Source organism: Salmo salar, chromosome ssa16 (assembly GCF_905237065.1).
Source record: "Salmo salar chromosome ssa16, Ssal_v3.1, whole genome shotgun sequence".
NCBI classification, from domain to species: Eukaryota; Metazoa; Chordata; class Actinopteri; order Salmoniformes; family Salmonidae; genus Salmo; species Salmo salar.
Genome location: NC_059457.1, coordinates 744129 through 987921, shown reverse-complemented (window position 1 = coordinate 987921; position 243793 = coordinate 744129). Strand labels below are relative to the sequence as shown.

At 40.9% G+C, this 243793-nt stretch overlaps 2 protein-coding genes across 6 annotated transcripts; both read left to right on the top strand.

Annotated features, from left to right (window-relative positions):
* Positions 1–4759: 4759 nt before the first annotated feature.
* On the top strand, positions 4760–94226 carry LOC106573013 (pleckstrin homology domain-containing family A member 5). The gene is made up of 17 exons (XM_014147609.2): positions 4760–4854; positions 17368–17488; positions 23118–23190; positions 29209–29309; positions 30749–30864; positions 42693–43065; positions 48066–48286; positions 54492–54764; positions 54971–55235; positions 55472–55555; positions 79088–79150; positions 90009–90299; positions 91179–91337; positions 91622–91755; positions 92349–92485; positions 92797–92948; positions 93148–94226. Exons 1-16 carry the CDS (start codon positions 4760–4762, stop codon positions 92910–92912), a joined length of 2622 nt encoding a protein of 873 aa, XP_014003084.2. The 3' UTR covers positions 92913–92948; positions 93148–94226.
* Positions 94227–97512: 3286 nt separating this feature from the next.
* On the top strand, positions 97513–147836 carry LOC106573015 (zinc finger protein aebp2). Of its 5 annotated transcripts, XR_006759651.1 has the most exons (10): positions 97541–98289; positions 99839–100076; positions 100355–100462; positions 100655–100847; positions 106086–106228; positions 124859–124926; positions 141771–141884; positions 144276–144305; positions 144407–144563; positions 145738–147836. XR_006759651.1 is itself a non-coding variant. In XM_045696829.1 (9 exons), the coding sequence occupies exons 1-9, from the start codon at positions 97670–97672 to the stop codon at positions 144411–144413; spliced, it is 1503 nt and encodes a 500-aa protein (XP_045552785.1). In that variant the 5' UTR covers positions 97513–97669; the 3' UTR covers positions 144414–145616. The 5 variants fall into 5 exon arrangements, 4 of the variants coding, with proteins under 4 accessions (XP_045552785.1, XP_045552783.1, XP_045552786.1 ...); XM_045696829.1 differs by lacking the exon at positions 145738–147836 and having other exon boundaries at positions 97513–98289; positions 106104–106228; positions 144407–145616; XM_045696827.1 differs by lacking the exon at positions 145738–147836 and having other exon boundaries at positions 97542–98289; positions 144407–145616.
* The last annotated feature ends 95957 nt before the right edge of the window (positions 147837–243793 follow it).

Genomic DNA, 243793 nt, shown 5'->3' with positions numbered 1-243793 from the left:
CAGCCGTGCAAATACTGCCCCCTAGCCCTAACAGGTTAGTAGGTGGGAAGAATTTTGAGAGAGTCAGGGAGTTTTAGATGAACAGCAGTGGGGTTGATGACATGATCAATTTCAAAGGGGCCAATGAATCTGGGAACTAGTTTTTTTTAAACCACAGGTCCTTCGAAGAAAGCCATACCCTTTGGCCTGGGGTGTAGACTGGAGCTGCAGCACGACGACGGTTAGCCTTGGATTGGGTCCTGGCGGAGGCACGAAGAAGGGCAGCCCGGGCCCTCCTCCAGGTGTGACGACAATGGTGCATGTGGTCCTGGACTGAGGGCACCGCTACTTCAACCTCTTGGGAAGGGAACAAGGGAGGTTGGTAACCCAGAGCACACTCAAAAGGGAGACATACCTGATGAGGCGTTGATGAGGGTGTTGTGGGCATACTCCACCCAGGGTAGCTGGGCACTCCAGGAGGAAGGGTTAGCTGAAGTAACACAGCGTATAGCAGTTTACAACTCCTGGTTAGCCCGCTCGGTCTGACCATTGGTCTGGGGGTGATATCCAGATGAAAGGCTGACCTTAATACACAGAGCTGTGCAGAAGGCTCTCCATACCTGGGATGTAAACTGGGGTCCTCTGTCAGAAACAATGTCACTGGGGATTCCATGCAGCCGCAAAACATAGGATTCCAGCAGGTCCGCAGTCTCCCTGGAGGACGGAAGCTTGGAAAGGGGAATGAAGTGGGCCGCTTTAGAAAATCGGTCAGTAATAGTGAGGATGACTGTGTTACCATTTGATGGGGGAAGCCCAGTGACGAAGTCCAAAGCTATGTGTGACCAGGGACGACTAGGTATGGGAAGAGGACGAAGCAGACCAGATGGAGGTTTGGTGGAGGTTTTATTCCGGGCACAGACTGAGCAGGCTGATATGAATTCCCGAGTGTCTCTCTCCATGGTGGGCCACCAAAATCGCTGACGCAGGAAGGCGACTGTCCGATTCATGCCAGGGTGACAGGTGAGGTGAGTAGAATGGGCCCATTGAAGAACATCAGAACGAACTGAATCTGGCACAAACAGAGCCTTACACGGGCCGTTTCTAGGATCAGGCTGGGACAGCTGAGCCCGACGAACACGAGACTCAATCTCCCAGGAGACAGCAGCAACGATGCAGGAGGATGGCATAATGGTCTCCGGCTCGGAACCTTTGTTGTCTGCGGTGAACTGACGAGAGAGGACATCAGGCTTGGTATTCTTAGATCCAGGGCGATAAGTGAGTGTGAAGTTGAATCTTCCAAAAAACAATGCCCACCTGGCCTGCCGAGTGTTGAGACGCTTGGCAGTCTGGATGTAGGCTAGATTTTTATGATCCGTCCACACAATGAAGGGAAGTACTGAACACTCTAACCAGTGACGCCGCTCCTCAAGAGCCAGCTTAACAGCCAAGAGTTCCCGGTTGCCAACGTCAAAATTTCTCTCTGGAGGTGAGAGCTTGCGGGACAAGAAGGCACGAGGATGGAGCTTCTGATCCGCGGGAGAACATTGAGACAGAACTGCACCTACCCCGGTGTCGGAAGCGTCCACCTTGAGGACAAACTGGAGTTCTGGGTCTGGCTGGGTAGGGATTGGAGCAGAAGTGAAGCTGTGCTTGAGTTCCCAGAATTCTGCCTCGGAGGTGGCAGGAAAGAGTATATGTAGAGGTCTTGATTTATGGGACGATTTGCAGCTGGTAGGGATCTGCTCTGAGTCCAGCACACCTGTCTCCAACCACACACACACACACAGAGAGAGAGAGAGAGAGAGAGAGAGAGAGAGAGAGAGAGAGAGAGAGAGAGAGAGAGAGAGAGAGAGAGAGAGAGAGAGAGAGAGAGAGAGAGAGAGAGAGAGAGAGAGAGAGAGAGAGAGAGAGAGAGAGAGAGAGAGAGAGAGAGAGAGAGAGAGAGAGAGAGAGAGAGAGAGAGAGAGAACTGGACGACACCAGAGGGCGTAGTGGGAGCAGATGTGACACCATTATGTGGTCTCCTTGTGGTTTCTACGCATATTAAGTTATGAAATTGTAAGTCCAACTGTCGCTTCAGTTTTTCCCTCTCTATGGCCTTATTTGAGTTCATCCAGTTTAGCTCCCAGCAAAGAGCTGGAATAAGTTAACATTTTCAAGTTTGTTTGTGTAATGGACACTATACATTGCAAAGTCTTAACCTCTATGGGACCGGCGGGACGAATTCGTCCCACCTACGTAACAGCCACTGCCAGCCTGTGGCGCGATTTTCAAAATCTTCAAAATCCTATTACTTCAATTTCTCAAACATATGACTATTTTACAGCCATTTAAAGATAAGACTCTCGTTAATCTAACCACACTGTCCGATTTCAAAAAGGCTTTACAACGAAAGCAAAACATTAGATTATGTCAGCAGAGTACCAAGCCAGAAATAATCAGACACCCATTTTTCAAGCCAGCATATAATGTCACCAAAACCCAGAAGACAGCTAAATGCAGCACTCACCTTTGATGATCTTCATCAGATGACAACCCTAGGACATTATGTTATACAATACATGCATGTTTTGTTCAATCAAGTTCATATTTATATCAAAAACCAGCTTTTTACATTAGCATGTGACGTTCAGAACTAGCATACCCCCGCAAACTTACGGGGAATTCGCTAACATTTTACTAAATTACTCACGATAAACGTTCACAAAAAGCATAACAATTATTTTAAGAATTATAGATACAGACCTCCTCTATGCACTCGATATGTCCGATTTTAAAATAGCTTTTTGGTGAAAGCACATTTTGCAATATTCTAAGTACATAGCCCAGGCATCACGGGCTCGCTATTTAGACACCCGGCAAGTTTAGCACTCACCATAATCATATTTACTATTATAAAAATGTCATTACCTTTTGTTGTCTTCGTCAGAATGCACACCCAGGACGTCTACTTCAATAACAAATGTTGGTTTGGTCCAAAATAATCCATCGTTATATCCGAATAGCGGCGTTTTGTTCGATGCGTTCCAGACACTATCCGAAATAGTAAAGAAGTGTCGCGCGCTTGGCGCAATTCCCGACAATAAAATTCAAAGTATTCCATTGCCGTACGTCGAAGCATGTCAACCGCTGTTTAAAATCAATTTTTACGTCATTTTTCTCGTAGAAAAGCGATAATATTCCGACAGGGAATCTCCTTTTCGGCAAACAGAGGAAAAAAATCCCAAAGGCGGGGGCGGTCGGGGTCACGCGCATAAGCTAGTGTCTCTTGATGGGCCACTTGAGAAAGGCGATAATGTGTTTCAGCCTGGGGCTGGAATGACGACATTCTCTTTTTCCCGGGCTATGAGAGCCTATGGACGACGTGGGAAGTGTCACGTTAGAGCAGAGATCCTTAGTAAATGATAGAGATGGCAAAGAAGTTCCAGAAATGGTCAGACAGGCCACTTCCTGTAAAGGAATCTCTCAGGTTTTGACCTGCCATTTGAGTTCTGTTATACTCACAGACACCATTCAAACAGTTTTAGAAAATGTAGGGTGTTTTCTATCCATATGTAATAAGTATATGCATATTCTAGTTACTGAGTAGGAGTGGTAACCAGATTAAATCGGGTATGTTTTTTATCCAGCCGTGTCAATGCTGCCCCCTAGCCCTAACAGGTTATTAATCACCTGAGCTCTCATAATAAAAACGCCAAAATATACAAAAAAGCAACAATGAAGTGGTAAAATCTGATAATACATAAAGTAGTCCAGTAAAAGAAAAACCGCCTAGTGTGACAACTTGTCTGTTCTGCCAGGATTATCCCACTGTACTCTACACCCACATTCTACTCCTCACAGAGTGAAAGATGCAACCAAACTTTATGAGATGGTTTCTTTGACACAGTCTAGTCATGGACTAAAAAATATTAAACAACGGAGATGTGTTGCATAAGGCTGGTTTATGCATAATCAAGCCAAAATCTCATCGGCTGGCTATTATTGGAGAAAAAATAATAATAGGAGTAAATCTTTCACTCGGGACCAGTAGAGAAAAGGCCGAGGAAGATTATTTCCGCTCTCCTCCAACCCCCTGGATAACGACCTTTCTGAATATCACTGTTTAATCCGGCGCTCAGGAGGAAAATGGGCAGAAAAAAGATTACCTTATCTTAGTTTGGATCTTGGAAATGTCACATTGTAAGATGGAGGCTTGGGAAACCCAGGCAATGAAGTTGGGATTACACCCTGATTCTATTTTTATAAGAATAATTATAATAATTATAAGATTTTATAAGATATGTAGGATCTCCTCACACTTCATTTTAAATTAAACTCACTTAAAGTATTGCTTTTGGAAAAACTTTCTTTAGACGAGACATAAATGCACAAATATATTAGAGTAAATCATTACATACAGTAATATTTGTATTGTATTATACATTGGTTTACAGTACAATAATTTAAATACATGCTCCGGAACATTGGCGACTACTAAATATTTTATAAACCTCCCGCTTTGGGCTGGATATGTCATTGTGTACATGCATAATCTATGAGCATAATTACTTTCTTACCTCAGTTAACCACAACATCCCTAGTTTTAAAGTCTGTTCCCACCATGTTTCCACCCATCCAGGACATCTATACCGAACAAAAATATACAGGCAATGATTTCAACAATTTTACTGAGTTACAGTTCATATAAGGAAATCAGTCAATTTAAATAAATTCGTTAGGCCCTAATCTACGAATTTCACAAGACTGGGCAGGGGCGCAGTCCGAACTGGGTGGGCCTATGCCCCTCCCAGGCCCACCCAGTTTGGACCTAGGCCCACCCACTGGGGAGCCAGGCCTAACCAATCATAATGAGTTTTCCCCACGATCCCGCAGGTAAAGAAGCTGGATGTGGAGGTCCTGGGATGGCGTGGTTAAACGTGGTCTCCGGTTGTGAAGCCAGTTGGACGTACTGCCTAATACTATTACAATTCCAAGGCTCTGTATGGGCTTTGTTTATTCAAATTGATGTGGCTGTTTCATCAGACTTATACAATGCATTTGGAAAGTGTTCAGACCCATTAACTTAAAAAACCATTGTTATTTTACAACCTTTTTTCTAAAATTGATTAAATACATATTTTTTCCTCATCAATCTACACACAATACCCCATAATGACAAAGCGAAAACAGTTATTCAATATTTTTTTTGCAAATGTATTAATTTAAAAAAACATACCTCATTTACTTTCGTTTTCAGACCCTTTGATATGAGACTCGGAATTGAGCTCAGGTGCATCCTGTATGTATTGATCATCCTTGAGATGTTTCTACAACTTCATTGGAGTCCACCTGTGGTAAATTCAATTGATTGGACATGATTTGGAAAGGCACACACCTGTCTATATAAGGTTCCACAGTTGACAGTGAATGTCAGAGCAAAAAGAAAGCCATGAGGTCGAAGGAATTGTTGGTTGAGCTCCGAGACAGGATTGTGTCAAGGCACAGATCTGGGGAAGGGTACCAAGACATTTCTGCAGCATTGAAAGTCCCCAAGAACACAGTGGCCTCCATCATTCTTAAATGGAATAAGTGTGGAACCACCAAGACTCTTCCTAGAGTTGGTCGCCCGGCCAAACTGAACAATCGGGGGAGAAGGGTCTTGGTAAGGGAGGTGACCAAGAACTCGATGGCCACTCTGACAGCGCTCCAGAGTTCCTCTGTGGAGATGGGAGAACCTTCAAGACAGCCAACCATCTCTGCAGCACTCCACCAATCAGGCCTTTATGGTAGTGTGGCCAGACAGAAGCCACTCCTCACTTCAAGGCACATGAAAAAGGCACCCAAAGGACTCTCAGACCATGATTTAACAAGGTTATCTGGTCTGATGAAGCCAAGATTGAACTCTTTAGCGTCTGGAGGAAACCTGGCACCATCCCTACGATGAAGCATGGGGTTGGCAGCATCATGCAGTGGGGATGTTTTTCAACAGCAGGGACTGGGAGACTGGTCCGGATCGAGGGAAAGATGAACGGACCAAAGTACAGAGTGATTCTTGATGAAAACCAGCATCTGAGTGCTCTGGACCTCAGACTGGGGCTATGGATCACCTTCCAACAAGATTACAACCCTAAGCATACAGCCAAGACAATGGAGGAGTGGCTTTGGGACAAGTCTCTGAATGTCCTTGACTGGCCCCGCCAGAGCCCCGACTTGAATCCGATCTAACATATCTGGAGAGACTTGAAAATAGCTGTGCAGCGATGTGCCCCTTCCAATCTGACAGATGTTTAGAGAATAATGGGAGAAACACCCAAAATACAGGGGTGCCAAGCTTGTAGCTTCATACCCAAAAAGACTTGAGGCTCCAACAAAGTACTGAGTAAAGGGTCTGACTACTTATTTGATTTTTTACCTGTTTTTGCTTCATCATTATGGGGTGTTGTGTGTAGATTGATGAGGGAAAAAATTTATAATTCCATTTTAGAATAAGGCTGTAACATAACATAATGTGGAAAAAGTCAGGCGGTCTGAATACTCCCGAATGCGCTGTTTGTAAACTATGTAAAACATCCTCTTATACAGCTCTAGTCTGAGTGAGTCACTTGTCAAACTAACCTTTGTTGACACCAAGTTCCCCCCACTCCTGGAAGTGTCAATCTCAGCATTCCTCTGTCACTCAGTGACAACATGCATAACAGAGCCTGCTTTGAAAGGCCTGTCATCCGTCAAAGTCACATACACGTGCTGTTGACAGGAGCTGCGCACATGAGTCATGCATCAAACAATAGGAGTAGGGCCTAACTAAGCATACAGCATCGATTTAAAGACATGTTTGGGAGCTGTTGATTTCCCTACTGACATGCAGTCTCTATGCTAGGCAATCTCTTATCGGTCTAATGGTAACACCATTACATGTTAGTTGAGAGTAACATGCTGGAAAGATGCAGTTCAGATGCTGTTCAACACAATGTGGACATGACTTGTTTATTTTCTCAGTCTTTTGCAATATGAAATAAAATGTGTCCCCTTCTCTTTTGTAGCTTTAATTATGGAAAAGTGATTTTCCCAACATCTTACAGGCCTGGGAAATTCCAGTCCTCGGTGGCCTGATTGGTGTCACACTTTTCCCCCATCACAGCTGATTTAAACTAATTGCTTTCCAAACTGAAAGTCATGATTAGTTGATTATTGGAGTCAGGTGTGTTAGCTGGGGCTGGGGCAAAAGTGTGACACCAATCATGCCCCTGAGGACTGGAGTTGCCCAGGCCTGCAGGTACAGTAATATACTGCTAGGTTCGAATGGATGCCTTTGTGTTACTGTGTCTATTCTGTGTAAAGCATTTGCACCTACATCCATCTGTTTATTTTGTTCTGTGATGTTGTTCTACACTAAAAGCAAACCCTTGGTGTTTTGCCTGATGTCGTGTTCTGTATTTACATTGCAAAGTCCTGCTAGTTCTGTATGGTGTTTGTTCTTGTCTGAACCATGTTCAACCAAATCATCAAACTAAACAACTAACTGAAAGAACATCTGCATGATAATGACTTAGTCCTGGTTCTGTTATCTGCCTTGTGAGCAAGTGGACAACAAGTACACTCTTTTATTAGATAAAAAAAATTCTCCCCTTTTTCTCCCCAATTTCGTGGTGTCCACTTGGTAGTTACAGTCTTGTCCCACCGGTGCAAGCCGCACTGCTTCTTGACACAATGTCCGCTTAACCCGGAAGCCAGCCTCACCAATGTGTTGGAGCAAACTCCGTACACCTGGTGACCATGTCAGCGTGCATTGTGCCCAGCCCGCCACAGGAGTCGCCAAATGTGCGCTGCCCCATGGGTCTCCCAGTCGTCAGCAGGCTGTGAGAGAGCCTGGACTTGAACCAAGATCGCTAGTGGCACAGCTAGCGATGCGCCACTCGGGATGCCCCCAACAAGTACACTCTTGCACCCAACAAGTACACTCTTGCACTTTCTGTTGAAAGTACTGTGTGTATGCACGCAGATGTGTCTTACTAACCTGTCATGGGCCTGTATGTAGGATCAGGTCCCCTGTGTCCAAATAATCCTATTCATTGTGATCTAACTTTATGAATACGGGCCCTTGTCTAGTTGCCATTTTGTCATGAAATGATGAGCATGAAGAAGGGTCAGGTTCACCACAAGGCATGTCTCCTAAACGAAAGCAGCCCTCGGTCTCCCCCTTTTCATTAGAAATGCTGTCATGGTCATTTTAAACTGCATTCTCAGACAGCCAGTTCAGTGTCTCCCCAATGTGCTTTTCTGGCGGGGTAATCCCTCAATACCCACAAGAGCACGCACACGACACCAAGGGGCCAAGCATGGGGGGAGGGGGGGCTATCTGCACATCTGAGATTGTCTTTTTGTGCACAAATTATTACAGGGGCTTTGTTGGCGCTGCCTAGAGTATTTTGTGTGAGCATACACATAATCCTCCCTCTACATGAGGGCAGCGCAGGGTAACACTTGGTCCAGTGTAACTGAGTACAGCCTTGACATTGAAACTAGTACACCAACTGGCTGTAGCATGGCTCTTAAACTACTGGAGTGACAGCGTTTGTGATTAAAAGTGAAAATGTCAGGTGTCCTGCTGCTATTCCCCTCTATGCTCCTCTGTCTATTTGAGTCTCTGAGACACAGTCACTGTGACAAAGTAAATCATTGTGACTTACAGTACAGCAGGGAATTACGCTAATTTCTTGTGTAGCAGACTGCCACAACTAGAAGAGTGTGGGTTGTCGTCTTATTTTCTACCAAATGTATTTTAAGACTAATGCTGTGATGAGTTGTGCCAACTCACAAAATAAAGAATTATTGGAAAAGACTCAACGAGACCGGAAACAAGAAGTGGAAGAATGGAAGAATTGGGAAGTTAACCATGTGGGGTGTACTTGTTGACATTCTGAGTCAGGAAGAATGTTGTGACAGGGGAGCTATGCACCAAGCCACACAAGAAAGCAATATTGGAGAAGACAGAAATACTAAACCAGAACAAGGGAAGAATAGTAAAGTTAGCTATGTGGGGTGTACTTGTTGACATCCTGAATAATAACCTAACTATGACAGACAGAGTAGAACAGTGTTGTGACAGAGGAGTGATACACCAACCCACACAGTGAAGTGTTGACGGAAAGAGGCCACAAACAGAGCTAGGGAAACCATGTGAAGCCATGTGCCGTGTACTTGCTGACCACCACAGCAGAGCAGTGGAGAAAGCAATATTGGAGAAGACCAAAATAAGACTTGGAAGAATTGTGAAGTTAGCCATGTGGGGTTCCTTGTTGACAACCACAGCAGAACTTCATGATGGAAGAGAGATGGAAGGAATTGGTGGTCTCCCCTGTGTGTGGGCATTGTAGCACTGGGGCATAAAGCGCCACTCAAATTTACCCAGAAGCCGTATGAAGGCAAGTGCCGAAAGTCCAAAACGTGTTGATTTCAACAATAAATAGTCATTTTTTAAGACAATTCCCCATGTCCAACCAAGAGTTGCTGTATTTTTCATCATCATGATAATGAAAAATCATTCACCATGAAGAACCTCTGTCCTGTCCTCAAAAAGCTCAGTCAGCCTCAGCTAGGCTAATCCTCTTTACCCATGCTTAATCATTAACACAACCCAAGCACTGCTTACCCCCTGCCTAACATGGTCCCACCACATTATCAACTACCCAGCTCTGCCCCACCAGCCTGACAAACAGCCATCTCTATAGAAATCATAATGGTCCCCCTTTGTGAGCACAAATTAATTTTTTAAAGATTGAAGCTGTAATAGTTTCTCAATTTCCTTAAGAGTATTTTAACTGAAGCGAACTGTTTTCCACTCTGCAATGTGACTTGAAATTATGTCATCACCACATACACTGAGTGTACAAAACATTAGGAACACCTTCCTAATATTGAGTTGCACCCCCTTTTGCACTCAGAACAGCCTCAATGTGTCGGTATATGGACTCTGCAAGGTGTTGAAAGCGTTCCAAAGGGATACTGACCCATGTTGACACCAATGGCTGGATGTCTTTTGGGTGGTGGACCATTCATGATTACACACGGGAAACTGTTGAGCGTGAAAAACCCAATGGATTTCACAAGTGACATCAATAAGTGATCATAGATTTCACCTGGATTGACCTGGTCAGTCTATGTCATGGAAAAATCAGGTGCTCATAATGTTTTGTATACTCAAATCAAATCAAATCAAATTTATTTTTATATAGCCCTTCGTACATCAGCTGATATTCTCAAAGTGCTGTACAGAAACCCAGCCTAAAACCCCAAACAGCAAGCAAAGCATGTGAAAGAAGCACGGTGGCTAGGAAAAACTCCCTAGGAAAAACTCCCTAGAAAGGCCAAAAACCTAGGAAGAAACCTAGAGAGGAACCAGGCTATGAGGGGTGGCCAGTCCTCTTCTGGCTGTGCAGGGTGGATATTATAACAGAACATGGTCAAAATGTTAAAATGTTAAAATGTTCATAAATGACCAGCATGGTCAAATAATAATAATCATAGTAGTTGTCGAGGGTGCAACAAGCACGTCCGGTGAACAGGTCAGGGTTCCATAGCCGCAGGCAGAACAGTTGAAACTGGAGCAGCAGCACGGCCAGGTGGACTGGGGACAGCAAGGAGTCATCATACCAGGTAGTCCTGAGGCATGGTCCTAGGGCTCAGGTCCTCCGAGAGAAAGACAGAAAGAGAGAAAGAGAGAATTAGAGAGAGCATATTTAAATACACACAGGACACCGGATAAGACAAGAGAAATACTCCAGATGTAACAGACTGACCCTAGCCCCCCGACACATAAACTACTGCAGCATAAATACTGGAGGCTGAGACAGGAGGGATCAGAAGACACTGTGGCCCCATCCGATGATACCCCGGACAGGGCCAAACAGGCAGGATATAACCCCACCCACTTTGCCAAAGCACAGCCCCCACACCACTAGAGGGATGTCTCCAACCACCAACTTACCGTCCTAAGACAAGGCCGAGTATAGCCCACAACGATCTCCGCCATGGCACAACCCAAGGGGGGGCGCCAACCCAGACAGGAAGACCACGTCAGTGACTCAACCCACTCAAGTGACGCACCCCTCCCATGGACGGCATGGAAGAACACCAGTAGGCCAGTGACTCAGCCTCTGTAAAAGGGTTAGAGGCAGAGAATCCCAGTGGAAAGAGGGGAACCGGCAAGGCAGAGACAGCAAGGGCGGTTCGTTGCTCCAGCCTTTCCGTTCACCTTCACACTCCTGGGCCAGACTATACTTAATCATAGGACCCACTGAAGAGATAAGTCTTCAGTAAAGACTTAAAGGTTGAGACTGAGTCTGCGTCTCTCACATTGGTAGGCAGACCATTCCATAAAAATGGAGCTCTATAGGAGAAAGCCCTACCTCCAGCCGTTTGCTTAGAAATTCTAGGGACAATTAGGAGGCCTGCGTCTTGTGACCGTAGCGTACGTGTAGGTATGTACGGCAGGACCAAATCGGAAAGATAGGTAGGAGCAAGCCCATGTAATGCTTTGTAGGTTAGCAGTAAAACCTTGAAATCAGCCCTTGCCTTAACAGGAAGCCAGTGTATGGAGGCTAACACTGGAGTAATATGATCAAATTTTTTGGTTCTAGTCAGGATTCTAGCAGCCGTATTTAGCACTAACTGAAGTTTATTTAGTGCTTTATCCGGGTAGCCGGAAAGTAGAGCATTGCAGTAGTCCAGCCTAGAAGTAACAAAAGCATGGATTAATTTTTCTGCGTCATTTTTGGACAGAAAATTTCTGATTTTTGCAATGTTACGTAGATGGAAAAAAGCTGTCCTTGAAACAGTCTTGATATGTTCTTCAAAAGAGAGATCAGGGTCCAGAGTAACGCCGAGGTCCTTCACAGTTTTATTTGAGACGACTGTACAACCATCCAGATTAATTGTCAGATTCAACAGAAGATCTCTTTGTTTCTTGGGACCTAGAACAAGCATCTCTGTTTTGTCCGAGTTTAAAAGTAGAAAGTTTGCAGCCATCCACTTCTTTATGTCTGAAACACAGGCTTCTAGCGAGGGCAATTTTGGGGCTTCACCATGTTTCATTGAAATGTACAGCTGTGTGTCGTCTGCATAGCAGTGAAATTTAACATTATGTTTTCGAATGACATCCCCAAGAGGTAAAATATATAGTGAAAACAATAGTGGTCCTAAAACGGAACCTTGAGGAACACCGAAATTTACAATTGATTTGTCAGAGGACAAACCATTCACAGAGACAAACTGATATCTTTCCGACAGATAAGATCTAAACCAGGCCAGAACTTGTCCATGTAGACCAATTTGGGTTTCCAATCTCTCCAAAAGAATGTGGTGATCGATGGTATCAAAAGCGGCACTAAGATCTAGGAGCACGAGGACAGATGCAGAGCCTCGGTCTGACGTCATTAAAAGGTCATTTACCACCTTCACAAGTGCAGTCTCAGTGCTATGATGGGGTCTAAAACCAGACTGAAGCGTTTCGTATACATTGTTTGTCTTCAGGAAGGCAGTCAGTTGCTGTGCAACAGCTTTTTCTAAAATTTTTGAGAGGAATGGAAGATTCGATATAGGCCGATAGTTTTTTATAATTTCTGGATCAAGATTCGGCTTTTTCAAGAGAGGCTTTATTACTGCCACTTTTAGTGAGCTTGGTACACATCCGGTGGATAGAGAGCCGTTTATTATGTTCAACATAGGAGGGCCAAGCACAGGAAGCAGCTCTTTCAGTAGTTTAGTTGGAATAGGGTCCAGTATGCAGCTTGAGGGTTTGGAGGCCATGATTATTTTCATCATTGCGTCAAGAGATATAGTACTAAAACACTTAAGTATCTCCCTTGATCCTAGGTCCTGGCAGAGTTGTGCAGACTCAGGACAATGGAGCTTTGGAGGAATACCCAGATTTAAAGAGGAGTCTGTAATTTGCTTTCTAATGATCATGATCTTTTCCTCAAAGAAGTTCATAAATGTATTACTGCTGAAGTGAAAGCCATCCTCCATTTGCGAAGGCTGCTTTTTAGTTAGCTTTGCGACAGTATCAAAAAGAAATTTCGGATTGTTCTTATTTTCCTCAATTAAGTTGGAAAAATAGGATGATCGAGCAGCAGTAAGGGCTCTTCGATACTGCACGGTACTGTCTTTCCAAGCTAGTCGGAAGACTTCCAGTTTGGTGTGGCGCCATTTCCGTTCCAATTTTCTGGAAGCTTGCTTCAGAGCTCGTGTATTTTCTGTATACCAGGGAGCTAGTTTCTTATGACAGATGTTTTTAGTTTTTAGGGGTGCAACTGCATCTAGGGTATTGCGCAAGGTTAAATTGAGTTCCTCGGTTAGGTGGTTAACTGATTTTTGTCCTCTGACGTCCTTGGGTAGGCAGAGGCAGTCTGGAAGGGCATCAAGGAATCTTTGGGTTGTCTGAGAATTTATAGCACGACTTTTAATGCTCCTTGGTTGGGGTCTGAGCAGATTATTTGTTGCAATTGCAAACGTAATAAAATGGTGGTCCGATAGTCCAGGATTATGAGGAAAAACATTTAGATCCACAACATTTATTCCATGGGACAAAACTAGGTCCAGAGTATGACTGTGGCAGTGAGTAGGTCCAGAGACATGTTGGACAAAACCCACTGAGTCGATGATGGCTCCGAAAGCCTTTTGGAGTGGGTCTGTGGACTTTTCCATGTGAATGTTAAAGTCACCAAAAATTAGAATATTATCTGCTATGACTACAAGATCCGATAGGAATTCAGGGAACTCAGTGAGGAACACTGCATATGGCCCAGGAGGCCTATAAACAGTAGCTATAAAAAGTGAGTGAGTAGGCTGCATAGATTTCATGACTAGAAGCTCAAAAGACGAAAACGTCATTGTTGTTTTTTTTTTGTAAATTGAAATTTGCTATCGTAAATGTTAGCAACACCTCCGCCTTTGCCGGATGCACGGGGGTATGGTCACTAATGTAACCTGGGGTGAGGCCTCATTTAACACAGTAAATTCATCAGGCTTAAGCCATGTTTCAGTCAGGCCAATCACATCAAGATTATTATCAGTGATTAGTTCATTGACTATAACTGCCTTGGAAGTGAGGGATCTAACATTAAGTAACCCAATTTTGAGATGTGAGGTATCACAATCTCTTTCAATAATGGCAGGAATGGAGGAGGTCTTTATACTAGTGAGATTGCTAAAGCGAACACCGCCATTTTTAATTTTGCCCAACCTAGATCGAGGCACAGACACGGTCTCAATGGGGAAAGCTGAGCTGACTACACTGACTGTGCTAGTGGCAGACTCCACTAAGCTGGCAGGCTGGCTAACAGCCTGCTGCCTGGCCTGCACCCTACTCAGTGTATACCTGGCTATTAAATAGCTTGGAAAATTCCAGAAAATTATGTCATGGCTTTAGAAGCTTCTGATAGGCTAATTGAGATAATTTGAGTCATTTCAAGCCTTACCTTCAAACTCAGTCCCTCTTTGCTTGACATCATGGGAAAATCACAATAAATCAGCCAAGACCTCAGAAAACAAATTGTAGACCTCCACAAGTCTGGTTCGTCCGTGGGAGCAATTTTCAAACGCCTGAAGGTACCATGTTCATCTGTACAAACAATAGTACGCAAGTATAAACACCATGGGACCACGCAGCTGCTCAGGAAGGAGACGCGTTCTGTCTGCTAGAGATGAATGTACTTTGGTGTGAAAAGCGCAAATCAATCCCAGAACAACAGCAAAGGACCTTGTGAAGATGCTGGAGGAAACAGGTACAAAAGTATCTATATCCACAGTAAAATGAGTCGTATATCGACATAACCTAAAAGGCCACTCAGCAAGGAAGAAGCCACTGCTCCAAAACCACCATAAAAAAGCCAGACTACTGTTTGCAACTGCACATGGGGACAAAGATCGTACTTTTTGGAGAAATGTCCTCTGGTCTGATGAAACAAATATAGAACTGTTTGGCCATAATAACCAACTTTATGTTTGGAGGAAAAAGGGGGAGGCTTGCAAGCCGAAGAACACCATCCCAACCGGGAAGCACGGGGGTGGCAGCATCATGTTGTGGCGGTGCTTTGATGCAGGAGGGACTAGTGCACTTCACAAAATAGATGGCATCATGAGGCAGGAAAATTATGTGGATATATTGAAGCAACATCTCAAGACATCAGTCAGGAAGTTAAAGATTGGTCGCAAATGTGTCTTCCAAATGGACAATGACACCAAGCATACTTCCAAAGTTGTGGCAAAATGGCTTAAGGACAACAAAGTCAAGGTATTGGAGTGGCCATCACAAAGCCCTGACCTTAATACTATATCAAATTTGTGGGCAGAACTGAAAAAGCATGTGCGAACTTCTGACCCACGGGGTATGTGATGAAAGAAGTAAAAACTGAAATATATCATTCTCTCTACTATTATTCTGACATTTCACATTCATAAAATAAAGTGGTAAACTTTTTATTTTATGAATGTGAAATGTCAGAATAATAGTAGAGAGAATTATATATTTCAGCTTTTATTTCTTTCATCACATACCTCGTGGGTCAGAAGTTTACATATACTCAATTAGTATTTGGTAGCACTGCCTAACTGACCTAAGACAGGGAATTTTTACTAGGATTAAACGTCAGGAATTGTGAAAAACTGAGTTTTAAATGTATTTCGCTAAGGTGTACGTAAACTTCTGAGTTCAACTGTTAATGCAACTGGTACCTTAGTGGAAGACACACAAATGATGCAGTTTCAACTTTGTTACACTGTCAGCAATTACACTGCTATTTTATTAATAGTATACATGAGAAGTATAATAAACTAACAAATTAAAATGGCAGATACTGCTCTTTGCTTTGGTATTGCCCTGCAATGTATAACATGTCATGGCAAGGAAGAAGGCAGTAACTGCCGTTTTAAGGGTCAAGGGTCATGTCAGATGTCAGGGTCAACATGAATAAAACATTTACTCATAGTAAAGCAACAGAACACTACATCTCCAATGATCTCCCTTGAATTAATTTGGCTGGACAATTAAAAAACTTTGAAGCCATTTTTCTCAGTTCCATGCTATGAGCAGTTACTGCCTTTTTTCTTGGGAGGGCAATATTCAGCACAAGTAGATCTGGGGCTAGGCTACTGCAGTATGACCCTCCCAGTATTGTATGTTGGTGTAAACCTCCTGTTGCTCACTCTCCTCTGTGTTTACCTACCTACCTGTTGTCCTATCTACCCCTGTTCTGTTGAGCAAAAGCATGCAGACTTACTACTCAAATCTGAGTTTGATATTAAAGGGTCACTGAAGGGTCATTTGTGGATAAACGGAGAGATGTATTGGTGGATTGAGGGTGGAACAAAGGATGGATGAGTTGAGGGAGGGAGGAGTGGATCTATTGGGTGGTAGTATATGTGCGGGTATGGATTGGGCTACTGTATGGCTGAATTGAGTTAGAATGAGGAGGTGTTGTAGACTGTCCCACAGTGCCAGAGGTGCCAGAGGTGTTGTAGACTGTCCCACAGGTGCCAGAGCAGCGAACAGTTTTGACTGGGCTGAGCGGGAACTGTGCTTCCTCAGAGGTAGGGAGGCGAGCAGGCCAGAGGTGGATGAACGCAGTGCCCTTGTTTGGGTGTAGGGCCTGATCAGAGCCTGAAGGTATGGAGGTGCCGTTCCCTTCACAGCTCTGTAGGCAATCACCATGGTCTTGTAGCGGATGCGAGCTTCAACTGGAAGCCAGTGGAGAGAGCGGTGGAGCGGGGTGACGTGAGAGAACTTGGGAAGGTTGAACACCAGACGGGCTGCGGCGTTCATTCCTTGTAGACCACAACATTGTACCATAGCTACAGATTGTAGGCTAAGACAGAACATCTCTATGGGACAAAACACTTTCTGTTATTTCACTGCAAGGAGTCCCATCAAGGGTATATATTAAAATGGACGTTTAACCTTTTTTTTTTTAATTTAAACTTGACTTTTAAAACTTTCCAGCCTTTCAGCAAGACCCACTTTTTTATCAGTCAAATTGACCTCACTTAACACATCTACACTGTGCTCAGGGAGTCAGTCTACAGCAGTTGAAAGCCTCAGCCCTCAGCTATAATAAGCTTAAGATGGCCCCTCTGAATCAAGCCAATTACTCTGTCCATGTCACTGCACATACATTTCCCTGCCTTGTCTCTCTAACAACTTTAAATGGGCTGTAGACGTCTGGCTGACAAATTGAGCTCCAGCAGTTTATGCAGCAGTGATGTAGGCCAAGAATGAGTGACTCTGAGAGGCTTCGAGAAAGTTTTGCTTAGAAGTACCTTATGTAGATCAAACATTCCTCTAATATGTAGAATACGGAATTATGTGAGCTCGTCTGTGATAATTTCCTACCACTTTTATTTCCTGTTGTGTAGGTCCAGCCCCAAAGCGCCAGCGAATGAGAAGGAGTGCCCAATGAGCACCATGAGTAGTGAGACCTCCAACTACACAGGCGGCTCAGACTACGCTACTCACCCCAGTAGCCCCGCAGCAAGAGTGAGTTATAGTGATTACTCACACACACGCACGCTCATGCACACTTAAGGGAATTTTCAATTCCAATCATGCATTTAATCTTTAACCAATTCCCATAGGTTTGTAAGACTCTGGGATCACTAATAATTGGGCAGAGTCTCAGATTTTATAAAAAAGGTTCAAAGATCTTTATTCATGAGGGCTCTAAAGTCAAAAATGAGGACTCAGTCCTTTTATAATACACAGATACATTCCTATCTTTAGACCACTCCCTTCTCAAACAACCAGTACTTTTCCACTAACCACAAAGAACGATAAAAGTTGTCACATTCTTCAAGGCTTTCACCTCCCCTCCCCCGTTGGGACCCTCTTGGTTTGAAACCCTCTAATGATTTTCTATTATCTACTCTACAACTTCACTGTTTACATCCCTACTAAAGAATATAACATCATAGTATTACAATACTAACAGATCTACCCACATCCTGGTTTTATCTTCTCCTAATTATCCAACATTTCACCCTATCCTACAATTTCAGAGTGGAACACATACAAATTATTCTAACACACACTCACACAAACACACACATGAAGGGACAAACTATAATTATCTAGATTCTAGAGTAACTTAATATAAATGTGAGTGTATAATTTACTCTTTTCAGCCCTCAAGATCCTCTAAGAAAATTCACAACTTTGGTAAGAGATCTAACTCGATAAGAAAGGAACCCCAATGCAGCGGAAATTAAGAGTAACTGGCTTTACAAACAGGTGAGTGTGTGTGTTGATGGCTTTATATAGCAGTATACAGTAGTCACTACAGTGAATCAATCTATGAGTCAGGGAGACAAAGGGTGTTTCTCAAAATGCATACTACCATGCTCCGATCACGCAAATTGGAAAACGAGAGGGTCTGAGTATGAGTCCAAATCAAAGTATGCGAAACAGAGCATGCAAGGCATAATTTTTTTTTTTAATTGAAATCAATGGTGGCCATTATTTGAGCTGAAGCGAGAGAAAATACATTCCGACTTTGGAATGAAATCTTGCCTATTCACATCTCATATGTTGCCTGACTATAATATTTTATCTTGATACGTTAATAAATACATGCTGTGCTAATTTTTGTGTCGGCTGGAGTGGTGTAAAGCTCGCTGCCATAGGACTCTGGAGCAGTGGAAACGCGTTTTCTGGAGTGATCGTCCGCAGTCCAACGGACGAATCTGGGTTTAGCGGATTCCAGGTGACCGCTACCTGCCCTAAAGCATAGTGCCAACTGTAAAGTTTGGTGGAGGAGGAATAACGGTCTGTGGACGGTTTTCATGTTTTTTTTTTACCCCATTTTCTCCCTAGTTTCGTGATATCCAATTGGTAGTTAGTCTTGTCCCATCGCTGAAACTCCCGTACGGACTCGTGAGAGGCGAAGGTCGAGATCCATGAGTCCTCCAAAACACAACCCTGCCAAGCCGCACTGCTTCTTTACACATACTCGCTTAACCCGGAAGCCAGCCACACCAACGTGTTGGAGAAAACACTGTACATCTGGTGTCAGAGTGCATGCTCCCGGCCCGCCACAGGAGTCGCTAGAGCGCGATGGGACAAGAACATCCCGGCCGGCCAATACCTCCTCTAACCGCTGGGCCAATTGTGTGTCTCCTCATGTGTCTCCCGGTCGCGGCCGGCTGCAACACAGCCCAGCATCGAACCCGGATCTGTAGTGACACCTCAAGCAGTGCAGTGCCTTAGACCGCTGCTCCACTCGGGAGGACCTATGAAGGGAAATCTTAATGCTACAGCATACAATGACATTCTAGACGATTCTGTACTTCCAACTTTGTGGCAACAGTTTGGGGAAGGCCCTTTACGGTTTCAGCATGACAATGCCCCCATGCACAAAGCGAGGTCCATACAGAAATGTTTTGTCGAGATCGGTATGGAAGAACTTGACTGGCCTGCACAGAACCCTGACCTCCACCCCATCGAACATCTTTGGTATGAATTGGAACGCTGACTGCGAGCCAGGCCTAATCGCACATCAGTGGCCGATCTCACTAATGCTCTTGTGGTTGAATGGAAACAAGTCCTCGCAGCAATGTTCCAACATCTAGTGGAAAGCCTTCCCAGAAGGGTGGAGGCTGTTATAGCAGCAAAGGGGAGACCAACTCCATATTAATTCCCATGATTTTGGAATGAGATGTTCGTCGAGCAGGTGTCCACATGCTTTTGGTCATGTAGTGTACCTCAAATCTTCACTCTACAGCACAACAGATACACATTTCAAGTTCTCTCCTATTGTGCCATTCCCTTCTCTTCTATGAATAATGTAGAGGGGCTTACGTTCCCTCCCTGTGCTGTCAGAGTTTGATCAACAGTCTTAAGACAGGCAGCACAATGGAATCTTTCCATTGTCTTACAGGATCTTGTACAGCCTCTTGCCTTTCTGCTCTTCCAGTCAAACTGTGTGTGTGTGTGTGTGTGTGTGTGTGTGTGTGTGTGTGTGTGTGTGTGTGCGCCAGTCAAACAAGCAATGCAAAGCAGTATTTAAATAGCAGTTTCCTTAATCACAGTTCCATGGTCACATACATCAAGGCCTGTACTCATAAAGCATCTCAGAGTAGGAGTGCTGATCTAGAATGAGGTTCACCCTGCCCATTTCATCGTATTCATTATTATTCAAAAAGCATAACTGATCCTAGATCAGCACTCCTCTGAGATGAGACTATTTGTGAATAGCGGCCCCAGGTTGAAGAGTGGTGAGCCTAAGGGAGACGGGTAGCCAGAGGGGTCCTTCTTATTCTTTTACACTCGTGCACAAAGTAGGGCCTCCTCATTTAGTTGTGATTACGACGGTGCACAGTTGACCCAAGACCCAGGGCTTTCACTCCATACAGCTGGCAGCTGATGTTTGGAAGGCGACCCCATTTGAGCTGATGGTGTGTGGGCATGCACATGCAAGTGTGTGTGTGCAAGTTTGTTAATGTTTTTTCTTCGAGGGGACTTCATTCGTAGTAGTTCAAGTTCAGAGGAAGAGAGGTGGATTTGCACTTCTCTTCTGGTTCCATTCATTCAAACGTGCAATCTATTGAAGTTCTGTTCTCTGCTGAAAAGGGCTGCAGCACTACTTCAATTGATTCAGGCTGAGCACCACAATGTCACACTGATTCATGAAGGCCAAAATGTGTCCCAAATGGTACCCTATTCCCTACATAGTGTAATACTTTTGACCAGAGCCCGGGCCTATAGGGCTCTGGTCTAAAGTAGTGCACTATGTAGAGAATAGGGAGCCATTTGAGACGCATCCCTCATTTTTTTGTTCCCGCCCAGCCCACGCTCTATTACTAGCCGTGTGTGTGTGTGATCTATCTGACAAACATGACGGTTTGAGAATGGAATGGTACCTCATTCATGAACGCAAAGCACAGGCATGACATTCAGGAATAGAATCATAAGGGAGGTGGTGGATTCTGTTATTGGAACAAAGACATTTCAATACATCTCAATACTGCCATAGAAAAAAATGCCACATGTTCAAATGCATATACCACCCGGGAATGTTTGTATATGTCTGATCTGCAAATGCACTGGGAGCATATGTCTATGTATTGTAGTGTAATGCCACCAGAATCAGCCAACCACACGCCAGGCAAGTTTACAGATGGATAAACATTGGTGGCCTGAGGATTTTCCACTAAATGGTAATGAGAGTGAGTTAAAATCACTCTGGGTCCGTGCTGGTTACAGAATCGAGTCCTAGATTGTAGTTCTGGAATCCTAGATTAATTTAAGGAGTTTAGTGTCACTTAGTTTTCCAATAAAGAGAACCGAACAGAGGCAGTTGTTGCCCTCTCTTTCAACCCCTTACCTCACCCCCTCCTGTTACAAACAGTAGCCTGAAAAGCTCTTTGAACACAGCATCCAGTGATACCAGAGAAGGACTGCAGTGGAGAGGCTTTATTATTCAAATGTATTTTTTATTTTATTTCACCTTTTTTTTACCAGGTAAGCTAGTTGAGAACAAGTTCTCTTTTACAACTGCGACCTGGCCAAGATAAAGCAAAGCAGTGCGACAGAAACAACAACACAGAGTTACATGGAATAAACAAGGATAGTCAATAACACAATAGAAAAAAAGAAAGTCTATATACAGTGTGTGCAAATGGCATGAGGAGGTAAGGCAATAAATAGGCCATTGTAGCAAAGTAATTACAATTTAGCAGATTAACACTGGAGTGATAGATGAGCAGATGATGGTGTGTAAGTAGTGATACTGGTGTGCAAAAGAGCAGCAAAGTAAATAAAAACAATATGAGGACGAGGTAGGTAGATTGGGTAAGCTATTTACAGATGGACTATGTACAGCTGCAGCGATCCGTTAGCTGCTCAGATAGCTGATGTTAAAAGTTAGTTAGGGAAATGTAAGTCTCCAGCTTCAGCGATTTTTGCAATTCGTTCCAGTTACTGGCAGCAGAGAACTGGAAGGAAAGGCGGCCAAAGGAAGTGTTGGCTTTGGGGATGACCAGTGAGATATACCTGCTGGAGCGCATGCTACGGGTGGGTGTTGTTATCGTGACCAGTGAGCTGAGATAAGGCGGAGCTTTACCTAGTATAGACTTGTAGATGACCTGGAGCTAGGGGGTCTGGCGACGAATATGTAGCGAGGGCCAGCCGACTAGAGCATACAGGTCGCAGTGGTGGGTGGTATAAGGCACTTTGGTAACAAAACGGATGGCACTGTGATAGACTGCATCCAATTTGCTGAGTAGAGTATTGGAAGCTATTTTGTAGATGACATTGCTGAAGTCGAGGATCGGTAGGATAGTCAGTTTTACTAGGGTAAGTTTGGCGGCGTGAGTGGAGGCTTTGTTGCGAAATAGAAAGCCGATTCTAGATTTGATTTTGGATTGGAGATGTTTGATATGAGTCTGGAAGGAGAGTTTACAGTCTAGCCAGACACCTAGGTATTTGTAGTTGTCCACGTATTCTAGGTCAGAACCGTCCAGAGTAGTGATGCTAGTCGGGCGGGCGGGTGCGGGCAGCGAACGGTTGAAAAGCATGTTTTTGCTAGCGGTTAAGAGCAGTTGGAGGCCACGGAAGGAGTGTTGTATGGCATTGAAGCTCGTTTGGAGGTTAGTTAACACAGTGTCCAAAGAAAGGCCAGATGTATACAGAATGGTGTCGTCTGCGTAGAGGTGGACCTAAATCCAACGAAGAACTCAGAACTATGTGTGTGTGTGTACCTTTATTTTAATACAGGACAATGACCCTGTCTTAGGGGATGGTTGTTACTTTTTTATCACATCTGGAGTATACAACTAACTTTTTTTAATCTTCTTTATTTAGTACCATTAACCACATTCTACGTCTGAACAGAACACCAGAAGACTGTCTGATCCTTGTTTCTAGCTCTTAGAACGAGTGACTCAGCAGAAATACATCGTAACAATTACGTTATTTTCTTTTTGTAGAAGTTGGGTTAAATAACCAGAATCAATACATTTATTGTCTACAGAAGGTGGGATAGTTTCCCAAACCTCTCCTTGAGGTTCCAAATGTATTCAACTGCTACATTATCAAGTCTTTGACTAGTTGTAAGGTGAGCTGAGGAGACATAATTTGGTCTGACTGTTTCTGTGTTCCTGTTATGTTTCAGGACAGCATGGGGATGAAGCTATGGAAGAAGAGGTGGTTTGTGCTGTCAGATATGTGCCTGTACTACTACAGAGGTGAGTCCACTATGAAGAACACCTATATTTTTTCTAAACAGTAAGCATAAATATATCACAACAGATACTAGCCTCATCCTGGATTCTATTGCCTATATCTGCAAATGTGTGGTACAGAAATGCCATTTTGATGTTCATGGTATCTTGAATCTCTTACTGTAACTGGTCAGAAGTAAACATTTATTGATTTTATATAACCTTTATCTAACCTGGAAGGACTCATTTGAGATTTGAAATCTATTTTTCAAGAGTGTCCTGGCCAAGATAGGCAGCACCAAGTCATTGCACAATTACAGACAGACAACACGAAAAACTACAGGTAATCTAGTAAAAAACCATAGAATTCACAAGAGTAAAACAAAATCATAAAACAGCTAATTAAAACATTGACAAGTCAGGGAGTCAGCCTCAAAATCCTTCATCAATGATTTAAAAACACCAATCGGAACAAGTTCTTACAGTTTAAAAGTATTTTATAAGGCGCTCCAAGCCGATGGCGCAGAGTACATAAAAGCACTTTTACCAAATTCAGTTCGGACATTTGTAGCAGTTAGCAGGATAAAGTCCTAGGAACGAAGAGGGTACCCACCACATTTCTGAAATCAAATCAAATCAAATGTATTTATATAGCCCTTCTTACATCAGCTGATATCTCAAAGTGCTGTACAGAAACCCAGCCTAAAACCCCAAACAGCAAGCAATGCAGGTGTAGAAGCACGGTGGCTAGGAAAAACTCCCTAGAAAGGCCAAAACCTAGGAAGAAACCTAGAGAGGAACCAGGCTATGAGGGGTGGCCAGTCCTCTTCTGGCTGTGCCGGGTGGAGATTATAACAGCACATGGCCAAGATGTTCAAATGTTCATAAATGACCAGCATGGTCAAATAATAATAATCATAGTAGTTGTCGAGGGTGCAACAAGTCAGTAACACAAGAGTAAGTGTCAGTTGGCTTTTTCATAGCCGATCTTTGAGAGTATCTCTACCGCTCCTGCTGTCTCTAGAGAGTTGAAAACAGCAGATCTGGGACAGGTAGCACGTCCGGTGAACAGGTCAGGATTCCAGCAGGTCTGGGACAGCAGGTCTGGGACAGGTTGCACGTCCGGTGAACAGGTCAGGGTTCCATAGCCGCAGGCAGAACAGTTGGAACTGGAGCAGCAGCACGACCAGGTGAACTGGGGACAGCAAGGAGTCATCAAGCCAGGTAGTCCTGAGGCATGGTCCTAGGGCTCAGGTCCTCCGAGAGAGAGAAAGAAAGAAAGAAAGAGAGAAAGAAAGAAAGAGAATTAGAGAGAGCATATTTAAATTCACACAGGACACCGGAAAAGAGAAGAGAAATACTACAGATGTGACAGACTGACCCAACCCCCCGACACATAAACTACTGCAGCATAAATACTGGAGGCTGAGACAGGAGGGGTCAGGAGACACTGTGGCCCCATCCGATGAAACCCCCGGACAGGGCCAAACAGGTAGGATATAACCCCACCCACTTTGCCAAAGCACAGCCCCCACACCACTGGAGGGATATCTCCAACCACCAACATACCATCCCGAGACAAGGCCGAGTATAGCCCACAAAGATCTCCGCCACGGCACAACCCAAGGGGGGGCGCCAACCCAGACAGGAAGACCACGTCAGTGACTCAATCCACTCAAGTGATGCACCCCTCCCAGGGACGGCATGGAAGAACACCAGTAAGCCAGTGACTCAGCCCCTGTAATAGGGGTAGAGGCAGAGAATCCCAGTGGAAAGAGGGGAAACCGGCCAGGCAGAGACAGCAAGGGCAGTTCGTTGCTCCAGCCTTTCCGTTCACCTTCACACCCCTGGGCCAGACTACACTTAATCATAGGACCTACTGAAGAGAGATGTCTTCAGTAAAGACTTAAAGGTTGAGACTGAGTCTGCGTCTCTCACATGGGTAGGCAGACTATAGAAATGTCCAAATAAAATGGTAGTAAACCCAAAATGGCTTTGTAAATAAAAGTATACCAGTGACTGAGCCTACGATTGACTAGAGAAGGCCAGCCAACCCTTGTATATAAAGTGCAGTGGTGCGTAAGGGTTTTGCAGTTTAAAATAAATCTCAATGCTCCATGGTAAAGGGTGTCAATTGATCTCAAACACTTAACGAAGCATTCATATATAAAATATCCCCATAGTCTAGTACAGGCATAAATGTAGCTGATACTAGCGTCCTTCTGGCTTCAAAAGAAAAACAGGCCTTATTCCTAAAATAATAATTCACATTTTTTGTAAGTTGTTGAATATGCAATTTAAAAGAAAGGCCGTCATCAATTAAAATTCCAAGATATTTATATGAGGTTACTGTCTAAATCTCATTGCCCTGACAGGTAGTAATAGGTTCAGAGGTCTATTTCTTGCTTTAGAAAACACCATTATTTTAATGTTGTCAGATTGAGGATAAGCTTCAATTGACACAAGGTATGTTGAACAGTATAAAAAGCAGTTTGCAAGTTCTGGAAAGCTTTTGTGAGAGCCACAACAATACATAACAGTATCATCAGCATAGAAGTGAAGTTGCACATTTTGCACATTTTTGTCTAACTTATTAATAAAATAGTGAATAAGAGGGGACCAAGTACAGAGCCCTAGGGCACAACATTACAGACAGACAATTTAACAGCAATGAGCCCATCAAATTGACTGCACTGAGTTCTATCGGACAGATTGTTAGCAAACCATGCAGCTGCATGCTCCGAAAGACCTACAGTTCACTCGACAATCTCTTCCTCGGTATTGCATGATAAACTGCATCAAAAGCCGTAGAGAGGTAAATAAAAAGTGAGACACAGTGCTGATTTTTGTCAAGGGCTTCAGTGATATTATTTAAAATATTCATGGCTGCTGTAATTGTGCTATGCTTCTTCTTGAAGCCCGATTGGCACATTGATAAAATCGAGTTAGTATATAAAACTATTTTAGCTGTTCACAACAAGCCCCCACACCACTAGAGGGATATCTTCAACCAACAACTTACCATCCTGAGACAAGGCCGAGTATAGCCCACAAAGATCTCCGCCACGGCACAACCAAAGGGGGGGCGCCAACCCAGACAGGAAGACCACGTCAGTGATTCAACCCACTCAAGTGACGCACCCCTCCTAGGGACGGCATGGAAGAGCACCAGTAAGCCAGTGACTCAGCCCCTGTAATAGGGTTAGAGGCAGAGAATCCAAGTGGAGAGAGGGAAACCGCCCAGGCAGAGACAGCAAGGGCAGTTCGTTGCTCCAGTGCCTTTCCGTTCACCTTCACACTCCTGGGCCAGACTACACTCAATCATAGGACCTACTGAAGAGATGAGTCTTCAATAAAGACTTAAAGGTTGACACCAAGTCTACGTCTCTCACATGGGTAGGTAGACCATTCCATAAAAATTGAGCTCTATAGGAGAAAGCCCTGCCTCCAGCTGTTTGCTTAAAAAATCTAGGGACCGTAGCGTACGTGTAGGTATGTACGGCAAGACCAAATCGAAAAGATAGGTCTGAGCAAGCCCTTGTAATGCTTTGTAGGTTAGCAGTAAAACCTTGAAATCAGCCCTTGCCTTACATCTAGACGTTCCGCTAGCGGAACACCTGCTCCAATATCCAATGATAGGCGTGGCGCGAATTACAAATTCCTCAAAAATACAAAAACTTCAATTTTTCAAACATATGACTATTTCACAGCATTTTAAAGACAAGACTCTCCTTTATCTAACCACACTGTCCGATTTCAAAAAGGCTTTACAACGAAAGCAAAACATTAGATTATGTCAGCAGAGTACCAAGCCAGAAATAATCAGACACCCATTTTTCAAGCTAGCATATAATGTCACAAAAACCCAGAAGACAGCTAAATGCAGCACTAACCTTTGATGATCTTCATCAGATGACACACCTAGGACATTATGTTATACAATACATGCATGTTTTGTTCAATCAAGTTCATATTTATATCAAAAACCAGCTTTTTACATTAGCATGTGACGTTCAGAACTAGCATACCCCCGCAAACTTCCGGGGAATTTGCTAACAATTTACTAAATTACTCACGATAAACGTTCACAAAAAGCATAACAATTATTTTAAGAATTATAGATACAGAACTCCTCTATGCACTCGATATGTCCGATTTTAAAATAGCTTTTGGTGAAAGCACATTTTGCAATATTCTAAGTACATAGCCCAGCCATCACGGGCTAGCTATTTAGACACCCGGCAAGTTTAGCCTTCACCAAAATCAGATTTACTATTATAAAAGTTTGATTACCTTTTGTTGTCTTCGTCAGAATGCACTCCCAGGACTGCTACTTCAATAACAAATGTTGGTTTGGTCCAAAATAATCCATCGTTATATCCGAATAGCGGCGTTTTGTTCGTGCGTCCCAGACACTATCCGAAATGGTAAATCAGGGTCGTGCGCATGGCGCAATTCGTGACAAAAAAATTCTAAATATTCCATTACCGTACTTCGAAGCATGTCAACCGCTGTTTAAAATCAGTTTTTATGCAATTTATCTCGGAAAAAAGCGATAATATTCCGACCGGGAATCTCCTTTTCGGCAAACAGAGGAAAAATCACAAAGACGGGGGCGGCCAGGGCACGCGCCTAAGCCCACAGTCCCTTGATCGGCCACTTGACAAAGGCGATAATGTGTTTCAGCCTGGGGCTGGGATGACGACATTCAGGTTTTTCCCGGGCTCTGAGCGCCCATGGAAGACGTAGGAAGTGTCACGTTAGAGCAGAGATCCTTTGTAAAAGATAGAGATGGCAAAGAAGTTCAAGAAATGGTCAGACAGGCCACTTCCTGTAAAGGAATCTCTCAGGTTTTGACCTGCCATTTGAGTTCTGTTATACTCACAGACACCATTCAAACAGTTTTAGAAACTTTGGAGTGTTTTCTATCCAAAGCCAATAATTATATGCATATTCTAGTTACTGGGCAGGAGTAGTAACCAGATTAAATCGGGTACGTTTTTTATCCAGCCGTGAAAATACTGCCCCCTAGCCATAACAGGTTAACAGGAAGCCAGTGTAGAGAGGCTAGCACTGGAGTAATGTGATCAAATCTTTTGTTAAGTAGTACTTTTAAGTATTTTAACTTAAGTACTTTAAGTGGCCAATGTCATACAACAAATGTCAACTCCTGGACCTTGCTAAACGGCATTGGCACTTGGATTGAAATTGGTGCTTTGGTCAGACGACCAAATAGAGCGGTTTCATTGCTAGCTTGGGGTCAGCGGTGAGTGGTAGAGTAAAAGAGAAACAGAAACAGTTTTAAAACAAACCAGTGATTCCACAGGAAAATGGTAAGTAATACATCAAACACACAGAGCCCTTTGAACAGCAGGTATAGCTTACATATAGTTTGGCTGCATCTGAAATGGCACCCTATATGGTGAAATTTGGGACGTATCCATAGTCTAGGTCAGGGATGTGCATCTCCAGTCCTCCGGGGCCGGATTGGTGTCACACTTTTCCCCCAGTTAGTGTGAAATCTCATTTACTGCACTTTACTGCCTTATGGAGATGGGGAGGGAGGGAGAGAGGGAGAGGGAGAGAGAGGCTGGGAGGGAGAGAAGGATGGAGAACAAAACAGGCTGGAGGACACCGATCGATCCTGGAGCCAGGCCTCCCAGTCAGAGCCCCAGGACAAATGGTTTCCATCCACTTCCTACCACAGAGAAAACACGCTTCACAGTACACACGCACACATGCACGCAAGCACACACACACACACTTCCACCCAGTATGGTCTCTCAGCTGGATGTAATACGGTTATCGCTCTGCTGGAGTTTAATCAATGGATATATGCTAATCTCTTTCCCTGCCTGTCATTTAAATCACTGGGTAATCTCCTTAATATGATTTTATATAATTATCCTGGTGAGGAAGAGGGATTTCTTTCACAGCAGCAATAACTGCATAGACAAACTTCTGAAAATGATAAAATAAGGATTTACTCTACAGATGAAATACAACTAATCTTTGTTTCCTGTTTGTTTTTGTTTCCTTCAGATGAGAAAGAGGAGGGTATCCTCGGCAGCATCCTCCTGCCTAGCTTTCATATATCTATTCTGTCTGTCGACGACCACATCAACAGGAAATATGCCTTCAAGGTCAGTACTTGTTTTCATTCTTTTGTCAAATTGTCGTTTGGCTACAGTGGTTGATTATTTTTATTTGCTGTCTGAGATTCCAGAGCTAAGGGGAAACGAGTGAGAGATTCATTAGGAGGTGAAAAATTCAAGTTTGTTTGATATATAAAAAAAGAAATGTGAGAACAAGAAGAAAAGAGTGAGTTTAGTCAAGGATTAAGAGGGAAGAGAAAATGTAGTTTTTTTCTGGCGTGTGCTGCCACTACTTTAAGCATTGTTAGTAAGCTAAGAGTTTAGTCTTGATCAAAGAGAGGAAAAATAAGGCTGTTTTATCTGTCATCTGCTGCTACTGCTATAGAGTATTGTTAGTAAGCCGCAGGAGCCACCTTCAGCTCTAGAGCCTCAGAGTCCAGTGGCAGCCAGTCCATAATTTTATGGCATCTCTCTTGGTGCTGTGGCTTTCTCTCTGGTCGGGTTCCTTTCCAAAGCCACAGAGAGAGACGAGGGTTCGGCTCAGCCCTGCCAAACAGCACAGCCACACAGACTCCCAGCAGTCTTCCCAAGGTCTCTCTAACCAACCACACATACTCAGTTTCCATCTCCTCAGAAAGAGGAGGAGGGAGGGAGACAGATCATGGAGGAAGGGAAATGAAGGGGGAGGAGGAAGAAAACAGAGCTGTGCATGACCCCTGTAGTTCTTAGGAACAATAATAGCAATATTTTACATAACTCAAAGGAAATGGAATGACGCTAACTCAACATTATGCCAATCATTTTAAACTCTCCATATTCCTGTCTCTTTGTGGCAAACATGGCAGTTTCTTAAGCCTCTTATTCCTCACTGACTGTTGTTACAAATACATTTTTGGACGACACAGGAATGGCTGCCTTTAGTCTTCAGTCCCTGGTAAACAGAATATTGCTGTCTCCTTCTTCCATGCACACACTAACAATGCCTTTGTTTGTCTACTGCGAGCGGATCTTGAGTGAGGAGAATCAGCAGCCTGTTTACCAGTCCAAGTGTTGCATGGTAAGTCCTGAGTCCTGATTCTGTAATGTAGTGGTATACAAATCTGATGAGTCATGGGTTTAGATGTGTTTGGCCTACATGGTGGTGTGGATTTTATTATGTCAGGATCTAATTATGTCAGGATGATATTATGTCCTAAAATATGCTTTCTATGTGTCCTAAAAAAAAACATTCACACCAGCAGGAAGAATTGAACTAGTCAATGATGCTGTCAGAACAAATTTACTGAGATTGGTTTGTCCATCATTGATAAGAGAAGATGTTGCTGTAGCAAACTATTCTGACTGACTGTTCACATATACAGTGTTGGCTTTAGAACTCAAATAAAGCCAGAGTAAAAGAGACCACATCCCAGTTGACTCAACTAACCCGCTTCTTGCCCTTTCTCTCTTCTCTTCCAGGTCTCTTCTCTTCGACTCTGTTCCGGCAGGCGACACATCCCAACATGCGAACGTACTACTTTTGCACAGACGCAGCCAAAGACATGGAGTCATGGATGAAGGTGATGACAGACGCTGCCCTGGTGCACTCAGAGCCTATCAAGAGGTTTGTACTCAATCAATCAATAAGTGACACTTCGTTTCCTATTCAGTTGAGATGTCAGTACTGAGTAGTAACAAAACAGAGACCCTATTTCCCATTCAGTCGAGCTGTGAGGCTCCGTCTATACTGGACAATTGTCTTAGTCAATTTAGCTACTGAACTTGGAGGAATAGTTTAATTGGATCTCAAACAGTGTTTGAACGGTGGTAACCTCCTAAATAGAAATATTAAGGAGCTGTTCTGTTTTACTGTTATTTGAACTCTCTGAATTGCTTTCCTCAGCATGTAGTTGATTAGGGAAGGGTCTCATCCACCTCAGCATATTCCAGTCCTCTAGAGTGAGACGGAGTGATACAGAAAACGCTGGCTCTTCCCTGTTGCATAACCTGGCTATTGTCAGAGGATAGGGGTGTGTGTGTGTGTCCTGGATGTACGATGCCGGTGTAGCGTGAAGGATGCATTAGCTACAGTACTGACTGACTGACTGACTGACTGAGTGTGTGTGTGTGTGTGTGTGTGTGTGTGTGTGTGTGTGTGTGTGTGTGTGTGATGTGAAGGGATTATGGGGATTTAGAGTGAAATAACAGTAACCTGGCAACCTTCCTCAACAACGCTTCCTCCTCTCTACACGGCAGAACAGCGTGCGTGTGTATCATCTACCTGGCAGAGTGAAGTGGAGGCCTAAATGGTGAAGTGATTTTTAATTAAATTAAGTTATGTGATGGTGTCTCTGGCTGCAGTCCTCATGGAGATACGATAGCTAATTGAGCAGGTGACACAGGAACAACTCTGCTGCTAAATCAAAATAAAACGAAATAAAATAGTTTTGGTTGCATACACATATTTTGCAGATGTTATCGCGGGTGTAGCGAAATGCTTATGTTCCTACCTCCAACAGTGCAGCAATTCTTAACAATACAAAACAATACACTCAAATCCCCAAAATAAAAAGGAATTAAAGAATATAGAAATATTAGTACGATCAATGTCAGAGTCCGAAATATACACGGCATTCAGAAAGTATTCAGACCTCATGACTTTTTCAACGTTTTGTTAAATTACAGCCTTATTCTAAAATGTATTAAATTGTTTTTTTCCCCTCATTAATCTACACACAAACCCCATCGTGACATAGCGAAAACAGGTTTTTATACATTTTAGCAAATGTATTACTAATAAAAAACAGACATACGTTATTTACATAAGTATTCAGAACTTTTGCTTTGAGACTCGAAATTGAGCTCAGGTGCGTCATGTTTCCATTGGTCATCCTTTAGATGTTTCTATAAGTCCAGCTGTGGTAAATTCAATTGATTGGACATGATTTGGAAATGTGCAAACCTGTCTATATAAGGTCATACAGCTGACAGTGCAGAGCAAAAACCAAGCCATCAGGTTCTACAGCTGCACATCGAGAGCATCCTGACTGGTTGTATCACTGCCTAGTATGGCAACTGCTCGGCCTTCGACCGCAAGGCGCTACAGAGGGTAGTGCGTACGGCCCAGTACATCACTGGGGCCAAGCTTCCTGCTATCCAGGACCTCTGTACCAGGAGGTGTCAGAGGAAGGCCCTAAAAATTGCCAAAGACTCCAGCCACCCTAGTCATAGACTGTTCTCTCTGCTACCACATGGAAAGCGGTACTGGAGCACCAAGTCTAGGTCCAAGAGGCTTCTTAACAGCTTCTACCCCCTAGATATAAGACTCCCGAACAGCTAATCAAAGGGCTACCCAGACCCCTTTTTTACGCTGATGCTACTCTGTTAATTATCTATGCATAGTCACTTTATTAACTCTACCTACATGTATATATTACCTCAACTAACCGGTGCCCCCGCACATTGACTCTGTACCGGTTCCCCCTGTATATAGCCTCGCTATTGTTATTTTACTACTGCTGTTTAATTATTTGTTACATTTATTTAAAATTTGTACTTACTGTTTTTTACAAAATACTTATTTTTCTTAACTTGGTTGTTGGTTAACGGCTTGTAAGTAAGCATTTCACTCTAAGGTGAAACCTGTTGTATTTGGCGCATGTGACAAATAACATTTGATTTGATTTGAAGGAATTGTCCGTAGAGCTCCAAGGATAGATCTGGGGAAGGGTACCCAAAAATGTCTACAGCGTTGAAGGTCCCCAAGAACACAGTGGCCTCCATCATTCTTAAATGGAAGAAGTTTGGAAACACCAAGACTCTTCCTTGAGCTGGCCTTCCGGCCAAACTGAGAAATAGGGGGAGAAGGGCCTTGGTCAAGGAGGTGACCAAGAGCCACTTTGACAGAGCTCCAAAGTTATTCTGTGGAGATGGGAGAACCTTCCAAGGGACAACCATCTCTGCAGCACTCCACCAATCAGACCTTTTATGGTAGAGTTGCCAGACGGATGCCACTTCTCACTAAAAGGCACATGACAGCCCGCTTGGAGTTTTCCAAAAGGCACCTAAAGACTCTCAGATCATGAGAAACAAGATTCTGTGGCCTGATGAAACCAAACTATTTGGCCTATTTGACAAGGGTCATGTCTGGAGGAAACCTGGAGCCATCACTACGGTGAGTCATGGCTGTGGCAGCATCATACTTAGGATATTTTTCAGCTGCAAGGACTGGGAGACTAGTCAGGATTGAGGGAAAGATGAACGGCGCAAAGTACATGAAAACCTGCTCCAGAGCGCTCAGGACCTCAGACTGGGGCGAAGGTTCACCTTCCAGCAGAACAACGACCTTAAGCACACAGCCAAGGCAATGCAGGAGTGGCATCGGGACAAGTTTCTGAATCTCCTTGAGTGGCCCAGCCAGAGCCCGGACTTGAACACGATCGAACATCTCTGGAGAGACTTGAAAATTGCTCTGCGGCGACACTTCCTATCCAACCTGACAGAGTTTGAAAGGATCTGCAGAGAAAAATGGGAGAAACTCCCCAAATACAGATGTGCCAAACTTGTAGCGTCATAACCCAGAAGACTCAAGGCTGTAATCTCTGCCAATGTTGCCTCAACAAAGTACTGAGTAAAAGGTCGGAATACTTATGTAAATGTTATATTTAACATTTTTAAACCTGATTTTTGCATTGTCATTATTGGGTATTGTGTGTAGATTGCTGATTTTGTTTTTAAATGGGTCTGAATACTTTCCAAATGCACTGTAAATATATACTGTACCAGTCAAAAGTTTGGAAACACCTAGTCTTTCAATGATTTTTCTATATTTTTACTATTTTCTACATTGTAGAATAATAGTGAAGACATCAAAACTATGAAACTGTAACGGTCGTTGTACGTAGTGGACCAAGGCACAGCGGGTTGAGTGCTCATAGTGACTTTTATTGAACACAAACAAAACAACGATCGAACGAACAGGATTGCATGCTACACACACAGCTATGCAAACAACAACTTCCCACAAAGGGACAGGTGAAAACAGGGCTACTTAAGTATGACTCTCAATCAGCAACAACGATGCACAGCTGTTCCTGATTGAGAGCCATACCAGGCCAACAAAGAAATACACAACATAGAAAAACATAGAAATACAAAACAAGAACATTACCCAAAAACCCCGGAACACATAAATCAAACACCTCTCTTACATAAATACATATCCCATAAACCCTGAACCACATAAAACAAATACCCCCTGCCACGTCCTGACCAAACTACAATAACCAATAACCCCTTATACTGGTCAGGACGTGACAGTACCCCCCCCCCAAAAGGTGCAAACCCCGGACGCACCTCACACAAAAATAAACACAAAATAAACCCCCCAAACTAAAGGGAGGGTAGCTGCCGTCACCGACGGTTCCCGTGCTACACCCCCCCTCCCCAATCCTCCTACTGTGGAGGTGGCTCAGGCTCTGGCCTTAGTCCACCACCTGACCTGTCCACCCCCGCTGAATACCTCTGGCTGAGGCACGTTGCTGAAGACCTCGGGTTGAAGCACTTCGCTGTAGACCTCAGGCAGAAGGACGATTCTGGGAGCTCCGGACTGTAGGGCGACTCTGGGAGCTCTAGACTGTAGGCCGTCTCACTCGGTTCCGGACTGTGGGCCGTCTCTAGACGGGGCACTGTCGCCGGACGCTCTGGACGGGGTACTGTCGTCGGAAGCTCTGGATGGGGTACTGTGCTACACCCCCCCTCCCCAATCCTCCTACTGTGGAGGTGGCTCAGGCTCTGGCCTTAGTCCACCACCTAACCTGTCCACCCCCGCTGAATACCTCTGGCTGAGGCACGTTGCTGAAGACCTCGGGTTGAAGCACTTCGCTGTAGACCTCAGGCAGAAGGACGATTCTGGGAGCTCCGGACTGTAGGGCGACTCTGGGAGCTCCGGACTGTAGGCCGTCTCACTCGGTTCCGGACTGTGGGCCGTCTCTAGACGGGGCACTGTCGCCGGACGCTCTGGATGGGGTACTGTCGCCGGAAGCTCTGGACGGGGTACTGTCGTCGGAAGCTCTGGATAGGGTACTGTCGTCGGAAGCTCTGGACAGGGACTGCGCACTGAAAGCCTGATGCGTGGGGCTGGTAGTGGAGGTACCAGACTGGAGACACGTACCCCAAGGCTAGTGCGAGGGGCAGGAACAGGACGAGTTGGACAGCGCTGACACACTGGAGGCCTGGTGCGTGGGGTTGGTACTGGAGATGCCAGACTGGAAACACGCACCCCAAGGCTAGTGCGGGGAGCAGGAACAGGACGAGTTGGACTGGGCTGATGCACTGGAGGCCTGGTGCGTGGTGCTGGCTTTGGATGTGCCAGACTGGAAACACGCACCTCAGGGCTAGTGCGAGGAGCAGGAACAGGACGAGTTGGACTGGGCTGACGCACTGGAGGCCTGGTGCGTGGGGCTGGTACTGGAGATGCCAGACTGGATACACGCACCCCAAGGCTAGTGCGGGGAGCAGGAACAGGACGAGTTGGACTGGGCTGACGCACTGGAGGCCTGGTGCTGGCTTTGGATGTGCCAGACTGGAAACACGCACGTCAGGGCTAGTGCGAGGAGCAGGAACAGGATGAGTTGGACTGGGCTGACGCACTGGAGGCCTGGTGCGTGGTGCTGGCTTAGGAGATGCCAGACTGGATACACCCACCCCAAGGCTAGTGCGGGGAGCAGGAACAGGATGAGTTGGACTAGGCTGACGCACTGGAAGCCTGGTGCGTGAGACTGGTACTGGAGATGCCAGACTGGATACACGCACCTCAGGGCTAGTGCGAGGAGCAGGAGTAGGACAAGCTGGACTGGGCTGACGCACTGGAGGCCTGGTGCGTGGGCCTGGTACTGTCTTCACCAGACGGCTAGCACGCACCTCAGGACAAGTATGGAGAGCTGACTCAGGTGACATTAATTTTAGGACACGCTCCGTAGGGCGAATGTCGTGCCTAAAACACCAACACAGTAGCTCTCTCATAGTTTTCTCCTCCAATTTTCCCATCAACTCCTTTACAGTCTCTGCTTCGCTCACCTCCACTTTTACCCCGACTGGCTCTGGTTCCATCCTCGGCTCCACCGATCTGTCCATGTGCCCCCCCCAAAAAAATTCCTGGGGCTGCCTCTCATGCATTCTACGTTGGTCCCGCTCTTCGCTCCACTTTCACCTTTCCTCCCTCGGTGTCTCCACCTGTTTCCATGGCAGGTCTTGTCCCCTGCCATTACCTCCTCCCATGTCCAAAATGTCCTCCACTCCCTTCTCTCCCTGGCCCAGGATCCTTCCTCTTCCTCAGCCCGCTGCTTGGTCCGTTGGTGGTGGGAAGTTCTGTAACGGTCGTCGTACGTAGTGGACCAAGGCGCAGTGGGTTGAGTGCTCATAGTGACTTTTATTGAACACAAACAAAACAACGATCGATCGAACAGGATTGCAGGCTACACACACAGCTATGCAAACAACAACATCCTACAAAGGGACAGGTGAAAACAGGGCTACTTAAGTATGACTCTCAATCAGCAACAACGATGTACAGCTGTTCCTGATTGAGAGCCATACCAGGCCAACAAAGAAATACACAACATAGAAAAACATAGAAATATAAAACAAGAACATTACCCAAAAACCCCGGAACACATAAATCAAACACCCCTCTTACATAAATACATATCCCATAAACCCTGAACCACATAAAACAAATACCCCCTGCCACGTCCTAACCAAACTACAATAACCAATAACCCCTTATACTGGTCAGGACGTGACAGAAATAACACATATGGCATCATGTAGTAACCAAAAAAGTGTTAAACAAATGAAAATATATTTTACATGTTAGATTCTTCAAAGTAGCCACCCCGATTGCCTTGATGACAGCTTTGCACACTCTTGGCATTCTCTCATCCAGTTTCATGAGGAATGCTTTTCCAAAAGTCTTGAAGGAGTTCCCACATATGCTGAGCACTTGTTGGCTGCTTTTCCTTCACTCTGCTGTAGAACTCATCCCAAACCATCTCAATTGGGTTGAGGTCAGGTGATTGTGGAGGCCAGGTCATCTGATGCAGCACTCCATCTCTCTTCGTCTTGGTCAAATAGCCCTTACACAGCCTGAAGGTGTGTTGGGTCATTCGCCTGTTGAAAAACAAATGATAGTCCCACTAAGCACAAACCAGATGGGATGGCGTATCGCTGCAGAATGCTGTGGTAGCCATGCTGGTTAAGTGTACTTTGAATTCTAAATAAATCACTGACAGTGTCACCAGCAAAGCAACCACACACCATCACACCTCCTCTTTCATGCTTCATGGTGGGAATCACACATGCAGAGATCATCCGTTCACCTACTCTGTGTCTCACAAAGACATGGCGATTGGTATCAAAAATCTCAAATTTGGACTCATCAGACCAAAGCACCGATTTCCACTGGTCTAAAGTCCATTGCTCGTGTTTCTTGGCCCAAGCAAGTCACTTTTTCTTCTTACCTTTAGACTGATACTGTATGTATACTGTATGATGGTGGGTATAGATATTAAGGACAGTATATTAATACATTTTTTTTGTGTACAGCAGTTTTGTCACAACACATTGCCACAGATGCCTTAAGTTTTGAGAAAGCGCGAAATTGGCATGCTGACTGCAGGAATGTCCATCAGAGCTGTACCAGTAAATTGAATGTTAATTTCTCTACCATAAGCTGCCTCCAATGTCGTTTTAGAGAATTTGTCAGTACGTCCAAACGGCCTCACAACTGCAGACCACGTGTAACCCTGCCAGCACAGCACCTCCACATTCGATTTCTTCACCTGCAGGATCATCTGAGACCAGCCACCCAGACAACGGATGAAACTGTGGGTTTGCACAATTGTAGAATTTCTACACAAATATTCAGAAAACGTCTCAGTAAAGAGTGCTCGTCATTCTCACCATGGTCTTGACCTGACTGCAGTTTGGCGTCGCAGCCGACTTCAGTGGGCAAATGCTCACCTTCGATGGCCACTGGTACGCTGGAGAAGTGTGCTCTTTACGGATGAATCGTCGTTTCAACTCTACCGGGCAGAGGGCAGACAGCGTGTATGGCATCGTGTGGCAAGCAGTTTGCTGATGTCAACGTTGTGAACAGATTGCCCCATGGTGGCAGTTGGGTTATGGTATGGGCAGGCATAAGCTACGGACAATGAACACAATTTGAATTTATCGATGGCAATTTGAATGAACAGATACCGTGACGATATCCTGAGAACCATTGCAGTGCCGTTCATCCGCCGCCATCACCTCATGTTTCAGCATGATAATGCACAGCCGTTGCAAGGATCTGTACACAATTCCTGAAAGCTGAAAATGTCCCTGTTCTTCCATGGCCTGAATACTCACCAGACATGTCAGCAATTGAGCATGTTTGGGATGCTCTGGATAGACGTACACGACAGCATGTTCCAATGCCTGCCAATATCCAGCAACTTTGCACAGCCATTGAAGAGGGACAATGTTCCACAGGTGACGATCAACAGCCTGAAGAAGTCTTTGCAAAGGAGATGTGTCGTGCTGCATGAGGCAAATGGTGTTTTCTGATGGTGTTTTGGTGTTTTCTCTGACCATCAGATACATATCAGTATACCCGCTCATGTGAAATCCATAGATTAGAGCCTAATGAATTTATTTAAATTGACTGATTTCCTTATATGAAATTGTATTAGTCACATGCCAAATACAACAGGTGTAGACCTTACAGTGAAATGCTTACTTATGAGCCCCTAACCAACAATGCAGTTTAAAAAAAAAATATGGATAAGAATAAAAGATAACAAGTAATTAAAGAGCAGAAGTAAAATAGCAATATTGAGGCAATATTCAGGAGGGTACCGATAGAGTCAGTGTGCGGGGGCACCGGTTAGTTGAGGTAGTATGTACATGTAGGTAGAGTTATTAAAGTGACTATGCATAGATGACAACAGAGAGTAGCAGTGGTGTAAAGGGGGGGGAGGGGCAATGCAAATAGTCTGGTTATCCATTTGACTAGATGTTCAGGAGTCTCATGGCTTGGGGATAGAAGCTGTTTAGAAGCGTCTTGGACCTAGACTTGGCGCTCCGGTACCGCTTGCCGTGCGGTAGCAGAGAGAACAGTCTATGACAAGGATGGCTGAAGTCTTTGACAATTTTTAGGCCCTTCCTCTGACACCGCCTGGTATAGAGGTCCTGGATGGCAAGAAGCTTGGCCCCAGTAATGTACTGGGCCGTTCGCACTAACCTCGGTATTGCCTTGCGGTTGGAGGCCGAGCAGTTGCCATACCAGGCAGTGATGCAACCAGTCAGGATGCTCTAGATGGTGCATCTGTAGAACCTTTTGAGGATCTGAGGACCCATGCTAAATCTTTTCAGTCTCCTGAGGGGGAATAGGTTTTGTCATGCCCTCTTCACGACTGTCTTGGTCTGCTTGGACCATGTTAGTTTGTTGGTGATGTGAATACCAAGGAACTTGAAGCTCTCAACCTCTTTTTCCTGTAGTCCACAATCATCTCCTTTATCTCCTTTATCTTGATCACGCTGAGGGAGAGGTTGTTGTCCAAGCAGCACATGGCCAGGTCTCTGACCTGCTCCCTGTAGGCTGTCTTATCGTTGTCTGTGATCAGGCCTACCACTGTTGTGTCAGGCCTACCACTGTTGTGTCATCAGCTGTATGTTGATATTGTCGTCGTTCAGCCACGACTCTGTGAAGCATAAGATTTTACAGTTTTTAATGTCCCGTTGGTAGTTTAATCTTCCGTGTAAATCGTCGATTTTATTCTCCAAGGATTGCACGTTTGCTTGCAGAATGGAGGGAAGTGGGGGTTTATTCGATCGCCTATGAATTCTTAGAAGGCAGCCCACTCTTCGGCCCCTCTTTCTCCTCCGCCTCTTCATGCAGATCACAGGGATCGGGGCCTGTTCCCGAGGAAGCTGTATAACCTTCGTGTCGGGCTCGTCAGATTCGTGTAAGGAAAAAAAGGATTCTGCTAGTCCGTGGTGAGTAATCGCAGTCCTGATGTCTATGTTCTTTTCGGTCATAAGAGACAGTAGGGGCAACATTATGTTCAAAATAAGTTAAAAAATACGTTTTTACAACGCAAATAAACAAACAAAAAAACACAAACGTCTGCCTTCCTCTCCTGCGCCAACAATACTTCAACATTGTTGCATGTTGCGTTTATATTTTTCTTCAGTTTACACAGGGCAGCAGTCTATAAAGTGCAAGGTTGAGTACCAGGTGGAAGCCGGCTAGTAACAGTGAGTAAAGTTCAGGGCAGGATACTGGGCTGGCTAGTGGTGACTATTTTACAATCTGATGGTCTGGATACAGAAGCTGTTTTTCAGTCTCTCAGCCCCAGCTTTGATGCAGCTGTACTGTCTCCACCTTCTAGGTACTGAGGTGAACAGGCCATGGCTCAGGTGGCTGAGGTCCTTCCTGTGACACCAGGTGCTGTCAATGTCCTGGAGGGCAGACAGTGTGCCCATGTTAATGCGTTGGGCTCTGGAGAGCCCTGCGATTGTGGATGGTGCAGCTGCCGTACTAAGTGGTGATACAGCTCAAAAGGATGCTCTTAATGGTTCATCTGTAGAAATTTCTGAGGGTCTTACGGGCCAAAACAAATTTCTTCAGCCTCCTGAGGTTTGAAGAGGCGCTGTTTTGCTTTGTGGATGGACTATTTTAGGTTGTCAGTGATGTGCACGCCTAGGAACTTGAATCTTTTCACCCTCTTCACTGCGGGCCTGTCGATGTGGATGGGGACGTGCTTCCTCTGCTGTTTCCTGAAGTCCACGATCAGCTCCTTCGTCTTGTTGACGTTGAGGGAGATGTTATTTTCCGGGCACCACTCTGCCAGGGCCCTAACCTTCTCCCTGTAGGCAAATGGCACTTTAGTCTATTTATTTGTCTCATCCCATCTCCTCTACTGCTTTTGCCCTTTTCCTTACCTTGTCTTACTCTTAAAACCCGGTGATACAGTCTTAAAATCTGGCTCTTGTAATTCAACCAAAACGTCCCAATATGTTGCTTTATCTTGGAATGCATAATAACCTTTACTTTAGTTGTACCCATTGTACCTCTACTCTAGTTGTTTTAGCATAAAACCTTTCATACATCCATAAAACCACCCAGAAGTAAACAACCTTAAATACAAAAATAAAACTACCTCGCAGCCTTTCTTCCAGCTAAATATACTCCTGATCAGCCAGTCAGTGGTGTGTAATGCAGCAGAAACATGCCTGATGAGGTCATGCAGACAAGGTTTTCATAGGGCCCTATGCGACTTCCATAGTCCTGAAAGCAACACAGACAGGCAGAGGGCAGGGAAACACATTATGTTGCTGGCTACTGCCATTAAACGCCAACGGCCTGAGTTTGGAAACTGGGACGGCTGTCAAACAGATTGGTCTCTCTTACTTTTTTTTCTCTCTTATCTCTTTTTCTCTGTGTCTCTATCGCACTCTCTATCTCTCTCTCTCTTAACACTGATTCCCACGCTGTGTCTTCCAGTGGATTGCCTTTGTTGATGTGACCTTCAGCTCATACAAGGCAAAGGACCAATGGTATCCATTACCTTGAGAGAGCCAAGGCACCAACCTGTTTAACAGATATGTGTGCGCACCTGCATGTGTATCTGTGGAACTCATATGGTACTGCATGAGTGTGTGACCCCAGAGAGGTCAGGGAGTGGTTGCCAGCAGGTCTGAATGAGCGGCAGCACCTTCCGGGCCTGTCAGTCTGGACTGGAGTCAGAGCCAATAGTTTATTGGTGTGTCAGAGATGGATCCCGGGTTCAAATACTATTTATTGAGTATTACTATCCTTTGAGTGTTTGCTTTAGTCTGTCTGTAATGCCAGTTGGGCGGAATTTGCACTTCTGTGACTATTCTATTGGTTCCATTGTGCCAGGCAAGCTCAATCAATTCCAGATAAAGTACCAGTATTTGAAAACATAAAAAATATTATTTGAACCCAAGTCTGTCTCAGAGCTGTTGCCCACATATTATAAAGTATGGCTGAGTGTCAGAGAGGAAGGTTCAATTATGGTATATTCTGACTGGATAAAGGACCCAATCATTGCATCTGTGGAAACGCTGACATCGGTTTCCAGAGTTTCCCCAGTGCTTTATGTAAGGCTTTGCTTGGCTGATTTAGTTATTGGTCTCTATGTGGGGTGTTGCTCCCTTCTCTCTCTCTCTCTATCCTGTTCAACGGTATCTTGATTGTATCTTGTATCTTGGATCGTTGACTTTGCTCTCCTGTTATTCTCTCTCATTCCTCCCTCTCTCCATACCCCTCTCTCCTCATCTTCCTCCTCCTCCCCTCCTCTTCCTCTTACTCCTCCCCCTTCCTCCTCCTCCCATCCTATCCCATCCTCCTCCTCCCATCCTCTCTCCCTCTTTCCATCTCTCCAGCAGGTTACTAAAAGTTGAACAGTGCCGTCCACAGGACATCAGTAACCACATTACCCAGAACCACCGACCAGTCCTAACCCGACCAGTGATCCAGAACAACGAGCGGAACCAAGCTGAGGCTGAGCGGGTACGGGTACTTTACACTGTTGCTGCCGTAACCACAGTAACCTCCACCAAGGAGAAGGGGAACAGGAAGCAGTGTGATGCGGAGCGCTACGGTTTCCAGAAAGAAGGGGCAGAGAGAGACCGTCCGCTTACTAAGATCAACAGCATCAAACTACAGTCGGACCAGGCAGCAGCTGTTGCTGCTAACATCAGAGATGGATCCCCACGACAGGCAGACACACCAGACGGGCTCTACAGATCCCCACAGGTGAACACAAGATATACAAATGGACATAAGAACCAGTGGTGGAAAAAGTACTTGAGTAAAAGTAAAGATACCTTAATAGAAAATTACTCAAGTAAAAGTGAGTCACAGTAAATTAGTACTTGAGTAAAAGTCTAAAAGTATTTGGTTTAAAATGTACTTAAGTATTAAAAGTAAAAGTATGAATAATTTAAAATTCATTATATTAAAGCAAACCAGACGGCACAATTTTCTTTTTCTTTTTTTTACGGATAGCCAGGGGCACACTCCAACAGTCAGACATAATTTAGAAATGATGCATTTGTGTTTAGTGAGTCTTTTTACTTACACCACTGATAAGAATAGAGCGCTAGCTTGAAGTCAGCCATACCTACCTAACAACACTGTTAAATGAACACTTAAGCTGTGACTGACCCTGATATTTATTCTATGATACTGATCAAGACTGTCCCTGATGATCAAGACTGTCCCTGATAGCATTTTCAACACATACACTATACAGTACCAGTCAAAAGTTTGGTCACACCTACTCATTCAAGGGTTTTTCTTTATTTTTACTATTTTCTACATTGTAGAATAACAGTGACATCAAAACTATGAATAGCACATGGAATTATGTAGTAACCAGTCAATCCGAAACATTTCAAGAACTTTGAACGTTTCTTCAAGAGCAGTCGGAAAAACCATCAAGCGCTAGGATGACTGCCACATTAACAGAAGACCAAGAGTTACATCTGCTGCAGAGGATAAGTTCATTAGAGTTACCAGCCTCAAAAATCGTCAATTAACTGCACCTCAGATTGCACTTCACAGAATTCAAGTAATAGAAACATCTCAATATCAACTGTTCAGAGGAGACTGTGGGAATCAGGCCTTCATGGTCGAATTGCTGCAAAGAAACCACTACTAAAGGACACCAAAAATAAGAAAAGACTTGCTTGGGCCAAGCAATGGATATTAGACTGGTGGAAATCTGCCCTTTGGTCTGATGAGTCCAAATTTGAGATTTTTGGTTCCAACTGCCATGTCTTTGTGAGACGCAGAGTACGTAAATGGATGATTTCTGCATGTGTGATTCCCACCATGAAGCATGGAGGAAGAGGTGTGATGGTGTGGGGATGCTTTGCTGGTGACACTGTCTGTGATTTATTTAGAATTCAAGGCACACTTAACCAGCATGGCTACCACAGCATTCTGCAGCGATACGCCATACCATCTGGTTTGCCCTTAGTGGGACTATCATTTGTTTCTACAGGAAAATTACCCAAAACACACCTCCAGGCTTTGTAAGGGTAATTTGGCCAAGAAGGAAAGTGACGGAGTGCTGCATCAGATGACCTGGCCTCCACAATCACCCGACCTCAACCCAGTTGAGATGGTTTGGGATAAGTTTGACCGCAGAGTGAAGGAAAAGCAGCCAACAAGTGCTCAGCATATGTGGGAACTCCTTCAAGACTGTTTTGGTTTCTACATGATTCCATATGTGTTATTTCATAGTTTTGATGTCTTCACTATTATTCTACAATGTAGAAAATTGTAAAAATAAAGAAAAACCCTTGAATGAGTAGGTGTGTCCAAACTTTTGACTGGTACTGTATTTACAAAAGTAAATAATACAAAGAAAAAACCAACCATAATTTTTTTTAGTTTTTTGTACCATCTTTGATATGCAAGAGAAAGGCCTACATGTATTATTCCAGCCCAGGTGCAATGTAGATTTTGGCCACTAGATGGCAGCGGTGTATGTGCAACGTTTTACACTGATGCAATGAACCATTGCATTTCTGCACAAAATGTTGTATCAAGACTGCCCAAATGTGCCTAATTTGTTTGTTAATAACTTTTCATGTTCAAAAATGTCCACTCTCCTCAAACAGTAGCATAGTGTTCTTTCACTAATAGCTACTGTAAATTGGACAGTGCAGTTAGAGTGAAAATAATTCAAGCTTTCTGCTGATATCAGATATCTCTATGTCCTGGAAAGTTTAGTTGTTACTTACAACCTCATGCTAATCGCATTAGCCTACTTTAGCTCAACTGTCCCATGGACGGGACACCGATCCCAAAGAAGTTATTAAATGGGTTTCCATGGCCGAGCAGCTGCACACAAGCCTAAGTTCACCATGCGCAATGCCATGCGTCGGCTGGAGTGGTGTAAAGCTTGACGCCATTGGACTCTGGAGCAGTGGAAACGCGTTCTCTGGAGTGATAAGTCACACTTCACCATCTGGCAGTCTGACTGCCGAATCTGGGTTTGGCGGATGCCAGGAGACGATACCTGCCCCAATGCATAGTGCCAACTGTAAAGTTTGGTGTAGGATGAATAATGGTCTGGGGCTGTTTTTAATGGCCCCTTAGTTCCAGTGACTGGAAAACTTAACGCTACAGCATATAATGACATTTGAAATGATTCTGTGGTTCCAACTTTGTGGCAACAGTTTGGGAAAGGCCCTCTCCTGTTTCAGCATGACTATGACCAGTGCACAAAGCAAGGTCCATACAGAAATGGTTTGTCAAGATCGGTGTGGAAAAACTTGACTGGCCTGCACCACGCCCTTATCTCAACCGTATCAAACACCTTTGGGATGAAATGGAACGCCGACTGCGAGCCAGGCCTAATCGTCCAACATCAGTGCCCGACCTCACTAATGCTCTTGTGGCTGAATGGAAGCAAGTCCCCACAGCAATGTTCCAACATCTAGTGGAAAGCCTTCACAGAAGAGTGGAGGGTGTTATAGCAGCAAAGGGGGAACCAACACCATATTAACTATGGGCTAGGTGGGACGCTAGCGTGCCACCCGTGGTGCACTCCATCAACAGCAGGTGCATTTCAAGAGCGGCAAATTTGAATCCAAATAAATGTCAAAATTCAAATTTTTCAAACATACAACTATTTTACACCCTTTGAAAGATAAACATCTCCTTAATCTAATCACGTTTTACGATTTCAAAAAGGTTTTACGGCGAAAGCATAAATTTAGAGTATGTTAGGACAGTACATTTACAAGAGTTGTGTGTAATGTTTTGTCAATTCGAAGACAGGGTAACCAAAACCATAAAACCAGCTAAAATGATGCACTAACCTTTTACAATCTCCATCAGATGACACTCCTAGGACATTATGTTAGACAATGCATGCATTTTTAGTTCTATCAAGTTCATATTTATATCCAAAAACAGCGTTTTACTATGGCATTGATGTTGAGGAAATCGTTTCCCTCCAATAACCGGCAGTCAAGTCAGCGTCACAAATTAAATAATTAAAATTAGAAAACATTGGTAAAATATTATATTGTCATTTAAAGAATTATAGATTTACATCTCTTGAACGCAATCAACTTGCCAGATTTAAAAATAACCTTACTGGGAAATCACACTTTGCAATAATCTGAGCACTGCGCCCAGAAAAATACGCGTTGCGATACAGACTAGACGTCATGTTGGGGAGATCTAAAATCGAAAATACTATGTAAATAATTCATTACCTTTGATTCTCTTCATCAGATGTCACTTCCAGGTATCACAGGTCCATAACGAATGTAGTTTTGTTCAAAAAAGCTCATCATTTATGTCCAAAAATCTCCGTCTTGTTAGCACATGATCTAAGCCAGCCGGACTTCTCGTCATGAATGAGGGGAAAAAATATATTTACGTTCGTTCAAACATGTCAAACGTTGTATAGCATAAATCATTAGGGCCTTTTTTAACCAGAACATGAATAATATTCAAGGTGGACGAATGCATACTCTTTTATAACGTATTGGAACGAGGGTACCCAACATGAACTCGCGCGCCAGGTGTCTAATGGGACATCATCGTTCCATGGCTCTTGTTCGGTCAGATCTCCCTCCAGAAGACTCAAAACACTTTGTAAAGGCTGGTGACATCTAGTGGAAGCAATAGGAAGTGCCAAAATATTCCTCAGCCCCTGTGTTTTTCAATGGGATAGGTTTAAAGGTAATACAACACATCAGGTATCCACTTCCTGTCAGAAAATGTCTCAGGGTTTTGCCTGCCAAATGAGTTCTGTTATACTCACAGACACCATTCAAACAGTTTTAGAAACTTTAGAGTGTTTTCTATCCATATATAATAAGTATATGCATATTCTAGTTACTGGGTAGGATTAGTAACCAGATTAAATCGGGTACATTTTTTTTATCCAGACGTGCAAATGCTGCCCCCTAGCCCTAACAGGTTTTAATGCCCATAATTTTGGAACGAGATGTTCGACGAGCAGGTGTACACATACTTTTGGTTTTTGTGGTGTAGTTCTGCGCTATAGATCAAATCAGAGTTAGATTATTTGTTACATTGTATTTTTTTCATTTGGTCCAGTTGGTTTCACATTCTCTTTGGTCTTCCAACAACATTCTGGAGGAAAACAGTGTAATAGGCGTTCTAACTGCGACGTGCAGGGCCTAGGCTATATTCAGTAGCCTATGTCCCCTGTATAGCCCCGGCCACCCCTAATTATGCACTCATAAAGGCACTGCTACTCACAAAATGTTTCAAAGATATCAAGTTGTGATAATGTGTAATCAAATGCTTACAGACAAACAATCAATATTACTGCAAGCCTCTTGTTCTTTTCCTGTGTTTGGTCCCGACTGCGTTCACACCTGCAACGAACCTTACCATGGTAGAAATGGAGAATGACGGAGACCACTAATTTTGAGTGAACCACAGTGCGACTTTTGGTGCTCTTCTGAGTGTGGATAGTGTGTTCAACCAGTCCAAACATACCGAACTAAGGGGGTAAATGCACCAGAGTTTGGTAAAACTGCTCCAAAACTATTTGGTGTGAAGGCCCCCTTAATGATATAAATTCTATTGCTGTTGTTTCCTTTATTGGTATACTCTATTTTATGTAATTTTTATTAGTTGAAGCATTGTTCATTGTAAATTGCAGCTGTAGTTATTTATTGTAAATGTCAACCATTTCAAGGAGAGCTTGTGGTATTTCTACAATGTGAGAATAATCTTTGAACTTCGAACTCTAGGTGAATGGGTCTGGGGACCAGAGCCCAGGGGAGATGATGGCCCACCCCGAGCCCCACCAGACCCCCTCCATCCTGGGTAGCATGACCCCTACCACTCCTACCCCCCAGTACCCCCAGCAAGAGCCTGAGCCCAGGGCCCTGACCAAGACCAGCTCCATGCAGCAGCTGGAACAGTGGGTCCGCACACAGAGAGTACGCAACCAGGACGACGACGCTAGAAGGTGGGTGGGTATTTTCTTGGTGTCCCACGATGTTATCTCAGAGAACTTGAAATGTGTATGTATTCCTGGACTGAACAAATAATTCCAGAATAGAAAGTCAATTCAGAAGCCTATACAGTAAAGACTGCATGAACTGCCTCAGTTCCTTCAGTTCCGGTGCATTTTTATTAATTTCTTTCAATATTTGTGATCACTACAAGTAGTGTGCATGACTTGTTTTGCTTTATTTTTTACACATTGTTCACTGACCTCTCTAATACTTTTTCAGACCCACAAAATAGTGTGACAGCGTCCTCTCTCTGATCCAAACCCTTTTAGAAATGTAAAGCCCTCTGTAGGTTCCTACTTTTTGATTCCAGTCACACTGACCAGACCAGAAGACATATGGTAGACCTACCATTGATGCCAAATGTATGAGAGTCTGCTCCTGTCTTCAGTGCAGTAGAGGTTATTGTAGGACAGTCAATTGTGTATTGTTCTTTGTGGACTGTAAGAAAAATGGATCAATACAGTATTCTTCTTATAGCCTGTATCATCTGACATTAGAGGAAAGATAGGGGTGAACTTGTCTTAGTCCTGTTAGAAATTCTGAATCATGCAGCAGCCCAGCACCAGCATCTTGTGTGTGTGTGTGTAGCCAGTCAGCAGGGATCCTGTTTCTTTCGCTCATCATTAGCTAGCAACCTTACCAGCGCCTTTAGCACAGTTCAGTCTGAATAAGCTTTTTATTTTTACAAAACACTACAGTTTAAAGCACCTAATTTTTAAAAATAAGAATGACAATTGTTATATCTACTTTCAGTAGACATCCATTATTTTAAGCCACACATATTTGGCATGAACTATGACATCTCCCCGAAACCAAGCAGGCAGCAGCATTTGCAAACTCTACAGTTTAAATTGTGTATTAAAGTGAGAATAGTCATTCTGCAATATGAGATCATTGCTGGGTGTTTGGATTTCAGTATTGTGCTAAATCTGTACCTTGAGCCAAAGAGAACAGATAGGAACTCATAAATCATTCATGGTAATGCAGTAAACCACAGAGCTGCAGAGGTAAACAATGACAGTACAGTGGGCAGAGGACGAGAGATGGACTGACTAACCGACTGCTCATCTGGGCAAGTTGGTGTTCATTAGGCACCAAACGGAATAAAATGGACTGAAACAGGGAGGAATTATCTGGACTCTGGTCTAATAAGAAAAGCATTTTTTTTTTCATTTTCAGATTCAAAATGTTTTGCTACTGTGCCTTACTGAACACAACCCAGGGCTTGCCCGCTTAATTGGGGGAAGAATGCTCAGCTGACCCATCCTGCCAGATCCTTCAGAGCATCTCCTCATCTTAATTTTGGCTATGGCCTGATTTCTCCATCCAGACAGCAGCCACTTAAATGTTTGCTCCATCTGAACTCCTACTTCTCCAGCAGTGTGTGTTTGTGTGTGTGTGCGCGTGCGTACTCTGTTTACCATTACTGGGCATAAATGGTCTCCATGCCTCACCCCACCCCGCTCCACTGCAGCAGTCACACATGATGCTTAATTTCCACTGAGTTCAGTAGCAGTCTCCAGTCTCTAGTTGCGTTATCCAGCATCTGTAAGTGAGGGTAATAGGCTGCTCTCTGGCTATCATTTTTTTCTGTCTCTGGCTATCTCTCAGTCTCTATCTGCACTGTCTCTGACCTGTGCAAATATTTTTGGTTGGTATTTGGCTAAAGGGTGTTTCTTCTCTTTCCTTTCAAGCATGCCGGTGTGTGCGCACGTATTCTCACACACTTCACACTTCTCAAACACCATGGTGTGTATATCATATCTGTTACACACACACACACATGGGTTATGGCAGCTGACAAATTATTCAAATGAACAGTGGCTAATGGTTCATAGCACAGATGAACTCACCACAAGGTTGGACAAAAAATGTCATCTGGATTTCAGCTAGGAAAATGTGTCATTAACAGTGTGTGTATGCACTCGCTCCAGGAACAGAGCATCACTGCCGTTAGATGCATCTCTGACTGTGATGTTGGCAGTCTGTTACTCTGTTAGATTCACACCCTCAGGATAGTGGTGAGAAGTTTTACAATTAAAGCTGCTTGCTGTTAGCTCGTATATAAAGTTTCATAGATACAGGGTTTGTTAAGGAGAGGAAGTCTTTAACTCTTCATTGAGTGTATTTGTCCTCCAGGGATGTGTTTTCTTCATCCTCTTTATACAGCGCATTCGGAAAGTATTCAGACACATTGACTTTTTCCACATTTTGTTAGTTTACAGCCTCCTTCTAAAATGTATAACATTGTTTTTTCCCTCATTTAATCTATGTACAATACCACATAATGACATGATTTTTAGAAATGTTTGCAAATGTATTAAAAATAAAAAACTGAAATCACATGAACATAAGTATTCAGACCCTGTACTCAGCACTTTCTTGAAGCACCTTTTGGGTATGACGCTACAAGCTTGGCACATCTGTATTTGGCGAGTTTCTCCAATTATTCTCTGCAGATCCTCTCAAGCTCTGTCAGGTTGGATGGGGAGCGTTGATGCACAGCTATTTTCAGGTCTCTCCAGAGATGTTCGATCGGGTTCAAGTCTGGGCTCTGGCTGGGCCACTCAAGGACGTTCAGAGACTAGTCCCGAAGCCACTCCTGTGTTGTCTTGGCTCAGTCCAAAGAGTTCAATCTTGGTTCATCAAACCAGAGGATCTTGTTTCTCATGGCCTGAGTTCTTTACGTGCCTTTTGCCAAAATCCAAGCGGGCTGTCATATGCCTTTTACTGATGAGTGGCTTCCGTCTGGCCACTCTACCATAAAGGCCTGATTGGTGGAGTGCTGCAGAGATGGTTGTCCTTCTGGAAGGTTCCCCACAGAGGAACTCTGGAGCTCTATCAGAGAGACCATCGGGTTCTTGGTCACCTCCCTGACCAGGGCTCTTCTACCCCGATTGATCAGTTTGGACGGGCGGGCAGCTCTACGAAGAGTCTTGTTGGTTCCAAACTTCTTCGATTTAAGAATGATGGAGGACACTGTGTTCTTGGGGACCTTCAAAGCTGCAGAAATGTTTTGGTACACTTCCCCAGGTCAGTGCTTCGGCACAATCCTCTCTCTACAGACAATTCCTTTGACCTCATGAATTGGTTTTTGCTCTGACATGTATTGTCAACTGTGGGACCTTATGTAAACAGGTGTGTGCCTTTCAAAATAATGTCCAATCAATTGAATTTACCACAGATGGACTCCAATCAAGTTGTAGAAATATCTCAAGGATGACCAGTGGAAACAGGATGCACCCAAGCTCAATTTCGGGTATCATAGCAAAGAGTGCGAATTTTAATTTTAAATGCATTTGTAAAAATATCTAAAAACCTTTTTTCTCTTTGTCATTAGAGGGTATTGTGCGTAGACTGATAAGGATATATCTTTTTTTTATCAATTTTAGAATAAGGCTGTAACATAACAAACTGTTTAAAAACTCTGAATGCACTGTATATCACTGAAATTGACTTACAGCCCAAATCAAAATTCTCTATATACTGATGTAATATGTTGTCAAATCAAATCCAATCAAATGTTATTGGTCACCTACACATAGTTAGCAGATGTTAATGTGAGTGTAGTGAAATGCTTGTGCTTCTAGTTCCGACAGATGACTTATTAGATATTACTGCACTAACAATTTCACAGCTACCTTATACACACAAGTGTGAATGGATGAATACGAATATGTACATATAAATTGTTAGGTTCTTATTTTTCAGAGTAAATAACCCATGGACGCTAGAAAAGCTTTAACCAAGTTTAATTCTTCCCAAAGTTCTGTACAGCTGTATTCTGACAACCCAACATTTGTCCCATCCAGATATTTATGTCCCATTTAAGACACTCCTCCTTCTCTCCAATCCTTACATATTACGGCTCTACAGGAAGATAATAAAGAGGGTAACAGGATACCAAACCTTTATTACACTCTTAAGAGAATCTGTCCTCACTTCCTGACCTCAACCCCTCCTTCATCTAATCCACAGATGTCCATTTGTCTCCTCTGTATCAACACATTGCTCTCCTCTTGTCACCCAACACATTCCACAGCTATCTGTCTTTCTACAGAGACCCAGTCTCTTTCACTCCTTAATATACTATGCGTCTGCTCTATCATGTCTTTAATATCTCAATGTTCAAAATGTCGAATCCAACAAAATATATGGATGAGCGATGGCCGTGCGGTATTGGCAAGATGCAGTAGATGGTATATAGTACAGTGTATACATATGAGTTGAGTAATGTAGGGTATGTAAACGTTATATAAAGTGGCATTGTTTAAAGTGACTAGTGATACATTTATTACATCCAGTTATTAATTATTAAAGTGGCAAGAGATTTGAGTCTGTGTTGGCAGCAGCCACTCAATGTTAGTGATGGCTGTTTAACAGTCTGATGGCCTTGAGATAGAAGCTGTTTTTCAGTTTCTCGGTCCCAGCTTTAATGCACCTGTACTGACCTCGCCATCTGGATGATAGTGGGGTAAACGGGCAGTGGCTCAGGTGGTTGTTGTCCCTGATTATCTTTTTGGCCTTCCTGTGACATCGGGTGATGTAGGTGTCCTGGACGGCAGGTAAGTTGCCCCCGGTGAAGCGTGGTGCAGACCGCACTACCCTCTGGAGAGCCTTGTGGTTGAGGGCGGAGCAGTTGCCATCCCAAGCGGTGACACAGCCCGACAGGATGCTCTCGATTGTGCATCTGTAAAAGTTTTTGAGTGTTTTCGGTTACAAGCCAAATTTCTTCAGCCTCTTCACCAGCTGGGGGTGGTCCGTCACAAATTCCAGGACCCAGTTGCACAGGCCGGGGTCGAGACCCAGGGTCTCGAGCTTAATGACAAGTTTGGAGGGTATTATGGTGTTAAATGCTGAGCTGTAGTCGATGAACAGCATTCTTACATAGGTAGTCCTCTTGTCCAGATGGGTTAGGGCAGTGTGCATGGTGATTGCGATTGCGTCATCTGTGGACCTATTGGGGCGGTAAGGAAATTGGAGTGGGTCTAGGGTATCAGGTAGGGTGGAGGTGATATGATCCTTGACTGGTCTCTCATAGCACTTCATGATGACAGATGTGAGTGCTATGGGGCGAGAGTCATTTAGCTCAGTTACTTTAGCTTTCTTGGGAACAGAAACAATGGTGGCCCTCTTGAAGCATTTGGGCACAGCAAACTGGGATAGGGATTGATTGAATATGTCTGTAAACACACCAGCCAGCTGGTCTGTGCATGCTCTGAGGACACGGCTAGGGATGCCGTCTGGGCCGGGAGGCTTGCGAGGTTTAACACGTTTAAATGTTTTACTCACGTTGGCCACTGTGAAGGAGAGCCCACAGGTTTTGGTGCGGGCCGTGTCAGTGGCACTGTATTGTCCTCAAAGCTAGCAAAGAAGTTGATTAATTTGTCTGGCAGCAAAACATCGGTGTCCGCGACGGGGCTGGTTTTCTTTTTGTAATCCGTGATTGACTGTAGACCCTGCCACATACGTCTCGTGTTTGAGCCGTTGAATTGCGACTCTACTTTGTCTCTATATTGACGCTTAGCTTGTTTGATTGCCTTGCAGAGGGAATAGCGACACTGTTTGTATTCGGTCATGTTTCCGGTCGCTTTGCCATGATTAAAAGTAATGGTTCGGGCTTTCAGTTTTGCGCGAATGCTGCCATCAATCCATGGTTTCTGGTTAGGGAAGGTTTTAATAGTCACTGTGGGTACAACATCACTGATGCACTTGCTAATAAACTCGCTGAACGAGTCAGCGTATACATCAATGTTGTTGTCTGAGGCTATCTGGAACATATCCCAGTCCACGTGATCGAAGCAATCTTGAAGCGTAGAATTCGATTGGTCAGACCAGCATTGGGGCGGCAGGTAGTCTAGTGGTTAGAGCATTGGACTAGTAGCCGAAAGGTTGCAAGATTGAATCCCTGAGCTGACAAGGTAAAAATCTGTCGTTCTGCCCCACTGTTCCTAGGCAGTCATTGAAAATAAGAATTTGTTCTTAACTGACTTGCCTTGTTAAATAAAGGTAAAAAAAAAAATATGAAAACAGACCTGAGCATGGGCGTTTCCTGTTTTTGTTTCTGTCTATAGGCTGGGAGCAACAAAATGGAGTTGTGGTCAGATTTGTCTTGATCACAGCTCTGATCCTCCTCTTTCTCTTCTCTCTTCTCAGTATCATGTCGTACCAGACCCTGCCTAGGAACATGCCCAGCCACCGGGCACCTCCAGTCATGCCCCACTGCGGGGACCCTGGCTACCGTACCTTACCCAGGAACAGCATGGTGCGGCCGGACAGTATCTGCAGCATGTCCCCTACCATATACGACCAGGCCCTAGGCATGGGGCTGGGCCTGGGGATCTCGCCTGCAGACAAGAGGCGCTCCATGAGGGACGACACCATGTGGCAGCTGTACGAGTGGCAGCAGAGAGTGGGCTACACTCCCAGGTGGGCATGAGACTTTAGAAATATAATTTCTAGAATTAGAATTCCCATTCAAGTTAATGTTCTGTATGCTGGACCGTCAGCCATATTGAGTGTACCCATGAGTGCACCAGTCAAATTGTAGCGGTTTGAATTGGAATTTCCATTGACTTCCTGAATTGACGGAATTGAAATGAAATGTACCCTAAGCAGTATAATGTCACACCTAGCCCCAGACCAACGTCGTCCACGCCCGGGCCATACGGGACCCTGCCCAGCCCCAAGACCATGATCAACTTGTCTGAACACCAGGGTGACAGTCACCAATCTATCCCCCCCTCGCCTTCCCACGGCTCCTTGTACATGTACGGAGGCTACTCGCCCCTCCGCTCCTCCTACAACCACAGCTCCACTAGGTCAGAAGTGGGCTTGCCTGTATACCAGGGGGATATCACTATAGACAGGAGACACAGCAGGACATCCCACCTCAATAAGGTGAGAGGACTAGTATGGACCTGGGTCTTCTAACACCTGGCTGTATTCATTATTTTTGCAACATGACATGAGTATGAACGATTCTTATTGAACAATTGCAGGAAGTTCCTCCATGGTCCAGTCTGTTTTCATCCGTTTGGTGCCTAATGAACACAACCCTGGCCCGCAATGGGGATGTATGCTTGCTGAATATTCCCCTGATTGAATACCACCATGCCTCTCTCTCTCTTCTCCAGTATGCCTACCCGCCTGACAGGAGGCCAATGCCAGCTGGGATCCCTGTCCAGACCATCACTGCCCAATCTCTGCAAGGCAAAACAGTCAGTTCACTTCCCTCTCTCTCTCCTTCTTTCCCTCCCTCTCCTCCATCTTGTCTGGTCTGGCCTACTGTACCCTGCCCTTGGCTTTGATATACAGTCAGGCTCACTTCTGTGATATATCGTCTACTTATAACACTTAGAACACATTTAAAATGGATTGGTTGATTAAAGTAAGGAAATAAAGTATGTTTTCCAAGCACTAGCTGCAGTTTTGGAATAATAGATGTCTCATCTATTTTATGCTTTTTGCGAACTGTGCAGCTACAGTGTTCCTAGGCAGGTTCCAGAATGAAATATGCAACCAAAACATTGTTTTGATGAAGGCAAATAGCGTATTCATTAGTCAAAGGGACTACTTTTTTTAATGATTAACAAAAGCCTGCCTACCAAGTTTAAGCTCATAAATCAAACACAGTGCAAAACAAAAATGCACCAAATCCATGTACAGTTGAAGTCAGATGTTTACATACACCTTATCCAAATACATTTAAACTCACATTTTCACAATTGCTGACATTTAATCCTAGTAACAATTCCCTGTCTTAGGTCAGTTAGGATTACCACTTTATTTTAAGAATTTGAAATGTCAGAATAATAGTTATTAGGAATTATTTATTTATGCTTTTATTTCTTTCATCACATTCCCAGTGGGTCAGAAGTTTATATACACTCAATTAGTATTTGGTAGCATTGCCTTTACATTGTTAAACTTGGGTAGCCTTCCACAAGCTTCCCACAATAAGTTGGGTGAATTTTGGCCCCTCCTGACAGAGCTGGTGTAACTAAGTCAGGTTTGTAGGCCTACTTGCTCGCACACGCTTTTTCAGTTCTGCCCACAAATGTTCTATAGGATTGAGGTCAGGGCTTTATGATGGCCACTCCAATACCTTGACTTTGTTGTCCTTAAGCCATTTTGCTACAACTTTGGAAGTATGCTTGGGGTCGTTGTCCATTTGGAAGACCCATTTGCCACCAAGCTTTAACTTCCTGACTGAAGAGATGTTGCTTCAATATAGCCACATAATTTTCCTGCCACATGATGACATCTATTTTGTGAAGTGCACCAATCCCTCCTGCAGCAATGCACCCCCACAACATACTACCCCCGTGCTACACGGTTGGGATGGTGTTCTTCTGTCAGGGGTGCATACTGGCGGCAGAGAAGTCAGACGCAGGAGAGCAAAAACTGTGTTTCCAATGGCTCAGTTTGATAATCAACTCCACCAGATAGAAAACAATAAAATAAATGGTTACATAACCTGACGCACACCAGAACATAACGTGCACAAGCACTGACAACAAACAATTACGGACAAGGACATGGGGGGTTAAATATACAACATGTAATTGATGGAGTTGGAACCAGGTGTGATGGAAGACAAGACAAGACCAATGGAAAATGAAAAGTGGCTTGGCGATGGCTAGAAGGTCGGTGACGTCGAACGCTGAACGCCGCCGGAACAAGGAGAGGAACCGACTTCGGCGGAAGTTGTGACATCTTCGGCTTGCAAGTCTCCCCCCTTTTTCCTCCAAACATAATGATGGTCATTATGGCCAATCAGTTCTATTTTGTTTCATCAGACCAGACGACATTTCTCCAAAAAGTATGATCTCTCGTGTCCCAATGTGCAGTTGCAAACCATAGTCTGGCTTTTTTATGGCGGTTTTGGAGCAGTAGCTTCTTCCTTGCGAGCGGCCTTTCAGGTTATGTCGATATAGGACTCGTTTTACTGTGGATATAGATACTTTTGTACCTGTTTCCTCCAGCATCTTCACAAGGTCCTTTGCTGTTGTTCTGGGATTGATTTGCACTTTTCGCACCAAAGTACGTTCATCTCTAGGAGACAGAACGCATCTCCTTCCTGAGCGGTATGTCGGCTGCTGTAACGGCGTTGGTAGTCATGATTAGGAATGAGGCGCAGGAAGCAACAAGCACAGGGAGTGTTGTTCTTTCAATAACACTTTGAGAAAGAAAATCAAAGTTCCCAAACACAGGGGAATAAGTAAAGTGTGACAATGCCAAGCCGAACATGAACAAGACAGTCGGAAACAACAATTAATCCCGCACGAAAAGGAGCGGGCCAGCTAACCTAAATAGCCCTTCTAATGGCTAATTTACAACAGGTGTGTAAAATAAAAAAAAGGGAAAGCAAAGGGAATCGGTGGCAGCTAATAGACCGGTGACGACGACCGCCGAGCGCCACCCGAGCAGGAGGGGGCGCCACCGTCGGTGGGAATCGTGACAGTACCCCCCTCCTGACGCGCGGCTCCTGCAGCGCGCCGACACCGGCCTCGAGGTCGACCCGGAGGGCGAGGGGCAGGGCGATCCGGACGGAGGTGGTGGAAATCCCTCAACATAGATGGGTCCAGGACGTCCTCCGCCGGCACCCAGCACCTCTCCTCCGGGCCGTACCCCTCCCAGTCCACGAGGTACTGCAGGCCCCTCGCCCGGCGTCTCGAGTCCAGAATGGCCCGTATGCTGTACGCCGGGGACCCCTCGATGTCCAGAGGGGGTGGAGGGACCTCCGGCACCTCATCTTCGTGAAGGGGACCAGCTACCACCGGCCTGAGGAGAGACACATGAAACGAGGGGTTAATACGGTAATAGGAAGGGAGTTGCAACCGATAACACACCTCGTTTATCCTCCTCAGGACTTTGAAGGGCCCCACACACTGCGGCCCCAGCTTCCGGCAGGGCACGCGGAGGGGCAGGTTCCGGGTCGAGAGCCAGACCCTGTCTCCCGGTGCGAACACGGGCGCCTCACTGCGGTGGCGGTCAGCACTCCTCTTCTGCCGCGCACTGGCCTCCTTTAGTGAGTTCTGGACGGATCTCCAGGTCTCCTTGGAGTGCTGGACCCAGTCCTCCACCGCAGGAGCCTCGTTCTGGCTCTGGTGCCATGGTGCCAGGACCGGCTGGTAACCTTACACACACTGAAAGGGTGATATGTTAGTTGAGGAGTGGCGAAGTGAGTTCTGGGCTAATTCAGCCCAGGGAATATACCTCGCCCACACCCCTGGCCGGTCCTGGCAATATGACCTCAGGAACCTGCCCACCTCCTGGTTCACCCTCTCCGCCTGCCCATTGCTCTCGGGGTGATAACCGGAGGTCAAACTGACCGAGACCCCCAGCCGCTCCATAAACGCTTTCCAGACCCTGGATGTGAACTGGGAACCTCGATCAGAGACAATGTCCTCCGGCACCCCGTAGTGCCGGATGACGTGGGTAAATAGGGCCTCCGCAGTCTGCAGGGCCGTAGGGAGACCGGGCAATGGGAGGAGACGGCAGGACTTAGAGAACCAATCCACAACCACCAGAATCGCCGTGTTCCCCTGAGAGGGGGGAAGATCTGTTAACCTGTTAGGGCTAGGGGGCAGTATTGACACGGCTGGATAAAAAAACATACCCGATTTAATCTGGTTACCACTCCTACCCAGTAACTAGAATATGCTTATACTTATTACATATGGATAGAAAACACTCTAAAGTTTCTAAAACTGTTTGAATGGTGTCTGTGAGTATAACAGAACTCATTTGGCAGGCAAAACCCTGAGACATTTTCTGACAGGAAGTGGATACCTGATGTGTTGTATTACCTTTAAACCTATCCCATTGAAAAACACAGGGGCTGAGGAATATTTTGGCACTTCCTATTGCTTCCACTAGATGTCACCAGCCTTTACAAAGTGTTTTGAGTCTTCTGGAGGGAGATCTGACCGAACAAGAGCCATGGAACGATGATGTCCCATTAGACACCTGGCGCGCGAGTTCATGTTGGGTACCCTCGTTCCAATACGTTATAAAAGAGTATGCATTCGTCCACCTTGAATATTATTCATGTTCTGGTTAAAAAAGGCCCTAATGATTTATGCTATACAACGTTTGACATGTTTGAACGAACGTAAATATATTTTTTCCCCTCGTTCATGACGAGAAGTCCGGCTGGCTTAGATCATGTGCTAACAAGACGGAGATTTTTGGACATAAATGATGAGCTTTTTTGAACAAAACTACATTCGTTATGGACCTGTGATACCTGGAAGTGACATCTGATGAAGAGAATCAAAGGTAATGGATTATTTACATAGTATTTTCGATTTTAGATCTCCCCAACATGACGTCTAGTCTGTATCGCAACGCGTATTTTTCTGGGCGCAGTGCTCAGATTATTGCAAAGTGTGATTTCCCAGTAAGGTTATTTTTAAATCTGGCAAGTTGATTGCGTTCAAGAGATGTAAATCTATAATTCTTTAAATGACAATATAATATTTTACCAATGTTTTCTAATTTTAATTATTTAATTTGTGACGCTGACTTGACTGCCGGTTATTGGAGGGAAACGATTTCCTCAACATCAATGCCATAGTAAAACGCTGTTTTTGGATATAAATATGAACTTGATAGAACTAAAAATGCATGCATTGTCTAACATAATGTCCTAGGAGTGTCATCTGATGGAGATTGTAAAAGGTTAGTGCATCATTTTAGCTGGTTTTATGGTTTTGGTGACCCTGTCTTTGAATTGACAAAACATTACACACAACTCTTGTAAATGTACTGTCCTAACATACTCTAAATTTATGCTTTCGCCGTAAAACCTTTTTGAAATCGTAAAACGTGGTTAGATTAAGGAGATGTTTATCTTTCAAAGGGTGTAAAATAGTTGTATGTTTGAAAAATTTGAATTTTGACATTTATTTGGATTCAAATTTGCCGCTCTTGAAATGCACCTGCTGTTGATGGAGTGCACCACGGGTGGCACGCTAGCGTCCCACCTAGCCCATAGAGGTTAAGAAGTCGATGGACAGGTGCGACCATGGTCGTTGTGGAACGGGGAGGGGCTGTAACTTCCCTCTCGGTAGATGCCTAGGAGCCTTACTCTGGGCACACACCGAACAGGAAGAGACATAGGACCTCACGTCCTTAGCCAAGGTGGGCCACCAGTACTTCCCCGTTAGACCCCGCACTGTCCTCGCCTCACCAGGATGACCCGCAGTAGGTAGCGTGTGCGCCCACCGAATCAAACGATCACGAACACCGAGCGGCACATACATGCGCCCTACGGGCACCTGCGCAGGCGCAGGTTCCAACACCAATGCCCGCTCGATGTCCGCGTCCACCTCCCATACCACTGGTGCCACCAGCCTAGATGCTGGAATGATGGGAGTTGGATCGATGGGCCGGTCCTCCGTGTCATAGAGACGGGACAGCGCGTCGGCCTTAGTATTCAGGGAACCCGGTCTATAGGAGATGGTAAACCTAAACCGGGCGAAGAACATGGCCCACCTCGCCTGACGTGGATTCAGTCTCCTCGCTGCCCGGATGTACTCCAGGTTTCGGTGGTCGGTCCAGATGAGAAAGGGGTGTTTAGCCCCCTCAAGCCAGTGCCGCCACACCCTCAGAGCTTTAACCACCGCTAGCAACTCCCTGTCCCCCACATCATAGTTACGCTCCGCCGAACTGAGCTTCTTCGAAAAGAAAGCGCAGGGGCGGAGTTTCGATGGCGTACCCGAGCGCTGTGATAGCACGGCACCCACCCCAGCCTCGGATGCGTCCACCTCCACTACGAACGCTAAAGACGGGTCCGGGTGCGCCAACACGGGTGCGTCGGTGAACAGCGCCTTCAACCTCTTGAAGGCTCCGTCCGCCTCCGTCGACCATCACAAACGCACCCCCTTCAGCAGTGAGGTAATGGGAGCCGCTACCTGGCCAAAACCCCGGATAAACCTCGGGTAGTAATTGGCAAAGCCTAAGAACCGCTGCACCTCCTTCACCGTGGTTGGAGTCGGCCAATTACGCACGGCCTTAACGCGGTCACACTCCATCACCACCCCCGTGGTGGAAATGCGATAACCCAGAAAGGAGACGGCTCGTTTGGAAAACTCACACTTCTCATCCTTAACGTACAGGTCATGCTCCAGCAGTCTACCAAGCACCTTGCGCACCAGGGACACATGCGCAGAGCGGGTGGCGGAATATATCAGAATGTCATCGATATAGACAATCACGCCCTGCCCGTGCAGGTCCCTGAGAATTTTGTCAACAAAGGATTGAAAGACGGCTGGAGCATTTTTCAACCCATACGGCATGACGAGGTACTCATAATGGCCTGATGTGGTACTAAAAGCGGTTTTCCACTCGTCTCCCTTCTTGATCAGCACCAGATTATACGCGCTCCTGAGATCCAATTTTGTGAAGAACTGTGCTCCGTGAAATGATTCCACCGCCGTAGCGATGAGAGGTAGTGGGTAACTAAATCCCACCGTGATAGCGTTTAGACCTCGGTAATCAATGCACGGACGCAGACCTCCCTCCTTTTTCTTCACAAAAAAGAAACTCGAGGAAGCGGGTGAGATGGAGGGCCGAATGTACCCCTGTCCCAGGGATTCCGTGACATATGTCTCCATAGCCGCCGTCTCCTCCTGTGACAAGGGGTACACGTGACTCCTGGGAAGCGCAGCGTTTACCTGGAGATCTATCGCACAATCCCCCTGTCGATGAGGTGGTAATTTAGTCGCCCTCTTTTTACAAAAAGCGATCGCCAAATCGGCGTATTCAGGGGGAATGCGCACGGTGGACACCTGTTCTGGACTCTCCACTGACGTGGCACCGATGGAAACTCCTAGAAACCTCCCTGAACACTCCTCTGACCACCCCTGGAGAACCCCCTGTTTCCACATAATATGGGGATTGTGACCAGCCAGCCAGGGGACCCCCAGCACCACCGGAAACGCAGGTGAATCAATAAGGAAAAAACGAATGCGTTCCATATGATTCCCCTGCGTTACCATGTCCAGTGGCACCGTAGACTCCCTGACTAGCCCTGACCCTAATGGTCGGCTATCTAGGGAGTGCACGGGGAAAGGGGAATCTATCGGCACCCGCGGAATGCCCAGCTTAATGGCAAGTCCACGGTCCATAAAATTCCCAGCTGCGCCTGAATCGACTAGCGCCCTATGCTGGGAAGAGGGGAAAAATTTAGTAAAAAAAAATTGTAAAAACACGTGACCAACAGGGGGTTCTGGTTGAATCTGGTGCTGACTCACCTGAGGTGACCGAGAAGTGTTCTGCCTGCCATCTCGACTCCCAGACTGGCTCCTCCAGCACCGGTCGGCCGTGTGTCCTCTCCGACCACAGCTGGTGCAAGAGGAGCCACCTCCTCCGGTGCCCCTTGGCACGGCCCCTCCCACCTCGATAGGGGTAGGAGCGGGGGTGCACGGGGGTGGAACGGGCAGGACCCTCTCCGAACGCCCGCGGGCAGCCAGCAAATTGTCCAGACGTATGGACATATCAATCAGCTCGTCCAGGGACAGAGCTGTGTCCCGACAGGCCAGCTCCCTGCGGACGTCCGCTCGGACACTGCAGCGGTAGTGGTCTATGAGGGCCCTGTCGTTCCACCCCGCCCCAGCAGCCAAGGTCCTGAACTCCAGCGCGAAGTCCTGCGCACTCCTCGTCTCCTGCCTGAGGTGGAACAGCCGTTCACCCGCCGCTCTTCCTTCCGGAGGGTGGTCGAACACGGCCCGAAAGCGGCCGGGTAGTGGTCCCTCGCCGAGTCTGGACTGTTCCAGACCGCATTAGCCCACTCCAGAGCTCGGCCCGTCAGGCAGGAAACGAGGGCACTCACGCTCTCCTCCCCCGTGGGAGCAGGTCTGACGGTGGCCAGGTACAGCTCAAGCTGGAGCAAAAACCCCTGGCACCCAGCCGCCGCCCCATTGTACTCCCTCGGGAGCGCCAAACGAAGCGCGCCAGAGCCAGACGTCATGGGAGGCACAGATGGCTGTATCGGGGGAGGTGGAGGTGGAGAGAGGATACCACTTCTCTCCCATCGGTCCATCCTCTCCATCATCTGGTCCATGGCCGATCCGATGCGATGTAGGACTGTCGTGTGGTGGAGCACGCGTTCCTCCATCGAGGGCAGAGGAGTGCTCGCTGCTTCCGCTGATTCCATACCTTTATGGTGGTGCGGTTTTCTGTAACGGCGTTGGTAGTCGTGATTAGGAATGAGGCGCAGGAAGCAACGAGCACAGGGAGTGTTGTTCTTTTAATAACACTTTGAGAAAGAAAATCAAAGTTCCCAAACACAGGGGAATAAATAAAGTGTGACAATGCCAAGCCGAACATGAACAAGACAGTCAGAAACAACAATTAATCCCGCACGAAAAGGAGCGGGCCAGCTAACCTAAATAGCCCTTCTAATGGCTAATTTACCACAGGTGTGTAAAATAAAAAAAAGGGAAAAGCAAAGGGAATCGGTGGCAGCTAATAGACCGGTGACGACGACCGCCGAGCGCCACCCGAGCAGGAGGGGGCGCCACCGTCGGTGGGAATCGTGACAGCTGCGTGGTCCCATGGTGTTTATACTTGCGTACTATTGTTTGGACAGATGAACGTGGTACCTTCAGGCATTTGGAAATTGCTTCCAAAAGATGAACTAGACTTGTGGAGGTCTACAATTCTTTTTCTGAGGTCTTGGCTGATGTCTTTTGATTTTCCCATGATGTCAAGCAAAGAGGCACTGAGTTTGAAGGTAGGCATTGAAATACATCCACAGGTACACCTCCAATTGACTGAAATGATGTCAATTGGCCTATCAGAAGCTTCTAAAATTCTTGCAATCAATAGAATGATAAATATATATATATATATATATATATATATATATATATAATTTTTTACTTTTTTTATATATATATATATATATATATATATATATATATATATACACTGCTCAAAAAAATAAAGGGAACACTTAAACAACACAATGTAACTCCAAGTCAATCACACTTCTGTGAAATCAAACTGTCCACTTAGGAAGCAACACTGATTGACAATCAATTTCACATGCTGTTGTGCAAATGGAATAGACAACAGGTGGAAATTATAGGCAATTAGCAAGACACCCCCAATAAAGGAGTGGTTCTGCAGGTGGGGACCACAGACCACTTCTCAGTTCCTATGCTTCCTGGCTGATGTTTTGGTCACTTTTGAATGCTGGCGGTGCTTTCACTCTAGTGGTAGCATGAGACGGAATCTACAACCCACACAAGTGGTTCAGGTAGTGCAGCTCATCCAGGATGGCACATCAATGCGATCTGTGGAAAGAAGGTTTGCTGTGTCTGTCAGCGTACTGTCCAGAGCATGGAGGCGCTACCAGGAGACAGGCCAGTACATCAGGAGACGTGGAGGAGGCCGTAGGAGGGCAACAACCCAGCAGCAGGACCGCTACCTCCGCCTTTGTGCAAGGAGGAGCAGAAGGAGCACTGCCAGAGCCCTGCAAAATGACCTCCAGCAGGCCACAAATGTGCATGTGTCTCATCAAACGGTCAGAAACAGACTCCATGAGGGTGGTATGAGGGCCCGACGTCCACAAGTGGGGGTTGTGCTTACAGCCCAACACCGTGCAGGACGTTTGGCATTTGCCAGAGAACACCAAGATTGGCAAATTCGCCACTGGTGCCCTGTGCTCTTCACAGATGAAAGCAGGTTCACACTGAGCACGTGACCGACGTGACAGAGTCTGGAGACGCCGTGGAGAACATTCTGCTGCCTGCAACATCCTCCAGCATGACCGGTTTGGCGGTGGGTCAGTCATGGTGTGGGGTGGCATTTCTTTGGTAGGCCGCACAGCCCTCCATGTGCTCGCCAGAGGTAGCCTGACTGCCATTAGGTACCGAGATGAGATCCTCAGACCTCATGTGGCTGGAGTGTGTCAGCAGTTCCTGCAAGAGGAAGGCATTGATGCTATGGACTGGCCCACCCGTTCCCCAGACCTGAATCCAATTGAGCACATCTGGGACATCATGTCTCGCTCCAGTCTGTTGCACCACAGACTGTCCAGGAGTTGGCGGATGCTTTAGTCCAGGTCTGGGAGGATATCCCTCAGGAGACCATCCGCCACCTCATCAGGAGCATGCCCAGGCCTTGTAGGGAGGTCATACAGGCACGTGGAGGCCACACACACTACTGAGCCTCATTTTCACTTGTTTTAAGGACATTACATCAAAGTTGGATCAGCCTGTAGTGTGGTTTTCCACTTTAATTTTGAGTGTGACTCCAAATCCAGACCTCCATGGGTTGATAAATTGGATTTCTATTGATTATTTTTGTGTGATTTTGTTGTCAGCACATTCAACTATGTAAAGAAAAAAGTATTTAATAAGATTATTTCTTTCATTCAGATCTAGGATGTGTTGTTGAAGTGTTCCCTTTATTTTTTTGAGCAGTATATATATATATATATATATATATATATATATATTAAAAATTAAAAATAATATATATATATATAAAAAAAGTAACAAAAAATAAATATATATATATTATTATTATATTATTATTATTTTTTATCATTCTATTGGTTTCAAGAATTTTGTATAGTTTAAATTTAAAAAATTGAAGTTTTGAATCCAGTGTCCTTTTGCGTATTTGTTCAAAAACCATGTGCCATGGAATCGGTACGTCGAAAAGCTCTTCCCAACTATTTTGCAATCTATATAGCAGCGCTGTAATTTCTTTGGTCCTTAAATTAAACTGTTGTACTTTTTTATTTATAACAATTTTCTTGAACCAATTTGTCACGTCCTGACCATAGAAAGCTGTTATTTTCTATGGTATAGTAGGTCAGGGCATGACAGGGTTTTTTTCTAGTTTAGATTTTCTATGTTGTTATGTTCTAGTTTTGTATTCGTTTTTTGGGGGGGGGATGATCTCCAATTAGAGGCAGCTGGTCATCGTTGTCTCTAATTGGAGATCATACTTAAGTAGTTGTTTTTCCCACTTGGGTTTGTGGGGGATTTTTTTTGAGTTAGTGTATGTTGCACCTCTTCGTCACGGTTTGTTGTTTTTGTTCTTTAGTTTATTTGTATATCTTGCATAGTTTCACAGTGAAAATAAAATGTGGAACGATACACACGCTGCACTTTGGTCCGCTCCTTCCTTCGACAAACGTGACAGAATCTCCCACCACCAAAGGACCAAGCAGCGTGGTCAAGACCAATGGACCTGGGAGGACATATTGAATGGCAAGGGATCCTCGACGTTGGAGGAGATCCATGCCGGATGGGATCGCCTCCCATGGGAACAGGTGGAAGCATTGAGGGAGGAACAGCAACGAGACCGGGAGTCACGGCAACGACGGAAGCCCGAGAGGCAGCCCCACCAAAAAATTGGGGGTGGGCACACGGGGAGATTGACGGAGTCAGGTTGTAGACCTGAGCCAACTCCCCGTGCTTACCGTAGGGAGCATGTGACCAGTCAGGCACCGAGTTATGCTGTGATGCGCACTATATCACCAGTGCGCATTCATAGCCCGGTGCGATCTGTGCCTGCGCCCCGCATTTGCCGTGCTAGAGTGGGCATTCAGCCAGAACGGATTGTGCTGGCTCAGCACTCCTGGTCTCCAGTATGCCTCCTCGGTCCAGGATATCCTGCGCCAGCTCTACGCACTGTGTCGCCAGTACGCCTTCACAGCCTAGTTCGTCCTGTGCCAGCGCCCCGCACTTGGCGGGCTAAACTGAGCATCCAGCCAGGACGGGTTGTGCCAGCCATACGCTCCAGACCTCCAGTGCGCCTCCACGGCCCAGGATATCCTGTCCCGGCTCCTCGCACTCGCCCTGAAGTGCGTGTCACCAGTCTGGGGCCACCTGTCCCGGTTCCACGCATCAGGCCTCCAGTGCGCATTCCCAGTCCAGAGCTTCCGGCGACAGTTCCCAGTCCGGAACCTCCTGAGACGGCCCGCAGTCCGGGGCCTCCTGAGACGGCCCGCAGTCCGGGGCCTCCTGAGACGGCCCGCATTCCGGGGCCTCCTGAGACGGCCCGCAGCCCGGGGCCTCCTGAGACGGCCCGCAGCCCGGGGCCTCCTGAGACGGCCCGCAGCCCGGGGCCTCCAGCGGCGGCCCGCAGCCCGGGGCCTCCTGAGACGGCCCGCAGCCCGGGGCCTCCTGAGACGGCCCGCAGTCCGGGGCCTCCAGCGGCGGTCTGCAGTCCGGAACCTCCGGTGATGATCCGCGGTCCGGGTCCTTTGGTGACGATCCAGGGTCCGGTGACACAAAAGCGGAGGGATCAGCGGGCGGAGCGGGGGTTACGCCCAGAACCGGAGCCGCCTCTTCTGCTGGAGGATCCGCGGGATGAGAAAGTTCTTCGTCCTGCACCAGAGCCGCCACCGACATTAGTCACCCACCCTAACCCTCGCTTTTTTTTGGTTTTTTTGTTGTTTTAGGTTGCGTTCGGAGTCCGCACCTTTGGGGGGGGGGTACTGTCACGTCCTGACCATAGAAAGCTGTTATTTTTTATGGTAGAGTATGTCAGGGCGTGACAGGGGGGTTTTCTAGTTTAGATTTTCTATGTTGTTATGTTCTAGTTTTGTATTTCTATGTTTTGGGGGGGATGATCTCCATTTAGAGGCAGCTGGTAATCGTTGTCTCGAATTGGAGATCATACTTAAGTAGTTGTTTTTCCCACCTGGGTTTGTTGGGGATTTTTTTTGAGTTAGTGTATGTTGCACCTCTTCGTCACGGTTTGTTGTTTTTGTTCTTTAGTTTATTTGTATATCTTGCATAGTTTCACAGTGAAAATAAAATGTGGAACGATACACACGCTGCACTTTGGTCCGCTCCTTCCTTCGACAAACGTGACAGAATCTCCCACCACCAAAGGACCAAGCAGCGTGGTCAAGACCAATGGACCTGGGAGGACATATTGAATGGCAAGGGATCCTCGACGTTGGAGGAGATCCATGCCGGATGGGATCGCCTCCCATGGGAACAGGTGGAAGCATTGAGGGAGGAACAGCAACGAGACCGGGAGTCACGGCAACGACGGAAGCCCGAGAGGCAGCCCCACCAAAAATTGGGGGTGGGCACACGGGGAGATTGACGGAGTCAGGTTGTAGACCTGAGCCAACTCCCGTGCTTACCGTAGGGAGCATGTGACCAGTCAGGCACCGAGTTATGCTGTGATGCGCACTATATCACCAGTGCGCATTCATAGCCCGGTGCGATCTGTGCCTGCGCCCGCATTTGCCGTGCTAGAGTGGGCATTCAGCCAGAACGGATTGTGCTGGCTCAGCACTCCTGGTCTCCAGTATGCCTCCTCGGTCCAGGATATCCTGCGCCAGCTCTACGCACTGTGTCGCCAGTACGCCTTCACAGCCTAGTTCGTCCTGTGCCAGCGCCCCGCACTTGGCGGGCTAAACTGAGCATCCAGCCAGGACGGGTTGTGCCAGCCATACGCTCCAGACCTCCAGTGCGCCTCCACGGCCCAGGATATCCTGTCCCGGCTCCTCGCACTCGCCCTGAAGTGCGTGTCACCAGTCTGGGGCCACCTGTCCCGGTTCCACGCATCAGGCCTCCAGTGCGCATTCCCAGTCCAGAGCTTCCGGCGACAGTTCCCAGTCCGGAACCTCCTGAGACGGCCCGCAGTCCGGGGCCTCCTGAGACGGCCCGCAGTCCGGGGCCTCCTGAGACGGCCCGCATTCCGGGGCCTCCTGAGACGGCCCGCAGCCCGGGGCCTCCTGAGACGGCCCGCAGCCCGGGGCCTCCTGAGACGGCCCGCAGCCCGGGGCCTCCAGCGGCGGCCCGCAGCCCGGGGCCTCCTGAGACGGCCCGCAGCCCGGGGCCTCCTGAGACGGCCCGCAGTCCGGGGCCTCCAGCGGCGGTCTGCAGTCCGGAACCTCCGGTGATGATCCGCGGTCCGGGTCCTTTGGTGACGATCCAGGGTCCGGTGACACAAAAGCGGAGGGATCAGCGGGCGGAGCGGGGGTTACGCCCAGAACCGGAGCCGCCTCTTCTGCTGGAGGATCCGCGGGATGAGAAAGTTCTTCGTCCTGCACCAGAGCCGCCACCGACATTAGTCACCCACCCTAACCCTCGCTTTTTTTTGGTTTTTTTGTTGTTTTAGGTTGCGTTCGGAGTCCGCACCTTTGGGGGGGGGGTACTGTCACGTCCTGACCATAGAAAGCTGTTATTTTTTATGGTAGAGTATGTCAGGGCGTGACAGGGGGGTTTTCTAGTTTAGATTTTCTATGTTGTTATGTTCTAGTTTTGTATTTCTATGTTTTGGGGGGGGATGATCTCCATTTAGAGGCAGCTGGTCATCGTTGTCTCGAATTGGAGATCATACTTAAGTAGTTGTTTTTCCCACCTGGGTTTGTTGGGGATTGTTTTTGAGTTAGTGTATGTTGCACCTCTTCGTCACGGTTTGTTGTTTTTGTTCTTTCGTTTATTTGTTTATCTTGCATAGTTTCACAGTGAAAATAAAATGTGGAACGATACACACGCTGCACTTTGGTCCGCTCCTTCCTACGACAAACGTGACACAATAATGGTCTTTAACCTCTATGGGACCGGCGGGACGAATTCGTCCCACCTACATAACAGCCACTGCCAGCCTGTGGCGCGATTTTCAAAATCTTAAAAATCCTATTACTTCAATTTCTCAAACATATGACTATTTTACAGCCATTTAAAGATAAGACTCTCGTTAATCTAACCACACTGTCCGATTTCAAAAAGGCTTTACAACGAAAGCAAAACATTAGATTATGTCAGCAGAGTACCAAGCCAGAAATAATCAGACACCCATTTTTCAAGCCAGCATATAATGTCACCAAAACCCAGAAGACAGCTAAATGCAGCACTCACCTTTGATGATCTTCATCAGATGACAACCCTAGGACATTATGTTATACAATACATGCATGTTTTGTTCAATCAAGTTCATATTTATATCAAAAACCAGCTTTTTACATTAGCATGTGACGTTCAGAACTAGCATACCCCCCGCAAACTTCCGGGGAATTCGCTAACATTTTACTAAATTACTCACGATAAACGTTCACAAAAAGCATAACAATTATTTTAAGAATTATAGATACAGACCTCCTCTATGCACTCGATATGTCCGATTTTAAAATAGCTTTTGGTGAAAGCACATTTTGCAATATTCTAAGTACATAGCCCAGGCATCACGGGCTCGCTATTTAGACACCCGGCAAGTTTAGCACTCACCATAATCATATTTACTATTATAAAAATGTCATTACCTTTTGTTGTCTTCGTCAGAATGCACACCCAGGACAGCTACTTCAATAACAAATGTTGGTTTGGTCCAAAATAATCCATCGTTATATCCGAATAGCGGCGTTTTGTTCGATGCGTTCCAGACACTATCCGAAATAGTAAAGAAGTGTTGCGCGCTTGGCGCAATTCCCGACAATAAAATTCAAAGTATTCCATTGCCGTACGTCGAAGCATGTCAACCGCTGTTTAAAATCAATTTTTACGTCATTTTTTCGTAGAAAGCGATAATATTCCGACAGGGAATCTCCTTTTCGGCAAACAGAGGAAAAAAATCCCAAAGGCGGGGCGGTCGGGGTCACGCGCATAAGCTAGTGTCTCTTGATGGGCCACTTGAGAAAGGCGATAATGTGTTTCAGCCTGGGGCTGGAATGACGACATTCTGTTTTTTCCCGGGCTCTGAGAGCCTATGGAAGACGTGGGAAGTGTCACGTTAGAGCAGAGATCCTTAGTAAATGATAGAGATGGCAAAGAAGTTCCAGAAATGGTCAGACAGGCCACTTCCTGTAAAGGAATCTCTCAGGTTTTGACCTGCCATTTGAGTTCTGTTATACTCACAGACACCATTCAAACAGTTTTAGAAAATTTAGGGTGTTTTCTATCCATATGTAATAAGTATATGCATATTCTAGTTACTGAGTAGGAGTGGTAACCAGATTAAATCGGGTATGTTTTTTTATCCAGCCGTGTCAATGCTGCCCCCTAGCCCTAACAGGTTAACGCAGGGCCAACAGACAAGTTCCCTACTTTTCCCCCTTTCCACTTTCCTCTTCCGTTTTTGCAGTAATGCTGCAATTAGTTGCTTGTAATTTTGGGTAGAGCAGAAATGTCCATATATTTTTGTTTGCTGCATGTGTAACATAACTCCACCAGTCCTATTATGATATAATTTAGAAAGATTATATCTTAAAAAAAAAGTTTTTATATCTATTAGTATTTGAATTTAACCATAATATTTGTTTTATTATTTGTTCTGTTTTTTTTCTCTCAGGTGGATTAAATTGGAATTGCAACCAACTTTCTATGGCTTGTTTAACCTGTTAGGGCTAGGGGGCAGTATTTACACGGCCGGATAAAAAACGTACCCGATTTAATCTGGTTATTACTACTGCCCAGAAACTAGAATATGCATATAATTATTGGCTTTGGATAGAAAACACCCTAAAGTTTCTAAAACTGTTTGAATGGTGTCTGTGAGTATAACAGAACTCATATGGCTGGCAAAAACCTGAGAAGATTCTGTACAGGAAGTGCCCTCTCTGACCATTCCTTGAGCTTCTTGGCTCTGTTTATTGAAAACTGAGGATCTTTGCTGTAACGTGACACTTCCTACGGCTCCCATAGGCTCTCAGAACCCGGGAAAAAGCTGAATCATGTAATTCCAGCCCCAGGCTGAAACACATTAGCGCCTTTGGTAAGTGCTCTATCAGAGAACCATCAGACTGAAGCTCGTGCACGAGGGGATCCCATGTTTTTATTTTCTCTCTCTTTGAACGTAAACACGCTTTCCCGGTCGGAATATTACCGCTTTTTTACGAGAAAAATGGCATAAAAATGTATTTTAAACAGCGGTTGACATGCTTCGAAGTACGGTAATGGAATATTTAGAATTTTTTTGTCACGAAACGCGTCGTGCGCGTCACCCTTCTTTACACTTCGGATAGTGTCTTGAACGCACGAACAAAACAGAGGATATTTGAACATAACTATGGATTATTTTGAACCAAACCAACATTTGTTATTGAAGTAGAAGTCCTGGGAGTGCATTCTGACGAAGAACAGCAAAGGTAATAACATTTTTCTTATAGTAAATCTGACTTTGGTGAGGGCTAAACTTGGTGGGTGTCTAAATAGCTAGCCCTGTGATGCCGGGCTATCTACTCAGAATATTGCAAAATGTGCTTTCACCGAAAAGCTATTTTAAAATCGGACATAGCGAGTGCATAGAGGAGTTCTGTATCTATAATTCTTAAAATAATTGTTATGTTTTTTGTTAACGTTTATCGTGAGTAATTTAGTAAATTCACCGGAAGTGTTCGGTGGGAATGCTAGTTCTGAACGTCACATGCTAATGTAAAAAGCTGGTTTTTGATATAAATATGAACTTGATTGAACAAAACATGCATGTATTGTATAACATAATGTCCTAAGATTGTCATCCGATGAAGATCATCAAAGGTTAGTGCTGCATTTAGCTGTGGTTTGGGTTTATGTGACATTATATGCTAGCTTGAAAAATGGGTGTCTGATTATTTCTGGCTTGGTACTCTGCTGACATAATCTAATGTTTTGCTTTCGTTGTAAAGCCTTTTTGAAATTGGACAGTGTGGTTAAATTAACGAGTGTCTTGTCTTTAACCTCTATGGGCTAGGTGGGACGCTAGCGTGCCACCCGTGGTGCACTCCATCAACAGCAGGTGCATTTCAAGAGCGGCAAATTTGAATCCAAATAAATGTCAAAATTCAAATTTTTCAAACATACAACTATTTTACACCCTTTGAAAGATAAACATCTCCTTAATCTAACCACGTTTTACGATTTCAAAAAGGTTTTACGGCGAAAGCATAAATTTAGAGTATGTTAGGACAGTACATTTACAAGAGTTGTGTGTAATGTTTTGTCAATTCAAAGACAGGGTCACCAAAACCATAAAACCAGCTAAAATGATGCACTAACCTTTTACAATCTCCATCAGATGACACTCCTAGGACATTATGTTAGACAATGCATGCATTTTTAGTTCTATCAAGTTCATATTTATATCCAAAAACAGCGTTTTACTATGGCATTGATGTTGAGGAAATCGTTTCCCTCCAATAACCGGCAGTCAAGTCAGCGTCACAAATTAAATAATTAAAATTAGAAAACATTGGTAAAATATTATATTGTCATTTAAAGAATTATAGATTTACATCTCTTGAACGCAATCAACTTGCCAGATTTAAAAATAACCTTACTGGGAAATCACACTTTGCAATAATCTGAGCACTGCGCCCAGAAAAATACGCGTTGCGATACAGACTAGACGTCATGTTGGGGAGATCTAAAATCGAAAATACTATGTAAATAATCCATTACCTTTGATTCTCTTCATCAGATGTCACTTCCAGGTATCACAGGTCCATAACGAATGTAGTTTTGTTCAAAAAAGCTCATCATTTATGTCCAAAAATCTCCGTCTTGTTAGCACATGATCTAAGCCAGCCGGACTTCTCGTCATGAACGAGGGGAAAAAATATATTTACGTTCGTTCAAACATGTCAAACGTTGTATAGCATAAATCATTAGGGCCTTTTTTAACCAGAACATGAATAATATTCAAGGTGGACGAATGCATACTCTTTTATAACGTATTGGAACGAGGGTACCCAACATGAACTCGCGCGCAAGGTGTCTAATGGGACATCATCGTTCCATGGCTCTTGTTCGGTCAGATCTCCCTCCAGAAGACTCAAAACACTTTGTAAAGGCTGGTGACATCTAGTGGAAGCAATAGGAAGTGCCAAAATATTCCTCAGCCCCTGTGTTTTTCAATGGGATAGGTTTAAAGGTAATACAACACATCAGGTATCCACTTCCTGTCAGAAAATGTCTCAGGGTTTTGCCTGCCAAATGAGTTCTGTTATACTCACAGACACCATTCAAACAGTTTTAGAAACTTTAGAGTGTTTTCTATCCATATATAATAAGTATATGCATATTCTAGTTACTGGGTATGATTAGTAACCAGATTAAATCGGGTACATTTTTTTTATCCAGACGCGCAAATGCTGCCCCCTAGCCCTAACAGGTTAAATTGGTGTAAAATAGTCATATGTTTGAGAACTTGAAGTAATAGCATTTCTAAGGTATTTGAATAACGCGCCACGGGATTCCACTGGCTGTTACGTAGGTGGGACGAAATCGTCCCACTGGCCCCGGAGAAGTTAAAATAGCGATATTTGTGAGATTATTTCCTTTTCAAATAACTGAAAGTGAGAGATTGTAATCTGAATAAAGTGAAAAGGCCATTCTTGAACATGGTGAAACATTCTTATTAGTTTGCTAGAGATCCAGTTCAGATTTAAGTATAACTTTTGTATGACTGAAGCCTTAGAGATCTAATGCTTTAATATTGAATCATTTCTGAACTCCGAATTCATATTCCTTATCCTCTCTAGGGTAAGTGGGAAATCGTCCCACCTACTCAACAGCCAGTGGAATCCCATGGCTATTTGAAGAATCTCAAACATAAAATATATTTAGTTTTTTTTAACACATTTTTTGGTTACTTCCGCTTCACGGAAGACTGGAACCATTTAAACTCTGTTTTGTTTATAGCTACATCTTGTTTGGCCAGCTTTGTGTCAAGTCACTCCGGTACATACTGACCGTGGCGTGTGCAGAAAGTAGCCCATCACTTTTTCCTACAGATCTGTCTATAGTGCCTGCTAAATACAGGTCATCAATGCTGTTGAGGAAAGTAAGAACTTTTATAGTTCGATGGCTAACGTTAAATCTTTCAAAAATGGTATGGTAGAAATGTAATGGGAGTCGGGAAGCAAGGTCAGGGTGTGAATCATTTAATCAATAAATGAAACATAATACAAAACAAGAAACACAAACAACACACAGACATGAAACTGAAACAATAACGCTTAGGGAAGGAACCAAATGGAGTGACATATATATAGGGAAGGTAATCAGGGAGGTGATGGAGTCCAGGTGAGTCTGAATATGCCCTGGTGCGCGTAATGATGGTGACAGGTATGCGCCATAACGAGCAGCCTGGTGACCTAGAGCACTGGCAGGGAGTATATGTGACAGTACCCCCTCCCCAACGTGCGGCTCCAGCCGTAGAATGCCGACCAAAGTGACGATCCCGTGGATCAGGAGTGGATTGGTCACCTCTGCTGAGGCACGTGAACCTGTTGAACTGGCTGAGGCGCGGGAGCCTGGTGACCTAGAGCGCCGGAGAGGGAGTATACGTGACAGTATCCCCTCCCTGGCGCAGGGCTCCAGCCGCAAGACGCCGAGCAAGGGGACGATCCCGAGGATCAGGAGCGGACCGGTTGCCTCTGAGGTGCAGAAACCAGACGAACCGGCTGAGGCGTGAGAGCCTGATGAGGCGGCCAAGGCGTAGGAGCCCAACGAGCCAGCTGATGTGCGAGAGTCTGACGAACCAGCTAAAGCTTGAGAGTCCGACGAGCTGGCTGAAGCGTGAGAGCCCGACGAGCTGAGGACTCCCCGGTAGCTCCGGTACTGACACCCGGACCCGACGTGCCTTCCACCACAACAAAAAAAAAACACTCCCTGATGCTTCCCTTAGGTGAGGCGTTATTCTGTAACGTGTGCGCTGGGAGTCAGGAAGCCAGTTCAGGGAGTGAATAATTTAATCAATAAACGAAATATAATACAGAACAAGAAACACAAACAACGCACTGACATGAAACAGAAACAATAACGCCTGGGGAAGGAACCTAAGAGAGTGACATATATAGGGGAGGTAATCAGGGAGGTGATGGAGTTCAGGTGAGTCTGATGCGCTCGTGCGCGTAACGATGGTGACAGGCATGTGCCATAACGAGCAGCCTGGTGACCTAGAGCGCCGGAGAGGTAGTTTACGTGACAAGAAAGGACTGTCAATACATACTGAACAGCTTACGTTATAGACAGAAGCATGCTACATGGCAGACCAATCCAAACTCCTCCCGGGATGTCCAGCCCATATATTATCTCAGCCAATCATGGCTAGTGGGAAGGTTCCTGGCTTTTTCCATGACTAAACCAACTTGGCTCGTAATTTAACAACTGTATTTCTATTTATGGATGGAATACAGGTTTGTTATTGAGGCACATGTTCCAGAAGGCATTTCTGCCCAAAAAAAGCATTTTGATAAACAAAATGTTTACGTTGCTGCTCCTGTGAAGTAGTGATGTGCGACATACACCTAGTTTCCTTAAACAAGTCACATGTCATTGTTGTTCTGTTTTGATAGCATGAACTATTAGGGCTGACATACATTTGTTATTTTAGACCTCCCTTGCTTGCTCCCTCGAGAGTGTAAAGTGGCCTATGTATTCATACTTTCTAAATTACTAAGCAGGTATGTATTTGCCTGAGAAGCAGTTTTTTTGTGACGATTGTATGACGCTACACACCACTTCTCTGCCACTTTTGTGAACACCTCGGAAAGTGTAAAACTACTGCTGTCTTCCTCTGTCCCCATATGTTGTCGGCATATCAGTAGAGCGGTTGCTGCATATCCACTATCCACACCTGACTGTCAGAGAAATGACCCCCCCCCTCCCAGGCTAAAACTCCCTGTGATTTCAGAGAGCCTGCATGCTGTGTGGAATGTCACCAACATACCACCTGGTCCAGATGCTTTCTTTGTGCTGTGGTGTGGTGCTGACAGAAATGTGTGTGTGTGTGTGTGTGTGTGTGTGTGTGTGTGTGTGTGTGTGTGTGTGTGTGTGTGTGTGTGTGTGTGTGTGTGTGTGTGTGTGTGTGTGTGTGTGTGTGTGTGTGTGTGTGTGTGTGTGTGTGTAAGAAAGAGAGAAGGAGAAAGATTGCTGTTTGTCTGGACTGACTTATGTTAATGTATTCTGTAAGGAATGCCCTAGATTGATTTTGCTCAATTTATTGTCAGTACAATAGTTTTTCTTTTAAATTATTTCGAATTTGCTCAATCTATTGGGGTAAAAGCAATTATCAGTACAATGCATTATGGGTTATGAAGTAGGTGGGGGACTAGTGACACTAATTAGCAGAGGGACAACCCTCAAACCCTTTCCTCAGACCTCTTCCCTTGTTATAAGGCCAAACTTTGGCCCAATGAGACTCTTTGCTTCACTAGGAGCTAAAAGGAAAGGAAAAAGTCAAGTCAACTATTGGCCAAATGTTCAGTCACTGTCTCAAATAAACCAATCCTGTTTGGGGCATTTTATTTTTCTTAGCATTGTTAATATTATAGCTCTGTTTGGCTCTCTGTCTGTGGTCTGTGTGTAACACTAACACTAGCCAAGACCACAGAGACTAGACAAACAGATTCCTCTGAAGACTTTATCTGTGGTAAAGGCCCAATCTGGGATATGCCTGGGAGTAGGAGTGCGAGTATGTAGATTATGAAGAGTAGGGGTCCCAGCACAGAGCCTTGGTGCACATCCTGTTATTTTGAATGAAAGATACCGTTTGTCCTATTTATTCTAGAAGAATATCATAAATGCATATCACTTATCCATTTATGATATAATATCCCCTAGAGTCTATTAACGCACCAGTGTGTCAATCTTTAAAAAAAAAAAATTATTTAACCTTTATTTAACTAGGTAAGTGAGTTAAGAACAAATTCTTATTTACAATGACGGCCTATGAACAGTGGGTTAACTGCCTTGTTCAGGGGCAGAACAACTGATTATTACCTTGTCATCTCAGGGATTCAATCTAGCAACCTTTCGGTTACTGGCCCAATGCTCTAACCACTAGGCTACATGCTGCCCCTAATCTAAGTAACATAACTTAAAAAAAACATCAAAATCAGTCAATTTAAGCTAAAGATATCAGTTTTGCATGGGCTGCGTCTCAATCCCTCGCACCCGCCTATGTTAAATACTGTGTGTTAAAAAATATATATATTTCCAGAGCTTTCTTATATGTCCTAGATATAGCACAGACACTTCCAAACCTTTTTCCTTATTATTTATTTTTTGATTGTCTTTTTTTGTCATTTAGGAATGGTTTATTCAATTCATTTTTATGGGCTTTAGTAGTAATGGCCAAATTCAGTATTTTATCAAATAATTTGCTGTATATTTTTTTATACTTTAGGAGGTGTCCTAAAATTCAAAATCAAATAGCTAAATGATCCACGGTATGACCTTCTTAAAACAATTGCATTTGTCAGCTTAGAACCCCCTTCCCTCATAACGGCTTAGACTTTAAAGAAATAAGTGGTTACACTTAGCAAACCAAGTAGCAGGGCTGCCATTGTTTTTGGAATTGCAGACTGACCTTTTAAAGTATGATGGCAGTTGGACAACAACCACCAGACATAGTTGGTGCCCTGACAGTCTGACAATGTAGTTGAGTAAGCACATAGTTGTACCTGCCTTCTCATTGCGGTTCCCTCTATAACCACTGTACTCTGCTGAGGAAGACAAATCCCTCTGGATGTTGAATGCACCAGAAGCCTCAGAATAGACAGGCTGTTTAGACTAGACTGCCTGTTGTCCTGGTAGCTATCCATCTTATGTTTGGTGGTTTTGTAGATGTATCTGGTTCAATGAGAAATGACAAACCATTAGCACAATTGAATTCAATAAACTTTACTTATACCAGAGGTGCAATTATTTCTGGCAGGTATAGGATACAGATTGAAAGACAATAACATACACTTAGTTAATACAACAGGTCATAATATGACCTTATGAAGCTGCATTAGTTCTGATTCTACTGTAACAGCATGTCCTTCTCTACAGATGAGCCCAGAGGAATACAGGGAACACTCCTGCATGTGCAGGCCGGAGGAAGTCGACATTGATGTAAGTCCAACACACTCAAGTATGGCTACAGTGACAGATTTTCCTATGGGAAATACTGTGGACTGTCTTGGGTATGATAGTCTTAGGTATGGTGTAAGCAAGAAAAACATGGATCTCCTATAGTTAACTGGACTATATAATGTACACCATGTACAGCCTGTTCTGACCTTTCCCCTGTGTTGTGTTGACTCTGGAAATATCTGCAAAGATTTACACAATATATACAAAAGTATGTGGACATCCCTTCAAATAAGTGGATTTGGCTATTTCTGCCACACCCATTGCTGACAGGTGTATAACATCAACACATGCAATCTCCATAGCCAAACATTGGCAGTAGAATGGCCTTACTGAAGTGCTCAGTTACATTCAACGTGGCACTGTCATAGAATGCCACCTTTCCAACAAGTCAGTTCGTCAAATTTCTGCCCTGCTGTTATTTGAAGTGGAATTGTCTAGGAGCAACAATGGCTCAGCCGCGAAGTGGTAGGCCACACAAGCTCACAGAAGGGGAATGCCGAGTGCTGAAGCTTATAGCGCGTAAAAATCTGTCCTTGGTTGCAACACTCACTACCGATTTCCAAACTGCCTCTGGAAGAAACTTAGGCACAAGAACTGTTTGTCGGGAGCTTCATGAAATGGGTTTCATGAAATGGGTTTCCATGGCCGAGCAGTCGCACACAAGCCTAAGATGGGGTGGCAGGTAGCCTAGTGGTTAGAGTGTTGGACTAGTAACTGAGAGGTTGCAAGATCGAATCCCAGAGCTGACTCGGTAGAAATCTGTTGTTCGGCCCCTGAATAAGACAGTTAACCCACTGTTCCTGTCATGACTTCTAATGAAGTTGATGTCCCTCCTTGTTCGGGTGGTGTTCGGCGGTCGACGTCACCGGCCTTCTAGCCACCATTGATCAGTTTTTCATTTTCCATTGGTTTTGTCTGGTCTCTTTACACACCTGTTTCATATCCCAGTAATTATATGTTGTGTATTTAACCCTCTCATTCCCCTAATTTCTCTGTCGGTGATTGTTTGTTTGTTATGTACGTGTTGTTTCTATATCGGTGTGCGACGGGTTATTGTTTTACCCGGATTCTTTTCTACGTTGGTTTTGGAAATAAATATTCCATTTTTAAACCACTCTGTTTTCTCCTGCGCCTGACTTCCCTGCCACCTACATACACGGACTATGACAGAATCACCGACCAAATTTTTGAAGTCAGCAGGAGAAGAGATCCCGGACAGGGAGGTGGAGGAGCGCATCCAGAAGAATGCAGAAAGACTATTACATCTATGCGCTGCTCTGGATCGCGCTGTTCAGCTGATGGACCGCTTAGAGAGACGGGAGATTCAGCCAGCGCCTCCACCAGCCCAACCGGGGTCGATCCAAAACACCCCTTGTCAACCTGAACCGGGTGGTATCCGTCTAGCCATGCCTCGGGGTTACGACGGAAGTACTGCCAACTGCCGGGGTTTCCTGCTCCAATTAGAACTTTCTCTGGCCACGGTCCACCCAGTCCCATCAGACCGAGAGAATATTTTCGCCCTCGTCTCGTGCCTCACCGGGAGAGCCCTGGAATGGGCCAGCGCTATGGTTGAAGGAGGAGATATGGCATTGGACCGATATGAGGAGTTCATCCGCCGTTTCCGGGCAGTCTTCGACCATCCACCTGAGGGCAGAGCGGCGGGTGAGCGCCTCTACCATCTGAGGCAGGAGACGAGGAGCGCTCAGGATTTCGCATTGGAGTTCAGGACCCTGGCAGCCGGTGCAGGATGGAATCACGGGGCCCTGATAGATCATTATCGCTGCAGTCTGCGGGAGGACGTCCGTCGGGAGCTGGCCTGTAGAGACACCACCCTAACCTTCGACCAGCTGGTGGATCTGTCCATCCAGTTGGACAACGGGCTGGCTGCTCGTGGACGTCCAGATCAGGGTCTGGTGGTTTCATCCTCCTGCACCCCCTCTCCTATAACCATGGAGCCAGGAGAGAGGGTGCACAGGGAGACCGGAGGGAGTTCCCGCTCGCGTACCGTTAGTGACCGCAGAGGACACACTGCTGGTCGGTGCCGGGCAGGTTCGTCTGGGAATCGAGGTAACAGGCAGGGCGCTCTGGCACCACCCCAGGTGAGTAGGCACCATTCTCATCCAGAGCCCTCTGTTGCTCATATATTTGTGTCTGTCACTTTTCCTGATTTTTCACCTCATTCCCAGCATAAGGCACTAGTAGATTCAGGCGCGGCTGGGAACTTTATTGATCAAACGTTGGCTCATAGTTTAGGGATCCCTATTGTACCGGTGAAAGTTCCTTTTCCCATTCACACCTTAGATAGTCGACCATTAGGGTCAGGGTTGATTAGGGAGGCCACGGCTCCATTGACTATGGTTACGCAGGGGGGTCACAAGGAGAAAATTAGTATTTTCCTTATCGACACTCCTGCGTATCCGGTGGTGCTGGGTCTTCCCTGGTTAACTAGTCATAACCCCACTTTTTCTTGGCCACAGAGGGCTCTTACGGGGTGGTTGCGAGAGTGCTCAGGTAGGTGTGTAGGGGTTTCCGTTGGTGCTACTACGGTGGAAAGTCCAGACCAGGTCTCCACCATGCACATTCCCCCTGAATATGCCGATTTGGCTCTCGCCTTCTGTAAAAAGAAGGCGACTCAATTCCCACCTCATCGACAGGGGGATTGTGCGATAAATCTCATGGCAGACGCTGCACTTCCCAAGAGTCACGTGTATCCCCTGTCGCAAGCGGAGACGGTGGCTATGGAAACATATGTTTCCGAATCCCTGCGTCAGGGATACATTAGGTCCTCCATCTCACCCGTCTCCTCGAGTTTCTTTTTTGTGAAGAAGAAGGATGGGGGTCTGCGACCGTGCATTGATTATCGAGGTCTTAATAAAATTACAGTGGGGTACAGTTACCCGCTACCTCTGATCGCCCCGGTGATTGAATTAATGCATGGCGCGCGCTTCTTCACAAAACTGGATCTCAGGAGTGCGTATAACCTGGTGCGTATCCGAGATGGAGATGAGTGGAAGACAGCATTTAGTACCACCTGGGCATTGAGTACCTTGTCATGCCGTATGGGTTAAAAAATGCTCCATCAGTCTTCCAATCTTTTGTCGATGAGATTTTCAGGGACCTGCACGGGCAAGGTGTAGTGGTGTATATCGATGACATTCTGATTTACTCCGCTACACGCGCCGAGCATGTGTCCCTGCTGCGCAAAGTGCTTGGTTGATGGAGGAGCATGACCTGTATGTCAAGGCTGAGAAATGCTTGTTCTTTAAACAGTCCGTGTCACGAGCGGAATGAACAGTTTAAGGAGTGAGTCAAACGCAGGAGACTGAGGGCCGTTGGAACAATCTTAATTTAATAAATCCACAGGTAAGTTTCACATACGGCTGGGAGCATAACAGTCAAAAAAATGGACAAAAAGAAGCTCCGTTCAAAAGGCAGACGGGGCGCAGCCCGGCAACCCTAATGCCTAGATAATAAAAGTAACACCACACGTAACAACGAACAATCCCGCACAAAATCCTAGCTAAACACAGACAGACTAAATAACCCCCCCACTAATGACAAAACACAAAACAGGTGCAAACAAAAACCAGACATAACTAATAGACACTGAAACACAGATCGGTGGCAGCTAGTAGGCCGGCGACGATGACCGTCGAGCGCCGCTCGACCGAGGAGAGGCGCCCCCTTCTGTGGATGTTGTGACAGTCCGTCTCTTTCTTAAGATATCGCCTATCTACGTCAGGAGTGGAGATGGAGAGTGACCGTATTACAGCCGTGCGTAATTGGCCGACTCCCACCACGGTAAAGGAGGTGCAGTGATTTTTAGGGTTTGCCAATTACTACCGGAGATTTATCCGAGGTTTTGGTCAGATAGCTGCTCCTATTACCTCACTGCTGAAGGGGGGTCCGGTGTGCTTGCAGTGGTCAGCTGGGGCGGATAGGGCGTTGAGGAAACTGAAGGCTCTGTTTACCTCGGCTCCTGTGTTGGCTCATCCGGATCCCTCTCTGCAATTCATAGTGGAGGTGGACGCATCTGAGGCTGGGATAGGAGCTGTGCTCTCTCAGCATTCGGGTACGCCACCTAAGCTCCGCCCCTGTGCCTTCTTCTCGAAGAGGCTCAGCCCGGCGGAGCAAAACTATGATGTGGGGGACAGAGAGCTGTTGGCTGTCGTCAGGGCTCTGACGGTGTGGAGACACTGGCTTGAGGGGGCTAAACACCCTTTTCTCATCTGGACTGACCACTGCAATCTGGAGTACATCCGGGAGGCGAGGAGACTGAATCCTCGCCAGGCAAGGTGGGCCATGTTTTTCACCCGTGTTTACCCTCTCTTATAGACCAGGTTCCCAGAACGTCAAGGCAGACACACTGTCCCGGCTGTATGACACAGAGGAGCGGTCCATGGATCCCACTCCCATCATCCCAGCCTCTTGTTTGGTGGCACCAGTGGTCTGGGAGCTGGACGCAGACATTGAGCGGGCGTCACGTGCAGAGCCCGTTCCCCCTCAGTGTCCAGCTGGGCGTCTGTACGTTCCGTCCACTGTCCGCGACCGATTGATCTACTGGGCTCACACGTCACCCTCCTCTGGTCATCCTGGGATTGGTCGGACAATGTGCTGTCTTAGTGGGAAATACTGGTGGCCCACCTTAGCTAAGGACGTGAGGGTTTATGTTTCCTCCTGCTCGGTGTGCGCCCAGTGCAAGGCTCCTAGACACCTACCCAGGGGTAAGTTACAACCCTTACCCGTTCCACAGCGGCCGTGGTCGCACTTGTCGGTGGATTTTATAACCGATCTTCCACCATCACAAGGTAACACCATGATCCTGGTCGTTGTGGATCGCTCTTCTAAGTCCTGTCGTCTCCTCCCTTTGCCCGGTCTCCCTACGGCCCTACAGACGGCGGAGGCTCTGTTTACACACGTCTTTCGGCACTACGGGGTGCCTGAGGGTATAGTGTCTGATCGAGGGCCCCAGTTCACGTCAAGGGTTTGGAAGGCGTTCATGGAACGTCTGGGGGTCTCGGTTAGCCTTACCTCGGGTTTTCACCCCGAAAGTAACGGGCAGGTGGAGAGAGTTAATCAGGATGTGGGTAGGTTTCTGAGGTCTTATTGCCAGGATTGGCCGGGGGAGTGGGCGGAGTTTGTGCCCTCGGCAGAGATGGCTCAGAACTCGCTCCGCCACTCCTCCACTAACCTCACTCCGTTTCAGTGTGTGTTAGGTTATCAGCCGGTTCTGGCCCCTTGGCATCAGAGCCAGACCGAGGCTCCTGCGGTGGACCACTGGTTCCGGCGCGCGGAGGAGACCTGGGACGCAGCTCACATCCGCCATTCAGCGCGCCGGTCGACGTCAAAAAGCTGGTGCAGACCGTCGCCGCAGTGAGGCCCCGGTGTGTGCAACGGGGGACAGGGTCTGGCTCTCGACCCGAAACCTGCCCCTCCGCCTGCCCTGCCGGAAGCTGAGTCCGCGGTTTGTGGGGCCGTTTAAAAACCTCTTACATCTAGACGTTCCGCTAGCGGAACACCTGCTCCAATATCCAATGATAGGCGTGGCGCGAATGACAAATTCCTCAAAAATACAAAAACTTCAATTTTTCAAACATATGACTATTTCACAGCATTTTAAAGACAAGACTCTCCTTTATCTAACCACACTGTCCGATTTCAAAAAGGCTTTACAGCGAAAGCAAAACATTAGATTATGTCAGCAGAGTACCAAGCCAGAAATAATCAGACACCCATTTTTCAAGCTAGCATATAATGTCACAAAAACCCAGAAGACAGCTAAATGCAGCACTAACCTTTGATGATCTTCATCAGATGACACACCTAGGACATTATGTTATACAATACATGCATGTTTTGTTCAATCAAGTTCATATTTATATCAAAAAACAGCTTTTTACATTAGCATGTGACGTTCAGAACTAGCATACCCCCCGCAAACTTCCGGGGAATTTGCTAACAATTTACTAAATTACTCACGATAAATGTTCACAAAAAGCATAACAATTATTTTAAGAATTATAGATACAGAACTCCTCTATGCACTCGATATGTCCGATTTTAAAATAGCTTTTTGGTGAAAGCACATTTTGCAATATTCTAAGTACATAGCCCAGCCATCACGGGCTAGCTATTTAGACACCCGGCAAGTTTAGCCTTCACCAAAATCAGATTTACTATTATAAAAGGTTGATTACCTTTTGTTGTCTTCGTCAGAATGCACTCCCAGGACTGCTACTTCAATAACAAATGTTGGTTTGGTCCAAAATAATCCATCGTTATATCCGAATAGCGGCGTTTTGTTCGTGCGTCCCAGACACTATCCGAAATGGTAAATCAGGGTCGCGCGCATGGCGCAATTCGTGACAAAAAAATTCTAAATATTCCATTACCGTACTTCGAAGCATGTCAACCGCTGTTTAAAATCAATTTTTATGCAATTTATCTCGTAAAAAAGCGACCGGGAATCTCCTTTTCGGCAAACAGAGGAAAAATCACAAAGACGGGGGGCGGCCAGGGCACGCGCCTAAGCCCACAGTCCCTTGATCGGCCACTTGACAAAGGCGATAATGTGTTTCAGCCTGGGGCTGGGATGACGACATTCAGGTTTTTCCCGGGCTCTGAGCGCCCATGGAAGACGTAGGAAGTGTCACGTTAGAGCAGAGATCCTTTGTAAAAGATAGAGATGGCAAAGAAGTTCAAGAAATGGTCAGACAGGCCACTTCCTGTAAAGGAATCTCTCAGGTTTTGACCTGCCAAATGAGTTCTGTTATACTCACAGACACGATTCAAAGAAACTTTGGAGTGTTTTCTATCCAAAGCCAATAATTATATGCATATTCTAGTTACTGGGCAGGAGTAGTAACCAGATTAAATCGGGTACGTTTTTTATCCAGCCGTGAAAATACTGCCCCCTAGCCATAACAGTTTAAATGTAATTTTAACTTCCAAATGAGAGATTTGGGTTTTCATAAGGAAAGTGCCCTGCTTGATCAGTGGCCCACCCCTGTGAAGAGGAGCGGTTATAAATGATGAAACACATCCTTCCCCCCTCTCCACTATATAAGCCTGTGACGAAAAGATAACCACGTTGTTCCAGTACGGGAGGTCTGCAGCCTCTACGTTAGAAGGACACACATGTCAAGTACAGAACTAAGCCAACCTCGGCGTGAGCTTTGATGGCGAATGGTATGAACTTTGAGCTTATTCACTACAGAAGTGATACTTCCTAGCCGTTGAGTTAGCAGTAGCCGCTGTAGACGGGGGCTAGGAAAGGACGGACGACGGATCCAGTCTAACAGACGGACGAAGATAACACCACGTATCCAATTTACCACCAGAGACATTCTTCTGAGTTTACAGGAAGATCTGTTGGCCAACCCAGCCAGCATCTACGACCAATCTACCGAAGCGCAGCTCAAAGTAAATATTTATTGCATTTTCCTTTTCCAAATGGGCGGTAATTTAGAATGCATAAGATAATGTATTTACGATAGCATAGCTGCTGTTTCTTTGTTCCTAAATCTTCCCGCTCTTTCATTCAAGCCCAACCCCCTTTCCTTTGTGTAACCAGCCATCATGTATGTCATCATTTGTATTCGGTGTATTTGTAATTCTGTGTGATTAGTTTAGGTATTTAGTAAATAAATAATTAAACCCAATTTTGTATTGCTGATTCAACTTGTTAGCCAGGGTTCGTGAAGATAGCCAAGAATTTACAACTTTCATTATGAGACTGAAAATAAGATAAGGGTTAATATTGACTGCTATCGATGTAAAATATTACTAAGTATTTTAAGAGTTTATTCGGAAGATAACGGCTCTATAAACGTTCTTCCGTGGTGCCCCGACTTTCTAGTTAATTACATTTACATGATTAGCTTAATCAGGTAATATTAATTACAGAGAGAATTTTATAGGTTAGCATGTCATATCACTTAATCCGGCATAGCCAAAGACACGACACCAGCCACTACCCAAACGCGCTACTTTTTTTCAACCAGAGCCAGCAAAGCCATGATTCAGCTTTTTGCCGCCTTCTGAGAGCCCATGGGAGCCGTAGGAAGCGTCACGTAACAGCAGAGATCCTCTGTAATGGATAGAGATAATCAAGAAGGGCAAGAAATTGTCAGATAGGCCACTTCCTGCATGGAATCTTCTCAGGTTTTGGCCTGCCATATGAGTTCTGTTATACTCACAGACACCATTCAAACAGTTTTAGAAACTTTAGGGTGTTTTCTATACAAAGCCAATAATTATATGCATATTCTAGTTACTGGGCAGGAGGAGTAACCAGATTAAATCGGGTACGTTTTTTATCCAGCCGTGTCAATACTGCCCCCTAGCCCTAACAGGTTAAAACGGATTTATGTTTCCCTGCATTAAAGTACCTGGCCACTAGGAGCGCCGCTTCTGGATGAGCATTTTCTTGTTTGCTTATGGCGGAATACAACTCATTGAGTGCGGTCTTAGTGCCAGCATTGGTTTGTGGTGGTAAATAGACGTCTACGAATAACGTAGATGAGAACTCTCTTGGTAGATAGTTTGGTATACAACTTATCATAAGGTACTCTCTCAGGCGAGCAATACATCAATACTTCTTTAATATTAGACATTGTGCACCAGCTGTTATTGACAAATAGACACACACCCCTCCCCTCGTCTTACCAGACGTAGCTTGTCTGTCCTGCCGATGCATGAAAAATCCCACCAACTCTATATTATTCGTGTCGTTGTTCAGCCACGACTCGTGAAACATAATATATTACATTTTTTTATGTCCCTTTGGTAGGATAGTCATATATCATTCATTTTAGTTTCCAATGATTGCACGTTGGCCAATAGAACGGATGGTAGTGGAGGTTTACTCACTTGCCTATGAATTCTTAGAAGGCAGCCCGACCTCCGGACCCTTTTTCTCTGTCTTTTCTTCACGCAAATGAAGGTGGTTCGGGCCCGTTCCCGAGAAAGAAGTATATCCTTCATGTCGGACTAGTTAAAGAACAGAATCTTCGCCCAGTAATCGCTGTTCTGATGTCCAGAAGTTATTTTCTGTCATAAGAGACGGTAGCAGCAACATTATGCACAAAATAAGTAACAAACAACACGTAAAAACTAACAAAATAGCACAGTTGGTTTTGAGCCTATAAAACAACAGCTAGCCCCTCCTGCGCCATTCACACGGAAAACTGTTGAGCGTGAAAAACTCTGCAGTGTTGCAATTCTTTACATACTCAAACCGGTGCACCTGGCACCTCTAACATACCCTATTGAAAGGCACTTAAATATTTTGTCTTGCCCATTCATCCTCTGAATGGCACACATACGCAATCCATGTCTCAATTATCTCAAAGATTAAAAATCCTTCTTTAAGGGAATGGGGGCAGCATTGGGAAGTTTGGATGAAAAGCGTGCCCAGAGTAAATTGCCTGTTACTCAGGCCCAGAAGCTAGGATATGCATAGATGGATATGTAGATTTGGATAGAAAACACTCTAAAGTTTCCAAAACTGTTAAAATAATGTCTGTGAGTATAACATAACTCATATGGCAGGCAAAAACCTGAGAAAAATCCAACCAGGAAGTGGGAATTTTGAGGTTTGTTGTTTTTTAAGTGAATGCCTATCCAGTATCCAGTGTCTGTGGGGTCAGATTGCACTTCCTAAGGCTTCCAGTAGATGTCAACAGTCTTTAGAAGTTGTTTCATGATTCTATTGTGAAAGGGGAGAGAATAAGACCACTCAGAGTAAGTGGCTCAGCTGAAAGCCATGAGTTGTTTATCGCGTGTGGCCGTGAGCGCAACGTTCTTTCCTTTCTAATGAAAACAGTATTGTCCGGTTGAAATATTATTGAATATTTATGATAAAAAGATCCTAAGGATTGATTATAAACATTGTTAGACATGTTTCTACGAACTTTGATGGAACTTTTGACTTTTCGTCTGGATGTTGTGTGCCTTTGGATTACGGAACTAAGCGCGCGAACAAAACGGAGGTATTTGGACATAAAGAGGGAATTTATTGAACAAAACGAACATTTATTGTGTAACATGATGTCCTGGGAGTGCCACCAGATGAAGATCATCAAAGGTAAGTGATTAATTTAATCGCTATTTCTGACTTTTGTGAGTCTTCTCCTTGGCTGGAAAATGTCTGTATGTTTTTTTGTGGCTAGGCGCTGTCCTAACATAATCGCATGGTGTGCTTTCGCGTAAAGCCTTTTTGTAATCGGACACTGTGGTTGGATTAACTAGAAGTTTATCTTTAAAATGGTGTATAATACTTGTATGTTTGAGGAATTTTAATTATGAGATTTCTGTTTGAATTTGGCGCCCTGCAATTTCACTGGCTGATCCCAGAGAAGTTTTAACTGGTCTCCTCCCCTTCACCTACACTGATTGAATTGTATTTAACAGGTGACATTAATAAGAGATCATAGCTTTCACCTGGATTCACCTGGTCAGTCTGTCATGGAAAGAGCCGGTGTTCCTAATGCCATTTAGCAATGTTAGTCATGCATGCATGCATACACTAAACAGTGTTGAACTTAAATCCACTGTATCCATGAAGTATTGCATCTTGTCGTGCTCTTGGGGCATCGCTCATCGGTGGCATAGGGTTGGCAGGCATTAATGTCACGTTAGTGTATGTGTGTGTGCGCTCGTGCCTATGTGTGCCATGTGCTGTGCTGTGTCCTACTGTGAGTGCCTCTTTATTCACTGCCCAAAGCAGCGACCTTACTGTGTGGTAGAGCAGCTGTGTGTCGTATAATATGCATCCATGTGAGTTTCTTACATGTATGTTGTGTCCCTCTCCAACCAATTTTCTGTTCCCCTCTAGGAGCGTCCCCGCAGTGCAGTAGACCAGCTGTGTGGTGGGCCTGTGGAGAAGGAGAGTGGCAGGCCCAGGATGAGTGTAGAGGAGCAGCTGGAGAGAATCAGGAAACACCAACAGGGGGCATTAAGAGAGAAGAAGAAGGGGCTTCACATCATGGTGATCAACAGCCCTCAGCAGGGACAGCTAGGCCTGCAGGACAACAACACACACAGCCATCCACACAGTCACAGTAACACACCAACACCCTCACGAAGCACCTCGTTCACCAAAGAGAACCCCTTCCATAGCCTGCAGGTAGGTAGACGCACAAGGATGCACACCAGAGCACAATATAAGCATACATATCTGACCTGAGCCCAAGGTTGGTTCACACAACAAGTTTACGGATGAAAACTTTCAGAAACAGAGACTTCCTGAGACAAAGATGTATCTGAAACAGAGACATATCTGAACTTATCCAATAAGACATTTTCATCTTCCGTTTTAAAACAGTTTGCTATGTGTACCTTGAGGATTGGACCCTTTTTTTCAATTTTCGCCTAAAATGACATACCCAAATCTTACTGCCTGTAGCTCAGGCCCTGAAGCAAGGATATGCATATTATTGATACCATTTGAAAGGAAACAGTTTGAAGTTTGTGCAAATGTGAAATTAATGTAGGAGAATATAACACATTAGATCTGGTAAAAGATAATACATAGAAAAAAACGTTTTGGGTTATTTGTTTTTACCATCAATTTTGAAATGCAAGAGAAAGGCCATAATGTATTTTTCCAGCCCAGGCCCAATTTAGATTTTGGCCACAGCAGTGTATATGCAAAGTTTTCGACTGAACCAATGAACCATTGCATTTCTGTTCGAAATGTTGTTTCAAGACTGCCCAAATGTGCCTAATTGGTTTATTAATAAATGTTCAAGTTTGTAACTGTGCACTCTCCTCAAACAATAGCATGGTATTATTTCACTGTCATAGCTACTGTAAATTGGACCATGCAGTTAGATTATCAAGAATTTAAGCTTTCTGCCCATATCAGATATGTCTATGTTCTGGGAAATGTTTTTGTTACAACCTCATGCTAATCCTGTAGAGGTTTAATGAAAAGAACCCAGGGCTCATTTCATTTCCTGTAATAAGTAGAATTTACAATTAAGAGTCATATGTTGTGTTCCAGAACCGTCGTCAGCGTGACGAGGTGATGAGCAGTGACATCCTGGAGCTGGAGGCGTCACTCAGAGAACAGGAAGTGTTCAGAGAGCAGGAGACACCTGCCGAGGAAATAGCACGACTCAAAGAGGCCTCGCACACTGACCACTACAACATGGACAGAGGGGTAGGAAAGGGGGGGGGGCATTAATGTCTGTCACCTGGTCCCAAATAATTCCCTTCCCAATGGCTCTAAGATCTGTAGATCTGAATGGTCTGGATTGGTATAAGCAGTGTAGTGGTGAAGCTTACACCATATCGCTTCAACCTTACAGATCTACCTCTATTGAAGGGTTACAGCCAAGGGGAAGGGGCAGAGAGGAAATTTGAACAGGGCGTAGTGTCTGTCAATATCATCTGCTGTATCAGATCTCTAACACCATCCCATTTTCTCTCTCTCCCTCTCTCTAGTTGTCAGTCCCTGAGAAGGTGTTGATTCCAGAGCATTATGTAGAGTCAGATCCAGAGGAGGCTCTCAGCCCAGAGCAGGAGGCTGACAAACAGAAGAAGGTGGACCGTATTAAAGCCCTCATCGCCAAAAACAGGTACTTTTCACTTTGTCCTTGACAGTTTGGTTGCAGGTACTATGGTGGATGTGCATTCAGACCAACACAGTACAGTTTGGCTCAGCTTGGCTCAGTAGTTTCAAAAGGGTATTACTGTGGTAAAGAAAAGTGACCTATGACTCAACCACATCTACTTATCTTTTCCAGGTATCTGAATCACCCTGTGTAAGGTCATTTATTACAGCTGGTCAGGGTTGATGTTTACCAGTGCACAGGACACAGCAAATACTATATACAGTGTAGAAAGAGAGTTCTGTGTAACGAGTGCTCTCTCCGGAATAGCTGGATATCAGGACAGGCAGGCTCAAATGAGTCCCCACCGCAGATCAGTGCATAGAAAAACCATGCTATTTCCATTAGCTACATTCTACATTCTAAATGTCAGACACAAGAAATGAACCAATTTGAAGTGTGTGTGCGTAACAAACAAGGTCCTGTTTGTCTCAGTTCTTGGTAAAATGGGGAAGGTTGTGACTGTGGGTTCAATCCCTGCCGAGATCAAACTCACATGTACTCACTATACTTTGTCGCTTTGGATAAAACAGTCTGCTAAATGCCATATGTCTGCCCAGTATGCAGAATGTGCTCTCACCTCTGAGTGGGGTGCTGAGCCCAGAGGAGGAGGCTACAGCTCAAGAGCAGGAGAAGATGATCAACATCTCCTATGAACTGGCTGCTGAGGCTTCCAAACGCAGCAAGCTGGTCGCAGGTACAGCACAGCACAGGACAGTATGGAGTATGGGAGGAGGTAGAGCAGGACCAACTAAACTAAGTGACAAAGATGGTGGAGATTAGACCTTTGAATCACAAATGATTGCAATCCTCTTTAATCTGTCCAGTTCTTTTCATAATAAGCGATCCATGATCATCCTGCTTATAACTGTATTCATTTTATTTAGATAAAATGTATTTTCTTTAGTTGTTTTGTCATTCATTAACTTCCCGCAACTTGTTTGTTTTTGCCATTGTGTGTGTGTGTGTGTGTGTGTGTGGTCCACGTGCGTCCTGTGTGGTTTGCAGTGTGCAGCTTGTCCTCCTCCTCACCTCTTCCTGAGCCCCAACCATCCTCATCTCCACCTCCTAGCACACAACCACCACCCCAGCTCACTGATGGGTCCCACTTCATGTGTGTGTAATAGGAGTAGCATCAGTAATTGTGTGTAGGATTTCCCGTAAGAGCCTCCATCTCTACACAGCCTCTCCTCTCTGTTCAGACTCTCTTTACACTTGCCGCCTCTCAGGCTTTCAATTGCTGTCAACATTTTTGACAGAAATCTTTCCAACATTCCTCTCTCTGTCTGACCTGTCTCTCTCTCCCTCTCTCACACACTTTTTATTTCGCTCTTTTTTTTTCTCTCCGTCTCGTTTTAGCCCAGGCCCTGGCTTCAGTGAAGACCTACAGGTGAGAGATGTGACACAGAGAGATGAGGAGGCTCCTGTTTTCTGTAAAGAAGACCTCTACACAAGGACATGATACACCCAGCACAAAGTTCAGACCAAGAGAACTGTACTCGACAGACAGATATTTGGACCACGCCATGCGCTGGGCCTTATTTGCTGTCTGCTCAATCTATGCCTCACTGTGACATCACATCCCTCTGTGCCATGGCGTCACTTCCTGTGATGTCATCACCCTTTGACGTCATCACCACCACATCCTCCCGTCTCCCTCCCTTCCCCCATGGGATCACAACTTTGCAACAAAAACACAATAATAAGACATCGATACTGTTGGTTGCTGTTAAGAGTAGTTAGTTTCATTGCCGTTATTTATATTGTTTGGAGTTTGTTTGAATATGGCTGATGTGTGTGTCAAGAATATATGGACTGAACCCTGCTGTGATGAGGATGGCACACCGTTATGCCATTGATTCTTTCATAGTTTAAGAGTTCCACTGTTCAGCACTGTTTTATAACTCTTATTGCATTTCAGTTCATATTTTAGTTCGTATTGAGTTTACATTTGAGTTCAATCCCAGAATACAAACCATTTGTTTTATATGTAAAAGTATAAATATATAAGAAGAAAGAAATATAGTTGATTTATTATTCAAAGAAGGTGCCACTTTATTCCTACTGCAGAATAAGGATTTTGTTTTTCTGGTTGGTTGTAATTATATTTGTCAGTTTTTCTGCCATTCCCTGGCTGTTCCAAATGGCACAATATTCCCTATGAAGTGCACTAATTTTGACCTTTGCCCTATGGGGTCTAGTCAAAAGTAATGCACTATATAGAGAATAGGGTGACATTTGGGACAAACACCCTGTCGCACAGTTGTTGCCAACTTGCATGAATGTTTTGGCTTTAAAAAGAGATGCTTTGTTTAGTTTTTCTATTTCTGAGAAGAAAAGAGAATATATATTTTGACCAGACCCATATGGGCACTGGTCAAAAGAAGTACCGTAATTTCCGGACTATTGAGCGCACCTGAATATAAGCCGCACCCACTGAATTAAAAAATATATATTTTGAACATAAATAAGCCGCAAATGTCTATAAGCCGCAGGTGCCTACCGGTACATTGAAACAAATTAACTTTACACAGGCTTTAACGAAACACGGCTTGTAACAAAAATAAATAGGCTTTAATGAAACACGGCTTGTAACAACAACAACAAAAAAATTTGCAGTAAGCTTTAGTTGTCTTTTTGCACTGAGTCAATTCCTCACGCTGCTGTTTCCAACGTCTCATCATCGACTCATTAAGACCAAGTTCCCGCGCAGCAGCTCTATTTCCTTTTCCAAAAGCCAGATCAATCGCCTTCAACTTGAAAGCTGCATCATATGCATTTCTCCGTGTCTTTGCCATGATGAGGGTGACAAAATGACCACTGTAATCAGAATGATGGGAAGTTTGAGAGTGCTCGATTTAATCTAAACAGTAAACAAAAAAGTTGTTTGACCTTAACCCGTTCGGCAATTTCATTGGTCTAATGAAAGCTTCATGCCGCCCAAAAACTGAGCACGTCACAGACTGTGTTTTTTTGGAGACAAAAAAAATGTAAAGTGGGAAAAATCCATATATTAGCCGCGTCATTGTTTAAGCCGCGAGGTTCAAAGCGTGGGAAAAAAGTTGCGGCTTATAGTCCGGAAATTACGGTACACTATAGAGGGAATAAGGTGCCATTTCAGACGCATACACTTTTTTTTTTTTTTTGGCTACAAAATGTAATTACCAACAAGTTATGTGTATATACTGTTCTATGGTACACGGTACAGAGGGATGAGATGAGAGGATGTAGGTTATGCAGTGCATTCGGAAAGTATTCAGAACCCTTGACTTTTTCTACTTTTTCCAAATTTTGTTACGTTACAGCCTTATTCTAAAATGGATTAAATAGTTTTACCCTCAATCTACACACAATACCCCATAATGACATAGCCAAAATAGGTTTTTAGAAATGTTTAGAAATGTTTTTTTTTAAAAATCGAAGGAAATTTAAATAAGTATTCAGACCCTTTACTCAGTACTTTGTTGAAGCACCTTTGGCAGCGATTACAGTCTCGAGTCTTCTTGGGTATGACGCTACAAGCTTGGCACACCTGTATTTGGGGAGTTTCTCCCATTCTTCTCTGCAGATCCTCTCAAGCTCTGTCATATTGGATGGGGAGCGTCGCTGCACAGCTATTTTCAGCTCTCTCCAGAGATGTTTGATCGGGTTCAAGTCTGACCTCTGGCTGGGCCACTCAAGGACATTCAGAGACTTGTCCCGAAGCCATTCCTGTGTTGTCTTGGCTGTGTGCTTAGGGTCGTTGTCCTGGTGGAAAGTGAACCTGGTCCTGAGTGCTCTGGAGCACGTTTTCATCAAGGATCTTGCTGTGCTTTGCTCTGTTCATCTTTCACACGAGCATGACTAGTATCCCAGTCCTTGCCGCTGAAAAACATCCCCACAGCATGATGCTGCCAACACCATGCTTCACTGTAGGGATGGTGTCAGGTTTCCTTCAGACGTGACGCTTTGCATTCAGGCCAAAGAGTTCAATCTAGGTTTCATCAGACTGGAGAATCTTATTTGTCATGTTCTGAGTCCTTTAGCTGCCTTTTGGCGAACTCCAAGCGGGCTGTCATGTGCCTTTTACTGAGGAGTGGCTTCCGTCTGGCCACTCTACCATAAAGGCTTGATTGGTGGAGCGCTGCAGAGATGGTTGTCCTTCTGGAAGGTTCTCCCATCTCCGAAGAGGAACTCTGGAGCTCTGTCAGAGTGACCATTGGTTCTTGGTCACCTCCATGACCAAGGCCCTTCTCCCCCGATTGCTCAGTTTGGCCATGCGGCCAGCTCTAGGAAGGGTCTTGGAGGTTCCAAACTTCTTCCATTTAAGAATGATGAAGGCCACTGTTCTTGGGGACCTTCAGTGCTGCAGAAATGTTTTGGTACCCTTTCCCAGATCTGTGCCTCGACACAATCCTGTCTCATAGCTCAACAGCCAAATACTTCGACCTCATGGCAAGGTTTTTGCTCTGACATGCACCTTTCCAAAGCATGCCCAATCAATTGAATTTACCACAGGTGGACTCCAATCAAGTTGTAGAAACATCTCAAGGATGATCAATGGAAACAGGATGCACCTGAACTCAATTCCGAGTCTCATATCAAAGGGTCTGAATACTTATGTAAATATGGTTTCTGTTTTTGTTTTTAATACATTTGCACAAAACAAATGGCATGGTCATTATAGGATATTGTGTGTAGATTGATTAAATTCATTTTTTCATAACACTGTGACGTAACAAAATGTGGAAAAATGGAGTCTGAATCCTTTCCGAATGCACATCCATAACAAGCTACAACGCTATTAGTAGAGTTGGGATGTGGACATTTGCATATGATCTGTTTTATATAATGTTAAATGTTTCTGTTATTACACAGTGGTCGTTTGGTGGTAGTTACTATTCTGTCATATAGAGTTGTATTGAAAATGATTAGTGTGGACACCTAACTATCCTAACTGAGGGCTGTTAGACAATACACAGTTGTAGTGAACAAAATATGCACATGGGATGTTGGAAACTTCCTTCTCAGCCTTAAGTGTCTCTTGCATGGCCTCGTTAGCTAGCTTTTGAGGTGGCGTGGCACCTAAAACGATTGTGTACAGCAGTCATGTGTTTGTGCAGAGGTCCCAAGTTCACGCCAGGTAAGGGTGAATCGGGAGGAAGTGGTCCTCGCTAAACAAGCAGTGTGATGTCCTTTACACACAGATAGTGTTTTTTTTTTTTTTACTTTCCAGTTGCTTGGAGAACAATAAGAAGCTCAGGCACAGGTGATCTTGGATGATCCATAAACAACTGAATGGATCTCAAAACCAACGCTGAAGTTGTGGCCTAAGATGTAAAACTGCTACAGGAGACATTTTTACATTTACATTTTAGTCATTTAGCAGACGCTCTTATCCAGAGCGACTTACAGTAGTGAATGCATTATGAAGGTCTTAAAAGTGATCACAATCTGCATGTGCTTCCATAAGACTTTAAATTAGATGTTGGTCGTTTCTGCACTAGGCATATAACAATGGAATGTCACTGGTATAGTAAGGTGAAATTCAAAGGAAACCCCTAGAACGGAAGGTTTAAAACTAGAGCAATGGCTCCCCCGTGTGGTCACAGATAAAAACAGCTCTCGATTGGCGGGCTGCTACACATTTTTAGATCCGTGATTATAACCATTTGCGATTGACCTATCCGTCCAATCTCAAATATCTGCAGGTCTTGCAAATCCGTTGTAATTTCTCACACACGTGATTTGTCAGGGATCGAAAATTTGACGTCACTATTTATCCCCGCCCCGCTACGCTTCTGTCCAATGTGTACACCAGGCCAGTCGTGTGACAAATGACGATGGGCAGTACAGCAGTAGCTGTGGAAATCGTGAACGTAGCCATTGGTGTTCTGCAAACATGGCTACCGATGCTTCTGAGTTGGAGACTCCCGTATTGATCGAGGAAAACAGCGAAATGCGTACAGAAAAGACCGAAAAGGAAAAGCAGCAAGATCCAGAAGCAGTGAAAGATGAGGCGGGTGATAGCTGTGCAGATGCACCGCTGAAAATTGCGGAAGCGGTTGCGGAATGCGTGCAAGACGGAGAAGTAGGGGATGGGAAACCTGCTGCAGATGAGGAGGCCGTGGCTGTCGGAGCGGTAGCTTCTGCGGAAGCGGTAGTGGTGGTGACAGTGGCAACAGTCGTAGCAGCAACAAGGGACGCGAATGATGACGTGGTGGTGGGATGCCAACTTGCCAAATCAGAGGAAGATAGCCCGGTCCCGGAGGACGATGTTGATACTAGTGATAATGTTTTTGACGATACGGTAAAGGAAATAGAAATAAAACCAGAAGAGCGCCAGTTGCCTGTTATAGTGCGTGAAAGGCATAGTTGCGTGAAAGGCAAAGACACCAGTGAGGATGCCCCGGAGTCTGCGGAAGAGAAAACAAACACAGGAGGCGGGGACAAGAGGAGAGCCAGTGTAGAAATGTCATCCTCGGACGGAGAGCCACTCAGCCGGATGGATTCAGAGGACAGGTTGGTTCATCTAAGATGTCTAGACAAACATCGGCATATGTTTTGATGTCACACTCAACTAGAGCCCTAATCATATTGAGTGAATGAGTGGCTACGAATACTATAAGAGAAATTTTACTGCGAAAACGCTGGCGCATTCATGATCCAGTACATTGCATCCAGTGCCCTCTCTCCCATGTCACATCTTGTGCTAAAGAAATTTACTTATAAATGATTTGTGAAGCAAAACAGGTCATGTAGGCTTCATTCAGGTGCAGACTTAGTGATTTTGAGGCCCAAGGCAGAGACCAGTTTTATAAGACATGTAATTTAACTATCAAAATGACCTTTTAATGTCAGTCTGAGCCCAGAGCTGTTTGGCGCTGGCTTGAAGGATATTGCAAATGCAGACTGAAAAGACTTGAAATTCCCATCACTAGTAAAGTTCTTTACATCACCACATAGAAGACAAGGAGGCAGGAAAATAGATAAGAGGAGAAAGAATATTACTCTTAAATTCATTGGATTTATTTGATATGATTAATAATATTAATACATTATATTTATTGGCTGGGCCCCTCTTAAGGGCGGGAGATTACCGTGGTTACGGGGCAGTCGTGTTTGTGTGTGTGTGTGTGTGAGTGAGATTTTGGCTCTAACGAGTAGTAGATGTAATTTGTTATCAGTTGAAGCATCAGACTCAAACTAACATTGAAAAACAACCGAGCTTGTGAACAAAACATTGTAAATAACCAAGAAACATGAGGACAAAGTCTCACTTTGAAGAATTTCAAGTAATTTAGACTAACTTTTAGGCCTGTGCATTGCACCTCTAAAAATGAATCTATCAGTATCAGCACTTTACTCAGTGCGCACTGCTCCCCAGTCAGGCATGATTCATATTTCTTTGTGTGATTAGCAGGTATGAAACAAAACAGCAGATATGCAGTACTTTTACATTTTTCTGCTATAAGTCACATATTGCACATGTGCTCATACTTGATCACAACTCATACTTTACTTTTTACTCTATTTTATTTTTATGATTGTAATGCTCGCACTGTAGAGCCCTAAAAATTGACCACCAGCCTATGTGGTTTGTGAAATGGACGTTCTTAACAGCCAATACCTAAATGTATCCGCATTTGGTGGGTGACTGGTGTTCATGTTATGCCCTGACCATAATGCATGTCTAGGACCCCCAGAAATGGCATGTGTATCAAATCAGCCGCTGCAGCAGGTGCATGTACAGCTTTGAGTACACACACACACACACACACACACACACACACACACACACACACAGGCAATCTGTTCCATTAGAAACAATGCTCCACCCTACAGTCGGAATCTTTACACACATGTTCTTTACTGTCATGTATAGAATACAGACATCTTTTGCACTCTTATTTCTTAGTAGTGGATCATAGTCTAAAGACAGAGATAATATAGAGATGGTGGCTACCGGAACTGCTGGACTAATTTGCTCTGGTCAGTTTGCTACAGTGATTAATTGTAACATCTCTTTAACCTCTCAATCACAATTTTTCTCATTCTCTTGCTCTCTCAGTATCAGCAGTACCCTAATGGACATGGAGAGCACGGTATCCAGCGGGCGTTCCACCCCAGCTATGATGAATGGACAGGGCAGTGCCGCCCAGTGCCACTCCACTACCAAGGGCCAGGCGGTTGGCTATACCTGTTGCTGGGACCAGTGTGGCCTCTGCTTCACCTGCAGCCCTGACCTGGCTGAACACATCAGGGGCGTGCATGTCGATGGACAAAGAGGAGGGGTGGGTAGAACCAGGGTAATACAGGCTGTTCTGTAGGCTACAAGTATTTAAGCTTTGTGTGTCTCTGTGGGATCACTCTCCCTCTCTCTATTCCTCTTTAGACCCACTTGTTAGCCCGCAAACGGCTGTCTGGAGAAGCGCCTTCTTCTAAAAAATGTTTTGCTTGTCTGATCTTTATCTCTCCACCATATCCAACTCTTTCTCCCTCTCTTTCTCTGTCTCTCTTCTCTCTCAACTCTCTTCCTCATGCCATCTCACTCTCTCTTTCTCACTTTCTCACACTTTTCCTCCAGGTGTTTGTGTGTCTGTGGAAGGGCTGTAAGGTGTACAACACCCCTTCCACCAGTCAGAGCTGGCTCCAGAGACACATGCTGACACACAGCGGAGACAAACCCTTCAAGGTAATGTAATAATATATTCCACTTGGCAGACACTTTTATCCAAAGTACAGTAAGTGCATATTTTTTTTTGTATATGCATGCGATCCCTACAGCAATTGTAGCATTGTTACCAGATGGTGGTCAGGTGGTTTACTGAATGGTGACCTGCTTGACCCTTGCTCTCTTTCTCTCTTCCTCTCTCTCCCACTGTAGTGTGTGGTCGGGGGCTGCAATGCCAGTTTCGCGTCCCAGGGGGGGCTTGCGCGTCATGTTCCCACCCACTTCAGCCAGCAGAGCTCCTCTAAGCTGTCCAGTCAGGGCAGACTGAAGGAGGAGTCACCCTCTAAGGCGGGGCTTAATAAGAGAAAGAAACGAATCCTGATGAACAAACGCAGGCGCTCCCTACGTATGTACCCACTACAATGTGTGTTTGTGTTCTGGAAAATGTTTTACTACAATATGCCTTCATGTACATTTTCTATAAACTAGTTATAGCCTACTTTATATTTTATCTATTTTATTGAAGTAGAATACATGGTAAACTTTATTAAGGAATAGCAGTGGACTTATTTATTTATTAGTGTGTGTGAGTAGTTGCTGTGTGTGTGTCACTCTAAAAGAGATATTTTAGTCCTCAGGGAAGAGAGGTTAGAAAACATTAGAGAGGTTAAAAAAACATAACAATTATTTTAAGAATTATAGATACAGAACTCCTCTATGCACTCGCTATGTCCGATTTTAAAATAGCTTTTCGGTGAAAGCACATTTTGCAATACTCTGAGTAGATAGCCCGGCATCACAGGGCTAGCTATTTAGACACCCACCAAGTTTAGCCCTGACCAAAGTCAGATTTACTATAAGAAAAATGTTATTACCTTTGCTGTTCTTCGTCAGAATGCACTCCCAGGACTTCTACTTCAATAACAAATGTTGGTTTGGTTCAAAATAATCCATAGTTATGTTCAAATATCCTCTGTTTTGTTCGGCGTTCAAGACACTATCCGAATGGTAAAGAAGGGTGACGCGCACGACGCATTTCGTGACAAAAAAAATCGAAATATTCCATTACCGTACTTCGAAGCATGTCAACCGCTGTTTAAAATCAATTTTTATGCCATTTTTCTCGTAAAAAAAGCGATAATATTCCGACTGGGAAAGCGTGTTTACGTTCAAAGAGAGAGAAAATAAAAACATGGGATCCCCTCGTGCACGAGCCTCAGTCTGATGGTACTCTGACCGGCCACTATCCAAACGCGCTAATGTTTTTCAGCCAGAGGCTGGAATTACATCATTCAGCTTTTTCCCCGGTTCTGATAGCCTATGGGAGCCGTAGGAAGTGTCACGTTACAGCAAAGATACTCAGTTTTCAATAAACAGAGCCAAGAAGAACAAGAACTTGTCAGACAGGCCACTTCCTGTAAGGAATCTTCTCAGGTTTTTGCCTGCCATATGAGTTCTGTTATACTCACAGACACCCTTCAAACAGTTTTAGAAATTTTAGGGCGTTTTCTATCCAAAGCCAATAATTATATGCATATTCTAGTTACTGGGCAGGAGTAGTAACCAGATTAAATCGGGTACGTTTTTTATCCGGCCGTGCAAATACTGCCCCCTATCCCCAACAGGGTAAAGGGAGTGCTCGTAATCTCAGTTTGTTACCTATATAAAAGACACCTGTCCACAGAAGCAATCAATCAATCAGATTCCAAACTCTCCACCATGGCCAAGACCAAAGAGCTCTCCAAGGATGTCAGGGACAAGATTGTAGACCTACACAAGGCTGGAATGGGCTACAAGACCATCGCCAGGCAGCTTGGTGAGAAGGTGACAACAGTTGGTGCGATTATTCGCAAATGGAAGAAACACAAAAGAACTGTCAATCTCCCTCGGCCTGCTCTCCATTCAAGATCTCACCTCGTGGAGTTGCAATGATCATGAGAATGGTGAGGAATCAGTCCAGAACTACACGGGAGGATCTTGTCAATGATCTCAAGGCAGCTGGGACCATAGTCACCAAGAAAACAATTGTTAACACACTACGCCGTGAAGGACTGAAATCCTGCAGCGCCCGCAAGGTCCCCTGCTCAAGAAAGCACATATACATGCCCGTCTGAAGTTTGCCAATGAACATCTGAATGATTCAGAGGACAACTGGTGAAAGTGTTGTGGTCAGATGAGACCAAAATGGAGCTCTTTGGCATCAACTCAACTCGCCGTGTTTGGAGGAGGAGGAATGCTGCGTATGACCCCAAGAACACCATCCCCACCGTCAAACATGGAGGTGGAAACATTATGCTTTTAGGGTGTTTTTCTGCTAAGGGGACAGGACAACTTCACCGCATCAAAGGGATGGTGGACGGGGCCATGTACTGTCAAATCTTGGGTGAGAACCTCCTTCCCTCAGCCAGGGCATTGAAAATGGGTCGTGGATGGGTATTCCAGCATGACAATGACCCAAAACACACGGCCAAGGCAACAAAGGAGTGGCTCAAGAAGAAACATTAAGGTCATGGAGTGGCCTAGCCAGTCTCCAGACCTTAATCCCATAGAAAATCTGTTGAGGGAGCTGAAGGTTCGAGTTGCCAAACGTCAGCCTCGAAACCTTAATGACTTGGAGAAGATCTGCAAAGAGGAGTGGGACAAAATCCCTCCTGAGATGTGTGCAAACCTGGTGGCCAACTACAAGAAACGTCTGACCTCTGTGATTGCCATCAAGGGTTTTGCCACCAAGTACTAAGTCATGTTTTGCAGAGGGGTCAAATACTTATTTCCCTCATTAAAATGCAAATCATTTTATAACATTTTTGACATGTGTTTTTCTGGATTTTTTTGTTGTTATTCTGTCTCTCACCGTTCAAATAAACCTACCATTAAAATTATAGACTGATCATTTCTTTGTCAGTGGGCAAACGTACAAAATCAGCAGGGGATCAAATACTTGTTTCCCTCACTGTACATGGAGTACCGGTACCGAGTCCATGTGTGGGGGTACAGGTTAGTAATGAGGCTATATACATGGAGTACAGGTACCGAGTCAATGTGTGGGTGTACAGGTTAGTAATGAGGCTAAATACATGTTGTCCCGATACAGAGTCAGTGTGTGGAGGTACAGGTTAGTAATGAGGCTATATACATGGGGTACCGGTACAGAGTCAATGTGTGGAGGTACAGGTTAGCCAAAGAAATGTATGTTTTTCTCACTCATCTACACACAATACTCCATAATGACAAAGTGAAAACATGTTTTTAGAATTTTTTGCAAAAGTATTGAAAATTAAATACAGAAATTACTATTCATACCCCTTTGCTCCGACCCTCCAAATTGAGCTCAAGTGCATCCAACTTCCTTTGATCATGCTTGAAATGTCACTACAACTTGGAGTCCACCTGTGGCCAATTCAATTGTTTAGACATGATTTAGAAAGAAACACACCTGTCTATATAAGGTCCCTATTAGGTATGAAGGTAAGACCCACATGCAGACCATGTCGAACCATGTTTCAACAGGGGCAGGCGATTGACAGATCAAGGGAGGCAGTGGTCAGTAAACCAGAGGTGGGGCAAGAGTACCAGACATCAAGCAGTGTCAGGGTTAGGCAGAGTGGTCAGGCTGGCGTGCTCAGATTCAGGACAGGCAAGGGTCAAAACCAGGAGGGTGAGAAAAGAGAGACTGGAAAGAGCAGTAGCTGAGACACAAAACGCTGGTTGACTTGAACAAACAAGATGAACTAGCAAAAGACAAACAGAGAACACAGGTATAAATACACAGGGGATAATGGGGAAGATGGGCTACACCTGGAGGGGGGTGGAGACAATCACAAAGACAGGTGAAACAGATCAGGGTGTGACAGTCCCACAGTTGACAGTGCATGTCAGCAGAAACTATACCATAAAGTCCAAGGAACTGTCCTTAGCTCTCTGAGATATAATTGTGATGAGTCATATATCTGGGGAAGGGTATAAAACAATTTCTAGAGTGTTGAAAGTTTCCACGAGCACAGTGGTCTCCATCATTGGGAAATGGAAAAAATATGGAACTACCCAGACTCTGTGTAGAGCTTGCCGTCTGACAGAACTGAGCAACCGGGCAAGAAGGACCTTGGTCAGGGAGGTGACCAAGAACCCAATGTCCCAATGACCACAGAACTACAGAGTTCCTTGACTAAGATGGGAGAACCTGCCAGAAGGAAAACAGTCTCTATAGCACTTCACCAATCTGGGCTTTATGGGAGAGTGGCCAGAGAGAAGCCACACCTAAGAAAAATGCTTGTTTGCAATAGGCACGTGAAAGACTCAGATCATATGGCAAAATATTCTGTGCTCTGATGAGACAAAAATGTAAGTCTTTGACCTGAGTGCAAAGCGCTACGTCTAGAGAACCAGGCACAGCTCATCACCCGTTTAACACCATCTCTACCGTGAAGCATGGGGGTGGCAGCATCATGCTATGGAGATGCTTTTCAGTGGCAGGGACTGGGAGATTGGTAAGGATTGAGGGAACAATGAATGTAGCCAAATACAGTTAAATCCTGGATGAGAACCTGCTTCACAGTGCAAACAACCTTAGACTGGGGTGAAGATTTACGTTCCAACAGGACAATGACCCAAAGCAACACTGGAATGGCTTCAGAAAAAGAATGTGAAAGTCCTTGAGTGGCCCAGCCAATGCTCAGACTTGAGGCCCATTGGGAATCTGTGAAAGACTTGAAGATTGCTGTTCTCCAATACTCCCCATCAAACTTATCAGTTTGAGGATATCTGCAAGGAAAAATGAAAGAAAATCCCCAAATCCAGATGTGAAAACTGATACAGACATAACAAAGATGACTCAAAGATGTAATCGCTGCCAATGGTGCTTCTACAAAAATATTGATTCAGGGGTGTGAATAATTATGTAAATTAAATATTTCTGTATAAATTAGCAAATCTTTCTAAAAACGTCATGTTGTCATTATGGGATATTGTGTGTAGATGGGTGAGAATTATTATTATTTTTAATCCTTTTTGAATTCGGGCTGAAACACAACAAAATTAAATGTGGAGTAAGTCAAGGGGTATGAATACTTTCTGAAGGCACTAGACAGACAGGCAGGCAGGCAGGCAGGTTTCCTAGGTACTGAGGGGTTGGAATGGTTTGTTACTTCAGGTACCTCCTTCAGCTTGAATGGGACATTCTCGGGCAAACAGGCTTTTTGAGCTCGACTAGACTTCTAAGAAAGATTGATAAAGGGCCATACAAAGTCAAGATGTGTCGAAATATTACTTCTCACTTGGAACAGCACTTGGGAGGAAGTTTGGATGGTGTCTGGCTCTTTGTCAGGAGAGAGCGAAATGTGAGAGAGGACAGACAACACTTTTCTAAATATCTTTTGACATGCAAATGCCCTTGATTAATTCTCAGCCAATCAACCAACACATTCTCTCTCAACTATATCCCTGCTCTCTAGAATAATATGTTCAGCTCATAGTAGTAATAAAGCAGCAAGGAACCATTCAACAAGTTGTCCTATTTCACACTGTTTCATAGTAATCATCTTCGTGAGGAGACGGTAGTGTTGGTGCTGGCCTGGTCTCACTGCTGTCTCACTTGTCTACATGGTGTCTCCTCACCTCTCATCCCAGACTCTCTCTGCTCTCATCCCAGTGTCTCCTCTCCCACCAGCGAGGCCCCATGACTTCTTCGATGCCCAGACCATGGACGCCATCAGACACCGGGCTATCTGCCTTAACCTGGCCACACACATGGAGAGCACAGGCAATGGACACAGTGTGGTGTTCCACAGCACGGTTAGTCCGAAAAGGGCATACAGACACACGCACGCACGCACACACACACACACAAACACAGAGAGCAACGGACACAGTGTGGTCTTCAACAGTACGTTTAGTCTATTAACCCTTGGGATCCTGCTACACCAGTCCTGGCCACAACGCCTGGCCACAAGGCCTAGTACATAACCCCAAATTAACCTCCTAGTCCTTACCCCCTAGGCACTGGTGTCGATCTGAGAGGATTGGATAGGAATCTGTAAAATTGCAACAATTCCACTTGGACTATCAAGGGCAAGATGGAGCTACCACCATATTACTTAGACATATCCAATCCTCGGAAATCTACACAAGTGTCTGGGCGTTAGGGTTTAATGGTTGATTTGGGATTCAGAGTTAGAGATTCTCTCATCCTGAAAGTGTTTTCACGTCCGTCTGTGCTGTTTTTGGATCAGTCTTTCTCACTTTAGCCCTAGGGGACGTCAGAGACCAACATTTTACAAAATTGTCTCTGTTCTCACTGAAGATGTTCTCAATGCACTTGCAGTGAACCTTGTGAATACCCCTAGGATTGATGCAATACTTTTTGAATTCCTAGCCGGGTACACAGGAGAGACAATTGGTCTGTTTTGTTATTTGATGCTTGTTGGTAAGTAATATATTATGAATGAGTTATAACTGCATTAGCACTTTACTGCTTCCGGGGGACAAGGGTTACATTCCAAATGGCACCCTATTCCCTACATAGTGCACTACTTTTGACCAGGGCCCATAGGGCTATGTTAAAAATAGTGTACTATATAGGGTAAAGTGTGCCATTTGGGATGCAGTTAACCTCTCTCAGTTCCCATGCTTGTCTCAGAGCAGCGTGAAACGGTGCTAAAATAGCTGTAGGCTTTTGCTTCAAATCCTATTGCTTCTATCTTCAATATGCACTTTAAATAAATGAGACCTCCACCACTTTTAACAGCACATTACTCAACACTAGTGAGACTCATGTCGGCTACTGTAGGCCTACAGTATATAGAAAAATATGACGTGAATCTCTTTCAATAATTACATATAGAGGGTTGGAGGATATTTCTGTAGTTCAGTGATATTTATTCCCATAGTAATTTGTTGTGGATCCATAACTAAATAAACATTGGCATTTTGAAAGAGTATTTTTATCATTATTTTATAAATGAAAGCATAAAGATGCCGTAGTTACATTATTTTTGTTTGAATGTGCAGACTGACACTAAGAACAGAACAACGGGAACATTTCCCTAGTCAGCGCCATTTATTAGTGCAATGCCCCTTAAAGTGTTGCCAGTGTGGCGGGGTGGGGTCCACCCCCTTCCTCCTCCTCCTCCCTTCCCCATGGACTAGGTCGGTTTTCTTTGCGCGGCTCTGCGGTCCATCCCGAGCCCCCTGCCCTCATGCCTTGAACCTTGCGCGCTTTCAGTGTATACAGCTGGAGAACTGCAAGGCAATCCCATTGTGCGCCTCTCGGGAGCCATGACCAATATATATTGTCCTCCTAATAACAGGGTTAATAATATATCTGTGAGAATATCCAACGGGATGTTATATAATTCTAAATTAATAATGATAGTAATTTGTTTAGAAATTACAATATTATGGAGATTTTGTTTTCAAATAACTTAAAAAGAGTAAGTAAAAAGCCATTCTTGAACATGGGGTGAGACATTGTTACTAATTTGTAAATAAAGCCAGTTTGTTATTTTGAATGATTTATTTCTGTTTTTAGAGGGAGAAAAACCTACAGTCATCTCATGGGTCTCCCAGTCGAGGCCGGCACTGGTATTGAACCAGCATAGACCGTTGCACCACTCAGGCACTGTACAATGTGCCCGGTCAGGAGTTGCCTACAGTACTACAGTAAAAGCAAAATAATCCTAACAAAATAAAAAAATAAAAACCTTAGTGTAACAACAGTTTTGGTAAGTAATACTGAAGTTGTGCACAATTATCAGTTTCTATTTAGGCTTATGTCGCCCATTCATTGTCATAGACACAGTAGCATCCAAAAGCACAATCAGTGCTCTAACTCACCCTTGCGCTGGTCTGGATTAATGAAGTGGTGATGCAGGGTACCGTACTAAACCACAAGTTACCTCTAAATCCCGCGGCGTAAACTCGCAACTTTTGAAGGAGGAACCACTGTATGTGTGATATTTGTGCATCTGTAACTTTCTCACTCATAATTATTCACGATTTATTCACGATTCAACGTAATCATGGTAGCATCCACATTAATGCAGAAGTGTTAAGAAACATTCTAAACAAACTGAAACAAACATTATTTACCATTCATTTCTATTGGGCACAAATTCAACTAAAACACAACCAAAATAAACAGCAAATGCAAATTTGTAGAGTCACAAGCTTGATGTACCCATTGCGTGCTATGAATGTGGGACCAAATACTTAACTTTTTACTACTTTAATACACATACAAGTGAATTTTACATAATACTTTTGGTCCCCTAAAATGGGGGGACTATGTACAAAAAGTGCTGCTATTTGTAAACGGTTTACCCGATATGGATGAAAATAACCTAAAATGAATGCTGATAGTCTGTACTTTAACTGCATAGTCATTGTTTGATTTCAAATCCAAACTTTTGGAGTATAGAACCAAAATAATAAAAATACTTCACTGTCCCAATAATTACGGCGGGCATTGTAATTCATATCATAGGCCTAATAGCACTGTAGCTTTTTTTACTTGCACACAAATAGCTGGATCGCCCCAGCCTGCCCTAGGGTCCACCGCCCTGCAGCGCCCCAACCCAACACACCCCACTCAGCTTTAGGATCTGAGTGTAACATTCATTATTGGTTTCAGGCGTGTTAGGCCAAGGCCAGAGTGACAACCACATTAGAGTGTCTAGTTTGAGAAACAGACGCCTCACAAGTCCTCAACTGGCCGCTTCATTACGTAGTACCCGCAAAACACCAGTCTCAACGTCAACAGTGAAGAGGCGACTCCGGGATGCTGGCCTTCAAGGCAGAGTTGCATAGAAAAAGCAATATTTCAGACTGGCCAATAAAAATAAATGATTAAGATGGGCAATATAACACAGACACTGGACAGAGGAACTCTGCCTAGAAAGGCAGCATCCCGGAGTCGCCTCTTCACTGTTGACGTTGAGACTGGTGTTTTGGGGGTACTATTTAATGAAGCTTCCAGTTGAGGACTTGTGAGGCGTCTGTTTCTCAAACTAGACACTCTAATGTACTTGTCCTCTTGCTCAGTTGTGCACCGGGGTCTCCCACTCCCCTTTCTTTTCTGGTTAGAAACAGTTTGTGCTGTTCTGTGAAGGGAGTAGTGCACACCGTTGTACAAGATCTTCAGTTTCTTGGCAATTTCTCGCATGGAATAGCCTTCATTTCTCAGAACAAGAATAGACTGACAAGTTTAAGAAGAAAGTACTTTGTTTCTGGCCATTTTGAGGCTGTAATCGAACCCACAAATGCTGATACTCCAGATACTCAAGTAGTCTAAAGAAAGCCAGTTATATTGCTTCTTTAATCAGAGCAACAGTTTTCAGCTGTGCTAACGTAATTGCAAAAGGGTTTTCTAATGATCAATTAGCTTTTTAAAATGATAAACAAGGATTAGCTAACACAACGTGCCATTGGAACACAGGAGTGATGGTTGCTGATCAAAATCAGCCGTTTCCAGCTACAATAGTCATTTACAACATTAACAATGTCTACACTGTATTTCTGATCATTTTGATGTTATTTTAATGGACAAACAATGTACTTTTCTTTCCAAAACAAGGACATTTCTAAGTGACCCCAAACTTTTGAACTGTGGTGTAAGTATTCAGACCCTTTACTCAGTACTTTGTTGAAGCACCTTTAGCAGCGATTACAGCATCAAGTCTTCTTGGTTATGACGCTACAAGCTTGGCACACCTGTATTTGGGGAGTTTCTCCCATTATTCTCTGCAGACCCTCTCAAACTCTGGCAGGTTGGATGGGGAGCGTCGCTGCACAGCTATTTTCAGGTCTCTCCATTGATGTTCGGTCGGGTTCATGTCCGGGTTCTGGCTGGGTCACTCAAGGACATTCAGAGACTTGTCCCGAAGCCACTCCTGCGTTGGTTTGCCTGTGTGCTTAGGGTCATTGTCCTGTTGGAAGGTGAACCTTTGCCCCATTCTGAGGTCCTGAGCTTTCTGGCATAGGTTTTCAAGAAGCTCTCTGTACTTTGCTTCATTCATCTTTCCCTTGATCCTGACTAGTACCCCAGTCCCTGCCTCTGAAAAACATGCCCACAGCATGATGCTACCACCACAATGCTTCATTGTAGGGATGGTGCTAGGTTTCTTCCAGTTGTGTCATTTGGCATTCAGTCCAAAGTGTTCAATCTTGGTTTCATCAGACCGGAGAATCTTGTTTCTCATGGTCTGAGAGTCTTTAGGTGCCTTTTGGCAAACTCAAGCGGACTGTCATGCGCCTTTTACAGAGGAGTGGCTTCCATCTGGCCACTCTACCATTTAGGTCTGATTGATAGAGTGCTGCAGAGATGGTTGTCCTTCTGGAAGGTTCCCTCATCTCCACAAAGGAACTCTAGAGCTCTGTCAGGGTGTCAGGGTGACCAAGGCCCTTCTGACCTGATTGCTCAGTTTGGCCAGGCGGCCAGCTCTAGGAAAAGTATTGGTGGTTCCAAACTTATTAAATTTAAGAATGATGGAGGCCACTGTTTTTAAGGACATTTTTCGGTACCCTTTCCCAGATCTTTGCCTTGACACCATCCTGTCTTGGAGCTCTACTGGCTTGGTTTTTACTCTGACATGCACTGTCAACTGTGGGACCTTATATAGACTGGTGTGTACCTTTCCAAATCATGTCCAATCAATTGAATTTACCACATGTGGACTCCAATCAAGTTGCAGAAACATCTCAAGGATGATCAATGGAAACAGAATACACCTGAGCTCAATTTCGAGTCTCATAGCAAAGGTTCTGAAATCTTAAATAAGGTATTTCTTAAAACCTGTTTTCACTTTGTTATTATGGGGAATTTTGTGTAGATTGCTGAGGATCTTGTTTTTATGTAATCCGTTTTAGAATGAGGCTGTAACGTAACAAAATGTTAATGCATCTGAATACTTTCCGAAGGCAAAAATGTATTTCTGAGATTATATGAACATGACTGGGCATTCAAACATTTCTATATCTATTAATCATCATTAATAGTGTCTCCCTGGTCTTCATCACATTTTTGTTTGACTTGTTTTGTGTCATCGGGAAAAGACTCCAACCCCTGATACAGTTTGGAAATCAACTTTTAGAGGTTTTTCAGACTCCCAAACAGCAAACACTGGACAGGCCAGAAGGTTCAAATATTTTACATCTTTGAAGCTTCTGGCTTGTCCAGTGTTTGCTGCACAGAGAGAATAAAGTGTTGCATCTGTAAAAGTTCACCTTAGCGCCACCACAGACTTGTCTTCCCTGGTTGCCTGACCCTGCTTAGACCCCATGCCACCATCTGATCCTGCTAAGATGAGGCATGACAAAGAATTACATTGGTTACATTTCTACATTATATTTTCCGGTAAATGGAGTCAATGGTTCATTAATTGAAATTACCATTATTCCCAGATCCCAGACTGTAGCTTTAAACTAATGTCATGTAGGCCTACCCATCAACTCAAAATTGAACTTTGTTATCATTCAGTGGTTGTTATAATATACCGCAAAATTCACCTGACTTCCGTAGACTGGTCTTCCCTGGCTGTCTGACCCTGCAGGGACACCTGTCACCATCTGATCCTACTAAGACATGATGAGCATAGTATTGTGTAGTGTGTACTGACTGTGCACCATGACAGTGAAGCTTGTAGAGCTGTTTATGCCGTGTCAGTGTGAAACGTAGGGAATTGGCTAGGGAAACTGACAGCTCAATAATGTTTACATTTACATTTAAGTCATTTAGCAGACGCTCTTATCCAGAGCGACTTACAAAATGGTGCATTCACCTTATGATATCCAGTGGAACAACCACTTTACAATAGTGCATCTAAATATTTTAAGGGGGGGGTTAGAAGGATTACTTTATCCTATCCTAGGTATTCCTTAAAGAGGTGGGGTTTCAGGTGTCTCCGGAAGGTGGTGATTGACTCCGCTGTCCTGGCGTCGTGAGGGAGCTTGTTCCACCATTGGGGTGCCAGAGCAGCGAACAGTTTTGACTGGGCTGAGCGGGAACTGTGCTTCCTCAGAGGTAGGGGGGCCAGCAGGCCAGTGGTGGATGAACGCAGTGCCCTTGTTTGGGTGTAGGGCCTGATCAGAGCCTGAAGGTATGGAGGTGCCGTTCCCTTCACAGCTCCGTAGGCAATCACCATGGTCTTGTAGCGGATGCGAGCTTCAACTGGAAGCCAGTGGAGAGAGCGGAGGAGCGGGGTGACGTGAGAGAACTTGGGAAGGTTGAACACCAGACGGGCTGCGGCGTTCTGGATGAGTTGTAGGGGTTTAATGGCACAGGCAGGGAGCCCAGCCAACAGCGAGTTGCAGTAATCCAGACGGGAGATGACAAGTGCCTGGATTAGGACCTGCGCCGCTTCCTGTGTGAGGCAGGGTCGTACTCTGCGAATGTTGTAGAGCATGAACCTACAGGATCGGGTCACCGCCTTGATGTTAGTGGAGAACGACAGGGTGTTGTCCAGGATCATGCCAAGGTTCTTAGCACTCTGGGAGGAGGACACAAGGGAGTTGTCAACCGTGATGGCGAGATCATGGAACGGGCAGTCCTTCCCCGGGAGGAAGAGCAGCTCCGTCTTGCCGAGGTTCAGCTTGAGCTGGTGATCCGTCATCCACACTGATATGTCTGACAGACATGCAGAGATGCGATTCGCCGCCTGGTTATCAGAAGGGGGAAAGGAGAAGATTAATTGTGTGTCGTCTGCATAGCAATAATAGGAGAGACCATGTGAGGATATGACAGAGCCAAGTGACTTGGTGTATAGCGAGAATAGGAGAGGCCCTAGAACAGAGCCCTGGGGGACACCAGTGGTGAGAGCGCATGGTGCGGAGACAGATTCTCGCCACGCCACCTGGTAGGAGCGACCTGTCAGGTAGGACGCAATCCAAGCGTGGGCCGCGCCGGAGATGCCCAACTCGGAGAGGGTGGAGAGGAGGATCTGATGGTTCACAGTATCAAAGGCAGCAGATAGGTCTAGAAGTATGAGAGCAGAGGAGAGAGAGTTGGCTTTAGCAGTGCGGAGAGCCTCCGTGACACAGAGAAGAGCAGTCTCAGTTGAATGCCCAGTCTTGAAACCTGACTGACTAGGATCAAGAACGTCATTCTGAGAGAGATAGCAGGAGAGCTGGCCAAGGACGGCACGTTCAAGAGTTTTAGAGAGAAAAGAAAGAAGGGATACTGGTCTGTAGTTGTTGACATCGGAGGGATCGAGTGTAGGTTTTTTCAGAAGGGGTGCAACTCTCGCTCTCTTGAAGACGGAAGGGACGTAGCCAGCGGTCAAGGATGAGTTGATGAGCGAGGTGAGGAAGGGGAGAAGGTCTCCGGAAATGGTCTGGAGAAGAGAGGAGGGGATAGGGTGAAGTGGGCAGGTTGTTGGGCGGCCGGCCGTCACAAGACGCGAGATTTCATCTGGGGAGAGAGGGGAGAAAGAGGTCAAAGCACAGGGTAGGGCAGTGTGAGCAGGACCAGCGGTGTCGTTTGACTTAGCAAACGAGGATCGGATATCGTCAACCTTCTTTTCAAAATGGTTGACGAAGTCATCCGCAGAGAGGGAGGAGGGGGGGGAGGAGGATTCAGGAGGGAGGAGAAGGTAGCAAAGAGCTTCCTAGGGTTAGAGGCAGATGCTTGGAATTTAGAGTGGTAGAAAGTGGCTTTAGCAGCAGAGACAGAAGAGGAGAATGTAGAGAGGAGTGAGTGAAAGGATGCCAGGTCCGCAGGGAGGCGAGTTTTCCTCCATTTCCGCTCGGCTGCCCGGAGCCCTGTTCTGTGAGCTCGTAGTGAGTCGTCGAGCCACGGAGCAGGAGGGGAGGACCGAGCCGGCCTGGATGATAGGGGACAGAGAAAATCAAAGGATGCAGAAAGGGAGGAGAGGAGGGTTGAGGAGGCAGAATCAGGAGATAGGTTGGAGAAGGTTTGAGCAGAGGGAAGAGATGATAGGATGGAAGAGGAGAGAGTAGCGGGAGAGAGAGAGCGAAGGTTGGGACGGCGCAATACCATCCGAGTAGGGGCAGAGTGAGAAGTGTTGGATGAGAGCAAGAGGGAAAAGGATACAAGATAGTGGTCGGAGATTTGGAGGGGAGTTGCAATGAGATTAGTGGAAGAACAGCATCTAGTAAAGATGAGGTCAAGCGTATTGCCTGCCTTGTGAGTAGGGGGGGAAGGTGAGAGGGTGAGGTCAAAAGAGGAGAGGAGTGGAAAGAAGGAGGCAGAGAGGAATGAGTCAAAGGTAGACGTGGGGAGGTTAAAGTCACCCAGAACTGTGAGAGGTTGCATTGCTGTACTGACTCTAATAAAAAAACTCGCATTGTGCTGTCAGAGAACTTCAGAATATCGGTCCTCAATTGTTTGGCTGCTAGTTTCATTGTTTGATTCAGGTCTAGTGTGATTGATGCAAAAATAATAGCTAAAGTTTGAGCTAACTAGGTAGGTACATCAACTGGCGAAAACTAGCCAAGTTAATATACTTCTTTTAAAACGGGACAAAACAAAGACTACAAGACCTTTCCATACACGCAAGAGCTATTAGATACTGCTGCCTGAGATAGCTAGAGGCTAGAGCTAAACTGGCTGTGGTAGCTACTAGCTAGCTACTTTAGCTAGTTCATTCACTTCAGACAGAACTTCAGTTGAGAGGGGATGAAACATTAGCTAACGTTAAATGTCAGTTAGCTACACTACTGTCGTGGAAATGTTCAGTCAATAATATTTCTCAAATACCGGAGCCGGTGAGTTCAAATAGACTTTATTACAAAGTAATATAAGCCGAGCTGGTTCATGAAGCAACTTACTTTCCAGCCTTGGCACACACTTTTTATACAGGTTTCATCCTTACGTCACACACATAGAAACTCCTCTTCATGTTAATGATTAATCCCCTCTGGCATTTAGCCACCATTATCTTTTTGCCTTGCACTAATTTTAGCTTGGTTTCGCATTAGGGCATAAATTATATTGGTGGTGTAACCATAGCAACAGTAAACATTAGGCCATAGCAATGGTACAAAAATAAACAGACATGCCCACTCCTAAAACAGGTGCATGTCTAATGGTGCCTAATGCCCTAGACACACATATAAAGTGCACTTATTCTGTGCATGTCTAAGATGTATAATGTGCACGCATGTACTGGAAAATTCGCAATATATTCCTCCTCTGGGGCTTACTAATTTACAAACCTTAAAGTTTGTTCCAGTACAAGTGGGAAGGAAAGCACCTTATATGTTGCTAAGGAGACAATCTGTCTCCCTTTCACCTTATCAACCTTTGCTTCACTTTCTCATTCATACTGGGGAGTCAGGACCAAACATCTCCTTTCACATATAGCTAGAAGGAAGTAAAAGATCCCTCAAGACAATTGTTCTTTAACATACAGTGTAAAAGCATGTGCATACATTTTTAAGCCTTGCCCGAGGTTCTCAGTTATGTAAAATATAAGAATAACAAAAACATAATAAAAAGGAAACTAAACCTCATAAACCCTCACAGACACCTCTCTAACAACTGTTTGGTCATAAGTGAAAAAACCTGTTAAAGAATTAATGGCATGGTCCATGGACTCTTGTAACTGGAAAACCCTATGTCACATACATGTCTAGGCAAACAGATATTCAGAAGGTCTAACATCATTTATCATTCAGCAACTGTTCCATTGAGTACATGGTTATATTCTGTTATACTTTAAACACATTCCGTATCCCAACATAAGGGGCAGTCCCCCTTTTGGCACATGACACAGAAAATTGGGTCAGCAACCAACTTTCTTGTGGTTTTGCCATTGTCTTAGTTGGTGTACTAGTGCTAGTGGGAGGTGTTTTTACCATTTCTTCCTGGTTTGCCACTGTTGCTGTCAAGGCCATTCTACCGTTCTTCATCTGTCCTGGTTTCCACTGTCTGTTAGGAGGACCATGTGAGGGCAGAGAAGTCGATGGTAGAGAAGTCTCCTTCCCATTCTCCTCTCGTTGTTTCTCCGTCACCTTGGACAGCGCCTCCGTCAGGGATATCTGCCAGAGTAGGTATGTCATCAGGAGTAACAGGCATGTCACTCCTCTTTATCCCTGGACTCTGGATATTGAGGAGAGAGTGTTTGTTGGCTATTGGGAGATGCACCTTGGTCCTCTTCTCCTTCTGTTTCCTTCAGGCTCCTGCCTGGTGTAACAGCATCCTCTTCTTCCTCATGGCTTGATGGTCGCTCGCTGATCCCCTCCGGAACTCTGGTACAGGGGTTTAAATGGTACCATGTAGTGCTTCCTGTCACCTGGACGGCTGTTGGTGTTGCTAGGACCACTTTGTAGGGACCCTCTCACCTTGGCTCGTTCCACTTCCTCCGGAACACTCTGATGTAGACCTGGTCCCCTGGGATCACCGGACGGGGAACCTCTGGTCCTGGTTCAGATTTTCACCTTTTTTTCCGTGAGGTTTTCAAACTCAGAGACTTATGGCCTCTGTTCTATGATTACACCATACATAATCTTATTTCCATCTCTCATCACACAACAAAATGACATTCCAGCTGAAGCTGGTGACTTCCTTCACTTCAGCTGAGCTGCTTTTAGTTTCTCCACTTTCTCCTTCTGGTTCCTAAGAGATTGGCATAATAAGTCTTGGAAAGCAACGAAAAACACAACAGTATTAACAATGTGGTAAGATATGCATGAAAACCAAAGTCTGAGACCATGACAATTCCCACTCTCTCTTCACCTGACTCTATGGCTCCAGGATACTTTTCTGCTGGACCCCACAAAAATGAAGGCCCTAAAAAGCATCCTCATGCTTTCGACCAGTCTTCCCCTTTCCGGCCCCAGGTTCCGAGAGGTGTTCCCAAACTATGTCATTTTCACTTTGTTCCCCATCTCCTTCATTGCCACTTGATAGGCACGTCACCTGATAGGCAAGTGCGTATCCCTAATCAACACTACATTATCTTGAGGTAACTCAGCACTGTATATGCTTTCACATAAATGCCTTGTGTGTGGACCAGACCAACGCTGTCCCAACACCCCCCGCCTGGTGTACCTTGATGTACACTCAACTTCCAGAATTCAGCCCATGCCCTTGGTTATCTCTGGCTCCTTATGTGCTGCTTTCACCTGAGGTTATACACACTGCAACACATGGGTCATTTCCTGACAACATCAACTCTCCTCCTATGGCAAGATCACTAATTTGTGATATTTAAATAACAGCACCCCCTGTACTCCCATCGGTCTCCCAGTTACCAGTTACCAATCCATGTGGCACGAGTCTTCATAAACTGATATCCCAACAATGCTACTACTAACATGGCCCATGTCTATAGTCTCCTTCAATTACGGTCCCTACAGCAACTGCCGTAAGAATAACTCCTGCATGTAATCTGTCAAGTGTTCGCCGGCTGTTAGAAATTGGGAAAGAGATTAATGAGTTGGAAGAATATCCAACTTAACAAACGTCTGAGTCACAGGTTTCTTGAAAGTTTACCATAGTGTCTGAAATGCCACCACTATCTCTTTTACTCTCACCATGCTCTGGGTATGTGCAATTTTCAATTTAACTTCATTAACTCCCTATATTGTGCACAGTTAGCTGTCCTCCCTCTCCTATGAGCTATCTCCTGTAACAATATACAGTCTCTGGGAATGACACTTCTCTATCACCACGACCTTTATGAGCCCCCACATATCTTTACTGCAGTCACGTTCCATCCCATTTAACAGCCCTATGTAAACATTCTGTCTCAAACACCTCCTCCTGCTACTGATACATTTGCACATATATCATTCCATCTAACCCATAACACACTAGTCACTACTCCTAATGCACTTCTTCAGTTCTAAACATACTACAACATTCTCAAATCAATTAGTCAATATACATCAGTCCCTCCACCAGAACAATGATCACTCAAATGTTCCACGAAACCTAAAAACATATTGACTTGAAAAGGAAAGAGAAAAAAACTAAAATAAACACGTTTAATAACTTCGCACCACTTAGTGATGCGACTAAAACTAGGGGGGAAAACGTCCATACGATACGTTCTATGCCCATGTTATTCTGGTCTCTATGCCTTCTCCCTTGTCTTCATCCTTGGGTGTTATCGCAAAACACAGACTATGAGCCTTGTATGCAATTAATTGTACTGTATCAACCAGCCATATCTATGTATCGATGCGATTTAACATTAAAATGCTGATGGCATCGTAAAACAAAAGAAACCAAAAAACTTCATGTTTGACCCAAGCTGTCATCCAGTTCTCTAACAAACAACCTCCCTGTCGGAGGGCACTTAGAGATAAGGTTTCTGGAGCCTCCCTAGGTGTCATAAATGAATTGTACAATTTGAATAGAGACTGGTGTTTCTCATTCATTTAATAATAAAATTCCACCTGTATTCGATCATTTCTAGTGAGATTGATCAGGCCTCAGAAAGTCAGGATAGAGGGCATTCGACACCTATTAAAATATTTCCTCTCCCTTTTCTTTCCCTGTCCTTCCGAAACCATTTAAATACCTTTCAAAACATTTCCATCCTTCTGCATACCAAATTTAAAACTGAATTGAAAAGACCCCATCCGAAATAAATCCCACAGTATTAACACCAGTAACGCATATTCATAACGTGTGTGTGTGTGTGTGTGTGTGTGTGTGTGTGTGTGTGTGTGTGTGTGTGTGTGTGTGTGTGTGGTAAACCATATGGCAAAAACAAACAAAAATGGCCAGGCCTTATTTAATTTGGTAACTCCTCTTTACTACTGAATCCGGATTATTTTATACCTACAATGTGTTTTACTAACCCCTCTTCCAAGACCATAGCCTCAGGAAACATTCCAAAGAGAGATAATGAAACCCCCTCCTCTTCTGGAAAAGAAAGTGTACATTTCGTTAGCATTCACTATGCTACATCTTAATCAGCAAACCCAAAGTATTATTTTCAAACCAAACATGATAATGGTAAATCCACTGTCCTTACTGCTGTGGCGGAAGAATCAGAATTAGTTATGTTACATAAATAATTAAGATGTCTTATCTGCATAATATGCTTATGTGATATACTTGTTATTAGAATGTATCCCTTCAGACTCTGGTGTTGGCAGTTGCACTTCTTCCCTGAGCTGAGCTGTGGCTCAGTCACCTTGGGTCCAGAGAGGGGAGAGGTCAGGCTTGTCTTTCACATGTCCATGGTGCTATGCAGAATATCAGAAAGGGAAGAGGACAGGAGGGAACATTGTCTTCATATGTGAATGTGTCTTTACCTATTCTTAAACCATGTGAAGGGATGGCGTGGTTAATGGGGAACCAATTACTTGTCTCCACAATGTGGATAACTTGTGTATAAGGTAGTTGTTGTGAAATTGTTAGATTACTTGTTAGAGATTACTTCATGGTCGGAACTAGAAGCACAAGCATTTCGTACACTCACATTAAATCAAATAAAAATTGATTTGTCACATACACATGGTTAGCAGATGTTAATGCGAGCTTAATGACGAGTTTGGAGGGTACTATGGTGTTAAATGCTGAGCTGTAGTCGATGAACAGCATTCTTACATAGGTATTCCTCTTGTCCAGATGGGTTAGGGCAGTGTGATTGCATTGTCTGTGGACCTATTGGGGCGGTAAGCAAATTGGAGTGGGTCTAGGGTGTCAGGTAGGGTGGCGGTGATATGATCCTTGACTAGTCTCTCAAAGCACTTCATGATGATGGAGGTGAGTGCTACGGGGCGATAGTCATTTAGCTCAGTTACCTTAGCTTTCTTGGGAACTGGAACAATGGTGGCCCTCTTGAAGCATGTGGGAACAGCAGACTGGGATAAGGATTGATTGAATATGTCCGTAAACACACCATCCAGCTGGTCTGCGCATGCTCTGAGGACGCGGCTAAGGATGCCATCTGGGCCGGCAGCCTTCCGAGGGTTAACACGTTTAAATGCTTTACTCACGTTGGCTGCGGTGAAGGAGAGCCCTCAGGTTTTGGTAGCGGACCGTGTCGTTGGCACTGTATTGTCCTCAAAGCAAGCAAAGAAGTTGTTTAGATTGTCTGGGAGCAGGACATCGTGGTCCGCGACGGGGCTGGTTTTCTTTTTGTAGTCCATGATTGACTGTAGACCCTGCCACATACCTCTCGTGTCTGAGCCGTTGAATTGCGACTCAACTTTGTCTCTATACTGACGCTTAGCTTGTTTGATTGCCTTTCGGAGGGAATAGCTATACTGTTTGTATTCGGTCATGTTTCCAGTCACCTTGCCCTGATTAAAAGCAATGGTTCGCGCTTTCAGCTTTGCACGAATACTGCCATCAATCCACGGTTTCTGGTTGGGGAAGGTTTTAAAAGTTGCTGTGGGTACAACATCACCGATGCACTTGCGAATAAACTCGCTCACCGAATCAGCTTATGAGGAACATATCCCAGTCCACGTGATCGCAGCAATCTTGAAGCGTGGAATCAGATTGGTCGGACCAGCATTGAACAGACCTGTGCACGGGCGTTTCCTGTTTTAGTTTCTGTCTATAGGCTGGGAGCATACTTTCCGAAAGGAGGGCGGGGCAGAACTTTGTATGTGTCGTGGAAGTTAGAGTAAGTAACAATGGTCCAGGATTTCTTCCGCCCGGGTAGCACATTCGATATGCTGATAGAATTTAGAGAGTCTTGTTTTCAGATTAGCCTTATTAACCTAGCATGTGACATTCAGAACTAGCAAACATACCGAAAACTTCCAGTGAATTTACTAAATTACTCACGATAAACGTTCACAAAAAAACACAACAATTATTTTAAGAATTATAGATACAGAACTCCTTTATGCAATCGCGGTGTCAGATTTTAAAATAGCTTTTCGGCAAAAGCACATTTTGCAATATTCTGAGTAGATAGCTCGCCATCACGGGCTAGCTAATTTGACACCCACCAAGTTTGGCGTTCAATAAACTCAGAATTACTATAAGAAAAATCGGATTACCTTTGCTGTTCTTCGTCAGAATGCACTCCCAGGACTTCTACTTCATCCACAAATGTTGTTTTGGTTCAAAATAATCCATAGTTATGTTCAAATATCCTCTGTTTTGTTCTTGCGTTCAAGACACTATCTGAACTGTGACACGCGGACGCGTATCGTGACAAAAAAATTCAAAATATTCCATTACCGTACTTCGAAGCATGTCAAATGCTGTTTATCCTCTTACATCTAGACGTTCCGCTAGCGGAACACCTGCTCCAATATCCAATGATAGGCGTGGCGCGAATTACAAATTCCTCAAAAATACAAAAACTTCCATTTTTCAAACATATTGACTATTTCACAGCATTTTAAAGACAATACTCTCCTTTATCTAACCACACTGTCCGATTTCAAAAAAGCTTTACAGCGAAAGCAAAACATTAGATTATGTCAGCAGAGTACCCAGCCAGAAATAATCAGACACCCATTTTTCAAGCTAGCATAAAATGTCACAAAAAACAAAACCACAGCTAAATGCAGCACTAACCTTTGATGATCTTCATCAGATGACAATCCTAGGACATTATGTTATACAATACATGCATGTTTTGTTCAATCAAGTTCATATTTATATCAAAAAACAGCTTTTTACATTAGCATGTGACGTTCAGAACTAGCATACCCGCCGCAAACTTCCGGTGAATTTACTAAATTACTCACGATAAGCGTTCACAAAAAACACAACAATTATTTTAAGAATTATAGATACAGAACTCCTTTGTGCAATCGAGGTGTCTGATTTTAAAATAGCTTTTCGGTGAAAGCACATTTTGCAATATTCTGAGTAGATAGCCCAGCCATCACGGCTAGCTATTTAGACACCCACCAAGTTTAGCCCTGACCAAACTCCGATTTACTATTACAAAAGTTTGATTACCTTTGGTGTTCTTCGTCAGAATACACTCCCAGAACTGCTACTTCAATAACAAATGTTGGTTTGGTCCAAAATAATCCATCATTATATCCAAATAGCGGTGTTTTGTTTGTGCGTTCAAGACACTATCCGAAGTGTAAATAAGGGTCACGAGCATGGCGCATTTTGTGACAAAAGATTTCTAAATATTCCATTACCGTACTTCGAAGCATGTCAACCGCTGTTTAAAATCAATTTTTATGCCATTTTTCTCGTAAAAAAGCGATAATATTCCGACCGGGAATCTGCGTTTAGGTAAACAGACGAAAGAAAACAAAGCATGGGCACGTGCCTGAGTCTCACAGTACTGTGACCAGCCACTACCCAAACGCGCTACTTTTTTTCAGCCAGAGCCTGCAAAGCCACGATTCAGCTTTTTGCCGCCTTCTGAGAGCCCATGGGAGCCGTAGGAAGTGTCACGTAACAGCAGAGATCCTCTGTAATGGATAGAGATAATCAAGAAGGGCAAGAAATTGTCAGACAGGGCACTTCCTGCATGGAATCTTCTCAGGTTTTGGCCTGCCAAATGAGTTCTGTTATACTCACAGACACCATTCAAACAGTTTTAGAAACTTTGGAGTGTTTTCTATCCAAAGCTAATAATTATATGCATATTCTAGTTTCTGGGCAGGAGTAATAATCAGATTAAATCGGGTACGTTTTTTATCCGGCCGTGAAAATACTGCCCCCTAGCCATAACAGGTTAAAATCAATTTTTATGCGGTTTTTCTCGTGAAATAGCGATAATATTCCGACCGGGAGACGTCTTTTTCGTTCAAAGACTCAAAATGTAAAATGGCCTCTTCACGTGCACGCGCACACCCGTCTCATTGTTCTCAGATCGACCACTATCCAAATGCGCTACTGTTTTTCAGCCATGGACTGCAAAGTCATCATTCAACGTTCTGGCTCCTTCTGAGAGCCTATGGGAGCCTTAGAAAGTGTCACGTTACAGCAGAGATCCTCTGTTTTCGATAAAGAGAGTGTAGAAGGCCAAGAAATGGTCAGGGAGGGCACTTCCTGTACAGAATCTTCTCAGGTTTTGGCCTGTCATGAGTTCTGTTATACTCACAGACACCATTCAAACCGTTTTAGAAACTTTAGGGTGTTTTCTATCCAAATCAAACAATTATATGCATATTCTAGTTTCTGGGCAGTAGTAATAACCAGATTAAATCTACGGAGCCTGACCAGAAGACCGCTTCTTCTGCCCCTCCTGCGGCGCCGTTGTTTTGGGTCGCGGCTGGGATCCGATCCATTGTCCTAGGTGGTGGACCAGAGGATCCTCTTTGGGAAAGTCGTATTCCTGGTCATAATGTTGGTAAGTTGACGTTGCTCATATATCCAATAGTTCCTCCCGGCTGTATGTAATAAAACTTAAGATTTCCTGGGGTAACAATGTAAGAAATAATACATAGAAAAACAAAATACTGCATAATTTCCTGAGAACGCGAAGCGAGGCGGCCATCTCTGTCAGCACCGGACAACAACATCTGCTAACCATGTGTATGTGACAAATACATTTGATTTGATTTTGAATATGGCTGAAAAAAACTTGATAAATAGATGTTTTCGTAAATTAACTTCATGACAAAAAATATGCACTATCGTTTGTTTCTACATTAGCTAACATATTCCTCTCAATTGTACATTTTTGCTTGACTCGTTATGACATTATAACTACATTCACCAGGGACGGGTGGCCCGTGTCAAATTCGTCATTGGTCATATAAAAACCTTGGGACCCAATTGCATAATGAGTGCTATAACTCCCCCTTGTGGTGGTCTGGAGCAATGAAGCCGTGACGCTGGGTACCTCTAAGTCCGCAGTGTAAGCTCGCAACTTTTAAAGGAGGAACTACTGTATATTCACATCACCAAATAATTGATTATAACACACTGTTTTGCAATGAAGGTCTACAGTAGCTTCAGCAGCACTCTGTAGGGTAGCATCATGGTGTAGGCGGAGGACAGCTAGCTTCTGTCCGCCTCTGGGTACATTGACTTCATACAAGAACTAGGAGGCTCAAGGTTCTCACCCCCTTCCATAGACTTACACAGTAATAATGACAACTTCCAGAGGACGTCCTCAAGTTTTTTTATGAGGCTAACTGCTCACTGTCTCTGTAGATTCCTGCGTCTGTTTCTAGCACCGTGGAATGGAAGCTATGTGATAAGAATTCCTTTAGCATCAGCCCTGGAATGGATACCTGAGATATTCCAAGATCTCTGGCTTCTGTCTGTCTGGATTGTGGAATGCCATGTGCTTCTTAATGTACTGTACATCACAGAAAGGGGAATGTAGAAGAGATTCCATTCCAAAATAGAACCGTTATGTCTTCACTTCACTCATTCATCCCTTTCAAACTATTAAAGACTTTCAACTTCCGTCTGTCTTTGCTCATCTTCTCCACTATGCCCCAGCTCTGCTGAATGTTATTTATCTCAGTCAACATTCTGCTCCGCCAGTGTTGTGTTTTGGTATTACTTTAATCATCTAATGACTATTACAGCATTCCTGACTCATCTTCTCCATTCACCAGGTGATAGCCAGGAGGAAAGAGGGCTCTGGGAAGGTAAAGGTGCTGCTCCACTGGACTCCAGAGGACATGTAAGTAGTATGGACTATCTTGGACACCATAATTGGCTCTGAAGGGAGTATTATGGTCTATTCAATTTGTCGTTGTGTAACCAGGATAGTTCACTTAGCAACAGCCCTGGCCTTTTTCGAGGCATCCATAAAAACATCCCATTGAATAAAGCAGAAAAATTCAAAATAAAGCAACATAAGAAATTGGTTGATGGGCAGGTGATGGTGTTTGTGTGTGTTGCTGATGCTTTTATGCATGTCTTTTCCATCCTCCTCCATACTACAACAAGTTGGCCCCTCCTCACTGGGGCTTGCTCTAAATCTGTTACACTCTTGGCTGTGCTAATATATGTCGTGGATAACGGGCCCAGACCGAGTCCTGTGTGTTTAAGTAGACCCTGCAGAACCATACGCTGCTGCCCAGTTTCTCTTCGCCTTGCAGGGCTCTAGACTAACTTTTTCCACTGGTCAACCTTATCAGTTTATGGCACAAGCAAATATTTTGGTCGCGCCAATTTTTTAGCCACTGCGCGGTGATAATGACCTGACCTGTGCCCTGTAATGTACCTGCATTCCATACAGAACCAGACTTATAATGACTAGCCGTCTTTGAAATTAGCATGCCCTTGCGGGGCTTGACATTCAGGTAAGTAAAAGTGTACATTTTTGGAGGGTGTAGTTGCCCTTTAATTCAAATTAGTGCCTAGCAAGCGACCATGTGATGACAGAGTTTGCTAAACAAATACCCCGATATTTGATACAAATATCATGATATCATTCTGCCAGGTAGGCCTACTTTTTAGTCAACATTTAATTGGGAAGGTTTTTTGGGAAAGACTTTAGAAATGTTCATTCAGGCCTCCCGGGTGGCGCAGTGGTCTAAGGCAGTGCTAGCTGTGCCACCAGAGATTCTGGGTTCATGCCCAGGCTCTGTCGCAGCCGGCCACGACCGGGAGGCCCATGGGGCGGCGCACAATTGGCCCAGCGTCGTCCGGGTTAGGGAGGGTTTGGTCGACAGGGATATCCTTGTCTCATCGCGCACTAGCGACTCCTGTGTCGGGCCGGGCGCAGTGCACGCTGACCAGGTCGCCAGGTGTACGGTGTTTTCTCCGACACATTGATGTGGCTGGCTTCCATGGGCATTGTGTCAAGAAGCAGTGCGGCTAGGTTGGGTGGTGTTTCGGAGGACGCATGGCTCTCGACCTTTGCCTCTCCCGAGTCCGTGCGGGAGTTGCAGCGATGAGACAAGACTGTAACTATTACCAATTGGATACCATGAAATTGGGGATAAAAAAATGTATTCATAAATAAAAGAAATAAAAAAGAAATGTTCATTCAAACAGTGCATGATTACTGAATTGCACATCACAAAGATTCAACCAAACTTTTTGAATGTGCTACCTGGTCTGCATACCCATTGTTGCAGACTGGTTGCTGTTTGAATAGATCTTGATAATAATACTTTTAAAAAGCTAATTGTGAACCAAAAAACTAAATGTGACCAGCTACATTTTTTTTCACTGGCACTCTAGCGACCAATAAAAAAATTTGGTGTTGCACTGCCAAGTCAAAAGGTCTCAAATGCGAGTGTTTTGGTCACAGTTTTGGTCTCTCCACTGAAAGAGAAATGGAGTCCACAATCAGTCAATGCCATCACTCAGTGGTCTGCTTGAAAATCCAGCTAGTCCCAGAACCCCAGCCGGACACCTTTTAGAGGCAAAGTTGGAATAGTCCTAAACCTCGCTCTGTAAGTCTGCCTCCTTTCCCCATGCATCCGGTTGGCTCTTGTCAGTCCAGTACAACCAAAACAAATTTAGGTTTCTGTCTTTCTCACAATCTTTCTAATAGTGACTTGTAAGTGTGGCAACCCATCCCAGCCCTGGCCAACCAATTCTAGGCCAGTACTGCTAAACTAGATTGGTGGTGCTCTGTATTGGACTGTGCTGTATTGTTAATGAGATATGTCTACTTGAACAGTGACATGGTGAACCACAGCAGGACAGGCCTGTAGCCTTGGGGAGGTGAGCTCTGTCCTCTGACTCCATCTGTGCCTCTGAGTGACTGAACCTCCATTGAAGGGACTGCTCTGCCTTCACCTTGCCTCTCTGTGTAAGGGAGCGACGCAGGAGATGAGAAGCAGGTACAGGGAGTGAAGGTTTACTAGCTGACGGACATGAAACGGAACAGTGTCTAGACAGGAACACATAACAAACACAATATGGAATAATGCAGACACAGGGAACATAACCACAGAACAGACAGATATACAGGGGGTAATCAACAAAGTGAAGAAGTCCAGGTGAGTCCAATGAGCGCAGCTGCGCGTAATGTTGGTAACAGGCGTGTATGATGACGGGTAGCCTGGTGCCCTCGAGCGCCAGGGAGGGGGAGCGGGAGCAGGTGTGACACTGAAGATTTTCACAGAGAGAGAGATGGAGAGACAGAGGCAGGGAAGAAAGTGAGAGAGATGTAGTGAGGGAACAAGAGAGCCAGATGGAGCAAGACACATGAGAGGGGGAGCTAGCAAGTGAAGGACCAGATAGATTGAGGGGGAGAGGACTAAAGGAGAAAGAGAGATGGAGAGGAGACGGAGTGGGAGGCAGCCAGAGGAGGGATGATTTAATATGAACTATTGTAACTGACAGCTTCCAATACAGTATCTACCCTTCTCCCTCCGACTCTTTCGTCTGATTCATCTGGAAATAGATGGAGAGAGATCAAGAGAGAGAGATGGAATAGAGGGTGAGAGAGATGGAGAGAGAAATTACAGATGGATAGAGGTCAGGGACCTAGGAAAGGGACCTAGGTCCCAATTCACTCTGACTGTGCAGGAGAGTCAGTGACACTACATTGAGTCATACATTCTCTGAGCAGCAGAGCAGTACTGTAATAGTGCTGTGGCATTTGGCATTATTAATTATCACTGTCTATCAGTCTATCTGTAGAGGAGAGTTGAGGGGGAGGAGATATCACTTACTGAGACTTTTACTGATGGGGTAGAAGTGAGAGAGGGTGGCCATATTTATATCGGCATAATCTTCAGTCCATTCTGGGAGTGTGAGTGGATCTATTACTGAACTGTAGTAATGTACCCTCACTGGATCTGTAGGGGACGGTGTTAATGTGTTTGTGTTTGTGTCACTTTCAGGGAAAAGTTTGACTTCATGTTTGTTTCAAATCAAATTTTATTTTATTAGTCACTTGCGTCGAATTCACCTTACAGTGAAATGCTTACTTACGAGCCCCTAACCAACAATGCAGGAAAAAAAACAGATATGAATAAGAAATAAAAGTAACAAGTAATTAAAGAGGAGCTGTAAAATAACAATAGTGAGACTATATACAGGGGGGTACCGGTACAGAGTCAATGTGCGGGGGCACCGGTTAGTTGAGGTAATATGTACACGAAGGTAGAGTTATTAGTGACTATGCATAGATGATAACAGAGAGTAACAGCGGTGTAAAAGAGGGTGTGGGGGGGGGGGGGGGCAAATAGTCTGGGTAGCCATTTGATCAGGAGTCTTATGGCTTGGGGTTAGAAGCTATTTAGAAGCCTCTTGGACCTAGACTTGGTGCTCCGGTACTGCATGCCGTGCGGCAGCAGAGAGAACAGTGACTAGGGTGGCTTGAGTCTTTGACAATTTTTAGGGCCTTCCTCTGACACCGCATGGTATAGAGGTCCTGGATGGCAGGAAGCTTGGCCCCAGTGATGTACTGGGTCGTTCGCACTGCGGTCGAAGGCCAAGAAGTTGCCATACAAGGAAGTGATGCAACCAGTCAGGATGCTCTTGATGGTGCAGCTGTAGAAGCTTTTGAGGATCTGAGGACCCATGACAAATCTTTTCAGTCTCCTGAGAATAGGTTTTGTAGTGCCCTCTTCACGACTGTCTTGGTGTGTTTGGACCATTCTTTGTTGGTGATGTGGACACAAAGGAACTTGAAGCTCTCAACCTGCTCCACTACAGCCCCGTCGATGAGAACGGGGGCGTGCTCGGTCCTCCTTTTCCTGTAGTCCACAATCATCTCCTTAGTCTTGGTTACGTTGAGGGATAGGTTGTTATTCTGGCACCACCCGGCCAGGTCTCTGACCTCCACCCTGAAGACTGTCTCGTCGTTGTCGGTGATCAGGCCTACCACTGTTGTGTCATCTGCAAACTTAATGATGGTGTTGGAGTCGTCCCTGGCCATGCAGTCATGGGTGAACAGGGACTACCCCTGGGGGGCTCCAGTGTTGAGGATCAGCGTGGAAGATGTGTTGCTACCTACCCTCACCACCTGGGGGCGGTCCGTCAGGAAGTCCAGGATCCAGTTGCAGATGGAGGTGTTTAGTCCCAGGATTCTTAGCTTAGTGATGAGCTTTGAGGGTACTATGGTGTTGAACGCTGAGCTGTAGTCAATGAATAGTATTCTCACATAGGTGTTCCTTTTGTCCAGGTGGGAAAGGGCAGTGTGGAGTGCAATAGAGATTGCATCATCTGTGGACCTGTTTGGACGGTATGCAAATTGGAGTGGGTCTAAGGTTTCTGGGATAATGGTGTTGATGTGAGCCATTACCAGCCTTTCAAAGCACTTCATGGCTACGGACGACTGTAGTCATTTAGGCAGGTTGCCTTCGTGTTCATGGGCACAGGGACTATGGTGGTCTGCTTGAAACATGTTGGTATTACAGACTCAATCAGGGACATGTTGAAAATGTCAGTGAAGACACTTGCCAGTTGGTCAACACATGCCCGGAGCACACGTCCTGGTAATCCGTCTGGCCCCGCAGCCTTGTGAATGTTGACCTGTTTAAAGGTCTTACTCACGTCGGCTTTGGAGAGCGTGATCACACAGTCGTCCGGAACAGCTGATGCTCTCATGCATGCCTCAGTGTTGCTTGCCTCGAAGCGAGCATAAAAGTGATTTAGCTTGTCTTGTAGGCTCGTGTCACTGGGCAGCTCGCGGCTGTGCTTTCCTTTTGTAGTCTGTAATAGTTTGCAAGCCCTGCCACACAAGACGAGCGTCGGAGCCGGTGTAGTACGATTCTATCTTAGCCCTGTATTGACGCTTTGCCTGTTTGATAGTTCGTCCGAGGACATAGCAGGATTTTTTTAAGCTTCCGGGTTAGAGTCCCGCACCTTGAAAGCGGTAGCTCTACTCTTTAGCTCAGTGCGAATATTGCCTGTAATCCATGGCTTCTGGTTGGGGTATGTACATACAGTCACTGTGGGGACGACGTCCTCGATACACTTATTGATAAAGCCAGTGACTGGTGTGTTGCCATCGGAAAAATCCCGGAACATGTTCCAGTCTTTATCCTCTATGGCCTACTCAACAGCCAGTGTAATCCCGTGGCGCGATATTCAAATACCTTAGAAATGCTATTACTTCAATTTCTCAAACATATGACTATTTTACACCATTTTAAAGACAAGACTCTCGTTAATCTAACCACATTGTCCGATTTCAAAAAGGCTTTACAACGAAAGCAAAACATTAGATTATGTCAGCAGAGTACCCAGCCAGAAGTAATCAGACACCCATTTTTCAAGCTAGCATATAATGTCACATAAACCCAAACCACAGCTAAATGCAGCACTAATTACAAATATGCACAAACCGCCCCCCCTCGTTTTACCGGAGTGTGCTGTTCTATCTTGCCGGTGCAGCGTATATCCCGCTAGCTGAATATCCATGTCATCATTCAGCCACGATTCCGTGAAACATAAGATATAACAGTTTTTTATGTCCCGTTGGCAGGATATTCGTGATCATACCTTGTCATTTATTGTCCAATGATTGCACTTTGGCGAGTAATATTGACTTTAACGGCAGCTTTCCCACTCGCCTTCTGCGGATCCTTACGAGGCATCCCACTCTGTGTCCTCTGTACCTGCGTCTCTTCCTCTTGCAAATAACTGGGATGTTGGCCTTGTCGGGTGTTCGGAGAATGTCCTGTGCGTCCTGCTTGTTGAAGAAAAAATCTTTGTCTAATCCAAGGTGAGTGATCGCTGTCCTGATATCCAGAAGCTCTTTTTTTGCCGTAAGATAAGATAAGGTTGCAGAAACATTGTGTACAAAATAAGTTACAAATAATGAGAGAAAAAAAACACATAATAGCACAATTGGTTGTGCGCCCGTAAAACTGCTGCCATTTCTTCCAGCGCCATCTTACATTTTACCACACGTGGACTCCAATCAAGTTGTAGAAACATCTCAAGGATGATCAATGGAAACTTAATTTTGGTATTGGTGGTTTTTTATTTGTAAAACATTTGTAAAAATGTCTAAAAACCTGTTTTTCACTTCATTATTATGGGGTATTGTGTGTAGATTGATGAGGAAAGAAATCTATTGAATCAATTTTAGAATAAGGCTGTAACGTAACAAAATGTTGAAAAAGTCAAGGGCTCTGAATGCACTGTTCTTTGTATCCCTCATTTACTCAAGTGTTTCCTTTATTTTAGGAGTTACCTGTAAAATTTGTGGAGAGGTATCGCTTTAGTCACAACAAAATGGAATATGATGTTGAGGATAAAGGTAGCAATGACACAATTTTATGTGTACAACATCTAAAGACCTTTACCGTTATTTAAAGGGCGTATTTGGGTGTTTTTGAAGCCTTTGTTCATGTTTTTTCAGGCCCCCATATTACACAATAAGGATGAATAATTGATTTGCTTTGGGTATGTTCTCGGAAACAAGTGAAATAACAAAAAAGGTGTGTGGACCTTTCTATGACATTCCATTCACATCAAACATAGAGATTTGGTTGTAAAAAATAAATTATCCTTTAAAATCCTGGATGGGCATCACCCAGGAGAGCTGGGGGGGGGCAACATTTCAGGGAGGCTAGCATGTCACAGAAATGGGTCCTCTGTCTCCAAGATCTCACGTCGAGCTATGTACGATTGATTCACTTAGTATGAAGCTAGTTGTGTATTATTTGTCTTCAGGAACTGTCCAACTGGCAACAGCTCTGGTGGACATTCCCCACCTTTGTTTTTACACTGCTGCTACTCACTGTTTATTATCTATGCATAGTCACTTTACCCCTACTTACATGTACAAATGACCTCAACTGACCTGTACCCCCGTACATTGACTCAGTGCCAGTAACCCCTGTATACAGTGAGGGAAAAAAGTATTTGATCCCCTGCTGATTTTGTACGTTTTCCCACTGACAAAGAAATTATCAGTCTATCATTTTAATGGTAGGTTTATTTGAACAGTGAGAGACAGAATAACAACAACAAAATCCAGAAAAACGCATGTCAAAAATGTTAGAAATTTGTTTGCATTTTAATGAGGGAAACAAGTATTTGACCCCCTCTCAATCAGAAAGATTTCTGGCTCCCAGGTGTCTTTTATACAGGTAACGAGCTGAGATTAGGAGCACACTCTTAAAGGGAGTGCTCCTAATCTTAGTTTGTTACCTGTATAAAAGACACCTGTCCACAGAAGCAATCAATCAATCAGATTCCAAACTCTCCACCATGGCCAAGACCAAAGAGCTCTCCAAGGATGTCAGGGACAAGATTGTAGACCTACACAAGGCTGGAATGGGCTACAAGACCATCGCCAAGCAGCTTGGGTGAGAAGGTGACAACAGTTGGTGCGAATATTCGCAAATGGAAGAAACACAAAATAACTGTCAATCTCCCTTGGCCTGGGGCTCCATGCAAGATCTCACCTCATGGAGTTGCAATGATCATGAGAACAGTGAGGAATCAGCCCAGAACTACACGGGAGGATCTTGTCAATGATCTCAAGGCAGCTGGGACCATTGTCACCAAGAAAACAATTGTTAACACACTACGCCGTGAAGGACTGAAATCCTGCAGCGCCCACAAGGTCCCCCTGCTCAAGAAAGCACATATACATGCCTGTCTGAAGTTGTCCTCTGAATCAGTCAGATGTTCATTGGCAAACTGGGCGAAAGTGTTGTGGTCAGATGAGACCAAAATGGCGCTCTTTGGCATCAACTCAACTCGCCGTGTTTGGAGGAGGAGGAATGCTGCCTATGACACCAAGAATACCATCCTAACTGTCAAACATGGAGGTGGAAACATTATGCTTTGGGGGTGTTTTTCTGCTAAGGGGACAGGACAACTTCACCGCATCAAAGGGACGATGGACGGGGCCTAGTACCGTCAAATCTTGGGTTAGAAACCTCGTTCCCTCAGCCAGGGCATTGAAAATGGGTCGTGGATGGGTATTCCAGCATGACAATGACCCAAAAAATACGGCCAAGGCAACAAAGGAGTGGCTCAAGAAGAAGCACATTAACCTCTCTAGGGTAGGTGGCACCAAATCGTCCCACCTACGTAACAGCCAGTGCAATCCTGAGTGCAGTGCAAGCGTTATTCAAAAACCTCAAAAATGCTAAAACTTCAATTTTTCAAACATATGACTATTTTACCCCATTTTAAAGACAAGACTTTCGTTAATCTAACCACACTGTCCGATTTCAAAAAGGCTTTACAACGAAAGCAAAACATTAGATTATGTCAGCAGAGTACCCAGCCAGAAATAATCAGACACCCATTTTTCAAGCTAGCATATAATGTCACATAAACCCAAACCACAGCTAAATGCAGCACTAACCTTTGATGATCTTCATCAGATGACAACCCTAGGACATTATGTTATACAATACATGCATGTTTTGTTCAATCAAGTTCATATTTATATCAAAAAACAGCTTTTTACATTAGCATGTGACTAGCATTCCCACCGAACACTGCCGGTGAATTTACTAAATTACTCACGATAAACGTTCACAAAAAGCATAACAATTATTTTAAGAATTATAGATACAGAACTCCTCTATGCACTCGATATGTCCGATTTTAAAATAGCTTTTCGGTGAAAGCACATGTTGCAATATTCTCAGTAGATAGCCCGGCATCACAGGGCTAGCTATTTAGACACCCAGCAAATGTAGCACTCACCAAAGTCAGATTTACTATAAGAAAAATGTTATTACCTTTGCTGTTCTTCGTCAGAATGCACTCCCAGGACTTCTACTTCAATAACAAATGTTGGTTTGGTTCAAAATAATCCATAGTTATATCCAAACAGCGGCGTTTTGTTCGTGCGTTCTAGACACGATCCGAAAGGGTAAATAAGGGTGACGAGCATGGTGCAATTCGTGACAAAAAAATTCTAAATATTCCATTACCGTACTTCGAAGCATGTCAACCGCTGTTTAAAATCAATTTTTATGCCATTTTCCTCATAAAAAAGCGATAATATTCCGACCGGGAATCTGCGTTTAGGTAAACAGACGAAAGAAAATAAAGCATTTGGTCGACTCGGGCACGCGCCTAAGCCCATAGTACTCTGATCGGCCACTTGCCAAAAGCGATAATGTGTTTCAGCCATAGGCTGCCTCGATATCGTTCAGCTTTTTCCCGGGCTCTGAGAGCCTATGGGAGCCGTAGGAAGTGTCACGTTAGAGCAAAGATCCTCAGTCTTCAATAAAAAGAGCCAAGATGAAACACAACTTCTCAGACAGGCCACTTCCTGCGTGGAATCTTCTCAGGTTTTGGCCTGCCATTTGAGTTCTGTTATACTCACAGACACCATTCAAACAGTTTTAGAAACTTTAGGGTGTTTTCTATCCAAAGCCAATAATTATATGCATATTCTAGTTACTGGGCAGGAGTAGTAACCAGATTAAATCGGGTACGTTTTTTTATCCGGCTGTGTCAATACTGCCCCCTAGCCCTAACAGGTTAAGGTCCTGGAGTGGCCTAGCCAGTCTCCAGACCTTAATCCCATAGAGAATCTGTGGCGGGAGCTGAAGGTTCGAGTTGCCAAACGTCAGCCTCGAAACCTTAATGACTTGGAGAAGATCTGCAAAGAGGAGTGGGACAAAATCCCTCCTGAGATGTGTGCAAACCTGGTGGCCAACTACAAGAAACGTCTGACCTCTGATTGCCAACAAGGGTTTTGTCACCAAGTCATGTTTTGCAGAGGGGTCAAGTACTTATTTCCCTCATTAAAATGCAAATAATTTTATAACATTTTTGACATGCGTTTTTCTGGATTTTTTTGTTGTTATTCTGTCTCTCACTATTCAAATAAACCTACCATTAAAATTATAGACTGATCATTTCTTTGTCAGTTTGCAAATGTACAAAATCAGCAGGGGATCAAATACTTTTTTCCCTCACTGTAGATCCTCGTTATTGTAAGGGAAGACCCCCATGAAATGGACAAAAAAGAATGCGAACATATTGGCACCGCACGAATCATACACCCTAATGCCAATACCACCTAATGCCAAACTTATCACCCCCTTAAAAAAGTGCTTTCTGGACCGTTTTTCGTGGAAAAAAATATTTTTTTTATCAATTACACATGTATAAGAGCTGTATGAACATACTTTTGACATATTTTATTGACGTAATTTTTTGGGTTGTTTTTGCTTGTGCATAAGGCATATGTTTTGTGCATTTGGAATATGATTTCATAGGAAGTCAAAAGTGACATAAGTTTTTCTTTTTTTTGCCAAATGCCATTAGAAATGTCCAAATGAAATGTCCAATAATTTTTTTGTCAATTGTACATGTATGAAAGTATTGAATGTGCCAAATCAGATGTCCATTTGCCATGTACGATCATAGGAAGTCTGTTTCCAAACCCAAAAGTCAGTGAACCATGTCCAAATGTCATTTATACTGCCCAAATGATATATAGCCTTATGTTAAGCCATGAATCAACCTAGATGGTCTATTTGTCATGTATGTTGAGGGAGAAGTGGGACTCTGTTGTTTTTTAACGATTTTTTGAAAAACGTCCAAAATGACCATTATCATCACGAATTTGACATGCTCAAAAATACTGCAGAAATGCAAAATTGACTGGCCCGATCAACTCAGGATGGCCGGGCAGTGACTGTGGTTCCTCTCCATCGCTCGTTGTGGTGTTTTCATCATGTCCATTTGGTGATGTTTTTCACTATTGAATCATATTGCAAATGTACAATATGTTGCAATTTGTTGCAATATTTTTCAATGGGCATTTACCATCACAAATTTGACATGCTCAAAAATACTGCTGAAATGCGTAATTGACTGGCACGATGAACTCGGGATGGCCGGGCAGTGACTCTGGGACCTTCTAGAGCCACATAACTCACCGTGCACTATCGACTTGAGCTCTAGAACAGGTTTCTAACGTTTCAGAGCTCTAGGTCTGATGCTTCTTTGATCGTTCGAACGAAGGTAACTATTGCAGGCACTGTATGTCTCTAAGCCCCACACTGTGTCACTATGTCCTAGCTGTGTGTGTGTGTGTGTTAGTTTTTTTTGCAAATCTGTTGGGATAAATGACTGATTTACAGTTCATGAGGGTTACCTAGTCTCACACATGAAGTTTTGGAAAGATGTGACTTTTTTAACCCTTCAAAACAGCTACTGTGACCTATATTTAAGGCACTTCCGGTTGGCACAGGAAGCTTAGAATCGACACTCATTGGGGTAGGCTTTCACAGAATCCTGAGTTTTACGTCTTTACGTTAAGAATTGTCTGATTTACACAGGGTTGAATTGAGTGATTTTCACAATCTGCAGGTTGGTTATATCAAAACACCTTTAGGGTGTTTTTAACAACTTCCGGTTGCTCCAGGAAGCTTAGAATCGACACAGATAGACCTCACAGTAGCCTGATGGATTGTTATCGAAGACCGGTTCATAAGGCATTCATAACCCACATAGGCTTCAGGTTGAATTAAGGGGAATAGGCAATGTATTCCTATGGGGAGAGAAGTCATTGCAAACTGTTTGATGTAAACACCTTCTTTTAACCTGTTATGGCTAGGGGGCAGTATTTTCACGGCCGGATAAAAAACGTACCCGATTTAATCTGATTATTACTCCTGCCCAGAAACTAGAATATGCATATAATTATTAGCTTTGGATAGAAAACACTCCAAAGTTTCTAAAACTGTTTGAATGGTGTCTGTGAGTATAACAGAACTCATTTGGCAGGCCAAAACCTGAGAAGATTCCAAACAGGAAGTGCACTCTCTGACCATTTCTTGGCCTTCTTGATCATCTCTATCCAAAACAGGGGATCTCTGCTGTAACGTGACATTTTCTAACGCTCCCATAGTCTCTCAGAAGGCGCCAGAACGTTGAATGATGACTTTGCAGGCCATTGCTGAAACAGTAGCGCATTTGGATAGTGGTCGATCTGAGAACAATGAGACTGGAGCGCGCGTGCACGAGACGACTCCATGTTTTTATTTTCAGTCTTTGAACGAAAACAGGGTTTCCCGGTCGGAATATTATCGCTTTTTTACGAAAAAATCGCATAAAAATTGATTTTAAACAGCGTTTGACATGCTTCGAAGTACGGTAATGGAATATTTTTTTTAAATTTGTCACGAAACGCGCCGGGCGCGTCACCCTTCTTTACCCTTCGGATAGTGTCTTGAACGCACAACAAAACGCCGCTATTTGGATATAACTATGGATTATTTGGAACCAAAACAACATTGGGTGTTGAAGTAGAAGTCCTGGGAGTGCATTCTGATGAAGAACAGCAAAGGTAATCCAATTTTTCTTATAGTAAATCTGAGTTTGGTGAGTGCCAAACTTGGTGGGTGTCAAAATAGCTAGCCATGATGGCCGGGCATTCTACTCAGAATATTGCAAAATGTGCTTTCACCAAAAATCTATTTTAAAATCGGACACCACGATTGCATAAAGGAGTTCTGTATCTATAATTCTTAAAATAATTGTTATGTTTTTTGTCAACGTTTATCGTGAGTTATTTAGTAAATTCACCGGAAGTTTTTGGTGGGTATGCTAGTTCTGAACAAAACATGCTAATGTGAAAAGCTGGTTTTTGATATAAATATGAACTTGATTGAACAAAACATGCATGTATTGTATAACATAATGTCCTAGGAGTGTCATCTGATGAATCAAATCAAATCAAATGTATTTATATAGCCCTTCGTACATCACCTGATATCTCAAAGTGCTGTACAGAAACCCAGCCTAAAACCCCAAACAGCAAGCAATGCATGTGAAAGAAGCACGGTGGCTAGGAAAAACTCCCTATGAAAAACTCCCTAGAAAGGCCAAAAACCTAGGAAGAAACCTAGAGAGAAACCAGGCTATGAGGGGTGGCCAGTCCTCTTCTGGCTGTGCCGGGTGGATATTATAACAGAACATGGTCAAGATGTTAAAATGTTCATAAATGACCAGCATGGTCAAATAATAATAATCATAGTAGTTGTCGAGGGTGCAACAAGCACGTCCGGTGAACAGGTCAGGTTTCCATAGCCGCAGGCAGAACAGTTGAAACTGGAGCAGCAGCACGGCCAGGTGGACTGGGGACAGCAAGGAGTCATCATGCCAGGTAGTCCTGAGGCATGGTCCTAGGGCTCAGGTCCTCCGAGAGAAAGAGGGAATTAGAGAGAAGATCATCAATGGTTAGTGCTGCATTTAGCTGTGGTTTTGGTTTTTGTGACATATATGCTAGCTTGAAAAATGGGTGTGTGATTATTTCTGGCTGGGTACTCTCCTAACATGATCTAATGTTTTGCTTTTGTTGTAAAGCCTTTTTGAAATCGGACAATGTGGTTAGATAAAGGAGAGTCTTGTCTTTAAAATGGTGTAAAATAGTCATATGTTTGAAAAATTGAAGTTTTTGCATTTTTGAGGTATTTGTAATTCGTGCCACGCTATACCATTGGATATTGGTGAGGCGTTCCGCTAACGGAACATCTGTCCCTAACAGGTTAAATAAGCATGCCCCATTAAAAATAAATCTGAACTAAGAACAGATATAGCCCTTGGTTCACTCCAGACGTGACTGCCCTTGACCAGCACAAAAACATCCTGTGGTATACTGCATTAGCATTGAATAGCCCCTGTGATATGCAACTTTTCAGGGAAGTTAGGAACCAATATACACAGGCAGTTATGAAAGAAAAAGCTAGCTTCTTCAAGCAGAAATTTGCCTCTTGTAACACAAACTCCAAAAAGTTCTGCGACACTGTAAAGTCCATGGAGAATAAGAGCACCTCCTGCCAGGCTAGGAAACACTGTCACCACCGATAAATCTACGATAATCGAGAATTTCATTTCAATAAGCATTTTTCTACGGTTGGCCATGCTTTCCACCTGGCTTCCCCTACTCCGGTCAACAGCTCTGCACCCCCCACAGCAACTTGCCCAAGCCTCCCCCATTTCTCCTTCACCCAAATCCAGATAGCTGATGTTCTGAAAGAGCTACAAAATCTGGACAACTACAAATCAGCTCGGCAAGACAACCTGGACCCTCTCTTTCTAAAATTATCCGCTGAAATTGTTGCAACCTCTATTACTAGCCTGTTCAACCTCTTTCGTATCGTCTGAGATCCCTAAAGATTGGAATGCTGCCACGGTCATCCCCCTCTTCAAAGCGGGAGACACTCTAGACCTAAACCGTTACAGATCTATATCCGTCCTGCCCTGCCTTTCTAAAGTCTTTGAAAGCCAAGTTAACAAACAGATCACCGACAACTTTGAATCCCACCGTACCTTCTCCGCTTTAGGGTTAGGGTTACAATCTGTTTTCCGAGCTGGTCATGCCACGCTCAAGGTACTAAACGATATCATAACCGCCATCAATAAAAGACAATACTGTGCAGCCGTCTTCAGCGACCTGGCCAACACTTTTGACTCTGTCAATCACCGCATTCTTATCGGCAGACTCAACAGCCTTGGTTTCTCAAATCACTGCCTCGCCTGGTTCACTAACTACTTCTCAGATAGAGTTCAGTTTGTCAAATCGGAGGGTCTGTTGTCCGGACCTCTGGCAGTCTCTATGGGGGTGCCACAGGGTTCAATTCTCGGGCCGACACATTTCTCTGTATACATCAATGATGTTGCTCTTACTGTTGGTGATTCTCTGATCCACCTCTATGCAGACGACACCGTTTTGTATAATTCTGGCCCTCCTTTGGACACTGTGTTAACAAATCTCCAGACGAGCTTCAATGCCATAAAACACTCCTTCCGTGGTCTCCAACTGCTCATAAATGCAAGTAAAACTAAATGCATGCTCTTCAACCGATCGCTGCCCGCACCCATCCGCCTGTCTAGCATCACTACTCTGGACGGTTCTGACTTAGAATATGTGGACAACTACTAATACCTAGGTGTCTGGTTAGACTGTAAACTATCCTTCCAGACTCAGATTAAGCTTCTCCAATCCAAAATATAATCTAGAATCAGCTTCCTATTTCGCAACAAAGCGTCCTTCACTCATGCTGCCAAACATACCCACGTAAAACTGACTATCCTACCGATACTTGACTTTGGCAATGTCATTTACAAAATAGCCTCCAACACTCTACTCAGCAAATTGGATGCAGTCCATCACAGTGCAATCAGTTTTGTCACCAAAGCCCCATATACTACCCTCCACTGCGACCTGTATGCTCTCGCTGGCTGGCCCTCGCTTCATATTCGTCGCCAAACCCACTGGTTCCAGGTCGTCTATAAGTCTTTGCTAGGTAAAGCCCCGGCTTATCTCAGAACACTGGTTACCACAGCAGCACCCACCCGTAGCACACGCTCCAGCAGGTATATTTCACTGACCATCCCCAAAGCCAACTCCTCCTTTTGCCGCCTTTGCTTCCAATTCTCTGCTGCCAATGACTGGAACGAATTGCAAAAATCACTGAAGCTGGAGTCTTATATCTCCCTCACTAACTATAAGCATCAGCTGTCAGAGCAGCTTACTGATCATTGCCCCTGTACACAGCCCATCTGTAAATAGCCCACCCAACTACCTCATCCCCATGTTGTTATTTATTTGTTCTCCTTTGCACCCCAGTATCTCTACTTGCACATTAATCTTCTGCACATCTATCACTCCAGTGTTTAATTGCTAAATTGTAATTATAGCCTAAATCCCTTATCTTACTACATTTGCACACACTGTATATAGATTTTTCTATTGTGTTATTGACTGTACGTTTGTTTATCCCATGTGTAACTCTGTGTTGTTTGTGTCACACTGCTTTGCTTTATCTTGGCCAGGTCGCAGTTGTAAATGATAACTTTTTCTCAATTGGCCTGCCTGGTTAAATAAAGGTAAAATAAAAATATATAAACTCCAGTCATACTTTATCAAAAGCCTTTTCAAAGTCGGCTATGAATACCAGGCATGATTTCCCAGATGTTTCATAGTGTTCTAATGTTTCCAGTACTTGTCTTATATTATCTCCAATCTATCGTCCATGTAAAAAAAAAAAAAAAAATGTCTCATTAGGATGAATAATATCCGTTAATACCTTTTAAATTCTATGCATTTTGCTAGATTTTTTTAATCACAACACTGAAATGTAAGATGCCTCTAATTTTTTAAAAGGACTGGATCTTTATATTTCCCACTTGTATCCTGTTTCAGTAATAATTAAATCCGATCTTGTTGAGTGTCAGATAATCTACCATTGATATAGGAGTGGTTAAAACATGTAATAACGGTCCTCTGAATATATCATAAAAGGTTTGGTATACCTCCACTGGTATGCCATCCAGTCCTGGAGTTTTCCCAGACTTAAAGGCTTTAATTGCATCAAGAAGTTCCTCCTCTGTAATTTAGCCTTCACAAGTCTTTCTGTACAGCTATTAATTTGACATTATTTATAGAAAGAAAATCCATACAATTATCTTCGGTTAGTGGAGATCCCCCATCGTCTCTTGCCAACTCTCCCTTCCCCTCTGCTCTGCCGTCTTTTTCCTCCTCCTCTTCCCTGCTTACCATCTATCACCCCTTCTCTCCTTCTCCCCTCTCTCTTTTTTTCTCCGACCACATGTTCTAACCACATGTTCTGTGTCTCTCTCCCTCTGTGTTTGTGTGTCGTCCTGCAGCCTGCCTGATGTGTGGGTGAACGAGACGGAGCGTTCTCAGCTGAAGACTAAAGTGGTTCACTTATCCCAGCTACCACAGGACACCGCTATGCTACTAGACCCCAACATCTACAGGTGTGTGTGTGTGTGTGTGTGTGTGTGTGTGTGTGTGTGTGTGTGTGTGTGTGTGTGTGTGTGTGTGTGTGTGTGTGTGTGTGTGTGTGTGTGTGTGTGTGTGTGTGTGTGTGTGTGTTGATCAATAAGTTGTGATCAGAATCAAATCTGGATGCCCCCAAAATAAAGTACACTACATGGCCAAAAGCATGTGGACTCCCCTCCAATTGAGTGGATTCGGCTAATTTAGCCACACCCGTTGCTGACAGGTGTATAAAATCGAACACACAGCCTTTCAATCGCCATAGACAAACATTGGCAGTAGAATGGCCCATACGTAAGAGCTCAGTGACTTTCAACGGGGCACCGTCATAGGATGCCACTTTCCAACAAGTCAGTTCGTCAAATCTCTGCCCTGCTAGAGCTGCTCCGGTCAACTGTAAGGGCTGTTACTGTGAAGTGGAAACATCTAAGAGCAACAATGGCTCAGCCGCAAAGTGGTAGGCCACACCATCTCACAGAACGGGACCGAGAGGGCTGAAGCGCATAGCACCTAAAAATCGTCTGTCCTCAGTTGCAACACTCACTACAGAGTTCCAAACTGCCTCTGGAAGCAACGTCAGCACAAGAACTGTTCGTCGGGAGCATCATGGAAATGGTTAAAAGCCTAAGATCACCATGTGCAATGCCAAGCGTCAGCTGGAGTGGTGTAAAGCTCGGCGCCATTGGACTCTGGAGCAGTGGAAACGCATTTTCTGGATTCATGAACTACGCTTCACTATCTGGGGAAGGCCTTTTCCTGTTTCAGCCCGTGAAGGCTGCTGAGGGGAGGATGGCTCATAATGGCTGGAATGGAGTGGTATCAACCACATGGAAACCACATCTTTGATTTGTTTGATACCATTCCATTTACTCCATTCAGGTCATTATTATGAGCCGTCCTCCGCTCAGTAGCCTCCACTGGTTTCAGTATGACAATGCCCCCGTGCACATAGGTCCATACAGAAATGTTTTTTTCGAGATCGGTGTGGAAGAACTTGACTGGCCTCCCCAGAGCCCTGACCTCAACCCCATAGAACACATTTGGGATGAATTGGAACGCCGACTGCCAGCCAGGCCTAATCTCCCAACATCAGTGCCCGACCTCACTAATACTTGTGTGGCTGAATGGAAGCAAGTCCCTGCAGCAATATTCCATCATCTAGTGGAAAGCCTTACCAGAAAAGTGGAGGCTGTTATAGCAGCAGTGGGGGGGATCAACTCCATATTAATGCACAGGATTCTGGAATGAGATGTTCAACGAGCATACTACTTTTGGCCATGTAGTGTCTTAATACCATAAGCTCTGAGTGGCAATAGAAAGGCCCCTGTCCTGTGCCATCTCTCTGCACATTACTGCTACCCACCAGGTGGCGCCAACCCTTGACTTCCCCTCTAGAAAACCAGGTCGCGAAGAAACACTGAGCCTCTTCACATTCACACCACTCACCAACAACAAAATTATGTCAAGCCCAAAAAAGAGAAGTGGTTATGCTGCCATTTCCGTGCTGCCACTGCCATTTCCCATGTGAGATGTGTGTTCTCTGTGTATGTGAAGAGGCAGGTATCCTATGCTCATAAATGCTGTCCCAGCTTTCTCCAATGCTATTGGCTGCAGTTAAAGCTGGAGAGGAATATGAGGTGAGGTATAAGCACACTGCCATTAGGACTAAGGGCAAGGTTCACCATGATAATGCATGGTCAAGTGGCTTTGGCTAAGACCTGAATGCACTATAGCCCACTCAGAGTGACCAGGCTAGCAGCTTGAATCCCCCTCATAGTATCCATTATATTAAGATCTCTGCAGCACTGTGCAGGGCAGGGCTATCCTTCACTGCGCCGTACTTCCATAGCCACGGCAAGGTAATGGAAAATAAGGTTAGGTTTATGACCTGCCATAAAAGACTGAAAATGATTACTGAAACAATGTGCCTAAAATAACAAAACGGTCATAAACAGGAGATATATGGCACGCAACGGAGGCACGACTCCAGTCCTGTCCCAGCGATTTTAGGGAGAGAGGGGGCAGGTACTGATGATTTTTAACTTTGCATGATGTCGCGACAGAAAAAAAAGACTTCCGGCCAATGGATGTAAAGGATTTTATAATCCAGTTTAACCCCCACCCCCCGTCGTCTGACTCTGTCTTTATCAGGCACATTCATACTATCTGACACACTCTCTCTCTCCCTCCCCTGAATGGCTCACTTGGTAGAGCATGGCACTTGCAAAACCGGTGTTGTTGGTTCGATTCCCACAGAGGACCAGTATGAAAATGTATGCACTCTCTACTGTAAGTCGCTCTGGATATGAGCATCTGCTAAATGACTAAAATGTAAATGTCTTCACATACGCTCTGTTATGTCTCCTCAGAGCGTTACCACAGAATCAGCTGAAGCGAAGGTAAGCATTACATGTCAAGAGCTGAGCTTTTCATTGTCCCTACAGTCTGAACTACTAGTGAGGTCATATTTACAATCTCACATCTTTTTCCTTATTTGCAGTCTGTAAGGAGTCTTCTGTGGACAGAGGACTACAGAAGGGAAGAACTCCTGTTCTTAGGATGTGGGCCTATATGGGAGCCTCTAAGTCTTGAAAGGAGGAGAGGAGACTAGCAGAAGGGACCCTGGACAGAGGAGAGATGTTACATCCTTTTTCTGGGTAGAGTAGAGAATGTTTCCTCTTTCCTCTGTATTTTTAAACCCACCACTGCATCAGTCTGCAGTGAAAGTGGGTTAACCATTTAAAATGGTTCAGTAATGAATATTTTATATTAAGTGCTAAACTTAAAAAGAAAAACATGTATAAAGGATTTTAAGTGTACTACTAAAACTATGGTTTGGTTGTTATACACAACTGCGTAAAGAAATAGTTTAATTGTGTAGAAAGTAACATACAGCATTTTTTGTAGACATTGTTCATCTTGTAAATATTTTTTGCAGATTTGTAAGTTATTTTTATACCATGAAATACTGTAGTTTATTGTGAATTCTTTATTTTTAAGCATAATGTGTAATTATTGTTTCAATGTGAAAGCTCTTTTTGTAACGTATTATTGTTGAAATTATGTCAAATTAAACCATCAGTACATCAGTCCATATAATGTTCATATTGTCTCCGATGATTATGATAAAATGGGGATAATGGTAATGACTTGTATAGGCTACCCATTATTGCATGACAGCGCTTATTCTTGGGCGCTCTTGCTGTTGTCAACAATTTGATAGATACTATCGTCACTAGTGACCACAGCCACAAAGTCATAAACCCCGGCCATTTCTACAATTTATCTCCTTACAATTTGATTTTAAACCTAACCTTAACCATAACCACACTGCTAACCTTATACCCAACCCTAACCTTAAATTAAGACCAAAAAGCCCATTTTTGTTTTCATTAAGATTTACAATATAGCCAATGTTGACTTTGTGGCTGTGGTAACTAGTTGAAACCGATTGCTACAGACGTGTACATTGAAGCATGACCTCTAACCTTCTAGCACCTGTGACCACTAACTACATTAGTGTTAACTAGAACTCCCTAACCCCAAGGCATAGCTAATTCATGAGTATGGTAATACATTATTTGTTATTATTATAGACTATTTACCATGTGTATGTATACAGTTCAACATTCATATGAGGACTTAAATTTCACTCTGTATGTTGAAAGTGGAATATATCACCAATAAAACAAAGAAAGAAGGTAAAAGGATCTTGTTGAACAGCACTAACTATTGCAGTGTGTGTGTGTGTGTGTGTGTGTGTGTGTGTGTGTGTGTGTGTGTGTGTGTGTGTGTGTGTGTGTGTGTGTGTGTGTGTGTGTCTTTTTCCAGAGGCGGGATAGGCAGGGCTGTTGCGTCAGTCAGTCTTCCCATTCCCATCAACCAAGCTGACAGTCACAGACTCATGGTCTGTTCGCTCACTCCACTAATCTACTCATTATCTACAGGCCAGAGGACTAAGAAAAGGCAAAAGTGAGGAGAGGCAAGAGAGGAGAGTCAGGAGAGGCATCTCAGTCATATTCCACCATAGCACAGCAGCAGTACAACTCTGTACTGTACATACTATTCATCACCCCCCTTTAACACCTGGCCTGTCTTTTGGGAGGCAGGTTGACAGGCTGTCATATTGCCTTACTTATGTGTGCCTTACACATATGTCGTGTGTGTGCGCATCTGTCATGTATCACTGACTAGGTCAGGTTATTGAACAAACAAATCAGTGATGGGAAATAAGCTTGGGAATTGTTCAGCTGTGGCAGAGCAAATTTGTACACCTCTGAACATTAACTATGAATGTCAGTGTTAAAGAATGCCTGTATTTGTCATGTGGCTAGGTGTGGTCCGGTGTTCAGAGGGCAGAGTGAGACCAGATATCTCTATGTTCTGATCACAGCCCTGTAATCTGACCCTCAAACACCAGTCAGTTAATGTCCTCAGTTCTGAGCAGTCACCAGGAAGTCAACAAGAACTCAAACAGTAATCCCCTAAATTAGATACAAAAGGGGAGTTCCCCATTTGTAATGAGAAAAAACATCCCCCTTTCTTGTATACATTTTTATTTAAAGCTAGAAGAAGCCCGGATTCTATCAGCAATGTCTGGTCGGAAGAGAATGATCATATAGTGAAATATGGTTTAGAATTAGTCTTTAGGATTAAAAATGATAAAAATAATTTCTGTGTCTTCTTGGGAACATCATGGTTTGATCTTTTAAGAACACCGCTGTCATGGCTGGCTGTTCTGTTCTAGGGAAAGCCTTGTTGGGTAGACACACAGTGGACTGGAACACAAGCTAATTGGCGGGTTAGCCATTACCTGTCTGTAAACTAGTGGAGGCTGGTAGGGGGAGCTATAGGAGGACGGGCCCATTGTAATGGCTGGAACGGAATAAATGAGCCCATCCTCCTATAGCTCCTCCCACCAGGATCCACTGCTGTAAAACCTACTAAAAGTCTTTGTTACATCCTTGGAAAGCTCTGCAGTACACTTGGCAACAGAGCTCTTCCCTCATTGTGCTTGGGCCAGACTCCTTATTGGCTTAAGAGCAATAGAGATGCGAATCCAATGTTTGATTGTCTGTGATGCATACCCACACATACCAACAAACTCTGTCATACACAGTCACACAAACAAACTTTCACACGAATACACCCAGTCTACACAGTCCCAAGTTATTTCCATATCTGGCAATGGGGTAAGGGGGACATTTCATCCAGTGATGAGCGAGGGAGAGAGACCACACAGGATGCGGAAGGAGAATAATTGTTACAAACCACTAAAGCCTTGAACAAAAAAAGGAAACCACAAGGGGAGAGGCAGCGAGCCAATCAGATTCTGACGACAACTGCATTAATCAAAGAAGGGTTCTGCTTGGTCTTGGAGATGGGAATAAAGAAACAAACCCAGCTGAACAGCCATGCCTCTGTTACTGTGTTGACAGTCAGTTGATGGGTAGTCCCTTCTAGTAAATCTATTTCTATAGCGGTAGGGATGATGTGGGAAAGCTGTGGCAGTCCTCATGAGAGCCAGTTTCATCATATGGTTTTTGCGACTGCACTTGAAGAAATGTTCAAAGTTCTTCACATTTTCCGTATTGACGGACCTTCATGTCTTACAGTAATGATGGATTGTCAATTCTCTTTGCTTATTTGAGCTGTTCTTGCCATAATATGGACTTGGTCTTTTAACAAATAGGGCTATCTTCTGTATAGCACCCCTACCTTGTCACAGCACAACTGATTGGCTCAAACGCATTAAGAAGAAAGAATGGAAATTCCACAAAATGTACTTTCAACAAGGTTGTACATGATTTGTAACGGCACACACCTGTCTATATAATGTAACAGCAAAAACCAAGCCATGAGGTCAAAGGAATTGTCCGTAGAGCTCCGAGACAAAACATTTCTGAAGCATTGAAGGTCCCGAAGTACAGTGGCCTCCATCATTTTTAAATGGAAGAAGTTTGGAACCACCAATACTCTTCCTAGAGCTGGCCACCTGGTCAAACTGAGCCATCGGGGGAGAGAAGGACCTTGGTCAGGGAGGTGACCAAGAATCTGATGGTCACTCTGACTGAGCTCCAAAGTTCCTCTGTGGAGAATGGAGAATTTTCCAGAAGGACAACCATCTCTGTAGCACTCCACCAATCAGGTTTTTATGGTAGACTGGCCAGACTGAAGCCACTCCTCTGTAAAAGGCACATGACAGCCCGCTTGGAGTTTGCCAAAAGGCACCTAAAGGATTCAGACCATGAGAAACAAGATTCCCTGGTCTGATGAAACCAAGATTGAACTCTTTGAATGCCAAGCATCACGTCTGGAGGAAACATGGCACCATCTCTACGGTGAAGCACGGTGGTGGCAGCATCATGCTGTGGGCATGTTTTTTAGCGGCAGGGACTGGGGGCCTAGTCAGAATCAAGGGAAAGATGAACGGAGCAAAGTAGAGAGATCATTGATAAAAACCTGCTCCAGAGCACTCAGGACATCAGACTGGTTCTCCTTCCAACAGGACAACGACCCTAAGCACACAGTCAGGAGTGGCTTCGGGACAAGTCTCTGAATGGCCTTGAGTAGCCCAGCCAGAGCTCGGACTTGAATCCGATCAAACATCCCTGGAGAGACCTGAAAATAGCTGTGCATCGGCAGTCCCCATCAAACCTGATTGAGCTTGAGAGGATCTGCAGAGAAGAATGGGAGAAACTCTCCAAATACAGTTGTGCCAAGGTTGTAGTGTCATACCCAAGAAGACTATAATCGCTGCCAAAGGTGCTTCAACAAATGCTGAGTAAAGGGTCTGAATTCTATGTAATTGTGATATTTCAATTACATTTTTTATACATTTGCAAACATCTGATTTCACATTTTCAACTATAACAGAATAAGGAAGTTATTCTCTATTTTTATTTGAAAGTTGAATGGCAGTTGAATTTTTGTATAAGATACACATTTTCAGGTGTTTTTTCTTGACTGGTGAAAATTTGATTGATGGGGTGCTATTGTATGTCATATCATTCGAAAGAGCTCTTTCTCCACTTTCAAAACATGTATGATGTTTTCATATATAATTTGGCACCAGCAAATTATACTCAGTAATGCTCACAGCGGTCATGATCCAGCCCAAAAAATGACATTCTGCTTGGGCGGAAATGAAGGGTTCTACATAGAGCCATATATCAGATTTCCCAGCATGCTTTATTGCAAGGTGATTTTCAGAATTGTTTTAATATCTGTAATTTTGCTATCACATTGATTGTGTCATGACTGCCCCCACTCCCCCTCTGGTGATCGAGGGCGCCAGGCGGCTCATCATTACGCACACCTGTCACCATCCTTATGCACATCCTTACGCCCATCCTTACGCTTCATTGGACTCACCTGGACCTCTATATATATCTGTTCCTCAGTTTGATCCTCGTGTCTGCATTAATGTTATTTTGTTCCCCCTGTCCAGATGCTGTATTCTTGTTTTGTTATATGTCCGTTTATTCATTAAATGTTCACTCCCTGTACTTGCTTCTCGTCTCCCAGCGTCTCTCTTCACAAATGTATTAATTTTATGCTACACCAAGATAAATAACATACATTTTTCTAAACTAATCCAATCTGTTAGTAGTTGGACTTATTGCACTCATCACTGGGATGGTTGTTCCAGTTTAGACGATTGCCAGGGAAGGGAAGATTGAATACTGAATACTCAGTCAATCTAAATGCAGGTTGCCAGTGATAAAAAAATTGATATCTTAACTCTGTCTGGATTTCAATAGGAATTACACATCACTTTGCAAGCCAGCATAATGAGGCGTTTCCTAACACCCCTGTGTTAGGGTATAACTAGGCCCTCAAAGAAAGGCCTTACAATATGTAATAAATTGTCATAAATAATACAATTTTAAAGGCTAATGAGGCTGGTGGAACAGTTCAGACGGTTCTAGAAAGAACCCCTCCAAAGATAAAATTGTTATTGCTAGAGCTCTTCATAGAGAGGGTTCTAGGCAGAACCGTTCATAGAGGGTTCAAGGTAGAACAATATACAGGGGATTCTATGAAGAACCCAAATAGAGGGTTTTAGGCAAAACCCTAGCACCAAAAGGGCACCTTATTTCTAAGAGTGTGCCAGTCAATGTTAACCTGCCTGTCGTGTGTGTGTGTGTGTGTATGTCCTGAACCCTGTTTTGTGCTCACGTGGGCTGTGAGGATGTGTCCTATTTGTTCTGGTTGTCCCTCAGCCCTGTCTGCAGCCTCAGCAGCATATTCTCCAGTCTCTTCAGTCCCTGCATGTCCATGTCACCATAGGGACAGCATCTATTGACTACCTGGTGCAAAAGTGACATGTCTACAGTGTCCTCCTCACGAAGGTTAAGGACACTGTGCTACAGCGAGAGAGTGAGCGAGAGGAGAGTATTTAAAAAACATAGGCTTAATATATACACAATTACACATACACATGTATATATAGGCCTAATAGTACATAACAATACATCACTAATAGTTACCTTCAAGGTACTGTAATATGACCTGCAGCTCATCAGCTGTCAGCGGTTACCTCCTCTTTAATCAAGCTCATGTACACACACCTGTGACTCAAATCATTAGTACTGTAACCTTTATGTCAACCCAATAATCTCTATGTGTGTGTGTTTTTCTAAGCTCAATACAGATGTGTGTGTCGTGGTATCTCCTGTAGAATATGGCCCTCATGTTGAACACGTATTTTCCATCCTTCTTTAACCAACTCGTTCTTAGGGTGTCATCCTCACATCAGATCACAGCATACAAACCTGTTGCTACACAACACAGATACAGACAATACAATTATTATTGATTTCGATGGAAAGATGGAAATCAAGGTTTGTACTGAATAACATCAGATGTGATCAGTCGATGCAGGCACAACCACCATTCTGTAAGGTGGTAATGTCTGTTAATGTAATAACAATGTCCCAGTGATGTGTATACCTGTCTGTCTAGGCTGGCTGAGTCCAGAGGACAGTGGGCTGCCACCCTCACTAGGAGTGAAGGAGAGGGAGGTTATCATTTGTTACGTGTGTATGTAATATATGATGCAGAGACATGTTGTAAGCTTTTCTGTGTAAACTTGTGTGTGACCTGACAAAAGCTAAAGATGGGTTCCCTGGAAGTCTGATAGGAATATGTCCTATCCAGCTGGTCTGGAATCAGCTCAGGTATCTGCCACTATAAATATATAACCCAGAGACAGACACACAACTGATAGCTTTAGCTATAGCTCATAAATGTGTGTCGCCATGCATAAATTACAGTATTGTGATAATCAGATACCATGTGAGGGTAAGTTATTCACCAGATTCATTCTCTCTCCCTCTCATACTAGATACTCCTCTCTCTCGTGCTCTTTCACGCTCTCTCTCTCTCGTGCTCTTTCACGCTCTCTCACACACACACACATGTTATTTGAATCATGAGTACTGTAATTGTGTCATTGTCTTTCTTTCCTAAATACAAATGTATGTGTCTGGGTATCTTCTGTAGAAAATGGCCCTCATGTTGAACTCTAGGTGTCCATCCTTCTTGAACACACCTGTTCTTAGCGTGTAGTCCTCACATCAGATCACAGCATACGAACCTGGTGCTACATATGATTAATGATTTACAGTGCTACTAAACTTAATATTCTCTCGGTTCATCACAATTACTTAATAATAGTGTCTCTAGAGGTGTCTCCTAACCAGCCTTGGGCCCCCAGTTGGCTCGAAGGTTATCTTAAGAGCGGGTGAGGTGGCGATGACGGGACAGGGGGTTGGCATCCTCTCTCACATCAAAACATACCTGCAGATGAGAGACAGCGGGAGAGAGTTTAAAAAAAACAAGGCTTAATCGTGCTAACACTGTCAGTCATCAATCATCAGGAGGCGAAATGCAAAACTGACCTTGGATCATTAACTCTGGGACTACTACACCTCTATCTGTATTTCAATGTAAAGCATAATAATACTTCCTGTTGACCTGACCAAGTGACCTCTGATCGTGCTGTGCCGTCTATGTAGCCAGTTCAGATGCGGGAGGGGTTCACCGACACAGCTGATATAACCTAGAGGATTTAAGGAGAAGGGGGAGAGGGATGAAGTGAAGGAGAGAGACTGTTATTGAGAAAATAAGGTAGTTAAAGAGACAGTGTTCAACAGGAACCTGTGTGTGGCCTCACCTGGTGTCCACACTAAGTGGCTGCAGAGTACTTTATACTGAAAAACATGCACAGACACACAAGGACAAACAATATAGCGTAGTCATATAAATATAAATAATGACGTGTCTTACTATTCTCTATTGTTGGTCCTCTTTCCTATTCGTTGAAAGTGGAAGGAGCGACAGTTATTCACCTGAGCCTGCTTACTGCACCACACAATGCATAAATCAGATTGATATACGAGTGTGTAGGTGTGGGTTATAGGGTGTCCAATTGTTAAATTTTTTTAATATGGGTGACTCTTAAAAGAGCCGGGGTTTTTTTCACCCTTACCTAAACAGCACCTTCACCTGAGAGGTAGTAATCAAAGGGTGAGAAACAATTGATTAACTGCAGTTGACATAGCTAAGTAAATGGAAGAATACTATTTTTGCAATGTGGATGGCTCTTATAAGAGCCTTTGGTTGTGCATAGTGTAGTATAGGGTGTTGCCAGGGAACAGCACCCTCTTTGAAGAAGTAGGAGGGGAAGATCTCCCGCACACAGATTGCCTCCCATGCTGCGTTGTTGGTCCCCACCCTAGAAATATCCTGCAGAGCAGAAGACCTCTCCTCTGGCACACGCCTGGTCCTCGTGTTCATTCTCATGGAGTAATGCAGGACACAGGTAGCCTTCACATGCCTCAATTCTCCCAGGAGGCAGTCCCACCACTACAAACACCACCTCCTCCAAGCCATTCATCCACTACCACCACGATGAACACCCTGTCTGTCACCAGAAAAGCGGCCTCCTCTGGACCAACTGCCTCCTCCATCTCCCCTGGTCACATCACCACAGCACCCTCACCTGGTGTCCCTGTACCCTACAAATTGAATAAAGCTTCCTCCACCGGAAAATGCATGTTAAAAGTACAAAATTACTATTTGTTATGTGTTTCATAAAACGGCAATGTTTAAAAAAAATGGTATCTCTACATATTCTCAGTCCATAGCACTAGCCTTCAAGGCATGTCCACCTCTTTCAAAACTTCTGCAGCTTCCTCCAGAGGTATTGATGTAAAAAAGCTCCCCGCAGGAGTGTGATTCTGAGGTGCCATGGGTGTGCTGTGATTTCTGCCAGCACTGGTTCCACTGCAGTGGTGGCGGTGGAGCTGGATTTCTTTTGTGATTTCTGTGACAATAGGGATGGCGGTCGAGATTTTGTTAATTTTGTAAGTTTTCATATGCAATTATTTATTTGTAAAAAAATGACATGTCTAAAATATAATATATATTTATTCAACTCATCTTGTGTATTTCTTCCTTTACTTTCCAAGTGCATCTCTGCGACACAAACTTGTTTATGTCAATGCACATCACGGAAATTAAAGTTTTATTATTCATACTCATTTATATTTTAGTATTAAACTGTTATCTACTTTCTCAAAACATAAGATGAATCTGTAAATCAAATTATGAGACATTATTTGGTTACAACACTGAAAAAGAACCAGTTCACAGGAGGGCACACCGGGCTATGCAATGAAAAGCTGACGGGCAAGTACATTGGTGTCTCTATTTTGAACAAAATTAAACAGATATATCTTGTAATTCAACAAAATAGTAAGGTGGCCAATAACTGGGGACCGTATACAGATAATACGTGATGTATTTTTTAGCTAAACCGCTTATCAAAAAGTTGATAATAGTAGTATTTCCACTGAAATTTCAAACATGTTAATTGCTAACCCGTTAGCTAACATTTTTACGACACCAATAATCACAAAACATTGATGGCTTGATCCCAGGATAGCCCTGTTGAAGGTACTGTATTTCTTAAACGCTGTTGAATATGCCAATAATAGAGGGTTCCACACTAGCTAGCTAGCCAAGTTAACTCAACTCAACAAAAAAAATAAAAAATAAACTCAACTCCATGATTTACAATAGACTTGAGTTTAGCTTGGCTAGCTAGCTAACGTTAGTGAGAGAGAGCTATATAGCTACTGTAGCCACAATGGCGCCAAATTGAGTGTAATCTATCTAGCTAACTAGTTAGTTTAACAAGCTGCTCTTAGCATATGGGTACACTACAGTTAGCTCGTAAGCTAGCAATACCAACAAGTTACAATGCTCAACCAACCAACCAAAACAATTAAGCAATTTTAGCATTACGCGATCACATCAGACCTCATACCTTCTATTCCTTCCCTTAGAGTACACTAGCTAGTCACTCCACATGACATAAGCTTCCACTCAACATTGCATTTTGAACTGAAGTTTAAAATGAAGAAATTTCCACTTACAATTGTCCACTCTCCTCCCCTGAGCAGTCGTCACTTCCGGTTCTCGTTGCATGAGCATTTTGAGTCTTCCAATAATCACACTATTGCAGCATTGACTTATCAATTGTATGTTTAATATTACATTTTACAATAGAGGTATATAAGCGTATAACGCCTCATGTTCACCAGAATATGTTACATCTTCATTCCATAATATTTAAGGCAGTGCAATGTTACAGCTATCTTCGGACATACTGTATAGCCAGTAGCCACCCAAAGTTGGACTCTATGAAATATGAAAATGATCAATGAAATCGGCAGGTAGCCTAATGTTATTGTTCTGTCAAAGACGCGTCCGTAGCAGATTTCCTAAACTGTATATATGGATTACATTTATATGGATAATATCAATGTAGGCCTAGGCTACTCTGTTTTTGCAAGGCAAAACCGGAGAAAATTGAACAAGTGTTTCTGGAGACTAATCTGGATATGCGCAGTAATGCTGATGACTGGTCATTTAAGCAATAAGGCCAGAGGGGGTGTTGTATATGGCCAATGTACCATGGCTAAGGGCTGCTCTTAGGCGTGATGCAATGCAGAGTTCATGGATACAGCCCTTAGCCGTAGTATATTGGCCATGTATCACAAACCCCCGAGGTGCCTTATTGCTATTATAACCTGGTTACCAATGTAAGTAGAACAGTAAAAATAAATGTTTTGTCATTCCCGTGGTATATGGTCTGATATACCATGGCTGACAGCCACTCAGCATTCATGGCTCGAACCACCCAGACTATAATGGTCTACAATCAAGACAGGCAACTTTTTGGTTCTGAAGCACAGATTAGGTGTTTTTTAAACAATAATTTGGTGCAACACCGTAAGCCTTTGTTCGAAACCAGATCAACTAGGCAAAGGTATAAATATAAAATACAAGTGGTATGCATATGTAGCCACTTAAAATATGTATGAAAAATGTGTATTTTTTCCCATTCAGCCCGCAGGGAGTGTTTTATGGAGGAGAGTAAGGTAGATGCAGTCAGGTCATGGCCAGTCCCAATCACCATAAAGGGACGACAAAGGTTTTTGGGGTTTGACAACTTCTACCGCCGCTTCATTAGGAACTTCACCTCCATCGCCACTCCTCTCACCTCTCTCCTCAAACGTGGTCCCCATAAGTTGGTGTGGAATCCTGCAGCCGATGAGGCCTTCCGCCTACTGAAGGGGCGATTCTGGACAGGCCTAAAAAAACATTTTAAAACCATTTTCACAAAAAAATTGCAGATTTCTATTTTTCATTGTCGTGACAAAAAAAAAGTGACTCTGGTCATGCCGAACTAGCGACATTCTGGACAGGCCTAAAAACAAACATTTTAAAACCATTTTCACAAAAAATTGCAGATTTCTATTTTTGTCACCAAAAACGATGACTCCGATCATGCCGAACTAGCAACATTCTGGACAGGCCTAAAAAAACAAACATTTTAAAACTATTTTCACAAAAAGTTGCATTTTCTATTTTTGTCACCAAAAACGATGACTCCGGTCATGCCGAACTAGCGACATTCTGGACAGGCCTAAAAAAAAACATTTTAAAACCATTTTCACAAAAAATTGCAGATTTTTTTTTTTCATTTTCGTGACACAAAAAAAGTGACTCCGGTCATGCCGAACTAGCGACATTCTGGACAGGCCTAAAAACAAACATTTTAAAACCATTTTCACAAAAAATTGCAGATTTCTATTTTTGTCACCAAAAACGATGACTCCGATCATGCCGAACTAGCAACATTCTGGACAGGCCTAAAAAAACAAACATTTTAAAACTATTTTCACAAAAAGTTGCATTTTCTATTTTTGTCACCAAAAACGATGACTCCGATCATGCCGAACTAGCGACATTCTGGACAGGCCTAAAAAAACATTTTAAAACCATTTTCACAAAAAATTATAGATTTCTATTTTTGTCACCAAAAACGATGACTCCGATCATGCCGAACTAGCGACATTCTGGACAGGCCTAAAAAAAAACATTTTAAAACCATTTTCACAAAAAATTGCAGATTTTTTTTTTTCATTTTCGTGACACAAAAAAAGTGACTCCGGTCATGCCGAACTAGCGACATTCTGGACAGGTCTAAAAAAACCATTTTAAAACCATTTTCACAAAAAATTGCAGATTTCTATTTTTGTCACCAAAAACGATGACTCCGATAATGCCGAACTAGCGACGTTCTGGACAGGCCTTAAAAAAAAAAAATGTAAAACCATTTTCACAAAAAATTGCAGATTTCTATTTTTGTCCCTAAAAACGATGACTCCGATCATGCCGAACTAGCGACATTCTGGACAGGCCTAAAAAAAAACATTTTAAAACCATTTTCACAAAAAATTGCAGATTTCTATTTTTGGTCATGCCGAACTAGCGACATTCTGGACAGGCCTAAAAAAAAAAAACATTTTAAAACCATTTTCACCAAAAATTGCAGATTTCTATTTTTGTCACCAAAAACGATGACTCCGATCATGCCGAACTAGTGACATTCTGGACAGGCCTAAAAAACATTTTTAAACCATTTTCACAAAAAATTGCAGATTTTCTTTTTCATTTTCGTGACACAAAAACAGTGACCTCGGTCATGCTGAACTAGCGACATTCTGGACAGGCCTAAAAAAAACATTTTAAAACCATTTTCACAAAAAATTGCAGATTTCTATTTTTCATTGTCGTGACACAAAAACAGTGACTCTGGTCATGCCGAACTAGCAACATTCTGGACAGGCCTAAAAAAAAAAACGTTTTAATACCATTTTCACCAAAAATTGCAGATTTCTATTTTTGTCACCAAAAACGATGACTCCGGTCATGCTGAACTAGCAACATTCTGGACAGGCCTAAAAAAAACATTTTAAAACTATTTTCACAAAAAATTGCAGATTTCTATTTTTGTCACCACAAACGATGACTACGATCATGCCGAAATAGTGACATTCTGGACAGGCCTAAAAAAAACATTTTAAAACCTTTTTCACCAAAAATTGCTGATTTATTTATTTTTTTCATTTTCGTGACACAAAAAGTGACTCCGGTCATGACGAACTAGCGACATTCTGGACAGGCCTAAAAACAAACATTTTAAAAGCATTTTCACAAAAAATTGCAGATTTCTATTTTTGTCACCAAAAACGATGACTCCGATCATGCCAAACTAGCGACATTCTGGACAGGCCTAAAAAAAAAAACTTTTTAATACCATTTTCACAACAAATTGCAGATTTCTATTTTTGTCACCAAAAATGATGAATCCGATCATGCCGAACTAGCGACATTCTGGACAGGCCTAAAGAAAAACACATTTTAGAACCATTTTCAAGAAAAAAGCGCAGATGTAATTTTTTTCATTTTCGTGACACAAAAACAGTGACTACGGTCATGCCGAACTAGCGACATTCTGGACAGGCCTAAAAAAACATTTATAAAACATTTTCACAAAAAATTGCAGATTTCTATTTTTGTCCCTAAAAACGATGACTCCGATCATGCCGAACTAGCGACATTCTGGACAGGCCTAAAAAACATTTTTAAAACATTTTCACCAAAAATTGCAGATTTTTTTTTTTCATTTTCGTGACACAAAAAAGTGACTCCGCTCATGCCGAACTAGCGACATTCTGGACAGGTCTAAAAAAAAAACATTTTAAAACCATTTTCACAAAAAATTGCAGATTTCTATTTTTCATTGTCGTGACACAAAAACAGTGACCCTGGTCATGCCGAACTAGCGACATTCTGGACAGGCCTAAAAAAAAAAACATTTTAGAACCATTTTCACAAAAAAGCGCAGATTTTATTTTTTTCATTTTCGTGACACAAAAACAGTGACTCCGGTCCTGCCGAACTAGCGACATTCTGGAAAGGCCTAAAAAAACAACATTTTAATACCATTTTCGCAAAAAATTGCAGATTTCAATTATTATAACCAAAAACGATGACTCCGATCATGCCGAACAAGCAACATTCTGGACAGGCCTAAAAAAAATTTTTAAAACCATTTTCACAAAAAATTGCAGATTTCTATTTTTGTCATCAAAATTGATGACTCCGATCATGCCGAACTAGCAACATTCTGGACAGGCCTAAAAAAAAACATTTTAAAACCATTTTTACCAAAATTTGCATTTTCTATTTTTGTCACCAAAAACGATGACTCCGATCATGCCGAACTAGCGACATTCTGGACAGGCCTAAAAAAACATTTTAAAACCATTTTCACAAAAAATTATAGATTTCTATTTTTGTCACCAAAAACGATGACTCCGATCATGCCGAACTAGCGACATTCTGGACAGGCCTAAAAAAAAACATTTTAAAACCATTTTCACAAAAAATTGCAGATTTTTTTTTTTCATTTTCGTGACACAAAAAAAGTGACTCCGGTCATGCCGAACTAGCGACATTCTGGACAGGCCTAAAAACAAACATTTTAAAACCATTTTCACAAAAAATTGCAGATTTCTATTTTTGTCACCAAAAACGATGACTCCGATCATGCCGAACTAGCAACATTCTGGACAGGCCTAAAAAAACAAACATTTTAAAACTATTTTCACAAAAAGTTGCATTTTCTATTTTTGTCACCAAAAACGATGACTCCGATCATGCCGAACTAGCGACATTCTGGACAGGCCTAAAAAAACATTTTAAAACCATTTTCACAAAAATTATAGATTTCTATTTTTGTCACCAAAAACGATGACTCCGATCATGCCGAACTAGCGACATTCTGGACAGGCCTAAAAAAAAACATTTTAAAACCATTTTCACAAAAAATTGCAGATTTTTTTTTTTCATTTTCGTGACACAAAAAAAGTGACTCCGGTCATGCCGAACTAGCGACATTCTGGACAGGTCTAAAAAAAACCATTTTAAAACCATTTTCACAAAAAATTGCAGATTTCTATTTTTGTCACCAAAAACGATGACTCCGATAATGCCGAACTAGCGACGTTCTGGACAGGCCTTAAAAAAAAAATGTAAAACCATTTTCACAAAAAATTGCAGATTTCTATTTTTGTCCCTAAAAACGATGACTCCGATCATGCCGAACTAGCGACATTCTGGACAGGCCTAAAAAAAACATTTTAAAACCATTTTCACAAAAATTGCAGATTTCTATTTTTGGTCATGCCGAACTAGCGACATTCTGGACAGGCCTAAAAAAAAAAACATTTTAAAACCATTTTCACCAAAAATTGCAGATTTCTATTTTTGTCACCAAAAACGATGACTCCGATCATGCCGAACTAGTGACATTCTGGACAGGCCTAAAAAACATTTTTAAACCATTTTCACAAAAATTGCAGATTTTCTTTTTCATTTTCGTGACACAAAAACAGTGACCTCGGTCATGCTGAACTAGCGACATTCTGGACAGGCCTAAAAAAACATTTTAAAACCATTTTCACAAAAATTGCAGATTTCTATTTTTCATTGTCGTGACACAAAAACAGTGACTCTGGTCATGCCGAACTAGCAACATTCTGGACAGGCCTAAAAAAAAAACGTTTTAATACCATTTTCACCAAAAATTGCAGATTTCTATTTTTGTCACCAAAAACGATGACTCCGGTCATGCTGAACTAGCAACATTCTGGACAGGCCTAAAAAAACATTTTAAAACTATTTTCACAAAAATTGCAGATTTCTATTTTTGTCACCACAAACGATGACTACGATCATGCCGAAATAGTGACATTCTGGACAGGCCTAAAAAAACATTTTAAAACCTTTTTCACCAAAAATTGCTGATTTATTTATTTTTTTCATTTTCGTGACACAAAAAGTGACTCCGGTCATGACGAACTAGCGACATTCTGGACAGGCCTAAAAACAAACATTTTAAAAGCATTTTCACAAAAAATTGCAGATTTCTATTTTTGTCACCAAAAACGATGACTCCGATCATGCCAAACTAGCGACATTCTGGACAGGCCTAAAAAAAAAAACTTTTTAATACCATTTTCACAACAAATTGCAGATTTCTATTTTTGTCACCAAAAATGATGAATCCGATCATGCCGAACTAGCGACATTCTGGACAGGCCTAAAGAAAAACACATTTTAGAACCATTTTCAAGAAAAAAGCGCAGATGTAATTTTTTTCATTTTCGTGACACAAAAACAGTGACTACGGTCATGCCGAACTAGCGACATTCTGGACAGGCCTAAAAAAACATTTCTAAAACATTTTCACAAAAAATTGCAGATTTCTATTTTTGTCCCTAAAAACGATGACTCCGATCATGCCGAACTAGCGACATTCTGGACAGGCCTAAAAAACATTTTTAAAACATTTTCACCAAAAATTGCAGATTTTTTTTTTCATTTTCGTGACACAAAAAAGTGACTCCGCTCATGCCGAACTAGCGACGTTCTGGACAGGCCTTCAAAAAAACATTTTCACAAAAATATCAGATTTCTATTTTTGTCCCTAAAAACGATGACTCCGATCATGCCGAACTAGCGACATTCTGGACAGGCCTAAAAAACACATTTTAAAACCATTTTCACAAAATTTATAGATTTCTATTTTTGTCACCAAAAACGATGACTCCGATCATGCCGAACTAGCGACATTCTGGACAGGCCTAAATAACATTTCTAACCCATTTTCACAAAAAACTGCAGATTTTTTTTTTTCATTTTCGTGACACAAAAAAGTGACTCCGCTCATGCCGAACTAGCGACATTCTGGACAGGTCTAAAAAAAAAACATTTTAAAACCATTTTCACAAAAAATTGCAGATTTCTATTTTTCATTGTCGTGACACAAAAACAGTGACCCTGGTCATGCCGAACTAGCGACATTCTGGACAGGCCTAAAAAAAAAACATTTTAGAACCATTTTCACAAAAAAGCGCAGATTTTATTTTTTTCATTTTCGTGACACAAAAACAGTGACTCCGGTCCTGCCGAACTAGCGACATTCTGGAAAGGCCTAAAAAAACAACATTTTAATACCATTTTCGCAAAAAATTGCAGATTTCAATTATTATAACCAAAAACGATGACTCCGATCATGCCGAACAAGCAACATTCTGGACAGGCCTAAAAAAAATTTTTAAAACCATTTTCACAAAAAATTGCAGATTTCTATTTTTGTCATCAAAATTGATGACTCCGATCATGCCGAACTAGCAACATTCTGGACAGGCCTAAAAAAAACATTTTAAAACCATTTTTACCAAAATTTGCTGTTTTTTTTTTTTTCGTGACACAAAAACAGTGTCTCCGGTCATGCCGAACTAGCAACATTCTGGACAGGCCTAAAAAAACATTTTAAAACCATTTTCACAAAAAATTGCAGATTTATATTTTTCATTGTCGTGACACAAAAAAAGTGACTCCGATCATGACGAACTAGCGACATTCTGGACAGGCCTAAAAACAAACATTTTAAAACCATTTTCACAAAAAATTGCTGATTTTTTTTTTTTCATTTTCGTGACGCAAAAAGTGACTCCGGTCATGCCGAACTAGCGACATTCTGGACAGGCCTAAAAACAAACATTTTAAAACCATTTTCACAAAAAATTGCAGATTTCTATTTTTGTCACCGAAAACGATGACTCCGATCATGCCGAACTAGCGACATTCTGGACAGGCCTAAAAAAAACACATTTTAGAACCATTTTCACAAAAAAGCGCAGATGTAATTTTTTTCATTTTCGTGACACAAAAACAGTGACTACGGTCATGCCGAACTACCGACATTCTGGACAGGCCTAAAAAACATTTATAAAACATTTTCACAAAAAATTGCAGATTTCTATTTTTGTCCCTAAAAACGATGACTCCGATCATGCCGAACTAGCGACATTCTGGACAGGCCTAAAAAACATTTTTAAAACATTTTCACCAAAAATTGCAGATTTTTTTTTCATTTTCGTGACACAAAAAAGTGACTCCGCTCATGCCGAACTAGCGACGTTCTGGACAGGCCTTCAAAAAACATTTTCACAAAAATATCAGATTTCTATTTTTGTCCCTAAAAACGATGACTCCGATCATGCCGAACTAGCGACATTCTGGACAGGCCTAAAAAACACATTTTAAAACCATTTTCACAAAAATTATAGATTTCTATTTTTGTCACCAAAAACGATGACTCCGATCATGCCGAACTAGCGACATTCTGGACAGGCCTAAATAACATTTCTAACCCATTTTCACAAAAAACTGCAGATTTTTTTTTCATTTTCGTGACACAAAAAAGTGACTCCGCTCATGCCGAACTAGCGACATTCTGGACAGGTCTAAAAAAAAACATTTTAAAACCATTTTCACAAAAATTGCAGATTTCTATTTTTCATTGTCGTGACACAAAAACAGTGACTCTGGTCATGCCGAACTAGCGACATTCTGGACAGGCCTAAAAAAAAAACGTTTTAATACCATTTTCACCAAAAATTGCAGATTTCTATTTTTGTCACCACAAACGATGACTATGATCATGCCGAAATAGTGACATTCTGGACAGGCCTAAAAAAACATTTTAAAACCTTTTTCACAAAAATTGCAGATTTCTATTTTTGTCACCGAAAACGATGAGTCCGATCATGCCGAACTAGCGACATTCTGGACAGGCCTAAAAAAACACATTTTAGAACCATTTTCACAAAAAGCGCAGATGTAATTTTTTTTCATTTTCGTGACACAAAAACAGTGACTACGGTCATGCCGAACTACCGACATTCTGGACAGGCCTAAAAAACATTTATAAAACATTTTCACAAAAATTGCAGATTTCTATTTTTGTCCCTAAAAACGATGACTCCGATCATGCCGAACTAGCGACATTCTGGACAGGCCTAAAAAACATTTTTAAAACATTTTCACCAAAAATTGCAGATTTTTTTTTCATTTTCGTGACACAAAAAAAGTGACTCCGCTCATGCCGAACTAGCGACGTTCTGGACAGGCCTTCAAAAAACATTTTCACAAAAAATATCAGATTTCTATTTTTGTCCCTAAAAACGATGACTCCGATCATGCCGAACTAGCGACATTCTGGACAGGCCTAAAAAACACATTTTAAAACCATTTTCACAAAAATTATAGATTTCTATTTTTGTCACCAAAAACGATGACTCCGATCATGCCGAACTAGCGACATTCTGGACAGGCCTAAATAACATTTCTAACCCATTTTCACAAAAAACTGCAGATTTTTTTTTTCATTTTCGTGACACAAAAAAGTGACTCCGCTCATGCCGAACTAGCGACATTCTGGACAGGTCTAAAAAAAACATTTTAAAACCATTTTCACAAAAAATTGCAGATTTCAATTTTTCATTGTCGTGACACAAAAACAGTGACTCTGGTCATGCCGAACTAGCGACATTCTGGACAGGCCTAAAAAAAAAACGTTTTAATACCATTTTCACCAAAAATTGCAGATTTCTATTTTTGTCACCACAAACGATGACTATGATCATGCCGAAATAGTGACATTCTGGACAGGCCTAAAAAAACATTTTAAAACCTTTTTCACCAAAAATTGCTGATTTTTTTTTTTTCATTTTCGTGACGCAAAAAGTGACTCCGGTCATGCCGAACTCGCGACATTCTGGACAGGCCTAAAAACAAACATTTTAAAACCATTTTCACAAAAAATTGCAGATTTCTATTTTTGTCACCACAAACGATGACTATGATCATGCAGAAATAGTGACATTCTGGACAGGCCTAAAAAAACATTTGAAAACCTTTTTCACCAAAAATTGCTGATTTTTTTATTTTTCATTTTCTTGACGCAAAAAGTGACTCTGGTCATGCCGAACTAGCGACATTCTGGACAGGCCTAAAAACAAAAACGTTTTAATACCATTTTCACAAAAAATTGCAGATTTCAATTTTTATAACCAAAAACGATGACTCCGATCATGCCGAACGAGCAACATTCTGGACAGGCCTAAAAAACTTTTTAAAACCATTTTCACAAAAATTGCAGATTTATATTTTTCATTGTCGTGACACAAAAACAGTTACTCTGGTCATGCCGAACTAGCGACATTCTGGACAGGCCTAAAAACAAACATTTTAAAACCATTTTCACAAAAATTGCAGATTTCTATTTTTGTCACCAAAAACGATGACTCCGATCATGCCGAACTAGCGACATTCTGGACAGGCATAAAAAAACATTTTAAAACCATTTTCACAAAAAATTGCTGATTTTTTTTTCATTTTCGTGACGCCAAAAAGTGACTCCGGTCATGCCGAACTAGCGACATTCTGGACAGGCCTAAAAACAAACATTTTAAAACCATTTTCACAAAAATTGCAGATTTCTATTTTTGTCACCGAAAACGATGACTCCGATCATGCCGAACTAGCGACATTCTGGACAGGCCTAAAAAAACACATTTTAGAACCATTTTCACAAAAAAGCGCAGATGTAAATTTTTTCATTTTCGTGACACAAAAACAGTGACTACGGTCATGCCGAACTACCGACATTCTGGACAGGCCTAAAAAAACATTTATAAAACATTTTCACAAAAAATTGCAGATTTCTATTTTTGTCCCTAAAAACGATGACTCCGATCATGCCGAACTAGCGACATTCTGGACAGGCCTAAAAAACATTTTTAAAACATTTTCACCAAAAATTGCAGATTTTTTTTTCATTTTCGTGACACAAAAAAGTGACTCCGCTCATGCCGAACTAGCGACGTTCTGGACAGGCCTTCAAAAAAACATTTTCACAAAAATATCAGATTTCTATTTTTGTCCCTAAAAACGATGACTCCGATCATGCCGAACTAGCGACATTCTGGACAGGCCTAAAAAACACATTTTAAAACCATTTTCACAAAAAATTATAGATTTCTATTTTTGTCACCAAAAACGATGACTCCGATCATGCCGAACTAGCGACATTCTGGACAGGCCTAAATAACATTTCTAACCCATTTTCACAAAAAACTGCAGATTTTTTTTTCATTTTCGTGACACAAAAAAGTGACTCCGCTCATGCCGAACTAGCGACATTCTGGACAGGTCTAAAAAAAACATTTTAAAACCATTTTCACAAAAAATTGCAGATTTCTATTTTTCATTGTCGTGACACAAAAACAGTGACTCTGGTCATGCCGAACTAGCGACATTCTGGACAGGCCTAAAAAAAAAACGTTTTAATACCATTTTCACCAAAAATTGCAGATTTCTATTTTTGTCACCACAAACGATGACTATGATCATGCCGAAATAGTGACATTCTGGACAGGCCTAAAAAAAACATTTTAAAACCTTTTTCACCAAAAATTGCTGATTTTTTTTTTTCATTTTCGTGACGCAAAAAGTGACTCCGGTCATGCCGAACTAGCGACATTCTGGACAGGCCTAAAAACAAACATTTTAAAACCATTTTCACAAAAAATTGCAGATTTCTATTTTTGTCACCACAAACGATGACTATGATCATGCCGAAATAGTGACATTCTGGACAGGCCTAAAAAAAACATTTTAAAACCTTTTTCACAAAAAATTGCAGATTTCTATTTTTGTCACCGAAAACGATGACTCCGATCATGCCGAACTAGCGACATTCTGGACAGGCCTAAAAAAACACATTTTAGAACCATTTTCACAAAAAAGCGCAGATGTAATTTTTTTCATTTTCGTGACACAAAAACAGTGACTACGGTCATGCCGAACTACCGACATTCTGGACAGGCCTAAAAAAACATTTATAAAACATTTTCACAAAAAATTGCAGATTTCTATTTTTGTCCCTAAAAACGATGACTCCGATCATGCCGAACTAGCGACATTCTGGACAGGCCTAAAAAACATTTTTAAAACATTTTCACCAAAAATTGCAGATTTTTTTTTTCATTTTCGTGACACAAAAAAGTGACTCCGCTCATGCCGAACTAGCGACGTTCTGGACAGGCCTTCAAAAAAACATTTTCACAAAAAATATCAGATTTCTATTTTTGTCCCTAAAAACGATGACTCCGATCATGCCGAACTAGCGACATTCTGGACAGGCCTAAAAAACACATTTTAAAACCATTTTCACAAAAATTATAGATTTCTATTTTTGTCACCAAAAACGATGACTCCGATCATGCCGAACTAGCGACATTCTGGACAGGCCTAAATAACATTTCTAACCCATTTTCACAAAAAACTGCAGATTTTTTTTTTTCATTTTCGTGACACAAAAAAGTGACTCCGCTCATGCCGAACTAGCGACATTCTGGACAGGTCTAAAAAAAAACATTTTAAAACCATTTTCACAAAAAATTGCAGATTTCTATTTTTCATTGTCGTGACACAAAAACAGTGACTCTGGTCATGCCGAACTAGCGACATTCTGGACAGGCCTAAAAAAAAAACGTTTTAATACCATTTTCACCAAAAATTGCAGATTTCTATTTTTGTCACCACAAACGATGACTATGATCATGCCGAAATAGTGACATTCTGGACAGGCCTAAAAAAAACATTTTAAAACCTTTTTCACAAAAAATTGCAGATTTCTATTTTTGTCACCGAAAACGATGACTCCGATCATGCCGAACTAGCGACATTCTGGACAGGCCTAAAAAAAACACATTTTAGAACCATTTTCACAAAAAGCGCAGATGTAATTTTTTTCATTTTCGTGACACAAAAACAGTGACTACGGTCATGCCGAACTACCGACATTCTGGACAGGCCTAAAAAAACATTTATAAAACATTTTCACAAAAAATTGCAGATTTCTATTTTTGTCCCTAAAAACGATGACTCCGATCATGCCGAACTAGCGACATTCTGGACAGGCCTAAAAAACATTTTTAAAACATTTTCACCAAAAATTGCAGATTTTTTTTTTCATTTTCGTGACACAAAAAAGTGACTCCGCTCATGCCGAACTAGCGACGTTCTGGACAGGCCTTCAAAAAAACATTTTCACAAAAAATATCAGATTTCTATTTTTGTCCCTAAAAACGATGACTCCGATCATGCCGAACTAGCGACATTCTGGACAGGCCTAAAAAACACATTTTAAAACCATTTTCACAAAAAATTATAGATTTCTATTTTTGTCACCAAAAACGATGACTCCGATCATGCCGAACTAGCGACATTCTGGACAGGCCTAAATAACATTTCTAACCCATTTTCACAAAAAACTGCAGATTTTTTTTTTTCATTTTCGTGACACAAAAAAGTGACTCCGCTCATGCCGAACTAGCGACATTCTGGACAGGTCTAAAAAAAAACATTTTAAAACCATTTTCACAAAAAATTGCAGATTTCTATTTTTCATTGTCGTGACACAAAAACAGTGACTCTGGTCATGCCGAACTAGCGACATTCTGGACAGGCCTAAAAAAAAAACGTTTTAATACCATTTTCACCAAAAATTGCAGATTTCTATTTTTGTCACCACAAACGATGACTATGATCATGCCGAAATAGTGACATTCTGGACAGGCCTAAAAAAAACATTTTAAAACCTTTTTCACCAAAAATTGCTGATTTTTTTTTTTTCATTTTCGTGACGCAAAAAGTGACTCCGGTCATGCCGAACTCGCGACATTCTGGACAGGCCTAAAAACAAACATTTTAAAACCATTTTCACAAAAAATTGCAGATTTCTATTTTTGTCACCACAAACGATGACTATGATCATGCAGAAATAGTGACATTCTGGACAGGCCTAAAAAAAACATTTGAAAACCTTTTTCACCAAAAATTGCTGATTTTTTTTTTTTTCATTTTCTTGACGCAAAAAGTGACTCTGGTCATGCCGAACTAGCGACATTCTGGACAGGCCTAAAAACAAAAACGTTTTAATACCATTTTCACAAAAAATTGCAGATTTCAATTTTTATAACCAAAAACGATGACTCCGATCATGCCGAACGAGCAACATTCTGGACAGGCCTAAAAAACTTTTTAAAACCATTTTCACAAAAAATTGCAGATTTATATTTTTCATTGTCGTGACACAAAAACAGTTACTCTGGTCATGCCGAACTAGCGACATTCTGGACAGGCCTAAAAACAAACATTTTAAAACCATTTTCACAAAAAATTGCAGATTTCTATTTTTGTCACCAAAAACGATGACTCCGATCATGCCGAACTAGCGACATTCTGGACAGGCATAAAAAAACATTTTAAAACCATTTTCACAAAAAATTGCTGATTTTTTTTTCATTTTCGTGACGCAAAAAGTGACTCCGGTCATGCCGAACTAGCGACATTCTGGACAGGCCTAAAAACAAACATTTTAAAACCATTTTCACAAAAAATTGCAGATTTCTATTTTTGTCACCGAAAACGATGACTCCGATCATGCCGAACTAGCGACATTCTGGACAGGCCTAAAAAAAACACATTTTAGAACCATTTTCACAAAAAAGCGCAGATGTAAATTTTTTCATTTTCGTGACACAAAAACAGTGACTACGGTCATGCCGAACTACCGACATTCTGGACAGGCCTAAAAAAACATTTATAAAACATTTTCACAAAAAATTGCAGATTTCTATTTTTGTCCCTAAAAACGATGACTCCGATCATGCCGAACTAGCGACATTCTGGACAGGCCTAAAAAACACATTTTAAAACCATTTTCACAAAAAATTATAGATTTCTATTTTTGTCACCAAAAACGATGACTCCGATCATGCCGAACTAGCGACATTCTGGACAGGCCTAAATAACATTTCTAACCCATTTTCACAAAAAACTGCAGATTTTTTTTTTTCATTTTCGTGACACAAAAAAGTGACTCCGCTCATGCCGAACTAGCGACATTCTGGACAGGTCTAAAAAAAAACATTTTAAAACCATTTTCACAAAAATTGCAGATTTCTATTTTTCATTGTCGTGACACAAAAACAGTGACTCTGGTCATGCCGAACTAGCGACATTCTGGACAGGCCTAAAAAAAAAACGTTTTAATACCATTTTCACCAAAAATTGCAGATTTCTATTTTTGTCACCACAAACGATGACTATGATCATGCCGAAATAGTGACATTCTGGACAGGCCTAAAAAAAACATTTTAAAACCTTTTTCACCAAAAATTGCTGATTTTTTTTTTTTCATTTTCGTGACGCAAAAAGTGACTCCGGTCATGCCGAACTAGCGACATTCTGGACAGGCCTAAAAACAAACATTTTAAAACCATTTTCACAAAAAATTGCAGATTTCTATTTTTGTCACCACAAACGATGACTATGATCATGCCGAAATAGTGACATTCTGGACAGGCCTAAAAAAAACATTTTAAAACCTTTTTCACAAAAAATTGCAGATTTCTATTTTTGTCACCGAAAACGATGACTCCGATCATGCCGAACTAGCGACATTCTGGACAGGCCTAAAAAAAACACATTTTAGAACCATTTTCACAAAAAGCGCAGATGTAATTTTTTTCATTTTCGTGACACAAAAACAGTGACTACGGTCATGCCGAACTACCGACATTCTGGACAGGCCTAAAAAAACATTTATAAAACATTTTCACAAAAAATTGCAGATTTCTATTTTTGTCCCTAAAAACGATGACTCCGATCATGCCGAACTAGCGACATTCTGGACAGGCCTAAAAAACATTTTTAAAACATTTTCACCAAAAATTGCAGATTTTTTTTTTCATTTTCGTGACACAAAAAAGTGACTCCGCTCATGCCGAACTAGCGACGTTCTGGACAGGCCTTCAAAAAAACATTTTCACAAAAAATATCAGATTTCTATTTTTGTCCCTAAAAACGATGACTCCGATCATGCCGAACTAGCGACATTCTGGACAGGCCTAAAAAACACATTTTAAAACCATTTTCACAAAAAATTATAGATTTCTAATTTTTGTCACCAAAAACGATGACTCCGATCATGCCGAACTAGCGACATTCTGGACAGGCCTAAATAACATTTCTAACCCATTTTCACAAAAAACTGCAGATTTTTTTTTTTCATTTTCGTGACACAAAAAAGTGACTCCGCTCATGCCGAACTAGCGACATTCTGGACAGGTCTAAAAAAAAACATTTTAAAACCATTTTCACAAAAAATTGCAGATTTCTATTTTTCATTGTCGTGACACAAAAACAGTGACTCTGGTCATGCCGAACTAGCGACATTCTGGACAGGCCTAAAAAAAAAACGTTTTAATACCATTTTCACCAAAAATTGCAGATTTCTATTTTTGTCACCACAAACGATGACTATGATCATGCCGAAATAGTGACATTCTGGACAGGCCTAAAAAAAACATTTTAAAACCTTTTTCACCAAAAATTGCTGATTTTTTTTTTTTTTCATTTTCGTGACGCAAAAAGTGACTCCGGTCATGCCGAACTCGCGACATTCTGGACAGGCCTAAAAACAAACATTTTAAAACCATTTTCACAAAAAATTGCAGATTTCTATTTTTGTCACCACAAACGATGACTATGATCATGCAGAAATAGTGACATTCTGGACAGGCCTAAAAAAAACATTTGAAAACCTTTTTCACCAAAAATTGCTGATTTTTTTTATTTTTCATTTTCTTGACGCAAAAAGTGACTCTGGTCATGCCGAACTAGCGACATTCTGGACAGGCCTAAAAACAAAAACGTTTTAATACCATTTTCACAAAAAATTGCAGATTTCAATTTTTATAACCAAAAACGATGACTCCGATCATGCCGAACGAGCAACATTCTGGACAGGCCTAAAAAACTTTTTAAAACCATTTTCACAAAAAATTGCAGATTTATATTTTTCATTGTCGTGACACAAAAACAGTTACTCTGGTCATGCCGAACTAGCGACATTCTGGACAGGCCTAAAAACAAACATTTTAAAACCATTTTCACAAAAAATTGCAGATTTCTATTTTTGTCACCAAAAACGATGACTCCGATCATGCCGAACTAGCGACATTCTGGACAGGCATAAAAAAACATTTTAAAACCATTTTCACAAAAAATTGCTGATTTTTTTTTTTCATTTTCGTGACGCAAAAAGTGACTCCGGTCATGCCGAACTAGCGACATTCTGGACAGGCCTAAAAACAAACATTTTAAAACCATTTTCACAAAAAATTGCAGATTTCTATTTTTGTCACCGAAAACGATGACTCCGATCATGCCGAACTAGCGACATTCTGGACAGGCCTAAAAAAAACACATTTTAGAACCATTTTCACAAAAAAGCGCAGATGTAAATTTTTTCATTTTCGTGACACAAAAACAGTGACTACGGTCATGCCGAACTACCGACATTCTGGACAGGCCTAAAAAAACATTTATAAAACATTTTCACAAAAATTGCAGATTTCTATTTTTGTCCCTAAAAACGATGACTCCGATCATGCCGAACTAGCGACATTCTGGACAGGCCTAAAAACATTTTTAAAACATTTTCACCAAAAATTGCAGATTTTTTTTTCATTTTCGTGACACAAAAAAGTGACTCCGCTCATGCCGAACTAGCGACGTTCTGGACAGGCCTTCAAAAAACATTTTCACAAAAAATATCAGATTTCTATTTTTGTCCCTAAAAACGATGACTCCGATCATGCCGAACTAGCGACATTCTGGACAGGCCTAAAAAACACATTTTAAAACCATTTTCACAAAAATTATAGATTTCTATTTTTGTCACCAAAAACGATGACTCCGATCATGCCGAACTAGCGACATTCTGGACAGGCCTAAATAACATTTCTAACCCATTTTCACAAAAAACTGCAGATTTTTTTTTTTCATTTTCGTGACACAAAAAAGTGACTCCGCTCATGCCGAACTAGCGACATTCTGGACAGGTCTAAAAAAAAACATTTTAAAACCATTTTCACAAAAATTGCAGATTTCTATTTTTCATTGTCGTGACACAAAAACAGTGACTCTGGTCATGCCGAACTAGCGACATTCTGGACAGGCCTAAAAAAAAAACGTTTTAATACCATTTTCACCAAAAATTGCAGATTTCTATTTTTGTCACCACAAACGATGACTATGATCATGCCGAAATAGTGACATTCTGGACAGGCCTAAAAAAAACATTTTAAAACCTTTTTCACCAAAAATTGCTGATTTTTTTTTTTTTCATTTTCGTGACGCAAAAAGTGACTCCGGTCATGCCGAACTAGCGACATTCTGGACAGGCCTAAAAACAAACATTTTAAAACCATTTTCACAAAAAATTGCAGATTTCTATTTTTGTCACCACAAACGATGACTATGATCATGCCGAAATAGTGACATTCTGGACAGGCCTAAAAAAAACATTTTAAAACCTTTTTCACAAAAAATTGCAGATTTCTATTTTTGTCACCGAAAACGATGACTCCGATCATGCCGAACTAGCGACATTCTGGACAGGCCTAAAAAAAACACATTTTAGAACCATTTTCACAAAAAAGCGCAGATGTAATTTTTTTCATTTTCGTGACACAAAAACAGTGACTACGGTCATGCCGAACTACCGACATTCTGGACAGGCCTAAAAAAACATTTATAAAACATTTTCACAAAAAATTGCAGATTTCTATTTTTGTCCCTAAAAACGATGACTCCGATCATGCCGAACTAGCGACATTCTGGACAGGCCTAAAAAACATTTTTAAAACATTTTCACCAAAAATTGCAGATTTTTTTTTTCATTTTCGTGACACAAAAAAGTGACTCCGCTCATGCCGAACTAGCGACGTTCTGGACAGGCCTTCAAAAAAACATTTTCACAAAAAATATCAGATTTCTATTTTTGTCCCTAAAAACGATGACTCCGATCATGCCGAACTAGCGACATTCTGGACAGGCCTAAAAAACACATTTTAAAACCATTTTCACAAAAATTATAGATTTCTATTTTTGTCACCAAAAACGATGACTCCGATCATGCCGAACTAGCGACATTCTGGACAGGCCTAAATAACATTTCTAACCCATTTTCACAAAAAACTGCAGATTTTTTTTTTTCATTTTCGTGACACAAAAAAGTGACTCCGCTCATGCCGAACTAGCGACATTCTGGACAGGTCTAAAAAAAAACATTTTAAAACCATTTTCACAAAAAATTGCAGATTTCTATTTTTCATTGTCGTGACACAAAAACAGTGACTCTGGTCATGCCGAACTAGCGACATTCTGGACAGGCCTAAAAAAAAAACGTTTTAATACCATTTTCACCAAAAATTGCAGATTTCTATTTTTGTCACCACAAACGATGACTATGATCATGCCGAAATAGTGACATTCTGGACAGGCCTAAAAAAAACATTTTAAAACCTTTTTCACCAAAAATTGCTGATTTTTTTTTTTTTCATTTTCGTGACGCAAAAGTGACTCCGGTCATGCCGAACTCGCGACATTCTGGACAGGCCTAAAAACAAACATTTTAAAACCATTTTCACAAAAAATTGCAGATTTCTATTTTTGTCACCACAAACGATGACTATGATCATGCAGAAATAGTGACATTCTGGACAGGCCTAAAAAAAACATTTGAAAACCTTTTTCACCAAAAATTGCTGATTTTTTTTATTTTTCATTTTCTTGACGCAAAAAGTGACTCTGGTCATGCCGAACTAGCGACATTCTGGACAGGCCTAAAAACAAAAACGTTTTAATACCATTTTCACAAAAAATTGCAGATTTCAATTTTTATAACCAAAAACGATGACTCCGATCATGCCGAACGAGCAACATTCTGGACAGGCCTAAAAAACTTTTTAAAACCATTTTCACAAAAAATTGCAGATTTATATTTTTCATTGTCGTGACACAAAAACAGTTACTCTGGTCATGCCGAACTAGCGACATTCTGGACAGGCCTAAAAACAAACATTTTAAAACCATTTTCACAAAAAATTGCAGATTTCTATTTTTGTCACCAAAAACGATGACTCCGATCATGCCGAACTAGCGACATTCTGGACAGGCATAAAAAAACATTTTAAAACCATTTTCACAAAAAATTGCTGATTTTTTTTTTTCATTTTCGTGACGCAAAAAGTGACTCCGGTCATGCCGAACTAGCGACATTCTGGACAGGCCTAAAAACAAACATTTTAAAACCATTTTCACAAAAAATTGCAGATTTCTATTTTTGTCACCGAAAACGATGACTCCGATCATGCCGAACTAGCGACATTCTGGACAGGCCTAAAAAAAACACATTTTAGAACCATTTTCACAAAAAAGCGCAGATGTAAATTTTTTCATTTTCGTGACACAAAAACAGTGACTACGGTCATGCCGAACTACCGACATTCTGGACAGGCCTAAAAAAACATTTATAAAACATTTTCACAAAAAATTGCAGATTTCTATTTTTGTCCCTAAAAACGATGACTCCGATCATGCCGAACTAGCGACATTCTGGACAGGCCTAAAAAACATTTTTAAAACATTTTCACCAAAAATTGCAGATTTTTTTTTTCATTTTCGTGACACAAAAAAGTGACTCCGCTCATGCCGAACTAGCGACGTTCTGGACAGGCCTTCAAAAAAACATTTTCACAAAAAATATCAGATTTCTATTTTTGTCCCTAAAAACGATGACTCCGATCATGCCGAACTAGCGACATTCTGGACAGGCCTAAAAAACACATTTTAAAACCATTTTCACAAAATTTATAGATTTCTATTTTTGTCACCAAAAACGATGACTCCGATCATGCCGAACTAGCGACATTCTGGACAGGCCTAAATAACATTTCTAACCCATTTTCACAAAAAACTGCAGATTTTTTTTTTTCATTTTCGTGACACAAAAAAGTGACTCCGCTCATGCCGAACTAGCGACATTCTGGACAGGTCTAAAAAAAAACATTTTAAAACCATTTTCACAAAAATTGCAGATTTCTATTTTTCATTGTCGTGACACAAAAACAGTGACTCTGGTCATGCCGAACTAGCGACATTCTGGACAGGCCTAAAAAAAAACGTTTTAATACCATTTTCACCAAAAATTGCAGATTTCTATTTTTGTCACCACAAACGATGACTATGATCATGCCGAAATAGTGACATTCTGGACAGGCCTAAAAAAACATTTTAAAACCTTTTTCACCAAAAATTGCTGATTTTTTTTTTTCTTCATTTTCGTGACGCAAAAAAGTGACTCCGGTCATGCCGAACTAGCGACATTCTGGACAGGCCTAAAAACAAACATTTTAAAACCATTTTCACAAAAAATTGCAGATTTCTATTTTTGTCACCACAAACGATGACTATGATCATGCAGAAATAGTGACATTCTGGACAGGCCTAAAAAAACATTTTAAAACCTTTTTCACCAAAAATTGCTGATTTTTTTATTTTTCATTTTCGTGGCGCAAAAAGTGACTCTGGTCATGCCGAACTAGCGACATTCTGGACAGGCCTAAAAACAAAAACGTTTTAATACCATTTTCACAAAAAATTGCAGATTTCAATTTTTATAACCAAAAACGATGACTCCGATCATGCCGAACTAGCAACATTCTGGACAGGCCTAAAAAACTTTTTAAAACCATTTTCACAAAAAATTGCAGATTTATATTTTTCATTGTCGTGACACAAAAACAGTGACTCTGGTCATGCCGAACTAGCGACATTCTGGACAGGCCTAAAAACAAACATTTTAAAACCATTTTCACAAAAATTGCAGATTTCTATTTTTGTCACCAAAAACGATGACTCCGATCATGCCGAACTAGCGACATTCTGGACAGGCCTAAAAAACATTTTAAAACCATTTTCACAAAAAATGCAGATTTCTATTTTTCATTGTCGTGACACAAAAACAGTGACTCTAGCGACATTCTGGACAGGCCTAAAAACAAACATTTTAAAACCATTTTCACCAAAAATTGCAGATTTCTATTTTTGTCACCAAAAACGATGACTCCGGTCATGCCGAACTAGCAACATTCTGGACAGGCCTAAAAAAAAACATTTTAAAACCATTTTCACAAAAAATTGCAGATTTTTTTTTCATTTTCGTGACACAAAAAAGTGACTCCGGTCATGCCGAACTAGCGACATTCTGGACAGGCCTAAAAAAAACAACATTTTAGAACCATTTTCACAAAAAAGCGCAGATTTTATTTTTTTTCATTTTCGTGACACAAAAACAGTGACTCCGGTCCTGCCGAACTAGCGACATTCTGGAAAGGCCTAAAAACAAACATTTTAAAACATTTTCACAAAAAATTGCAGATTTCTATTTTTGTCACCAAAAACGATGACTCCGATCATGCCGAACTCGCAACATTCTGGACAGGCCTAAAAAACAACATTTTAATACCATTTTCACCAAAAATTGCAGATTTCTATTTTTGTCACCACAAACGATGACTATGATCATGCCGAAATAGTGACATTCTGGACAGGCCTAAAAAAACATTTTAAAACCTTTTTCACCAAAAATTGCTGATTTTTTTTTTTCATTTTCGTGACGCAAAAAAGTGACTCCGGTCATGCCGAACTAGCGACATTCTGGACAGGCCTAAAAACAAACATTTTAAAACCATTTTCACAAAAAATTGCAGATTTCTATTTTTGTCACCACAAACGATGACTATGATCATGCAGAAATAGTGACATTCTGGACAGGCCTAAAAAAAACATTTTAAAACCTTTTTCACCAAAAATTGCTGATTTTTTTTATTTTTCATTTTCGTGGCGCAAAAAGTGACTCTGGTCATGCCGAACTAGCGACATTCTGGACAGGCCTAAAAACAAAAACGTTTTAATACCATTTTCACAAAAAATTGCAGATTTCAATTTTTATAACCAAAAACGATGACTCCGATCATGCCGAACTAGCAACATTCTGGACAGGCCTAAAAAACTTTTTAAAACCATTTTCACAAAAAATTGCAGATTTATATTTTTCATTGTCGTGACACAAAAACAGTGACTCTGGTCATGCCGAACTAGCGACATTCTGGACAGGCCTAAAAAAAAAACGTTTTAATACCATTTTCACCAAAAATTGCAGATTTCTATTTTTGTCACCACAAACGATGACTATGATCATGCCGAAATAGTGACATTCTGGACAGGCCTAAAAAAAACATTTTAAAACCTTTTTCACCAAAAATTGCTGATTTTTTTTTTTTTCATTTTCGTGACGCAAAAAGTGACTCCGGTCATGCCGAACTAGCGACATTCTGGACAGGCCTAAAAACAAACATTTTAAAACCATTTTCACAAAAAATTGCAGATTTCTATTTTTGTCACCACAAACGATGACTATGATCATGCAGAAATAGTGACATTCTGGACAGGCCTAAAAAAAACATTTTAAAACCTTTTTCACCAAAAATTGCTGATTTTTTTTATTTTTCATTTTCGTGACGCAAAAAGTGACTCTGGTCATGCCGAACTAGCGACATTCTGGACAGGCCTAAAAACAAAAACGTTTTAATACCATTTTCACAAAAAATTGCAGATTTCAATTTTTATAACCAAAAACGATGACTCCGATCATGCCGAACTAGCAACATTCTGGACAGGCCTAAAAAACTTTTTAAAACCATTTTCACAAAAAATTGCAGATTTATATTTTTCATTGTCGTGACACAAAAACAGTGACTCTGGTCATGCCGAACTAGCGACATTCTGGACAGGCCTAAAAACAAACATTTTAAAACCATTTTCACAAAAAATTGCAGATTTCTATTTTTGTCCCTAAAAACGATGACTCCGATCATGCCGAACTAGCGACATTCTGGACAGGCCTAAAAAACATTTTTAAAACATTTTCACCAAAAATTGCAGATTTTTTTTTTCATTTTCGTGACACAAAAAAGTGACTCCGCTCATGCCGAACTAGCGACGTTCTGGACAGGCCTTCAAAAAAACATTTTCACAAAAAATATCAGATTTCTATTTTTGTCCCTAAAAACGATGACTCCGATCATGCCGAACTAGCGACATTCTGGACAGGCCTAAAAAACACATTTTAAAACCATTTTCACCAAAAATTATAGATTTCTATTTTTGTCACCAAAAACGATGACTCCGATCACGCCGAACTAGCGACATTCTGGACAGGCCTAAATAACATTTCTAACCCATTTTCACAAAAAACTGCTGATTTTTTTTTTTCATTTTCGTGACACAAAAAAGTGACTCCGCTCATGCCGAACTAGCGACATTCTGGACAGGTCTAAAAAAAAACATTTTAAAACCATTTTCACAAAAAATTGCAGATTTCTATTTTTCATTGTCGTGACACAAAAACAGTGACTCTGGTCATGCCGAACTAGCGACATTCTGGACAGGCCTAAAAAAAAAACGTTTTAATACCATTTTCACCAAAAATTGCAGATTTCTATTTTTGTCACCACAAACGATGACTATGATCATGCCGAAATAGTGACATTCTGGACAGGCCTAAAAAAAAACATTTTAAAACCTTTTTCACCAAAAATTGCTGATTTTTTTTTTTTTCATTTTCGTGACGCAAAAAGTGACTCCGGTCATGCCGAACTAGCGACATTCTGGACAGGCCTAAAAAAAACAACATTTTAGAACCATTTTCACAAAAAAGTGCAGATTTTATTTTTTTCATTTTCGTGACACAAAAACAGTGACTCCGGTCCTGCCGAACTAGCGACATTCTGGAAAGGCCTAAAAACAAACATTTTAAAACATTTTCACAAAAAATTGCAGATTTCTATTTTTGTCACCAAAAACGATGACTCCGATCATGCCGAACTCGCAACATTCTGGACAGGCCTAAAAAAACAACATTTTAATACCATTTTCACCAAAAATTGCAGATTTCTATTTTTGTCACCACAAACGATGACTATGATCATGCCGAAATAGTGACATTCTGGACAGGCCTAAAAAAACATTTTAAAACCTTTTTCACCAAAAATTGCTGATTTTTTTTTTTCATTTTCGTGACGCAAAAAGTGACTCCGGTCATGCCGAACTAGCGACATTCTGGACAGGCCTAAAAACAAACATTTTAAAACCATTTTCACAAAAATTGCAGATTTCTATTTTTGTCACCACAAACGATGACTATGATCATGCAGAAATAGTGACATTCTGGACAGGCCTAAAAAAAACATTTTAAAACCTTTTTCACCAAAAATTGCTGATTTTTTTTATTTTTCATTTTCGTGGCGCAAAAAGTGACTCTGGTCATGCCGAACTAGCGACATTCTGGACAGGCCTAAAAACAAAAACGTTTTAATACCATTTTCACAAAAATTGCAGATTTCAATTTTTATAACCAAAAACGATGACTCCGATCATGCCGAACTAGCAACATTCTGGACAGGCCTAAAAAACTTTTTAAAACCATTTTCACAAAAAATTGCAGATTTATATTTTTCATTGTCGTGACACAAAAACAGTGACTCTGGTCATGCCGAACTAGCGACATTCTGGACAGGCCTAAAAACAAACATTTTAAAACCATTTTCACAAAAAATTGCAGATTTCTATTTTTGTCACCAAAAACGATGACTCCGATCATGCCGAACTCGCAACATTCTGGACAGGCCTAAAAAAACAACATTTTAATACCATTTTCGCAAAAAATTGCAGATTTCAATTATTATAACCAAAAACGATGACTCCGATCATGCCGAACAAGCAACATTCTGGACAGGCCTAAAAAAACTTTTTAAAACCATTTTCACAAAAAATTGCAGATTTCTATTTTTGTCATCAAAATTGATGACTCCGATCATGCCGAACTAGCAACATTCTGGACAGGCCTAAAAAAAACATTTTAAAACCATTTTTACCAAAATTTGCTGTTTTTTTTTTCATTTTCGTGACACAAAAACAGTGTCTCCGGTCATGCCGAACTAGCAACATTCTGGACAGGCCTAAAAAAACATTTTAAAACCATTTTCACAAAAAATTGCAGATTTATATTTTTCATTGTCATGACACAAAAAAAGTGACTCCGATCATGACGAACTAGCGACATTCTGGACAGGCCTAAAAACAAACATTTTAAAACCATTTTCACAAAAAATTGCTGATTTTTTTTTTTCATTTTCGTGACACAAAAACAGTGACTCTGGTCATGCCGAACTAGCGACATTCTGGACAGGCCTAAAAAAAAAAAACGTTTTAATACCATTTTCACCAAAAATTGCAGATTTCTATTTTTGTCACCACAAACGATGACTATGATCATGCCGAAATAGTGACATTCTGGACAGGCCTAAAAAAAAACATTTTAAAACCATTTTCACAAAAAATTGCAGATTTCTATTTTTCATTTTCGTGACGCAAAAAGTGACTCCGGTCATGCCGAACTAGCGACATTCTGGACAGGCCTAAAAACAAACATTTTAAAACCATTTTCACCAAAAATTGCAGATTTCTATTTTTGTCACCGAAAACGATGACTCCGATCATGCCGAACTAGCGACATTCTGGACAGGCCTAAAAAAAACACATTTTAGAACCATTTTCACAAAAAAGCGCAGATGTAATTTTTTTCATTTTCGTGACACAAAAACAGTGACTACGGTCATGCCGAACTACCGACATTCTGGACAGGCCTAAAAAACATTTATAAAACATTTTCACAAAAAATTGCAGATTTCTATTTTTGTCCCTAAAAACAATGACTCCGATCATGCCGAACTAGCGACATTCTGGACAGGCCTAAAAAACATTTTTAAAACATTTTCACCAAAAATTGCAGATTTTTTTTTTCATTTTCGTGACACAAAAAAGTGACTCCGCTCATGCCGAACTAGCGACGTTCTGGACAGGCCTTCAAAAAAACATTTTCACAAAAATATCAGATTTCTATTTTTGTCCCTAAAAACGATGACTCCGATCATGCCGAACTAGCGACATTCTGGACAGGCCTAAAAAACACATTTTAAAACCATTTTCACAAAAATTATAGATTTCTATTTTTGTCACCAAAAACGATGACTCCGATCATGCCGAACTAGCGACATTCTGGACAGGTCTAAAAAAAACATTTTAAAACCATTTTCACAAAAAATTGCAGATTTCTATTTTTCATTGTCGTGACACAAAAACAGTGACTCTGGTCATGCCGAACTAGCGACATTCTGGACAGGCCTAAAAAAAACGTTTTAATACCATTTTCACCAAAAATTGCAGATTTCTATTTTTGTCACCACAAACGATGACTATGATCATGCCGAAATAGTGACATTCTGGACAGGCCTAAAAAAACATTTTAAAACCTTTTTCACCAAAAATTGCTGATTTTTTTTTTTTCATTTTCGTGACGCAAAAAGTGACTCCGGTCATGCCGAACTAGCGACATTCTGGACAGGCCTAAAAACAAACATTTTAAAACCATTTTCACAAAAAATTGCAGATTTCTATTTTTGTCACCACAAACGATGACTATGATCATGCAGAAATAGTGACATTCTGGACAGGCCTAAAAAAAAACATTTTAAAACCTTTTTCACCAAAAATTGCTGATTTTTTTATTTTTCATTTTCGTGGCGCAAAAAGTGACTCTGGTCATGCCGAACTAGCGACATTCTGGACAGGCCTAAAAACAAAAACGTTTTAATACCATTTTCACAAAAAATTGCAGATTTCAATTTTTATAACCAAAAACGATGACTCCGATCATGCCGAACTAGCAACATTCTGGACAGGCCTAAAAAACTTTTTAAAACCATTTTCACAAAAAATTGCAGATTTATATTTTTCATTGTCGTGACACAAAAACAGTGACTCTGGTCATGCCGAACTAGCGACATTCTGGACAGGCCTAAAAAAAAAACGTTTTAATACCATTTTCACCAAAAATTGCAGATTTCTATTTTTGTCACCACAAACGATGACTATGATCATGCCGAAATAGTGATATTCTGGACAGGCCTAAAAAAACATTTTAAAACCTTTTTCACCAAAAATTGCTGATTTTTTTTTTTTTCATTTTCGTGACGCAAAAAGTGACTCCGGTCATGCCGAACTAGCGACATTATGGACAGGCCTAAAAACAAACATTTTAAAACCATTTTCACAAAAATTGCAGATTTCTATTTTTGTCACCACAAACGATGACTATGATCATGCAGAAATAGTGACATTCTGGACAGGCCTAAAAAAAACATTTTAAAACCTTTTTCACCAAAAATTGCTGATTTTTTTTATTTTTCATTTTCGTGACGCAAAAACAGTGACTCTGGTCATGCCGAACTAGCGACATTCTGGACAGGCCTAAAAAAAAAAACGTTTTAATACCATTTTCACCAAAAATTGCAGATTTCTATTTTTGTCACCACAAACGATGACTATGATCATGCCGAAATAGTGACATTCTGGACAGGCCTAAAAAAAAACATTTTAAAACCATTTTCACAAAAAATTGCAGATTTCTATTTTTCATTTTCGTGACGCAAAAAGTGACTCCGGTCATGCCGAACTAGCGACATTCTGGACAGGCCTAAAAACAAACATTTTAAAACCATTTTCACCAAAAATTGCAGATTTCTATTTTTGTCACCGAAAACGATGACTCCGATCATGCCGAACTAGCGACATTCTGGACAGGCCTAAAAAAAACACATTTTAGAACCATTTTCACAAAAAAGCGCAGATGTAATTTTTTTCATTTTCGTGACACAAAAACAGTGACTACGGTCATGCCGAACTACCGACATTCTGGACAGGCCTAAAAAAAACATTTATAAAACATTTTCACAAAAATTGCAGATTTCTATTTTTGTCCCTAAAAACGATGACTCCGATCATGCCGAACTAGCGACATTCTGGACAGGCCTAAAAAAACATTTTTAAAACATTTTCACCAAAAATTGCAGATTTTTTTTCATTTTCGTGACACAAAAAAGTGACTCCGCTCATGCCGAACTAGCGACGTTCTGGACAGGCCTTCAAAAAAACATTTTCACAAAAAATATCAGATTTCTATTTTTGTCCCTAAAAACGATGACTCCGATCATGCCGAACTAGCGACATTCTGGACAGGCCTAAAAAACACATTTTAAAACCATTTTCACAAAAAATTATAGATTTCTATTTTTGTCACCAAAAACGATGACTCCGATCATGCCGAACTAGCGACATTCTGGACAGGTCTAAAAAAAAACATTTTAAAACCATTTTCACAAAAAATTGCAGATTTCTATTTTTCATTGTCGTGACACAAAAACAGTGACTCTGGTCATGCCGAACTAGCGACATTCTGGACAGGCCTAAAAAAAAAACGTTTTAATACCATTTTCACCAAAAATTGCAGATTTCTATTTTTGTCACCACAAACGATGACTATGATCATGCCGAAATAGTGACATTCTGGACAGGCCTAAAAAAACATTTTAAAACCTTTTTCACCAAAAATTGCTGATTTTTTTTTTTCATTTTCGTGACGCAAAAAGTGACTCCGGTCATGCCGAACTAGCGACATTCTGGACAGGCCTAAAAACAAACATTTTAAAACCATTTTCACAAAAAATTGCAGATTTCTATTTTTGTCACCACAAACGATGACTATGATCATGCAGAAATAGTGACATTCTGGACAGGCCTAAAAAAACATTTTAAAACCTTTTTCACCAAAAATTGCTGATTTTTTTATTTTTCATTTTCGTGGCGCAAAAAGTGACTCTGGTCATGCCGAACTAGCGACATTCTGGACAGGCCTAAAAACAAAAACGTTTTAATACCATTTTCACAAAAATTGCAGATTTCAATTTTTATAACCAAAAACGATGACTCCGATCATGCCGAACTAGCAACATTCTGGACAGGCCTAAAAAACTTTTTAAAACCATTTTCACAAAAATTGCAGATTTATATTTTTCATTGTCGTGACACAAAAACAGTGACTCTGGTCATGCCGAACTAGCGACATTCTGGACAGGCCTAAAAACAAACATTTTAAAACCATTTTCACAAAAAATTGCAGATTTCTATTTTTGTCACCAAAAACGATGACTCCGATCATGCCGAACTAGCGACATTCTGGACAGGCCTAAAAAAACATTTTAAAACCATTTTCACAAAAAAATGCAGATTTCTATTTTTCATTGTCGTGACACAAAAACAGTGACTCTAGCGACATTCTGGACAGGCCTAAAAACAAACATTTTAAAACCATTTTCACCAAAAATTGCAGATTTCTATTTTTGTCACCAAAAACGATGACTCCGGTCATGCCGAACTAGCAACATTCTGGACAGGCCTAAAAAAAAAACATTTTAAAACCATTTTCACAAAAAATTGCAGATTTTTTTTTTCATTTTCGTGACACAAAAAAAGTGACTCCGGTCATGCCGAACTAGCGACATTCTGGACAGGCCTAAAAAAAACAACATTTTAGAACCATTTTCACAAAAAAGCGCAGATTTTATTTTTTTCATTTTCGTGACACAAAAACAGTGACTCCGGTCCTGCCGAACTAGCGACATTCTGGAAAGGCCTAAAAACAAACATTTTAAAACATTTTCACAAAAAATTGCAGATTTCTATTTTTGTCACCAAAAACGATGACTCCGATCATGCCGAACTCGCAACATTCTGGACAGGCCTAAAAAAACATTTTAAAACCATTTTCACAAAAAATTGCAGATTTATATTTTTCATTGTCATGACACAAAAAAAGTGACTCCGATCATGACGAACTAGCGACATTCTGGACAGGCCTAAAAACAAACATTTTAAAACCATTTTCACAAAAAATTGCTGATTTTTTTTTTTCATTTTCGTGACACAAAAACAGTGACTCTGGTCATGCCGAACTAGCGACATTCTGGACAGGCCTAAAAAAAAAAAACGTTTTAATACCATTTTCACCAAAAATTGCAGATTTCTATTTTTGTCACCACAAACGATGACTATGATCATGCCGAAATAGTGACATTCTGGACAGGCCTAAAAAAAAACATTTTAAAACCATTTTCACAAAAAATTGCAGATTTCTATTTTTCATTTTCGTGACGCAAAAAGTGACTCCGGTCATGCCGAACTAGCGACATTCTGGACAGGCCTAAAAACAAACATTTTAAAACCATTTTCACCAAAAATTGCAGATTTCTATTTTTGTCACCGAAAACGATGACTCCGATCATGCCGAACTAGCGACATTCTGGACAGGCCTAAAAAAAACACATTTTAGAACCATTTTCACAAAAAAGCGCAGATGTAATTTTTTTCATTTTCGTGACACAAAAACAGTGACTACGGTCATGCCGAACTACCGACATTCTGGACAGGCCTAAAAAAACATTTATAAAACATTTTCACAAAAAATTGCAGATTTCTATTTTTGTCCCTAAAAACAATGACTCCGATCATGCCGAACTAGCGACATTCTGGACAGGCCTAAAAAACATTTTTAAAACATTTTCACCAAAAATTGCAGATTTTTTTTTTCATTTTCGTGACACAAAAAAGTGACTCCGCTCATGCCGAACTAGCGACGTTCTGGACAGGCCTTCAAAAAACATTTTCACAAAAATATCAGATTTCTATTTTTGTCCCTAAAAACGATGACTCCGATCATGCCGAACTAGCGACATTCTGGACAGGCCTAAAAAACACATTTTAAAACCATTTTCACAAAAAATTATAGATTTCTATTTTTGTCACCAAAAACGATGACTCCGATCATGCCGAACTAGCGACATTCTGGACAGGTCTAAAAAAAAACATTTTAAAACCATTTTCACAAAAAATTGCAGATTTCTATTTTTCATTGTCGTGACACAAAAACAGTGACTCTGGTCATGCCGAACTAGCGACATTCTGGACAGGCCTAAAAAAAAAACGTTTTAATACCATTTTCACCAAAAATTGCAGATTTCTATTTTTGTCACCACAAACGATGACTATGATCATGCCGAAATAGTGACATTCTGGACAGGCCTAAAAAAAACATTTTAAAACCTTTTTCACCAAAAATTGCTGATTTTTTTTTTTTTCATTTTCGTGACGCAAAAAGTGACTCCGGTCATGCCGAACTAGCGACATTCTGGACAGGCCTAAAAACAAACATTTTAAAACCATTTTCACAAAAAATTGCAGATTTCTATTTTTGTCACCACAAACGATGACTATGATCATGCAGAAATAGTGACATTCTGGACAGGCCTAAAAAAACATTTTAAAACCTTTTTCACCAAAAATTGCTGATTTTTTTTATTTTTCATTTTCGTGGCGCAAAAAGTGACTCTGGTCATGCCGAACTAGCGACATTCTGGACAGGCCTAAAAACAAAAACGTTTTAATACCATTTTCACAAAAAATTGCAGATTTCAATTTTTATAACCAAAAACGATGACTCCGATCATGCCGAACTAGCAACATTCTGGACAGGCCTAAAAAACTTTTTAAAACCATTTTCACAAAAAATTGCAGATTTATATTTTTCATTGTCGTGACACAAAAACAGTGACTCTGGTCATGCCGAACTAGCGACATTCTGGACAGGCCTAAAAACAAACATTTTAAAACCATTTTCACAAAAAATTGCAGATTTCTATTTTTGTCACCAAAAACGATGACTCCGATCATGCCGAACTAGCGACATTCTGGACAGGCCTAAAAAAACATTTTAAAACCATTTTCACAAAAAAATGCAGATTTCTATTTTTCATTGTCGTGACACAAAAACAGTGACTCTAGCGACATTCTGGACAGGCCTAAAAACAAACATTTTAAAACCATTTTCACCAAAAATTGCAGATTTCTATTTTTGTCACCAAAAACGATGACTCCGGTCATGCCGAACTAGCAACATTCTGGACAGGCCTAAAAAAAAACATTTTAAAACCATTTTCACAAAAAATTGCAGATTTTTTTTTCATTTTCGTGACACAAAAAAAGTGACTCCGGTCATGCCGAACTAGCGACATTCTGGACAGGCCTAAAAAAAACAACATTTTAGAACCATTTTCACAAAAAGCGCAGATTTTATTTTTTTCATTTTCGTGACACAAAAACAGTGACTCCGGTCCTGCCGAACTAGCGACATTCTGGAAAGGCCTAAAAACAAACATTTTAAAACATTTTCACAAAAATTGCAGATTTCTATTTTTGTCACCAAAAACGATGACTCCGATCATGCCGAACTCGCAACATTCTGGACAGGCCTAAAAAACAACATTTTAATACCATTTTCACCAAAAATTGCAGATTTCTATTTTTGTCACCACAAACGATGACTATGATCATGCCGAAATAGTGACATTCTGGACAGGCCTAAAAAAAACATTTTAAAACCTTTTTCACCAAAAATTGCTGATTTTTTTTTTTTTCATTTTCGTGACGCAAAAAGTGACTCCGGTCATGCCGAACTAGCGACATTCTGGACAGGCCTAAAAACAAACATTTTAAAACCATTTTCACAAAAAATTGCAGATTTCTATTTTTGTCACCACAAACGATGACGATGATCATGCCGAAATAGTGACATTCTGGACAGGCCTAAAAAAACATTTTAAAACCTTTTTCACCAAAAATTGCTGATTTTTTTATTTTTCATTTTCGTGGCGCAAAAAGTGACTCTGGTCATGCCGAACTAGCGACATTCTGGACAGGCCTAAAAACAAAAACGTTTTAATACCATTTTCACAAAAAATTGCAGATTTCAATTTTTATAACCAAAAACGATGACTCCGATCATGCCGAACTAGCAACATTCTGGACAGGCCTAAAAAACTTTTTAAAACCATTTTCACAAAAAATTGCAGATTTATATTTTTCATTGTCGTGACACAAAAACAGTGACTCTGGTCATGCCGAACTAGCGACATTCTGGACAGGCCTAAAAACAAACATTTTAAAACCATTTTCACAAAAATTGCAGATTTCTATTTTTGTCACCAAAAACGATGACTCCGATCATGCCGAACTAGCGACATTCTGGACAGGCCTAAAAAACATTTTAAAACCATTTTCACAAAAAAATGCAGATTTCTATTTTTCATTGTCGTGACACAAAAACAGTGACTCTAGCGACATTCTGGACAGGCCTAAAAACAAACATTTTAAAACCATTTTCACCAAAAATTGCAGATTTCTATTTTTGTCACCAAAAACGATGACTCCGGTCATGCCGAACTAGCAACATTCTGGACAGGCCTAAAAAAAAACATTTTAAAACCATTTTCACAAAAATTGCAGATTTTTTTTTCATTTTCGTGACACAAAAAAGTGACTCCGGTCATGCCGAACTAGCGACATTCTGGACAGGCCTAAAAAAACAACATTTTAGAACCATTTTCACAAAAAAGCGCAGATTTTATTTTTTTCATTTTCGTGACACAAAAACAGTGACTCCGGTCCTGCCGAACTAGCGACATTCTGGAAAGGCCTAAAAACAAACATTTTAAAACATTTTCACAAAAATTGCAGATTTCTATTTTTGTCACCAAAAACGATGACTCGATCATGCCGAACTCGCAACATTCTGGACAGGCCTAAAAAAACAACATTTTAATACCATTTTCACCAAAAATTGCAGATTTCTATTTTTGTCACCACAAACGATGACTATGATCATGCCGAAATAGTGACATTCTGGACAGGCCTAAAAAAAACATTTTAAAACCTTTTTCACCAAAAATTGCTGATTTTTTTTTTTTTCATTTTCGTGACGCAAAAAGTGACTCCGGTCATGCCGAACTAGCGACATTCTGGACAGGCCTAAAAACAAACATTTTAAAACCATTTTCACAAAAAATTGCAGATTTCTATTTTTGTCACCACAAACGATGACGATGATCATGCCGAAATAGTGACATTCTGGACAGGCCTAAAAAAAACATTTTAAAACCTTTTTCACCAAAAATTGCTGATTTTTTTTATTTTTCATTTTCGTGGCGCAAAAAGTGACTCTGGTCATGCCGAACTAGCGACATTCTGGACAGGCCTAAAAACAAAAACGTTTTAATACCATTTTCACAAAAAATTGCAGATTTCAATTTTTATAACCAAAAACGATGACTCCGATCATGCCGAACTAGCAACATTCTGGACAGGCCTAAAAAACTTTTTAAAACCATTTTCACAAAAAATTGCAGATTTATATTTTTCATTGTCGTGACACAAAAACAGTGACTCTGGTCATGCCGAACTAGCGACATTCTGGACAGGCCTAAAAACAAACATTTTAAAACCATTTTCACAAAAAATTGCAGATTTCTATTTTTGTCACCAAAAACGATGACTCCGATCATGCCGAACTAGCGACATTCTGGACAGGCCTAAAAAAACATTTTAAAACCATTTTCACAAAAAAATGCAGATTTCTATTTTTCATTGTCGTGACACAAAAACAGTGACTCTAGCGACATTCTGGACAGGCCTAAAAACAAACATTTTAAAACCATTTTCACCAAAAATTGCAGATTTCTATTTTTGTCACCAAAAACGATGACTCCGGTCATGCCGAACTAGCAACATTCTGGACAGGCCTAAAAAAAAACATTTTAAAACCATTTTCACAAAAAATTGCAGATTTTTTTTTCATTTTCGTGACACAAAAAAAGTGACTCCGGTCATGCCTAACTAGCGACATTCTGGACAGGCCTAAAAAAAACAACATTTTAGAACCATTTTCACAAAAAGCGCAGATTTTATTTTTTTCATTTTCGTGACACAAAAACAGTGACTCCGGTCCTGCCGAACTAGCGACATTCTGGAAAGGCCTAAAAACAAACATTTTAAAACATTTTCACAAAAATTGCAGATTTCTATTTTTGTCACCAAAAACGATGACTCCGATCATGCCGAACTCGCAACATTCTGGACAGGCCTAAAAAAACAACATTTTAATACCATTTTCACCAAAAATTGCAGATTTCTATTTTTGTCACCACAAACGATGACTATGATCATGCCGAAATAGTGACATTCTGGACAGGCCTAAAAAAAAACATTTTAAAACCTTTTTCACCAAAAATTGCTGATTTTTTTTTTTTCATTTTCGTGACGCAAAAAGTGACTCCGGTCATGCCGAACTAGCGACATTCTGGACAGGCCTAAAAACAAACATTTTAAAACCATTTTCACAAAAAATTGCAGATTTCTATTTTTGTCACCACAAACGATGACTATGATCATGCAGAAATAGTGACATTCTGGACAGGCCTAAAAAAAAACATTTTAAAACCTTTTTCACCAAAAATTGCTGATTTTTTTTATTTTTCATTTTCGTGACGCAAAAAGTGACTCTGGTCATGCCGAACTAGCGACATTCTGGACAGGCCTAAAAACAAAAACGTTTTAATACCATTTTCACAAAAAATTGCAGATTTCTATTTTTGTCACCACAAACGATGACTATGATCATGCCGAAATAGTGACATTCTGGACAGGCCTAAAAAAAACATTTTAAAACCTTTTTCACCAAAAATTGCTGATTTTTTTTTTTTTCATTTTCGTGACGCAAAAAGTGACTCCGGTCATGCCGAACTAGCGACATTCTGGACAGGCCTAAAAACAAACATTTTAAAACCATTTTCACAAAAAATTGCAGATTTCTATTTTTGTCACCACAAACGATGACTATGATCATGCAGAAATAGTGACATTCTGGACAGGCCTAAAAAAAAACATTTTAAAACCTTTTTCACCAAAAATTGCAGATTTTTTTATTTTTCATTTTCGTGACGCAAAAAGTGACTCTGGTCATGCCGAACTAGCGACATTCTGGACAGGCCTAAAAACAAAAACGTTTTAATACCATTTTCACAAAAAATTGCAGATTTCAATTTTTATAACCAAAAACGATGACTCCGATCATGCCGAACTAGCGACATTCTGGACAGGCCTAAATAACATTTCTAACCCATTTTCACAAAAAACTGCAGATTTTTTTTTTTCATTTTCGTGACACAAAAAAGTGACTCCGCTCATGCCGAACTAGCGACATTCTGGACAGGTCTAAAAAAAAAACATTTTAAAACCATTTTCACAAAAAATTGCAGATTTCTATTTTTCATTGTCGTGACACAAAAACAGTGACTCTGGTCATGCCGAACTAGCGACATTCTGGACAGGCCTAAAAAAAAAACGTTTTAATACCATTTTCACCAAAAATTGCAGATTTCTATTTTTGTCACCAAAAACGATGACTCCGATCATGCCGAACTCGCAACATTCTGGACAGGCCTAAAAAAACAACATTTTAATACCATTTTCACCAAAAATTGCAGATTTCTATTTTTGTCACCACAAACGATGACTATGATCATGCCGAAATAGTGACATTCTGGACAGGCCTAAAAAAAACATTTTAAAACCTTTTTCACCAAAAATTGCTGATTTTTTTTTTTTTCATTTTCGTGACGCAAAAAGTGACTCCGGTCATGCCGAACTAGCGACATTCTGGACAGGCCTAAAAACAAACATTTTAAAACCATTTTCACAAAAAATTGCAGATTTCTATTTTTGTCACCACAAACGATGACGATGATCATGCCGAAATAGTGACATTCTGGACAGGCCTAAAAAAAACATTTTAAAACCTTTTTCACCAAAAATTGCTGATTTTTTTATTTTTCATTTTCGTGGCGCAAAAAGTGACTCTGGTCATGCCGAACTAGCGACATTCTGGACAGGCCTAAAAACAAAAACGTTTTAATACCATTTTCACAAAAAATTGCAGATTTCAATTTTTATAACCAAAAACGATGACTCCGATCATGCCGAACTAGCAACATTCTGGACAGGCCTAAAAAACTTTTTAAAACCATTTTCACAAAAAATTGCAGATTTATATTTTTCATTGTCGTGACACAAAAACAGTGACTCTGGTCATGCCGAACTAGCGACATTCTGGACAGGCCTAAAAACAAACATTTTAAAACCATTTTCACAAAAAATTGCAGATTTCTATTTTTGTCACCAAAAACGATGACTCCGATCATGCCGAACTAGCGACATTCTGGACAGGCCTAAATAACATTTCTAACCCATTTTCACAAAAAACTGCAGATTTTTTTTTTTCATTTTCGTGACACAAAAAAGTGACTCCGCTCATGCCGAACTAGCGACATTCTGGACAGGTCTAAAAAAAAAACATTTTAAAACCATTTTCACAAAAAATTGCAGATTTCTATTTTTCATTGTCGTGACACAAAAACAGTGACTCTGGTCATGCCGAACTAGCGACATTCTGGACAGGCCTAAAAAAAAAAACGTTTTAATACCATTTTCACCAAAAATTGCAGATTTCTATTTTTGTCACCAAAAACGATGACTCCGATCATGCCGAACTCGCAACATTCTGGACAGGCCTAAAAAAACAACATTTTAATACCATTTTCACCAAAAATTGCAGATTTCTATTTTTGTCACCACAAACGATGACTATGATCATGCCGAAATAGTGACATTCTGGACAGGCCTAAAAAAAACATTTTAAAACCTTTTTCACCAAAAATTGCTGATTTTTTTTTTTTTCATTTTCGTGACGCAAAAAGTGACTCCGGTCATGCCGAACTAGCGACATTCTGGACAGGCCTAAAAACAAACATTTTAAAACCATTTTCACAAAAATTGCAGATTTCTATTTTTGTCACCACAAACGATGACGATGATCATGCCGAAATAGTGACATTCTGGACAGGCCTAAAAAAACATTTTAAAACCTTTTTCACCAAAAATTGCTGATTTTTTTATTTTTCATTTTCGTGGCGCAAAAAGTGACTCTGGTCATGCCGAACTAGCGACATTCTGGACAGGCCTAAAAACAAAAACGTTTTAATACCATTTTCACAAAAAATTGCAGATTTCAATTTTTATAACCAAAAACGATGACTCCGATCATGCCGAACTAGCAACATTCTGGACAGGCCTAAAAAACTTTTTAAAACCATTTTCACAAAAATTGCAGATTTATATTTTTCATTGTCGTGACACAAAAACAGTGACTCTGGTCATGCCGAACTAGCGACATTCTGGACAGGCCTAAAAACAAACATTTTAAAACCATTTTCACAAAAATTGCAGATTTCTATTTTTGTCACCAAAAACGATGACTCCGATCATGCCGAACTAGCGACATTCTGGACAGGCCTAAAAAACATTTTAAAACCATTTTCACAAAAAATGCAGATTTCTATTTTTCATTGTCGTGACACAAAAACAGTGACTCTAGCGACATTCTGGACAGGCCTAAAAACAAACATTTTAAAACCATTTTCACCAAAAATTGCAGATTTCTATTTTTGTCACCAAAAACGATGACTCCGGTCATGCCGAACTAGCAACATTCTGGACAGGCCTAAAAAAAAAACATTTTAAAACCATTTTCACAAAAAATTGCAGATTTTTTTTTTCATTTTCGTGACACAAAAAAAGTGACTCCGGTCATGCCGAACTAGCGACATTCTGGACAGGCCTAAAAAAAACAACATTTTAGAACCATTTTCACAAAAAAGCGCAGATTTTATTTTTTTCATTTTCGTGACACAAAAACAGTGACTCCGGTCCTGCCGAACTAGCGACATTCTGGAAAGGCCTAAAAACAAACATTTTAAAACATTTTCACAAAAAATTGCAGATTTCTATTTTTGTCACCAAAAACGATGACTCCGATCATGCCGAACTCGCAACATTCTGGACAGGCCTAAAAAAACAACATTTTAATACCATTTTCACCAAAAATTGCAGATTTCTATTTTTGTCACCACAAACGATGACTATGATCATGCCGAAATAGTGACATTCTGGACAGGCCTAAAAAAAACATTTTAAAACCTTTTTCACCAAAAATTGCTGATTTTTTTTTTTTTCATTTTCGTGACGCAAAAAGTGACTCCGGTCATGCCGAACTAGCGACATTCTGGACAGGCCTAAAAACAAACATTTTAAAACCATTTTCACAAAAAATTGCAGATTTCTATTTTTGTCACCACAAACGATGACTATGATCATGCAGAAATAGTGACATTCTGGACAGGCCTAAAAAAAACATTTTAAAACCTTTTTCACCAAAAATTGCTGATTTTTTTTATTTTTCATTTTCGTGACGCAAAAAGTGACTCTGGTCATGCCGAACTAGCGACATTCTGGACAGGCCTAAAAACAAAAACGTTTTAATACCATTTTCACAAAAAATTGCAGATTTCAATTTTTATAACCAAAAACGATGACTCCGATCATGCCGAACTAGCGACATTCTGGACAGGCCTAAATAACATTTCTAACCCATTTTCACAAAAAACTGCAGATTTTTTTTTTTCATTTTCGTGACACAAAAAAGTGACTCCGCTCATGCCGAACTAGCGACATTCTGGACAGGTCTAAAAAAAAAACATTTTAAAACCATTTTCACAAAAAATTGCAGATTTCTATTTTTCATTGTCGTGACACAAAAACAGTGACTCTGGTCATGCCGAACTAGCGACATTCTGGACAGGCCTAAAAACAAAAACGTTTTAATACCATTTTCACCAAAAATTGCAGATTTCTATTTTTGTCACCACAAACGATGACTATGATCATGCCGAAATAGTGACATTCTGGACAGGCCTAAAAAAAACATTTTAAAACCTTTTTCACCAAAAATTGCTGATTTTTTTTTTTTTTCATTTTCGTGACGCAAAAAGTGACTCCGGTCATGCCGAACTAGCGACATTCTGGACAGGCCTAAAAACAAACATTTTAAAACCATTTTCACAAAAAATTGCAGATTTCTATTTTTGTCACCACAAACGATGACTATGATCATGCAGAAATAGTGACATTCTGGACAGGCCTAAAAAAAAACATTTTAAAACCTTTTTCACCAAAAATTGCTGATTTCTTTTATTTTTCATTTTCGTGACGCAAAAAGTGACTCTGGTCATGCCGAACTAGCGACATTCTGGACAGGCCTAAAAACAAAAACGTTTTAATACCATTTTCACAAAAAATTGCAGATTTCAATTTTTATAACCAAAAACGATGACTCCGATCATGCCGAACTAGCAACATTCTGGACAGGCCTAAAAAACTTTTTAAAACCATTTTCACAAAAAATTGCAGATTTATATTTTTCATTGTCGTGACACAAAAACAGTGACTCTGGTCATGCCGAACTAGCGACATTCTGGACAGGCCTAAAAACAAACATTTTAAAACCATTTTCACAAAAAATTGCAGATTTCTATTTTTGTCACCAAAAACGATGACTCCGATCATGCCGAACTAGCGACATTCTGGACAGGCCTAAAAAAACATTTTAAAACCATTTTCACAAAAAAATGCAGATTTCTATTTTTCATTGTCGTGACACAAAAAAAGTGACTCCGGTCATGCCGAACTAGCGACATTCTGGACAGGCCTAAAAAAACAAACATTTTAGAACCATTTTCACAAAAAAGCGCAGATTTTATTTTTTTCATTTTCGTGACACAAAAACAGTGACTCCGGTCCTGCCGAACTAGCGACATTCTGGAAAGGCCTAAAAACAAACATTTTAAAACCATTTTCACCAAAAATTGCAGATTTCTATTTTTGTCACCAAAAACGATGACTCCGATCATGCCGAACTCGCAACATTCTGGACAGGCCTAAAAAAACAACATTTTAATACCATTTTCGCAAAAAATTGCAGATTTCAATTATTATAACCAAAAACGATGACTCCGATCATGCCGAACAAGCAACATTCTGGACAGGCCTAAAAAAACTTTTTAAAACCATTTTCACAAAAAATTGCAGATTTCTATTTTTGTCATCAAAATTGATGACTCCGATCATGCCGAACTAGCAACATTCTGGACAGGCCTAAAAAAAACATTTTAAAACCATTTTTACCAAAATTTGCTGTTTTTTTTTTCATTTTCGTGACACAAAAACAGTGTCTCCGGTCATGCCGAACTAGCAACATTCTGGACAGGCCTAAAAAAACATTTTAAAACCATTTTCACAAAAAATTGCAGATTTATATTTTTCATTGTCGTGACACAAAAAAAGTGACTCCGATCATGACGAACTAGCGACATTCTGGACAGGCCTAAAAACAAACATTTTAAAACCATTTTCACAAAAAATTGCTGATTTTTTTTTTTCATTTTCGTGACGCAAAAAGTGACTCCGGTCATGCCGAACTAGCGACATTCTGGACAGGCCTAAAAACAAACATTTTAAAACCATTTTCACAAAAAATTGCAGATTTCTATTTTTGTCACCGAAAACGATGACTCCGATCATGCCGAACTAGCGACATTCTGGACAGGCCTAAAAAACATTTTTAAAACATTTTCACCAAAAAGTGCAGATTTTTTTTTTCATTTTCGTGACACAAAAAAGTGACTCCGCTCATGCCGAACTAGCGACGTTCTGGACAGGCCTTCAAAAAAACATTTTCACAAAAAATATCAGATTTCTATTTTTGTCCCTAAAAACGATGACTCCGATCATGCCGAACTAGCGACATTCTGGACAGGCCTAAAAAACACATTTTAATACCATTTTCACCAAAAATTGCAGATTTCTATTTTTGTCACCACAAACGATGACTATGATCATGCCGAAATAGTGACATTCTGGACAGGCCTAAAAAAAACATTTTAAAACCTTTTTCACCAACAATTGCAGATTTTTTTTTTTTTTCATTTTGGTGACGCAAAAAGTGACTCCGGTCATGCCGAACTAGCGACATTCTGGACAGGCCTAAAAACAAACATTTTAAAACCATTTTCACAAAAAATTGCAGATTTCTATTTTTGTCACCACAAACGATGACTATGATCATGCAGAAATAGTGACATTCTGGACAGGCCTAAAAAAAACATTTTAAAACCTTTTTCACCAAAAATTGCTGATTTTTTTTATTTTTCATTTTCTTGACGCAAAAAGTGACTCTGGTCATGCCGAACTAGCGACATTCTGGACAGGCCTAAAAACAAAAACGTTTTAATACCATTTTCACAAAAAATTGCAGATTTCAATTTTTATAACCAAAAACGATGACTCCGATCATGCCGAACTAGCAACATTCTGGACAGGCCTAAAAAACTTTTTAAAACCATTTTCACAAAAAATTGCAGATTTATATTTTTCATTGTCGTGACACAAAAACAGTGACTCTGGTCATGCCGAACTAGCGACATTCTGGACAGGCCTAAAAAGAAACATTTTAAAACCATTTTCACAAAAAATTGCAGATTTCTATTTTTGTCACCAAAAACGATGACTCCGATCATGCCGAACTAGCGACATTCTGGACAGGCCTAAAAAAACATTTTAAAACCATTTTCACAAAAAATTGCTGATTTTTTTTTTTCATTTTCGTGACGCAAAAAGTGACTCCGGTCATGCCGAACTAGCAACATTCTGGACAGGCCTAAAAACAAACATTTTAAAACCATTTTCACAAAAAATTGCAGATTTCTATTTTTGTCACCAAAAACGATGACTCCGGTCATGCCGAACTAGCAACATTCTGGACAGGCCTAAAAAAAAAACATTTTAAAACCATTTTCACAAAAAATTGCAGATTTTTTTTTTCATTTTCGTGACACAAAAAAAGTGACTCCGGTCATGCCGAACTAGCGACATTCTGGACAGGCCTAAAAAAACAAACATTTTAGAACCTTTTTCACAAAAAAGCGCAGATTTTATTTTTTTCATTTTCGTGACACAAAAACAGTGACTCCGGTCCTGCCGAACTAGCGACATTCTGGAAAGGCCTAAAAACAAACATTTTAAAACCATTTTCACCAAAAATTGCAGATTTCTATTTTTGTCACCAAAAACGATGACTCCGATCATGCCGAACTCGCAACATTCTGGACAGGCCTAAAAAAACAACATTTTAATACCATTTTCGCAAAAAATTGCAGATTTCAATTATTATAACCAAAAACGATGACTCCGATCATGCCGAACAAGCAACATTCTGGACAGGCCTAAAAAAACTTTTTAAAACCATTTTCACAAAAAATTGCAGATTTCTATTTTTGTCATCAAAATTGATGACTCCGATCATGCCGAACTAGCAACATTCTGGACAGGCCTAAAAAAAACATTTTAAAACCATTTTTACCAAAATTTGCTGTTTTTTTTTTCATTTTCGTGACACAAAAACAGTGTCTCCGGTCATGCCGAACTAGCAACATTCTGGACAGGCCTAAAAAAACATTTTAAAACCATTTTCACAAAAAATTGCAGATTTATATTTTTCATTGTCGTGACACAAAAAAAGTGACTCCGATCATGACGAACTAGCGACATTCTGGACAGGCCTAAAAACAAACATTTTAAAACCATTTTCACAAAAAATTGCTGATTTTTTTTTTCATTTTCGTGACGCAAAAGTGACTCCGGTCATGCCGAACTAGCGACATTCTGGACAGGCCTAAAAACAAACATTTTAAAACCATTTTCACAAAAAATTGCAGATTTCTATTTTTGTCACCGAAAACGATGACTCCGATCATGCCGAACTAGCGACATTCTGGACAGGCCTAAAAAACATTTTTAAAACATTTTCACCAAAAATTGCAGATTTTTTTTTTCATTTTCGTGACACAAAAAAGTGACTCCGCTCATGCCGAACTAGCGACGTTCTGGACAGGCCTTCAAAAAAACATTTTCACAAAACATATCAGATTTCTATTTTTGTCCCTAAAAACGATGACTCCGATCATGCCGAACTAGCGACATTCTGGACAGGCCTAAAAAACACATTTTAATACAATTTTCACCAAAAATTGCAGATTTCTATTTTTTCATTTTCGTGACACAAAAACAGTGACCCCGGTCATGCCGAACTATCGACATTCTGGACAGGCCTAAAAAAACATTTTAAAACCATTTTCACAAAAAATTGCAGATTTCTATTTTGTCCCTAAAAACGATGACTCCGATCATGCCGAAAAAGCGACATTCTGGACAGGCCTAAAAAAAATGTTTAAAACCATTTTCACCAAAAATTGCCGATTTTTTTTTTTCATTTTCGTGACACAAAAACAGTGACCCCGGTCATGCCGAACCAGCGACATTCTGGACAGGCCTAAAAAAAAAATTAAAACCATTTCCACAAAAAATTGCAGTTTCTATTTTTGTCACCAAAAACGATGACTCCGATCATGCCGAACTAGCAACATTTTGGACAGGCCTAAAAAAACACATTTTAGAACCATTTTCACAAAAAAAGCTCAGATTTTTTTTTTCTTCATTTTCTGACACAAAAACAGTGACCCAGGTCATGCCGAACTATCGACATTCTGGACAGGCCTAAAAAAAAAACATTTTAAAACCATTTTCACAAAAAATTGCAGATTTCTATATTGTCCCTAAAAACGATGACTCCGATCATGCCGAAAAAGTGACATTCTGGACAGGCCTAAAAAAAAAATGTAAAACCATTTTCACAAAAAATTGCAGATATTTTTTTTTCATTTTCGTGACACAAAAACAGTGACCCCGGTCATGCCGAACTAGCGACATTCTGGACAGGCCTAAAAAAAACATTTTAAAACCATTTTCACAAAAAATTCCAGATATTTTTTTTTCATTTTTTCACACAAAAACAGTGACCCCGGTCATGCCGAACTATCGACATTCTGGACAGGCCTGAAAAAACATTTTAAAACCATTTTCACAAAAAATTGCAGATTTCTATATTGTCCCTAAAAACGATGACTCCGATCATGCCGAAAAAGCGATATTCTGGACAGGCCTAAAAAAAAAATGTAAAACCATTTTCACAAAAAATTGCAGATTTATTTTTTTCATTTTCGTGACACAAAAACAGTGACCCCGGTCATGCCGAACTAGCGACATTCTGGACAAGCCTAAAAAAAAACATTTCAAAACCATTTTCACAAAAAATTGCAGATTTCTATTTTTGTCACCAAAAACGATGACTCCGATCATGCCGAACTATCGACATTCTGGACAGGTTTAAAAAAAAACATTTTAGAACCATTTTCACTAAAAAAGATCAGATTTATTTTTTCATTTTATGACACAAAAACAGTGACCCAGGACATGCCGAACTATCGACATTCTGGACAGGCCTAAAAAAACATTTCAAAACCATTTTCACAAAAAATTGCAGATTTCTATTTTGTCCCTAAAAACGATGACTCCGATCATGCCGAAAAAGCGACAGTCTGGACAGGCCTAAAAAAAATTTTTAGAACCATTTTCACAAAAATTGCCGATTTTTTTTTTCATTTTCGTGACAAAAAAACAGTGACCCCGGTCATGCCGAACTATCGACATTCTGGACAGGCCTAAAAAAACATTTTAAAACCATTTTCACAAAAATTGCAGATTTCTATTTTGTCCCTAAAAACGATGACTCCGATCATGCCGAAAAAGCGACATTCTGGACAGGCCTAAAAAAAATGTTTAAAACCATTTTCACCAAAAATTGCCGATTTTTTTTTTTCATTTTCGTGACACAAAAACAGTGACCCCGGTCATGCCGAACTAGCGACATTCTGGACAGGCCTAAAAAAAACATTTTAAAACCATTTTCACAAAAAATTGCAGATATTTTTTTTCATTTTCGTGACACAAAAACAGTGACCCCGGTCATGCCGAACTAGCGACATTCCGGACAGGCCTAAAAAAAAAAATTAAAACCATTTCCACAAAAAATTGCAGTTTCTTATTTTGTCACCAAAAACGATGACTCCGATCATGCCGAACTAGCGACATTTTGGACAGGCCTGAAAAAACATTTTAAAACCATTTTCACAAAAAATTCCAGATATTTTTTTTAATTTTTTCACACAAAAACAGTGACCCCGGTCATGCCGAACTATCGACATTCTGGACAGGCCTGAAAAAACATTTTAAAACCATTTTCACAAAAAATTGCAGATTTCTATATTGTCCCTAAAAACGATGACTCCGATCATGCCGAAAAAGCGACATTCTGGACAGGCCTAAAAAAAAATGTAAAACCATTTTCACAAAAAATTGCAGATTTATTTTTTTCATTTTCGTGACACAAAAACAGTGACCCCGGTCATGCCGAACTAGCGACATTCTGGACAAGCCTAAAAAAAAACATTTCAAAACCATTTTCACAAAAAATTGCAGATTTCTATTTTGTCCCTAAAAACGATGACTACGATCATGCCGAAAAAGCGACAGTCTGGACAGGCCTAAAAAAAAATTTTAGAAACATTTTCACAAAAAATTGCAGATATTTTTTTTTCATTTTCGTGACAAAAAAACAGTGACCCCGGTCATGCCGAACTATCTACATTCTGGAGAGGCCTAAAAAAACATTTTAAAACCATTTTCACAAAAAATTGCAGATTTCTATTTTGTCCCTAAAAACGATGACTCCGATCATGCCGAACTAGCGACATTCTGGACAGGCCTAAAAAAAAACATTTTAAAACCATTTTCACCAAAAATTGCAGATTTTTTTTTTCATTTTCGTGACACAAAAACAGTGACCCCGGTCATGCCGAACTAGCGACATTCTGGACAAGCCTAAAAAAAAACATTTTAAAACCATTTTCACAAAAAATTTTAGATTTCTATTTTTGTTACCAAAAACGATGACTCCGATCATGCCGAACTAGCGACATTTTGGACTGGCCTAAAAAAAAAGCATTTTAGAACCATTTTCAAAAAAAAAGCTCAGAATTCTTTTTTCATTTTTTGACACAAAAACAGTGACCCCGGTCATGCCGAACTAGCGACATTCTGGACAGGCCTAAAAAAAACATTTTAAAACCATTTTCACAAAAAATTGTAGATTTCTATTTTTGTCACCAAAAACGATGACTCCGATCATGCCGAACTAGCGACATTTTGGAAAGGCCTAAAAAAACACATTTTAGAACCATTTTCAAAAAAAAAAGCTCAGAATTTTTTTTTCATTTTTTGACACAAAAACAGGTCATGCCGAGCTATCGACATTCTGGACAGGCCTAAAAAAACATTTTAAAACCATTTTCACAAAAATTGCAGATTTCTATTTTGTCCCTAAAAACGATGACTCCGATCCTGCCGAAAAAGCGACATTCTGGACAGGCCTAAAAAAATTTTTTAAAACCATTTTCACAAAAAATGGCAGATTTTTTTTTCATTTTCGTGACACAAAAACAGTGACCCCGGTCATGCCGAACTATCGCCATTCTTGACAGGCCTAAAAAACATTTTAAAACCATTTTCACAAAAATTGCAGATTTCTATTTTGTCCCTAAAAACGATGACTCCGATCATGCCGAAAAAGCGACATTCTGGACAGGCCTAAAAAAAACATTTTAGAACCATTTTCACAAAAAAAGCTCAGATTTTTTTTCTTCATTTTTTGACACAAAAACAGTGACCCCGGTCATGCCGACCTAGCGACATTCTGGACAGGCCTAAAAAAACTTTTCAAAACCATTTTCACAAAAATTGCAGATTTCTATTTTGTCCCTAAAAACGATGACTACGATCATGCCGAAAAAGCGACAGTCTGGACAGGCCTAAAAAAAATTTTAGAAACATTTTCACAAAAATTGCAGATATTTTTTTTCATTTTCGTGACAAAAAAACAGTGACCCCGGTCATGCCGAACTATCTACATTCTGGAGAGGCCTAAAAAAACATTTTAAAACCATTTTCACAAAAAATTGCAGATTTCTATTTTGTCCCTAAAAACGATGACTCCGATCATGCCGAACTAGCGACATTCTGGACAGGCCTAAAAAAAAACATTTTAAAACCATTTTCACCAAAAATTGCAGATTTTTTTTTTCATTTTCGTGACACAAAAACAGTGACCCCGGTCATGCCGAACTAGCGACATTCTGGACAAGCCTAAAAAAAAACATTTTAAAACCATTTTCACAAAAAATTTTTGATTTCTATTTTTGTTACCAAAAACGATGACTCCGATCATGCCGAACTAGCGACATTTTGGACTGGCCTAAAAAAAAAGCATTTTAGAACCATTTTCAAAAAAAAAGCTCAGAATTCTTTTTTTCATTTTTTGACACAAAAACAGTGACCCCGGTCATGCCGAACTAGCGACATTCTGGACAGGCCTAAAAAAAACATTTTAAAACCATTTTCACAAAAAATTGTAGATTTCTATTTTTGTCACCAAAAACGATGACTCCGATCATGCCGAACTAGCGACATTTTGGAAAGGCCTAAAAAAACACATTTTAGAACCATTTTCAAAAAAAAAAGCTCAGAATTTTTTTTTTCATTTTTTGACACAAAAACAGGTCATGCCGAGCTATCGACATTCTGGACAGGCCTAAAAAACATTTTAAAACCATTTTCACAAAAAATTGCAGATTTCTATTTTGTCCCTAAAAACGATGACTCCGATCCTGCCGAAAAAGCGACATTCTGGACAGGCCTAAAAATTTTTAAAACCATTTTCACAAAAAATGGCAGATTTTTTTTTTTCATTTTCGTGACACAAAAACAGTGACCCCGGTCATGCCGAACTATCGCCATTCTTGACAGGCCTAAAAAAACATTTTAAAACCATTTTCACAAAAAATTGCAGATTTCTATTTTGTCCCTAAAAACGATGACTCCGATCATGCCGAAAAAGCGACATTCTGGACAGGCCTAAAAAAAAACATTTTAGAACCATTTTCACAAAAAAAGCTCAGATTTTTTTTTCTTCATTTTTTGACACAAAAACAGTGACCCCGGTCATGCCGACCTAGCGACATTCTGGACAGGCCTAAAAAAAACATTTCAAAACCATTTTCACAAAAAATTGCAGATTTCTATTTTGTCCCTAAAAACGATGACTACGATCATGCCGAAAAAGCGACAGTCTGGACAGGCCTAAAAAAAAATTTTAGAAACATTTTCACAAAAAATTGCAGATATTTTTTTTTCATTTTCGTGACAAAAAAACAGTGACCCCGGTCATGCCGAACTATCTACATTCTGGAGAGGCCTAAAAAACATTTTAAAACCATTTTCACAAAAATTGCAGATTTCTATTTTGTCCCTAAAAACGATGACTCCGATCATGCCGAACTAGCGACATTCTGGACAGGCCTAAAAAAAACATTTTAAAACCATTTTCACCAAAAATTGCAGATTTTTTTTTCATTTTCGTGACACAAAAACAGTGACCCCGGTCATGCCGAACTAGCGACATTATGGACAAGCCTAAAAAAAAAAATTTTAAAACCATTTTCACAAAAATTTTAGATTTCTATTTTTGTCACCAAAAACGATGACTCCGATCATGCCGAACTAGCGACATTTTGGACTGGCCTAAAAAAAAGCATTTTAGAACCATTTTCAAAAAAAAAGCTCAGAATTCTTTTTTTCATTTTTTGACACAAAAACAGTGACCCCGGTCATGCCGAACTAGCGACATTCTGGACAGGCCTAAAAAAAACATTTTAAAACCATTTTCACAAAAAATTGTAGATTTCTATTTTTGTCACCAAAAACGATGACTCCGATCATGCCGAACTAGCGACATTTTGGAAAGGCCTAAAAAAACACATTTTAGAACCATTTTCAAAAAAAAAAGCTCAGAATTTTTTTTTTCATTTTTTGACACAAAAACAGGTCATGCCGAGCTATCGACATTCTGGACAGGCCTAAAAAAACATTTTAAAACCATTTTCACAAAAAATTGCAGATTTCTATTTTGTCCCTAAAAACGATGACTCCGATCCTGCCGAAAAAGCGACATTCTGGACAGGCCTAAAAAATTTTTTAAAACCATTTTCACAAAAATGGCAGATTTTTTTTTTTCATTTTCGTGACACAAAAACAGTGACCCCGGTCATGCCGAACTATCGCCATTCTTGACAGGCCTAAAAAAACATTTTAAAACCATTTTCACAAAAAATTGCAGATTTCTATTTTGTCCCTAAAAACGATGACTCCGATCATGCCGAAAAGCGACATTCTGGACAGGCCTAAAAAAAACATTTTAGAACCATTTTCACAAAAAAAGCTCAGATTTTTTTTTCTTCATTTTTTGACACAAAAACAGTGACCCCGGTCATGCCGACCTAGCGACATTCTGGACAGGCCTAAAAAAAACATTTCAAAACCATTTTCACAAAAAATTGCAGATTTCTATTTTGTCCCTAAAAACGATGACTACGATCATGCCGAAAAAGCGACAGTCTGGACAGGCCTAAAAAAAATTTTAGAAACATTTTCACAAAAATTGCAGATATTTTTTTTTCATTTTCGTGACAAAAAAACAGTGACCCCGGTCATGCCGAACTATCTACATTCTGGAGAGGCCTAAAAAAACATTTTAAAACCATTTTCACAAAAAATTGCAGATTTCTATTTTGTCCCTAAAAACGATGACTCCGATCATGCCGAACTAGCGACATTCTGGACAGGCCTAAAAAAAAACATTTTAAAACCATTTTCACCAAAAATTGCAGATTTTTTTTTCATTTTCGTGACACAAAAACAGTGACCCCGGTCATGCCGAACTAGCGACATTCTGGACAAGCCTAAAAAAAACATTTTAAAACCATTTTCACAAAAATTTTAGATTTCTATTTTTGTTACCAAAAACGATGACTCCGATCATGCCGAACTAGCGACATTTTGGACTGGCCTAAAAAAAAAGCATTTTAGAACCATTTTCAAAAAAAAAGCTCAGAATTCTTTTTTTCATTTTTTGACACAAAAACAGTGACCCCGGTCATGCCGAACTAGCGACATTCTGGACAGGCCTAAAAAAAAACATTTTAAAACCATTTTCACAAAAAATTGTAGATTTCAATTTTTGTCACCAAAAACGATGACTCCGATCATGCCGAACTAGCGACATTTTGGAAAGGCCTAAAAAAACACATTTTAGAACCATTTTCAAAAAAAAAAGCTCAGAATTTTTTTTTTCATTTTTTGACACAAAAACAGGTCATGCCGAGCTATCGACATTCTGGACAGGCCTAAAAAAACATTTTAAAACCATTTTCACAAAAAATTGCAGATTTCTATTTTGTCCCTAAAAACGATGACTCCGATCCTGCCGAAAAAGCGACATTCTGGACAGGCCTAAAAAAATTTTTAAAACCATTTTCACAAAAAATGGCAGATTTTTTTTTTTCATTTTCGTGACACAAAAACAGTGACCCCGGTCATGCCGAACTATCGCCATTCTTGACAGGCCTAAAAAAACATTTTAAAACCATTTTCACAAAAAATTGCAGATTTCTATTTTGTCCCTAAAAACGATGACTCCGATCATGCCGAAAAAGCGACATTCTGGACAGGCCTAAAAAAAACATTTTAGAACCATTTTCACAAAAAAAGCTCAGATTTTTTTTCTTCATTTTTTGACACAAAAACAGTGACCCCGGTCATGCCGACCTAGCGACATTCTGGACAGGCCTAAAAAAAACATTTTAAAACCATTTTCACAAAAAATTGCAGATTTCTATTTTGTCCCTAAAAACGATGACTCCGATCATGCCGAACTATCGACATTCTGGACAGGCCTAAAAAAACATTTTAAAACCATTTTCACAAAAAATTGCAGATTTCTATTTTGTCCCTAAAAACGATGACTCCGATCATGCCGAAAAAGCGACATTCTGGACAGGCCTAAAAAAAAATTTAAAACCATTTTCACCAAAAATTGCAGATTTTTTTTTCTTCATTTTCGTGACACAAAAACAGTGACCCCGGTCATGCCGAACTATCGACATTCTGGACAGGCCTAAAAAAAACATTTTAAAACCATTTTCACCAAAAATTGCAGATTTCTATTTTGTCCCTAAAAACGATGACTCAGATCATGCCGAAAAAGCGACATTCAGGACAGGCCTAAAAAAAATGTTTAAAACCATTTTCACCAAAAATTGCCGATTTTTTTTTTTCATTTTCGTGACACAAAAACAGTGATCCCGGTCATGCCGAACTAGCGACATTCTGGACAGGCCTAAAAAAACATTTTAAAACCATTTTCACCAAAAATTGCAGATTTTTTTTTTCATTTTCGTGACACAAAAACAGTGACCCCGGTCATGCCGAACTATCGACATTCTGGACAGGCCTGAAAAAACATTTTAAAACCATTTTCACAAAAAATTGCAGATTTCTATATTGTCCCTAAAAACGATGACTCCGATCATGCCGAAAAAGCGATATTCTGGACAGGCCTAAAAAAAAAATGTAAAACCATTTTCACAAAAAATTGCAGATTTATTTTTTTCATTTTCGTGACACAAAAACAGTGACCCCGGTCATGCCGAACTAGCGACATTCTGGACAAGCCTAAAAAAAAACATTTCAAAACCATTTTCACAAAAAATTGCAGATTTCTATTTTTGTCACCAAAAACGATGACTCCGATCATGCCGAACTATCGACATTCTGGACAGGTTTAAAAAAAAACATTTTAGAACCATTTTCACTAAAAAAGATCAGATTTATTTTTTTCATTTTATGACACAAAAACAGTGACCCAGGACATGCCGAACTATCGACATTCTGGACAGGCCTAAAAAAACATTTCAAAACCATTTTCACAAAAAATTGCAGATTTCTATTTTGTCCCTAAAAACGATGACTCCGATCATGCCGAAAAAGCGACAGTCTGGACAGGCCCAAAAAAATTTTTTAGAACCATTTTCACAAAAAATTGCAGATATTTTTTTTTCATTTTCGTGACAAAAAAACAGTGACCCCGGTCATGCCGAACTATCGACATTCTGGACAGGCCTAAAAAACATTTTAAAACCATTTTCACAAAAAATTGCAGATTTCTATTTTTGTCCCTAAAAACGATGACTCCGATCATGCCGAAAAAGCGACATTCTGGACAGGCCTAAAAAAATGTTTAAAACCATTTTCACCAAAAATTGCCGATTTTTTTTTTTCATTTTCGTGACACAAAAACAGTGACCCCGGTCATGCCGAACTAGCGACATTCTGGACAGGCCTAAAAAAAACCATTTTAAAACCATTTTCACAAAAAATTGCAGATATTTTTTTCATTTTCGTGACACAAAAACAGTGACCCCGGTCATGCCGAACTAGCGACATTCTGGACAGGCCTAAAAAAAACATTTTAAAACCATTTTCACAAAAAATTGCAGATATTTTTTTTTCATTTTCGTGACACAAAAACAGTGACCCCGGTCATGCCGAACTATCGACATTCTGGACAGGCCTAAAAAAACATTTTAAAACCATTTTCACCAAAAATTGCAGATTTCTATTTTGTCCCTAAAAACGATGACTCAGATCATGCCGAAAAAGCGACATTCATGACAGGCCTAAAAAAAATGTTTAAAACCATTTTCACCAAAAATTGCCGATTTTTTTTTTCATTTTCGTGACACAAAAACAGTGACCCCGGTCATGCCGAACCAGCGACATTCTGGACAGGCCTAAAAAAAAAAATTAAAACCATTTCCACAAAAAATTGCAGTTTCTATTTTTGTCACCAAAAACGATGACTCCGATCATGCCGAACTATCGACATTCTGGACAGGTTTAAAAAAAAACATTTTAGAACCATTTTCACTAAAAAAGATCAGATTTATTTTTTTCATTTTATGACACAAAAACAGTGACCCAGGACATGCCGAACTATCGACATTCTGGACAGGCCTAAAAAAACATTTCAAAACCATTTTCACAAAAAATTGCAGATTTCTATTTTTGTCACCAAAAACGATGACTCCGATCATGCCGAACTATCGACATTCTGGACAGGTTTAAAAAAAACATTTTAGAACCATTTTCACTAAAAAAGATCAGATTTATTTTTTTCATTTTATGACACAAAAACAGTGACCCAGGACATGCCGAACTATCGACATTCTGGACAGGCCTAAAAAAACATTTCAAAACCATTTTCACAAAAAATTGCAGATTTCTATTTTGTCCCTAAAAACGATGACTCCGATCATGCCGAAAAAGCGACAGTCTGGACAGGCCCAAAAAAATTTTTTAGAACCATTTTCACAAAAAATTGCAGATATTTTTTTTTCATTTTCGTGACAAAAAAACAGTGACCCCGGTCATGCCGAACTATCGACATTCTGGACAGGCCTAAAAAAACATTTTAAAACCATTTTCACAAAAAATTGCAGATTTCTATTTTGTCCCTAAAAACGATGACTCCGATCATGCCGAAAAAGCGACATTCTGGACAGGCCTAAAAAAAATGTTTAAAACCATTTTCACCAAAAATTGCCGATTTTTTTTTTCATTTTCGTGACACAAAAACAGTGACCCCGGTCATGCCGAACTAGCGACATTCTGGACAGGCCTAAAAAAAACCATTTTAAAACCATTTTCACAAAAAATTGCAGATATTTTTTTTTCATTTTCGTGACACAAAAACAGTGACCCCGGTCATGCCGAACTAGCGACATTCTGGACAGGCCTAAAAAAACATTTTAAAACCATTTTCACAAAAAATTGCAGATATTTTTTTTTCATTTTCGTGACACAAAAACAGTGACCCCGGTCATGCCGAACTATCGACATTCTGGACAGGCCTAAAAAAACATTTTAAAACCATTTTCACCAAAAATTGCAGATTTCTATTTTGTCCCTAAAAACGATGACTCAGATCATGCCGAAAAAGCGACATTCAGGACAGGCCTAAAAAAAATGTTTAAAACCATTTTCACCAAAAATTGCCGATTTTTTTTTTCATTTTCGTGACACAAAAACAGTGACCCCGGTCATGCCGAACCAGCGACATTCTGGACAGGCCTAAAAAAAAAAATTAAAACCATTTCCACAAAAAATTGCAGTTTCTATTTTTGTCACCAAAAACGATGACTCCGATCATGCCGAACTATCGACATTCTGGACAGGTTTAAAAAAAAACATTTTAGAACCATTTTCACTAAAAAAGATCAGATTTATTTTTTTCATTTTATGACACAAAAACAGTGACCCAGGACATGCCGAACTATCGACATTCTGGACAGGCCTAAAAAACATTTCAAAACCATTTTCACAAAAAATTGCAGATTTCTATTTTGTCCCTAAAAACGATGACTCCGATCATGCCGAAAAAGCGACAGTCTGGACAGGCCTAAAAAAAATTTTTAGAACCATTTTCACAAAAAATTGCAGATATTTTTTTTTCATTTTCGTGACAAAAAAACAGTGACCCCGGTCATGCCGAACTATCGACATTCTGGACAGGCCTAAAAAAATATTTTAAAACCATTTTCACAAAAAATTGCAGATTTCTATTTTGTCCCTAAAAACGATGACTCCTATCATGCCGAAAAAGCGACATTCTGGACAGGCCTAAAAAAAATGTTTAAAACCATTTTCACCAAAAATTGCAGATTTCTATTTTGTCCCTAAAAACGATGACTCCGATCATGATGAAAAAGCGACAGTCTGGACAGGCCTAAAAAATTTTTTTTGAACCATTTTCACCAAAAATTGCAGATTTTTTTTTTTCATTTTCGTGACACAAAAACAGTGACCCCGGTCATGCCGAACTATCGACATTCTGGACAGGCCTAAAAAAACATTTTAAAACCATTTTCACAAAAAATTGCAGATTTCTATTTTGTCCCTAAAAACGATGAATCCGATCATGCCGAAAAAGCGACATTCTGGACAGGCCTAAAAAAAATGTTTAAAACCATTTTCACCAAAAATTGCCGATTTTTTTTTTCATTTTCGTGACACAAAAACAGTGACCCCGGTCATGCCGAACTAGCGACATTCTGGACAGGCCTAAAAAAAAACATTTTAAAACCATTTTCACCAAAAATTGCAGTTTTTTTTTTCATTTTCGTGACACAAAAACAGTGACCCCGGTCATGCCGAACCAGCGACATTCTGGACAGGCCTAAAAAAAAAATTAAAACCATTTCCACAAAAAATTGCAGTTTCTATTTTTGTCACCAAAAACGATGACTCCGATCATGCCGAACTAGCAACATTTTGGACAGGCCTAAAAAAACACATTTTAGAACCATTTTCACAAAAAAAGCTCAGATTTTTTTTTTCTTCATTTTATGACACAAAAACAGTGACCCAGGTCATGCCGAACTATCGACATTCTGGACAGGCCTAAAAAAACATTTTAAAACCATTTTCACAAAAAATTGCAGATTTCTATATTGTCCCTAAAAACGATGACTCCGATCATGCCGAAAAAGTGACATTCTGGACAGGCCTAAAAAAAAAATGTAAAACCATTTTCACAAAAAATTGCAGATATTTTTTTTTCATTTTCGTGACACAAAAACAGTGACCCCGGTCATGCCGAACTAGCGACATTCTGGACAGGCCTAAAAAAACATTTTAAAACCATTTTCACAAAAATTGCAGATATTTTTTTTCATTTTCGTGACACAAAAACAGTGACCCCGGTCATGCCGAACTAGCGACATTCCGGACAGGCCTAAAAAAAAAAATTAAAACCATTTCCACAAAAAATTGCAGTTTCTTATTTTGTCACCAAAAACGATGACTCCGATCATGCCGAACTAGCGACATTTTGGACAGGCCTGAAAAAACATTTTAAAACCATTTTCACAAAAAATTCCAGATATTTTTTTTTCATTTTTTCACACAAAAACAGTGACCCCGGTCATGCCGAACTATCGACATTCTGGACAGGCCTGAAAAAAACATTTTAAAACCATTTTCACAAAAAATTGCAGATTTCTATATTGTCCCTAAAAACGATGACTCCGATCATGCCGAAAAAGCGATATTCTGGACAGGCCTAAAAAAAAAATGTAAAACCATTTTCACAAAAAATTGCAGATTTATTTTTTTCATTTTCGTGACACAAAAACAGTGACCCCGGTCATGCCGAACTAGCGACATTCTGGACAAGCCTAAAAAAAACATTTCAAAACCATTTTCACAAAAATTGCAGATTTCTATTTTTGTCACCAAAAACGATGACTCCGATCATGCCGAACTATCGACATTCTGGACAGGTTTAAAAAAAAACATTTTAGAACCATTTTCACTAAAAAGATCAGATTTATTTTTTTCATTTTATGACACAAAAACAGTGACCCAGGACATGCCGAACTATCGACATTCTGGACAGGCCTAAAAAAACATTTCAAAACCATTTTCACAAAAAATTGCAGATTTCTATTTTGTCCCTAAAAACGATGACTCCGATCATGCCGAAAAAGCGACAGTCTGGACAGGCCTAAAAAAAATTTTTAGAACCATTTTCACAAAAAATTGCAGATATTTTTTTTTCATTTTCGTGACAAAAAAACAGTGACCCCGGTCATGCCGAACTATCGACATTCTGGACAGGCCTAAAAAAACATTTTAAAACCATTTTCACAAAAAATTGCAGATTTCTATTTTGTCCCTAAAAACGATGACTCCGATCATGCCGAAAAAGCGACATTCTGGACAGGCCTAAAAAAAATGTTTAAAACCATTTTCACCAAAAATTGCCGATTTTTTTTTTTCATTTTCGTGACACAAAAACAGTGACCCCGGTCATGCCGAACCAGCGACATTCTGGACAGGCCTAAAAAAAAAATTAAAACCATTTCCACAAAAAATTGCAGTTTCTATTTTTGTCACCAAAAACGATGACTCCGATCATGCCGAACTAGCAACATTTTGGACAGGCCTAAAAAAACACATTTTAGAACAATTTTCACAAAAAAAGCTCAGATTTTTTTTTTCTTCATTTTATGACACAAAAACAGTGACCCAGGTCATGCCGAACTATCGACATTCTGGACAGGCCTAAAAAAAAAATTAAAACCATTTCCACAAAAAATTGCAGTTTCTATTTTTGTCACCAAAAACGATGACTCCGATCATGCCGAACTAGCAACATTTTGGACAGGCCTAAAAAAAAAATGTAAAACCATTTTCACAAAAAATAGCAGATATTTTTTTTTCATTTTCGTGACACAAAAACAGTGACCCCGGTCATGCCGAACTAGCGACATTCTGGACAGGCCTAAAAAAACATTTTAAAACCATTTTCACAAAAAATTGCAGATATTTTTTTTTCATTTTCGTGACACAAAAACAGTGACCCCGGTCATGCCGAACTAGCGACATTCCGGACAGGCCTAAAAAAAAAAATTAAAACCATTTCCACAAAAAATTGCAGTTTCTTATTTTGTCACCAAAAACGATGACTCCGATCATGCCGAACTAGCGACATTTTGGACAGGCCTGAAAAAACATTTTAAAACCATTTTCACAAAAAATCCCAGATATTTTTTTTCATTTTTTCACACAAAAACAGTGACCCCGGTCATGCCGAACTATCGACATTCTGGACAGGCCTGAAAAAACATTTTAAAACCATTTTCACAAAAATTGCAGATTTCTATATTGTCCCTAAAAACGATGACTCCGATCATGCCGAAAAAGCGACATTCTGGACAGGCCTAAAAAAAAAATGTAAAACCATTTTCACAAAAAATTGCAGATTTATTTTTTTCATTTTCGTGACACAAAAACAGTGACCCCGGTCATGCCGAACTAGCGACATTCTGGACAAGCCTAAAAAAAACATTTCAAAACCATTTTCACAAAAATTGCAGATTTCTATTTTGTCCCTAAAAACGATGACTCCGATCATGCCGAAAAAGCGACAGTCTGGACAGGCCTAAAAAAATTTTTTTGAAACATTTTCACAAAAAATTGCAGATATTTTTTTTTCATTTTCGTGACAAAAAAACAGTGACCCCGGTCATGCCGAACTATCTACATTCTGGAGAGGCCTAAAAAAACATTTTAAAACCATTTTCACAAAAAATTGCAGATTTCTATTTTGTCCCTAAAAACGATGACTCCTATCATGCCGAAAAAGCGACATTCTGGACAGGCCTAAAAAAAATGTTTAAAACCATTTTCACCAAAAATTGCAGATTTCTATTTTGTCCCTAAAAATGATGACTCCGATCATGCCGAAAAAGCGACAGTCTGGACAGGCCTAAAAAAACATTTTTGAACCATTTTCACCAAAAATTGCAGATTTTTTTTTTTCATTTTCGTGACACAAAAACAGTGACCCCGGTCATGCCGAACTATCGACATTCTGGACAGGCCTAAAAAAACATTTTAAAACCATTTTCACCAAAAATTGCAGATTTCTATTTTGTCCCTAAAAACGATGACTCAGATCATGCCGAAAAAGCGACATTCAGGACAGGCCTAAAAAAAATGTTTAAAACCATTTTCACCAAAAATTGCAGTTTTTTTTTTCATTTTCGTGACACAAAAACAGTGACCCCGGTCATGCCGAACCAGCGACATTCTGGACAGGCCTAAAAAAATTTTTTAAACCATTTCCACAAAAAATTGCAGTTTCTATTTTTGTCACCAAAAACGATGACTCCGATCATGCCGAACTAGCAACATTTTGGACAGGCCTAAAAAAACACATTTTAGAACCATTTTCACAAAAAAAGCTCAGATTTTTTTTTTCTTCATTTTATGACACAAAAACAGTGACCCAGGTCATGCCGAACTATCGACATTCTGGACAGGCCTAAAAAAAAACATTTTAACCTGTTGGGTCTAGGGGGCAGCATTTGCACGTCTGGATAAAAAAAATGTACCCGATTTAATCTGGTTACTAATCCTACCCAGTAACTAGAATATGCATATACTTATTATATATGGATAGAAAACACTCTAAAGTTTCCAAAACTGTTTGAATGGTGTCTGTGAGTATAACAGAACTCATTTGGCAGGCAAAACCCTGAGACATTTTCTGACAGGAAGTGGATACCTGATGTGTTGTATTGATTTTAAACCTATCCCATTGAAAAACACAGGGGTTTAGGAATATTTTGGCACTTCCTATTGCTTCCACTAGATGTCACCAGCCTTTACAAAGTGTTTTGAGTCTTCTGGAGGGAGATCTGACCGAACAAGAGCCATGGAACGGTGATGTCCCATTAGACACCTGGCGCGCTACTTCATGTTGGGTACCCTCGTTCCAATACGTTATAAAAGGCTATGCATTCGTCCACCTTGAATATTATTCATGTTCTGGTTAAAAAAGGCCCTAATGATTTATGCTATACAACGTTTGACATGTTTGAACGAACGGAAATATATTTTTTCCCCTCGTTCATGACGAGAAGTCCGGCTGGCTTACATCATGTGCTAACGAGACGGAGATTTTTGGACATAAATGATGAGCTTTTTTGAACAAAACTACATTCGTTATGGACCTGTGATACCTGGAAGTGACATCTGATGAAGAGAATCAAAGGTAATGGATTATTTACATAGTATTTTCGATTTTAGATCTCCCCAACATGACGTCTAGTCTGTATCGCAACGCGTATTTTTCTGGGCACAGTGCTCAGATTATTGCAAAGTGTGATTTCCCAGTAAGGTTATTTTTAAATCTGGCAAGTTGATTGCGTTCAAAAGATGTAAATCTATAATTCTTTAAATGACAATATAATATTTTACCAATGTTTTCTAATTTTAATTATTTAATTTGTGACGCTGACTTGACTGCCGGTTATTGGAGGGAAACGATTTCCTCAACATCAATGCCATAGTAAAACGCTGTTTTTGTATATAAATATGAACTTGATAGAACTAAAAATGCATGCATTGTCTAACATAATGTCCTAGGAGTGTCATCTGATGGAGATTGTAAAAGGTTAGTGTATCATTTTAGCTGGTTTTATGGTTTTGGTGACCCTGTCTTTGACTTGACAAAACATTACACACAACTCTTGTAAATGTACTGTCCTAACATACTCTAAATTTATGCTTTCGCCGTAAAACCTTTTTGAAATCGTAAAACGTGGTTAGATTAAGGAGATGTTTATCTTTCAAATGGTGTAACATAGTTGTATTTTTGAAAAATTTGAATTTTGACATTTATTTGGATTCAAATTTGCCGCTCTTGAAATGCACCTGCTGTTGATGGAGTGCACCACAGGTGGCACGCTAGCGTCCCACCTAGCCCCAAGAGGTTAAAACCATTTTCACAAAAAATTGCAGATTTCTATATTGTCCCTAAAAACGATGACTCCGATCATGCCGAAAAAGTGACATTCTGGACAGGCCTAAAAAAAAAATGTAAAACCATTTTCACAAAAAATTGCAGATATTTTTTTTTCATTTTCGTGACACAAAAACAGTGACCCCGGTCATGCCGAACTAGCGACATTCTGGACAGGCCTAAAAAAAACATTTTAAAACCATTTTCACAAAAAATTGCAGATATTTTTTTTTCATTTTCGTGACACAAAAACAGTGACCCCGGTGCCGAACTAGCGACATTCCGGACAGGCCTAAAAAAAAAAATTAAAACCATTTCCACAAAAAATTGCAGTTTCTTATTTTGTCACCAAAAACGATGACTCCGATCATGCCGAACTAGCGACATTTTGGACAGGCCTGAAAAACATTTTAAAACCATTTTCACAAAAATTCCAGATATTTTTTTTCATTTTTTCACACAAAAACAGTGACCCCGGTCATGCCGAACTATCGACATTCTGGACAGGCCTGAAAAAACATTTTAAAACCATTTTCACAAAAAATTGCAGATTTCTATATTGTCCCTAAAAACGATGACTCCGATCATGCCGAAAAAGCGACATTCTGGACAGGCCTAAAAAAAAAATGTAAAACCATTTTCACAAAAAATTGCAGATTTATTTTTTTCATTTTCGTGACACAAAAACAGTGACCCCGGTCATGCCGAACTAGCGACATTCTGGACAAGCCTAAAAAAAAACATTTCAAAACCATTTTCACAAAAAATTGCAGTTTCTATTTTTGTCACCAAAAACGATGACTCCGATCATGCCGAACTAGCAACATTTTGGACAGGCCTAAAAAAACACATTTTAGAACCATTTTCACAAAAAAAGCTCAGATTTTTTTTTTCTTCATTTTATGACACAAAAACAGTGACCCAGGTCATGCCGAACTATCGACATTCTGGACAGGCCTAAAAAAAACATTTTAAAACCATTTTCACAAAAAATTGCAGATTTCTATATTGTCCCTAAAAACGATGACTCCGATCATGCCGAAAAAGTGACATTCTGGACAGGCCTAAAAAAAAAATGTAAAACCATTTTCACAAAAAATTGCAGATATTTTTTTTTCATTTTCGTGAAACAAAAACAGTGACCCCGGTCATGCCGAACTAGCGACATTCTGGACAGGCCTAAAAAAACATTTTAAAACCATTTTCACAAAAAATTGCAGATATTTTTTTTCATTTTCGTGACACAAAAACAGTGACCCCGGTCATGCCGAACTAGCAACATTCCGGACAGGCCTAAAAAAAAAATTAAAACCATTTCCACAAAAATTGCAGTTTCTTATTTTGTCACCAAAAACGATGACTCCGATCATGCCGAACTAGCGACATTTTGGACAGGCCTGAAAAAACATTTTAAAACCATTTTCACAAAAAATTCCAGATATTTTTTTTCATTTTTTCACACAAAAACAGTGACCCCGGTCATGCCGAACTATCGACATTCTGGACAGGCCTGAAAAAACATTTTAAAACCATTTTCACAAAAAATTGCAGATTTCTATATTGTCCCTAAAAACGATGACTCCGATCATGCCGAAAAGCGACATTCTGGACAGGCCTAAAAAAAAATGTAAAACCATTTTCACAAAAAATTGCAGATTTATTTTTTTCATTTTCGTGACACAAAAACAGTGACCCCGGTCATGCCGAACTAGCGACATTCTGGACAAGCCTAAAACAAAACATTTCAAAACCATTTTCACAAAAAATTGCAGATTTCTATTTTGTCCCTAAAAACGATGACTCCGATCATGCCGAAAAAGCGACAGTCTGGACAGGCCTAAAAAAAAATTTTAGAAACATTTTCACAAAAAATTGCAGATATTTTTTTTTCATTTTCGTGACAAAAAAACAGTGACCCCGGTCATGCCGAACTATCTACATTCTGGAGAGGCCTAAAAAAACATTTTAAAACCATTTTCACAAAAAATTGCAGATTTCTATTTTGTCCCTAAAAACGATGACTCCTATCATGCCGAAAAAGCGACATTCTGGACAGGCCTAAAAAAACATTTTAAAACCATTTTCACAAAAAATTGCAGATTTCTATTTTGTCCCTAAAAACGATGACTCCGATCATGCCGAAAAAGCGACATTCTGGACAGGCCTAAAAAAAATGTTTAAAACCATTTTCAAAAAAAATTGCCTATTTTTTTTTTCATTTTCGTGACACAAAAACAGTGACCCCGGTCATGCCGAACTAGCGACATTCTGGACAGGCCTAAAAAAAAACATTTTAAAACCATTTTCACCAAAAATTGCAGATTTTTTTTTTCATTTTCGTGACACAAAAACAGTGACCCCGGTCATGCCGAACTAGCGACATTCTGGACAAGCCTAAAAAAAAACATTTTAAAACCTTTTCACAAAAAATTGTAGATTTCTATTTTTGTTACCAAAAACAGTGACCCCGGTCATGCCGAACTAGCGACATTCTGGACAGGCCTAAAAAAAACATTTTAAAACCATTTTCACAAAAAATTGCAGATATTTTTTTTTCATTTTCGTGACACAAAAACAGTGACCCCGGTCATGCCGAACTAGCAACATTCCGGACAGGCCTAAAAAAAAAAAATTCAAACCATTTCCACAAAAAATTGCAGTTTCTTATTTTGTCACCAAAAACGATGACTCCGATCATGCCGAACTAGCGACATTTTGGACAGGCCTGAAAAAACATTTTAAAACCATTTTCACAAAAATTCCAGATATTTTTTTTCATTTTTTCACACAAAAACAGTGACCCCGGTCATGCCGAACTATCGACATTCTGGACAGGCCTGAAAAACATTTTAAAACCATTTTCACAAAAAATTGCAGATTTCTATATTGTCCCTAAAAACGATGACTCCGATCATGCCGAAAAAGCGACATTCTGGACAGGCCTAAAAAAAAAATGTAAAACCATTTTCACAAAAAATTGCAGATTTATTTTTTTCATTTTCGTGACACAAAAACAGTGACCCCGGTCATGCCGAACTAGCGACATTCTGGACAAGCCTAAAAAAAAACATTTCAAAACCATTTTCACAAAAAATTGCAGATTTCTATTTTGTCCCTAAAAACGATGACTCCGATCATGCCGAAAAAGCGACAGTCTGGACAGGCCTAAAAAATTTTTTTAGAAACATTTTCACAAAAAATTGCAGATATTTTTTTTTCATTTTCGTGACAAAAAAACAGTGACCCCGGTCATGCCGAACTATCTACATTCTGGAGAGGCCTAAAAAAACATTTTAAAACCATTTTCACAAAAAATTGCAGATTTCTATTTTGTCCCTAAAAACGATGACTCCTATCATGCCGAAAAAGCGACATTCTGGACAGGCCTAAAGAAAATTTTTAAAACCATTTTCACCAAAAATTGCAGATTTCTATTTTGTCCCTAAAAATGATGACTCCGATCATGCCGAAAAAGCGACAGTCTGGACAGGCCTAAAAAAACATTTTTGAACCATTTTCACCAAAAATTGCAGATTTTTTTTTTTCATTTTCGTGACACAAAAACAGTGACCCCGGTCATGCCGAACTATCGACATTCTGGACAAGCCTAAAAAAAAACATTTTAAAACCTTTTCACAAAAAATTGTAGATTTCTATTTTTGTTACCAAAAACAGTGACCCCGGTCATGCCGAACTAGCGACATTCTGGACAGGCCTAAAAAAAACATTTTAAAACCATTTTCACTAAAAATTGCAGATATTTTTTTTTCATTTTCGTGACACAAAAACAGTGACCCCGGTCATGCCGAACTAGCAACATTCCGGACAGGCCTAAAAAAAAAAATTAAAACCATTTCCACAAAAAATTGCAGTTTCTTATTTTGTCACCAAAAACGATGACTCCGATCATGCCGAACTAGCGACATTTTGGACAGGCCTGAAAAAACATTTTAAAACCATTTTCACAAAAAATTCCAGATATTTTTTTTTCATTTTTTCACACAAAAACAGTGACCCCGGTCATGCCGAACTATCGACATTCTGGACAGGCCTGAAAAAACATTTTAAAACCATTTTCACAAAAAATTGCAGATTTCTATATTGTCCCTAAAAACGATGACTCCGATCATGCCGAAAAAGCGACATTCTGGACAGGCCTAAAAAAAAATGTAAAACCATTTTCACAAAAAATTGCAGATTTATTTTTTTCATTTTCGTGACACAAAAACAGTGACCCCGGTCATGCCGAACTAGCGACATTCTGGACAAGCCTAAAAAAAAACATTTCAAAACCATTTTCACAAAAAATTGCAGATTTCTATTTTGTCCCTAAAAACGATGACTCCGATCATGCCGAAAAAGCGACAGTCTGGACAGGCCTAAAAAATTTTTTTAGAAACATTTTCACAAAAAATTGCAGATATTTTTTTTTCATTTTCGTGACAAAAAAACAGTGACCCCGGTCATGCCGAACTATCTACATTCTGGAGAGGCCTAAAAAAACATTTTAAAACCATTTTCACAAAAAATTGCAGATTTCTATTTTGTCCCTAAAAACGATGACTCCTATCATGCCGAAAAAGCGACATTCTGGACAGGCCTAAAAAAATTTTTTAAAACCATTTTCACCAAAAATTGCAGATTTCTATTTTGTCCCTAAAAATGATGACTCCGATCATGCCGAAAAAGCGACAGTCTGGACAGGCCTAAAAAAACATTTTTGAACCATTTTCACCAAAAATTGCAGATTTTTTTTTTTCATTTTCGTGACACAAAAACAGTGACCCCGGTCATGCCGAACTATCGACATTCTGGACAGGCCTAAAAAAACATTTTAAAACCATTTTCACAAAAAATTGCAGATTTCTATTTTGTCCCTAAAAACGATGACTCCGATCATGCCGAAAAAGCGACATTCTGGACAGGCCTAAAAAAAATGTTTAAAACCATTTTCAAAAAAAATTGCCTATTTTTTTTTTTCATTTTCGTGACACAAAAACAGTGACCCCGGTCATGCCGAACTAGCGACATTCTGGACAGGCCTAAAAAAAAAACATTTTAAAACCATTTTCACCAAAAATTGCAGATTTTTTTTTTCATTTTCGTGACACAAAAACAGTGACCCCGGTCATGCCGAACTAGCGACATTTTGGACTGGCCTAAAAAAAAAGCATTTTAGAACCATTTTCAAAAAAAAAGCTCAGAATTCTTTTTTTCATTTTTTGACACAAAAACAGTGACCCCGGTCATGCCGAACTAGCGACATTCTGGACAGGCCTAAAAAAAACATTTTAAAACCATTTTCACAAAAAATTGTAGATTTCTATTTTTGTCACCAAAAACGATGACTCCGATCATGCCGAACTAGCGACATTTTGGAAAGGCCTAAAAAAAACATTTTAAAACCATTTTCACTAAAAATTGCAGATATTTTTTTTTCATTTTCGTGACACAAAAACAGTGACCCCGGTCATGCCGAACTAGCAACATTCCGGACAGGCCTAAAAAAAAAAATTAAAACCATTTCCACAAAAAATTGCAGTTTCTTATTTTGTCACCAAAAACGATGACTCCGATCATGCCGAACTAGCGACATTTTGGACAGGCCTGAAAAAACATTTTAAAACCATTTTCACAAAAAATTCCAGATATTTTTTTTTCATTTTTTCACACAAAAACAGTGACCCCGGTCATGCCGAACTATCGACATTCTGGACAGGCCTGAAAAAACATTTTAAAACCATTTTCACAAAAAATTGCAGATTTCTATATTGTCCCTAAAAACGATGACTCCGATCATGCCGAAAAAGCGACATTCTGGACAGGCCTAAAAAAAAATGTAAAACCATTTTCACAAAAATTGCAGATTTATTTTTTTCATTTTCGTGACACAAAAACAGTGACCCCGGTCATGCCGAACTAGCGACATTCTGGACAAGCCTAAAAAAAAACATTTCAAAACCATTTTCACAAAAATTGCAGATTTCTATTTTGTCCCTAAAAACGATGACTCCGATCATGCCGAAAAAGCGACAGTCTGGACAGGCCTAAAAAAATTTTTTTAGAAACATTTTCACAAAAAATTGCAGATATTTTTTTTTCATTTTCGTGACAAAAAAACAGTGACCCCGGTCATGCCGAACTATCTACATTCTGGAGAGGCCTAAAAAAACATTTTAAAACCATTTTCACAAAAAATTGCAGATTTCTATTTTGTCCCTAAAAACGATGACTCCTATCATGCCGAAAAAGCGACATTCTGGACAGGCCTAAAAAAATTTTTTAAAACCATTTTCACCAAAAATTGCAGATTTCTATTTTGTCCCTAAAAATGATGACTCCGATCATGCCGAAAAAGCGACAGTCTGGACAGGCCTAAAAAAACATTTTTGAACCATTTTCACCAAAAATTGCAGATTTTTTTTTTTCATTTTCGTGACACAAAAACAGTGACCCCGGTCATGCCGAACTATCGACATTCTGGACAGGCCTAAAAAACATTTTAAAACCATTTTCACAAAAAATTGCAGATTTCTATTTTGTCCCTAAAAACGATGACTCCGATCATGCCGAAAAAGCGACATTCTGGACAGGCCTAAAAAAAATGTTTAAAACCATTTTCAAAAAAAATTGCCTATTTTTTTTTTTCATTTTCGTGACACAAAAACAGTGACCCCGGTCATGCCGAACTAGCGACATTCTGGACAGGCCTAAAAAAAAAACATTTTAAAACCATTTTCACCAAAAATTGCAGATTTTTTTTTGTCATGCATAGCGACATTTTGGACTGGCCTAAAAGCATTAGAACCATTTTCAAAAGCTTTTTTTATTTTTTGACACAAAAACAGTGACCCCGGTCATGCCGAACTAGCGACATTCTGGACAGGCCTAAAAAAAACATTTTAAAACCATTTTCACAAAAAATTGTAGATTTCTATTTTTGTCACCAAAAACGATGACTCCGATCATGCCGAACTAGCGACATTTTGGAAAGGCCTAAAAAAACACATTTTAGAACCATTTTCAAAAAAAAAAGCTCAGAATTTTTTTTTTCATTTTTTGACACAAAAACAGGTCATGCCGAGCTATCGACATTCTGGACAGGCCTAAAAAACATTTTAAAACCATTTTCACAAAAATTGCAGATTTCTATTTTGTCCCTAAAAACGATGACTCCGATCCTGCCGAAAAAGCGACATTCTGGACAGGCCTAAAAAATTTTTTAAAACCATTTTCACAAAAAATGGCAGATTTTTTTTTTTCATTTTCGTGACACAAAAACAGTGACCCCGGTCATGCCGAACTATCGCCATTCTTGACAGGCCTAAAAAACATTTTAAAACCATTTTCACAAAAAATTGCAGATTTCTATTTTGTCCCTAAAAACGATGACTCCGATCATGCCGAAAAAGCGACATTCTGGACAGGCCTAAAAAAACATTTTAGAACCATTTTCACAAAAAAGCTCAGATTTTTTTTCTTCATTTTTTGACACAAAAACAGTGACCCCGGGTCATGCCGAGCTATCGACATTCTGGACAGGCCTAAAAAAAAATTTAAAACCATTTTCACAAAAATTGCAGATTTCTATATTGTCCCTAAAAACGATGACTCCGATCATGCCGAAAAAGTGACATTCAGGTAGGCCTAAAAAAAAAATGTAAAACCATTTTCACAAAAAATTGCAGATATTTTTTTTTCATTTTCGTGACACAAAAACAGTGACCCCGGTCATGCCGAACTAGCGACATTCTGGACAGGCCTAAAAAAACATTTTAAAACCATTTTCACAAAAAATTGCAGATATTTTTTTTTCATTTTCGTGACACAAAAACAGTGACCCCGGTCATGCCGAACTAGCGACATTCCGGACAGGCCTAAAAAAAAAAATTAAAACCATTTCCACAAAAAATTGCAGTTTCTTTTTTTTTCATTTTTTCACACAAAAACAGTGACCCCGGTCATACCGAACTATCGACATTCTGGACAGGCCTGAAAAACATTTTAAAACCATTTTCACAAAAAATTGCAGATTTCTATATTGTCCCTAAAAACGATGACTCCGATCATGCCGAAAAAGCGACATTCTGGACAGGCCTAAAAAAAAATGTAAAACCATTTTCACAAAAAATTGCAGATTTATTTTTTTCATTTTCGTGACACAAAAACAGTGACCCCGGTCATGCCGAACTAGCGACATTCTGGACAGGCCTAAAAAAAACATTTTAAAACCATTTTCACAAAAATTGTAGATTTCTATTTTTGTCACCAAAAACGATGACTCCGATCATGCCGAACTAGCGACATTTTGGACTGGCCTAAAAAAAAGCATTTTAGAACCATTTTCAAAAAAAAGCTCAGAATTCTTTTTTCATTTTTTGACACAAAAACAGTGACCCCGGTCATGCCGAACTAGCGACATTCTGGACAGGCCTAAAAAAACATTTTAAAACCATTTTCACAAAAATTGCAGATTTCTATTTTGTCCCTAAAAACGATGACTCCGATCATGCCGAACTATCGACATTCTGGACAGGCCTAAAAAACATTTTAAAACCATTTTCACAAAAAATTGCAGATTTCTATTTTGTCCCTAAAAACGATGACTCCGATCATGCCGAAAAAGCGACATTCTGGACAGGCCTAAAAAAAAATTTAAAACCATTTTCACAAAAATGTCAGATTTTTTTTCTTCATTTTCGTGACACAAAAACAGTGACCCCGGTCATGCCGAACTATCGCCATTCTTGACAGGCCTAAAAAACTTTTTAAAACCATTTTCACAAAAAATTGCAGATTTCTATTTTGTCCCTAAAAACGATGACTCCGATCATGCCGAAAAAGCGACATTCTGGACAGGCCTAAAAAAAAACATTTTAGAACAATTTTCACAAAAAAAGCTCAGATTTTTTTTTCTTCATTTTTTGACACAAAAACAGTGATCCCGGGTCCATGCCGAGCTATCGACATTCTGGACAGGCCTAAAAAAACATTTTAAAACCATTTTCACAAAAAATTGCAGATTTCTATTTTGTCCCTAAAAACGATGACTCCGATCATGCCGAAAAAGCGACATTCTGGACAGGTCTAAAAAAAACATTTTAGAACCATTTTCACAAAAAAAGCTCAGATTTTTTTTTTTCATTTTTTGACACAAAAACAGTGACCCCGGTCATGCCGAACTATCGACATTCTGGACAGGCCTAAAAAAACATTTTAAAACCATTTTCACAAAAAATTGTAGATTTCTATATTGTCCCTAAAAACGATGACTCCGATCATGCCGAAAAAGTGACATTCTGGACAGGCCTAAAAAAAAATGTAAAACCATTTTCACAAAAAATTGCAGATATTTTTTTTTCATTTTCGTGACACAAAAACAGTGACCCCGGTCATGCCGAACTAGCGACATTCTGGACAGGCCTAAAAAAAACATTTTAAAACCATTTTCACAAAAAATTGCAGATATTTTTTTTTCATTTTCGTGACACAAAAACACTGACCCCGGTCATGCCGAACTAGCGACATTCCGGACAGGCCTAAAAAAACATTTTAAAACCATTTCCACAAAAAATTGCAGTTTCTTTTTTTGTCACCAAAAACGATGACTCCGATCATGCCGAACTAGCGACATTTTGGACAGGCCTGAAAAAACATTTTAAAAACATTTTCACAAAAAATTCCAGATATTTTTTTTTCATTTTTTCACACAAAAACAGTGACCCCGGTCATGCCGAACTATCGACATTCTGGACAGGCCTGAAAAAACATTTTAAAACCATTTTCACAAAAAATTGCAGATTTCTATATTGTCCCTAAAAACGATGACTCCGATCATGCCGAAAAAGCGACATTCTGGACAGGCCTAAAAAAAAAATGTAAAACCATTTTCACAAAAAATTGCAGATTTATTTTTTTCATTTTCGTGACACAAAAACAGTGACCCCGGTCATGCCGAACTAGCGACATTCTGGACAAGCCTAAAAAAAAACATTTCAAAACCATTTTCACAAAAAATTGCAGATTTCTATTTTGTCCCTAAAAACGATGACTCCGATCATGCCGAAAAAGCGACAGTCTGGACAGGCCTAAAAAAAAATTTTAGAAACATTTTCACAAAAAATTGCAGATATTTTTTTTTCATTTTCGTGACAAAAAAACAGTGACCCCGGTCATGCCGAACTATCTACATTCTGGAGAGGCCTAAAAAAACATTTTAAAACCATTTTCACAAAAAATTGCAGATTTCTATTTTGTCCCTAAAAACGATGACTCCTATCATGCCGAAAAAGCGACATTCTGGACAGGCCTAAAAAAATTTTTTAAAACCATTTTCACCAAAAATTGCAGATTTCTATTTTGTCCCTAAAAATGATGACTCCGATCATGCCGAAAAAGCGACAGTCTGGACAGGCCTAAAAAAACATTTTTGAACCATTTTCACCAAAAATTGCAGATTTTTTTTTTTCATTTTCGTGACACAAAAACAGTGACCCCGGTCATGCCGAACTATCGACATTGTGGACAGGCCTAAAAAAACATTTTAAAACCATTTTCACAAAAAATTGCAGATTTCTATTTTGTCCCTAAAAACGATGACTCCGATCATGCCGAAAAAGCGACATTCTGGACAGGCCTAAAAAAAATGTTTAAAACCATTTTCAAAAAAAATTGCCTATTTTTTTTTTTCATTTTCGTGACACAAAAACAGTGACCCCGGTCATGCCGAACTAGCAACATTCTGGACAGGCCTAAAAAAAAAACATTTTAAAACCATTTTCACCAAAAATTGCAGATTTTTTTTTTCATTTTCGTGACACAAAAACAGTGACCCCGGTCATGCCGAACTAGCGACATTCTGGACAAGCCTAAAAAAACACATTTTAAAACCATTTTCACAAAAAATTGTAGATTCCTATTTTTGTTACCAAAAACGATGACTCCGATCATGCCGAACTAGCGACATTTTGGACTGGCCTAAAAAAAAAGCATTTTAGAACCATTTTCAAAAAAAAAGCTCAGAATTCTTTTTTTCATTTTTTGACACAAAAACAGTGACCCCGGTCATGCCGAACTAGCGACATTCTGGACAGGCCTAAAAAAAACATTTTAAAACCATTTTCAAAAAAAAAAGCTCAGAATTTTTTTTTTCATTTTTTGACACAAAAACAGGTCATGCCGAGCTATCGACATTCTGGACAGGCCTAAAAAAACATTTTAAAACCATTTTCACAAAAAATTGCAGATTTCTATTTTGTCCCTAAAAACGATGACTCCGATCCTGCCGAAAAAGCGACATTCTGGACAGGCCTAAAAATTTTTTTAAAACCATTTTCACAAAAAATGGCAGATTTTTTTTTCATTTTCGTGACACAAAAACAGTGACCCCGGTCATGCCGAACTATCGCCATTCTTGACAGGCCTAAAAAAACATTTTAAAACCATTTTCACAAAAAATTGCAGATTTCTATTTTGTCCCTAAAAACGATGACTCCGATCATGCCGAAAAAGCGACATTCTGGACAGGCCTAAAAAAAACATTTTAGAACCATTTTCACAAAAAAAGCTCAGATTTTTTTTTCTTCATTTTTTGACACAAAAACAGTGACCCCGGGTCATGCCGAGCTATCGACATTCTGGACAGGCCTAAAAAAATTTTTAAAACCATTTTCACAAAAAATTGCAGATTTCTATATTGTCCCTAAAAACGATGACTCCGATCATGCCGAAAAAGTGACATTCAGGTAGGCCTAAAAAAAAAATGTAAAACCATTTTCACAAAAAATTGCAGATATTTTTTTTTCATTTTCGTGACACAAAAACAGTGACCCCGGTCATGCCGAACTAGCGACATTCTGGACAGGCCTAAAAAAAACATTTTAAAACCATTTTCACAAAAAATTGCAGATATTTTTTTTTCATTTTCGTGACACAAAAACAGTGACCCCGGTCATGCCGAACTAGCGACATTCCGGACAGGCCTAAAAAAAAAAATTAAAACCATTTCCACAAAAAATTGCAGTTTCTTTTTTTTTCATTTTTTCACACAAAAACAGTGACCCCGGTCATACCGAACTATCGACATTCTGGACAGGCCTGAAAAAACATTTTAAAACCATTTTCACAAAAAATTGCAGATTTCTATATTGTCCCTAAAAACGATGACTCCGATCATGCCGAAAAAGCGACATTCTGGACAGGCCTAAAAAAAAATGTAAAACCATTTTCACAAAAAATTGCAGATTTATTTTTTTCATTTTCGTGACACAAAAACAGTGACCCCGGTCATGCCGAACTAGCGACATTCTGGACAGGCCTAAAAAAAAACATTTTAAAACCATTTTCACAAAAAATTGTAGATTTCTATTTTTGTCACCAAAAACGATGACTCCGATCATGCCGAACTAGCGACATTTTGGACTGGCCTAAAAAAAAAGCATTTTAGAACCATTTTCAAAAAAAAAGCTCAGAATTCTTTTTTTCATTTTTTGACACAAAAACAGTGACCCCGGTCATGCCGAACTAGCGACATTCTGGACAGGCCTAAAAAAAACATTTTAAAACCATTTTCACAAAAAATTGCAGATTTCTATTTTGTCCCTAAAAACGATGACTCCGATCATGCCGAACTATCGACATTCTGGACAGGCCTAAAAAACATTTTAAAACCATTTTCACAAAAAATTGCAGATTTCTATTTTGTCCCTAAAAACGATGACTCCGATCATGCCGAAAAAGCGACATTCTGGACAGGCCTAAAAAAAAATTTAAAACCATTTTCACAAAAAATGTCAGATTTTTTTTTCTTCATTTTCGTGACACAAAAACAGTGACCCCGGTCATGCCGAACTATCGCCATTCTTGACAGGCCTAAAAAAACTTTTTAAAACCATTTTCACAAAAAATTGCAGATTTCTATTTTGTCCCTAAAAACGATGACTCCGATCATGCCGAAAAAGCGACATTCTGGACAGGCCTAAAAAAAAACATTTTAGAACCATTTTCACAAAAAAAGCTCAGATTTTTTTTCTTCATTTTTTGACACAAAAACAGTGATCCCGGGTCCATGCCGAGCTATCGACATTCTGGACAGGCCTAAAAAACATTTTAAAACCATTTTCACAAAAATTGCAGATTTCTATTTTGTCCCTAAAAACGATGACTCCGATCATGCCGAAAAAGCGACATTCTGGACAGGTCTAAAAAAACATTTTAGAACCATTTTCACAAAAAAGCTCAGATTTTTTTTTTTTTGACACAAAAACAGTGACCCCGGTCATGCCGAACTATCGACATTCTGGACAGGCCTAAAAAACATTTTAAAACCATTTTCACAAAAAATTGTAGATTTCTATATTGTCCCTAAAAACGATGACTCCGATCATGCCGAAAAAGTGACATTCTGGACAGGCCTAAAAAAAAAATGTAAAACCATTTTCACAAAAAATTGCAGATATTTTTTTTTCATTTTCGTGACACAAAAACAGTGACCCCGGTCATGCCGAACTAGCGACATTCTGGACAGGCCTAAAAAAAACATTTTAAAACCATTTTCACAAAAAATTGCAGATATTTTTTTTTCATTTTCGTGACACAAAAACACTGACCCCGGTCATGCCGAACTAGCGACATTCCGGACAGGCCTAAAAAAACATTTTAAAACCATTTCCACAAAAAATTGCAGTTTCTTTTTTTGTCACCAAAAACGATGACTCCGATCATGCCGAACTAGCGACATTTTGGACAGGCCTGAAAAAACATTTTAAAACCATTTTCACAAAAAATTGCAGATTTCTATTTTGTCCCTAAAAACGATGACTCCGATCATGCCGAAAAAGCGACATTCTGGACAGGCCTAAAAAAAATGTTTAAAACCATTTTCAAAAAAAATTGCCTATTTTTTTTTTTTCATTTTCGTGACACAAAAACAGTGACCCCGGTCATGCCGAACTAGCAACATTCTGGACAGGCCTAAAAAAAAACATTTTAAAACCATTTTCACCAAAAATTGCAGATTTTTTTTTTCATTTTCGTGACACAAAAACAGTGACCCCGGTCATGCCGAACTAGCGACATTCTGGACAAGCCTAAAAAAAAACATTTTAAAACCATTTTCACAAAAAATTGTAGATTCCTATTTTTGTTACCAAAAACGATGACTCCGATCATGCCGAACTAGCGACATTTTGGACTGGCCTAAAAAAAAAGCATTTTAGAACCATTTTCAAAAAAAAAGCTCAGAATTCTTTTTTTCATTTTTTGACACAAAAACAGTGACCCCGGTCATGCCGAACTAGCGACATTCTGGACAGGCCTAAAAAAAACATTTTAAAACCATTTTCAAAAAAAAAAGCTCAGAATTTTTTTTTTCATTTTTTGACACAAAAACAGGTCATGCCGAGCTATCGACATTCTGGACAGGCCTAAAAAAACATTTTAAAACCATTTTCACAAAAAATTGCAGATTTCTATTTTGTCCCTAAAAACGATGACTCCGATCCTGCCGAAAAAGCGACATTCTGGACAGGCCTAAAAAAATTTTTAAAACCATTTTCACAAAAAATGGCAGATTTTTTTTTTTCATTTTCGTGACACAAAAACAGTGACCCCGGTCATGCCGAACTATCGCCATTCTTGACAGGCCTAAAAAAACATTTTAAAACCATTTTCACAAAAAATTGCAGATTTCTATTTTGTCCCTAAAAACGATGACTCCGATCATGCCGAAAAAGCGACATTCTGGACAGGCCTAAAAAAAAACATTTTAGAACCATTTTCACAAAAAAAGCTCAGATTTTTTTTCTTCATTTTTTGACACAAAAACAGTGACCCCGGGTCATGCCGAGCTATCGACATTCTGGACAGGCCTAAAAAAATTTTTTAAAACCATTTTCACAAAAAATTGCAGATTTCTATATTGTCCCTAAAAACGATGACTCCGATCATGCCGAAAAAGTGACATTCAGGTAGGCCTAAAAAAAAAATGTAAAACCATTTTCACAAAAAATTGCAGATATTTTTTTTTCATTTTCGTGACACAAAAACAGTGACCCCGGTCATGCCGAACTAGCGACATTCTGGACAGGCCTAAAAAAAACATTTTAAAACCATTTTCACAAAAAATTGCAGATATTTTTTTTTCATTTTCGTGACACAAAAACAGTGACCCCGGTCATGCCGAACTAGCGACATTCCGGACAGGCCTAAAAAAAAAAATTAAAACCATTTCCACAAAAAATTGCAGTTTCTTTTTTTTTCATTTTTTCACACAAAAACAGTGACCCCGGTCATGCCGAACTAGCGACATTTTGGACTGGCCTAAAAAAAAAGCATTTTAGAACCATTTTCAAAAAAAAAGCTCAGAATTCTTTTTTTCATTTTTTGACACAAAAACAGTGACCCCGGTCATGCCGAACTAGCGACATTCTGGACAGGCCTAAAAAAAACATTTTAAAACCATTTTCACAAAATATTGCAGATTTCTATTTTGTCCCTAAAAACGATGACTCCGATCATGCCGAACTATCGACATTCTGGACAGGCCTAAAAAAACATTTTAAAACCATTTTCACAAAAAATTGCAGATTTCTATTTTGTCCCTAAAAACGATGACTCCGATCATGCCGAAAAAGCGACATTCTGGACAGGCCTAAAAAAAAATTTAAAACCATTTTCACAAAAAATGTCAGATTTTTTTTTCTTCATTTTCGTGACACAAAAACAGTGACCCCGGTCATGCCGAACTATCGCCATTCTTGACAGGCCTAAAAAAACTTTTTAAAACCATTTTCACAAAAAATTGCAGATTTCTATTTCGTCCCTAAAAACGATGACTCCGATCATGCCGAAAAAGCGACATTCTGGACAGGCCTAAAAAAAAACATTTTAGAACCATTTTCACAAAAAAAGCTCAGATTTTTTTTTCTTCATTTTTTGACACAAAAACAGTGATCCCGGGTCCATGCCGAGCTATCGACATTCTGGACAGGCCTAAAAAAACATTTTAAAACCATTTTCACAAAAAATTGCAGATTTCTATTTTGTCCCTAAAAACGATGACTCCGATCATGCCGAAAAAGCGACATTCTGGACAGGTCTAAAAAAAACATTTTAGAACCATTTTCACAAAAAAAGCTCAGATTTTTTTTTTTCATTTTTTGACACAAAAACAGTGACCCCGGTCATGCCGAACTATCGACATTCTGGACAGGCCTAAAAAAACATTTTAAAACCATTTTCACAAAAAATTGTAGATTTCTATATTGTCCCTAAAAACGATGACTCCGATCATGCCGAAAAAGTGACATTCTGGACAGGCCTAAAAAAAAAATGTAAAACCATTTTCACAAAAAATTGCAGATATTTTTTTTCATTTTCGTGACACAAAAACAGTGACCCCGGTCATGCCGAACTAGCGACATTCTGGACAGGCCTAAAAAAACATTTTAAAACCATTTTCACAAAAAATTGCAGATATTTTTTTTCATTTTCGTGACACAAAAACACTGACCCCGGTCATGCCGAACTAGCGACATTCCGGACAGGCCTAAAAAACATTTTAAAACCATTTCCACAAAAATTGCAGTTTCTTTTTTGTCACCAAAAACGATGACTCCGATCATGCCGAACTAGCGACATTTTGGACAGGCCTGAAAAAACATTTTAAAAACATTTTCACAAAAAATTCCAGATATTTTTTTTTCATTTTTTCACACAAAAACAGTGACCCCGGTCATGCCGAACTATCGACATTCTGGACAGGCCTGAAAAAACATTTTAAAACCATTTTCACAAAAAATTGCAGATTTCTATATTGTCCCTAAAAACGATGACTCCGATCATGCCGAAAAAGTGACATTCAGGTAGGCCTAAAAAAAAAATGTAAAACCATTTTCACAAAAAATTGCAGATATTTTTTTTTCATTTTCGTGACACAAAAACAGTGACCCCGGTCATGCCGAACTAGCGACATTCTGGACAGGCCTAAAAAAACATTTTAAAACCATTTTCACAAAAATTGCAGATATTTTTTTTCATTTTCGTGACACAAAAACAGTGACCCCGGTCATGCCGAACTAGCGACATTCCGGACAGGCCTAAAAAAAAAAATTAAAACCATTTCCACAAAAAATTGCAGTTTCTTTTTTTTTCATTTTTTCACACAAAAACAGTGACCCCGGTCATGCCGAACTAGCGACATTTTGGACTGGCCTAAAAAAAAAGCATTTTAGAACCATTTTCAAAAAAAAAGCTCAGAATTCTTTTTTTCATTTTTTGACACAAAAACAGTGACCCCGGTCATGCCGAACTAGCGACATTCTGGACAGGCCTAAAAAAAACATTTTAAAACCATTTTCACAAAATATTGCAGATTTCTATTTTGTCCCTAAAAACGATGACTCCGATCATGCCGAACTATCGACATTCTGGACAGGCCTAAAAAAAACATTTTAAAACCATTTTCACAAAAAATTGCAGATTTCTATTTTGTCCCTAAAAACGATGACTCCGATCATGCCGAAAAAGCGACATTCTGGACAGGCCTAAAAAAAAATTTAAAACCATTTTCACAAAAAATGTCAGATTTTTTTTTCTTCATTTTCGTGACACAAAAACAGTGACCCCGGTCATGCCGAACTATCGCCATTCTTGACAGGCCTAAAAAAACTTTTTAAAACCATTTTCACAAAAAATTGCAGATTTCTATTTCGTCCCTAAAAACGATGACTCCGATCATGCCGAAAAAGCGACATTCTGGACAGGCCTAAAAAAAAACATTTTAGAACCATTTTCACAAAAAAAGCTCAGATTTTTTTTTCTTCATTTTTTGACACAAAAACAGTGATCCCGGGTCCATGCCGAGCTATCGACATTCTGGACAGGCCTAAAAAAACATTTTAAAACCATTTTCACAAAAATTGCAGATTTCTATTTTGTCCCTAAAAACGATGACTCCGATCATGCCGAAAAAGCGACATTCTGGACAGGTCTAAAAAAAACATTTTAGAACCATTTTCACAAAAAAAGCTCAGATTTTTTTTTTTCATTTTTTAACACAAAAACAGTGACCCCGGTCATGCCGAACTATCGACATTCTGGACAGGCCTAAAAAAACATTTTAAAACCATTTTCACAAAAAATTGTAGATTTCTATATTGTCCCTAAAAACGATGACTCCGATCATGCCGAAAAAGTGACATTCTGGACAGGCCTAAAAAAAAAATGTAAAACCATTTTCACAAAAAATTGCAGATATTTTTTTTTCATTTTCGTGACACAAAAACAGTGACCCCGGTCATGCCGAACTAGCGACATTCTGGACAGGCCTAAAAAAAACATTTTAAAACCATTTTCACAAAAATTGCAGATATTTTTTTTTCATTTTCGTGACACAAAAACACTGACCCCGGTCATGCCGAACTAGCGACATTCCGGACAGGCCTAAAAAAACATTTTAAAACCATTTCCACAAAAAATTGCAGTTTCTTTTTTTGTCACCAAAAACGATGACTCCGATCATGCCGAACTAGCGACATTTTGGACAGGCCTGAAAAAACATTTTAAAAACATTTTCACAAAAAATTCCAGATATTTTTTTTCATTTTTTCACACAAAAACAGTGACCCCGGTCATGCCGAACTATCGACATTCTGGACAGGCCTGAAAAAACATTTTAAAACCATTTTCACAAAAAATTGCAGATTTCTATATTGTCCCTAAAAACGATGACTCCGATCATGCCGAAAAAGCGACATTCTGGACAGGCCTAAAAAAAAAATGTAAAACCATTTTCACAAAAAATTGCAGATTTATTTTTTTCATTTTCGTGACACAAAAACAGTGACCCCGGTCATGCCGAACTATCTACATTCTGGAGAGGCCTAAAAAAACATTTTAAAACCATTTTCACAAAAAATTGCAGATTTCTATTTTGTCCCTAAAAACGATGACTCCTATCATGCCGAAAAAGCGACATTCTGGACAGGCCTAAAAAAAAATTTTAAAACCATTTTCACCAAAAATTGCAGATTTCTATTTTGTCCCTAAAAATGATGACTCCGATCATGCCGAAAAAGCGACAGTCTGGACAGGCCTAAAAAAACATTTTTGAACCATTTTCACCAAAAATTGCAGATTTTTTTTTTTCATTTTCGTGACACAAAAACAGTGACCCCGGTCATGCCGAACTATCGACATTCTGGACAGGCCTAAAAAACATTTTAAAACCATTTTCACAAAAAATTGCAGATTTCTATTTTGTCCCTAAAAACGATGACTCCGATCATGCCGAAAAAGCGACATTCTGGACAGGCCTAAAAAAAATGTTTAAAACCATTTTCAAAAAAAATTGCCTATTTTTTTTTTTTCATTTTCGTGACACAAAAACAGTGACCCCGGTCATGCCGAACTAGCAACATTCTGGACAGGCCTAAAAAAAAAACATTTTAAAACCATTTTCACCAAAAATTGCAGATTTTTTTTTTCATTTTCGTGACACAAAAACAGTGACCCCGGTCATGCCGAACTAGCGACATTCTGGACAAGCCTAAAAAAAAACATTTTAAAACCATTTTCACAAAAAATTGTAGATTCCTATTTTTGTTACCAAAAACGATGACTCCGATCATGCCGAACTAGCGACATTTTGGACTGGCCTAAAAAAAAAGCATTTTAGAACCATTTTCAAAAAAAAAGCTCAGAATTCTTTTTTTCATTTTTTGACACAAAAACAGTGACCCCGGTCATGCCGAACTAGCGACATTCTGGACAGGCCTAAAAAAAACATTTTAAAACCATTTTCAAAAAAAAAAGCTCAGAATTTTTTTCTTCATTTTTTGACACAAAAACAGGTCATGCCGAGCTATCGACATTCTGGACAGGCCTAAAAAACATTTTAAAAACATTTTCACAAAAAATTGCAGATTTCTATTTTGTCCCTAAAAACGATGACTCCGATCCTGCCGAAAAAGCGACATTCTGGACAGGCCTAAAAAAATTTTTAAAACCATTTTCACAAAAAATGGCAGATTTTTTTTTTTCATTTTCGTGACACAAAAACAGTGACCCCGGTCATGCCGAACTATCGCCATTCTTGACAGGCCTAAAAAAACATTTTAAAACCATTTTCACAAAAAATTGCAGATTTCTATTTTGTCCCTAAAAACGATGACTCCGATCATGCCGAAAAAGCGACATTCTGGACAGGCCTAAAAAAAACATTTTAGAACCATTTTCACAAAAAAAGCTCAGATTTTTTTTTCTTCATTTTTTGACACAAAAACAGTGACCCCGGGTCATGCCGAGCTATCGACATTCTGGACAGGCCTAAAAAAAATTTTTTAAACCATTTTCACAAAAAATTGCAGATTTCTATATTGTCCCTAAAAACGATGACTCCGATCATGCCGAAAAAGTGACATTCAGGTAGGCCTAAAAAAAAAATTCAAAACCATTTTCACCAAAAATGGCTGATTTTTTTTTCTTCATTTTTTGACACAAAAACAGTGACCCCGGTCATACTGAACTATCGACATTCTGGACAGGCCTAAAAAAAAACATTTTAAAACCATTTTCACAAAAAATTGCAGATTTCTATTTTGTCCCTAAAAACGATGACTCCGATCATGCCGAAAAAGCGACATTCTGGACAGGTCTAAAAAAAACATTTTAGAACCATTTTCACAAATAAAGCTCAGATTTTTTTTTTTCATTTTCGTGACACAAAAACAGTGACCCTGGTCATGCCGAACTAGCGACATTCTGGACAGGCCTAAAAAAAACATGTTAAAACCATTTTCACAAAAAATTGTAGATTTCTATTTTTGTCACCAAAAACGATGACTCCGATCATGCCGAAATAGCGACATTTTGGACAGGCCTAAAAAAACACATTTTAGAACCATTTTCCAAAAAAAAGCTCAGAATTTTTTTTTTCATTTTTTGGTCATGCCGAACTATCGACATTCTGGACAGGCCTAAAAAAACATTTTAAAACCATTTTCACAAAAAATTGCAGATTTCTATTTTGTCCCTAAAAACGATGACTCCGATCATGCCGAAAAAGCGACATTCTGGACAGGCCTAAAAAAAAATTTAGAACCATTTTCACAAATAAAGCTCAGATTTTTTTTTTCATTTTTGACATAAAAACTGTGACCCCGGTCATGCCGAACTATCGACATTCTGGACAGGCCTAAAAAAACATTTTAAAACCATTTTCACAAAAAATTGCAGATTTCTATATTGTCCCTAAAAACGATGACTCCGATCATGCCGAAAAAGCGACATTCTGGACAGGCCTAAACATTTTTTTTAAACCATTTTCACAAAAATTGCAGATATTTTTTTTCATTTTCGTGACACAAAAACAGTGACCCTGGTCATGCCGAACTAGCGACATTCTGGACAGGCCTAAAAAAACATGGTAAAACCATTTTCACAAAAAATTGTAGATTTCTATTTTTGTCACCAAAAACGATGACTCCGATCATGCCGAAATAGCGACATTTTGGACAGGCCTAAAAAAACACATTTTAGAACCATTTTCAAAAAAAAAGCTCAGAATTTTTTTTTTCATTTTTTGGTCATGCCGAACTATCGACATTCTGGACAGGCCTAAAAAAACATTTTAAAACCATTTTCACAAAAAATTGCTGATTTTTTTTTCTTCATTTTTTGACACAAAAACAGTGACCCCGGTCATACTGAACTATCGACATTCTGGACAGGCCTAAAAAAAACATTTTAAAACCATTTTCACAAAAAATTGCAGATTTCTATTTTGTCCCTAAAAACGATGACTCCGATCATGCCGAAAAAGCAACATTCTGGACAGGCCAAAAAAAAAATTTTTGAACCACTTTCACAAAAAATTGCAGATATTTTTTCTCATTTTCGTGACACAAAAACAGTGACCCCGGTCATGCCGAACTATCGACATTCTGGACAGGCCTAAAAAAAACATTTTAAAACCATTTTCACAAAAAATTGCAGATTTCTATTTTGTCCCTAAAAACGATGACTCCGATCATGCCGAAAAAGCAACATTCTGGACAGGCCAAAAAAAAAATGTTTGAACCACTTTCACAAAAAATTGCAGATATTTTTTCTCATTTTCGTGACACAAAAACAGTGACCCCGGTCATGCCGAACTATCGACATTCTGGACAGGCCTAAAAACATTTTAAAACCATTTTCACAAAAAATTGCAGATTTCTATTTTGTCCCTAAAAACGATGACTCCGATCATGCCGAAAAAGCAACATTCTGGACAGGCCTACATTTTTTTAAAAAAACCATTTTCACCAAAAATGGCTGATTTTTTTTCCTTCATTTTTTGACACAAAAATAGTGACCCCGGTCATACTGAACTATCGACATTCTGGACAGGCCTAAAAAAAACATTTTAAAACCATTTTCACAAAAAATTGCAGATTTCTATTTTGTCCCTAAAAACGATGACTCCGATCATGCCGAAAAAGCGACATTCTGGACAGACCTAAAAAAAAATTTAAAACCATTTTCACCAAAAATTGCTGACTTTTTTTTTCTTCATTTTCGTGACACAAAAACAGTGACCCCGGTCATGACGAACTAGCGACATTCTGGACAGGCCTAAAAAAAAGCATTTTAGAACCATTTTCAGAAAAAAAGCTCAGACTTCTTTTTTTAATTTTTTGACACAAAAACAGTTACCCCGGTCAAGCCGAACTATCGACATTCTGGACAGGCCTAAAAAAAACATTTTAAAACCATTTTCACAAAAAATTGCAGATTTCTATTTTGTCCCTAAAAACGATGACTCCGATCATGCCGAAAAAGCAACATTCTGGACAGGCCTAAAATTTTTTAAAAAACCATTTTCACCAAAAATGGCTGATTTTTTTTTCTTCATTTTTTGACACAAAAACAGTGACCCCGGTCATACTGAACTATCGACATTCTGGACAGGCCTAAAAAAAACATTTTAAAACCATTTTCACAAAAAATTGCAGATTTCTATTTTGTCCCTAAAAACGATGACTCCGATCATGCCGAAAAAGCAACATTCTGGACAGGCCAAAAAAAAAATTTTTGAACCACTTTCACAAAAAATTGCAGATATTTTTTTCTCATTTTCGTGACACAAAAACAGTGACCCCGGTCATGCCGAACTATCGACATTCTGGACAGGCCTAAAAAAAACATTTTAAAACCATTTTCACAAAAAATTGCAGATTTCTATTTTGTCCCTAAAAACGATGACTCCGATCATGCCGAAAAAGCAACATTCTGGACAGGCCAAAAAAAAAATGTTTGAACCACTTTCACAAAAAATTGCAGATATTTTTTTCTCATTTTCGTGACACAAAAACAGTGACCCCGGTCATGCCGAACTATCGACATTCTGGACAGGCCTAAAAAACATTTTAAAACCATTTTCACAAAAAATTGCAGATTTCTATTTTGTCCCTAAAAACGATGACTCCGATCATGCCGAAAAAGCAACATTCTGGACAGGCCTACATTTTTTTAAAAAAACCATTTTCACCAAAAATGGCTGATTTTTTTTCCTTCATTTTTTGACACAAAAATAGTGACCCCGGTCATACTGAACTATCGACATTCTGGACAGGCCTAAAAAAAACATTTTAAAACCATTTTCACAAAAAATTGCAGATTTCTATTTTGTCCCTAAAAACGATGACTCCGATCATGCCGAAAAAGCGACATTCTGGACAGACCTAAAAAAAAATTTAAAACCATTTTCACCAAAAATTGCTGACTTTTTTTTTCTTCATTTTCGTGACACAAAAACAGTGACCCCGGTCATGACGAACTAGCGACATTCTGGACAGGCCTAAAAAAAAGCATTTTAGAACCATTTTCAGAAAAAAAGCTCAGACTTCTTTTTTTAATTTTTTGACACAAAAACAGTTACCCCGGTCAAGCCGAACTATCGACATTCTGGACAGGCCTAAAAAAAACATTTTAAAACCATTTTCACAAAAAATTGCAGATTTCTATTTTGTCCCTAAAAACGATGACTCCGATCATGCCGAAAAAGCAACATTCTGGACAGGCCTAAAAATTTTTTTAAAAACCATTTTCACCAAAAATGGCTGATTTTTTTTTCTTCATTTTTTGACACAAAAACAGTGACCCCGGTCATACTGAACTATCGACATTCTGGACAGGCCTAAAAAAAACATTTTAAAACCATTTTCACAAAAAATTGTAGATTTCTATTTTTGTCACCAAAAACGATGACTCCGAACATGCCGAAAAAGCGACATTCTGGACAGGCCTAAAAAAAAAATTTAGAACCATTTTCACAAAAAATTGCAGATATTTTTTTTTCATTTTCGTGACACAAAAACAGTGACCCCGGTCATGCCGAACTATCGACATTCTGGACAGGCCTAAAAAACATTTTAAAACCATTTTCACTAAAAATTGCAGATTTCTATTTTGTCCCTAAAAACGATGACTCCGATCATGCCAAAAAATTGACATTCTGGACAGGCCTAAAAAAAAAATTCAAAACCATTTTCACCAAAAATGGCTGATTTTTTTTTCTTCATTTTTTGACACAAAAACAGTGACCCCGGTCATACTGAACTATCGACATTCTGGACAGGCCTAAAAAAAAACATTTTAAAACCATTTTCACAAAAAATTGCAGATTTCTATTTTGTCCCTAAAAACGATGACTCCGATCATGCCGAAAAAGCGACATTCTGGACAGGTCTAAAAAAAACATTTTAGAACCATTTTCACAAATAAAGCTCAGATTTTTTTTTTTCATTTTCGTGACACAAAAACAGTGACCCTGGTCATGCCGAACTAGCGACATTCTGGACAGGCCTAAAAAAAAAAATTTAGAACCATTTTCACAAATAAAGCTCAGATTTTTTTTTTTCATTTTTTGACATAAAAACAGTGACCCCGGTCATGCCGAACTATCGACATTCTGGACAGGCCTAAAAAAAACATTTTAAAACCATTTTCACAAAAAATTGCAGATTTCTATATTGTCCCTAAAAACGATGACTCCGATCATGCCGAAAAAGCGACATTCTGGACAGGCCTAAACATTTTTTTTTAAACCATTTTCACAAAAATTGCAGATATTTTTTTTCATTTTCGTGACACAAAAACAGTGACCCTGGTCATGCCGAACTAGCGACATTCTGGACAGGCCTAAAAAACATGGTAAAACCATTTTCACAAAAAATTGTAGATTTCTATTTTTGTCACCAAAAACGATGACTCCGATCATGCCGAAATAGCGACATTTTGGACAGGCCTAAAAAAACACATTTTAGAACCATTTTCAAAAAAAAAGCTCAGAATTTTTTTTTTCATTTTTTGGTCATGCCGAACTATCGACATTCTGGACAGGCCTAAAAAAAACATTTTAAAACCATTTTCACAAAAAATTGCAGATTTTTTTTTCTTCATTTTTTGACACAAAAACAGTGACCCCGGTCATACTGAACTATCGACATTCTGGACAGGCCTAAAAAAAACATTTTAAAACCATTTTCACAAAAAATTGCAGATTTCTATTTTGTCCCTAAAAACGATGACTCCGATCATGCCGAAAAAGCAACATTCTGGACAGGCCAAAAAAAAAATGTTTGAACCACTTTCACAAAAAATTGCAGATATTTTTTTCTCATTTTCGTGACACAAAAACAGTGACCCCGGTCATGCCGAACTATCGACATTCTGGACAGGCCTAAAAAACATTTTAAAACCATTTTCACAAAAAATTGCAGATTTCTATTTTGTCCCTAAAAACGATGACTCCGATCATGCCGAAAAAGCAACATTCTGGACAGGCCTACATTTTTTTAAAAAAACCATTTTCACCAAAAATGGCTGATTTTTTTTCCTTCATTTTTTGACACAAAAATAGTGACCCCGGTCATACTGAACTATCGACATTCTGGACAGGCCTAAAAAAAACATTTTAAAACCATTTTCACAAAAAATTGCAGATTTCTATTTTGTCCCTAAAAACGATGACTCCGATCATGCCGAAAAAGCGACATTCTGGACAGACCTAAAAAAAAATTTAAAACCATTTTCACCAAAAATTGCTGACTTTTTTTTTCTTCATTTTCGTGACACAAAAACAGTGACCCCGGTCATGACGAACTAGCGACATTCTGGACAGGCCTAAAAAAAAGCATTTTAGAACCATTTTCAGAAAAAAAGCTCAGACTTCTTTTTTTAATTTTTTGACACAAAAACAGTTACCCCGGTCAAGCCGAACTATCGACATTCTGGACAGGCCTAAAAAAAACATTTTAAAACCATTTTCACAAAAAATTGCAGATTTCTATTTTGTCCCTAAAAACGATGACTCCGATGATGCCGAAAAAGCAACATTCTGGACAGGCCTAAAAAAATTTTAAAAAACCATTTTCACCAAAAATGGCTGATTTTTTTTTCTTCATTTTTTGACACAAAAACAGTGACCCCGGTCATACTGAACTATCGACATTCTGGACAGGCCTAAAAAAAACATTTTAAAACCATTTTCACAAAAAATTGTAGATTTCTATTTTTGTCACCAAAAACGATGACTCCGAACATGCCGAAAAAGCGACATTCTGGACAGGCCTAAAAAAAAAATTTAGAACCATTTTCACAAAAAATTGCAGATATTTTTTTTTCATTTTCGTGACACAAAAACAGTGACCCCGGTCATGCCGAACTATCGACATTCTGGACAGGCCTAAAAAACATTTTAAAACCATTTTCACTAAAAATTGCAGATTTCTATTTTGTCCCTAAAAACGATGACTCCGATCATGCCGAAAAAGCGACATTCTGGACAGGCCTAAAAAAAAAATTCAAAACCATTTTCACCAAAAATGGCTGATTTTTTTTTCTTCATTTTTTGACACAAAAACAGTGACCCCGGTCATACTGAACTATCGACATTCTGGACAGGCCTAAAAAAAACATTTTAAAACCATTTTCACAAAAAATTGCAGATTTCTATTTTGTCCCTAAAAACGATGACTCCGATCATGCCGAAAAAGCGACATTCTGGACAGGTCTAAAAAAAACATTTTAGAACCATTTTCACAAATAAAGCTCAGATTTCTTTTTTTCATTTTCGTGACACAAAAACAGTGACCCTGGTCATGCCGAACTAGCGACATTCTGGACAGGCCTAAAAAAAACATGTTAAAACCATTTTCACAAAAAATTGTAGATTTCTATTTTTGTCACCAAAAACGATGACTCCGATCATGCCGAAATAGCGACATTTTGGACAGGCCTAAAAAAACACATTTTAGAACCATTTTCCAAAAAAAAGCTCAGAATTTTTTTTTTCATTTTTTGGTCATGCCGAACTATCGACATTCTGGACAGGCCTAAAAAAACATTTTAAAACCATTTTCACAAAAAATTGCAGATTTCTATTTTGTCCCTAAAAACGATGACTCCGATCATGCCGAAAAAGCGACATTCTGGACAGGCCTAAAAAAAAAATTTAGAACCATTTTCACAAATAAAGCTCAGATTTTTTTTTTTCATTTTTTGACATAAAAACAGTGACCCCGGTCATGCCGAACTATCGACATTCTGGACAGGCCTAAAAAAAACATTTTAAAACCA

Bases quoted from the DNA above. Each gene is read 5' to 3' on its own strand.
- LOC106573013 (XM_014147609.2), top strand. From the start codon at position 4,760: ATGCCCCTCCCAGGCCCACCCAGTTTGGACCTAGGCCCACCCACTGGG. The intron at 43,066-48,065 runs GTGAACACAAGA...TTCGAACTCTAG, and splicing joins GGCTCTACAGATCCCCACAG to GTGAATGGGTCTGGGGACCA. The intron at 91,756-92,348 runs GTACTTTTCACT...ATGTCTGCCCAG, and splicing joins GCCCTCATCGCCAAAAACAG to TATGCAGAATGTGCTCTCAC.
- LOC106573015 (XM_045696827.1), top strand. From the start codon at position 97,670: ATGGCTACCGATGCTTCTGAGTTGGAGACTCCCGTATTGATCGAGGAA. The intron at 106,229-124,858 runs GTTAGTCCGAAA...TCCATTCACCAG, and splicing joins GTGTGGTGTTCCACAGCACG to GTGATAGCCAGGAGGAAAGA. The intron at 124,927-141,770 runs GTAAGTAGTATG...GTCGTCCTGCAG, and splicing joins CACTGGACTCCAGAGGACAT to CCTGCCTGATGTGTGGGTGA.